Genomic DNA, 288,358 nt, shown 5'->3' on the forward strand with positions numbered 1-288,358 from the left:
GACTGGATCGAAAATCCTCAAAAAGTGTCCGTGGCAAGCCTTTGGTGAAGATATCTGCAATTTGGTAACGAGATGGAACATGGAGAACTCGAACTTGACCTTTCTAAACTTTTTCCCGAACGAAGTGTATGTCGAGCTTAATGTGTTTGGTGCGTTGATGCTGAACTGGGTTACCCGATAAATAGATGTAGGTCCCCTTGAGTCGTATGGATCTTTCACAGAATTGTCAATCCAATCAAGAGTGCGGAATCCTCTTGATCAGCATGTCACAGAAAACGTGTAGAAACAGAAATCAGCAATTCACAATCAAACCGGATCTTTATTAATTATCTATCAAACTGATTACAATCAATCAAGATCCCTAACCAACTCCAAATTCGTCCAAGCCCTAAGCACTCTCACGAATTCTCTCTAAAATTTGTTTTGGCTGATTAACCTGAACCCTAAAGCCTAACCTTGTTTATATAACACAAGGTTTGCAACTTGGGCTAGGTTAAACCTCATGGACTGCGAATTGGCGTAAGCCCAGTTCGCCCCCTATTAACCCAATTCGTTGGGTTTGGTTAGCCCAAACATTACAACTAACTATTACAAAGCTAAACCCGCTAACTGTTTATCGTTTAAGTAATTACAAAATATCCAAAGACCAAATCTAAGCTGTTGTCACAAATATGCACTAACAAACTCCCCCTTGACAATAGCTTCATAAAATAACTTTGTCTTGGAATCAAAATTCAAGGTATCAAAATCAAAATTTTCAAAGGTCAAATAGTCCAAACACATATAGGAACCCTCAGGACCAAGGACCTAGTGGAAATCAAAATCAAATTCCATCAACAGGTCTGAGATCCAAGACTCATGTTAGGAGTAATGGATATTGGATGGATGTTCCAGTGGTTGGTAAATTTGGACAACCCAAGACCATTAAGGCTTGGGTCCCCCAATCTAACTAATTTCTTGGTTGGTGTGTGCAGGAGCTGCTAAGGAGGATTATCAACTTATGGTATGTTGATAGTGGCTGCTCCAGGCACATGACGGGGGATGCAAGATTGTTGACTGAGTTTGAAGATTATTATGGTGGACATGTGAATTTTGCGGGTGCTAAAGGTGGTAGAATTACAGGTCGAGGAAAAGTGACCAATGGGAAGATCACACTAGACAAAGTGAACCATGTTGAGCAGCTTAAACACAATCTGATGAGCGTGTCTCAAGTCTGCGACAAGGGTCACTCGGTCCATTTTACCAAGACTGAAGCATTAGTGTTGAAACCAGGTTTGGAGATTCCGGACGATTGGATAGTAATGTGTGCGCCAAGGAGAAATGACACTTATGTCATTGACATGGGTGCTAAGGATCCGACTGCTGTGGTGGTGTGTTTCCTATCAAAAGTATCTGAAGCTGAATCGATGTTGTGGCACAGACGCATGGCCCATATTAACTATCGAAAAATGAATTACCTTGTTAAAAATGAGCTAGTGAAAGGGGTTCCAATACAGAGGTTTCAAGTGGAAGATAAATGTCTACCCTGTCAAAAGGGAAAACAACACAAGAAACCTCATATGTCTAAAACAGTAAATTCCATAGATGCCCCTTATGAATTACTTCACATCGATTTATTCGGTCCCGTGAACGTGAGGAGCATAGGTGGAAAGTACTATTGCCTTGTTGTCACTGATGATTACTCAAGTTATTCATGGGTTTTCTTTTTAGGTACAAAAGATGAGACAGCAGAGATGTTGATAGATCTTTTTACAAAATTGAAAAATGTCCATGATGCAAAGATCAAGAGGATAAGGAGTGATAATGGCACGGAGTTCAAGAATCGTATTCTGGATCTCTATTGTCTTCGTAAGGGAATTGAACATCAATATTCTGCTCCTTATACACCTCAACAGAATGGAGTCGCTGAGAGGAAAAACAGGACGTTGATTGAAGCCGCTAGGACGATGCTTTCAGATTCAAAGCTACCAGTTCTTTTCTTGGGAGAAGCTGTGAATACAGCTTGCTACGTCCTAAACAAAGTTTTGACTGTTAAACGTTTTAACAAAACTTGTCATGAGTTAATGTTTAACAAAAAGCCAAACTTAGAAGGCTTTGAACCATTTGGATTACCCTGCACCATTGTGCGTAATAAAGATAAACAAAAATTCGGTGAGGTGGCTGACGAAGGCTACTTTTTAGGTTATGTACCTGGCGCACCGAATAAAAGGGTTTTTAATCTAAAAACTGGTAAAATTGAGGTTGTGTTTAATGTGGAAATTACTTCATACAAACCTCAACAATCCAATCAACGAATGGACCTGCTATATTATATGATTATGAAAGTGTTTTTAAATCATTTAATATTCCTGAGTTTTCCAATGCAGATGATTCTCAGCTGATTCAGACAATGATTAGTGAAGACGATGAAGGCGAGTTCATGCCTAGATCGAATGTTGATATGACAGATGCTCCAGAAACTTCCCAAGGTGCTGCTGATACTGATTCAAGCGATAGTGAACCTGAACCCAATTAGGGGGAGGATTTCATTAATCCGTTTGCAAATCAGAATATGCAGGGGGAGATTGGATCAAACCTGGGTGACAATTTAGAAGTTGATACCGTTGCTACTACACGAGCAAATAGAGATCATCCAGTTGACATGATACTTGGAGATCCTATTGCAGGTGTTCAGACAAGGAGAAGCATAGCAGCGAATACTGGTTTATTTGTGTCGATTGAGAAGACTGGGATAGCGAATGAGTGCTTGTATAGTTGCTTTATTTCTCAAGAGGAGCCGAAGAACATTCATGTGGCTCTAAAAGACAATTCTTGGGTTGTGGCTATGCAAGAGGAATTGGCCCAGTTTGCAAAGTTGAAGGTTTGGGAGTTAGTTGACCTTCCTAAAGGTGAAAGAGAGATTGGCACTAAATGGGTATTTAGGTGCAAGAAGGATGAAAGAGGAATAGTCACGCGAAACAAGGCTCGATTGGTTGTCAAAGGTTTCAATCAGCAAGAAGGGATAGATTACAATGAAGTGTTTGCACCAGTGGCAAGGTTGGAAGCAATTCGTTTATTCCTAGCCTTCGCTTCATTCAAGGGCTTGAAAGTTTACCAACTAGACATGAAGAGTGTGTTTCTTTATGGGAAAGTCCAAGAAGTGGTGTATGTCTCACAACCAGATGGGTTCGTTGATCCAGATTATCCAGATCGGGTGTACAAACTTGATAAAGCTTTGTATGGACTACATCAAGTTCCCAGGGCATGGTACGAGACACTGTCAACACATCTGATCAAGAGTGGTTTTGAAAGAGGTCAGATTGACAGTACATTGTTCATCAAGAGGAAGAAGGAAGATTTTCTTCTGGTACAGGTATACGTGGATGACATCATCTTTGGGTCATTAGATAAAAGCATGTGTAAAGAGTTCGAGCAGGTGATGAAGAGCAAGTTCGAAATGTGTGCTATGGGTGAGCTGCCTTAATTTCTGGGATTACAAGTTGAACAGAAGGAGGATGGGATGTTTATTCATCAAACAAAGTATGTGTATGACATTTTGAATCGGTTCAAAATGAATGATTGCTCTACTTTCAACACACCCATATGTGAAAATCACAATCTTGGCCCAGATCATGAAAGTACCGAAGACGTTGATCCAACTCAATACAGGGCAATGATTGGTTCTCTAATGTACTTGACTGCTTCAAGACCCGACATTATGTTTGTCATATGCTTGTGTGCCAGATATCAGGCTAATCCAAAAGAGTCACACATGAAAGCAGTGAAGCGGATTCTTCGTTACTTGAAGGGGAAACCTAAACTTGGGTTGTGGTATCCAGCTGATAGTGATTTGACGTTTGTTGCTTACACTGACTCAGACTTTGGAGGATGCAAGTCTAACAGGAAGTCTACAACAGGTGGTTGTCAGTTCTTAGGAGGTAGGATTGTCTCTTGGCAATGCAAGAAGCAATCTTGTGTGTCTATCTCTACGTGTGAAGCTGAATATATTGCTGCAGGTAGCTGCTGCTCTCAGGTTCTCTGGATACAATAGCAGATGCGCGATTACGGTTTGGATTTCACTCGTACTCCTATTATGATAGACAATAATGCCACAATTTCTATAACTAATAATTCCGTGAAACACAGTCGCACCAAAACATGCTTCACAACTTGAGCAAAACATGCTGTTCCATCTGGAGCTTCACCACCCAACTGGATTGACCAGTCACAACCTTCATCCACCTGAACCGCAAGTGCCCGGTTGGTTTGGTTGTTGACGGGCACCAATGTACGCTCATTGTTTCTGTTCTGCTGGTTGCCTTGATTTCTGAAGGGGTTTTGGTTCCCGTGCTGTGCTGGCTTTGTACATTCCCTTTTAAAGTGACCCCGTTCACCACAGTTGAAGCACTTCACTGCTTGTTTATCGAACCCATACTTGGTGTCTCTCTTACTCTCCACGCTGGTTCTGCCAGTACTTTCCATCCAATCCTTTGCTCTTCTCACAGCACTAGCAAAGGCCCACTTGATATCCATCAAGTCCATCTCTTCTTTATCAATCTGCCGATAGTCTTCTTGTGTCATATTAATGTTGCCAATCTGACCTTCTATTAACCCACATTACGCGCTCACTACAGTGTTAAGCAGCTCCATGTGTTCCTTAGCTACTTCTACACTGACTTTAGAGAAGCTTGAAGTGTCGAGCTGTACTGTACTTGGCTTTGATTGCTGACCAGCAGATGATGTTCCTCCATAACATGCACGTTGTTGTTGAGCAGGAGGAGGAGGAGGTGGTTGTATTGGATTTCCATACATGTCTGTGGTGGGAGGTGGCTTAACAGGAACTTGCACCGGATTGCCATACATATCTGTACTTGTGACAAACGCCGTTTGTAGTGGAGCATGTGGACCGGTTCTTGCAGACGAAGTACTGGAAGTTCCATAATACATTTCTGGATTTTGTGGCAGTGGAACTCTCTTCGCCTTTAATGTTTCCTCCTGATTCTTGTTTTCCAAAAGCTGCACGAAGTCGTTGATATTTGTAGTTCTCAACACTCCGTTATACTTTAGGATTTCCAAGAAACTGCTCCATTGGGGAGGCAAAGCATCAGCAAACTTCTTCACCACTTCTGCTTGAGTTGTTGCTACACCAAAATTATTCAACTCAGTAAGCAAATGATAAAACCGGCTTGTCATGTCTCCCAAAGACTCCTTATCCATGCACGTGAAACAGTCGAATTCTTTCTTGAGAAGATCATGACGCAATTGACGTGTTGCTTCATTCCCTACTCCTCTGGTTTTCAACCCGTCCCACAACTTCTTAGTTGTCTTGAAACTGACAAACTGGTGGTAAATATCCTTGCTCAACGCCTGAGTGAGAATGGCGTATGCTTTCTTTTCCAGATCATACGTTTTCTTTTGATCTTCAGGAAGATCGGCAAACGTAACAGTATCTGAAGCAGCAACTTCTATAGCTTGATCGAAATCTGTGGTGAAACGTATCCACAGCTCGGTGTTTTGACCAAGAACATATGTACGGAATCTATCAACCCAGCCCGGATATTCATTTAGATGCATCAACTTCGGAGGTCGATTCAAACTTCCGGTTTCACTTTCGCTCAATAAGATACTTTGAATGCTCGGAGTTTGATTCGATACTAATGCCCATTGACTTGATGATATGGCATTTGCTTGTGAAGATGTTGATACTGGAGACTCGGCCCATGAAGGTGATAGACTTGTACATGTGTACTTTCCACTATCTGGAGCCGGTGTACCCCACCATGAGGGAGTGGAACCTGAACTTGTATATTTCCCACTGTCTGGAGCCGGATTCCACCAATTCGGATTCATGATTTATAAGAAAAATAAATGCTAAATGAATATTCCGAAAGATCACACACAGCCGAAAGATCCTGGTTCGAAAGATCTGAAAAACAGAAACTTTTTAACAATAAACAGACCACAAACGAAGGATCAACACTTGTTCGAATGATCAACAGTGTTCGAAAGATCACTGTTGACTTTCGAGCAATGGTTTCGAAAGATTCAAAATTTCGAAAGATTCACACTTGAAAGATCCTTATCTTTCGAGATAAATCCTTATCTTTCAAACAACTATCCTTCGAATAGATTCCTGGAACGAAAGATAATGCTTAGACTTCGAAAGACTACTCGAAAGATGCTTATCTATCGAGCTGTCTTTGATCGAAAGATGGTCTTTCGATGTCGAAGGATATCTTTCGAATGCTTCTGACACACTGACACTGATGTGACAGGTTGGTGAAAAGGTGATGGGTAGGTAAGGTCAACTTTCGGCAAAAGGGATGGTCAGATTGTACTTTCTCTACCAACTCAGATTTTCAAATAAGATATGCCCAAAAAGGAAAACCTTATCCAGAAAATCCGATCACCGGAACCCACCGGAATTATGGCCGGAAATCACCAAATATCTTAAAAACAAGTTTTAAGTTACCCAACCCGCTTTTTAACACACTCGGTTGGTTTAGAACACGTTTTTATGTTTAAAAATGCAAGAAAAACCACCAAAAACGGGTGCTAAACCAAGTGTCCAAACACACCAAGAACTTGAACAAAACCCGGTTTTAAACAAGGTAAAGAGCCTTAGCTCTGATACCACTTGTAGGTCCCTCTCGGAGGATGAGGTTCAACCTTAACCTTGTTATACTAACCCACTAGCAAGTGCGGAATCCAAGCTAGTGAGCAAACCGGGATGAAACAAGCACAAACACAAACACACAAAGATTCACCGATTAACACCACTTGTATTAATGCGAATGTTACCATTTTTTTTCTGTATAGAGATTCAAAGTTATGCACCGTTAAGCACCCTGTTCTTGTTGCTGATGCCAAACAAGTTCCCTGTTAAAAATAAATAATTAATAAGTCGTATGTGCTATTCCTAGTCCACGGAAAAAGATAGCGAAATGAGACCTGAATGGTTTTCCCATTTCCAGCTATGGATGAGTGAAAATAAAACATACACATGACGTCATGATCATTAATTAACTGCTATATTCTTAGATACATATGGTACTTCACCATGGTGTTTACTATATTAATCACATATGCTATGTTTTCCCAAGCACTGAAACAAAACCATACCATACCCTTGTGTCAAATTCTAAAGCAGAGACACCGATTTTAGTGAATATATCTGGTACGTAAGGGGATCCAGCTGGACTTCTGAAATTAAATCAAAAGAAAAGAACCATTATCATTCCATTAGAACACAACTCAAAAATAAAGAAAGCAATATAAGTTTTGAATTTAAGAGATGTGGATGGTCTCAGCCACATAACAAATGATTGTTGTGAGCATAGTTATCGAAGGCGCAAGGCTCACTCAAGGCACAAAGGGTGAGCCTTGGGCCATAGTGCAAGGCTCTTAAAAAGCAAGAGTTATTTTAGGCAAGGTGTGGTATATTAATACAATTTTTAGGGGCTTAGACGCGTTTTAGGCTTCTTTTGGGTTAGTTTTGGTTGTTTAAGGTTGATTCCAGGATTGTTTAGAGTTGGTATAATTGTTTTAGATTTGTTCAAACTTGTATAGACAATTTTTAGCTGGCATTTCGTTAGAACTTGGCCTGAAAAATGTGCTCGAGGGTCTAAAAGTGAGGCTTTTGAGCCTTGACAACAGAGGTTGCGAGTGGGATTACTAGGCCCTATGTATATGAAGTTCCTTAGGCACTTTTGTTTGAAGTATTTGTCATCAAGTTAAACACACCCACACCCAAACATATATTTATTCAGATAACCTATTTGTTTACAATGAAGCAACTTAATATGAATATAGAGCAGTAACACTGACCGAAAGCGGTAGTCTGGTTCAGATTCATGATAAAGGATGCTTCGCATCTGCAAAACATGGATATTAAATATAAGCAATAACTCCTGTTATTTATGATATCTTAGTCCAAAACTAAACCATGAACTAGGCTTGTTTGGCTTGGGAAAGGATGCTAACATGAAAACAGATACGGGATAAGACATATGTAACACAAGGTGATTCCGAGATGTGATATCTGTGGCGAAATGACCCGACCTTCCCAAAGAAAACAAATCTAGGGTTAGTGAATAACAAAATTAACTAAATATATCCACAATTCATAAATTAATATACCTGGGCATACGACTGCATTAGCAGCTGAGAGGCCTGGTGGATGTAATTCCGATCAGGTTTTCCGTTCAGTTGAATGAGTTCCCTCTTCCAGCGAGACCTTGAGTCAGATCAGATGATAAACAATTAGCTATATGGTGACTGATTAAAACACCCAGAATTAATTAAGCGAGAGTCTACCTTGTAACAGGCTTAGTAGTGTTTGCACCGATCTGAATCGCATCCCTTTCCATGTCGGATTGTGTGAATCTAATGAGGTTTCGATCGGACTGGCGGATCAGTTGAGGTTTGGGAGAGACGGAAGTAGACCAGTAGCGGCACCTATAAAGTTCCCGCCCTTTTATAGTGTTTTTTTTTTTTTACAATATTTTTTTAGGGTGAATTGCATATATCACCTTATAAAATTCATTTATTGCATATTTACCTAACCCAAATATAAAATTGCATATCTTCCCTTACTTTTTAAATAAAGTTCCAAATTTACCTATTTTAATTTAATTTATTAAAACTAAATTATAGAATGACTACTTTACCCCTATTTTAACTAAAAATTCCAAATGTTTATGCTTTTACCCAATTTTAACATTTTGTCATTTTTACGTGTTAATAATTGATTTTTCATGACTGTGGATGAATCGGTTCATCAATTATCAAGTAAAATAAGAATCAATCAATTGTTACACTTGCCATTAAAAACACCTATTACAGTATCCATAAAAAAGGAAAAAATATTATCAGTTGACCAATTTTTTAATAGATTTTGCAAATTCAAAATGCCCATTACCAACAAAAGGTTCAAAATTTTTATTTTAATGGCCAATGTCAAAACATCCATTGCAATTGCAGCAGCAATGATAAAACACCCATTACGAAAAATAGGTTCATATAATATACTATTTAAATTACCAGATTTTCTCTACATAATGGAATCGTTGACTACAAAATCAAACAGCCTAGAACCAGACTTTAAAGATCGAAACGCTAAGAGGAAGCTAAACAGTCGTCGCTGTGTTTGAATCTAAAAGCAACCGATGAGATAACGGTTAATGGGGTTTTTAGTTTTAAAGGGGCAATTTTGTCTTTATCTAAAATGTTAATAAGGGAGGGGATATATGCAATTAAGGGTGTTTTGTAAGGGGAAATATGTAATTCTCCCTATTTTTTAATGTAATTGTTTAATAAATAAACTAAAATGGTAAAATGAACTCGCGGTGGGTGGCTAGAACTCGGTTGATATTGATTGAGAAAATCCAAAACAAAAAAGTCTTGATATACCAAAAAATTATGTCAGTAATTATTTTATATGCATTGATCGAAAAAAAAAAAACCCCGAATATTAGTAAGGGTTTGGGTAGAATTGACACCGGTACTCACGTTGTTCGGGTAGAATGGCCATAGTACAGATATTGTGATAGCCCAAAATATGGAAAGCAAAGGTTGTGAAAGGCTTAATGGTCATGTCGTTAGGAACCATAAAGGACAATAATATTTAGGTGTTAGATGGAAAGGTGATACTTGGGGACTGTGTTGCAGATTAGTTACCAGCGAATGAAGCAATGTTAATGTTATAGTGCAAGACGTTAGGCCACATCAGATATCAGGGGGCTGGTAGAGTTAAAAAAGCAAGAATTGTTATTGGTGAGTTTATAGAAAGCGGTGTGAGATTATGTGAACATTTTGTAATGGGTAAATCACACAGTGTGAAGTTCAACAAGAAAAGGCAACATACAACACAAGGGATATTGGATTACTTTCATTCAGACCTTTAGAGACCTGCCAAGACAATTTTTGTTAGAAATAATTTAGTTATATCCTAAGTTTATGAAACGAATGGATCCTTGATCCTCGCCCTCTTGGGGTTTCCATTATATAGAAAAGTTACAATCCCGTAAATTAGGGAATATTACAATGACAAGCAAACAATGATAAATACAGAATTATATCTACAAATATATTGTCTATTACACCCCCGCAGTCGAAGTCGGAGGTGAGCGAAGGCTTAGACTGGATCGAAAATCCTCAAAAAGTGTCCGTGGCAAGCCTTTGGTGAAGATATCTGCAATTTGGTAACGAGATGGAACATGGAGAACTCGAACTTGACCTTTCTAAACTTTTTCCCGAACGAAGTGTATGTCGAGCTTAATGTGTTTGGTGCGTTGATGCTGAACTGGGTTACCCGATAAATAGATGTAGGTCCCCTTGAGTCGTATGGATCTTTCACAGAATTGTCAATCCAATCAAGAGTGCGGAATCCTCTTGATCAGCATGTCACAGAAAACGTGTAGAAACAGAAATCAGCAATTCACAATCAAACCGGATCTTTATTAATTATCTATCAAACTGATTACAATCAATCAAGATCCCTAACCAACTCCAAATTCGTCCAAGCCCTAAGCACTCTCACGAATTCTCTCTAAAATTTGTTTTGGCTGATTAACCTGAACCCTAAAGCCTAACCTTGTTTATATAACACAAGGTTTGCAACTTGGGCTAGGTTAAACCTCATGGACTGCGAATTGGCGTAAGCCCAGTTCGCCCCCTATTAACCCAATTCGTTGGGTTTGGTTAGCCCAAACATTACAACTAACTATTACAAAGCTAAACCCGCTAACTGTTTATCGTTTAAGTAATTACAAAATATCCAAAGACCAAATCTAAGCTGTTGTCACAAATATGCACTAACAAACTCCCCCTTGACAATAGCTTCATAAAATAACTTTGTCTTGGAATCAAAATTCAAGGTATCAAAATCAAAATTTTCAAAGGTCAAATAGTCCAAACACATATAGGAACCCTCAGGACCAAGGACCTAGTGGAAATCAAAATCAAATTCCATCAACAGGTCTGAGATCCAAGACTCATGTTAGGAGTAATGGATATTGGATGGATGTTCCAGTGGTTGGTAAATTTGGACAACCCAAGACCATTAAGGCTTGGGTCCCCCAATCTAACTAATTTCTTGGTTGGTGTGTGCAGGAGCTGCTAAGGAGGATTATCAACTTATGGTATGTTGATAGTGGCTGCTCCAGGCACATGACGGGGGATGCAAGATTGTTGACTGAGTTTGAAGATTATGATGGTGGACATGTGAATTTTGCGGGTGCTAAAGGTGGTAGAATTACAGGTCGAGGAAAAGTGACCAATGGGAAGATCACACTAGACAAAGTGAACCATGTTGAGCAGCTTAAACACAATCTGATGAGCGTGTCTCAAGTCTGCGACAAGGGTCACTCGGTCCATTTTACCAAGACTGAAGCATTAGTGTTGAAACCAGGTTTGGAGATTCCGGACGATTGGATAGTAATGTGTGCGCCAAGGAGAAATGACACTTATGTCATTGACATGGGTGCTAAGGATCCGACTGCTGTGGTGGTGTGTTTCCTATCAAAAGTATCTGAAGCTGAATCGATGTTGTGGCACAGACGCATGGCCCATATTAACTATCGAAAAATGAATTACCTTGTTAAAAATGAGCTAGTGAAAGGGGTTCCAATACAGAGGCTTCAAGTGGAAGATAAATGTCTACCCTGTCAAAAGGGAAAACAACACAAGAAACCTCATATGTCTAAAACAGTAAATTCCATAGATGCCCCTTATGAATTACTTCACATCGATTTATTCGGTCCCGTGAACGTGAGGAGCATAGGTGGAAAGTACTATTGCCTTGTTGTCACTGATGATTACTCAAGTTATTCATGGGTTTTCTTTTTAGGTACAAAAGATGAGACAGCAGAGATGTTGATAGATCTTTTTACAAAATTGAAAAATGTCCATGATGCAAAGATCAAGAGGATAAGGAGTGATAATGGCACGGAGTTCAAGAATCGTATTCTGGATCTCTATTGTCTTCGTAAGGGAATTGAACATCAATATTCTGCTCCTTATACACCTCAACAGAATGGAGTCGCTGAGAGGAAAAACAGGACGTTGATTGAAGCCGCTAGGACGATGCTTTCAGATTCAAAGCTACCAGTTCTTTTCTTGGGAGAAGCTGTGAATACAGCTTGCTACGTCCTAAACAAAGTTTTGACTGTTAAACGTTTTAACAAAACTTGTCATGAGTTAATGTTTAACAAAAAGCCAAACTTAGAAGGCTTTGAACCATTTGGATTACCCTGCACCATTGTGCGTAATAAAGATAAACAAAAATTCGGTGAGGTGGCTGACGAAGGCTACTTTTTAGGTTATGTACCTGGCGCACCGAATAAAAGGGTTTTTAATCTAAAAACTGGTAAAATTGAGGTTGTGTTTAATGTGGAAATTACTTCATACAAACCTCAACAATCCAATCAACGAATGGACCTGCTATATTATATGATTATGAAAGTGTTTTTAAATCATTTAATATTCCTGAGTTTTCCAATGCAGATGATTCTCAGCTGATTCAGACAATGATTAGTGAAGACGATGAAGGCGAGTTCATGCCTAGATCGAATGTTGATATGACAGATGCTCCAGAAACTTCCCAAGGTGCTGCTGATACTGATTCAAGCGATAGTGAACCTGAACCCAATTAGGGGGAGGATTTCATTAATCCGTTTGCAAATCAGAATATGCAGGGGGAGATTGGATCAAACCTGGGTGACAATTTAGAAGTTGATACCGTTGCTACTACACGAGCAAATAGAGATCATCCAGTTGACATGATACTTGGAGATCCTATTGCAGGTGTTCAGACAAGGAGAAGCATAGCAGCGAATACTGGTTTATTTGTGTCGATTGAGAAGACTGGGATAGCGAATGAGTGCTTGTATAGTTGCTTTATTTCTCAAGAGGAGCCGAAGAACATTCATGTGGCTCTAAAAGACAATTCTTGGGTTGTGGCTATGCAAGAGGAATTGGCCCAGTTTGCAAAGTTGAAGGTTTGGGAGTTAGTTGACCTTCCTAAAGGTGAAAGAGAGATTGGCACTAAATGGGTATTTAGGTGCAAGAAGGATGAAAGAGGAATAGTCACGCGAAACAAGGCTCGATTGGTTGTCAAAGGTTTCAATCAGCAAGAAGGGATAGATTACAATGAAGTGTTTGCACCAGTGGCAAGGTTGGAAGCAATTCGTTTATTCCTAGCCTTCGCTTCATTCAAGGGCTTGAAAGTTTACCAACTAGACATGAAGAGTGTGTTTCTTTATGGGAAAGTCCAAGAAGTGGTGTATGTCTCACAACCAGATGGGTTCGTTGATCCAGATTATCCAGATCGGGTGTACAAACTTGATAAAGCTTTGTATGGACTACATCAAGTTCCCAGGGCATGGTACGAGACACTGTCAACACATCTGATCAAGAGTGGTTTTGAAAGAGGTCAGATTGACAGTACATTGTTCATCAAGAGGAAGAAGGAAGATTTTCTTCTGGTACAGGTATACGTGGATGACATCATCTTTGGGTCATTAGATAAAAGCATGTGTAAAGAGTTCGAGCAGGTGATGAAGAGCAAGTTCGAAATGTATGCTATGGGTGAGCTGCCTTAATTTCTGGGATTACAAGTTGAACAGAAGGAGGATGGGATGTTTATTCATCAAACAAAGTATGTGTATGACATTTTGAATCGGTTCAAAATGAATGATTGCTCTACTTTCAACACACCCATATGTGAAAATCACAATCTTGGCCCAGATCATGAAAGTACCGAAGACGTTGATCCAACTCAATACAGGGCAATGATTGGTTCTCTAATGTACTTGACTGCTTCAAGACCCGACATTATGTTTGTCATATGCTTGTGTGCCAGATATCAGGCTAATCCAAAAGAGTCACACATGAAAGCAGTGAAGCGGATTCTTCGTTACTTGAAGGGGAAACCTAAACTTGGGTTGTGGTATCCAGCTGATAGTGATTTGACGTTTGTTGCTTACACTGACTCAGACTTTGGAGGATGCAAGTCTAACAGGAAGTCTACAACAGGTGGTTGTCAGTTCTTAGGAGGTAGGATTGTCTCTTGGCAATGCAAGAAGCAATCTTGTGTGTCTATCTCTACGTGTGAAGCTGAATATATTGCTGCAGGTAGCTGCTGCTCTCAGGTTCTCTGGATACAATAGCAGATGCGCGATTACGGTTTGGATTTCACTCGTACTCCTATTATGATAGACAATAATGCCACAATTTCTATAACTAATAATTCCGTGAAACACAGTCGCACCAAAACATATTGACATTCGTCATCATTTTATACGGGATTGTGCTGAAAAGAGACTAATTGAATTACATCGAGTCGACACAGAAGATAACCTGGCAGATCTTTATACTAAAGCATTTGACATGGCTCGCTTTGAACATTTAGTCGAACTCAACGGGATGAGGAATCCTAAATAACTGGTTTTTCATAAGAATTTTGTAAATAGTTTACTTCTTTTCTTAAAAATCAAAAATACAAAAACATTAAAAAATCAAAAACATAAAAAATAGAAAATAAAAAATGAGTTATCACTGTGTGAAAAAGAAGAGATGATAATACATCAACAAGTGAGACTGTCACACTGAAACTGAAATTAAATTGCTTAAGTGTGATAGCAGCTTCATCATACGATGTACCAGTAGGCAAAAGCATGAAATAATCAACTTACCAATGTGATATAAACCTAAATGAACTGTGTATGAGTGGGGAACACATCAGTGGTGTATGGTTTAATGACCTTAAATCTTGCGTTGATAGATTGCCAAAATCTAAGGTTTTGGGTCTTTATACTGTTATTTCATCTGGGATATCAGGGTTGTCCTTCTGCTGCATCCAGATACTTGCTGACCTAGGCACAACCAGGATATCTTAAAAGAGCAAACACATGCCAAATCCCATAAATGAAGAAGCACTCCTAGAGAGTCATTCAAAAAGTGCAAAATGCATAAATCGTACCAAAAATGGTATTTGTCATAGCCCTCGTTAGATATTTTGGTCTCTTTGTTATACGGAAGTACTAACCTGATCACCAATTATCTAAATGTTGAAAAACAAAACGGATGAATTCAGTATACTCACCTACTACGATGAATCTTTGTGCATACCTTGATCGTGGGGGTATATCCTGAAGTGGGACACACTAATATATCAGTAATTAAAATTACCTTAACGTATCATATGGTAATGGTACTTGAAATGTTCATGCATTTTGTTTAAGTGGACAAACATACTGGTAAGCGTCTTGGACTGTTTTTCATGAAAAATTAAAGAATTATCTAATAGTGTGAAAACAGTTTGATTTTGTTGATATGATCTTCTTACCGGTGATTCTCACAAAAATAGAGTGTTTATTGCTTTTGTTATTTATTTGCTTTCAGAAAAATATAAAAATCCAAAAATAGTGTCATTTTCTGTTTAAAATTCTTAACGTACGGAAACTGTTATTCTTGGAGGAATTGTTACTGATAGGGGGAGACGGTGCTAGAAAGTGAGTTCAAAATTTTAAATCATGCAGGTTCTTATGCGTTGAACAAAAATTTTTGCGTGTTGGTGATAAATTGAAAATACTTAATCTGTGATACAGTTTAACTATCTCTTGAATAATAATAATTTATTTAACTTTGTTGAAAAATTCTTATGGTTTCTCGAGATGTTTGTTTTATAGTATATAGATTGAAGCGGTATGTTGCTGAGAAGTTGCTGAGAAGATGAGAGCTTGATTGGATGCATGGTAGAACCTCCTTTCTACATTGCAGACAAGATTAAAGAGTTTGAAGATTGTTGTGCAAATGCTAAACTGGAGTTTACTCAAGTGCTAACGTTTTTGAAGATTTGGTGATTGGATGCATCAGCTTAGGGGGAATCTGTTGCTGACAGAAGCTATTGAAGCTGAACAAGACTACATGAAGATTGCAAGAAGACTAAAGAAAAAGTTATTTTATGAAGCTATTGTCAAGGGGGAGTTTGTTGGTGCATATTTGTGAAAACAACTTAGATTTGGTCTTTGGATATCTTGTAATTAGTTAAACGATAAACAGTTAGCGGGTTTAGCTTTGTAATAGTTAGTTGTAATGTTTGGGCTAACCAAACCCAACGAATTGGGTTATTGGGGGGGTGAATTGGGCTTACACCAATTTGCAGTCCATGAGGTTTAACCTAACCCAAGTTGCAAACCTTGTGTTATATAAACAAGGTTAGGCTTTAGGGTTCAGGTTAATCAGCCAAAACAGATTTTAGAGAGAATTCGTGAGAGTGCTTAGGGCTTGGACGAATTTGGAGTTGGTTAGGATCTTGATTGATTGTAATCAGTTTGATAGATAATCAATAAAGATCCGGTTTGATTGTGAAATGCTGATTTCTGTTTCTACACGTTTTCTGTGACATTCTGATCAAGGGGATTCCGCACTCTTGATTGGATTGACAATTCTGTGAAAGATCCATACGAATCAAGGGGACCTACAAAACTTCCAATCCTAAGAATAAGAATCCAACTGTTGTTAAACAGATTAATTTTGTTCAAGGAAGTGACATGAAAAACGAAACAGCTGTTATTGAAAATGAATCTAATGTAGAGTTTGCTAAAAACAAGAACAAAGAAAATTCTGAAACTAAGCAAACTGAACCAAATTCTTCTAAGGCATCATCATCAAAACCTGAATCTAGTTCAAAGGCTTCAGATAAGAAGTCTTCGAAAAAGAGATCGTGTGCTTCAAATGTCACACCACAGTACATGTAGCTAGCTGTTGTCCTAACAAAAAGAATGAAGCACAAGTTAGTGAAAGGAAGAAAGAGAAATCACCTGAGAAGAAAGGTGATAATGAGGAGAAGGTTGCAAATTCTCCAAAGAAATCTGCTCCTAAGCAACCAGAGAATGTTGCTGTTGGTGTAGATAAGGCTCAAAAAGGAATTCCACAAGTTCCTCGTTTTCAAAGAAATCAACCAAGATTTCAGCCTACATCTCCACCAGGCAGGCAGATATGAGAGACCTAGAAGCAGTTCACCGAGAATGAACAATCATAATTCTAATAATTTCAGAAGTCAAGGTCAATATCAAAATCGATACCAAAATAATGGTGGTCGAACTTTTTATAACAATGACTTTAGAAATTACAACAATAATGCTTCTTGGAATCAAAATTACAAGATATCCAAAGACTAAATCTAAGTTGTTGTCACAAATATGCACCAACAAACTCCCCCTTGACAATAGCTTCATAAAATAACTTTGTCTTCAGTCTTCTCGCACTCTTCATGTAGTCTTGCACTTTCTTTGGTCTTTTTTTTGTCCTAAAAATGCAAGGAATTCAATGGTGCAGACGATTTTGTCAAACGAGCTACGGATCAATTTCTATTTGCAAAACAGTCAAATTTTCTCGACGCTTGCCAACAAAAATTACCCTTTTAAATTTGCTGTTAATTTCGCTGGGAAGCAATTAATTTCGCTGGTCGGTTAGTTAAATTTGCTGGTCACAGAACCCACTAGTAGAACGTCGTATGTCAGGGCAACCGACCCAATCGGCATCAGTATAAGCAATTAAGTGTGGGTCGTTAGAGGGACCAAGTGTGATGCCGAAGCTAGTAGTGCCACGAATGTACCGAATGATTCGTTTGAGGGCGTTCCAATGACCGGTTTTAGGGGCATGCATGTGGATACATATTTGTTGGATCGTATAACGATGTTTGGCCTGGTGAAGGTCAGATACTGAAGAGCACCTGCGAGGCTATGATATAGAGTAGGGTCGTGGAAATCGGTGCCCGAGTCCGAACTAAGCTTGGATCGAAAATCCTCAAAAAGTGTATGTGGCAAGCCTTTGGTGAAGATGTGTGCAATTTGGTAACGAGATGGAACATGGAGAACTAGAACTTGACCTTTCTGAACTTTTTCCCGAACGAAGTGTATGTCGAGCTCGATGTGTTTGGTGCGTTGGCTTAACTAGGTTACCCGATAAATAGATCGCGTTGACATTGTCACAGTAAACCAGACCTCTCAGTAAAGAGATATAAAAACACCATGGCCCGTAAGATGTCTGTGGAAGTGACAAGAATTATGTCATCCACGTAGAGAAGAAGATATGGACCTGTGAACCTTGGTGAAAAGTGAAAAGAGACACATCACATTTACTTTGCACAGACCCCAAAGTGATAACATAATCAGTGAACCGTTAATACCACGCCCGCGGTGCGTGTTTCAAACCGTATAAGGACTTCTTAAGCCGACATACATGATTCGGAAAATCTTTATTTCAAAACCCCATGGGTTGATACATGTATACAGTCTCATGTAAGTGACCATGCAAAAATGCATTCGTAACATCCAGCTAATGTATTTTCCAATCATGTAACAAAGCAATGGAGAGTACCGTATGTATGGTTGTCGGTTAAAAATCGGACTAAAAGTGTTTCCACAATCAATACCGACCTGCTGAAGGCGACCGTCACAAACTAGCCTCGCCTTGTAACGTTTTAACGACCCATCAGATTTGAACTTGTGCTTAAATAACCACATGCTTCGAATGACATTCATGTTTGGCAACCTCGGTGTTAATTCCCATGTCTCATTCTTGATAAGAGCATGGTATTCATCAGCCATGGCTTTATACCAAACCGGTATGGACAAGGCATCGGCGGGGTTTTAGGAATGGGGACAATGGTTGAGACGTTGAGGTTTAGGCGAGCTTTGGGTTTGGTTATGCCATCCATGGCGTGTGTGCGCATGGTGCGGGTGGGAGGTGGGACGGTTTGGGATGGTTGATCATGGTTAGGGGTAGGAGGTTTATGATGTTGTGAGGGTGCGGCTGGTTGGGTCGGTGAAGTATGGAGGTTCGGGTGTGGGTTGTTGGCGGACGGGTTGTTGGGTGGTGATGTTTGGGCCGAAGGTGGAGGGTTATTGGATGGGGATGTTTGGGCTGCAGGTGACGGGGTGTTGGGTGGGGTGGTTTGGGCCGAAGGTGAGTGGGACAAAGGAACATTGGGGTGGTGTGAGGTAATGTTATGGGTAGTTGGATCGATGTGGGGCCATAGGGCAGGTGAAAAACGGATATGAAGTCGTAGGATGGTGGCGGGTGAATGGTGTTAGCAAAGGGGAAGGTTGTCTCGTCAAACGCCACATGTCGAGATATAATAAGTTGTTTGGTTTTAAGATTAAGGCATTTGTAACCGCGGTGGGTGGACAGGTAACCCAAGAAGACACAAGGTGTGGATCTGGGGTCGAGTTTATGGATAGTGGTGGTGGGGGTCAAGAGATAACATAGGCACCCGAAGACACGCAAGTGTTCATAGGACGGTGTGCGTCGGTATATGAGTTTGGTAGATGTTTGATTTTGAAGGTGTTTGACGGGTAAAATGTTTAGGATGTAAGTAGCGGTTTCAAGGGCATGATGCCAAAAGGTGTTGGGTAGTGAGGCATGGGTGAGGATGGTGGGGACCATATTATTGATAGTTCTAATCATACGTTCCGCTTTACCATTTTGAGACGAAGTGTGTGGACACGAGCGTCTAAAAAGGATGCCATGAGAGGAAAAGAAGGTTTGAAAGGATGTATTTATGTATTCGGTGTCGTTATCACATTGGAAAGGTTTAATGGGTCGTTCAAATTGAGTTGTAATTTGTTTATGAAATTGACAAAAAATTGTGTAGACTTGTGATTTGTTCGACAAGGGGTAGGTCCATAAAAAATTAATAACGTCATCAACAAATAATATGTAATATCGATGACCATTAGAACTCAAAATAGGAGAAGTCCATAAATCACTATGAATGAGATCAAAGGGAAAGAAAATACGAGTATCAAAACTAGCAAAGGGTAGTCTAATACTTTTACCAAGTACACAAGATTGACAATCGCCTTTATTTAAACTTGGAAAATTAATGTAACTAGATGATTTTAACGAATGTAAAGGTGCTCGCCTAGGATGTCCAAGACGTTGGTGCCATAGACTGTAAGTGATAGCAGTAAAGGTGGAGTGAAAAGTGGTGGTTCCGGGCCCGAGCACAAGTGGGTATAGATCACCGCTGCTGTTGCCCCGGAGGATAGGGATCCGGATCTTGTAGTCCTTCACAAGAAAACCAAAAGGGTCAAATTTGATAGAAACAGAATTGTCGGTTGTGAACCGACGAACTGAAATTAAGTTTTTAAGTAGTTTGGGTGCATAAAGGACGTTTTTAAGAACAAGTGGGGGAAGAGGGTGGAAGTGTTTCGTTGCCATGTCCAAGAATCGAGATGGTTAAGCCATCACCAACAAGTATTTGTTGTCCCATGCTATTATCAGAAAAAGTATCAAAATTAACAAAGGTCTTAAACATGTTACTTAGGGATGAGCACGGTACCCGTTCGGTACCAAACCGGTACCGGTACCGAAAAATGGGAAAAGTGGGTACCGGTACCGGTACCGAATACACTGGTTAGGTACCGGTACCAGTATGGTACCGGTACTTACCGGTGTTTTACCCGTAATACCGGTACCGGTACCGAAAAACAAAAAAAGTGGGTACCGGTACCGGTATTGAATATACCCGATACGGTTCGGTACCGGTACCCTATACCAAATGCTCATCCCTAATGTTACTTGTGGCACCTGTAACCAGTTGGTTCCTGTGGCGGAGTTAGAGACATAGCCTGAAGTGCTTGATCAATGTCAGTGGGTGTGTAGGTGGTATGATGAGCCTAGCCTGGTCGCGACCCGACGACTCCTGCTCCATTCGAACTATTTGTGGGCCGAGGGTTTGAAGTAGGGTAGGGTCAAGGGGGAGAGGCCCAATAGTTCGGGTATGTTGACTGATTAGGCGGGTTGGGCCAAGGGCCGTAGGGCGGTTGCCAATAGGGTGGGAAGGGATGGGACTAGGAGTTGTAACCAGGTTGTCCGCGTCCCCATGTCTGTCTGCCTCGTCCACGCCCATGACCGCGGGATCGACCTCGCCCTCGGGAACAGTCATATGTGGGCTCGGTGATCTGTTAGGATGAGGTGGGGCGAGTAGAGGTATTGAGGGCTGTGCTAGCTGTTTTAAATGCATGAAGGGCCTGTTCTGCTTTGCGTGACTCAACCATGCACATTTTTGATCGGGCCGTATAAAATGGTGGTAGGGGTTCTTGTCCTTGAAGTATGGTGCCAATGCTCTGGTATTGTTTAGTGAGTCCTTCAATAAGTTGCAGGATGAGTCCATCATTGTCAACTGGGTGGCCGACACTAGCCAAGTTATCGGAGAGGGTTTTGAGTTCTTGACAGTAGGTGGAGACGCTTTGAAAGTTCTCAAGACGGGTGTTAGTAAATCGGTGGCGCAGGTGGAGAGCACGGGCACTCTTGTTGTCTTGAAAAAGATTTTCAAGAGTGGTCCATGCTTGATGGGCGGTGTGGTTCTTGCCGGGTTCAACAATGGTGTGGATAAGGTGTTGGTGCAGTTTTTGTGTCCGATGTTGTTCGAATAGATTAGTTTTATTTTATGCTGATTATGTAACAGTTAGTGAAACGGTCAAACGAACGTGTATTGACCCGCTCGTTTGAAGTGGTCAAACGAGAGGCTTATTTGTTTGACCCTGTGTGTGTGTGCAAGTGAAGTGGGTGTGGCTATAAATACCACCCCTTTGGTTCATTTGCAACTGGAGAGAGAATTAGCAGAAAATGTGAGGAAGGTTTTAGACCCTGGGGGAGAGATCACCACTTGGTAACGTTGTAATCGGGTGTGTTCGGTTAGCTTGTAATCGGGTCGCTTTGTAACGTTGTAATACCGAATTTATACAAGGAAGTTTTGTTTATTAGTCTATAATCTCTCCCATCTTGAACATAATAACACACTAATCACGGGTTTCGGTCCGAAACCATGAACATACAATTGGTATCAGAGCCATGGTGCCCGATTTAGTGTATCTAACAGTTTGCTAAGTCACATGAGCTCTAGATCTGTGATTTTTGTGATTTTTGTTCGAGATGTAAAAGTGGGTAAAAATGAAGAACACCCAGATTTAGACCATATACACGGGTCTGAGATGAATCGATTCATACCAAAGAGTTGGGTTTTCTGTTTTACACTAAGAAAGTCAAGTTTTCATCATCATTTGAAGGTTTTTCATCAGATCTGTAGAAGAACAGTGGCTGTGTTCATGAAGATGGGTGGCGGCTGTTGAAGAAACACTAGGGTTTCTTCATATCTGCATCCACGAAGAATATGCAATGCCGAACACCCCCTGATGAAGAATTCCCATGAATGGCGAACAATCCATTGACGAAGAATCTGTTGACGAAGGATCATTCTTCGTGGGTGACAAGTCTCACGAAGAATCATAGTCTTCATTGACATGCATTGTTTGCAAACTTTAATTGTTCGCTGGATTGGTGTTCGACGAAGACTCCCATTCTTCGCTGGGTTTCAATTTGGGCTTAACTGTGTTTAGTCCATATTTAGTCTTCGTCGGCCCAGTGTGATTCTTTATCGGCCCACATGAGTCTTCATCGGCCATGGAGTGTCCGTAGGGGAGTACAGGCGGTGAACCTGGGTTTTAGTTGTTCGTCGGCCTACTTAACAAAGTTCATCTCTTGTTCGCAGCATCGAGAAATCATTAACCTCCAATTGTTCCTCGGCCCACTTACCCTCCATGAATAATGAATCTTCGCCGGCCCACTTACCCTCCATGAAGAATGAATCTTCGCCGGCCCACTTATCCTCCACGAAGAATGAATCTTCGTTGACCCATGACTCTTCGTCGACCCATGACTCTTCGTCGACTTGGAGTCTTCGCCGGTGGAAGAATCTTCGTGGGCAGGGGCAGATGTGGTGATGTCCGGCTGTTCCTGGGTATCAAAGAAGGAGAAGAGGTCAGACAAAGAAGATGTCGACAGATGGGAAGGAGTTGATAGCTGAAAAGGTCGATCAGAATATTATGCAGCGACTGGCTATGATATTCTTGTCGACTGAAGTTGGATGAGGTAGGAGAGGAAGTAGCGGCTGGGATTAAGTTGCATAGGTTTGTGATTTTGGAGTAGTTTGGATGGTACAGTGTGTTTAGGGCCATACACTTTTCGAATGGGCCCAATAAAAGGTTTTAGTGGGTCTTATTCTTATGGCAAAATTAGCCCCATCGAATTACCAAGTGGCTTCACTGATGGATTAATTTTTCAACAGTGTTGGAATATTTCCTTTGGTTTGGTTTAATTTGGTCGAGTCAAGTATGGATATAGCGATATAAGGTGGGCCAACTTATTTTTGGGCAAATGATTAAAGATGGAATCTATTGGTCCCAATGTTTAGATGAAACATGGAGTCATGGACCCGTTTCTATTCGTGAGTTGCAAAGTAGGGTAGGGTGTTCGCAGAATTTATATGAACCGAGCTTCTATTGCTCAATGTCAATTTCGTACAAGTTCGGGAGCGCGCGAAATGATGAGGATGATGAAAACTTGATTCTTGTTAAACATGGGGTAGTCACGGCTACCGGTGCAAATGTCAAAATTGGTGACGTGACTATTATCAGCCAAAAACGGTATATTTTTCTTCCGCACATGAAAATTTGCTATGTTATCGGTGTTCGTTAATGTTCGAAAGAATTTTGTTTATTGTCATATTCTCGCATTTGGTAATGATTGGAGGAACCTAGAGAGCCAAGACCGGTTCTAACGAGTTCACAAAGTCGAAGAGTTATGCCTATGATGGAAGCTTTCGGATTAGGTGTTTGCAGAACTTTGGGGGGATACAAGTCGGATCCTACGGGGCTAGGGGACTTTCATTATCAAATAGAATATGCAAAGAAGAAAGTTTCTTTCGTGATTTTTAGAAAAACCGAGAATGTTTGAAAGATTCTGCTCAGTGGAGAGAATCTGTTCAGTGAAGTTGACGACAGTTCCGCTCAGAGGAGGGAATTTGTTAAGGGTTAGAGATTTTACCAAAGAAATGGGGGGATAAAAATTTTCATATGTTTTGAAATTTCTTCGGTAAATTTCTAAACGCAATCACAGGTGGTGGTTACCGGTACCGGTACCGAATACACCGGTTCGGTACCGGTACTTACCGGTGTTTTACCCGTAAATACCGGTACCGTACCGGTACCGGTACCGGTAGAAAAATGAAAAAAGTGGGTACCGGTACCGAATATACCCGGTACGGTTCGGTACCGGTACCCGGTACCAAATGCTCATCCCTAATGTTACCTGTGGCACCTATGTCCATGTAACCGGTTGGTTCCTGTGGCGGAGTTAGAGACATAGCCTGAAGTGCTTGATCAATGTCAGTGGGTGTGTAGGCGGTATGATGAGCCTGGCCTGGTCGCGACCCGAGGATTCCTGCTCCATTCGAACTATTTGTGGGCCGAGGGTTTGAAGGTAGGGGCAAGGGGGAGATGCCCAATAGTTCGGGTATGTTGACTGATTAGGCGGGTTGGGCCAAGGGCCGTAGGGCGGTTGCCAATAGACGGGATGGGACCAAGAGTTGTAACCAGGTTGTCCGCGTCCCCATGTCTGTCTGCCTCGTCCATGGTCGCGACCGCGGGATCGACCTTGCCCTCGGGAACGGTCATATGTGGGCTCGGTGATCTGTTGGGATGAGGTGGGGCGAGTAGAGGTATTGAGGGCCGTGCTAGCTGTTTTAGATGCATGAAGGGCCTGTTCTGCATTGCGTGACTCAACCATGCACAGTTTTGATCGAGCCGTATAAAACGGTGGTAGGGGTTCTTGTCCTTGAAGTATGGTGCCAATGCTCTCGTATTGTTCAGTGAGTCCTGCAATAAGTTGCAGGACGAGTCCATCATTGTCAACTGGGTGGCCGACACTAGCCAACTGATCGGAGAGGGTTTTGATACCAAAGGTTGTGGAGTTTGTGTTTTTCTGGTGATACCAAAGGTTCTGCGTGGAATGTTTTGCACAGACACATATTTGAGGATTTTAATTAATTCCCCAGCCAGCGTGAAGGGTTTTGCACGGAAACATATAGGTATCTAAAGTCTACAGTAGTTTCAAACCGCTGTTCACTGAAGACCTGGGAAATCTTTATGAGATTTTACAGGTATCTGGGTGTAATTCAATTCGTTGAGTTCGCAAACGATGTACTTGGTCAAGCTGACATCCTGAGTACTGATGCTGAATATCCGTAGTGCATTACGTGGTCAACTTCACAAAGGCGAGACAATGAGATCTGGATGTAGTTCAACTAAGCATGCTGGTTGAGCTTGCAAGTGATATACTCGGTCTAGCTGACTTCATGAGTGTTGATGCTGAGGATCAAAGTGCATTACTTGGTCGATTCCACAAAGATGGTTTACAGAAGACAGTTCACCAGAAAACTCAACCAATGTAGTATGCTTGAATGAAATGGGGTTCTTATGATAAGATCAAGACTTGATGCAGCTTTTAAAGAATTGAACCCTTATCAAATGTCGGTTGGAGTATTGAAAGATCAGCGGAAGATCGGTCAATTTAGCCTTGCGAGGAGATTGAACAACACCCAACACGGATACGCGTACTTTGAGGGGGAAATACTATACGAGAAGCTTCAAGGGTTTGGTATTGCTATGAAGACTCAAGTCAAGATACTACTTACCTGGATCATCGGTCAAGGGGGAATTTGTTAACACAGAGAAGCTGACATCAACAAATACTTGAATGAAGATCGATTGCAGTTGCATTTTCAGCATTCGACAGCAACGGACAAGAGGGAATTTTTGGTGCAGTTTTTGTGTCTGATGCTGTTTGAATAGATTAGTTTTATTTTATGCCGATTATGTGACAGTTAGTGAAACGGTCAAATGAACATGTATTGACCCGCTCGTTTGAAGTGGTCAAACGAGAGGGTTATTTGTTTGACCATGTGTGTGCAAGTGAAGTGGGTGTGGCTATAAATACCACCCCTTTAGTTCATTTGCAACTGGAGAGAGAATTAGCAGAAAATGTGAGGAAGGTTTTAGACCTTGGGGGAGAGATCACCACTTGGTCTCTCCCCAGATGTATACTCCTTTGGTATGTTCGGTTAGCTTGTAATCAGGCCGCTTTGTAACGTTGTAATACCGAATTTATACAAGGAAGTTTTGTTTATTAGTCTCTAATCTCTCCCGTCTTGAACATAATCACACACTAATCACGGGTTTCGGTCCGAAATCACGAACCTACAAAGAATATATTCTTCGGTGGAGGTATCCATACATCCCCTCAAAAGTATTTACACATCCCCTAACCCTAAATGCCCCTCATTGCCCAATACGCCTCAAACTGGCCCCACCAATACGCCCCTCATTGCCCAATACGTTTGAAAATGGTCCCTACCATCTAATTAATGCCAATCATTGGGTGTCAGCCAATGATTACCCAATGATTGGGATGTAAGGAAGTCTATTTTGATAGGGTTTTTGTATGAGGAAGTTGTGAAATATTTATATAAGAAAATTAATATATTTTTTATAAAATGTTGTTATGAAAAATTGTGTTAGTATTATAAAACTTCATATTTTTATGACATGAATTGTGTATATTTTTAATAAAAAAAGGTGCATATGTTCTTTTATTAAGTATTACTAGTGGGAATGCCCGCGCGTTGCGGCGGGTGTCCCAATTGATATCGATTCAAATATAATATCTATTATAAATCGACTCAGTTGCATCTCATAAACACTCGACTGATGCAAGTCTTGACACTACACTGTTACTCGAACATGAACTACTCAACTGGGCTATATGGTTCTCATGTTTTTTTAGTTTTTAAAATCATACTAAACAAGAAAAAAAATGTTTGTGGGCCAGGCCATATCGACCCTACATTCTTTGACCCATTATCCAACCCATTGATTATGTGTGCATTCACTCTCCTAGACATGGTGTCCTAACGACATAACGTTTATCAATGAAACAACAATCATTTTATCCAACATTTGCAACTCTTAAGAAACTTCGTCTTCTTTATCTAAATTTATGTCTTGATTTTTATCAACCACCATCTGCCTGTCACATTTCTCCCTTCTCCCGTTTCCATAACTGAAGAATGGCCGTTGCAAAATGCCGCATTAAGTCAACCACTTCTTTGCTAGAGATTCTGTGCATGGCTTGAGCCCATTGGTTACATATTATGAATATAGCCGGTGCATCGATTCGACTTGGTGAGTAGGGAAGCGGTCCATCCACGGTTTCTTCAGGCTCGTACATAAGGCTTTTAAGAGGCCATTGGCTTAATGCACTCACAAGTTCCTTTTGAGCACCAAACCTACATGAGAACCGTATAGCCCAGTTGAGTACGAAAGAAACAAAACTAAGCTTCTTCACTGGTAACTCGATACAGATAGTGGCTTAATTCGCTTTTGATTTGCAAGAATTAATATACAAAATAGCATTCAAACGATTAAAGTGAGCTTAAAGGGGAAAACTGGGGATGTTTACGGTCCGGTTCGGCCAGTTTCGAGGAAAATTTTGGGCGGTACCACTAACTACGATTTTTGAGAAAAAGACAAACCAAAACAGACCGGCTCGGTTGGTTGGGTGGACCAAATCCATTCGTTTTTGGTGGTTTAGACAAAAAAAGAGTCAAAAGCATAACCTTTTTATTACATTTTTATTACATTATATTCCTAAAAGGGAAAAAAACAATACATATTGAATGGCTGGTCTGATTTACACAGCTAGCGCTTCGACCAGTTTTGACGAAAATTTTGGGCGAAACTGCTAACCACGATTTTGTCGAAATTTTTCGTTTTTTTACGATTTAGACAAAAATAAAGAAAAGAATCAAAGCCTAATTTTTTTTTTTATCAAATTTAAAAAAATATAAGAAATTTCCTACGTAATATATATATCATTGTATTCCTAAATTGAGAAAAGAAAATTATGTTGAACTGTTAGTTCGGTTTACCCGGCCAACTCTAAGTTCCAAAACCATAAACCGTCAAACCGTTAAAACCAAACAGTATATAACCAGCCGTATTTCTTCGGTTTAATAATCCTACATGTAAACAACAATCATAAAAGTAAAAAAAAACTACCTCAGATATGCGATTTCTTCTAAAAGCGTTCGCAATGGACTCATCAATTCCGATCAAATCAAACTCCATATCTTCTTCATTATGCTTAATCACTTTAACTTTAAAATTCTTCCTATACTCATCCAGCCTTAAACTATTATCAACCCCCAACGTCGCATACACATCAGAGTACGCTATATCCTCTGTCTTCAAATTCACAATCAAAACAGCCCAAATTCAGTCATCAAAACTAATTAAAACAATAGTTTGTTTAATGTACAGAAATTAAACCTAACCTTATAAGATTAAACATAAATTTCTAAAACATAGTTATCGAATAATGTATGGAAAGCATACCAGCAAATCACTATAGTCAAATCCGTTAATGTACATAAATTAAACCTAACCTCTATGGAAGATGCACACCTTCATACTACAAAAAATAGCTCCATCTTGAACTCTTCTCAAACCATTACCTGTTCTTTAAACCATGACCTACAAAAAACGAAGATCCATCTTAAAAACACAAACAAATCTAAATGAAATCCAGTGATTACATAGCTTTTATAGCTTTTGCAAAAAAAAAAAAAAAAAAAAAAAAAAAAAAAAAAGACCACATGATAACACACGTAAACCAAAGTACTAAGAACATATGCATTTATAGCTTTTCAGTTTAATGATCAACAAATTAGATAGCATGGTGGATTAAAAGATACTTAGATAAAGAAGAACACAAATGAAAATTATCATACCTTTCTTTAGCAAGTTCAAAGAGGTTTGAAATATGTGACCATATTCAACCCGTTTCATCATTTTAAATGGGTTGACTTTTGTAAATGGGTAATTCTAGCTTAAAGGAAATGAGGCAAAAGGGCTGAAAAGGGCTGTTAATGTATTTCAATGCATATAACCTCCTAAATAATTTCAAAAAATTAACTTATTCTACCGAAACTATTTTATAAAAGGGTTGAATTTTTTGTTTTTAGGCCAACCCATTTCATCATGTTTGTTACCTGCTCATCCTGGTTGATTCCGATAACATCCATAACATTTCTTGTTTCCAAATACACTCGCCCATCATCTATATTCGCTACTTCATAGCAGTTAGTCAGATTCAAATAATGAAACTTTCTCGGGTCTCCTAATTTGAACCTCTTGACATCCTAAAAAAGAACAATTGTATCTATAATCTATATGTAAAAACCAAACTCCACTCGATACAATATTTACAATAACCGAATTCACACGTATTTCCAAAAAAAATGAAGTCACCTTGGGGTTACGGCACAGAGCATATAAAAACAATGGTAGTTCATCTCGGGATCCGACATTTGGCAAACTCGTGATCTTTCTAGAAGGTAAGTTCTAACCACAGCTCTAGATATCTTCCCTTGCTTGTCGAATTGGATCTCTACAAATTTACCAAAACGACTGGTACAAACACTCAGTCATGTGAACTTTCCTGTAAATTAACTTTTAATTCATTAAAACAAATGTATCTAAATGTATTATTATGCGGACTTTTAACCTGGAATTGTTGTTCTTCACCATTTTGGCATTCCCAAAGGCTTGCAGAATTGGATTTGACTGGTAAATAAGGTCATTAGTGTCTAAAGTTAAATAAATCTATATATCATATAAAATTATCATTAATTGTTTTCATCACTCACCTCAAGAACTTGTTGTTCGATTGTTCTTCCTTCTGTACCCGATCGACCTCCCATGAAAGCAAGATATCTCATTAACACGATTAGCATTGGTTCTCTTCTGTATTATACGAACAATAAACTTAAACATCATTTTAACATACCTGAAAGTAATCAGCTTGAGCAGCTTCAGACAATAACTCCAGCAACAAATACGGCCAATCAGTAGCCGAATTCGCCAAACTCCTCAAAAACTCACCGCTTTTATTCAACCGTTTAACAGCATTCGCCCTAAACCGTGACCGTCATTGGCCACATATAGTGTATTATATATTTCATGAAACCCTAAACCGTGACCGTCATTGATCCACATCTTCAAAATTTTTTAAATCAAAGCAGATCCATATTAGTCCTGGTGCATGAATTAATCAAAAATATAGCCAAAAGCTAAAAATCAAGAACTGAAACAATTTTGCCCTAATTTGTGTTTACCTTGTGAGACCGAGCAGCGAAGCAAGTAGCAGCACTGATCGCCGACGAATCAGCGGGGGATTTTTCCGGCCAGGTCAACAGGTCTACGATGAAAGTGTCTGGTTTACTCTAAATGAAGATGTAAAGTGGGTGAAAATAATTACCTTCAAACGGATATCATCATCGTCGCCGCCTGAAGACTTGGTTGGACGACAAATGATTCATTTACCTGCTATTATATTAGGGTTTTTTAGAATTCCATGTGAAATCCCAAAGTTAACTCTGAATATTGAAATGGACGGTTTAAATCACCGGTCGTAAATGTAGGCTCTTCTGGAATTCCATATTCCATGGATGAAATCCCTAAACTGGCCTTACAGCGTCTTAAAATTTTGGGCAGTACCCCCTCTAAAATGGTTGTACTCCTCTTGTACATCATGCTTCAAAACTTATACATATGGTAAAATTACAATCTTGTACATCACTTCTCCTTTTTATAGTATTATAGATTTTAAAAAAACTTCACATTTTTATTTTTATGAAATGAATTGTGTATATTATAAAATGTCAAATTTTTATAACTATTATTAAATGTCAATTTTTTTATAAAACGAATTGTATATATTATAACAAAGTTTTTATTTATGAATTGTTATTATGTCTTTAATTGTCAAATTTTTTAAATGTCAAATTTTTATTAAACGACTTTTATTTAATATTACTAAATGGGTATTATTACGTCTTTAATAGTCAAACTTTTAAATGTCAAATTTTATTAAATGGGTATATTATAACGTTTTATTAAATGTCAACTTTTTTATTTATCAATTATTATTATGTGTTTAATTGTTTCCATAATGTAATGTGTATGTTATAAAATGTCAAATTTTATGTCTTTAATTGTTTTTCAATTGTCGTTTATTAACCATAACACAACAAGAAACGTAATTCAAAATGTAATTAAACATCATTTTATATTAATACAAAAAACATGTAAGTTTGATACAGAGTGTAACCACTAAACCCTAAACCCTAAATCGCTAATTGTTACATATTCTTGAATTCCTGTACAGGAAAACGATGGGTGCGGCATACACAATTTCGAGACAGGCTGGCTGTCTTGAAATTGCGTACTGAACCCTACTTTCCAACGGGATTTCTGCTTCACATCTACCACACTGTATGGCACAAGGGATCAGAAGGTTGGAGCAGTGGAGTTGGGATTTCCTTTATCAACCACCGTCCAGTCTCCCGCGTCCCCTCGGGATGGTGAGCGCAGTGGCATTCCCGTTGGTGGAAGGCTCATGAGAACACTAATGAACTCCTCTCTTGTAAGGACATGTTACTGGGCAGACTGCGTTGGCTAGCGTCACTGGGAGCTAACGAGGCAACAGGCTACTCCGATAACACGTAATCCTAGATCGGCGTTCTAGTGCATGAATCTGAAATACGAACGTAGTTTCTCCATAAGGATTACGCTACCACCACCGTCAAAACACCGACTTTCGATATCCTATTAATAAAAAAATACAATTTAGCATTAGACTCGGCATTCGAAAATATATTGTAAAAAAACAAAAAAACAAAACAAATTCTACCACACTGTTTCTTTTGTTGATTGCTGGCTTCTTACAACCGTAGGCTACGGTTAAAATTCCGTAGCTTACATCCATTCTTTCAAACTCACATGAAACCACTTTATAACTTTCACTTAATGACCAATTTGCCTCTAGACTACAATGTTTCATGTTTCTTATTCCTTTGAGCTATCTTTCGACCCGAACAACTCCCGTGTAACGTGATATCTCTTTAATAATCACCCATTCTTTTTCTGTTTCATCACTATCCACTTTAAGTTCACCGAATTAAGTGATTAACCTGCAAAATCACAATCTCGCATAGTTATCATATTCAAAGCATATAATCACGTAAACAACACTAAAATATGTAACATAACACACTTTAAGGCACAGGTTTCACTCTCTCCATCAAATCCCCTCACTTAACCTTAATTGTCCTCAAGCAACCATTACAAGCATTACTCACCTTATTAACAAATCACCATTAAATCCCTTACCGACTTAACAATTTAAGGTCCCAAGTCATACCCGTCCCATAGACTTACACAATCGAGATTGACAATCTAACAAGTAGTTGATGTGCATTTAAAACAACTTAAGACTTGCCTAACTAAAACTAACATGCTTATGATACTAGACACATGCCACACGCCCCTCACAATGATCACTCCTCTCGGTTTATCAAGACTAGCATGTAATATGCTAGGATATTTCACTCAAAACCAAATATGCTACCTTGCAATCATAAGCTTGTATGGCAATCACACCTCCACTGTATCAACTAACGTAACACATATCAAAAGGACTTTTGGGTTTTGGGTTAAGGGTAAAGGTAAGGATATATTTTTGAATTTTTATGTTTATATGGCGAACACAAACGAATATACCAAACCATGACAACTTTATTCACAATAAACTACTAGCACATTGGGTTATTTTCGACCCATTTATTTAACACGAACATACTAATGCTTTTTGTTTTTGTTTTTCTTTCTTTTCTCTTTTTTTTTCTTTTTTTCTTTTTTTTTAATAACATACTAACACAGTTGTCATTCATGTTTGGTGATCAAACGGATCAAACGAGGTGTAACAAACAAAGGGTATAAGGCTCAACATGGTTTACTAAGGTGGATGAAATCACAATCAACATAAGAAACAATGAAAGGATCCTAATGCCTTTATCATCTATATGCATACGCTAAAGCACAGTCTCGGCACGTATCAAACCACACAAGTTCTAACACAAAGCAACATATGGCCTACACTCAACAAATGAACATTTATTGTAATTCAACTAACAATCTAGTAGGCTCAAGTATCTCGTCGAACAAAGGAATATGGGTTACCGAAACGTAGCATGTGTAATTCCTAAAGCATGTTACCCCTAGTAATTAGGCATCTCTTCTTAACTATTTTCTAAAAACCTGTCAGAAATACTCTCATGAAACTTAAAGGGACAACCATGACTAGGGATCTAAGTTAGTTTAATATCAGTAGGAACCCTTTAGCAATTGAAAATGTCGGTTTTCATGTAGTTTAAGCATACATGAGACAAAAAAAAATCATTTTTTTCCAATTTCAACCAATTCAAGCATTTAAGATCAACAATCTTACCAACCCTCTCTCGAGTTGCCGCAGCCCCAAACTTGGGTTACATTGTCCCCAATGTACGGTGAAATTTATACTCTAAACTCGAGAGATACCACCCACAGACCATGAACGGCTAACAACCAATTGACTCGACGCATAAAATCATTCCCAACACAAAGATTCACACCACCAAATCTACAAATAAAAATAAAAACAAAAGGATATAGAGACACATGAACCTGATAATTCAATCAGCAAGTGTTTGTAGCGGAGCGGCTGCTATGATCGGCCAGGGCCGTAAACATCTCTTGGATTCTCTGATATCTCATCGGGGATGTTGCCAAACATCCCCACACTTGAATCATTTCATCCGCGAGGATTGGGACGTAGTAACCTGCCAAAACACAACACAAAACAAAACAAAACAATACTCTATATCCTCGGGCTGCCTACCGAGAGCGCTAAGTTTTAGGTCTTCAGCCAGACCGTACCTAGTTTCCGTTATGGTGGTCGAATCGAACACTTTCCTACCGAGTTCCCAATGTAGACTCGATAGTTAACAAGCCACATCAAGCTTTGTTTAACGATTTGCGGCATGCTCTGTAAGAATGATATGCTATTGTGGGCCCATTGCTTGATAAATTTCCCGATGTCTTGCAAACCCACCTTTCAACTCCTACACCTTGAGCGATCATTCCTAGCTTTGTTGGTTGCAGTAACTAATACGGAAGGAGGATCAAGATATACTTCGATTACCTCAGTTTTTCATCCTATGCGAAGCGCTAAGCATTCAACTTCATGTGTCGAAGCACTTGTAACTTCTTCTTTCACTTCACTCTCAACAACAACAAACTTTTCCATGTGTGGTTTTTCATCAAATGAGGAAATCATTGTGGTATTAGTCTCCATAACCTCCTCACCATCTTGAAAACGGTTTTTGATATCATCAGGTAATGGTGAGATGGACCCTTCTACTTGTATCTTGATAGATAATACATCAAACTTCATGCTCAAATAGTCAATTCGTTGTTGCTTTGAAAGGCTGGTTGGTAATAATAATTCATCGATCTTGGATAACATCGATTCCACTCGAGCAAGTTGTTCATCTTCCTTCCTCATCTCTATACGTGCATCCCCACACTTATTTTGTGGAATGTCTTCTTTCACCTCAACACCTTCAATAATTTTCTCCACGTCTGACTGTTCAACAATTGAGAGAATCACCATGTGGTATTAACCTCCACAACCTCATCCCCTACTTGAGAAGGAGACCATTTGTAGAGACACCCATCTATCCCTGGCTTGGCGTTTTTCCATTGGAGTCATTCTTGGCCCATCATCCTTTACTTCAGCCATCAAAAGATCATAATCCACATCTCCAACTGGTCCTCTATTGACATGTCAGGTTTCGCCAATTCCTTTTCAATGTATGTCAGGTCTCTTTGTCTCATATATTCCATAAGACTTCCAAATTGGGGTGATTAATAGTAACTATGTGACTGGGGTGCACATTCAAACTCACCCTAATCAACTGTATACTGGGTATGATAGGCATCCTAATAGTGTACCGGATGGTCTTCATAAGAAAGTCGAGAGTATTCATCATAACAATCGTCATACTCCTTGGATTGATAAACAAACTCAAAATTTTGAGAAACATTTTCTTCTTGATAATAATGTTGCTCATTGTAGTAATCCAGATCTTCTTCATAATAATATTGAGAATCCTGTGAAGGTGAATCAAAGGACGAGTAATATGGTGGAATATAATCATAATAAACATCTAATTAATAAAACTCCCTCTGTGCGTCCTCACACATTTTCTGAAACACAGGACAATCGTCACGCGTGTGACATGGACTACCACAACCTCGGCATGACCAGTAAGCACTTTCCATAATAAGATCTGCAATGAATCTGCATAGACAAAACTAGTATACCAAAGGTAAAAGAAAACAGTGGAATATGTGACGAATAAAACACTATTTTTGGATTTTTTAATCTATTTTACTAAAAGCTTAACACTAAACACTTTGCACATGCCTCCCCGGCAACGACGCCATTTTGATGTCTGTCGTTATGAACATGCAAAAACCAAAATAAACTAGCAGCTAGAGTAAGTCGGATATCGAACCAGAGGAGGATTGTGGAAAGTGTCGTAATGAAAAGTATTGATTAACTATTACTGAATTGAAAGATCAGTTTGTTTGTTTGATTGTGAGAATTATCTAAATTAATGAACTAAACTAAGATTTGAATCAATAGGTGAGAAAATGGTTCCTCCAGATTTCAGGTTTTACAGTTAGTCTCAACTATGTGTTTAATCGTGACCTACATAGACATAGGTGTTAATTTTGATTACTAATTGTGATAACCAACGACTAAGTACTCCGGTCAATACATAACCTGAGGTTATCGAATGATTATCAATTACAATTACAAACCCTAACCCCATGTCAAATATATCCCAATTACTAGAACTCTCGGGAACTGAATGCTTAGAAATTAAGGTTTAAATAAATGTAACTATTTACAATCAACGAATCAAAACAAAGGTGAAAAGCATCAAATGCTTAGATCACCAAGTTAAACGATTGTCACAAACACATAAAATTGTCTAACTTACAAAAACCCTCCATCCGAAAGAAACCACTAGGAGATTAGCCGCTCATGATGGTTGGTTGATCTGCAAAGGCTTGATACGAAACCATCTTTAATCTCAACCGAATCCCCCCTTCAAGATATGTTGCCGTCAAGCATTTATATGATGGATCCCAAGTTCTGCGAGTCCCAAACCTATATGGCGGCCCCTAATGTATGCGTGGATTTGTATGTTATCCCCTAAGTCCAAGGTCTGCCACCCAAATCCAGCCCATGTGCAGCCCACAATTTGTATTGGCGGCCTAATCAAACTCCTCCAAAAGTTATGTGGCTTGATGTGATGATAATTCTCCAAAAAATGTTCACAAAATTCAACAACTCTACGTCCCCCAAGGTTGCATGTGATGCTCTAGAATAAGTAATGATGATGTTGGATGATGTCAAAGTATGATTGACTTTGTTGCCTTATGCTTCTCTTTTTCTCCCCAAGTCTGCGTATGATTTTTTTTTGAACGGCAAACAACACTTTATATATATATATATATATATATATATATATATATATATATATATATATATATATATATATAAAGAGCCAGCAAGAGACTGGAAAAACAACAACTGAAAAAGAGAAAAACAAACCGCAAAAGCATTACAAAAGATCGGCTACATTGAAAAATTTCTAATTCTCCCACGAGGGAGCCTTCAGTCTTGCTCGGTTGGAAATCCAAAAGAAAGCGTCCTCTTTGATTAGGTCCACCGTTTTGCTAATAGGGATAAAAGTGTCTTCGAAAGTTTTAAAGTTTCTAGCACCCCAAATCCTCCATACCATCGCCAAACTAACCACATGGACTATACGTTTCCACACTTTGCTCCCCGGGCACTCCTTAATCGCATCGAAGAGATCCATAAGATTATTGCACTCGGTCGGAAAGCTAATCCGCATTCAAGCTAGCATATTCCACCAAATGCTTTTGGCCCACAAACAGTAAAGGAAAATATGGTCCAGGGTCTCTACCTCTAACCCACACCGAGCACACAAAGTATCAGGTATCGGCACACCCAGGTGCACCAGACCTTCCTTCGCTGCTATAAACCTCCGAGTTGCTCTCCAAGCTAGAAAATTACACTTCGACGGCGCCCAATAGTTCCAAAAGAAATCCTTTCTTTCAGTTGTCACCACCCCCCCCCCCGAAACGACATTCAAGATATCTCCTCGGACTTGTTTAGTAGAGAACGGAACCCCGGCCTCGGATCTCCATCTCCACACATCAACAGAACCATTAAAAGCAACCTGCCCCAAAAGTCTCATAAGATCGCCGACTTGCATCCACTCGATGACCGAAGTCGGATCCCTAATCCAGTCCCATCTCCATTGCAAAGTATCTCCAACCTGAACTGCATTCGCTTTAACGGAAATATCTTTAAACTTTGCTAAACTGAAGATATCCGAAAAGGCATCTTTGAGAGGCCGATCCAATAGCCATGAGTCTTTCCAGAATTTTATATTTGCCCCATCACCAAGCTTTGCAACCAGCTTCCCATCCATCTTAATGCCAAACTTCAAACGATCCGCATCCGTCTTGCCTATATCTTTCCATACTCCCGACACACTTTTGTTACAAGGGATAAGCTTTTCAACTCTCCTAGTCTTGTGAATAGCCGAGACAACCCTCGCCCAAAGGTGATTGGGATCCTTCTTAAACCGCCACCACCATTTGGTTAACATGGCCAGATTAAAATCCATAATCCCCCCCCCCCCATTCCCAACCCACCTTTACTCTTGATTGAACTAGGAAGGCCCGTCTAACCCATCTATTTTTATGGCCCGAACCGGTCTTTCCCCAAATGAAATTTCTACGAATCTTTTCAAGTTTGTTTAAAACACACTTCGGAGCCGAGAAAAGCGAAAGAAAATAAGAGGGAAGACTCCCCAACACGGCCTTGGCTAACGTCATCCTTCCTGCAAGCGACAGATGTCTAGCTTTCCACATGGAAAGCTTCGAGTTGAACCCGTCAATAATAGGTTGCCAATACCTAGCTCTCTTCATATTTAATCCTATTGGATTACCCAAGTACGTGAAAGGGAAAGACCCGGCCTCACACATAAGAAGACTAGCCAAATGAGACACTTCTTCGTCAATCACCCCCACACCATAAAGCTTACACTTACTATGGTTAACTTTAAGGCCCGTTACGAGGTATAACCATCTCAACAAACGGTTCAAACACACCGCATTTTGCTCCGACCATTCCCCTAAAAACAAGACATCGTCAGCGTAACACATGTGAGATATAATAGGGCCATCATTCGGGAGTTGAAAACCTTTGAAAAGATTGGAAGACAATGCTTTATTAATAAACAAAGTAACAACTTCCATAGCGATAATGAACAGAAACGGCGAAAGAGGATCTCCTTGTCTCAGTCCCCTCTTGAACTTGAACTCTTTTGTCGGGGACCCATTAATAAGAACCGGGCCTGTCCCAGACGCCAAACATCCTTTAATCCAGAAAATCCACTGATCCGGGAAATTCATGCCCTCCATCATATGGAAAAGAAATTTCCAGTTGACGGAGTCATACACCTTTTCAAAATCAACTTTGAAAATCAATAACTTTGATTTCCTTTTTTTCGCCCAAGCCACCACTTCGCTAACGATCAACGGGCTATTGACGGGTGGTACGTAGGACAACCCTTAAGAGCCTTAAAACGACTAAAATCCCATGTTATACACGGTTAATTGCTTGAACTTGGTAACCACTAGATTATTTGATGTACAGGTGCTACAATGCTAAAAATGCGGGTTTTAGGAGGCACGAATGGATGCTAGAGGTTTGGGAGTCAAAGATTTGAAGAAAGCAAGTTCTGATGAAAGACAAGGAGAACAACACCATTCAGCGCCGTGGCCTACGGCACCCTGCCGTAGGCTACGATCCTAACATCTTCAAAATTGCACTACCGTAGAATAGTATAGAAAGGCCGTAAAGGATTACTGCTTGCCGTAAGCTACGGCAAACGCCGTAGCTTACGACGCTTTGTTGACCGCCTTTGACCCACTGGCCGCCGTAAGCTACGGCAGGCGGCGTAGCTTACGGCGCCGGGCCTCCCAAAATCGTAACTCCTTCATTAATTGGCCATTTCATGATGTTTTAAGGGGACTTATCATTTGTTTTCGGTTACACTTGGCTTGTGAACAATTTTTGGCTAACTTTTGGAGCTTGAAGACTATCTTTATCATTGGTTTTTCATATTCTTAACCTTCTTGAAGATTAAAACTTATTTGACAATGTTTGTTCAAGCCATGAGTGGCTAAGTATTTGTGACTATCTTTGGTGGAAGGTTTGCAAGACATTTATGCGTATTTCCTTATTTCTAGAATAACAATCTTCTCTTTATTGAATTGCTTGTTATGATGTGTGATTGATTGCTAGTAAATTGTTGATTCTTGTTCTAAACTAATTGGAAACCATACGTTCTTGGTGCCCTTGGCAATCGAGATATCATGGGTATAGTTAGGCTTGGGTAAGGGTTGATTGATCATCGGGTTACAACCTCACGTTCTAGGAATCTGAGTACTTAGTTCCCTTTCATCACTGCAATTGATCACATATGAATTATGTCTATGTAGTTCTTTCTAGTGGAATGTTAGCATAAGTGTCATAACAACCCGGAAACTAAAGATGGTTACGTGTCTCTAAATTGTTTACAACCAAAACTTTTCTCTTGCAATTTAATTAGTTAAATTTAGTTCTAAAACCAATTCACTCACATAAACTCTTGAATTTTACTTTTCTTGCAAGTTGATTAATTTAGTCAAGTTAGATACTCTTTCGAATAGCACATATTCCACAAACTCCCTGTGTTCGATACCCACTTGCCACTAACTATTTAGTAGTAATTGGATTAAATTTGATTGTGACCACGACATCACGTCAAATTTTGGCGTCGTTGCCAGGGAGTAGTGCGCAACGTGTGTTATTTCCTTTCTTTTTAAGTTTGTTATTTTTCTGGTTTACGATGGGTGTGTTAGTGTGCAGATATTTACAGGTGCATGCGTACTAGAAGCTCTCACAAGCTATCACCATTGGTGTTTGATCCGGATATTAAGCGAACAATAAGGATACATAATTTTGCTAAGGGAAAACAAGTTAAGCGGTTCACCAACAACACCAACTACACCAATTACACCACTGAGATACATGGATCCACCACAACCACCACCCACTACGGGTGAACCTGTACCACCTTTTATACCAACATCCACTCAACCTTCACCAAATACCACCATTCCAACCACTACTACCGAACCCACTTTACTTCATAATGTTACACCAACTAATACCACACAACCCATTACCACTCAAGAAGAACCATCCATTACTTTTAACCCTTCTAATACAATTCCACCTCTCACCCATTTCTTTCCAGGTGCGGGTCAATCATATTCAAACTACACAATAGAACCGAATTCAACCATTGTCCATGCCACTTCTACTTTTAGACCATCGAACCAGTTGGGTTTTCAATACTCGACTCTTCCATTTGGGCAATCTTCGGGTATAGGGGGAGATGGATATGAGGAAGGATATGAAGATTTTGAGGGTTATGATGAAGACGGTTATGCTTATGGGGGTGATGGAGATCAAGGAGAGTTTGGTTATGTGCAAGGCCCACCTCAAGGAATGCCAAGTGTTGGTGGAGTGCCACAACAACAACAACTCATACCACAACACATTAGGCCGAGGGCACAAGGGCCACAAGTGCAACGTCCCATACCATTGCAACAAGCTTGTCCACATAATGTACAACCACAATTCCAAAGGCCAATTCAACACCCACCGATGCCACAACAACAATTTCAACAACCATTTGCACCACAAGGGCATATACCAAGACCAATGGGTCCTCTTCGTCCAAGGGTCGGTTTGGTGTACCAAGAAGGCATCTTAGAGAACATGCGAGGGGTATTGAAGCGCATTTTAGGCCGGTGATTACTCATAATCCTTCACCGGTGGTATTCCTCACAACAACCAAGGAAGAACTTTTGAAGTAAGGACTAATTCTTTACAAAGTTTACCGAAATATAAGGGTCTAGCAACAGAAGAACCTTATTTCCATTTGGAGGTCTATGACTCAATTTGCAATACTCTTGGGAGTCAAGGTTTTTCGCCCGAGGATGTCAAGTTAGTTTTATTTCAATTTTCTTTGGAGGATAAGGAAAAGAAGTGGTTCTAAACTTTGCCTTCGGCATCTATTTATACTTGGTCGGAGATGCAACAAATTTTCTTAGATGAATTTTACACCGCTCGAAAGACAAATGATGCTAGGAAGGGGTTGAGGAGTTTTCAACAACAACAACGCGAAATGTTTCATGAAGCCTTTGAGCGTTTCAACATGATGATCAAGAATTGCCATCATCATGGAATTGAACTTTGGGAGTTGGTGGAAGGGCAATATGAGGAAGTTCATGCGGTACAAGGTCAAGGAGGGGGTGGTAGAAATTATAACATGAATTCTAACACTTACCACCCCGGGTTGAGGAACCACCCAAATTTTCGATATGGAAACCCTTCAAATCAAGCAAACCCGAACTTTCAAGGTAGCCAAGGTAACTTTGGTCCGCGCCAACCTTATAACAATCAAAGTGGATATCGAGGTGGGAACAACCAAGGGTATCAAAGGCAATATCAAACGGGTCAAGAGCAAGGGGGATCTTCGGGTGGAAACGAAATGATGGATATGTTGAAGATCATGCAAGCGGAGATGCAAAAGAGGAATCAAATGGATGATGCTCGTATATAAAAGGATGAGGCCCGAGACAAAGCGATTCAAACTTTGACCACCCAAATGGGTCAACTCTCAACTGAAGTGTCGGAATTGAAGAAAAAACAAAGGTCATTACCAAGCGACACTAAGGTAAACCCGTCTCATAGTACTTCAAGAGGTAATAATGTTAACATTCACCATGTAAGTGTTTTGAGAAGTGGGAAAGAGTACAAAACCAATCTTTCACCGGATTTGGTTGATGGGGTGGTTGAAGACATAACGGGTCAAGATAGTGAGGAAGAAAATGAACCAACTATTATTACTTCTAAAAAACCCAAATTTGAAAAACTCGAGCTTAATAAAGAAAAAGAAAAGATAAATGAGGGTGAGGGATCTAGTCAAGTACCATTTCCCTCGGCTTTGTTAGATCCGGGTAAGAAAATTTTCATTTCAAAATGGGGTCCTCATAAAAAGGAAATGTGGGAGGTTTTTAAACAAGTCAAAATTAATCTTCCTTTACTTGAAGCAATCAAACAGGTACCCGCTTACACCAAGTTTTTAAAGGAATTGGGTACCCAAAAGAGGCAACAAAAAGTGCCTAAATTGGTAGACTTGACAGAGCGGGTAAGTGCGGTCTTAACAGGAGATCTTCCTCCTAAGCTACAAGATCCGGGAATGCCTCTCATAAACATCCAAGTGGGAAATTTTCAAACTGCAAGGGCGTTATTGGATCTTGGAGCCAGAGTAAGTATCCTACCGGGGGGGGGGGGGTTATATGACCAATACAACAACAAAATGTTATCTTGGGTCGGCCATTTTTAAACACCGCACATGCTGTTATTGATTGTCGATATGGTACGGTCGACATGACATTCGGTAATAGAAAGATGAGATTAAATGTTTTTACTAATGGTACTAACGTTTATGGTGATGAGTGTTTTCTAGCAGATTTCATAGATGGATACGACCCGAAGGAGTTCGAGGAAGAGATTTTGGGTTCTTGTGTTTGTGATGTGTCTTTGCAGGTGCATGCATGTGATTTTGAAAAGGAAGAGAAGGAGGAGGAGGATCTTGCGGTGAAAGAAGGAAACCGCCATGGACCCACCAAACAGACCCTCTACCGGTGGAAATTGATTCGGGCACAAAGCTTTCTTTGGAATGTCCACCAAGTGTGGAATTGAAAGAGCTACCAAAGCACTTAAAGTATGCATTTTTGGGGGAGAATGACACATTACCGGTGATCATTGCTTCTAATTTGGCGGTGGCTCAAGAAGAGGAGTAGATACGGGTGTTGAAGGCTCACAAGGCGGCAATCGGGTGGACAATAGCCGATTTAAAGGGTATTAGTCCATCCATTGTGATGCATAAAATCATTACGAGTGAAGATGCAAAGCCGACCCGTGAAACACAAAGAAGGTTGAACCCGAACTTGAGAGAGGTGGTCAAGAAGGAGGTAATCAAGTGGTTGGATGCAGGGATCATTTATCCCATTTCGGACAGTGCACGGTAAGTCCGACTCAGGTAGTGCCTAAAAAATCAGGCATCCAGGTAATAAAAGATGAACAAGGTGAGCAAATTTCCACCCGCCCGGTAACCGGGTGGCTAGTTTGCATTGACTATAGAAAATTAAATGCCGCTACCTCCAAAGACCATTTCCCGCTACCCTTCATTGACCAAATAATTGAAAAACTTTCTGGTAAAAAATACTATTGTTTTTTGGATGGGTACTCGGGTTATAACCAAATTGCTATTCACCTGGACGACCAACACAAAACCATGTTTACATGTCCATATGGTACATTTGCTTTTCGGCGAATGCCATTTGGACTATGTAACGCCCCTGCCACATTCCAAAGATGCATGATGAGTATATTTTCGGACATGGTTGGGGAATCTCTTGAAGTGTTTATGGATGATTTTCCATCTTTGGCCCAAGTTTTGACTCTTGTCTCGATGAGTTAGAAAGAGTTTTAAAAAGGTGTGTTGAGACAAACTTGGTGCTAAGTTGGGAAAAGAGCCATTTTATGGTTAAAGAGGGTATTGTATTGGGGCACGTGATATCGGACCGGGGAATGGAGGTAGACAAAGCAAAAATTCGGGTAATTTCATCTCTACCCCCACCAAAGAATGTTAAGGGGGTGAGATCATTTTTGGGACACGCGGGGTTCTATAGGACGTTTATTAAAGGTTTTAGTGTAATTACAAAACCTTTATGCAACCTATTATTGAAAGACGTTCCATTTGATTTTACTGACGAATGTTTGCAAGCGTTTCATGTGTTGAAGGAACAGTTGGTGAAGGCTCCTATCTTGCAACCAACGGATTGGTCAAAGCCGTTTGAAATTTTGTGTGATGCTAGCGACACGACCATTGAAGCGTTTTGGGTCAAAGGGTCGACAAGAAACCGGTGGTGATCTATTATGCAAGTAAAACTTTGTCCGAGGCGCAACTGAATTACACCACAACTGAGAAAGAATTGTTAGCGGTGGTGTATGCCTTGGACACGTTTAGATCCTACATTTGGGGGGAGCAAGGTGATCGTGTATTCGGATCATAGTGCGGTTCGATACTTAATGGAAAAGAAGGATGCAAAGCCCCGGTTGATTCGTTGGGTGCTTTTGTTGCAAGATTTCGATCTCGAGATTCGGGACAAAAAGGGGTGTGAAAATGTTGTAGCTAATCATTTGTATCGGATCCCATTGGAAGGTGTTGATGACCCGAGCGAAATTAATGAACGGTTTCCCGATGAACAATTGTTAGCCGTTTCTACTTTTGTTGCACCTTGGTATGCCCATTACGTGAACTATTTGGCCAAAGGTGCAATTCCGAATCATTGGACGAAGAAGAGACGACAACAATTTCTGTCAAGTAAAACAATATATTTGGGATGAACGAGATTTGTTCAAAATCGGACCCGATCAAGTGATACGAATATGTGTTCCCGAAACTGAAGTTTTAGAAATTTTGACCCATGCTCATTCATCGGCATGTGGAGGGCATTTTAGTGGGAACAAGACAGGTTATCGGGTGCTATCTGGTGGGTTTTATTGGCCCACGATTTTCAAGGATTCCTGCGGGATGAAATGCTGTTACAACCAATTTTGGTGGTGGAGGTATTTGATGTTTGGAGAATAGACTTCATGGGTCCTTTTCCAAACTCAAATGGGTTTTTGTATATATTGGTTGCGGTTGATTACGTTTCGAAATGGATTGAAGCTATCGCTACGAGGACCAATGATCATTCCATTGTATGTAAGTTTGTGCAATCCAATAGTTTTGCTCGATTTGGTGTGCCTAGGGTGATAATAGGTGATGGCGGTTCACATTTCAAGAACTTCAATTTTGGGAAATTGTTAAAAAGATACAATGTGAATCACCGTGTTGCTACACCGTACCATCCGTAAACAAGTGGACAAGTTGAAGTGTCCAACCGTCAAATTAAAGAGATTCTAATGAAGACGGTAAGAACGGATAGAAAAGATTGGTCGACCAAACTTGATGATGCATTGTGGGCTTATCGAACGGCCTACAAAACTCCACTTGATACAACTCCTTATCGAATGGTGTGTGGAAAGGGGTGTCATTTGCCTATGGAGCTAGCACATCGGGCATATTGGGCAATTAAAACGGTAAATGAAAACTATGAAGAAGCGGGTCGAGCGAGAAAGCTACAATTGAACGAGATTGAGGAAATACGGGATCAAGCCTATGAGTGTGCATCCGCATACAAAGACAAACTGAAGAAAGTTCATGATGCAAAGATAAGGAAAAAGAACTTCGAAGTGGGTCAAAAAGTGTGGTTGTATAATTCAAGGTTGAAAATGTTCGCGGGAAAACTCAAGAGCAAGTGGATGGGTCCTTATGTTGTCCGAAGAGTGGGGAGATTCAGTGATGTCGATATACAAGACGAACAAACAAATAAACAACAAACGGTGAACGGGCATCGACTCAAACCATATTTGGAAGGTATCGACATCAACAATCTTGAGCTCGACAAAGTGGGTTACATTCTACGCCCATTGGATGACGAAGAAACTTGAAAGAGGCCCAGGTTTGGTGTTTGTAAATATTTAGTTTTAGTTTGTTTCGGTTTGAATAAGTTCCGTTTAAAACCGGTGTTCGAAACAAGTGTGGGGAAATCTTTTACGAATTTCCGAACATAGTGTTGAGGACAACACGGGTTTTTTAACAGGGGGGGGGTAGGGATAATTTTTATGTTTTCGAACATTTATAAACACATAAAAAATTAAAAATTTATAAAAGCTAAAAAAAACACATAAAACAGCTTTTGACCGCCCCCTTATGCCAGTACCCGCCGTAAGCTACGGTGGGGGGCGTAGCTTACGGCGGCTCCCAAACAAAAACAACCCTACGCCGACAACATACTGTCTTACGGCATACCCTTTTTCACCCAGTTCTCACCGTAACCTACGGCAGGTGCCATAGGCTACGGCACTCAGTGAGGACAAATGGTCCCTCCTGTCGGCAATTACATTAAAAAAATATTCGAAAACAATTAATAATAATAATAATAATAATAATAATAATAATAATAATAATAATAATAATAATAACTCCCAATTCTCCCCAACCACACATCGATCGTTCACCCTATCCACACAATTTCTTTTTTTCTTCTTTTCCACTAAGAACCCTAGTTCTTCATCACCTTCAAAACTTCATATCTCTCTCAAATGTTGTCCAAATCTAGTGATTTTTGAGTCCATCTTGGGTGAAATTTCACAAGGATTCTAGATTTATACTCATATCTCACAAAATCCTTTGTTTTTGGGTCGGATTTAAGCATAGGGGTGCCGAAAATTTTGGGGTTTTTGTGGGTTTTTGTGTGAACTTCAAGAGCTTGTTATTCTCATCTTCTACAACACTAAGGTATGCACTTTCTTGTCATTCTTTGAAGTACATTGAGGTTGTAAGTTTTCATTATGTTTTTGCTTACACACTTGCTTGTATGAGATAGATGGTAGGATGTTGTGAACCGTTGAATGTATGGGTATAAATGTGTTTGATGTCTAGTGATAATTTTTGAAAAAAAAATGAATTTTAGAGACATCATGCCGAATTTTTGTTCGAAAGGATGAACTTTTGGTTTTTGTACATTAATACCCACAACATGAAGCAAGTGTGGGGAAGATTAGGAAGTTGAACTAATTTGAATTGTCTTGTGTGGTCTATGAATGTGTGTGGGTATGGTGAAGACAAAAGGTAAATCGGTTGCAGGGTCGTCTAGCCAACTGCAAAGGGAAGAGGAACAACCAAAGAGGAGGAGATTGACACGGGTTGGTGACCCGGATTCGGAATAGGATGCACCTCCAAGGGGTCCTAAGCCGGATTGGACATCTGGTTCACTCTTAGACCAACCTGCGGAATGGAGAGAGGATTTGTTCCCTGAGCAAATGAACAATTTGAAGCAACGGGCTGAAGCATTTATTTGTGAAAAGGAGATCCTAGAGGTCGATTTCGGGCCATTTGGGATAACGGAAAAGTTCAAGGAATTGGGTTGGGGTGAAGCTTTGAAGTGTTATGATGGCGAGGTGAAGAAGATCTATGACACTCAGATTCAAGAATGGTTGGCCTCACTCGAATGTCCCCCGTTTAAGGCCCCAAGCAAGATGAGGCTCGTTGGATGGTGTAACGGGGTAAAAGTTGAGATGTCTTATGATTCATTGCGCCGAATAGAGAAGTTTGACGACCAACCATCAAATCAATATATCTACCCGAGTCTCAAAGATCTCTATCACGAGCCCGACCAGCATCCACAATGGCAGGATATGCTTCATTACCTTTTCCTTCCGGGTACGACACATGGGAAGTTGTATAGACGCAACTTGAGAATGGAAGCAAAGTTGTTGACATTGTGCATGTACAATGTTATCCCAAGGCGGGGTGACAATTTCACACCCCCAAAATCCACTCGCGGAGTATCACCGCTTGGTGGCTTGATCTTGGTCAGTCACGCCTCCAAGCGGTGATACTCCGCGAGTGGATTTTGGGGGTGTGACAGACAAGATGGAGGTTCGGTTTCAAGAGGTGCCAATCCTGTATATGATGATGCATGGTACTCCCAAGGTTCCCTTTCGATTTCTAGTGTTGAACAACATCTGGTTGAGCAGAAATAGTGGAGAAAGAAAGATTGTGCCTCATTGCCGGTTGATCACAGCATTGCTGAAGAAATATGGGGCAATTAAAGGCGATGAAAAAGGTTCTTACAAGAGGTTTAGACCATTTGACCTCAAGAATCTGGGGCCAGGTTGGGAGTATAAGGAATCGGAGAGGTATCATAAGCTGAAAACAGATGGGAGGAGATGGAGAGTCATTAAAGTGGATGCGAGACCGTTACGACCGGGTGAGGCTGATGAGCCCGAAACGACAGATGAGGAAGTTAGTGGTGATGACGACTACCATGAAGACACGTTCATGGTTGATGCTCAGGTAGGGGGCGCTGGCCCAGCGGGAGTTCAGGGAGCAGGTGTGCAATCTGGTTATGTGGGGAGTGCATTTGATTACGCACAGCAGGTCTATGATCCCTATTGGGCCCATTCGGGGAATATGGCTCAAATTATTGAACAGAGGTGGCCACCCACTTTTGGTGAATGGAGTGAACCAAACCAGATGCTCTTTGATCAGCAAACTTTCATGGGGGCAAGTATGGAGAAAGCCTTGAAGCAGAGTTACGATAGAAATGAGCAATGGAACCGTGCTCATATGTATACCTATGAAGAAGAAGTGAACAACCGCTACTTAGACGACCGCCAAAGACGCTTGCATGATCAGTGGCATGCGGGCCAACCTCTTGAAGCGGACCCGCCAGTTGTGGACTATACCACATTGCCACCACATGATGGTAGTGCATCGTATCCCACCCCACCATTGCATCATTCTCAGTGGGTGGATCCACACGCCATGAGCTATCAACAAGCGGGTCAAAGTGGCGATCAAGGAAGCAGCAGTAGCAGCGGAGCATTTGGCTTTGGCGAGTGGAATGATATGATGACATCCATCTTCGGGCCTCCACAGCCGAAGTACTACTAGCCAGGTCGTATTCTGTTCCTTTGTATATTTGTGTATATTGTTATCTCATATGTTTATGTTATGGTTGGGAGGTAGGGTGGCGTTTTGATGTTGATGTGTTTTTGTTGGGGTGTGAAAGTTGGTGGTGTTTTTAGTTATAAAAATATAAAAAAAAATACAAAAAGAAAGTTGGGATTTGAGAGTATTAGCGGAAGCTAATGTTGATTGGGTAAAAGCGATCCTTCCCTCAAAACCATACATTGGGACAATGTATCCCAAGTGTGGGGATGGGGGAAATTTTTGCGAATTTAATTTTTTTTTTTTTTTGTAAATCCAAGCGGAAATTGTCAAAATTTGAAAACTTGATGTTGTTCCACTTGACACGCCGACACCCATTCCTAGTCTTTTCTTGGTGAGAATTTGTGCCACATGTGATTGTTATTGATATTTCTTTGTTTGAGTGGCGGTGTGTGTAGTGTGTTAATATAACTTGTGTACGAATCCTTGTTAAATCCTAAAATTAGCATGCTTTTGAAAATGATAGGGGACTTTTAGGAAGCCTCGTCTAGATGTGTGAGAGTGCGGGATTGGTGGATTGGACCTCATACTTTACATATATGAGCTATATGAGCTTGGTATTGTGAGGGGTGGGGGTTTGGTCCTTAGAAAGCCATGTTTGAGCCTTAGACCATTCGATTGTAACCCCAGCCTACTTCCTACAAAATTTTACCTTTTGAGACGACCTAGTTTAGGAGATTTAGTATGTAATATTGATGTTCTTGCATATATTGTTGAAGTTTGAAGTATAACAAAATAAATAAATAAATAAATAAATAAAGGAGAAAAACATGAGAAAAATGCAAAAAGAAGCATGTAGTAGTAATAGAAGTCGAGAAGTTTATGATGTTTTGTATATAGTTGATGTTGCTTTGTTTAGTAGTAGAAATAAAAACCGGGTCAAATCAACTAGCTCTTTCATATGTAATCCACCATTCTCCTACCTTCGCACCTAGCCCCGTTACAACCCGTAAGTTCCTTTGATTCTTAAGCATGTTAAGCAATTGTTAGGAGTAGACTTGATTTTTATACAAGCTTATTGTCGCACACACACACACGCATTGAGTGGTTTAGCATTATATGCTAATATTTCTTGTCACCGAAAGTTCTTGTGAGGGGTGTGTCTTGTGGTACGATTAGAAGTTAGTAGAAGGACGGCACGCTTAGCTTGGTTTGCATGATTGATCGATTGTGGTTGAAATAATTTTTGAATGGATTGCTTGGGACAAGCAACGTGTAAGTGTGGGGATGTGACGGGTGGTCCATAGGACAACCCTTAAGAGCCTTAAAACGATTAAAATCCCATGCTATACACGGTTAATTGCTTGGACTTGGTAACCAGTAGATTATTTGATGTGCAGGTGTTACAATGCTCAAAATGCGGGTTTTAGGAGGCACGAATGGATGCTAGAGGTTTGGGAGTCAAAGATTTGAAGAAAGCAAGTTCTGATGAAAGACAAGGATAACAACACCATTCAGCGCCGTAGCCTACGGCACCCTGCCGTAGGTTACGGTCCCAACATCTTCAAAATTGCACTGCCGTAGAACAGTATAGAAAGGCCGTAAAGGATTACTGCTTGTCGTAAGCTACGGCAAGCGCCGTAGCTTACGGCGCTTTGTTGACCGCCTTTGACCCACTGGCCGCCGTAAGCTACGGCAGGCGGCGTAGCTTACGGCGCCGAGCCTTCCAAAATCGTAACTCCTTCATTAATTGGCCATTTCATGATGTTTTAAGGGGACTTATCATTTGTTTTCGGTTACACTTGGCTTGTGAACCATTTTTGGCTAACTTTTGGAGCTTGAAGACTATCTCTACCATTGGTTTTTCATGTTCTTAACCTTCTTGAAGATCAAAACTTATTTGACAATGTTTGTTCAAGCCATGAGTTGCTAAGTATTTTGTGACTATCTTTGGTGGAAGGTTTGCAAGACATTTGTCACACCCCTAATTTCCACGTGTCACCGGTGGGCCCGGTGGGGGATTATCGTGACGCAGTTGATATCATCATAGTCAAACAACACAAATTATAATGCACAGCGGAAGCAAAGATAGATTTATTTCAACTTAAAATTATTGTAATATCCAAGTATCACAAATTGTCGAAATAAAATCCACAGGCAGAATCAAATAAACAGGAAACTTCATTTCAACAGACTTCATGCATCCTAAGCTTGCGAGACTTCTATGGATGCTTAAGGAGTGACCAGCCTATTACGCGTAGTACCTGCACTTAGTCTTTTTGGAAAATACGTCAGTTTACACTGGTAAATACAATTTAACTGACTCATTTTGAAAACGTTTAAAATTGATTTAAATGCACGTGGCATAAAACTTTTTATAACTTGGGATAATTATTTGCTTAATAATCTTGTAAAAGAATTACATGTTTATTCTGCGTTCAGTAGCCCGGGTTCGTTCCGGGTTAAGGATTAATAGACACACCACTTAATATAATTCCGCCGCGAGACTTCTCTCGTACCGACGATTATACATGTTATACAGCGCTACGGGTGTACGCCTACACCCGAGTGCTAAGGTCGTGGCCATTCTTTGAATGATGCCAAGGATATCCGGGACATGGTCATTAAGCCACCAAAGGCGTTAAACAAACAAAACAGCATTTTCAAACGGGTTCATTTGACTGCACATAACCAAGACCGGTTATGGTCAATTTCCCGACCAAGCGGTATTTTATATACCGTACCCCAAGCCCGTATAGGGAAAATAAGTTAAACGTATTTACCTGAGCAAGTATAAACTAAATATAACGAGTGCAAGTAGCTTTTACTGGGCTCCTAGATCTGGAAATTAAGGTTTTAATAACCTATTAGAATCCTAACGGGTCTTAAGCTTAGACCGGTTAGTTTTATATAAAGATTACGGTTTTAAACGCACAATAAGGCGAACACCGTTTTAGAATGTGGTTTTGACCCAACAAGCTTGCACACTTGTTTTATATGGGTAATATAATCACATTCTGAATTTTGAGACCAAAAAGATATGGTTTGACCCGTTTCGGCTAAAATGGCCAAACTAGTCACTTAAGCCGATCCGAACGCGTAGGATGCGTAACGAGTAACCATAAGAGTCAAATACAAGTTTCTGAAGTCAATATGCTCAAAATATGTTGTGATATCAGAATGATACCTTCCATTATGCCCCAAATGATTTTAAACCAAAACTATGCCTCAAAAGGGCGTTTTGGTCATTTTATAAGGTGTAAAAGGGTTAAAATGATAACCTGAGTTACAGATCTGATTCAATTAGTAAATATACTTAATTTACTAAGGTATAATAGTAGGGTATCAAATTTATGTGAAATTTATTATTTTTAACCTTACTATGCACCGGGGGGCATTTTGGTAATTTCACATGTGCCTAAAAGGTCAATTCTGAAATTCTGAGTTCAAGACATTCGCCTACTGTTTAAAATATAAAAATTTGCTAATTACATCAGTAGGTTCAAACCCTTAAGCTTAATGAGGTTCTAGAGTACACTTATGCGCTAAAAATGCCTAAAAGGCGATTTGGAGCCATTTCCGGGTTTTCTTGTAAAAAGCTGATATTTTTAATATTCCAGAAGGCTCAAAATAATTTATTTATCATAACAAATCAGTAGAAATTGGTTTGAGGTCAAAAGGATTTGTAAAACTCAATTTATGGCTAAAAAGGGCAAAACCGGCAAAAACCGAATAATTCTTAGAACACTAAGTTATGGTCAGCCTAAAAATAAATAAAAATCTCCAAAAATCCCAAAATATTATTTTATAACAGTGGGTAAAAAGTTTGGTATAAAAATTTGGGTTTTAATAGGCTATACATAATTTACGCCATTTAACTAGTAAAGAAGCTCTTAATTACGCTATTGAGCATAACTCTTAATCTAGACCTCAAACTGACTTCAAATTTTGGGTGCAAGTTTATAAATCAGTAGCTAAGGTGTCTACCCTTTTATATTTTCAAAAATTCCGTTTTAAGGTCAAATGGGCATAATGGTCAACATATAAGTAATTAACGGAAACATGCATGTGAATAGAATATCCTATGAACCGTGTTGCATAACCTCAGGGAGTTATACTAACATGAATATAGGTTCAAAAGAAGCTCTAAGGCAATCCTAAACTTGACTTAAACGGGTCAGAACTGAAAGTCAAAGCGAAAGTCAAACTATACGACTTTCGGTTCCGAACCGGGTCTAAACAGAAAATTGTCGAGTTGAACATGTTGGAACATGTTCTTATATTATTTACCAAGTTATATTAATGATTAAACAGGTTGCATGCACCCTACATTACTAATTATGCGTTAATTCACAATTAAGCGTTCTGTTGACTTTTTAAAAGAAGCTTTGACTCGACAATTGACATGTTTAGAGTGGGAATCAGGAAATACCCTTTTAAGGGTTTGTTACCCACATAATTACCTACTTAAAGGTACTTTTAATTCGTGATTTGACAGAGCACATTTTAATTAATCACGAAGTCAAACCTTAATTACGACGGTTTGACTTTTAGCTAATTAACTAAGCTAAAACGAATTAGGAAGGGTTAAGGACACTTACAAGAGTCCTAATTGTGATTAGGGATGCTAAGGATGGGTGCTTGCTGTCCAGAGAGCTCCAGGAGTTGAGTTGTGAACACTTTCAAATGAATGCACAAATGGTTACAACCTTGGCTCCTTATATAACCAATTTGATCTCATTAAGATGGTGACAAACAAGTCTACACTTGTTGTAAGATCATCCCACATGTCCCTAGTGCATGAAAACCAATTTGCACAGCCCCTGGTATCCATTCATAGGCTCATAAGTCGGTTAAACAGGCTGGACAGGCACCTGCAGGTGTTTTCTGTCGCTGGCAGTCTGACGCGCCCCGCGTGAGTTTTTAGGGGATGTTTACGCGGGTCGCCTGACCTGTCTGATAAGTCAAAAACTTTCCAAACTTTGCACTTTTGGTCCCTGGTCCTTTGTAACGTGGTTTTGAGCTTCTAAATTGCTATTTCAGCCCCCAAACTTGATTTTTAAGGGCCTTGGGACTTTTACTAACTTGGTTAAGTCCTTGACTAACCTTGTAACCACTCATAAGGCCATAGAATTCAAAGTTGACGCTTTTAACCCCTCGAACACGAATTTGATCATAACTTTCTCATACGATAACGAAACTTTATGAAATTTTAACCACATATTCTAGTGAGTATATTTTAGCATTACAAAGCTTCGGGTCTGCCAAAAGGTCACTCAGAGGTATACTTTGCACATGTTGACACTTTTAGCCCCTGTAGTTTGTAATTTCTCACTTTCCTTTATGTTTCGCTTCGTATGATTCCATGATTTATTCGTTGGAAGGCATAAACATTATGTAGGGCTATTTTAGAATATATTTATCCATTGTTGACACTTTGGACCTTTATATTCACATAGTTTCCCTGTTTGTCAACTTTAGTCCCTCCAAAGTATACTTTCTCACGTTCAGAGCTTATGACACGTGTTTATACTTTATTGGACACAAATTTTCAAGGTGTTACATCCTCACCCCCTTAAAAGAAATCTCGTCCTCGAGATTTAAGGAAATAGATGAGGGTATTTCTCTTTCATTGAGGATTCTAGCTCCCACGTGTATTCAGGACCTCTGCGGGCGTCCCACTTCACCTTGACAATAGGCACAAGCTTTCTCCGAAGCTTCTTTACCTGTCGATCCTCGATCGACACAGGTTTTTCCACAAATTTTAAGCTCTCATCTATGTGCACATCTGTGTGTGGTATGACTAGCGACTCATCGGCCAGACATTTCTTCAGATTGCAGACATGGAATACATTATGAATACCATCGAGCTCTTCAGGTAAGTTTAACTTGTAAGCCACTGATCCTACACATTCGATGATCTCGAATGGTCCTATATACCTTGGGTTTGACTTACCTTTCTTACCAAATCGCATCACCCCTTTCCAAGGTGATACTTTGAGCAAAACTTTATCGCCAACCTCAAACTTGAGAGGTTTTCGCCTTTCATCCGCATAGCTTTTCTGCCTGTCTCGGGCAGCTTTCAGGCGATCGCGAATTTGGACAATCTTGTCCGTTGTCTCGAAGACTAAGTCAGGACCTGACAATTGCGTATCTCCTACTTCTGCCCAGCAAATGGGCGTTCTGCACTTTCTACCATATAGTGCCTCAAAAGGCGCAGCCTTAATGCTAGTATGGTAGCTATTATTGTAGGAGAACTCAACCAACGGTAAATGCCTGTCCCAACTACCTCCTAGATCAATCACACATGCACGCAGCATGTCTTCCAACGTCTGAATGGTACGCTCACTCTGCCCATCCGTCTGAGGATGGTAGGCCGTACTGAAATTTAATTGAGTGCCCAGAGACTGTTGGAAACTCTTCCAGAAATGAGATGTGTATCTAGTATCTCGATCTGAGATAATAGATACTGGCACGCCATGCAAAGCCACAATCTTATCTACGTACAATTGGGCTAGCATGTCAGAGCTAAAGGTCTCTCTAATGGGCAGGAAATGTGCTGACTTGGTCAGCCTATCAACTATGACCCATATAGTATCATTTCCCTTCGGCGTCTTAGGCAATTTGGTGATGAAGTCCATCGTCACCATTTCCCATTTCCAAGTGGGAATTTCAGGCTGTTGCAGCAAACCTGACGGTTTCTGATGTTCAGCTTTGACTTTAGCACACGTCAAGCATTTAGCTACATAAGCAGCTATAGACTTTTTCAAGCCTATCCACCAATAATTTGCCTTTAAATCCTGGTACATCTTGTCAGCTCCAGGATGGACAGAATACTTAGAACTGTGGGCTTCCTTGAGGATAACATCTCGAAGTCCTCCAAATACAGGAACCCATATTCGTCCATTTAATCTCAACATTCCGTCTTTATCGTAGGACAACTGTTCTTCAGTTACTCCTAATTTCTCTTCAGGATAGTTAGCTTCCAACACAGCTTCCTTCTGTGCAGCTAACAACCTTTCATTTAAACTGCTTCTAATTTCAATGCTCTTGGCATTGATTCTTATCGGCTTCACTCTTTCCTTCCTGCTTAAAGCATCTGCAACTACATTGGCCTTGCCTGGATGGTATCTTATTTCACAATCATAATCGTTCAAGGTTTCCATCCATCGTCGCTGCCTCATGTTCAATTCTTTCTGATTGAACAAGTGTTGAAGGCTCTTGTGGTCGGAATAGATCACACACTTCGTCCCATACAGATAATGCCTCCAAAGCTTAAGTGCAAATACAACGGCACCCAGCTCCAAGTCATGGGTGGTGTAATTCTTTTCGTGCACCTTTAATTGACGTGAAGCGTAGGCTATGACCTTCCCTTTTTGCATTAACACACAACCCATTCCGGTGTGTGATGCATCACAATACACCACAAATTCCTCAATGCCTTCAGGTAGAGTCAGTACTGGTGCGTTACTCAACTTCTGCTTCAAGATATCAAAAGATTCTTGCTGCTTAGGCCCCGAATTAAACTTAATGTTCTTACGTGTTAACGACGTTAAGGGTGCAGCAATCCTGGAGAAGTTTTCAATAAAACGCCTGTAGTATCCAGCCAAACCTAGGAAGCTACGAATCTCTGATGGTGTCTTTGGCTCTTGCCAGTTCATGATAGCTTCTATCTTCGCGGGATCCACTTGAATTCCACGTTCACTTACAACGTGTCCAAGAAACTGGACTTCTCGAAGCCAAAATTCACACTTTGAAAACTTGGCATAGAGCTTCTCTTGATGGAGTAGCTTAAGAATACACCGAAGATGCTTCTCATGGTCAGCTTGGTTCTTCGAGTAGATGAGGATGTCGTCGATGAAGACGATGACAAATTTATCTAGATAAGGCTTGCATACGCGATTCATGAGATCCATGAATGCGGCAGGTGCGTTAGTGAGCCCAAAAGGCATCACTAGGAACTCGTAATGACCATAACGAGTCCTAAACGCGGTCTTATGTACATCCTCTTCCTTGACTTTCAATTGGTGATAGCCAGACCTGAGATCTATCTTGGAAAAGTAACTCGCTCCCTGTAGCTGGTCGAATAGATCATCGATTCTAGGCAAAGGATATCTGTTCTTGATAGTAACCTTGTTTAGCTCACGGTAATCAATGCATAGACGCATTGATCCATCCTTCTTTTTAACAAACAGAATTGGCGCTCCCCATGGAGATGAACTAGGTCTAATAAAACCTTTAGCTAGTAAATCATCTAGCTGTGTCCTTAATTCCTTCATCTCCGTTGGTGCTAATCTATATGGTGCTCTGGCTACTGGAGCAGCTCCGGGGATGATGTCAATCCTAAATTCCACTTGCCTACCTGGTGGCAACCCAGGTAGTTCCTCCGGAAAAACCTCAGGATAGTCAGAAATAACCGGTATGTCTTCGATCCTGGGCTTCTTCTCGTCAATGGTTATTTGTGCCATATAAATGACACAACCCCTATTCGTACATCCGGATGCCTTAAGCATGGCCACTTGCTCTGGCAATCCGTGTTGAGTATCTCCCTGGATAGTGAGTGGCTCACCAGATGGGGTCTTGATTACTACCTGCTTCTTGTTGCACATTATCTGGGCTTGGTTAAGCGATAACCAATCCATTCCTATTACTACATCAAAGCCTGCTAGCTTAAAGGGTAACAAGGATAAAGGAAAAGAGTGGTTCCTAATGGATAGGACACATCCATCTAATACAGTCGAAACTGTTTCTATTGATCCATCAGCTAATTCCACTTCATATTTCATACTTAGAACTTTAACAGGTAATTTCAACAGTTCACAGAACTTATTATCTACAAAGGACCTATCCGCCCCAGAGTCAAACAATACTCTTGCGTAGACATCATTAATGAGAAAAGTACCTGTTATGACATTATCATCCTGAATAGCTTCCTTTGCATCCATGCGGAAGACCCTTGCATTAGTCTTCTTTCCTTCTTCTGCTTTCTTGGCAAGCTTCGGGCAGTTGGGTCTAATATGTCCCTTTTCATTACAATTGTAGCAGGTGGCATCCTTAAGCTTCTTGCAGTCTAATGCCTTATGATCCGGGGACTTGCAAATCCCACATAATTTCTGCTGAGATTGGGACCTAGACTCCTGCCTGCATTTCCCAAAATGGTGCTTCCTACAAACTTTGCACCTGGGCTTTTCACCCATCTGATGATCTCCTTTCTTGGATCCCGACCCTTTCTTGTGGTCGTCATTGCCCTTACGCTTCTTTTCTGAGCGTCGCGAACCATCATCTTCGCGTTTTCGCTTTTCGGCATCTGTGGCTCTCAGTGATCTCTGTCTAACTGCGTCCTTTGTAAGGGACAGAGATATGTCAGCCACTGATCGGAAAGTAGTGGGCCGAGAGGCCTTGACGCTCGCTTTAATTTCTGGGGCCAGACCCCCAATGAAACGGGCTATCCTCTTCGGTTCAGGTGTTACCAGGTAGGGAACTAGCCTTGACAAGGAATTAAAGGTTGTGAGGTAAGCCTGGCAGTCCAGGTTCTTCATTACCAGAGACAGAAAATCTGACTCTATTCCTTCGACCTCGTGCTGGGGACAGTAATTCTCCTTGATTAGGGCAACAAATTGTTCCCAAGACATGTTGTATAGCGGTATTTTCCCGGTGGCTTGAATCAGCGACTTCCACCATTGAAGTGCATCACCTTTGAAGGATTGTGTCACAAACTTCACAATATCCCTTTCAGCACAGCCACTTATATCCACTACTGTCTCCATCTCATCAAGCCAAATCATACAGTCCACTGCCCCCTTCTCCCCAGTAAAATCCCGGGGTTTACAAGACACAAAGTATTTATACGTGCAACCCTTGGCACGTGGGGCATCATAAACCACAATCTTCTTGGAATGGTTATCATTTTCATTCGAAGAGTGTCTATCATCCTCCTTCTTGGATTCATCCTTCTTGGATTCCTCCTTTTTAGACTTGGGTTGGACAGAAGGTGGCTTGCTGTGAGACTCCGAATGAGCCTTAGATTTATTATGCGGTGTAGACAGGGTCCTACTATGGGTCCCGCTGTACTCACTGTACTGTCTTTCTAATGCTTTAGTGACCGCATCATCTACCAGTGCTTTCAATTCCGCACCAGTTAACTGTATCTTTGCGTTATCGTGGTTTTCCACCGGACGGCTATTTACCTCGTCCGACCTAGCCATGTAGTTTCACTGCTACATATAAACAATAATGGGCAAGGTTTTATTTAACAGCTAATACAGTATTTTATGTATTTTATTAACCATGGTTTTAAGTAGCCATTACAGGTTAATTTATCAATCAAATATTAATTCAGGATCTGTACTATAATCCTATATTATAGTTAAAAATTAACATATAATTTAGTCACAAGGACAGTGTTAGCTTATAACCCGGATTCTTACAGAATCAAGGTATTAGGGTCTGAATCACAGTTCATTACCCTATTCTAGACAGTGAGTTGCAGACTCAAACTGTCTCTTAGTCCCTAGGACATTAATTACTACCCGTAGGTACTTCATTCCCAAGGAATGGTCATTTACTTACAGGGAATTTCAAATTAACCCAATTTTCAATGATGGCCTATGTGACTTTTACTGTGTCACATTTTGCCCATTATGTTAACATACTTACAGATGTTAACAGAATTTGGAATCTTATAGACAGGTTCTACCATTTTGGCCATGTCTGCAACGACACGTGGCTAGGTTTTACCCCTTAGATTCTCTTTATAACGCAGATCAATCCTAAGTTGAGACGTTAATTATGGACCTGAATCTAATTATGGAGATACCATCTTGGCCTTGTCTTAAAATGACATGTGGCTAGGTCTCGTCCCTTTTTAGATTTTGCCATTTTAAATTAAGGGTAGGTCTTTTTTTTTATTTAGGAAATGTTATTTTCATTTTTACCTTTTTATTTTAAGTTTATTCATATACTTATTTATAGCAATAAAATCATGAAAATTTAAATGCAACATTTCCCTAATAAGATTTAACAGTACAATACTTGCCCTAAACGGGACTTCTACAAATAACATGCCCACGCAGGGGCGAAATACAACAAACAATAAACTCACTAACAAACAACAAACAAACCCACGCAGGGGTCAACTGAAAGACATGCCCACGCAGGGGCAGAATACAAAAGACAAGCTCGCGCAGGAGCTGAATACAGAAACAACAAGTCCACGCAGGGACTGACTACAACTAAACAAACAAACAACAAAGGTCCTTAATGACCCCTCCTCTTGGACTTCCCTTTTAGCAAGTCTGACAGACCCTTGAAGAAGCCTTGCCGCTCTCTGCGGTCTTCTCGAACTTCTCGTTCGACCTGGTTCAACCTATCAAGAACCTCCTGTTGACGCTCCGGCGGGATGAGCTGTGGCTGCGGCGGCTGGTACATAGGTGGAGGTGGTGGATGCTGGTACCCATAAGTTGGGTAACCAGTGGTCCATGGTCCTCCATATGGTCCTTCAGGGTGAAGAGCGTTGTAGTCCCGAGCTACTTGATATGGATCGACCTCCGCGTAGCCGAAGTTGTAATGAGTATGCGCTGGCTGCTCAAAGGGGTTATATGCTGCTGAATAAGCAGGAATTGGGTTGTCAAAACCCAACGGAGGCACCTCAGGCACTGAGTTAACATCTGGAATGGGGTTTGATGGAACCCCCATATGTGGCTCTTCTTCTTCCTCCTGAAGTGGCGGATAGTGGCTGCCACTTGACGGTTGGGGAGTGCTGATACGGACACCCCCTCGCACGGACATCCGTGCATTAGACCTCCTCCGCCTCGGTGGCTCCGGAGGCGGCTGTTGTTCCACTGGTGGTGGTGGTGGCGGAGTAACTGCCACAAAACGAGAATCCTGAGAAGGATCCTGTTGCTGTTGCTGCTGCTGTTGCTGCTGCTGGTATGGAGAGGAGTGGAGTGGTGTGAGGGAGTAAAATACCAATCGATGTTCCGGAACCTCTCCTCGTAGCTGTCTGGACCGCGATAAGGCGATCCGTGAAAAGATGATCCGTCAGAGATCTCTATCGGGTGATTGGGTGTTCCTGTAGCGGGCTCCATTGGATCGGTATCCTCGTCCATGTCATCAGCGTGGTCACCTGAGAAGTGATCCTCTGGTCCTAGTGGGTTAGGACCCACGAGTTCTGGAAAGATATTAGCCGGGTTGAACCGGCTCTGGAAGGTTGGGGTTGGGTCACCAAAGGAATGGTGAGAGTTGGATCTCTGCAGAGGTATGAAAGAGGGTGGTTGCTCGTTGGGCTCGTTTTCCGATTGGGGCCCAAAGGAGTGCTGGTATGAAGGTGAAGAGCTGAGGGAAACTGATCGTCTCCCGGGTTCAACATAGAGCCTCCACGGCTCTTGTGGACTAGTGCTCATGGTGATGGACGGGGTACGCCGGTGCGAAGGCCCGGCTTCGTGATCGTGACCCGTGACTGGTGCTTTGCCTCGACCGCGAAGAAATCTTGGTGGCATGTAGACCTGCATACAAGTTTTAGATAACAACAACAACATATAATAATAAGACCCAAATATAAAACAAAACAGAGTTTGTCCTATGTTCTTTGTCTAGACTCGGAACTCGAAGAATGTGCAATTCGTGCACTGAGACTAAACACAAAAGGCTAGTGTTTAATTTACTCAGTGTTGGCTCTGATACCAACCTGTCACACCCCTAATTTCCACGTGTCACCGGTGGGCCCGGTGGGGGATTATCGTGACGCAGTTGATATCATCATAGTCAAACAACACAAATTATAATGCACAGCGGAAGCAAAGATAGATTTATTTCAACTTAAAATTATTGTAATATCCAAGTATCACAAATTGTCGAAATAAAATCCACAGGCAGAATCAAATAAACAGGAAACTTCATTTCAACAGACTTCATGCATCCTAAGCTTGCGAGACTTCTATGGATGCTTAAGGAGTGACCAGCCTATTACGCGTAGTACCTGCACTTAGTCTTTTTGGAAAATACGTCAGTTTACACTGGTAAATACAATTTAACTGACTCATTTTGAAAACGTTTAAAATTGATTTAAATGCACGTGGCATAAAACTTTTTATAACTTGGGATAATTATTTGCTTAATAATCTTGTAAAAGAATTACATGTTTATTCTGCGTTCAGTAGCCCGGGTTCGTTCCGGGTTAAGGATTAATAGACACACCACTTAATATAATTCCGCCGCGAGACTTCTCTCGTACCGACGATTATACATGTTATACAGCGCTACGGGTGTACGCCTACACCCGAGTGCTAAGGTCGTGGCCATTCTTTGAATGATGCCAAGGATATCCGGGACATGGTCATTAAGCCCCCAAAGGCGTTAAACAAACAAAACAACATTTTCAAACGGGTTCATTTGACTGCACATAACCAAGACCGGTTATGGTCAATTTCCCGACCAAGCGGTATTTTATATACCGTACCCCAAGCCCGTATAGGGAAAATAAGTTAAACGTATTTACCTGAGCAAGTATAAACCAAATATAACGAGTGCAAGTAGCTTTTACTGGGCTCCTAGATCTGGAAATTAAGGTTTTAATAACCTATTAGAATCCTAACGGGTCTTAAGCTTAGACCGGTTAGTTTTATATAAAGATTACGGTTTTAAACGCACAATAAGGCGAAGACCGTTTTAGAATGTGGCTTTGACCCAACAAGCTTGCACACTTGTTTTATATGGGTAATATAATCACATTCTGAATTTTGAGACCAAAAAGATATGGTTTGACCCGTTTCGGCTAAAATGGCCAAACTAGTCACTTAAGCCGATCCGAACGCGTAGGATGCGTAACGAGTAACCATAAGAGTCAAATACAAGTTTCTGAAGTCAATATGCTCAAAATATGTTGTGATATCAGAATGATACCTTCCATTATGCCCCAAATGATTTTAAACCAAAACTATGCCTCAAAAGGGCGTTTTGGTCATTTTATAAGGTGTAAAAGGGTTAAAATGATAACCTGAGTTACAGATCTGATTCAATTAGTAAATATACTTAATTTACTAAGGTATAATAGTAGGGTATCAAATTTATGTGAAATTTATTATTTTTAACCTTACTATGCACCGTAGGGGCATTTTGGTAATTTCACATGTGCCTAAAAGGTCAATTCTGAAATTCTGAGTTCAAGACATTCGCCTACTGTTTAAAATATAAAAATTTGCTAATTACATCAGTAGGTTCAAACCCTTAAGCTTAATGAGGTTCTAGAGTACACTTATGCGCTAAAAATGCCTAAAAGGCGATTTGGAGCCATTTCCGGGTTTTCTTGTAAAAAGCTGATATTTTTAATATTCCAGAAGGCTCAAAATAATTTATTTATCATAACAAATCAGTAGAAATTGGTTTGAGGTCAAAAGGATTTGTAAAACTCAATTTATGGCTAAAAAGGGCAAAACCGGCATAAACCGAATAATTCTTAGAACACTAAGTTATGGTCAGCCTAAAAATAAATAAAAATCTCCAAAAATCCCAAAATATTATTTTATAACAGTGGGTAAAAAGTTTGGTATAAAAATTTGGGTTTTAATAGGCTATACATAATTTACGCCATTTAACTAGTAAAGAAGCTCTTAATTACGCTATTGAGCATAACTCTTAATCTAGACCTCAAACTGACTTCAAATTTTGGGTGCAAGTTTATAAATCAGTAGCTAAGGTGTCTACCCTTTTATATTTTCAAAAATTCCGTTTTAAGGTCAAATGGGCATAATGGTCAACATATAAGTAATTAACGGAAACATGCATGTGAATAGAATATCCTATGAACCGTGTTGCATAACCTCAGGGAGTTATACTAACATGAATATAGGTTCAAAAGAAGCTCTAAGGCAATCCTAAACTTGACTTAAACGGGTCAGAACTGAAAGTCAAAGCGAATGTCAAACTATACGACTTTCGGTTCCGAACCGGGTCTAAACAGAAAATTGTCGAGTTGAACATGTTGGAACATGTTCTTATATTATTTACCAAGTTATATTAATGATTAAACAGGTTGCATGCACCCTACATTACTAATTATGCGTTAATTCACAATTAAGCGTTCTGTTGACTTTTTAAAAGAAGCTTTGACTCGACAATTGACATGTTTAGAGTGGGAATCAGGAAATACCCTTTTAAGGGTTTGTTACCCACATAATTACCTACTTAAAGGTACTTTTAATTCGTGATTTGACAGAGCACATTTTAATTAATCACGAAGTCAAACCTTAATTACGACGGTTTGACTTTTAGCTAATTAACTAAGCTAAAACGAATTAGGAAGGGTTAAGGACACTTACAAGAGTCCTAATTGTGATTAGGGATGCTAAGGATGGGTGCTTGCTGTCCAGAGAGCTCCAGGAGTTGAGTTGTGAACACTTTCAAATGAATGCACAAATGGTTACAACCTTGGCTCCTTATATAACCAATTTGATCTCATTAAGATGGTGACAAACAAGTCTACACTTGTTGTAAGATCATCCCACATGTCCCTAGTGCATGAAAACCAATTTGCACAGCCCCTGGTATCCATTCATAGGCTCATAAGTCGGTTAAACAGGCTGGACAGGCACCTGCAGGTGTTTTCTGTCGCTGGCAGTCTGACGCGCCCCGCGTGAGTTTTTAGGGGATGTTTACGCGGGTCGCCTGACCTGTCTGATAAGTCAAAAACTTTCCAAACTTTGCACTTTTGGTCCCTGGTCCTTTGTAACGTGGTTTTGAGCTTCTAAATTGCTATTTCAGCCCCCAAACTTGATTTTTAAGGGCCTTGGGACTTTTACTAACTTGGTTAAGTCCTTGACTAACCTTGTAACCACTCATAAGGCCATAGAATTCAAAGTTGACGCTTTTAACCCCTCGAACACGAATTTGATCATAACTTTCTCATACGATAACGAAACTTTATGAAATTTTAACCACATATTCTAGTGAGTATATTTTAGCATTACAAAGCTTCGGGTCTGCCAAAAGGTCACTCAGAGGTATACTTTGCACATGTTGACACTTTTAGCCCCTGTAGTTTGTAATTTCTCACTTTCCTTTATGTTTCGCTTCGTATGATTCCATGATTTATTCGTTGGAAGGCATAAACATTATGTAGGGCTATTTTAGAATATATTTATCCATTGTTGACACTTTGGACCTTTATATTCACATAGTTTCCCTGTTTGTCAACTTTAGTCCCTCCAAAGTATTCTTTCTCACGTTCAGAGCTTATGACACGTGTTTATACTTTATTGGACACAAATTTTCAAGGTGTTACAACATTTATGCGTATTTCCTTATTTCTAGAATAACAATCTTCTCTTTATTGAATTGCTTGTTATGATGTGTGATTGATTGCTAGTAGATTGTTGATTCTTGTTCTAAACTAATTGGAAACCATACGTTCTTGGTGCCGTTGGCAATCAAGATATCATGGGTATAGTTAGGCTTGGGTAAGGGTTGATTGATCATCGGGTAACAACCTCACGTTCTAGGAATCTGAGTACTTAGTTCCCTTTCATCACTGCAATTGATCACATATGAATTATGTCTATGTAGTTCTTTGTAGTGGAATGTTAGCATAAGTGTCATAGCAAACCGGAAACTAAAGATGGTTACTTGTCTCTAAATTGTTTACAACCAAAACTTTTCTCTTGCAATTTAATTAGTTAAATTTAGTTCTAAAACCAATTCACTCACATAAACTCTTGAATTTTACTTTTCTTGCAAGTAGATTAAATTAGTCAAGTTAGATACTCTTTCGAATAACACATATTCCACAAACTCCCTGTGTTCGATACCCACTTGCCACTAACTATTTAGTAGTAATTGGATTAAATTTGATTGTGACCACGACATCACATCAGCTATCTAGGATATTCCTCCCACCCATGAACACAGACTGTGTCGTAGAAATCACTTCTCCAGTAACGAGTTTCAGCCGGTTCGTAAGCACTTTTGCTATAATTTTATATAAAGATCCCACCAAAGAAATCAGCCAAAAATTAGATAAAACATGTGGATCTTTAATTTTTGGTATCAAGGCAACAAAGGATGGATTACACCCGGCACTGATACTGCCGCTAGAAAAAAAATCCCTCATCACAGCCATAATAAAATGTTGCTGATGATTTTATGATAATAAAATTCCTTCCCCCAAGTCAAAAGTGTTGCATGTGTATCGGCCCCTTTAGGGTTTTCTCAAATTTCCTTTTTATCTTTCCAATACAAAACAAACATATGCCGCATTTTTTAACCGTAATCTACGAAATACAACGTTAGCTACGATTCGTAGCTTCTGTTTCTTTTGTTGATTGTTGGCTTCTTACAACCGTAGGCAACGGTTAAAATTCCGTAACTTACATCCATTCTTTCAAACTCACATGAAACCACTTTATAACTTTCACTTAATGACCAATTAGCCCCTAGACTTCAATGTTTCATGTTTCTTATTCCTTTGAGCTATCTTTCGACCCGAACAACTCCCGTGTAACGTGATATCTCTTTAATAATCACCCGTTCTTGTTCTGTTTCATCAGTAACCACTTTAAATTCACCAAATAAAGTGATTAACCTGCAAAATCACAATCTCGCATAGTTATCATATGGAGCGAGTTATTTGGCCCTTTAATGTATCTCTTAAACTTAGAAGCCTGGCTTTCAACTCTGTTGGTTGTATGTTGACCAAAATTGGGGACTGTGTTAGTCCAGGCTGAAACGAACTTTTCTTTATAATCTTTGCCACACATTATACAAATAATCCAAAACAACATCTGAAAAAAAATTGAATACAACGATTTGTAATGTTTGTATGTATATATGTATGGATGAATGTATGTAAACTAATATAATATGTACCTGATCGTTCGTCGTTAGTCAGTCGTGTGAAAAGCTGCTCAAAGTTATAATTGTATAGCGTCCGAGTGGGAGAACTACACAGTCGAGACCAAGAAAGCTTGAATATTTTCCAGTCTTCATCCGTAAATTTTGCCCGACAGTGTTTTAGAATATTCTGTGAGATGTGCCACCTACATAGAAATTTGGAAGCTTTTGGGAATACTTTATCGCAAACATTCATCAAAGCTTGATCCCTATCTGTTACAATTACACGAGGCTCTATACAATCTACCAACAATTCTTTGAGCTTCTCCAGGACCCATAAGAAGTTATCTTTTTTTTTCTTGTGAGACAAATGCATGAGCCATACAAAAAGACTTGTGTGTCTATGTCACACCCACAACTTGAATAAACGGAAGCTTATACTCATTCTTCTTTTAGGTAGCATCAATCATCAACACATGTGGGAATGCACGCCACATGTTGTATGAGTCCGGATGAACGAAAAAAACCTCCTCAACCGTGTTTGTGGAGGGATTCACCCTGGTGAAATAAACGTACCTTTCTTCTTGCAACATGCTCTCCAATATCTGCATTGGAGTTTGATCGCCGTACATTTTGAGTTTAATCTTTTTTATCGTGTTTTGTACGTCTTGTAGAATGCACACGTTGTGTCGGTTTTGTTTTCTTATGGTTAAATGTATATTTGTAGGCTCCATGTTTTGCAGATAAAGTCTCTCCACCAGTGATTCTTCGTCCGGGGTCAGCCTTCTAGTGAACGTGTGGCCCTCGAGAAATTGAGTAGGCTCATGGTTGTGAATGTTTTTCTTCTCCACAAGGCTCCAATTACCACTACTTGAGTCTAGTTTCCCTATCGGACTAAAAGGACAGCCAACCTTTTTGCTACCGGAACGCCGAACTGTTGCTTTACTTTTGGGTTCGCCACCACGATCGCATTGCAACCATATCTTCACTGTCCTTGCTGACGAACCTTCGCCTTTTGTTATCGTTGACGTAAACTTTCGCAACTTCTCTTTTGTAAACCCAATTCTTCAACTCTTCAAGTGACCCAAATACCTCAAAAAAGGTACATTAGAAATCCACATAAATGAAATTAATATATTAATTTGTTGAAAAAACAATAAAAAAAATTCGGGTTAAACATTGGGTTCGGGTTAATATTTATAACATATTTTCGGGTTTGTATGAAATTTCGGGTTATACATTTTCTACTTTTAATCAGTATACATGCCTCGTTCGTGTTCGTTCGGTTCATTTACAAGCCTAAGTAATTTATTTTTAACAAAATATTTCACTAGAACATATATAATATTTCACCAAAATGATAACAAAATCGGGTTAATATGTATGACACAATTTTTGGGTCGGGTTCGGGTTAAGGTCGGGTCGGATCAAACATTTTCTAGATTTCTCCTACCTAATAAAAATTATATATAATGATAACACGTATACAAAATCATTTTTTATACTCTAAAATTATATCAACGTTGTTATATAACACGGATAACACGTAATTGACGGTTATGTCATACCTTTTTTTGTTTTTTTCTCGTCATTAGCATCTTCCTCGTTAGCACCTTCCGTGTTAGCACGTTCCTCGTCGTCAACACCTTCCTCGTTAGCACCTTCGTCGTCGTGAACACCCTCCTCAAAGTGCATTACACCTTCCTCGATTTCGTTATCATTTTCCTCAAAGTCCTTAGCACATTCCTCGACTTCGTTATCATTTTCCTCAAAGTCGTTAGCACCTTCTTCGACTTCGTTATCATTTTCCTCAAACTCCTTAGCACCTTCCTCATACTCTAACTTGTGTTGGTTTTCCGTATACGAATGGTAAGTCCCGTATTCGTGTCGCGGATAACTTTGGGCAATGTAAGATGGTTCCCCCTCATCTACAAACACGTGGTTCAAGTCAGGTAACACGGGTCGCACACCCCGTCATCACAATGAGGCACGGACACAACCTCCTCCTCACCTCGATCAATGCCGGATAATCAAACGCTTTCGGAGACGTACGACTGGTTCGAATCTTCGCCAAAAAAATTACCAATGTCCCAAAACAACATCTTTATGCTTCACGGGCGACACCAACGTTTTTATTTGAGAATTTTCATCATTTCATCGGTATTTTGTGAGTTTGAAAATTTTTGAATCAAATAAATCCCGTATGCATGGGTAAATAAACATTCTTGGTCGATAAGGGTCGTATGGGGTCACTTTCACGCTTTTTCAGACTGAACTCCCTGCATGTCAGTAATTATACCTTAAATTCATCAAAAGTCGTGCCGATAAGCCTCTCATTGCTCAATGAGATGCGGATAGGGTTTAATGCTCCAACTACCACAACCTCATATGCCTCTCATAGGGCAATGAGAGGCGTATCAAAACCCTTTTTCTGACACATTTAGTTCTTTCACCCTCACCCATATTCTTTACAAAGATGTGGTTGGAAGTAAGACTGTTGAGAAGCATACAGAAGAGAAGTTTCAAGTTTGAGGTGGAGGCTAGTGGCAGTGAAGATAAAGTTGTGAATGAAAACATATATGAAGGTTCAGAAGGTAGTAATAGTCCATATTGTTTAGCTAGAGATAGCCCAAGAAGGAAGATTTTACCTCCTACAAAGTTCACAAGTCAGGAGGATATTTTAGCTTATGTGTTTATAGCAGTTGAAATGGAAGATTCTAATGAACCTTTATCTTTCAAAAAAGCAATTACTTCAAAAGAAAAAGAGAAGTGGAAGGAAGTTATGAAAGATGAGATCAAGGCACTACATGATAATCAAACTTGGGTATTGACTGAGAACCTATCGGGCAGAAAGTTATACCATATAAATGGAGTTGAAGGAATTCCAGAAGTTGAAGGCCCAAGATTCAAAGCCAAATTAGTAGCTAAAGGGTTTACACAAAGATTAGGTGTAGACTATAGTGATATAATTCCCCTGTTGTTAAACAGTCTTCAATCAAAATAATGCTAGCTCTTACTGCAGTCATTGATTTAGAGCTAGAACAATTGGATGTTAAAACAATTTTTCTGCATGGTAATCTAGAAGAAGAGAAATACATGAGCCAACCTTTGGGATTTGAAGAACCAGGAAAGGAAGATATGGTCTGTTTATTGAAAAGATCATCGTATGGGTTGAAACAATCACCTAGACAAAGATCATTTCGGCAGGAATTGGGGACGGAGTTTAAAGATGTTGTGGTTAGGTGTGATAACCAGGGGCAGTTCAATTGTCTAAAAATAAAATGTTCCGTGAAAGAACAAAGCATATTAATGTTAGACTTCATTTTATTCGTGAAGTGGTGAATTCTGGTGAAGTCGAAGTTGAGAAATTCATAACAAAAGATAATGATGTTGATATTATGAGGTTGAGGTAAAAAGTCTGATAACAATGGAGTCCGTCGACCGTCCGCTTTTATACCAATGTTGGAGGACAAAGTTGAGAAAGAATTCATAAATATAAAATAGATTGATTCGATTAAAAGTTAGGTGCTTCTCATTCCATATCGGATATTAAGTACAATTGAGAGAATAGCATATTTAGGACTAACTACGAGTTAGTTATTCGTTAATCACAAAGCTACATTTGAGCCCTTCAACTATTACCAATAGACAACTATATGATATTCAAGGGCGGACCTAAGCCCAACCGAAGGTGGGCGGGCGCACCTCCGGGGAAAAAAATTTAGTGCTAAATTCCGTCGAAAATCCCGTCCGCACCCCTTGGAATTTTTCGTCCGCACCCCTTGAAATTTTTCGTCGGCATCCCTTAGGTAAAAAGTGTTATCAATTTATATTTTAAATTTTTTTTAGTAAACTCTTATTTAAAAAAAAAAATACTACCTAAATTATATAACTTTTAATACCTAACTAACTAAACCCAAATACCCATACCTTTACCCGCTTATAATTCCTAACTAGCTAGCCCACTAAGTTATAGCCCATTAACCAAACACAACAATATTTCAAATTATAATAAAATAATTAAAGCACAAAACCTTTAGATGATATTTTGGATATATTTCAAAAAATGAAAACCCGTAGAGCGTCGACGTTTTAATTATGTATGTAACAAGGTTTGACATGTTTTTGATGATTATATAAATTTAGTTTGATGTTCATTTATTTTACATGACCCGACCCGACCCGATACGAACCGATTTTTTTACTTATATACCTAGGGGCCTAGAATTTTTAAAAATGTTTCGCACCCCCATGGAAAAATTTCTGGGTCCGCCACTGATGATATTCATCACAATTACTTTCCATTCCATCGATCTTTCCTAAATGTTTTGTAGTAAATAATCATTAAAGTTCAAATATGAAATATGATGACTATTAAATAGCCATGTTAAATATTGTCACATACAAGGCACACATGAAAAATAAAAAGACTCCTTATATTCCATATGGTAGAGAGATATTCAATCAAAAACATTTTCCCTTATGTGAAATTTTTTACATTGTAATACACCACAACATATATTCCACCCTCAACAACACCTCTACTCCCTGCACATCATATCATGTATTGTATATGGATGTAGTTGCTTGCTTGTATTACAAACATCATATCATGTATTGTATATGGGTAGAGCTGCTTGCTTGTATTACAAATATCTCATTCCTCTGAATTATAATTTATAGTTCCAGGGTCTATCCTCTTTCATGATTGCTCGTCTTCACTATCTCCTTTCTTGCAAAGGTGCTTTTGAGAAATCGCTAATACAGAAGTTTGGCTTTGATGGGAAAAGAAAGGGTGGTGGGACGTTTCTTACTCATAATATACATGGCATGGGGAGCTGCGGTGTGGATAAAAATCTAAAAGGTGAAGTCCATTGCTTAGATGTTGACGCAACTGCATATATCTGCACAAAAACATTGGGCCAACTGATTAGGTTTCTTTCTGAGTGACGATGGCAGTAACGGTGACATCGTATAATGGTTTTACAGAAGGTGGTGGATATATAGGGGGGATACGTGTTGGTATTAGGCTTACGGGCTCAAAATATTGTATTGGTGCGAGTCTTATTGGGCCAAAAATTGTTTATGAAATACTAGTGCTAATACCCGTCAAGCTTGTATTAATAATACAATGTAATGTTTACAGACATTTTTATATAATTAATAAAATTGTAATATCTATTTGTATGGATAATGAAAGCAATATAATTTTTTAATTTCTAAATGCTTCATCTTACTGAAATTAAGGGGACATTTTTAGAGGATTTTAAAGAGTTAGTAAAATGTTTTCATTTGCTCAAAATTGAAATTTGAAATTTTTGGTCTGAATCTTGTTCTGAAGCAACTGAAATTTCAGATTTTTAGAGCATGATTCAAACCTAATCCCCATCCCTAGCCAAAGCTATGATGCAATTAAGATTAGCAAATGCAATTTATAAATTTTCCAAAAAAGTTAGGTAATGATCTTACCTAAAACAATGGATCAGCCAATCAGGATGAGCAAATGTAGGTCCCTTCACGGAGGATGACGAACCTAAACCTTGTTATACTAACCCACTAGCGAGTGCGGAATCCAAGCTAGCAAGCAAACCGGGATGAAGCAAGTATAAACACAACACACAAGGTTCACCGATTAACACCAATGTATTAACACGTATGAAGGTTTCAGTTACAAGCACAATGTTTACAAATATAACTTGCAAACTCTCAAAGTGTGTGTGTGTTTTTCGGACAGAATGCTCTCAAGAACTCTATCTTCCTGTCTGTTTCTCTAAGTGTCTAAGTGAAACACAACACACTGCATGGGTATTTATACCCAGCCCAACATGTCTGGTCCGAATGATCCGATAGATGGTCCGAAGGATCATCTTTCGAATACAAGGCTTTCGAAGGATCAGCAAGGACCTCGAAGGATGATCTTTCGAGGTCTATCAATCGAAGCATATCTTTCGAGGTGATCGAAGGATCCACATTATCCTTCGATCACTCATCCTTCGAGTCAGACAACTTACATCAAATTTACTAACTGTTGACTGAGTCAAACCAGGAGGACGGTTGACTTGGTCAACTTACAAGACTGACAAGGACATCGTTTACATCGTGACCGAATACAGACAAAGTACAGACACAAGTGCACCAACAAACTCCCCCTTGGCTGTAGCTTTGTCTTTATCTTCTATAGTTGTAGACTCGTTTCGAATTTCGATGGTCTTTGGTCTTCGAGTTCTCAAAACTCTGATGTCCTTTCAAGTCTTCAAAGTCGGAGGATCTTCAAAGTCTTCACGTATTGAAAGCAGAGAGTGTATCAACAAACTACCCGTATCATGTAGGAAGTGTGTTGACAAACTCCCCCTTAACATAAGCTCCCCCTTGAGTTATGCTCGTGAATGACTTGATCTTTATGAAGTGAGATCCTTGTGGTGTTGATGATGGTCAGCGGCAACTCGATCATCTTCATCCTTGAGCGCCTTCTCGTCGTGTCTTCATTTCGAAGCTTTGTCATCGACCATGTTCTCCTAGCCTTTAGAATCTGCACATGCAAGAAATCTAAACGCGTAATGAGAACAACTGCTTGGAATATAGTATAAACAAATGACACACGTATGACCATGTCACAATCAAACACCGTCCGACAGTTTGAAAGTTTAATAAATTTGTCAATTTTAGACTTTAACTTTCAAAACGTGCAAATTTCGACCGTTTATGAAGATTTAGTCAGTTCGGTTTTCGTTCAGGTTTCAGGTAACGAAGACTCGAGCTCCAACATCGTACGATCGAAAATAAAGAAGACATAAAATCTTTTTGGCTTTTTGAATTTTTACATTAAAACACGCCTAAAATCTTTTTGGTATTTTTGAAATTAAAAAGACGACAATTTAAAATCCTTTGAGTGTTATCAAACGACATCACCGCTAATGTCGTGCTGATATGCACCAAACGACGAAACTGTTTAAAAGAAATAATAAAAGTTAAGCAGTACATAAATATTTACAGACATTCTTTTTGCGAGTTTCGAGGGTAAGAGAATCATATCAGTGTACGGTCATGCCAAAACACTCTTGTTGTTCAGTTAGTTAACATTAAGATAAGCATCCTATAACAATTATCGGTATTGTTGTCCACTTAAACTCAACTTATCAGATGTAATCATGGCGAGGGGATACGTTAAGGTATGATTTATACTTACCGACCGGTGTTCATCCACATCACGACACATTCCCGTATCAAGGTATGCACGAGAGTTCATCTTACCGGTGAGTATACCGATTATCATCTGTTTGACCGTATAAATTGTGAGATACTCACTTATTTTGATTTGAAAACAAGCCCTTTGTGATATAATCACTTATTGATGAGGAACTTGATTTTCATATGCATGAGGGCACAGGTGCAAGTCCGTGAACAGGTCAGTACTTCCGTACAGCAGAGAGACGAACTTGACACCCGGATAGATGTGATATTTATTTGATTTGGACATGTGATTGTTTATCACTTATTGAGGTCGAATGCAGTATGTAATATGTACACGTATGTATAGTATCATGGAAGATCTAGACTTGCGTCCCAGTTATTTTTCGGTAAAAGATACAACCATGATACCAGATGATAAGCAGCATAAAGACCGAATATCTCAGAACCTCGGCAATCTATCAAACGAAATTTCGGTACTAAGACCATATGCCAATGAATGGTTCCCACCTGGTCTTCAGTCGATTAAGATTTATATCACCCTGCACACTTTAAAATGATTGTGAGCCTACCGATACATCTTATATAGAGCTGCTTATCGTTTTTCATTTAAGGTTTAAAGAGGTTTGGATAGACCACTGATGTACTATCATATTCTCTTTTGCTCGCCAGGAAACTCATTTTTGTTTTTCTATTGTTTTTGTGTTTTTGAATTTTTCGATGTTTTTGGATTTTCAGATTTTTGGATTTACTCCCCCTAAAATCAATAAACTAAGACAAATTTAAAACACACAAAGATATTTACAAAAATGATTTTCCGATGTTGGTTTCACTCTTGCTTGACCTTAATGCCGTTTACCAATAATAAAAAGTCAAATCTAGATTTGTCAAAAGCTTTGGTAAAAAGGTCGGCACGTTGGTCATCGGTGTGGACCTTAACAACATCGATTAGCCTTTTCTCAAAGCAATCACGTATGAAGTGATATTTGATTTCGATGTGTTTGGTCTTTGAGTGCTGCACAGGGTTTCTAGTGATATCTAAAGCAGCAGAATTATCAACGTAAATAGGAGTAGTTAGGAATTCAAAACCGTAGTCCCGCATTTGTTGTTGGATCCAAAGAACTTGGGAGCAACAACTTGAGGCAGCAATGTATTCAGCTTCGCATGTTGATGTAGCGACGCATGTCTGCTTCTTGCACTGCCAGGTGACTAGGCGATTTCCTAAAAACTGACATCCAGCCGTTGTGGATTTACCGTCGATTTTGCATCCGCCAAAATCAGAATCACTGAAAGCTACCAATTCAAAGTTATTATCCCTAGGGTACCACAGACCGGTGTCAGGGTACGCCTTCAAATAACGAAAAATCCTTTTGACAGCTGCAAGATGTGAGGCCTTCGGGTTAACTTGATATCTGGCAAGCAGGCACGTTGGGTACATTATGTCTGGTCTTGATGCTGTGAGGTACATAAGAGATCCGATCATTGCGCGATAGTTGGAGGGGCTAACAGCTTCACCCTTCAAGTCAGGAGTAATTCCGTGATTTGTTGGCAGTGGGGTACCAATGGGCGTTGCATCAGACATCTGGAACCGGCTCAAGATGTCGCCAACATATTTAGTCTGATGGATGAATATCCCAGACTCTGTTTGTTGTACTTGTAGGCCCAAGAAGAAGGTCATTTCCCCCATAGCACTCATCTCGAATTTATCCTGCATAATGCGCTCGAATTCCCTACACAAGACATCATTAGTAGAACCAAAAATAATATCATCAACGTATACCTGTACCAGAAGAAGATCTCCATCTTGTTCTTTGATGAAAAGAGTACAGTCGATAAGACCTCTGCGAAAACCGTTCTCCAGCAGATAGTGAGATAAGGTTGCATACCAAGCTCGCGGTGCTTGATGAAGACCATAAAGAGCTTTGTTGAGCAACCAAACCCGATCGGGATGGATAGGATCTTCAAAACCTGGAGGCTGTTCGACGTATACCTCTTCTTCAACCACACCATGTAAGAATGCACTTTTCACGTCCATCTTATAAACCTTGAATCCTTTGAAGGACGCATAGGCTAGAAAGATTCGAATTGCTTCGAGACGTGCCACTGGTGCATACACTTCGTTGTAGTCGATTCCTTCAATCTGACGAAAACCTTGAACGACTAAACGTGCTTTGTTTCGGATAACAACTCCGCGGTCATCCTTTTTGCATTTGAAAACCCAACGGGTACCAATCTTCTTGTATCCAGCAGGTTTCTCTACGAGTTTCCAGACACCCAGCTTCTGGAATTGTTGCAGCTCTTCCTGCATTGCTTCAACCCAAGCGTTATCTTTTAAGGCTTCTTTCCACGTTCTTGGTTCTTCCTGTGAGACATAACACGCGAAGGACCAATCGTTTTGTTGCCCGGATTCTCGAATAGCCGCATACAAGCCTGCATTGTTGTTATTTCGCAACATGTTTCTTGTTTGAACGCCACTTTGCACATTTCCAATGATGTTTTGTTGAGGATGGGTATTATGAATCCTTGTTTCTGGATTATCTGGAACTGGAATATTTATACCCAGGTTGTTGAGATTGAGATCAACAACCAAATCAAGGCCCAGAATTGACGAAGTGGATGATGCAGTAGCCTCAGCTGTTCTATGGGCATCTACTGGAGGAGTACCCTCTGAAGTACCATGAACTGCTGTTGTTGGGACTTCTTGATCTGCATCTAGAAATTCATCATCCTCTGAAGATTCGTTCAATTCGTTTGCATCATGAAAATCCTCATTGTTGAGAGTATTATTGTTCACCGAAGAAGATGGTTCTTGATTAACAAGAATTGGACGAACCACCGGTGAAACTGTTGCATTGTCACTCTCGAAAAACATCCTAGCCGCAGCACTTTCTTCAACGGCTTCAACATTGATCGAATTGAAGAAGTCATCGTACTCAAACATCCAAGGTTGACCCGGATTTTTGACTGGCAAGGTGTGCCTTTGTACTCTGACCTCAGACCATTCCTCGACCCTTTTAGTCTCTAGATTCCAGACTCGTAAGTTAGGGGTGGCATACCCAAGAAAGTATCCATCAATTGCTTTTGCCCCAAACTTTCCATTAGGATCGATGATTGTACAAGGAGCTCCAAACGGTTCGAGATAAGACAAATCTGGTTTCCGTTTTTGAAGAAGCTCAAAGCAGGTCTTGTTGTGCCTTTTTACTGTAAGGACTCGGTTCAATGTATAACATGCAGAGGCCACAGCTTCAGTCCAGAATGGAATAGGCAGCTGTGACTCTACCAACATTGTCCTAGCAGTCTCGATCAATGTGCGGTTCTTACGTTCAGCGACACCATTCTGTTGAGGAGTATAGGCTGCACTAAACTCATGAAGAATACCCTTTGAAGTGCAGAACTCCATCATGGAATGATTTTTAAATTCAGTACCATTGTCGCTACGTATCCGCCTAACCTTCAACTTATACAAATTCTCAATCTGAATGATCAAGTTTTTGATAATGCCAAAGGTTTCACTCTTGTGTGCCATGAAAGCTACCCAAGAAAATCTTGAATAATCATCTGTAATCACGAGACAGTATTGATCACCCCGAATACTCTTGTGCTTGACAGGACCGAATAAATCCATGTGCAAACGTTCAAGAGGAACTGCCACCGTGTTGATCTTCTTTGTAGGGTGCTTCTTCTTTGTTTGCTTTCCCTTTTGGCACGAAACACAGACGTCTTGAAGATGGAAATTTTTGAGAGGAACACCATTCACCAACTCATTTGATACCAAATGATTCATTTTGCGTAAGTGAATGTGACCCATTCGTCTGTGCCAAGAGATAGTGTCTTTTTCTGTGGCTTTGGAAACGAAACAAGTTGCTTGTGCAGACGTAGTAATAGCTTGGCTCATATCAAGGACGTACAAATCATTTATCCTTGGAGCCGACAAGAGAATCCATTCTTTTGGAATTTTGAAGCCCGGCTTCAGCACATAACATCCATTAGCATCAAAGTGTACTGAGAACTGCTTGTCACAGATTTGAGAAACACTAAGAAGATTGTGATCAAGTTGTTGCACAAAGTTGATCTTGTCAAAGCTGACAATCCCGTTAGATATCATTCCTTCACCCGTTATATATCCACCTTTATCTCCAGCAAAAGCAACATAACCCCCTCTAATAGATTTAACGTCGTAGAGAAGCTTCATGTCGCCTGTCATGTGCCTGGATGCCCCACTATCAACAATCCAATGACTACTGACAGTTCCCCTGGAACACCCTGACTTGATGAACCGTCGACATTAGCCATAAAGGCTGAATGGAGAGAAGACGAAGTATAAGCAGCTTGATCCACCAAAATAGATCTTCTTTGAGTTTCTGCTGCAGCTACCTCCAAAAGCTCATCAAAGTCAGCATCATCCGAAACATTAGATGTCTCACCCACATGATCATCACCAGAATTGGATGATTCTTCATCAACACTTCTGCTGTACCCAGAAGAGTCTTCATCTTCAGACGATTCACCACCACTGGCAGAAGATTCTCCACCACTGGTGTGAACTAGCTTCTTCACAACTTGAGCAAAACAAGCTGTTCCATCGGGAGCATCACCACCCAACTGGATTGACCAGTCACAACCTTCATCCACCTGAACCGCAAGTGCCCGGTTGGTTTGGTTGTTGACGGGTACCATTGTACGATCATTGTTCCTGTTCTGCTGGTTGCCTTGGTTTCTGAAGGGGTTTTGATTCCCGTGCTGTGCTGGCTTTGTACATTCCCGTTTAAAGTGACCCCGTTCACCACAGTTGAAGCACTTTACAGCCTGCTTATCGAACCCATACTTGGTGTCTCGCTTACTTTCCAAGCTGGTTCTGCCAGTACTTTCCATCCAATCCTTTGCTCTTCTCACAGCACTAGCAAAAGCCCACTTGATGTCCATCAAGTCCATCTCTTCTTTATCAATCTGCCTGTAATCTTCTTGTGTCAGATTAATGTTGCCAATCTGACCTTCTATTAACCCACAGTACGCACTCACTACAGTGTTAAGCAGCTCCATGTGTTCCTTAGCTACTTCTACACTGATTTTAGAGAAGCTTGACGTGTCGAGCTGTACTGTACATGGCTTTGATTGTTGACCAGCAGATGATGTTCCTCCATAACATGCACGTTGTTGTTGAGCAGAAGGCGGAGGAGGAGGTGGTTGTATTGGATTTCCGTACATATCTGTGGTAGGAGGTGGCTTTACAGGAACTTGCACCGGATTGCCATACATATCCGTGCTAGTGACAAACGCTGTTTGCAAAGGAGCATGTGGACTTGTTCTTGCAGACGAAGTATTGGAGGTTCCACAATACATCTCTGGATTTTGAGCCACTGGAACTCTTTTTGCTTTTAATGTTTCCTCCTGATCCTTGTTTTCCAAAAGCTGCACGAAGTCGTTGATATTAGTGGTTCTCAACACTCCGTTGTACTTCAGGATTTCCAAGAAACTACTCCATTGAGGAGGCAAAGCATCAGCAAACTTCTTCACCACTTCTGCTTGAGTTGTCGTTACACCATAATTGTCCAATTCCGTAAGCAAATGATAAAACCGGCTTGTCATATCTCCCAAGGACTCCTTATCCATACAAGTGAAACCATCAAATTCTTTCTTGAGAAGATCATGACGCATTTGACGTGTTACTGCATTTCCTACTCCTCTGGTTTTCAATCCGTCCCACAACTTCTTTGTTGTCTTGAAGCTGACAAACTGGTGGTAGATATCCCTGCTTAACGCCTGAGTGAGAATGGCGTATGCCTTCTTTTCCAGATCATAGGTTTTCTTTTTATCTTCTGGAAGATCGGCAAACGTAGCAGTATCTGAAGCAGCAACCTCTATGGCTTGACCGAAATCTGTAGTGAAACGTATCCACAGTTCGGTATTTTGACCAAGAACATAGGTTTTAAATCTCTCAACCCATCCTGAATATTCATTCAAATGCATCAACTTTGGAGGTCGATTCAAACTTCCTGTTTCGCTTTCGCTTAATAAGATACTTTGAATGCTCGGAGTTTGATTCGATACCAATGCCCATTGATTTCCCTGAGAAGATGTCGATACCGGAGACTCGGCCCATGAAGGAGATGACCTTGTATTCGTGTATTTTCCATCGTCTGGAGCCGGTGTACCCCACCATGAGGGAGTGACACCTGAACTTGTATATTTACCACTATCTGGAGCCGGATTCCACCAATTCGGATTCATGATTGATAAGCAAAATAAATGCTAAGTGAATATTCCGAAAGATCACACAGCCGAAGGATCCTGTTCGAAAGATCTAAAATCACAGAAACTTGTTAACAACAAACAGACCACAATCGAAAGATCAAATCTTGTTCGAAGGATCAACAGTGCTCGAAAGATCACTGTTGTATCTCGAACAATGATTTCGAAAGATTCACAAGCTCGAAGGATTCACTATTTGAAAGATCCTTATCTTTCGAGTATATATCCTTATCTTTCGATGAACTGTCTTTCGAATAGATTCCCTGGTCGAAAGATATGTTTCGGACTCCGAAGGATGGGTCGAAAGATGATGATCTGTCGATCCTTCCTTGATCGAAAGATGGTCTTTCGATGTCGAAAGATATCTTTCGAGCGACTCTGACACACTGACACTGATGTGAAAGGTTGGTGAAAAGGATGATGTGATAGGTAAGGTCAACTTTCGGCAAAAGGGTATGGCAGACTGTACTTTCTTACCAACCCAAGATTTTCAAACAAAACTTACCCAAAATGGACAACAACCAGTCACCGGAATAATGACCGGAAATTGGCCGGAAAACACCAAATCACTTAAAAACAAGTTTTAAGTTACCCAACCCGCCTTTGAACACTCCCGGTTAGTTTAGAACACGTTTTTCAGTTTAAAAATCCAGTAAAAACAACAAAAACGGGTGCTAAACCAAGTGTCCAAACACACCAAGAACTTGAACAAAACCCGGTTTTAAACAAGGTTAAGAGCCTTAGCTCTGATACCACTTGTAGGTCCCTTCACGGAGGATGACGAACCTAAACCTTGTTATACTAACCCACTAGCGAGTGCGGAATCCAAGCTAGCAAGCAAACCGGGATGAAGCAAGTATAAACACAACACACAAGGTTCACCGATTAACACCAATGTATTAATACGTATGAAGGTTTCAGTTACAAGCACAATGTTTACAAATATAACTTGCAAACTCTCAAAGTGTGTGTGTGTGTTTCGGACAGAATGCTCTCAAGAACTCTATCTTCCTGTCTGTTTCTCTAAGTGTCTAAGTGAAACACAACACACTGCATGGGTATTTATACCCAGCCCAACATGTCTGGTCCGAATGATCCGATAGATGGTCCGAAGGATCATCTTTCGAATACAAGGCTTTCGAAGGATCAGCAAGGACCTCGAAGGATGATCTTTCGAGGTCTATCAATCGAAGCATATCTTTCGAGGTGATCGAAGGATCCACATTATCCTTCGATCACTCATCCTTCGAGTCAGACAACTTACATCAAATTTACTAACTGTTGACTGAGTCAAACCAGGAGGACGGTTGACTTGGTCAACTTACAAGACTGACAAGGACATCGTTTACATCGTGACCGAATACAGACAAAGTACAGACACAAGTACACCAACAGCAAAGCACAATCTTGAACTGTATTATTCAGAATTTCATGATTGCTCTCTTAATTTGCAGCGTGAAAACTCCAATAATGTGTTTTTGAATCTAAAGCAGAGAAAAACGTCATCCGGATGCTTCAAATGGAAGCAAATAATTATATAAAAATCAAACGCCATGGGTTGCAAGTCTTCAAGGTTTTTGCCTTCCGCCCGTTACCAAACAATGGATCAGAACATTTGGATTTGGTAACTGCCTGAACCCTAGATCCACATTGACGGAACTTAGCGAGCTTAAAGAGAAGGGATTATGACTATTTGGGAATTCAATCCTAAACTGAGCCCTAAACAAATATAAATGAATTACGGGCCCAATTTTTCCTAGATTCCATCTAAGCCACAAATGGCCCAATTGGATATACCAAAAAATACAACTTCTTAACTTGGGCCTATAAAACAATACATCTTCTCAACTTGAGCCTATAATTTACATATCATAATTTAGCAACAAGTTATAGCATAGTAGTGTTGTACCTCATGCTTTGAGGGCTTCTCAAAAAAATTAACATTACACTTTTAACCCATAAGTCTTTGATTTTTTACTTTCAACCAAAAGTTTTCATCTTTTTTAATTTAACCTCACAACTTTGTTACTTTTAACTTTTGTCCCCTATACTTAATATACTCCTCAAAACTTCCGTTTTACATTTCATTCTCGGCGCAACGTATGTGTGTGGTTCAACGCTTTTATGTTTTGTTTTACACTACGCTCTAAATTTTGCGACTTAACATAGTGGAACGGTGCATATGCTGTTCAAACGTGCGGGTCCTAAATCGACTTAGTTATTATTTTCTATATTTTGCGTTTCGGTCTAATTTCTCTGCATTAACACGCCGTAACTTTAGTGTTGATGGTCGCTGATGGTGGTGTCGCATTAATGCTATTTGTCACGGTTTTACGCCCCCGCCGCAACGCGGGGGACTTAATACTAGTTGGTATCAAAAACCAACATATACCTATTTATACATTTATGATAATGGAAGCAATACAAGATATCTATACTAATCACATCAAATTGATTTTTTCCCTTATAACAATATCCTCTGGCAGCCAAACATTCCATGGGCATTAACTCTTTTACTATTGTTGACTTTTTTACCAACGTTGACGTTTTGACAAGAATTGAGTATTTGGCCATCCTTGCTTTTTTTTCTCTTAACTAATAATCAAGTTCTTATTAACCAAGAAATAGTTATGAAATGAGAACGTTCCAAGAATTCATAATTAACATACCAAAAAAAATAGTTTATAAAGTCAAGCGCAAATAAATCAGGTGCAGGGTGGGCCACCGCACAGGGCCCCCACTCCCAAAGTGCCCATAATTTTATTTTTTACATATATGTTTTGTTTATATGTAGTTTTGAGCTGAAATTTTAATGACAAAAGGATTTGTTGTCTAGTGGTCTACCGCCATACTTTCATTGTAGATACCGGCGTCCGAGACGTGTTCTGTACTCATTTCTTCTATTTCTTTGCTGAAGTCCTTGTTTTCTTTTCTTTTTCTTTTTTTTTTTGCTTTGAGCAGCCCACACTTTAAATTTTAATTCCCTTTCTTTTTTCACAGAAACTTTCTTTTCTTTTTTCTATTTCTTTATGGCTCTTATTTTTAACTCCCTTTAGTAAATATGACCCATTGTATTTGTTAATTATGTAAGTGTTCTTTTTTAAATAATTGGTATGTGTATACTATTTAAAAAATTACATAACATATATATATATATATATATATATATATATATATATATGTTGAATTTAAGGACTGTCCTTTATCTTTATACCCATTTTCAGGCGCTGTCCTTTATGTTTAAAATTGACGAGTTTTGTCCTTTATGTTTTCATATCATACACGTTTTGTCCTTTAGGCCTAACCCAGTTAGTTTTTTCAGTTAAATTTGGTCATGTGCTTTGCACATGAGGGCATTTTTGTCAATTCAAAGGTTGCAGAAGCTTTGAGCTGTAAATCTGCCGTTGAATTTACCTTTGAAGTGACAAAAATGCCCTCATGTGCAAAGCATATGACCAAATTTAACTGAAAAAATTAACTGAGTTAGGCCTAAAGGACAAAACGTGTATGATATGAAAACATAAAGGACAAAACTCGTCAATTTTGAACAAAAAGGACAGCGCCTGAAAATAGGTATAAAGATAAAGGACAATCCCTGAAATTCACTATATATATATATATATATATGGGTATACTATTAAGAAACGACTATTAGTAATATGTTCAAACGGTGTACACCGAAACAGACTAAATGAGATGGTAAATAAATACCATCTCATAATGATAAAATGGCCATTTAGGCCAAACGGGTTAAACGGTGATGCCGCCAGCATTTGACAGTAATAACTAATGGTCGCTAGTGGAGTTTTGTGCTTACAGGGAAATAGTGTATGGTTTGCGTTGCTATTAACTAGCAATTAATAGTGCAATGTATTTAAACGGGTCAATGCTATGACCCGAGCCAGGTATGCGTAATGGGTCAAACTCTTATTGAGGACTTAAGGTCCGATGAGAGTTAGACGAGTCACGAGTGAACATAGGACTACCTAAAGTAAGGTAAATCCAATAATTTGAATCATAGATATTATGTTCTTAGGAACATAAGGATCTTAATAGATTATGGTTAAAATTGCCCACTTGGTCAAAATATGTCATTAAATGTCCTTTGTTGTAAAAAGGGCTAAAGTTGATCAAAACGCCCTCGAATGATAAATCGAGCAAATGTCCCTTTAGAGTAGTTTAAATAAGAGTTTTATAATTTGGTGAATCTTTTCATAGTGTATAGTCGAAGGTTTAAACCATTTGGGCACAGTGCTACATAATGGGTCAATTTCTTTAAATTGTCATACTTGAGGATATGATAGGAATATAATGATATTCTATCACCATCCATCACAATAGAAGTTGTGATGATAAATAAATAAAGATAATATGGTGAAAATGCAGATTAAAAATGGAAATTAAGGTATGGTTCAATTAAGTCTTTGTTTGATTTGAATAATTAAACGGGTCAAAATAAATGCGAAGACGCATACTCGATAACGGATGCGTAAAAACTTAATGATAGTAACTCGAGTAATGGAAATAATCATAGATATGACTTTCAGGTGGAAGAGATGTATTATGTGAGCTTGTTTGTTAAAAATGCAAACGGGTCAAATAATTTTGTAAATGAACTTTAAGTCGAAAGCTAAGAGATAAGAATTTATTTCTTCGGATAATGGATTTTTAGTCTGAGATTGTGGAGAATTAAATTACGAACACGTACAAAAAAATTGAGTTCAAACGGATAAGCATAGAAAAAGTTATGGTTGTTTTCATGTTTAAGGCAAAACTGGAAAACAGGGACAGCAGGGCTAAACCGTAACCTACGGTTGAAGGTCGTAGGCTACAGTTGAGACGGGCTATGAAAACCCTATACTGGGTGCCGTAGGCTACGGTCTGTCAACTGTAGCTTACGATGGGTTATTTCAAAACTTTGTTTGTTTGTTTGTTTAGTATATTTGGGTTATCAAATTCATTTTAAGGATTATATAACTAATGTGATTGATGAAATTTGCTATTTAAGTGATCGTTATGATGTCACGGATGATTGGTGCAGCAGGGCTAAACCGTAACCTATGGCTGAAGGCCGTAGGCTACGGTTGAGAGGGGCTGTGAAACCCCTGCACTGGGTGCCGTAGGCTACGGTCTGTCAACCGTAGCGATGATGGGTTATTTCAAAACTTTGTTTGTTTGTTTGTTTAGTATATTTGGGTTATCAAATTCATTTTAAGCATTATATAACTAATGTGATTAATGAAATTTGATATTTAGGTGATCATTGTGTAGGTCCCTTTTTGTCGGAGGATGACGAACCTCAAACCTTGTTATACTAACCCACTAGCGAGTGCGGAATCCAAGCTAGTAGGCAAACCGAGATTAAGCAATTACAAACACAAACACACACGGGTTCACCGATTAACACAACTTGTATTAATGCAAATGAAGGTTTCGGTTACAAGCACAATGTTTACAAACCTAACTTGTAAACTCTCAAAGTGTGTGTGTGAGTTTCGGACAGAAAGCTCTCAAAGCTATCTCTCGGATGTGTGTGTTCTATCTGTTTGTCTCTCTCTGTCTGATGAACTCAACACAATGCATGGGTATTTATACCCATACACAGCAGGTCATGTCCGAAGGATCCGATAGATGGTCCGAAGGATCATCTATCGATGACAATATGTTCGAATGATCAGCAATGACCTCGAAGGATGATCCTTCGAGGTCTAACAATCGAAGCATATCTTTCGAGTACCTCGAAGGATCAACAGTATCCTTCGAGGAGCTATCCTTCGAGACAGACAACTACTTTCTAACTGTTTGACCAAGTCAAACCGGAGGATGGTTGACTTGGTCAACTTACAGACTTAGAACATCGTTTATATATACAGACCGAATACAGACAAAGTACAGACACAAGTGCACCAACACATTGTTATGTCACGGATGATTGGTCAAGCATACAAAGAACCGAACACGAAGAAAGTTCAAGCTTCCGTATTATGTTTAGTCGACTATGAAACTAAATAACGATAACACGTTGAAATGTTTTAACTTTTATTAAGTTTTATGAAACTCAAATTTCTGTATGGATATCTATTTGCATTTATTACATTTAAATGATAAAAGTTTCTGTAGAATTTCAATTAATTAAGCTAGGGTCCTACAAAAACCGCAGGAATCCTAGATTCCAAGGGTTCAGAAACGTTTGGCAAATGTTAATCATAAGTGGAAAGTTAACAAAAGAACCTTCCTCAAGTGTTGGAGAGAGAGGTAATGATCTGTTGGGACTTGTGCATACAGATGTATGTGGTCCATTCAGAACAATGTTAAGACATGGAGAAAGATACTTTGTTACATTTACTTATGATTTCAGTAGATATGGTTATGTTTATCTTATGAAGCATAAACATGAAACCCTTGAAAATTTGAATACCAAAATGAAGCAGAGAATCAGCTAAGTATAACTATTAAGATGCTTCGATCAGATCGAGGTGGTGAATATCTTAGTCAGGAATACATCGACCATCTAAAGGATTGTGGAATGGTTTCACAACTCACTCCACCAGGAACACCACAACACAATGGTGTGTCTGAGCGGAGAAATCGAACTCTATTAGATAAGGTTCAATCAATGATGTGTCGAACAACCCTTCCACGCTCCTTTTGGAGTTATGCTCTGGAAACTGCCGCAAGACTTGTGAATATAGCTCCAACGAAGAAGGTTGACAAAACGACTTATGAGATATGGCATGGAAAGAAACCTAAAGTATCCTATCTTAAGGTCTGGGGATGTAACGCTTATGCCATTCTAGAATCTTCGGATAAACTGTAACCAGAGGCCGGGAAAGTGGTTTTCATCGGATATGCTAAAGAGTTCGGTTACCTTTTCTACCATCCCATTGAAAATAAGATTTTCACTAAACGCGGAGGCAGTTTCTTGGGGGAAGAGCTTCTGGCGCGAGGGATTGGAGAAAATCATGTGGAACTTGAAGAAATTCGAGAATCACAAGTGACTGAACCAATTGTTCAGACAGAACCAGAAGTAACTGATCCAACTATTGAAGTTGAGCCTGAGAGGACTCAAGAAACAACAGAAACACCAAGTGTTTGAAGAAGTATTAGGGATCGTATTGCACCTGAAAGGTATGATGATATCTTCATGATTGATGAAGCTAACCCTGCTAATTACAAAGCTGTAATCTTGGATTCAGAATCCAAGAAATGGCAAGAAGCCATGAATGCAGAGATGCAATCCATGTATGATAACTAAGTCTGGGATTTGGTTGATCTTCCTACCGAATGTCGGACTGTAGGAAACAAATGGATCTTTAAGAAGAAGACTGACATAGATGGAAATGTGAAACTTACAAAGCAAGGCTTGTAGTGAAAGGGTTCACTTAGACACAAGTAATTGATTATGAGGAAACTTTCTCGCCAGTAGCCATGCTTAATTCTATAAGAATTCTACTTGCCATTGCTGCGTATTATGACTACAGGATATGGCAAATGGATGTCAAGACCGCGTTCCTTAATGGACACTTACTTCAAGATATCTATATGGTTCAACCTGAAGGTTTTGTCGATCCAAAGAATCCTAATAAGGTGTGCAAGCTAAATAAATTCATCTATGGATTAAAGCTAGCATCTCGCAGCTGGAATCTCTGTTTTAAGCAGAAAATCAAAGAGTTTGGTTTTATTAAAAACGAAGATGAACCATGTGTTTATAAGAAATCTAGTGGGAGCTATATCACTTTTCTCATTATGTATGTAGATGACATACTAATCATTGGAAACAATATCCCTATGCTAAAAGATGTTAAGGCTTGGTAGGGTAAATGTTTCGCAATGAAAGATCTTGGTGAAGCCACTTATATTCTAGGAATAAAGATTTATAGAGAGAGATCAAAGCGGTTATTAGGTTTGAGTCAAAGTACATATATTGATAAGGTTATACGACGCTTCTCAATGCAAACTCAAAAAGGGGGCTCTTGCCCATGGCACCTGGAACCATAGGAAAAGAAGAAAATGGAAAGAGTTCCATATGCTTCTTCTATTGGTTCTATCATGTACGCCATGTTACGTACTAGACTTGATGTCTCGTATGCTCTTAGCATGACGTGTAGATATCAACAGAATCTAGGAGAGAGTTACTGGGCTACAGTTAAGAACATTCTTAAGTACTTAAGAAGGACTAAGGACATGTTCTTAATATATGGAGGATTGGATGAGGAGCTGTCAGTTAAGTGTTATACTGATGCATGCTTTCAGACCTATCGTGACGATTCAAGGTCACAGACAGGATATGTTTTTATTCTGAATGGTGGGGCTGTTACTTGGAAGAGCTCGAAACAAAGTGTGGTTGCTCAATCCACCTGTGAATCAGAATACAATGCTGCATCGGATGTTGCCGGGATGAATAAGTTCATTGCTGATCTCGACGTTGTGCCTAGTATAAAGAAACCGATCGAGATGTTGTGTGACAACACTGGTGCCATAGCTCTTGCAAAGGAACCAAGGTCGCATCAAACCGCAAGCCATATACTCAGAAAATTCCACTATATTAGAGAGATAATAGAGCGTGGAGACATCGTAATAAACAAAGTTCATACGGGTCTAAATCTGGCTGACCCCTTTACTAAGCCTTTACCTCAACCTAAACATGAGGAGCATGCTAGAAAGATAGGCCTTAGATTTGCATGACAGTGGGCATGATATGTAGTTAGTATTGGTGTTTTAATTTTGAACTACAACAGTTACATTGAATAATTATTTGATTTATTGGTTAAATGCAAGTTTAATTATTTTGTAACTGTGTTCATTAATTGTATGTTTAAATCATCGAATAAGCGTATTCTAAAATATCCGTAGTCAATCAAATTACATGGGAATGAATTTGAATGTAAGACTATTGTGAATTGAGATGATTGTATTCATGAGATGAATAACTCACGGGTTTGAGCCCTTCAACTATTACCAATAGACAATTATATGATATTCATCACAATTACTTTGCCTTCCATCGATCTTTCGTAAATGTTTTGTAGTAAATAATCATTAAAGTTCAAATATGATGACTATTAAATAGCCATGTTAAATATTGTCACATACAAGGCACACATGAAAAATAAAAAGACTCGTTATATTCCATATGGTAGAGTGAAATTCAATCAAAAACATTTTCCCTAATGTAAAATTTTTTACATTGTAATACACCACAACATATATTCCACCCTCAACAACACCTCTACTCCCTGCACATCATATCATGTATTGTATATGGATGTAGTTGCTTGCTTGTATTACAAACATCATATCATGTATTGTATGTGGGTAGAGCTGCTTGCTTGTATTACAAATATGTCATTCCTCTGAATTATAATTTATAGTTCCAGGGTCTATCCTCTTTCATGATTCCTCATCTTCACTACCTCCTTTCTTGCAAAGGTGCTTCTGAGAAATCGCTAATACAGAAGTTTGGCTTTGATGGGAAAAGAAAGGGTGGTGGGACGTTTCTTACTCATAATCTACATGGCATGGGGAGCTCCGGTGTGGATAAAAATCTAAAAGGTGAAGTCCATCGCTTAGATGTTGACGCAACTGCATATATCTGCACAAAAACATTGGGCCAACTGATTAGGTTTCTTTCCGAGTGACGATGGCAGTAGCGGTGACATCGTATAATTGTTTTACAGAAGGTGGTGGATATATAGGGGGATACGTGTTGGTATTAGGCTTACGGGCTCAAAATATTGTGCGAGTCTTATTGGGCCAAAAATTGTTTATGAAAAACTAGTGCTAATACCCGTCAGGCTTGTATTAATAATAATACAATGTAATGTGTACAGACATTCTTATATAATTAACTAAATTGTAATATCTATTTGTATGGATAATGAAAGAAATATAATTTTTTAATTTCTAAATGCTTCATCTTACTGAAATTAAGGGGACATTTTTAGAGGATTTTAAAGAGTTAGTAAAATGTTTTCGGTTTGCTCAAAATTGAAATTTGAAATTTTTGGTCTGAATCTTGTTCTGAAGTAACTGAAATTTCAGATTTTTAGAGCATGATTCAAACCTAATCCCCATCCCTATCCAAAGCTATGAGGCAATTAAGATTAGCAAATGCAATTCATAAATTTTCCAAAAAAGTTAGGGTATGATCTTACCTAAAACAATGGATCAGCCAATCAGGATGAGCAAAGCACAATCTTGAACTGTATTATTCAGAATTTTCATGATTGCTCTCTTAATTTGCAGCGTGAAAGCTCCAATAATGTGTTTTTAAATCTAAAGAAGAGAAAAACGTCATCCGGATGCTTCAAATGAAAGCAAATAATTATATAAAAATCAAACGCCATGGGTTGCAAGTCTTCAAGGTTTTTGCCTTCCGCCCGTTACCAAACAATGGATCAGAACATTTGGATTTGGTAACTGCCTGAACCCTAGATCCACATTGACGGAACTTAGCGAGCTTAAAGAGAAGGGATTATGACTATTTGGGAATTCAATCCTAAACTGAGCCCTAAACAAATATAAATGAATTACGGGCCCAAATTTTCCTAGATTCCATCTAAGCCACAAATGGCCCAATTGGATATACCAAAAAACATACATCTTCTCAACTTGGGCCTATAAAACAATACATCTTCTCAACTTGAGCCTATAATTTACATATCATAATTTAGCAACAAGTTATAGCATAGTAGTGTTGTACCTCATGCTTTGAGGGCTTCTCAAAAAAAATTAACATTACACTTTTAACCCATAAGTCTTTGATTTTTTACTTTCAACCAAAAGTTTTCCTCTTTTTTAATTTAACCTCACAACTTTGTTACTTTTAACTTTGGTCCCCTATACTTAATATACTCCTCAAAACTTCCGTTTTACATTTCATTCTCGGCGCAACGTATGTGTGTGGTTCAACGCTTTTATGTTTTGTTTTACACTACGCTCTAAATTTTGCGAGTTAACATGATGGAACGGTGCATATGTGGTTCAACATTTTTACATCGTCATTTTTCCTTTTCCTGTTTGATAGGTTGTCGCGACGTGCGTGTCCTAAATCGACTTAGTTATTATTTTCTATATTTTGCGTTTCGGTCTAATTTCTCCGCATTAACACGCCGTAACTTTAGTGTTGATGTAACTTTAGTGTTGATGGTCGCTGCTGGTGGTGTCGCATTAATGCTCTTTGTCACGGTTTTACGCCCCCGCCACAACGCGGGGGACTTAATACTAGTTGGTATCAAAAACCAACATATACCTATCTATACATTTATGATAATGCAAGCAATACAAGATATCTATACTAATCACATCAAATTGATTTTTTCCCTTATAACAATATCCTCTGGCAGCCAAACATTTCCATGGGCATTAACTCTTTTACTATTGTTGACTTTTTTACCAACGTTGACGGTTCCACAAGAATTGAGTATTTGGCCATCCTTGCTTTTTTTTTTTTCTCTTAACTAATAATCAAGTTCTTATTACCCAAGAAATAGTTATGAAATGAGAATGATCCAAGAATTCATAATTAACATACCAAAAAAAAAAGTTTATAAAGTCAAGCGCAAATAAATCAGAATGAAGTTGGTGCATATGTTTTAAGTAATTACATAACAAATTCACAGGGCCAGCTTGGGCTAGGTGCGGGGTGGGCCACCGCACAGGGCCCACATTCCCAAAGGGCCCATAATTTTATTTTTTACATATATGTTTTGTTTATATGAAGTTTTGAGCTGAAATTTTATAGACAAAAGGATTTGTTGTCTAGTGGTCTAGCGCCATACTTTCATAGTAGATACTGGCGTCCGAGACGTGTTCTGTACTCATTTCTTCTATTTCTTTGCTTAAGTCCTTGTTTTCTTTTTTTCTTTTTTTTTTTTTTGGGCTTTGACCAGCCCATACTTTAAATTTTAATTCCCTTTCTTTTTTCGCAGAAACTTTCTTTTTTTTTTCCATTTCTTTATAGCTCTAATTTTTAACTCCCTTTAGTAAATGTGACCCATTGTATTTGTTAATTATGTAAGTGTTCTTTTTTAAATTTTTTAAATAACTGGTACGGGTATACTATTTGAATATATATATATATATATATATATATATATATATATATATATATATATATATATATATATATATATATATATATATATATGGGTATACTATTAAGAAACGACTATTAGTAATATGTTCAAACGGTGTAAACCGAAACAGACTAAATCATGAGATAGTAAATAAATACCATCTCATAATGATAAAATGGTCATTTAGGCCAAACGGGTTAAACGGTGATGTCGCCAGCATGACAATAATAACTAATGGTCTCGAGTTTTCTGCTTATAGGGAAATAGTGTATGGTTTGCGTTGCTATTAACTAGCAATTAATAGTGCAAGGTATTTAAACGGGTCAATGCTATGACCCGAGCCAGGTATGCGTAATGGGTCAAACTCTTATTGAGGACATAAGGTCCGATGAGAGTTAAACGGGTCATGTGTGAACATAGGACTACCTAAAGTAAGGTAAATCCAATAATTTGAATCATAGATATTATGTTCTTAGGAACATAATGATCTTAATATATTATGGTTAAAATTGCCCAGTTGGTCAAAATATGTCATTAAAAGTCCTTTGTGGTAAAAAGGGCTAAAGTTGACCAAAACGCCCTCGAATGATAAATCGAGAAAATGTCCCTTTAGGGTAGTTTAAATAAGAGTTTTATAATTTGGTCAATCTTTTCGTAGTGTATAGTCGAAGGTTTAAACCATCTGGGCACAGTGCTACATAATGGGTCAATTTCTTTAAATTGTCATACTTGAGGATATGATAGGGATATAATGATATTCTATCACCATCCATCACAATTGAAGTTGTGATGATAAATAAATAAAGATAATATGGTGAAAACGCAGATTAAAAATGGAAATTAAGGTATGGGTCAATTAAGTCTTTGTTTGATTTGAATAATTAAACGGGTCAAAATAAATGCGAAGACGCATACCGGATAACGGATGCGTAAAAACTTAATGATAGTAACTCGAGTAGTGGATATAATCATAGATATGACTTTCAGGTGGAAGAGATGTATTATGTGAGCTTGTTTGTTAAAAATGCAAACGGGTCAAATAATTTCGTAAATGAACTTTAAGTCGAAAGCTAAGAGATAAGAATTTATTTCTCCGGATAATGGATTTTTAGTCTGAGATTGTGGAGAATTAAATTACGATCACGTACAAAAAAAAAATTTGAGTTCAAACGGATAAGCATAGAAAAAGTTATGGTTGTTTTCGTGTTTAAGGAAAAACTGGAAAACAGGTGCAGCAGGGCTAAACCGTAACCTAAGGCTGAAGGCCGTAGGCTACAATTGAGAGGGGCTATGAAAACCCTGTACTGGGTGCCATAGGCTACGGTCTGTCAACCGTAGCCTACGATGGGTTATTTCAAAACTTTGTTTGTTTGTTTGTTTAGTATATTTGGGTTATCAAATTCATTTTAAGCATTATATAACTAATGTGATTGATGAAATTTGATATTTAGGTGATCGTTATGATGTCACGGATGATTGGTGCAGCAGGGCTAAACCGTTACCACGGCTGAAGGCCGTAGGCTACGGTTGAGAGGGCTATGAAAACCCTGTACTAGGTGCCGTATGCTACGGTCTGTCAACCGTAGCTTACGATGGGTTATTTCAAAACTTTGTTTGTTTGTTTGTTTAGTATATTTGGGTTATCAAATTCATTTTAAGCATTATATAACTAATGTGATTGATGAAATTTGATATTTAGGTGATCATTATGATGTCACGGATGATTGGTCAAGCATACAAAGAACCGAACACGAAGAAAGTTCAAGCTTCCGTATTATGTTTAGTCGACTATGAAACTAAATAACAAAAACAAGTTGAAATGTTTTAACTTTTATTAAGTTTTATAAAACTCAAATTTGTGTATGGATGTCTATTTGCATTTATTACATTTAAATGATAAAAGTTTCTATAGAATTTAAATTAATTAAGCTAGGGTCTTACAAAAACCACAGGAATCCTAGATTCCAAGGGTTCAGAAACGTTTGGCAAATGTGAATCATTCTTATGTGCAAAAGTTAACAAAAGAACCTTCCTCAAATGTTGGAGAGAGAGCTAATGATCTGTTGGGACTTGTGCATCCAAATGTATGTGGTCCATTGAGAACAATGTTAAGACATGGAGAAAGATACTTTGTTACATTTACTTATGATTTCAGTAGATATGGTTATGTTTATCTTATGAAGCATAAACATGAAACCCTTGAAAATTTGAGTACCAAAATGAAGTAGTGAATCAGCTAAGTAGAACTATAAGATGCTTAGATCATATCGAGGCGGTGAATATCTTAGTCCGGAATTCATCGACCATCTAAAGGATTGTGGAATGGTTTCACAACTCACTCCACCAGGAACACCACAACACAATGGTGTGTCTAAGCGGAGAAATCAAACTCTATTAGATAAGGTTCAATCAATGATGTGTCGAACAACCCTTCCACGCTCCTTTTGGAGTTATGCTCTGGAAACTGCCGCAAGACTTGTGAATATAGCTCCAACGAAGAAGGTTGACAAAACACCTTATGAGATATGGCATGAAAAGAAACCTAAAGTATCCTATCTTAAGGTCTGGGGATGTAATGTTTATGTCATTCTAGAATCTTCGGATAAACTGGACCTAGAGGCGGAAAAGTGGTTTTCATCGGATATGCTAAAAAGATCGGTTTGCTTTTCTACCATCCCATTGAAAATAAGATTTTCACTAAACGCGAGGCACTTTGTTGGAGGAAGAGCTTTTGGCGCGAGGGATTGGAGAAAATCATGTGGAACTTGAAGAAATTCGAGAATCACAAGTAACTGAACCAATTGTTCAGACAGAACCAGAAGTAACTGATCCAACTATTGAAGTTGAGCCTGAGAGGACTCAAGAAACAACAGAAACACCAAGTGTTTTAAGAAGTATTAGGGATCGTGGTGCACCTGAAAGGTATGATGATATCTTCATGATTGATGAAGCTGAACCTGCTACTTACGAAGATGCAATCATGGATTCAGAATCCAAGAAATGGCAAGAGGCCATGAATGCAGAGATGCAATCCATGTATGATAACCAAGTCTGGGATTTGGTTGATCTTCCTACTGAATGTCGGACTGTTGGAAACAAATGGATCTTCAAGAAGAAGACTGACATAGATGGAAATGTGCAAACTTACAAAGCATGGCTTGTAGCGAAAAGGTTCACTCAGATACATGGAATTGATTATGAGGAAACTTTCTCCCCAGTAGCCATGCTTAAGTCTATTAGAATTCTACTTGCCATTACTGCGTATTATGACTACAGGAAATGGCAAATGGATGTCAAGACCCCGTTCCTTAATGGACACTTACTTGAAGATATCTATATGGTTCAACCTGAAGGTTTTGTCGATCCAAAGAATCCTAATAAGGTGTGCAAGCTAAATAAATTCATCTATGGATTAACGCTAGCATCTCGCAGCTGGAATCTTTGTTTTAAGCAGAAAATCAAAGAGTTTGGTTTTATCAAAAACGAAGATGAACCATGTGCTTATAAGAAATCTAGTGGGAGCTATATCACTTTTCTCATTCTGTATGTAGATGACAAACTAATCATTGGAAACAACATCCCTATGCTAAAAGATGTTAAGGCTTGGTTTGGTAAATGTTTCGCAATGAAAGATCTTGGTGAAGCCACTTATATTCTAGGAATAAAGATTTATAGAGATAGATCAAAGCGGTTATTAGGTTTGAGTCAAAGTACATATATTGATAAGGTTATACGACGCTTCTCAATGCAAGACTCAAAAAGGGGGCTCTTGCCCATGGCACCTGGAACCATTCTTAATAGCGAGCAGTGTGCAAGCACTGAAGAGGAAAAGAAGAAAATGGAAAGAATTCCATTTGCTTCTTCTATTGGTTCTATCATGTACGCCATGTTACATACTAGACTTGATGTCTCGTATGCTCTTAGCATGACGAGTAGATATCAACAGAATCTAAGAGATAGTTACTGGGCTGCAGTGAAGAACATTCTTAAGTACTTAAGAAGGACTAAGGACATGTTCTTAATATATAGAGGACTGGACGAGGAGCTGTCAGTTAAGTGTTATACTGATGCATGCTTTCACTGATCGTGACGATTCAAGGTCACAGACGGGATATGTTTTCATTCTGAATAGTGGGGCTGTTACTTGGAAGAGCTCGATGCAAAGTGTGGTTGCTCAATCCACCTGTGAATCAGAATACAGTGCTGCATCGGATGCTGCCTGGATGAAGAAGTTCATTGCTGATCTCGGCATTGTGCCTAGCATAAAGAAACCGATTGAGATGTTGACCCCTTTACTAAGCCTTTATTAGAGAGATAATAGAGCGTGGATACATCGTAATAAACAAAGTTCATACGGATCTAAATCTGGTTGACCCCTTTACTAAGCCTTTACCTCAATCTAAACATGAGGAGCATGCTGGAAAGATAGGGCTTAGATTTGCTGGAAAGTGGGCATGATATGTAGTTAGTATTGGTGTTTTAATTTTGAACTACAATAGTTACATTGAATAATTATTTGATTTATTGGTTAAATGCAAGTTTAATTATTTTGTAACTGTCTTCATTAATTGTATGTTTAAATCCTTGAATAAGCGTATTCTAAAATATCCGTAGTCAATCAAATTACATGGGAATGAATTTGAATGTAAGACTATTGTGAATTGAGATGATTGCATTCATGAGATGAATAACTCACGGGTTTGAGAATCAAAATTCACAGATATCACTATGGAATGATATTGGATGTGACTCGCTTCAAAACGATCTCCATGGATCTAAGTCATGAGATTTTTTGATATTGATATGTTTAATCTGTCCTTTTTCCTTAGGCACATTAAACTACATTGATCAAGGACAATCTTTGATGTTATCTAACATTATCCTGAAACATGGATAGTAATCCGGGTAGCGTTGGGAGAAATCCAAGGTTAAGTGGGAGTTGTATGACGCTGATGGAATTCTGTACTTCTATAGGATTAGAAGTTTAGACATTCTAGCGCCCTCGTTAACTCAAACTGGAATAACGCGTGGCCACGCTCGGACTAAAAGTAGTTTGTTAGACCACTTTAAATTAAAGACGAGAATAGAGAATAGTTGATCACTATATAAGAATGAATGATCCATGTCTTATGATTAACGAATGTTCTATACAGAAGGGACTTATTGATAGAAAAATCAGGGCTACACTATTTGGTTAAGTAAAGTGTTTCTTGAACTCAAAGAACTAGTTGACGACTGTAAAGTGTCATACCGTGTTAGGAGCAATGCGATGCAGCTAGGCGTCCAACTCTGTACACGTTGACTCATTTAATTAAAATCGTCCAAGTGGGAGATTGTTGGAGATATGTATATGTCCGACCGTAATTAAAGTCAACGTATCCAACTCGATACGATCTGAAGAGTTACACGTTGGTACACGAATCATATATGTTCACGAGTAAGTGGATTATTATTTGTGAAATAATAATAGTTTAAACCCGGGGCACTTAATATTAATTAGATAATTATTAAAAGGCTATAATTATATAATCATACGGGGATTAAAGTAAGATTACGTTTTATAATAAGGAGATTTAGGTGCAAACCCTAATCATACTTTTTAACAAAACAAAACCCCTTGCCTCCTTCCCCAAGTTTGGCCGACCCCAAGCAAAAGGGTCGCCGCCACCTGCTCGACCAAGCACCACCACCGCCTCACCCTTGGCCGCTTCTACCTTCAGGTATCTTGTGCTCGATTGTGAACTTCCTACTAGCGAGGATTCGTTGTAACCCGCGTGTTACAATTCCGGTGTAGTCGTCAAAGGTTGATTACTAAAACCCACTATGGTTGTTTATTTATTTATTTATTTGTTTGTTTATACGCGTATAACCTTGATCCATATTCTGAATATTTATTAATTGGATTAATAAATCAAACATATAGTATATATATATATATATATATATATATATATATATATATATAAAAGTCGGCCATAATATATATGTCTATATAATTGGCTCTTGTTAAAATATGTAAACCGCTTCCGCTATAATTTTGATACACTGATTCCCAACATGTAATACTGGGATATCTTGAAGGGGTTAAAGGTCATAGGGTTTAGAGCCTTGATGAAGGGAACTTAAAGCTTTTGTCAATAGAGACATAGTGCCATTTAGAGAATATATTGTTTACAAAGATGTGGTTGGAAGTAAGACTGTTGAGAAACATACAGAAGAGAGGTTTCAAGTTTGAGGTGGAGCCTAATGGCAGTGAAGATAAAGTTGTGAATGAAAACATATATGAAGGTTCAAAAGGTAGTAATAGTACATATTGTTTAGCTAGAGATAGACCAAGAAGGAAGATTTTACCTCCTACAAAGTTCACAAGTCAGGAGGTGACGTGACCGTGTCGTCCCGATCAGTCAAAAACCCAATTAAACCTAGGTAGCTAGGGTAAGTCGGGTATCGAATCCATGAAGAGCTTGTGGTCCGTATTGCACGACCTGTTCGACTAGTTAGACTATTTACAAAAATGTACAATGTGATTATGAAGATTGCTAATTTTTTTATAAGTTTATTAGGTTGGAAAATAAATCGGAGTGACCCGACAATTGGTATTATCTAAAACACTTGTGATTAACTAGAATTGCAACTAAATTTCTAAATGATTAAAACAAGAAATTAGAGACAAGTTCCACACCCGGTTCGATTATTTCAAGACCTAGGGTTCCTACATGTTTAAACTTGATTCAATTGCATATAGTGATTAATGGATTACTATCACGTAGCTTAGGTGCCAATTGCTATCGACGTCAAAGACAACGGAGCGTAATGCACTTCGTTACCTCGGACATGTTAATCCTAACCTACGATAAGGCATAAGTGCACAAATTCAATTCGCAAAGTCAAATTTTATAATCATTCGACAATTCACAAATTCAATTCAAATGCACGACAATTATCAAAGGTTTCAAATACTAAACAATTTGTCAGAAAATCAAATGAAAATACAAATGCATAAACCCTAGAAATTCTTACAATAATCTATACCGGGGTGAAACCGAAGAGACTAACCGTTCGTGGTCGAGGCACGATCACCGGAGGATGAATACGAGCATTGAACCATAATCTTGAGTCTTGAAGGAGAGTTGAGAGTTAGGGGTTAGGGTTTGGATGGTGGAGAATGGATGAAGATGAAGTGGTTTTTTTTTCCAATGAATGGAAGTTGAAGGAATAACAAAGTGTAACTCCCCCTTTTCCAAAATTGAATTTTTCTCTAAAAAAATCCGGTTTTTACCAATCAGCCAGTGTGCAGCAGATACTGCGACAATTTCTGGCCTTTCAAAACCTTATATTTTGATTCATCTCGTCGAGCTACCCCAAATGCACATATTATAAACCCCGAAACTCATTTTCTAGCTCAGGATAAGCCAAAATGAAGTTTGGACTGTTTCTGGCGTAGAGTTCAGCTCAGTTTTGCCTCTTTTTGCATTTTCTTCAACTATGTTCTCTCTAGCATCCGCCCAAAGCTTCAGTAATTCTCCAAAATGCACCTTAAACCCGTCAATGCCTGCAAAACACAAACCATATCAAAGTAGTGTATTCTAGAAAGTAACTTAGTGTAATTAACCGAAATTAAAACCATTAAGCTAAGGAATTTTACCAACCCATCACATCCCCACACTTGTCTTTTGCTTGCCCTCAAGCAAATCTGTTTTTCACTTTCACGTGGGTTGAACGAAAAACACACTCTCCATTCCCGAGACTAAGGTTAAGGTCTATTGTCATGCACGATTCAAACTTTTTACAATTTTCGACATATTTAGCAATAAATGATTAATCATGTTATAATAGTTATCCAAGATTAACCCGCCCTTAAAACTCGCAATTCATACATATCCCTCACAATGTTCACTCCACTCGGTTTACAAGTTGGCTAGTTTTAATGATGTTTTAGAACTTTTAAAGTAATCACTCAAAACCGAATAGAACACGTACCCGCATAGGCTTGCAATTCAATCATTCTCCACCATCGAACACTAATACTAAGCACAAGTCATAAGGTCTTTGCAAGGGTTGTAACGGGGCTAGGCTAAAGGTAGGAAATAGGATATTTTAAAGTGGCTAAAGTGATGAAAATTCGATTTTTATTACAAAATAATTCTTCTAAGCACGACTAACTACCAAAATCAAACTAGAAGGCAACAATTTTTCGCCTTTTATTTCTCAAACTAAGAACACATATTTTTGTTCTTTTCTCAACAATTTTCTATTCTTTTTTCGTAACATTTTCTGATTTTTCTCCTTTTTTTTTGCAAGCAAACAATTCACAACAATACAAACTTGACTCCTATAATCGAATTTCCATCACACGGGATTAAAAGAAAAGGTTTAAGGTTATGGGCTAAAGGGTGGTCAAACGAAAGTTTTAGGCTCAAAGTGGGCGACTAGGGGATTTATTTTGGTAGGGATAGATAAATGGTTTTAAAAGAAAAGCTTCACCTAATGCTTTAATCATTCTCGTGCTTGTATTCGGTCTATGGTCTCAAATGTATCAAAAGTCGCAAGTTCTACGATACGTGACTAATGGTCCACTCAAACAAAGAAACATAAATATGTAATTCTATGATGTAAAAGTGGTTCAAAACCTCATATATATAAAGGGTATGGTATGTGACAGGCATGATGTGCTAGTTTCTTAGGCGAATTACTCCCAAATAACCACCCGCTAAATACCCGTCATGCTATTATGTCACGGCCCCCGACCCGGTTTGACCCGTTTCAGGAGCCGCGGGACAGAAAATCCCGTGGTATTTATATTTACAGCGGAAGTCTTAACAGGATCGTTTTTAAACTTGAAAATTTGCCCGAGTATTATTTATTTACGCTTCGGAATAAATCCCGTAAATATCATAATTTTTATTATTTTACAAACATGTTTATTTATTTAATTGAGCCACTATTTCAAGCTTGATGGTGCTCCGTAGCACGTGTACTGAAATCACAGTAGGTCACCTGAAACATGCTGTAAAAAGGTTTTGTCAGCGGGGAAATACTTAGTGAATCATTCATTTTGATAAAAACGACACATAGTTATAATTTACAGCATAAGAGCAATTACTATGGCAGTATCTTAATTAATATCTGGTCTTGCCACCCGTGTGACGATGGTCATACCACTATTGGGTCCAGTCACCCAATTAGTGACGTTTTGTCACTGTTAGGTCTTATTAGCCTAACCCATGTTAGGGCTTATTGCCTAACGGTGAGAAATTAGTAATGTGCACAATACCCCACTAACCAGCGGTCAAGATAACCACGACTTAATCCCTGTAATTATAACATTTTGAAAATAACTTGGAGTATTGTAAAACAGTTTGATAAAAACAGAATGACTCACATTGCAGATTTAACGGGCAAGGTATAAGCCTACTGATTAGCCTTGATTAAACCTAATTTAATAATAATGCACACACAACAGGTTAGTAACTAATTCAGCAGTTACGTCAATTCACGAGATCAAACCCTCACAATGATTAACAAGTGCAATACTTAATAATTCAATCGGATTCACAACGAATAACAGAGCATAGTCCGAATTCGAACAGCACTCAGATATTCAAGTCGAAATCACGACGAATAATCAAAGTAGAAGCTCAATTTGAGCAGCACTCAGACAATCGTTGGATAGTTATAATTGATCGGACGTTGAATCGTAATAGCGATCGAGTTATTACCCTGATTGCGGCAGCACTTCGTGATTGTGTGTGTGTTTATTGTAGTGTTTCTGCCTTAATTCGACGCACACAGAGTATTTGGACGTCGTTTTAACTTCCCAGATCGAGTCCCAAGGTCGGCTATTTATAGCCAAAATTTGGCCTTGCTTACGGACCGTAAGCCTGGTCCCTTACGGTCCGTAAGGGACACCTAAATGTCCTAGACTTGCCATGCACGGGACTAGGCTTGCTGATTCAGAATTTTGGCCAATCAGCCTTCAACAACGTTTTTTGTAGATAATTATTCAACTAGGTTTTGCCCCCCTTAAGTTTTAGGGGTCCTGATCCTGATTCCGATTGTTCTGAAAATTTTAGGGTTAATGCAGAGTTACTTGGGTGTCTCAATTAGGGTTTCCTTATTGACTAATTACCATCCTAATTATTGATTTTTGTGACAGTTGTTACATATTAACTTGAACTTGACCATGACAAAAGACCAAATGGGTTGTGTCATCCCTCGTTAACTTAGTTACTTGTGCTTTTTAGATTGCTTCAAACAAAGACATTTTGAAAAAATTTTGAAAATTTTCCGCCATCCGCACACTTGAGGTAAACATTGTCCTCAATGTGTAGTGTTTAAATGAACGGGTCAAAAATCAAAAACTTTTACTACTCCCCCAACCCCACACTTGAGGTAAACATTGTCCTCAATGTGTAAGAACTAGAGTTTCTAAAACGCACAAGGGATGTGACACGGCTAACCTCCCCAAAATTTCACCCCAGAAAATAAAATATAATTTACAATCCACTTATTTGCTAACTAAAAAACAAAAGTAAAAAGAAACGTATGCACCTGATTTTTGAGCTCATTCCTCGTGTGCTCTTCTTCTCTTCAAGAAAGCGATTGTCCCACGGACATAATGTACCTACAAATCTTAACCCTTGTGTAGAAGTATGCTTCTCACAACCATTAAAATTTATTAGCAACCTAGTTTTACAACTTTTATGAAAATATTACCAAGCCATACAATAATTTACTTTAATTTATGTGGGAAAAAATATTTTACAACAACAATAAACCTAACTCACTTTCGTAGGAATCACGGTTGCATTTAAATATGCAGCAAGCCCTTTTAAACCTCACGATAGCTCGGGAGGACGAGTAGGTCTCGTGAGGGTTATGTAGGGAACACACCCACAACGTTCATTTAACTAAGAAAAAAAGGAAAATGAATAATAGTACAAACTCTACAACAATCATACCTGATTTGTCTCTCATGGTGGTCGAAGTGAACATTTGCCTACCGAGTTTCCAACATACGCTCGGTAGTTGACTTGCCAGTTCCACATTTCCATCCAAACGATTGGTATGAAAGTTGAAACACTTATGCGGGGCCACTTCATGATAGCTTGAGCGAGGTCTTGCCATCTCTCCTTTCTTTCCTTCAATCTCACGCTCTTTTCCCCAACTTTATCATAGTCAGGATACACTATGATTACCTCGGTTACTACTTCTTTGAAAGGTGTTATGTCTTCATTTAAATTTAAACACTCGTTATCTTGCTTTGGAAGATCCATAACCTCTTCCACCACATCACCATCTACCATGGTACCACTAGTCAACACCTCTTGTTCCCGTCTAAGTTGGGCAACTCCTCAGTTAGTTTACCAACTTGCACAACCAAAGCCTCAAATGATTTGTTTCTTATCTCGTCTTCCCTTTTCATTTCCACCATCAAGTCCATGATTGCATCAAACTTAGAGTTTACTGAATCTTGAGGCTCCTCGTATGCTGGCGGAGGGTATTCATAATAATAGTCGTCATACTCCTCCTGGTAACTTGGGAAACGTGGCATCTCGGGTTCATAACTATCATAATCCCACTTTGGCTCATAATTGTTATTGACATTTGACTGATGGTATCCCTGATATGAAGGTGGCTTGTATCCGGACTTTATTTTTCCTTTCCAAAACACCGGATCTTTCCAAAACACTGGGCAATCTTCATGTATGTGAACTTTTCCACAACAAGCGCATGACTGGTAATCTTCGCTTTCTTGCTCTGGTGGTGGAGGTGGTTCAAAGTTGGGATAACAGAAGGGTATCCCGTCATCATCATAGCAAACCCTCACATATCCTTTTTCTCGCCTATATTCAGAGCAATACCTCCACGATTTCCGTATTTAACTTCAAACATCGGACAATCCTCAACCCAGTGACAGTTGCTCCCACAACATATACATGGGTCAACATCTACCCAATTCATGGTGAAATAAGGTGCTTGCAAAACATATACCTGTACAGACAAAAGTCGACTACCCAAAGTAGAATCAAATAGAAAAAAAAGAAAGCATACCACTACAAGAAATTAGGGTGTTTACCCACACATAATTTACCTACACATGTAAATGTGTGGGTATTTACCTACACATGTTTGTATATGTGTGGGTAATGGTTGATAATATATTTTCATAATGATTAACACTTAATATGTGTTGGTAATGGATTTTAGCCACACTTGATGTTGGTGGGAAAATTTCCCCCCAAAATTGGCAATCAATTAAATATTAAATTACCTACACATGTAGCAAATTTTCTTCATGTGTAGGTAAATTATCTACACATATGTAAAAAACTAAAATATGTGTAGGTAAATGATTATGTTTGCCAACACATAATTTAAAAAAAAAATGTAGATAAACTAAGTTAATATGTATTTATTTTATTTTTTTTAAAATGACGTGGCAAATTAAATACCTACACATGTTTAAATGTACAATATGTGTAGATATTAGATATATATAAAATAAGTAAATATATATTTTTTGATGACGTGGCAAAACAAATATCTACACATATTTAAAAATGTACAATATGTGTAGATATTTGTGTAGATATTGAATGCATATAAAATACATATTTAAATCTTTTTTTATAAGGTGATGTGACAAAATAAATACATACACATATTTAGAAATGTACAATATGTATAGATATTGGATACATATAAAATAACTTATGAGGGCTCCAAGCTCCATCTAAAGCTCAAGCTTGGTTTGTTGGTAATTTTTCAAGCTAGGCTCTGACTTGACTTCTATTTGATTTATTAATTTATATTAATTATACTTATATATTTTTCCAACTTTTATATACAACATTATATATATATATACTATCTATACTATATATAATATACATATTCATATTCGTAGGGCAGAAATGGTCATTTGCCACTTTTTTAACATGTACAAGCATGAAAGCTTTATGTACAAGTATTCAATGCTTTAAAGTATTCATCAATTTTTGGCGGCCAAAATTTTCATTTAATTTTTGAGTTCCTGCTCACCCACAATTCCCTATACACCAGTTTTGTCTTCTTTTCATTTTCATTTGCAGAGAGAGAAAGTTGATTGGTCTGCTACATACCATGCCTCCCAACTTCATCCCTACCTCAGTTCAAACTTTAAAACCACCTTCTTCACCCTTATCTGCTTTTTTCATCTTCACATATTGCGGAAAAAACAACAGAGAATGAGAGAGAGGCGAGAGTGAGAAGTGGGTGACTTGGAGTTCCAGCAAGGTATGGTGGTTCTGCAACTCGGAAAGGAGAACGGGTGCTTCGAGGTCTTGTAGGACAAGCGGCAGTAGGAAAGAAGGAGCCGCCACCATGGCTTTGGCCGCGACGAAGGCTAGGGTTTCCATATGAGATCTTCGGCGATTCAAATCAGTTTTTGGAAGCTATGATTGTGGTAAGTTTCTCGGTTAACCATTCCACTTCTAGACCTCTAAATCTAGCTTAGATCTCTGTGCTTCCATCTACCAGTATTGGGCCCTGAAGTGAAAGTTCGGTTTTTGGTATGTTGCAGTTTGTAGAAGGTTGTATGGGGGCAACGAGTTTGAATGGAACAAAAATTAGCAGGTAATTTTGATTTATTGTTATATGGTATTGAACTGTTGTTTTTAGTTGGGTTTAATTTCCAATCTCCAAGTGTGATTGAGTTTTTGTTTTTGTTTTCATGTCCTTATGAAACTATGTGGAAGTAATTGAAGAATATTGTTCATACTATTCTTCTAGAATTTTAAATCTTAACCTTTTTTGCGGATGTAAAACCTCGAGCCTACGACAATTTTGTTAATATAAAGCATCAACACGAAATTTACTACGTTAATCATTATTTTTGGTTTTCATTTTGTATTAGGTTCTAATCTTTTGAATTTGGCCTCTAGGGTGTGACTGCCGATTTCCTTTCAGATTCTTCCCTATTGATGTTTATTCGCTGCAATAGGTATGCTTTATTTAGTCGCAATGAAAAAAAGATCATAAGATTTGGACACAGTTTGTTCTGGGTTAAATCACCTCCCTTAATGATATCCTCTGATGATGTATCTAGACACACTTTATTTGATCCATTGTTTTTTCTATGGCCAGTGCACCAAGATACACTTGCAGTGAACTTGGTGGCTGGTGCTTTGGCTTTAAAAACAGATCTCATAGGATGGCCTCAGCAGAGAAAACAATTGGTCAAATAAAATTCTTACTGCTTTGTGTCTTGCAAACGAGCCGAGCTACTCGAGCTCGGCTCGAAAAAAAGCTCAAACGAGCCGAGCTTAAATGAGCTCGAGCTCGAGCCCGAGCCTAAAAAACAAGCTCGTTTAGTAAACGAGCCCGAGCTTCGCTTATTGAGCTCGAGCCGGCTCGCGTGCCTAAACGAACTTTCTTTTTATATATTTTTATTAATATATTAAACATATATTTATATAATAATAATTACCATTTATATAAATATAAAAAAATAACTTAATTATATGTATAATAATAATTATAATTAATATAAATTAATTAATAAACACTAAACGAGTCGAGCCCTAGTCGAGCCGGAGCCGAGCTCGAGCTTCAAAAATTACTTTCGAGCCGAGCTCGAGCTTTAGAAATAAAGCTCAAATCGAGCCGAGCTCGAGCTCGAGCTTTTATATGTTAAACGAGCTCGAGCCTGGTCGAGCTCGGGCTCGGGCTCGGCTCGTTTGCACCCCTATGCAAAACTAACATTTTTAGTCCATTTTTAAATTGTGCGCTAAATTTTTGGTGCAGGAAGGCCGAAGGTAGGAGGAGCACATATCATCATCATCACTTTGCAAATACACATATTGTTGATTTAATATTCTCCCCTTTATAATGTGGTTACATGATGTAATTTTGTCCTCCAGGTTTCTCTTGCGGCGGCGGCCACCGGCACACCTTTTAGGGTTCAGGAGCGAATGGCGACTCGTTGCATGTTTTGGCTGCCGAAGAAGAAGAGATTCTGTGCAATTCCGCTGCTCTCTAATTCCGAGTAAGCTTAACAACAATCAGCAATAAAAACTCATTAATCATTAGCTATTATTAACTAATCACATCTCTAATCTAATCCAGCTTCTGCGGTAATCACTCCAAAAGATCCGATGACGTCTGGATTCTATGCTTAATCGATCCATCTCAGTAAGTCTTCACTCTTTAGCCTCTACTACCCATGCTCAATTTCCTTAATTAGATTACATATTTATATATTATAATGTGATGGATCAGTTTTGTCCTTGTTTAAAATGCATCAAGCATCATAATGAATGATGCAGCTGGTGTGCGATTCCAAGCTGGACGCCAAGCAGAGGTTCGCTTATGTTAATGTATACCACACTTAACAATTGTCTTACATTTTAGTAGATTTTTCCTGAAGAAAAAACATAGATTGAAACATGTAGTTACTGTTGGATCAGGCCTGGTTATACACACACTAAACACACATATAAGACACTTTTTTCTATGTATATAACTTCAAAAGAATTACAAGAGATGAATTAAAAACCCTACGTACAACTGCAACTATTTATTAAAAACTCTAAGTTGTTAAGCATTTGAGTTTAAGAAAGTAACGTTTTTTTTTTTCTTTTTTGTCGAAATTGCAGAGGAGGATAAGAAGTTAAATGCAACATATATAATTAGTGTTGCAAGAAAGCCTGGATGCTCAATCTTTTTTATTGCCTGAGGACATTCTTGAGGTACTGTTATTGAAAAAATGAACTAACTTTTTGAAAACAGTTATAAAATGAATTTTAATTTGCTGACAGGTTAACCCGAAGATGATTCTGATCCTAACAGCAAGCATATCATGTACTAGAGCTTGTTACAGAAGTCTAAAGGTGATGAAGAAGATGGGAACACGCCTGAATAAGAGGGCAACGCGCCAGAACAAGATGGGAACGCGCCTGAAGAAGAAGGCAGTGCACCTGAAGAAGAAGGCAACGTAGCCATCCATCGATGAAGGAGACATCTTAGCGAGATGCAAGAAAAGACCACTGAAAGTGAAAACACTAATGAAGGGTGGTGAGATTATGCTAGAACACGTTTAGTCTATGACGCTAAGTCAGCGAAGAAGGGTGGCGAGAGGCAGTTCAACGGTTTAATCAACGTTTACAAGAAGACATACACATCAGACGACATTGCTGGGTTATACCGTGGGTTTCCTCTTTCAGTTGCCGGTATTTTTGTTTACCGTGGTCTGTATTTCGGAATGTATGACTCTCTCAAACCAATTCTCCTCACCGGATCATTGCAGGTTAGTTTTGTTATATATGTGTGTGTGTGTATACATAAATAAGCTGATTTGGGAGCGGTTTGTTGTCAATTTTACTACAGGATAATTTCTTTGCTAGCTTTGCACTCGGTTGGTTGATCACAAACGGAGCTGGTCTAGCCTCGTATCCGATTGACATAGTGCGAAGAAGAATGATGATGACATCTGGGGAAGCCGTCAAGTACAAGAACACATTTGACGTGTTCAACCAAATCATGAAAAAGGAGGGTGTCAAATCATTGTTCAAGGGTGGATGTGCTAACATCCTTAGAGCTGGTGCAGGTGTGCTTGCCGGTTGACAATGGTCAAGATCCAACTCTTGATTCTCTTGTTAAGTTGTCAGGCCTTTTGATTATCTATGATTTTACTTCCTTGTAGTTTACATTTGTTTCATGTATTAATCAAATTGGCACTTTGTTTATTGTATTAATCAATGGTGACGTTTGTGACATTATATATGATTTTAGTGCCTTTTAGTTTACATTTGTTTCAACACATATTAAGATCAATACCAACACATCTTCAACATTTACCTACACATAATATTACTTTTACCTACATATAAGATTACTTTTACCTACACATATATTCATGCCACGTCATCCGCCACGTCGGATGCCATGTCACCTGCCACGTTAGATGCCATGTCAGATGCCACGTCACCTGCCACATCAAATGCCTTCTAAACAAATTGTTGTACTTTTAACCACACATATAAATGCCTTTTAGCCACACATATATGTGTAGGTATAGCTTGGTATATACCTACACATAACTTATGTGTGGGTAATGGCCTATATCCACAGTCACGAGTCTACACATCACTACACTTAATTTATGTGTAGGTAAAAACAACTACCAACACACTATATGCTTTTTCCCGCATATACTTTGTGTTGGTAAAGCACCAAATTTCTTGTAGTGTACTAAAAACTAAAATTAATTTGTTTTAAGATTTAAAACTACCCAATATAAACAAATCAAACGAATAATGCAATACTAAGCGCACTAGCTCCCCGGCAGCGGCGCCATTTTGACGTGACCGTGTCGTCCCGATCAGTCAAAAACCCAATTAAACCTAGGTAGCTAGGGTAAGTCGGGTATCGAATCCACGAAGAGCTTGTGGTCAGTATTGCACGACCTGTTCGACTAGTTAGACTATCTACAAAAATGTACAATGTGATTATGAAGATTGCTAATTTTTTTTTAAGTTTATTAGGTTGGAAAATAAATCGGAGTGACCCGACAATTGGTATTATCTAAAACACTTTTGATTAACTAAAATTGTAACTAAATTACTAAATGATTAAAACAAGAAATTAGAGACAAGTTACACACCCGGTTCGATTATTTCAAGACCTAGGGTTCCTACGTGTTTTAACTTGATTCAATTGCATATATTGATTAACGGATTACTATCACGAAGCTTAGGTGCCAATTGTTATCGACGTCATAGACAACGGACCGTAATGCACTTCGTTACCTCGGACATGTAAATCCTAACCTACGATAAGGCATAAGTGCACAAATTGATTTCGCAAAGTCAAATTTTATAATCATTCGACAATTCACAAATTCAATTCAAATGCACGACAATTATCAAAGGTTTCAAATACTAAACAATTTGTCACAAAATCACATGAAAATATAAATTCATAAACCCTAGAAATTCTTACAACAATCTATACCGAGGTGAAACCGAAGAGACTAACCGTTCATGGTCGAAGAGGCACGATCACCGGAGGATGAATACGTGCACCAAACCATAATCTTGAGTCTTGAAGGAGAGTTGAGGGTTAGGGGTTAGGGTTTGGATGGTGGAGAATGGATGAAGATGAAGTGTTTTTTTTTTCCAATGAATGGAAGTTGAAGGAATAACAAAGTGTAACTCCCCCTTTTCCAAAATTGACTTTTTCTCTAAAAAATCCCGTTTTTACCAATCAGCCAGTGTGCAGCAGATAATGCGACAATTTCTTTCCTTTCAAAACTTTATATTTGGATTCGTCTCGTGGAGCTACCCCAAATGCATATATTATAAGCCCCGAAACTCATTTTCTAGCTCAGGATAAGCCAAAATGAAGTTTGGACTGTTTCTGGCGCAGAGTTCAGCTCAGTTTTGCCTCTTTTTGCATTTTCTTCAATTATGTTCTCTCTAGCATCCGCCCAAAGCTTCAGTAATTCTCCAAAATGCACCTTAAACCCGTCAATGCCTACAAAACACAAACCATATCAAAGTAGTGTATTCTAGAAAGTAACTTCGTGTAATTAACTTAAATTAAAACCATTAAGCTAAGGAATTTTACCAACCCATCACATCCCCACACTTGTCTTTTGCTTGCCCTCAAGCAAATCTGTTTTTCACTTTCACGTGGGTCGAACAAAAAACACACTCCCCATTCCCGAGACTAAGGTTAAGGTCTATTGTCATGCACGGTTCAAACTTTTTACAATTTTCGACATATTTAGCAATAAATGATTAATCATGTTAAAGTAGTTATCCAAGATTAACCCGCCCTTAAAACTCGCAATTCATACATATCCCTCACAATGTTCACTCCACTCGGTTTACAAGTTGGCTAATTTTAATGATGTTTTAGAACTTTTAAAGTAATCACTCAAAACCGAATATAACACGTACCCGCATAGGCTTGCAACTCAATCATTTTCCACCATCGAACACGAATAGTAAGCACAAGTCATAAGGTCTTTGCAAGGGTTGTAACGGGGCTAGGCTAAATGTAGGAAATAGGATATTTTAAAGTGGCTAAAGTGATGAAAATTTGATTTTTATTACAAAATAACTCTTCTAAGCACGACTAACTACCAAAATCAAACTAGAAGGCAACAATTTTTCGCCTTTTATTTCTCAAACTAAGAACACATATTTTTGTTCTTTTCTCAACAATTTTCTATTCTTTTTCGTAACATTTTCTGATTTTTCTCCTTTTTTTTTTTGCAAGCAAACAATTCACAACTATACAAACTTGACTCCTATAATCGAATTTCCATCACACGGGATTAAAAGAAAAGGTTTAAGGTTATGGGCTAAAGGGTGGTCAAACGAAAGGTTTAGGCTCAAAGTGGGCGACTAGGGGATTTATTTGGGTAAGGATAGATAGATGGTTTTAAAAGAAAAGGTTCACCTAATGCCTTAATCATTCTCGTGCTTGTATTCGGTCTATGGTCTCAAATGGATCAAAAGTCGCAAGTTCTACGATACGTGACTAATGGTCCACTCAAACAAAGAAACATAAATATGTAATTCTATGATGTAAAAGTGGTTCAAAACCTCACATATATAAAGGGTATGGTATGTGACATGCATGATGTGCTAGTTTCTTAGGCGAATTACTCCCAAATAACCACCCGCTAAATACCCGTCATGCTATTAACTTGAACTTGACCATGACAAAAGACCAAATGGGTTGTGTCATCCCTCGTTAACTTAGTTACTTGTGCTTTTTAGATCGCTTCAAACAAAGACATTTTGAAAAAATTTTGAAATTTTACCCCATCCCCACACTTGAGGTAAACATTGTACTCAATTTGTAGTGTTTAAATGAACAGGTCAAAAATAAAAAACTTTTACTACTCCCCCATCCCCACACTTGAGGTAAACATTGTCCTCAATGTGTAAGAACTAGAGTTTTTAAAACGCACAAGGGATGTGACACGGCTAACCTCCCCAAAATTTCACCCCGGAAAATAAAATACAATTTACAATCCACTTATTTGCTAACTAAAAAACAAAAGTAAAAAGAAACGTATGCACCTGATTTTTGAGCTCATTCCTCGTGTGCTCTTCTTCTCTTCAAGAAAGCGATCGTCCCACGGACATAATGTACCTACAAATCTTAACCCTTGTGTAGAAGTATGCTTCTCACAACCATTAAAATTTATTAGCAACCTAGTTTTACCACTTTTATGAAAATATTACCAAGCCATACAATAATTTACTTTAATTTATGTGGGAAAAAATATTTTACAACAACAATAAACCTAACTCACTTTCGTAGGAATCACGGTTGCATTCAGCGTATGCAGCAAGCCCTTTTAAACCTCACGATAGCTCGTGAGGACGAGTAGGTCTCGTGAGGGTTATGTAGGGAATACACCCACAACGTTCATTTAACTAAGAAAAAAAATAAAATGAATAATAGTACAAACTCTACAACAACCATATACCTGATTTGTCTCTCATGGTGGTCGAAGTGAACATTTGCCTACCGAGTTTCCAACATGCGCTCGGTAGTTGACTTGCCAGTTCCACATTTGCATCCAAACGATTGGTATGAAAATTGAAACACTTATGTGGGGCCACTTCATGATAGCTTGAGCGAGATCTTGCCATCTCACCTTTCTTTCCTTCAATCTCACGCTCTTTTCCCCAACTTTATCATAGTCAGGATACACTACGATTACCTCTGTTACTACTTCTTTGAAAGGTGTTATGTCTTCATTTAAATTTAAACACTCGTTATCTTGCTTTGGAAGATCCATAACCTCTTCCACCACATCACCATCTACCATGGTACCACTAGTCAACACCTCTTGTTCCCGTCTAAGTTGGGCAACTCCTCAGTTAGTTTACCAACTTGCACAACCAAAGCCTCAAATGATTTGTTTCTTATCTCGTCTTCCCTTTTCATTTCCACCATCAAGTCCATGATTGCATCAAACTTAGAGTTTACTGAATCTTGAGGCTCCTCGTATGCTAGCTGAGGGTATTCATAATAATAGTCGTCATACTCCTCCTGGTAACTTGGGAAACGTGGCATCTCGGGTTCATAACTATCATAATCCCACTTTGGCTCATAATTGTTGATGACATTTGACTGATGGTATCCCTGATATGAAGGTGGCTTGTAACCGGACTTTATTTTTCCTTTCCAAAACACTAGATCTTTCCAAAACACTAGGCAATCTTCATGTATGTGAACTTTTCCACAACAAGCGCATGACTGGTAATCTTCGCTTTCTTGCTCTGGTGGTGGAGGTGGTTCAAAGTTGGGATAACAGAAGGGTATCCCGTCATCATCATAGCAAACCCTCACATATCCTTTTTCTCGCCTATATTCAGAGCAATACCTCCCACGATTTCCGTATTTAACTTCAAACGTCGGGCAATCCTCAACCCAGTGACAGTTGCTCCCACAACATATACATGGGTCATCATCTACCCAATTCATGGTGAAATAAGGTGCTTGCAAAACATATACCTGTACAGACAAAAGTCGACTACCCAAAGTAAAATCAAATAGAAAAAAAAAGAAAGCATACTAAAAACTAAAATTAATTTTTTTAAGATTTAAAACTACCCAATATAAACAAATCAAACGAATAATGCAATACTAAGCGCACTAGCTCCCCGGCAGCGGCGCCATTTTGACGTGACCGTGTCGTCGTCCCGATCAGTCAAAAACCCAATTAAACCTAGGTAGCTAGGGTAAGTTGGGTATCGAATCCACGAAGAGCTTGTGGTCAGTATTGCACGACCTGTTCGACTAGTTAGACTATTTACAAAAATGTACAATGTGATTATGAAGATTGCTAATTTTTTTTAAGTTTATTAGGTTGGAAAATAAATCGGAGTGACCCGACAATTGGTATTATCTAAAACACTTGTGATTAACTAAAATTGTAACTAAATTACTAAATGATTAAAACAAGAAATTAGAGACAAGTTACACACCCGGTTCGATTATTTCAAGACCTAGGGTTCCTACGTGTTTTAACTTGATTCAATTGCATATATTGATTAACGGATTACTATCACGAAGCTTAGGTGCCAATTGTTATCGACGTCATAGACAACGGACCGTAATGCACTTCGTTACCTCGGACATGTAAATCCTAACCTACGATAAGGCATAAGTGCACAAATTGATTTCGCAAAGTCAAATTTTATAATCATTCGACAATTCACAAATTCAATTCAAATGCACGACAACTATCAAAGGTTTCAAATACTAAACAATTTGTCACAAAATCACATGAAAATACAAATTTATAAACCCTAGAAATTCTTACAACAATCTATACCGGGGTGAAACCGAAGAGACTAACCGTTCATGGTCGTTCATGGTCGAAGAGGCACGATCACCGTAGGATGAATACGAGCACCGAACCATAATCTTGAGTCTTGAAGGAGAGTTGAGGGTTAGGGGTTAGGGTTTGGATGGTGGAGAATGGATGAAGATGAAGTGTTTTTTTTTTTTTTTTTTTTTTCCAATGAATGGAAGTTGAAGGAATAACAAAGTGTAACTCCCCCTTTTCCAAAATTGACTTTTTCTCTAAAAAATCCCGTTTTTACCAATCAGCCAGTGTGCAGCAGATAATGCGACAATTTCTTGCCTTTCAAAACCTAATATTTTGATTCGTCTCGTCGAGCTACCCCAAATGCATATATTATAAGCCCCGAAACTCATTTTCTAGCTCAGGATAAGCCAAAATGAAGTTTGGACTGTTTCTAGCGCAGAGTTTAGCTCAGTTTTGCCTCTTTTTGCATTTTCTTCAATTATGTTCTCTCTAGCATCCGCCCAAGGCTTCAGTAATTCTCCAAAATGCACCTTAAACCCGTCAATGCCTGCAAAACACAAACCATATCAAAGTAGTGTATTCTAGAAAGTAACTTCGTGTAATTAACCAATTAACCGAAATTAAAACCATTAAGCTAAGGAATTTTACCAACCCATCAGGAGGATATTTCAGCTTATGTGTTTATGGCAGTTGAAATGGAAGATTCTAATGAACCTTTATCTTTCAAAAAAGCAATTACTTCAAAAGAAAAAGAGAAGTGGAAGGAAGTTATCAAAGATGAGATCAAGTCACTACATAATAATCAAACTTGGGTATTGACTGAGAACCTATGGGGCAGAAAGTTATACCATATAAATGGAGTTGAAGGAATTCCAGAAGTTGAAGGCCCAAGATTCAAAGCCAGATTAGTAGCTAAAGGGTTTACACAAAGATTAGGTGTAGACTATAGTGAGATATTTCCCCTGTTGTTAAACAGTCTTCAATCAAAATAATGCTAGGTCTTACTGCAGTCATTGATTTAGAGCTAGAACAATTGGATGTTAAAACAGTTTTTCTGCCTGGTAATCTAGAAGAGAAATACATGAGCCAACCTTTGGGATTTGAAGAACCAGGAAAGGAAGATATGGTCTGTTTATTGAAAAGATCATTTTATGGGTTGAAACAATCACCTAGACAAAGATCATTTGGGCAGGAATTGGGGACGAAGTTTAAAGATGATGTGGTTAGGTGTGATAACCAGGGGCAGTTCAATTGTATTAAAATAAAATGTTCCGTGAATGAACAAAGCATATTAATGTTAGACTTCATTTTATTCGTGAAGTGGTGAAGTTGAAGTTGAGAAATTCATAACAAAAGATAATGATGTTGATATTATGAGGTTGAGGTAAGAAATCTTATAACAATGGAGTCCGTCGACCGTCAGCTCTTATAGCAATGTTGGAGGACAAAGTTCAGAAAGAATTCAGATAGAATAGATAGATTCAATTCAAAGTTAGGTGCTTCTCATTCCATATCTGATATAAAGTACAATTGAGAGAATAGCATATTTAGGACCAACTACAAGTTAGTTATTCGTTGATCACAAAGCTACAACTGAGCCCTTCAACTATTACCAATTGACAACTATATGATATTCATCACAGTTACTTTCCCTTCTATCGATTCCTAAATGTTTCGTAGTAAATAATCATTAAATTTCAAATATGATGACTATTAAATAGCTATGTTAAATATTGTCACATACAAGGCACACATGATAAAATAAAAAGAATCATTATATTCCATATGGTAGAGAGAGATTCAATCAAAAACATTTTCCTTAATGTGAATTTTTTTACATTGTAATACACCACAACATATATTCCACCCTCAACAACACCTCTACTCCCTGCACATCATATCATGTATTGTATATGGATGTAGTGGCTTGCTTGTATTACAAACATCATATCATGTAATTGTATTTTATATGGATATAGCTGTATGCTTGTATTACATACATACATTTGTAGTTCCAGGGTCTATCCTCTTTCATGATTGCCCATCTTCACCATCTCCTTTCTTGCAAAGGTGCTTTTGGGAAATCGTTAATAAAGATGCATTCTATTCAAAAAACATCATTAATTGTTACATTAGCCTTAACAACGCATTCATTAAAAATGGAAAACAATATAAAAGAGTGCAGTATGTATGTATGTATGATTGTCCGTATACCCACCATGGTTCCAGCAACAATGGTGCCATTAAGCGGATGAATGGCACAAGATGTAACACGTTTAGATAGCGGCACAAAAACGCTTTGCTTATGCTTGACAGTCTCCCGATGACTCTTTGAATCACTACAGGAATAATGGCAGTTAAAAATAAGATCAAAGTTTAGCTTTGATGGTAAAAGAAAAGGTGGGACGTTTCTTACTCATAATCTACATGGCATGGGGAGCTGCTGGGTGGATAAAAATCTAAAAGGTGAAGTCCATTGCTAGATGTTGACGCAACTGCATATATCTGCACATAGGTATGTACTAACTCAAACATACATGCTTCTTTCCAGTAACGAATTAAATAATAAACACATAGCGCAATTATTGAATTTGATGCTGGGAATTTAGCAGTGGTGTCATGGAGCTAAATAGGTAAAAATAAATGTCTTACTGAATGTTCAGGAAGCCATGCGGGTTTCCTTGGGGGCGGATAGAGGGAATCCGGCACCATACAACATACATGATTTCCTAATTTGATAAACAAACATGCTAGATATTACGAACTTTGAATTATGAAAATATATAACGAAAAAGAACATGTAAAGAACATAGAAAAACTTAGAAAGACTAACATCCAAGGAGGAAGGGGAGGGCAATGGATATGTGACACTCGGTAATTATGCATATCCAAAACACCAGACCTAAAATTCATATAGCAACAAGGTCACTTTAAAACACAAAAGAAAAAAATATACAAAAGAAACACATTGATGAAGACATCAAAGGTATTTAAACGACAAATGAATTTATTTCTTAACTAACTTACCAACCATCATTAAGATGGAATCCCAGCTGATATGGACAGGATGAATTAATGTTGATTGACTGTATTCCCTTTCGTCGGATATAAGTTCTTGATTGTTCCTGCACCATACAACATACATGAATCAAAAGAATATAAACCCAATTAATTAAAGCAGATTTGAAATAAAATAAGAAAAAGGTGTAATAATAACTTCTCATACCACTAAAGGTCCAATTTCGTTCAGCATAGGTTCTAAGTTTACTGATGTTAGAGGAGAAGAGTGTACCTGCCAGGGAAGACGTTTATTATCAACGAAGAATTTATTTCAACTTATGTGAAATTTATAAAAGCAGAAAAGATAAACAACCTCCTTGTCACTTTGAAAAACAGTTGATGATCTTCCACCGCGTAGTCTACGTAGATCCCATATATATATATAAACCCACTCTCACTAGCACCATATACACACTGATACATAAATATGAGGTAAGTGTTGATAGATGCAATTGGAGAAAGTTAATATTCCACAAAAATGAATATGTAACACATATTTGTTGTAATGTATATTAAATATGTAATTTTTTATACTTGATCTCCAAGTGACTGGATGCTAGTAAGGCCGATTCTCTTCTTAGTTGTGAGCACCCTTTGTGGATGCACACTCGCTCTTCTGTCCCACATACTTATTGCTCCACTTATGTCAGAAGCAAGTACCCTATTCAACGTATCATGACAGGTACACTTGTCAATTCAATTAATAAAACTGTGACAAAAATATTAAAAAAGCATGCAGTGATTACTAAGTTTTTAGTTATTAATAAATATCAAGGAGTTTTATTCGAACCTTGTCCCATCATTTAGAAAGGCTATATCAGATAAGCCCTTGGACACAAAAACACTTGCAGGAGGCCTCCTACTTAGTACCTTCAGATTTATAAACAGGACAAACTGAAGTTATTAGGATTCTCTTTGGAAGTTTATGTTGTAAATACTATGTTTGGTTGGCAAATGACTTGCTAAAAATGAGTATTTCCATATCATGAGAACTGAAAGGAAAAAAACATACCTGAACTTCTTGGGAATACCCAATGTCAAAGATAGTAAGTTCATCGGGGATGTATATGCAATCTGTTGAACTCAAGCGTTAAATCACACCCCTTACAATGGTACAACGTATAATAGCAAGACCAAAACAGCATATGCTACACCAAAAGCAGCATTCTTATATTCATTGAAAGTCTTAGGTTTCATAACTATATAGAGAAGGAAACTTCTTTAATGAAAATCAATTGTGCACATAACGATTGCTTTTGGAAAAATGTGACTTCACTAAATTACTGAAAACAAACTGCAGTAAATATAATTATTGTAATATACTAGAGTATAAAACATGTACTTTTGTATAGGAAAAGGGAAAATTATAAAGAAAATGCAGTTAAAACGCACCTCATCTTGATTAGAAGGATTCCAGCGAACAGCGCTGATACTGTTATATAAGCCGCCACCAAATAGAGAAAAGTGCTGCAGCTGTTTCTTCTCATCCTTCCCTTCGTCTATAACAAACAAAAAAAAACAAATTGTCAAATCCCGCCTTAATTAATAATTGAGATGTAAGTGTGGGCAAACAAATTAAAATGCATCCATGTGATGAATGCTAAACACGTCTTTGAATTTAAGCACATGAAGGCACAGCTATGAACGGCTTATTGAGTCAGAATATTGCTTATGTTTTATTATGAACGGCTTATTGGGTCAGAATATTGTTTTAGTATGAGGCTTATTGGGCTAAAACTGTTTATGGAACATGCAGACTAATCTATTTTTATTATTTTATCTATAATAAATGAAAATAATTTGGGCGCATGTTAGAAGATGAGGGCTACAATTCTTTTGTTTTCCCGCCCAAACTCCGTCAGCTTTTTTTGTGACACTATCCAAAACACCAGACCTAAAATTCATATAGCAAAAAACCTTAGCAGTGGTGTCATGGATCTAAATACTGGATTCTATCTGAGTGATGATGGCAGTAGCGGTGACATCGTATAATGGTTTTACAGAAGGTGGTGGATATATAGGGGGGGGGGGGCATGCATGTTGGCATAAGGCTTACGGGCTCAAAATATTGTATTGGTGCGAGTCTTATTGGGCCAAAAATTGTTTGTGAAATACTAGTGCTAATACCCATCAGACCTGTGTTAATAATACAATGTGATGTGTACAAACATTTTTAATATAATTAATAAAATTGAAATATCTATTTGTATGGATAATGAAAACAATGTAATTTTTTAATTTCTAAATACTTCATCTTACTGAAATTAAAGGGACATTTTTAGAGGATTTTAAAGAGTTAGTAAAATGTTTTTGGTTTGCTCAAAATTGAAATTTGAAATTTTTGGTCTGAATCTTGTTCTAAAGTAACTGAAATTTCAGATTTTTAGAGCATGATTCAAACCTAATCCCCATCCCTAGCCAAAAGTATGATGCAATTAAAATTAGTAAAAGCAATTTATAAATTTTCCAAAAAACTTAGGTAACGATCTTACCTAAAACAATGGATCAGCCAATCAGGATGAACAACACACGATCTTGAACGTGTTTTTGAATCTAAAGCAGAGAAAAACGTCGTCCGGATGCTTCAAAGGGAAGCAAATAATTATATAGAAATCAAACGCCATGGGTTACAAGTCTTCAAGGTTTTTGCCTTCCGCTCGTTACCAAACAATGGATCAGAACATTTGGATTTGGTAACTGTATGAACCCTAGATCCACATTGACGGAACTTAGCGAGCTTAAATAGAAGGGATTATGACTATTTGGGAATTCAACCCCAAACTGAGCCCTAAACAAATATGAATGAATTACGGGCCCAATTTTTCCTAGATTCCATCCATGCCACAAATGGCCCAATTGGATATATCAAACAACACAACTTCTCAACTTGGGCCCATAAAACAATACATCTTCTAAACTTGGGCCTATAATTGGTATCAAAAACCAACATATACATATCTATACATTTATGATAATGCAAGCAATACAATATATCTATACTAATCACATCAAGTTGATTTTTTCCCTTATAACATTATCTTCTAGCAGCCAAACATTTCCATGGCTAGCATTAACTCTTTTACTATTGTTGACTTTTTACCAACGTTGACGTTTTGACAAGAATTGAGTATTTGGCCATCGTTGCTTTTTTTTTTCTCTTAACTAATAATCAGGTTCTTATTCCCAACAAATAGTTATGAAATGAGAACGATCCAAGCATTCATAATACGTAACATACCAAAAAAATAAAGTCAAGCGCAAACGAATCAGAATGAAGTTGGTGCATATGTTTTAAGTAACTACATAACAAATTCACACCTTAGCCGCAATGAACTATACACTCCAAAGGCATAATTAAGTTAGTTTGCGTTTTAAGTAAAGATAAATGAGGGTGAGGGATCTAGTCAAGTACCATTTCCCTCGGCTTTGTTAGATCCGGGTAAGAAAATTTTCATTTCAAAACGGGGTCCTCAAAAAGAGGAAATGTGGGAGGTTTTTAAACAAGTCAAAATTAATCTTCCTTTACTTGAAGCAATCAAACAGGTACTCGCTTACGCCAAATTTTTAAGGGAATTGTGTACCCAAAAGAGGCAACAAAAAGTGCCTAAATTGGTAGACTTGACGGAGCGGGTAAGTGTGGTCTTGACAGGAGATCTTCCTCCTAAGCTACAAGATTCGGGAACGCCTCTCATAAACATCCAAGTGGGAAATTTTCAAACTGCAAGGGCGTTATTGGATCTTGGAGCCAGAGTAAGTATCCTACCGGGAGGGGGGGGGGTTATATGACCAATACGACTTTGGTCCATTGAAACGGGTTTAGACAACGGTGGTATTAGCCGATTTGTCTCACAAACTTCCTCAGGGTATTGTACGGGATGTGATAGTTAAGGTTGATGAGTTTTATTATCCCGTGGATTTTCTTGTGTTAGAATACTCATCCGCGGACCCAATTCAACAACAAAAGGTTATTTTGGGTCGGCCGTTTTTAAACACCGCACATGCCGTTATTGATTGTCGATATGGTACGGTCGACATGACATTCGGTAATAGAAAGATGAGATTAAATGTTTTTACTAATGGTACTAACGTTTATGTTGATGAGTGTTTTCTAGCAGATTTCATAGATTGATATGACCCGAAGGAGTTCGAGGAAGAGATTTTGGGTTCTTGTGTTTGTGATATGTCTTTGCAGGTGCATGCATGTGATTTTGAAAAGGAAGAGAAGGATCAAGAGGCTCTTGCGGTGAAAGAAGGAAGACCGCCATGGACCCACCAAATAGACACTCTACCGGTGGAAATTGATTCGGGCACAAAGCCTTCTTTGGAATGTCCACCAAGTGTGGAATTGAAAGAGCTACCAAAGCACTTAAAGTATGCATTTTTGGGGGAGAATGACACATTACCGGTGATCATTGCTTCTAATTTGGCGGTGGCTCAAGAAGAGGAGTTGATAGGGGTGTTGAAGGCTCACAAGGCGGCAATCGGGTGGACAATAGTCGATTTAAAGGGTATTAGTCCATCCATTGTGATGCATAAAATCATTACGAGTGAAGATGCAAAGCCGACCCGTGAAACACAAAGAAGGTTGAACCCGAACTTGAGAGAGGTGGTCAAGAAGGATGTAATCAAGTGGTTGGATGCAGGGATCATTTATCCCATTTCGGACAGTGCGTGGGTAAGTCCGACTCAGGTAGTGCCTAAAAAATCAGGCATCCGGGTAATAAAAGATGAACAAGGTGAGCAAATTGCCACCCGCCCGGTAACCGGGTGGCGAGTTTGCATTGACTATAGAAAATTAAATGTCGCTGCCTCCAAAGACCATTTCCCGTTACCCTTCATTGACCAAATAATTGAAAAACTTTCTGGTCAAAAATACTATTGTTTTTTGGATGGGTACTCGGGTTATAACCAAATTGCTATTCACCCGGACCACCAACACAAAACCACGTTTACATGTCCATATGGTACATTTGCTTTTCGGCGAATGCCATTTGGACTATGTAACGCCCCTGCCACATTCCAAAGATGTATGATGAGTATATTTTCGGACATGGTTGGGGAATCTCTTGAAGTGTTTATGGATGATTTTTCCATCTTTGGCCCAAGTTTTGACTCTTGTCTCGATGAGTTAGAAAGAGTTTTAAAAAGGTGTGTTGAGACAAACTTGGTGCTACGTTGGGAAAAGAGCCATTTTATGGTTAAAGAGGGTATTGTGTTGGGGCACGTGATATCGGACCGGGGAATGGAGGTAGACAAAGCAAAAATTCGGGTAATTTCATCTCTACCCCCACCAAAGAATGTTAAGGGGGTGAGATCATTTTTGGGACACGCGGGGTTCTATAGAAGGTTTATTAAAGGTTTTAGTGTAATTACAAAACCTTTATGCAACCTATTATTGAAAGATGTTCCATTTGATTTTACTGACGAATGTTTGCAAGCGTTTCATGTGTTGAAGGAACAGTTGGTGAAGGCTCCTATCTTGCAACCACCGGATTGGTCAAAGCGTTCGAAATTATGTGCGATGCTAGCGACACGACCATTGGAGCGGTTTTGGGTCAAAGGGTCGACAAGAAACCGGTGGTGATCTATTATGCAAGTAAAATTTTGTCCGAGGCGCAACTGAATTACACCACAACCGAGAAAGAATTATTAGCGGTGGTGTATGCCTTGGACAAGTTTAGATCCTACATTTGGGGGAGCAAGGTGATCGTGTATTCGGATCATAGTGCCGTTCGATACTTAATGGAAAAGAAGGATGCAAAGCCCCGGTTGATTCGTTGGATGCTTTTGTTGCAAGATTTCGATCTCGAGATTCGGGACAAAAAGGGGTGTGAAAATGTTGTAGCGGATCATTTGTCCCGGATCCCATTGGAAGGTGTTGATGACCCGAGCGAAATTAATGAACGGTTTCCTGATGAACAATTGTTAGTCGTTTCTACTTTTGTTGCACCTTGGTATGCCCATTACGTGAACTATTTGGCCAAAGGTGCAATTCCGAATCATTGGACGAAGAAGAGACGACAACAATTTCTTAGTCAAGTGAAACAGTATATTTGGGATGAACGGGATTTGTTCAAAATCGGACCCGATCAAGTGATACGAAGATGTGTTCCCGAAACTGAAGTTTTAGAAATTTTGACCCATGCTCATTCATCGGCATGTGGAGGGCATTTTAGTGGGAATAAGACAGGTTATCGGGTGCTATCTAGTGGGTTTTATTGGCCCACGATTTTCAAGGATTCCTGCGAGTATGCCCGAAATTGCATAAATTGTCAAAGAGTGGGAAGCATTTCGAAGCGGGATGAAATGTTGTTACAACCAATTTTGGTGGTGGAGGTATTTGATCTTTGGAGAATAGACTTCATGGGTCCTTTTCCAAACTCAAATGGGTTTTTGTATATATTGGTTGCGGTTGATTACGTTTCGAAATGGATTGAAGCTATCGCTACGAGGACCAATGATCATTCCGTTGTATGTAAGTTTGTGCAATCCAATATTTTTGCTCGATTTGGTGTGCCTAGGGTGATAATAAGTGATGGCAGTTCACATTTCAAGAACTTCAATTTTGGGAAATTGTTAAAAAGATACAATGTGAATCACTGTGTTGCTACACCGTACCATCCGCAAACAAGTGGACAAGTTGAAGTGTCCAACCGTCAAATTAAAGAGATTCTAATGAAGACGGTAAGAACGGATAGAAAAGATTGGTCGACCAAACTTGATGATGCATTGTGGGCTTATCGAACAGCCTACAAAACTCCACTTGATACAACTCCTTATCGAATGGTGTATGGAAAGGGGTGTCATTTGCATATGGAGCTAGCACATCGGGCATATTGGGCAATTAAAACGGTGAATGCAAACTATGACGAAGCGGGTCGAGCGAGAAAGCTACAATTGAACGAGATTGAGGAAATACGGGATCAAGCCTATGAGTGTGCATCCGCATACAAAGACAAACTGAAGAAAGTTCATGATGCAAAGATAAGGAAAAAGAACTTCGAAGTGGGTCAAAAAGTGTGGTTGTATAATTCAAGGTTGAAAATGTTCGTGGGAAAACTCAAGAGCAAGTGGATGGGTCCTTATGTTGTCCGAAGAGTGGGGAGATTCGGTGATGTCGATATACAAGATGAACAAACAAATAAACAACAAACGGTGAACGGGCATCGACTCAAACCGTATTTGGAAGGTAACGACATCAACAATCTTGAGCTCGACAAAGTGGGTTACATTCTACGCCCATTGGATGACGAAGAAACTTGAAAGAGGCCCAGGTTTGGTGTTTGTAAATATTTAGTTTAGTTTGTTTCGGTTTGAATAAGTTCCGTTTAAAACCGGGTTTCGAAACAAGTGTGGGGAAATTTTTTACGAATTTCCGAACATAGTGTTGAAGACAACACGGGTTTTTAACGGGGGGTAGGGATAATTTTTATGTTTTCGAAAATTTATAAACACATAAAAAATAAAAAATTTATAAAAGCTAAAAAAAACACATAAAACAGCTTTTGACCGCCCCCCTTATGCCAGTACCCGCCGTAAGCTACGGTGGGGGGCGTAGCTTACGGCGGCTCCCAAACAAAAACAACCCTACGCCGACAACATACTGTCTTACTTACGGCATACCCTTTTTCACCCAGTTCTCACCGTACCTACGACGGGTGTCGTAGGCTACGGCACCGAGTGAGGACAAATGGTCCCTCCTGTCAGCAATTACATTAAAAAAAAATATTCGAAAACAATTAATAATAATAATAATACTTTAATAATAATAAAAACTCCCAATTCTCCCCAACCACACATCGATCATTCACCCTATCCACACAATTTCTTTCTTTCTTCTTCTCCACTAAGAACCCTAGTTCTTCATCACCTTCAAAACTTCATATCTCTCTCAAATGTTGTCCAAATCTAGTGATTTTTGAGTCCATCTTGGGTGAAATTTCACAAGGATTCTAGATTTATACTCATATCTCGAAGAATCCTTTGTTTTTGGTCAGATTTAAGCATAGGGGTGCCGAAAATTTTAATTTTGGGGTTTTTGTGGGTTTTTGTGTGAACTTCAAGAGCTTGTTATTCTCATCTTCTACCACACTAAGGTATGCAATTTCTTGTCATTCTTTGAAGTACCATGAGGTTGTAAGTTTTCATTATGTTTTTGCTTACACACTTGCTTGTATGAGATAGATGGTAGGATGTTGTGAACCGTTGAATGTATGGGTATAAATGTGTTTGATGTCTAGTGATAATTTTTGAAAAAAAAATATGAATTTTAGAGACATCATGGCGAATTTTTATTCGAAAGGATGAACTTTTGGTTTTTGTACATTAATACCCACAACATGAAGCAAGTGTGGGGAAGATTGGGAAGTTGAACTAACTTGAATTGTCTTGTGTGGTCTATGAATGTTTGTAGGTATGGTGAAGACAAAAGGTAAATCGGTTGCAGGGTCGTCTAGCCAACCGCAAAGGGAAGAGGAACAACCAAAGAGGTGGAGATTGACACGGGTTGGTGACCCGGATTCGGAGGAGGATGCACCTCTAAGGGGTCCTAAGCCGGATTGGACATCCGGTTCACTCTTAGACCAACCCGCGGAATGGAGAGAGGATTTGTTCCATGAGCAAATGAACAATTTGAAGCAACGGGCTGAAGCATTTATTTGTGAAAAGGAGATCCGAGAGGTCGATTTCGGGCCGTTTGGGATAACGGCAAAGTTCAAGGAATTGGGTTGGGGTGCAGCTTTGAAGTGTTATGATGGCGAGGTGAAGAAGATGTATGACACTCAGATTCAAGAGTGCGTGGCCTCACTCGAATGTCCCCCGTTTAAGGCCCCAAGCAAGATGAGGCTCGTTGGATGGTGTAACGGGGTAAAAGTTGAGATGTCTTATGAATCATTGCGCCGAATAGAGAAGTTTGACGACCAACCATCAAATCAATATATCTACCCGAGTCTCAAAGATCTCTATCACGAGCCCGACCAGCATCCGCAATGGCAGAATATGCTTTATTACCTTTTCCTTCCGGGTACGACACATGGGAAGTTGTATAGACGCAACTTGAGAATGGAAGCAAAGTTTTTGACATTGTGCATGTACAATGTTATCCCAAGGCGGGGTGACAATTTCACACCCCCAAAATCCAATCGCGGAGTATCACCGCTTGGTGGCTTGATCTTGGTCAGTCACGCCTCCAAGCGGTGATACTCCGCGAGTGGATTTTGGGGGTGTGACAGACAAGATGGAGGTTCGGTTTCAAGAGGTGCCGATCCTGTATATGATGATGCATGGTACTCCCAAGGTTCCCTTTCGATTTCTAGTGTTGAACAACATCTAGTTGAGCAGAAATAGTGGAGAAAGAAAGATTGTGCCTCATTACCGGTTGATCACAGCATTGCTGAAGAAATATGGGGCAATTAAAGGTGATGAAAAAGGTTCTTACAAGAGGTTTAGACCATTTGACCTCAAGAATCTGGGGCCAGGTTGGGAGTATAAGGAATCGGAGAGGTATCATAAGCTGAAAACAGATGGGAGGAGATGGAGAGTCATTAAAGTGGATACGAGACCGTTACGACCGGATGAGGCTGATGAGCCCGAAACGATAGATGAGGAAGTTAGTGGTGATGACGACTACCATGAAGACACGTTCATGGTTGATGCTCAGGTAGGGGGTGCTGGCCCAGCGGGAGTTCAGGGAGCAGGTGTGCAATCTGGTTATGTGGGGAGTGCATTTGATTACGCACAGCAGGTCTATGATCCCTATTGGGCCCATTCGGGGAATATAGGTCAAATTATTGAACAGAGGCGGCCACCCACTTTTGGTGAATGGAGTGAACCAAACCAGATGCTCTTTGATCAGCAAACTTTCATGGGGGCAAGTATGGAGAGAGCCTTGAAGCAGAGTTACGATAGAAATCAGCAATGGAACCGTGCTATTATGTATGCCCATGAAGAAGAAGAAGTGAACAACCGCTACTTAGACGACCGCCAAAGACGCTTGCATGATCAGTGGCATGCGGGCCAACCTATTGAAGCGGACCCGCCAGTTGTGGACTATACCACATTGCCACCACATGATGATAGTGCATCGTGTCCCACCCCACCATTGCTTCATTCTCAGTGGGTGGATCCACACGCCATGAGCTATCAACAAGCGCGGGTCAAAGTGGCGATCAAGGAAGCAGCAGTAGCAGCGGAGCATTTGGCTTTGGCGAGTGGAATGATATGATGACATCCATCTTCGGGCCTCCACAGCCGAAGTACTACTAGCCAGGTCGTGTTCTGTTCCTTTATATATTTGTGTATATTGTTATCTCATATGTTTATGTTATGGTTGGGAGGTAGGGTGGCGTTTTGATGTTGATGTGTTTTTGTTGGGGTGTGAAAGTTGGTGGTGTTTTTAGTTATAAAAATATAAAAAAATATACAAAAAGAAAGTTGGGATTTGAGAGTATTAGCGGAAGCTAATGTTGATTGGGTAAAAGCGATCCTTCCCTCAAAACCATACATTGGGACAATGTATCCCAAGTGTGGGGATGGGGAAAATTTTTGCGATTTTAATTTTTTATTTTTATTTTTTTGTAAATCCAAGCGGAAATTATCAAAATTTGAAAACTTGATGTTGTTCCACTTGACACACCGACACCCATTCCTAGTCTTTTCTTGGTGAGATTTTGTGCCACATATGATTGTTATTGATATTTCTTTGTTTGAGTGGCGGTGTGTGTAGTGTGTTAATAGAACTTGTGTACGAATCCTTGTTAAATCCTAAAATTAGCATGCTTTTGAAAATGATAGGGGACTTTTAGGAAGCCTCGTCTAGATGTGTGCGAGTGCGGGATTGGTGGGTTGGACCTCATACTTTACATATATGAGCTTGGTATTGTGACGGGTGGGGGTTTGGTCCTTAGAAAGCCATGTTTGAGCCTTAGACCATTCGATTGTAACCCCAGCCTACTTCCTACAAAATTTTACCTTTTGAGACGACCCGGTTTAGGAGATTTAGTATGTAATATTGATGTTCTTGCATATATTGTTGAAGTTTGAAGTATAAAAAGATAAATAAATAAATAAATAAATAAATAAATAAAGGAGAAAACATGAGAAAAATGCAAAAAGAAGCATGTAGTAGTAATAGAAGTGGAGAAGTTTATGATGTTTTGTATATAGTTGATGTTGCTTTGTTTAGTAGTAGAAATAAAAACCGGGTCAAATCAACTAGCTCTTTCATATGTAATCCACCATTTTCCTACCTTCGCACCTAGCCCCGTTACAACCCGTAAGTTCCTTTGATTCTTAAGCATGTTTAGCAATTGTTAGGAGTAGACTTGATTTTTATACAAGCTTATTGTCGCACACACACACGCATTGAGTGGTTTAGCATTATATGCTAATATTTCTGGTCACCGAGAGTTCTTGTGAGGGGTGTGTCTTGTGGTATGATTAGAAGTTAGTAGAAGGACGGCACGCTTAGCTTGGTTTGCATGATTGATCGCTTGTGGTTGAAATAATTTTTGAATGGATTGTTTGGGACAAGCAACGTGTAAGTGTGGGGATGTGACGGGTGGTCCATAGGACAACCCTTAAGAGCCTTAAAACGATTAAAATCCCATGCTATACACGGTTAATTGCTTGAACTTGGTAACCACTAGATTATTTGATGTGCATGTGTTACAATGCTCAAAATGCGGGTTTTAGGAGGCACGAATGGATGCGAGAGGTTTGGGAGTCAAAGATTTGAAGAAAGCATTCTGATGAAAGACAAGGAGAACAACACCATTCAGCGCCGTAGCCTACGGCACCCTGCCGTAGGCTAGGGTGTTCAGAATTCGTTTCGAATTCGAAAAATTTGAAATTCGTTTAAATTCGATTCGATTATCAAGAATTCGTTTCGATTATAAGAATTCGAATTCGATTCAATTCGAGTCAAGTAAATCGAATACGAATTTACAATTTCAAATTCGAATCGATTTGAAATTCGAATAAAAATTATACATTTTTATTTTTTATTTTTATATATAATACATATATAACTTTTATTAGACTATACTACAAATTATTTTCAAAATTTATTCCAAGTATTAAAATTACCCATTACCAAACCAAGTACATGACCCATAACTAAAACCTAAGTAACAAATCTATCAATAAATTTCTAACCCTAAAAAATATTAACTTGTAATATGGAGTGGTTCTACCCGACTTCTCGTTTTGAATTTTAGATTAATGATACTTTATTTGGAACTGTTTTAATATGATATCGTGCTTTATGGTTGCTTTAAAATTTATGTTTTATTTTGATAGTTTTTTACTTGTTTTTAAAGAATCTAAATCAAATCGAATTTATTCGAATTCGATTCAAATTCGAATTTTTAATCGAATACGAATTGGGTTTTTTATTCGAATACGAATTCGAATCGAATTTGATAGATTTTAATCGAATTCGAATCGAATACGAATTCAAGGAAAAATAAAAATTATTCGAATAATTCGAATCGAATAATTCGAAAATTCTATATTCGATTCGATGAACACCCCTACCGTAGGCTACGGTCCCAACATCTTCAAAATTGCACTGCCGTAGAAAAGTATAGAAAGGACGTAAGGGATTACTGCTTGTCGTAAGCTACGGCAAGCGCCGTAGCTTACGGCGCTTTGTTGACCGCCTTTGGCCCACTGGCCGCCGTAAGATTTGGACACAGTTTGTTCTGGGTTAAATCACCTCCCTTAATGATATCCTCTGATGATGTATCTAGACACACTTTATTTGATCCATTGTTTTTTCTATGGCCAGTGCACCAAGATACACTTGCAGTGAACTTGGTGGCTGGTGCTTTGGCTTTAAAAACAGATCTCATAGGATGGCCTCAGCAGAGAAAACAATTGGTCAAATAAAATTCTTACTGCTTTGTGTCTTGCAAACGAGCCGAGCTACTCGAGCTCGGCTCGAAAAAAAGCTCAAACGAGCCGAGCTTAAATGAGCTCGAGCTCGAGCCCGAGCCTAAAAAACAAGCTCGTTTAGTAAACGAGCCCGAGCTTCGCTTATTGAGCTCGAGCCGGCTCGCGTGCCTAAACGAACTTTCTTTTTATATATTTTTATTAATATATTAAACATATATTTATATAATAATAATTACCATTTATATAAATATAAAAAAATAACTTAATTATATGTATAATAATAATTATAATTAATATAAATTAATTAATAAACACTAAACGAGTCGAGCCCTAGTCGAGCCGGAGCCGAGCTCGAGCTTCAAAAATTACTTTCGAGCCGAGCTCGAGCTTTAGAAATAAAGCTCAAATCGAGCCGAGCTCGAGCTCGAGCTTTTATATGTTAAACGAGCTCGAGCCTGGTCGAGCTCGGGCTCGGCTCGTTTGCACCCCTATGCAAAACTAACATTTTTAGTCCATTTTTAAATTGTGCGCTAAATTTTTGGTGCAGGAAGGCCGAAGGTAGGAGGAGCACATATCATCATCATCACTTTGCAAATACACATATTGTTGATTTAATATTCTCCCCTTTATAATGTGGTTACATGATGTAATTTTGTCCTCCAGGTTTCTCTTGCGGCGGCGGCCACCGGCACACCTTTTAGGGTTCAGGAGCGAATGGCGACTCGTTGCATGTTTTGGCTGCCGAAGAAGAAGAGATTCTGTGCAATTCCGCTGCTCTCTAATTCCGAGTAAGCTTAACAACAATCAGCAATAAAAACTCATTAATCATTAGCTATTATTAACTAATCACATCTCTAATCTAATCCAGCTTCTGCGGTAATCACTCCAAAAGATCCGATGACGTCTGGATTCTATGCTTAATCGATCCATCTCAGTAAGTCTTCACTCTTTAGCCTCTACTACCCATGCTCAATTTCCTTAATTAGATTACATATTTATATATTATAATGTGATGGATCAGTTTTGTCCTTGTTTAAAATGCATCAAGCATCATAATGAATGATGCAGCTGGTGTGCGATTCCAAGCTGGACGCCAAGCAGAGGTTCGCTTATGTTAATGTATACCACACTTAACAATTGTCTTACATTTTAGTAGATTTTTCCTGAAGAAAAAACATAGATTGAAACATGTAGTTACTGTTGGATCAGGCCTGGTTATACACACACTAAACACACATATAAGACACTTTTTTCTATGTATATAACTTCAAAAGAATTACAAGAGATGAATTAAAAACCCTACGTACAACTGCAACTATTTATTAAAAACTCTAAGTTGTTAAGCATTTGAGTTTAAGAAAGTAACGTTTTTTTTTTCTTTTTTGTCGAAATTGCAGAGGAGGATAAGAAGTTAAATGCAACATATATAATTAGTGTTGCAAGAAAGCCTGGATGCTCAATCTTTTTTATTGCCTGAGGACATTCTTGAGGTACTGTTATTGAAAAAATGAACTAACTTTTTGAAAACAGTTATAAAATGAATTTTAATTTGCTGACAGGTTAACCCGAAGATGATTCTGATCCTAACAGCAAGCATATCATGTACTAGAGCTTGTTACAGAAGTCTAAAGGTGATGAAGAAGATGGGAACACGCCTGAATAAGAGGGCAACGCGCCAGAACAAGATGGGAACGCGCCTGAAGAAGAAGGCAGTGCACCTGAAGAAGAAGGCAACGTAGCCATCCATCGATGAAGGAGACATCTTAGCGAGATGCAAGAAAAGACCACTGAAAGTGAAAACACTAATGAAGGGTGGTGAGATTATGCTAGAACACGTTTAGTCTATGACGCTAAGTCAGCGAAGAAGGGTGGCGAGAGGCAGTTCAACGGTTTAATCAACGTTTACAAGAAGACATACACATCAGACGACATTGCTGGGTTATACCGTGGGTTTCCTCTTTCAGTTGCCGGTATTTTTGTTTACCGTGGTCTGTATTTCGGAATGTATGACTCTCTCAAACCAATTCTCCTCACCGGATCATTGCAGGTTAGTTTTGTTATATATGTGTGTGTGTGTATACATAAATAAGCTGATTTGGGAGCGGTTTGTTGTCAATTTTACTACAGGATAATTTCTTTGCTAGCTTTGCACTCGGTTGGTTGATCACAAACGGAGCTGGTCTAGCCTCGTATCCGATTGACATAGTGCGAAGAAGAATGATGATGACATCTGGGGAAGCCGTCAAGTACAAGAACACATTTGACGTGTTCAACCAAATCATGAAAAAGGAGGGTGTCAAATCATTGTTCAAGGGTGGATGTGCTAACATCCTTAGAGCTGGTGCAGGTGTGCTTGCCGGTTGACAATGGTCAAGATCCAACTCTTGATTCTCTTGTTAAGTTGTCAGGCCTTTTGATTATCTATGATTTTACTTCCTTGTAGTTTACATTTGTTTCATGTATTAATCAAATTGGCACTTTGTTTATTGTATTAATCAATGGTGACGTTTGTGACATTATATATGATTTTAGTGCCTTTTAGTTTACATTTGTTTCAACACATATTAAGATCAATACCAACACATCTTCAACATTTACCTACACATAATATTACTTTTACCTACATATAAGATTACTTTTACCTACACATATATTCATGCCACGTCATCCGCCACGTCGGATGCCATGTCACCTGCCACGTTAGATGCCATGTCAGATGCCACGTCACCTGCCACATCAAATGCCTTCTAAACAAATTGTTGTACTTTTAACCACACATATAAATGCCTTTTAGCCACACATATATGTGTAGGTATAGCTTGGTATATACCTACACATAACTTATGTGTGGGTAATGGCCTATATCCACAGTCACGAGTCTACACATCACTACACTTAATTTATGTGTAGGTAAAAACAACTACCAACACACTATATGCTTTTTCCCGCATATACTTTGTGTTGGTAAAGCACCAAATTTCTTGTAATGTACTAAAAACTAAAATTAATTTGTTTTAAGATTTAAAACTACCCAATATAAACAAATCAAACGAATAATGCAATACTAAGCGCACTAGCTCCCCGGCAGCGGCGCCATTTTGACGTGACCGTGTCGTCCCGATCAGTCAAAAACCCAATTAAACCTAGGTAGCTAGGGTAAGTCGGGTATCGAATCCACGAAGAGCTTGTGGTCAGTATTGCACGACCTGTTCGACTAGTTAGACTATCTACAAAAATGTACAATGTGATTATGAAGATTGCTAATTTTTTTTTAAGTTTATTAGGTTGGAAAATAAATCGGAGTGACCCGACAATTGGTATTATCTAAAACACTTTTGATTAACTAAAATTGTAACTAAATTACTAAATGATTAAAACAAGAAATTAGAGACAAGTTACACACCCGGTTCGATTATTTCAAGACCTAGGGTTCCTACGTGTTTTAACTTGATTCAATTGCATATATTGATTAACGGATTACTATCACGAAGCTTAGGTGCCAATTGTTATCGACGTCATAGACAACGGACCGTAATGCACTTCGTTACCTCGGACATGTAAATCCTAACCTACGATAAGGCATAAGTGCACAAATTGATTTCGCAAAGTCAAATTTTATAATCATTCGACAATTCACAAATTCAATTCAAATGCACGACAATTATCAAAGGTTTCAAATACTAAACAATTTGTCACAAAATCACATGAAAATATAAATTCATAAACCCTAGAAATTCTTACAACAATCTATACCGAGGTGAAACCGAAGAGACTAACCGTTCATGGTCGAAGAGGCACGATCACCGGAGGATGAATACGTGCACCAAACCATAATCTTGAGTCTTGAAGGAGAGTTGAGGGTTAGGGGTTAGGGTTTGGATGGTGGAGAATGGATGAAGATGAAGTGTTTTTTTTTTCCAATGAATGGAAGTTGAAGGAATAACAAAGTGTAACTCCCCCTTTTCCAAAATTGACTTTTTCTCTAAAAAATCCCGTTTTTACCAATCAGCCAGTGTGCAGCAGATAATGCGACAATTTCTTTCCTTTCAAAACTTTATATTTGGATTCGTCTCGTGGAGCTACCCCAAATGCATATATTATAAGCCCCGAAACTCATTTTCTAGCTCAGGATAAGCCAAAATGAAGTTTGGACTGTTTCTGGCGCAGAGTTCAGCTCAGTTTTGCCTCTTTTTGCATTTTCTTCAATTATGTTCTCTCTAGCATCCGCCCAAAGCTTCAGTAATTCTCCAAAATGCACCTTAAACCCGTCAATGCCTACAAAACACAAACCATATCAAAGTAGTGTATTCTAGAAAGTAACTTCGTGTAATTAACTTAAATTAAAACCATTAAGCTAAGGAATTTTACCAACCCATCACATCCCCACACTTGTCTTTTGCTTGCCCTCAAGCAAATCTGTTTTTCACTTTCACGTGGGTCGAACAAAAAACACACTCCCCATTCCCGAGACTAAGGTTAAGGTCTATTGTCATGCACGGTTCAAACTTTTTACAATTTTCGACATATTTAGCAATAAATGATTAATCATGTTAAAGTAGTTATCCAAGATTAACCCGCCCTTAAAACTCGCAATTCATACATATCCCTCACAATGTTCACTCCACTCGGTTTACAAGTTGGCTAATTTTAATGATGTTTTAGAACTTTTAAAGTAATCACTCAAAACCGAATATAACACGTACCCGCATAGGCTTGCAACTCAATCATTTTCCACCATCGAACATGAATAGTAAGCACAAGTCATAAGGTCTTTGCAAGGGTTGTAACGGGGCTAGGCTAAATGTAGGAAATAGGATATTTTAAAGTGGCTAAAGTGATGAAAATTTGATTTTTATTACAAAATAACTCTTCTAAGCACGACTAACTACCAAAATCAAACTAGAAGGCAACAATTTTTCGCCTTTTATTTCTCAAACTAAGAACACATATTTTTGTTCTTTTCTCAACAATTTTCTATTCTTTTTCGTAACATTTTCTGATTTTTCTCCTTTTTTTTTTGCAAGCAAACAATTCACAACTATACAAACTTGACTCCTATAATCGAATTTCCATCACACGGGATTAAAAGAAAAGGTTTAAGGTTATGGGCTAAAGGGTGGTCAAACGAAAGGTTTAGGCTCAAAGTGGGCGACTAGGGGATTTATTTGGGTAAGGATAGATAGATGGTTTTAAAAGAAAAGGTTCACCTAATGCCTTAATCATTCTCGTGCTTGTATTCGGTCTATGGTCTCAAATGGATCAAAAGTCGCAAGTTCTACGATACGTGACTAATGGTCCACTCAAACAAAGAAACATAAATATGTAATTCTATGATGTAAAAGTGGTTCAAAACCTCACATATATAAAGGGTATGGTATGTGACATGCATGATGTGCTAGTTTCTTAGGCGAATTACTCCCAAATAACCACCCGCTAAATACCCGTCATGCTATTAACTTGAACTTGACCATGACAAAAGACCAAATGGGTTGTGTCATCCCTCGTTAACTTAGTTACTTGTGCTTTTTAGATCGCTTCAAACAAAGACATTTTGAAAAAATTTTGAAATTTTACCCCATCCCCACACTTGAGGTAAACATTGTACTCAATTTGTAGTGTTTAAATGAACAGGTCAAAAATAAAAAACTTTTACTACTCCCCCATCCCCACACTTGAGGTAAACATTGTCCTCAATGTGTAAGAACTAGAGTTTTTAAAACGCACAAGGGATGTGACACGGCTAACCTCCCCAAAATTTCACCCCGGAAAATAAAATACAATTTACAATCCACTTATTTGCTAACTAAAAAACAAAAGTAAAAAGAAACGTATGCACCTGATTTTTGAGCTCATTCCTCGTGTGCTCTTCTTCTCTTCAAGAAAGCGATCGTCCCACGGACATAATGTACCTACAAATCTTAACCCTTGTGTAGAAGTATGCTTCTCACAACCATTAAAATTTATTAGCAACCTAGTTTTACCACTTTTATGAAAATATTACCAAGCCATACAATAATTTACTTTAATTTATGTGGGAAAAAATATTTTACAACAACAATAAACCTAACTCACTTTCGTAGGAATCACGGTTGCATTCAGCGTATGCAGCAAGCCCTTTTAAACCTCACGATAGCTCGTGAGGACGAGTAGGTCTCGTGAGGGTTATGTAGGGAATACACCCACAACGTTCATTTAACTAAGAAAAAAAATAAAATGAATAATAGTACAAACTCTACAACAACCATATACCTGATTTGTCTCTCATGGTGGTCGAAGTGAACATTTGCCTACCGAGTTTCCAACATGCGCTCGGTAGTTGACTTGCCAGTTCCACATTTGCATCCAAACGATTGGTATGAAAATTGAAACACTTATGTGGGGCCACTTCATGATAGCTTGAGCGAGATCTTGCCATCTCACCTTTCTTTCCTTCAATCTCACGCTCTTTTCCCCAACTTTATCATAGTCAGGATACACTACGATTACCTCTGTTACTACTTCTTTGAAAGGTGTTATGTCTTCATTTAAATTTAAACACTCGTTATCTTGCTTTGGAAGATCCATAACCTCTTCCACCACATCACCATCTACCATGGTACCACTAGTCAACACCTCTTGTTCCCGTCTAAGTTGGGCAACTCCTCAGTTAGTTTACCAACTTGCACAACCAAAGCCTCAAATGATTTGTTTCTTATCTCGTCTTCCCTTTTCATTTCCACCATCAAGTCCATGATTGCATCAAACTTAGAGTTTACTGAATCTTGAGGCTCCTCGTATGCTAGCTGAGGGTATTCATAATAATAGTCGTCATACTCCTCCTGGTAACTTGGGAAACGTGGCATCTCGGGTTCATAACTATCATAATCCCACTTTGGCTCATAATTGTTGATGACATTTGACTGATGGTATCCCTGATATGAAGGTGGCTTGTAACCGGACTTTATTTTTCCTTTCCAAAACACTAGATCTTTCCAAAACACTAGGCAATCTTCATGTATGTGAACTTTTCCACAACAAGCGCATGACTGGTAATCTTCGCTTTCTTGCTCTGGTGGTGGAGGTGGTTCAAAGTTGGGATAACAGAAGGGTATCCCGTCATCATCATAGCAAACCCTCACATATCCTTTTTCTCGCCTATATTCAGAGCAATACCTCCCACGATTTCCGTATTTAACTTCAAACGTCGGGCAATCCTCAACCCAGTGACAGTTGCTCCCACAACATATACATGGGTCATCATCTACCCAATTCATGGTGAAATAAGGTGCTTGCAAAACATATACCTGTACAGACAAAAGTCGACTACCCAAAGTAAAATCAAATAGAAAAAAAAGAAAGCATACTAAAAACTAAAATTAATTTTTTTAAGATTTAAAACTACCCAATATAAACAAATCAAACGAATAATGCAATACTAAGCGCACTAGCTCCCCGGCAGCGGCGCCATTTTGACGTGACCGTGTCGTCGTCCCGATCAGTCAAAAACCCAATTAAACCTAGGTAGCTAGGGTAAGTTGGGTATCGAATCCACGAAGAGCTTGTGGTCAGTATTGCACGACCTGTTCGACTAGTTAGACTATTTACAAAAATGTACAATGTGATTATGAAGATTGCTAATTTTTTTTAAGTTTATTAGGTTGGAAAATAAATCGGAGTGACCCGACAATTGGTATTATCTAAAACACTTGTGATTAACTAAAATTGTAACTAAATTACTAAATGATTAAAACAAGAAATTAGAGACAAGTTACACACCCGGTTCGATTATTTCAAGACCTAGGGTTCCTACGTGTTTTAACTTGATTCAATTGCATATATTGATTAACGGATTACTATCACGAAGCTTAGGTGCCAATTGTTATCGACGTCATAGACAACGGACCGTAATGCACTTCGTTACCTCGGACATGTAAATCCTAACCTACGATAAGGCATAAGTGCACAAATTGATTTCGCAAAGTCAAATTTTATAATCATTCGACAATTCACAAATTCAATTCAAATGCACGACAACTATCAAAGGTTTCAAATACTAAACAATTTGTCACAAAATCACATGAAAATACAAATTTATAAACCCTAGAAATTCTTACAACAATCTATACCGGGGTGAAACCGAAGAGACTAACCGTTCATGGTCGTTCATGGTCGAAGAGGCACGATCACCGTAGGATGAATACGAGCACCGAACCATAATCTTGAGTCTTGAAGGAGAGTTGAGGGTTAGGGGTTAGGGTTTGGATGGTGGAGAATGGATGAAGATGAAGTGTTTTTTTTTTTTTTTTTTTTTTTTTCCAATGAATGGAAGTTGAAGGAATAACAAAGTGTAACTCCCCCTTTTCCAAAATTGACTTTTTCTCTAAAAAATCCCGTTTTTACCAATCAGCCAGTGTGCAGCAGATAATGCGACAATTTCTTGCCTTTCAAAACCTAATATTTTGATTCGTCTCGTCGAGCTACCCCAAATGCATATATTATAAGCCCCGAAACTCATTTTCTAGCTCAGGATAAGCCAAAATGAAGTTTGGACTGTTTCTAGCGCAGAGTTTAGCTCAGTTTTGCCTCTTTTTGCATTTTCTTCAATTATGTTCTCTCTAGCATCCGCCCAAGGCTTCAGTAATTCTCCAAAATGCACCTTAAACCCGTCAATGCCTGCAAAACACAAACCATATCAAAGTAGTGTATTCTAGAAAGTAACTTCGTGTAATTAACCAATTAACCGAAATTAAAACCATTAAGCTAAGGAATTTTACCAACCCATCAGGAGGATATTTCAGCTTATGTGTTTATGGCAGTTGAAATGGAAGATTCTAATGAACCTTTATCTTTCAAAAAAGCAATTACTTCAAAAGAAAAAGAGAAGTGGAAGGAAGTTATCAAAGATGAGATCAAGTCACTACATAATAATCAAACTTGGGTATTGACTGAGAACCTATGGGGCAGAAAGTTATACCATATAAATGGAGTTGAAGGAATTCCAGAAGTTGAAGGCCCAAGATTCAAAGCCAGATTAGTAGCTAAAGGGTTTACACAAAGATTAGGTGTAGACTATAGTGAGATATTTCCCCTGTTGTTAAACAGTCTTCAATCAAAATAATGCTAGGTCTTACTGCAGTCATTGATTTAGAGCTAGAACAATTGGATGTTAAAACAGTTTTTCTGCCTGGTAATCTAGAAGAGAAATACATGAGCCAACCTTTGGGATTTGAAGAACCAGGAAAGGAAGATATGGTCTGTTTATTGAAAAGATCATTTTATGGGTTGAAACAATCACCTAGACAAAGATCATTTGGGCAGGAATTGGGGACGAAGTTTAAAGATGATGTGGTTAGGTGTGATAACCAGGGGCAGTTCAATTGTATTAAAATAAAATGTTCCGTGAATGAACAAAGCATATTAATGTTAGACTTCATTTTATTCGTGAAGTGGTGAAGTTGAAGTTGAGAAATTCATAACAAAAGATAATGATGTTGATATTATGAGGTTGAGGTAAGAAATCTTATAACAATGGAGTCCGTCGACCGTCAGCTCTTATAGCAATGTTGGAGGACAAAGTTCAGAAAGAATTCAGATAGAATAGATAGATTCAATTCAAAGTTAGGTGCTTCTCATTCCATATCTGATATAAAGTACAATTGAGAGAATAGCATATTTAGGACCAACTACAAGTTAGTTATTCGTTGATCACAAAGCTACAACTGAGCCCTTCAACTATTACCAATTGACAACTATATGATATTCATCACAGTTACTTTCCCTTCTATCGATTCCTAAATGTTTCGTAGTAAATAATCATTAAATTTCAAATATGATGACTATTAAATAGCTATGTTAAATATTGTCACATACAAGGCACACATGATAAAATAAAAAGAATCATTATATTCCATATGGTAGAGAGAGATTCAATCAAAAACATTTTCCTTAATGTGAATTTTTTTACATTGTAATACACCACAACATATATTCCACCCTCAACAACACCTCTACTCCCTGCACATCATATCATGTATTGTATATGGATGTAGTGGCTTGCTTGTATTACAAACATCATATCATGTAATTGTATTTTATATGGATATAGCTGTATGCTTGTATTACATACATACATTTGTAGTTCCAGGGTCTATCCTCTTTCATGATTGCCCATCTTCACCATCTCCTTTCTTGCAAAGGTGCTTTTGGGAAATCGTTAATAAAGATGCATTCTATTCAAAAAACATCATTAATTGTTACATTAGCCTTAACAACGCATTCATTAAAAATGGAAAACAATATAAAAGAGTGCAGTATGTATGTATGTATGATTGTCCGTATACCCACCATGGTTCCAGCAACAATGGTGCCATTAAGCGGATGAATGGCACAAGATGTAACACGTTTAGATAGCGGCACAAAAACGCTTTGCTTATGCTTGACAGTCTCCCGATGACTCTTTGAATCACTACAGGAATAATGGCAGTTAAAAATAAGATCAAAGTTTAGCTTTGATGGTAAAAGAAAAGGTGGGACGTTTCTTACTCATAATCTACATGGCATGGGGAGCTGCTGGGTGGATAAAAATCTAAAAGGTGAAGTCCATTGCTAGATGTTGACGCAACTGCATATATCTGCACATAGGTATGTACTAACTCAAACATACATGCTTCTTTCCAGTAACGAATTAAATAATAAACACATAGCGCAATTATTGAATTTGATGCTGGGAATTTAGCAGTGGTGTCATGGAGCTAAATAGGTAAAAATAAATGTCTTACTGAATGTTCAGGAAGCCATGCGGGTTTCCTTGGGGGCGGATAGAGGGAATCCGGCACCATACAACATACATGATTTCCTAATTTGATAAACAAACATGCTAGATATTACGAACTTTGAATTATGAAAATATATAACGAAAAAGAACATGTAAAGAACATAGAAAAACTTAGAAAGACTAACATCCAAGGAGGAAGGGGAGGGCAATGGATATGTGACACTCGGTAATTATGCATATCCAAAACACCAGACCTAAAATTCATATAGCAACAAGGTCACTTTAAAACACAAAAGAAAAAAATATACAAAAGAAACACATTGATGAAGACATCAAAGGTATTTAAACGACAAATGAATTTATTTCTTAACTAACTTACCAACCATCATTAAGATGGAATCCCAGCTGATATGGACAGGATGAATTAATGTTGATTGACTGTATTCCCTTTCGTCGGATATAAGTTCTTGATTGTTCCTGCACCATACAACATACATGAATCAAAAGAATATAAACCCAATTAATTAAAGCAGATTTGAAATAAAATAAGAAAAAGGTGTAATAATAACTTCTCATACCACTAAAGGTCCAATTTCGTTCAGCATAGGTTCTAAGTTTACTGATGTTAGAGGAGAAGAGTGTACCTGCCAGGGAAGACGTTTATTATCAACGAAGAATTTATTTCAACTTATGTGAAATTTATAAAAGCAGAAAAGATAAACAACCTCCTTGTCACTTTGAAAAACAGTTGATGATCTTCCACCGCGTAGTCTACGTAGATCCCATATATATATATAAACCCACTCTCACTAGCACCATATACACACTGATACATAAATATGAGGTAAGTGTTGATAGATGCAATTGGAGAAAGTTAATATTCCACAAAAATGAATATGTAACACATATTTGTTGTAATGTATATTAAATATGTAATTTTTTATACTTGATCTCCAAGTGACTGGATGCTAGTAAGGCCGATTCTCTTCTTAGTTGTGAGCACCCTTTGTGGATGCACACTCGCTCTTCTGTCCCACATACTTATTGCTCCACTTATGTCAGAAGCAAGTACCCTATTCAACGTATCATGACAGGTACACTTGTCAATTCAATTAATAAAACTGTGACAAAAATATTAAAAAAGCATGCAGTGATTACTAAGTTTTTAGTTATTAATAAATATCAAGGAGTTTTATTCGAACCTTGTCCCATCATTTAGAAAGGCTATATCAGATAAGCCCTTGGACACAAAAACACTTGCAGGAGGCCTCCTACTTAGTACCTTCAGATTTATAAACAGGACAAACTGAAGTTATTAGGATTCTCTTTGGAAGTTTATGTTGTAAATACTATGTTTGGTTGGCAAATGACTTGCTAAAAATGAGTATTTCCATATCATGAGAACTGAAAGGAAAAAAACATACCTGAACTTCTTGGGAATACCCAATGTCAAAGATAGTAAGTTCATCGGGGATGTATATGCAATCTGTTGAACTCAAGCGTTAAATCACACCCCTTACAATGGTACAACGTATAATAGCAAGACCAAAACAGCATATGCTACACCAAAAGCAGCATTCTTATATTCATTGAAAGTCTTAGGTTTCATAACTATATAGAGAAGGAAACTTCTTTAATGAAAATCAATTGTGCACATAACGATTGCTTTTGGAAAAATGTGACTTCACTAAATTACTGAAAACAAACTGCAGTAAATATAATTATTGTAATATACTAGAGTATAAAACTGTTGGTGCACTTGTGTCTGTACTTTGTCTGTATTCGGTCTGTATATAAACGATGTCCTAAATCAGTCTGTAAGTTGACCAAGTAAACTATCCTCCTAGTTTGACTTGGACAACATGATGTTGTCTGGATCGAAGGATAGCCTCGAAGGATACAACTGATCCTTCGAGGTGCTCGAAAGATATGGTTCGATCATGATTCAACCATTAGACATCGAAGGATAATCCTTCGATGTCCATGCTGATCGTTCGAGCTCCCTGTCATCGATAGATGATCCTTCGGACCATCTATCGAGTCCTTCGACCAGATCTGCTATGTATGGGTATAAATACCCATGCAGTGTGTTAGTGTTAGACAGATGCACACTTGGAGAGTTAGAGAAACTCTGCTGGAAAACACACACACACACACACTTTAGAGAGTTTGCAAACAAGATTGTAAACATTGTGCTTGTAACCGTAAACCTTCATACGTATTAATACAGTGGTGTTAATCGGTGAACTTTGTGTGTTCTTGTGTTTGTTCTTGCTTCATCCCGGTTTGCCTACTAGCTTGGATTCCGCACTCGCTAGTGGGTTAGTATAACAAGGTTTAGGTTGTTCTCGATCCTCCGAGAAAAGGGACCTACAAGTGGTATCAGAGCTTGGCTCTTTACCTTGTTTAAAACCGGGTTGTTCAAGTTCCTTGGTGTGTTTGGACACTTGGTTTAGCACCCGTTTTTGGTAGTTTTCTGCATAAAAACGCGTTCTAAACCTATCGGGAGTGTTCGGGGTCGGTTTGGGTAACATAAAAATCGTGTTTGTGAAACTTTGATTTTTCCGGCCATATTCCGGTTTATCTCCGGTGACTGAATTTGAAGATAAGGTTTTGCCTATTTTGGTAAAATTTTTGAAAGTCAAATTGTTTGGTGAAAAAGTTGTTGCAGAACCATCCTTTCTGCCGAAAGTTGGTACACCAACCCATCAACTTTTCACCAACCTGTCCTTTGTGTCAGGTGTGTCAGAGGATTCGAAAGATATCCTTCGATATCGAAAGATATCCTTCGACATCTTTCGATTGGAGACAACTCGATAGATCAGCATCCTTCGAGTAGTCTTTCGAAGTCTAAGGGTTATCCTTCGTAGTTGGAATCTTTTCGAAAGTTGGTTGTCCGAAAGATAAGGATACATCTCGAAAGATAAGGATCTTTCGTTGTGAATCTTTCGAGATCAGTATTCGAAAGATATAGATCTTTCGAACTGTGAATCTTTCGTGATAATCAGTCGAAAGATAAGGATCTTTCATTGAGAATCTTTCGAAGGCTTTGCTCGAAACTCAACAGTAATCTTTCGATCACTGTTGATCCTTCGAACAAGTCTTGATCTTTCGATCAGATTGTATCTTTCAATTGTTTGTTGTCTGTTTGTTCTTAACTGTTTGTGGTGTGTAGGTTATTTGTTAATTTTTGATCACAATGAGTTGCACAAGTCCTTGGGATTGGAGTACGGATCCACAACCAGATCTGAAACAGATGTCGATGGCTGAATATATGACGAGTGCCATTCCAAAACAACAACAATCAATAAGTTCGTGTCAATGGGCTTTGGTATCCAATCAAAGTCAAAGTCTTCAGAATCTTCTGATTAGTGAAAGTGAAACAGGCAGTAACAATCGTCCACCAAAGCTGAACCACATGAACGATTTTCCGTCATGGAAAGGCCGCTTTCACACATATGTTCAAGGACAAAGCACCGACCTTTGGATGTGTTTTGTCAATGCATTCAATGAAAGTCTTGAAAGTAGAGCATCCACTTCAGAAGGCTACGCCAACATGCTTGAAAATGACAAGAAGGCTTATGAATTGGAGAAAAAGGCCTATGCCATACTTACTCAAGCACTCAACAAAGACATCTACCATCAGTTTTCATATTGCAAAACCACGAAAGCATTGTGGGATGCCTTAGTTGCTAGAGGAGAAGGCAATGCAGCTGCTCGAAAGTCTAGGCATGATTTGTTGAAGAAAGAATTTGAATCTTTTCAATTTTTGGAAAACGAGACTCTAAATGATATGACCACACGTTTCTATCATTTGATTAGTGAAATGTGTGCTTATGGGGTGGCAGCTACTCAACAAGACATGGTGAATAGGTTTGCTGACGCCCTACCCCCAAAATGGAGTTCGTTTATCGAGTTGTTGAAGCATACTAAAGCTCTAGATGAGATTAACATCTATGAGTTAATTCAGAAGCTGGAACATAAAAATGATGAAGAAATTAGGAAAGCAAGGCGTGCCCCAGCTCCTCAGAATACAGAAATGTATTTGCCTGGTTTTGGTCCTTCAGCTAGTTCTGTTCAACAACCGAAGCTTCAAACTGCTTTTGTGTCCAATACGAGTTCCTTTCCATTTTCTCAATCAACAGCTGCTCCACCACAACCTCAATTCGATCCGAGGTCCTACATTCCTGTTCCAACACAGCCACAACCACAACCTCAACAACAACAACAGCAAGCTCACTATACAAGCAATCCTCAACCTCAGCCTCAAAGTCATCACACAATCCGAGTCGACAACTCAAATCTTTCACACCTTAGCATTGAAGTTGCTAAGGAACATATGGAAATTATCAACACCATGGTCAGTGCTTACTGTGGTTTGGTAGCTGGTCAGCTTGGAAACATCAACATGACCAATGAAGATTATGATCAGATCGACAAGGAAGAAATGGAGTTGATGGATATTAAATGGGCTTTTGCTAGTGCGGTTAGAAGGGCAAAAGATTTCATGGCACGAACTGGAAGAACTTCGTTGGAAGGAAAGAAAAACACGAAGTATGGGTTTGATATTAATGCCGTCACGTGCTTTTGTAGGTCCCTTTTCTCGGAGGATCGAGAACAAACCTAAACCTTGTTATACTAACCCACTAGCGAGTGCGGAATCCAAGCTATTAGGCAAACCGGGATGAAGCAAGAACAAACACAAGAACACACAAAGTTCACCGATTAACACCACTGTATTAATACGTATGAAGGTTTACGGTTACAAGCACAAGGTTTACAATCTGTTTGCAAACTCTCTAAAGTGTGTGTGTGTGTGTGTTTTCCAGCAGAGTTTCTCTAACTCTCCAAATGTGCATCTCTCTAACACTAACACACTGCATGGGTATTTATACCCATACATAACAGGTCTGTCCGAAGGATTCGACAGATGGTCCGAAGGATCATCTGTCGATGACAATGTGTCCGAAAGATCAGCATGGACATCGAAGGATCATCCTTCGATGCCTAATGGTCGAACCATGGTCGAACCATATCTTTCGAGCACCTCGAAGGATGATGCGTATCCTTCGAGGCTATCCTTCGATTCAGATAAACATCATGTTGTCCAAGTCAAACTAGGAGGATAGTTGACTTGGTCAACTTACAGACTGATTTGGAAACATCGTTTACATACAGACCGAATACAGACAAAGTACAGACACAAGTGCACCAACAAACTCCCCCTTGGCTGTAGCTTTGTCTTTATCTTGTCTTTATCTTCTATAGATGTAGACTTGTCTCGAACTTCGACAGTCTTTGGTCTTCGAGTTTCCAAAACTCTGATGTCCTTTCAAGTCTTCATGGTCGGAGGATCTTCAAAGTCTTCACGTCTTGAAAGCAGAGAGTGTATCAACAAACTACCCGTATCATGTAGGCAGTGTGTTAACAAACTCCCCCTTAACATAAGCTCCCCCTTGAGTTATGCTCGTGAAATACTTTAACTTTATGAAGTGAGATCCTTGTGGTGTTGATGATAGCCAGCGGCAACTCGATCATCTTCATCTTTTGAGTGCCTTCTCGTCGTGTCTTCATTCCAAAGCTTGTCATCGACCATGTTCTCCTAGCCTTTAGAATCTGCACATGCAAGAAATCTAAACGCGTAATGAGAACAACTGCTTGGAACATAGTATAAGCAAATGACACACGAATGACCATGTCACAATCAAGCACCGTCCGACAGTTTGAAAGTTTAATAAATTTTTCAAATTTTAAATTCTAACTTTCAAAACATGCAAATTTCGACCGTTTATGAAGATTTAGTCAGTTTGGTTTTCGTTCAGGTTTCAGGCAACGAAGACTTGAGCTCCAACATCGTACGATCGAAAATAAAGTAGAAATAAAATCTTTTTGGCTTTTATAAAGTTTATATTAAAACACACCTAAAATCTTTTTGGTATTTTTGAAAGTAAACGACAACAATTTAAAATCCTTTGAGTGTTATCAAACGACATCACCGCTAATGTCGTGCTGATATGCACCAAACGACGAAACTGTTTAAAAAAGAAAACAAATAAAAGTTAAACAGTAAATAAATATATACAAACATTCTTTTTGCGAGTTTCGAGGGTAAGAGAATCATATCAGTGTACGGTCATGCCAAAACACTCTTGTTGTTCAGTTAGTTAACATTAAGATAAGCATCCTATAACAATTATCGGTATTGTTGTCCACTTAAGCTCAACTTATCAGATGTAATCATGGCGAGAGGATACGTTAAGGTATGATTTATACTTACCAACCGGTGTTCATCCACATCACGACACATTCCCGTATCAAGGTATGCACGAGAGTTCATCTTACCGGTGAGTATACCGATTATCATCTGTTTGACCGTATAAATTGTGAGATACTCACTTATTTTGATTTGAAAACAAGTCCTTTGTGATATAATCACTTATTGATGAGGAACTTGATTTTCGTATGCATGAGGGCACAGGTGCAAGTCCGTGAACAGGTCAGTACTTCCGTACAGCAGAGAGACGAACTTGACACCCGGATAAATGTGATATTTTATCACTTATTTGATTTGGACATGTGATTGTTTATCACTTATTGAGGTCGAATGCAGTATGCAATATGTGCACGTATGTATAGTATCATGGAAGATCTAGACTTGCGTCCCCGTTATTTTTCGGTAAAAGATACAACCATGATACCCAGATGATAAGCAGCATAAAGACCGAATATCTCAGAACCTCGGCAATCTATCAAACGAAATTTCGGTACTAAGACCATATGCCAATGAATGGTTCCCACCTGGTCTTCAGTCGATTAAGATTTATATCACCCTGCACACTTTAAAATGATTGTGAGCCTACCGATACATCTTATATAGAGCTGCTTATCGCTTTTCATTTAAGGTTTAAAGAGGTTTAGATAGACCACTGATGTACTATCATTTTCTCTTTTGCTCGCCAGGAAACTCATTTTTGTTTTTCTATTGTTTTTGTGTTTTTGAAATTTTTCGATGTTTTTGTATTTTCCGATTTTTGGATTTACTCCCCCTAAAATCAACAAACTAAGACAAATTTAAAAACACACAAAGATATTTACAAAAATGATTTTCCGATGTTGGTTTACTCTTGCTTGACCTTAATGCCGTTTACCAATAATAAGAAATCAAATCTAGATTTGTCAAAAGCTTTGGTAAATAAGTCGGCACGTTGGTCATCGGTGTGGACCTTAACAACATCGATTAGCCTTTTCTCAAAGCAATCACGTATGAAGTGATATTTGATTTCGATGTGTTTGGTCTTTGAATGCTGCACAGGATTTTTAGTGATATCTAAAGCAGCAGAATTATCAACGTATATAGGAGTAGTTAGGAATTCAAAACCGTAGTCCCGCAATTGTTGTTGGATCCAAAGAACTTGTGAACAACAACTTGAGGCAGCAATGTATTCAGCTTCGCATGTTGATGTAGCGACACACGTCTGCTTCTTGCACTGCCAGGTGACTAGGCGATTTCCTAAAAACTGACATCCAGCCGTTGTGGATTTGCCGTCGATTTTACATCCGCCAAAATCAGAATCACTGAATGCGACCAAGTCAAAGTTATTATCCCTAGGATACCACAGACCGGTGTCTGGATAAGCCTTCAAATAACGAAAAATCCTTTTGACAGCTGCAAGATGTGAGGCCTTCGGGTTGACTTGATATCTGGCAAGCAGGCATGTTGGGTACATTATATCTGGCCTTGATGCTGTGAGGTACATAAGGGATCCGATCATCGCGCGATAGTATGAAGGGCTAACAGGTTCACCCTTCAAGTCAGGAGTAATTCCATGATTAGTTGGCAATGGGGTACCAATGGGCGTTGCATCGGACATCTGGAACCGGCTCAAGATGTCTCCAACATATTTAGTCTGATGGATGAATATCCCAGACTCCGTTTGTTGCACTTGTAGGCCCAAAAAGAAATTCATTTCCCCCATAGCACTCATCTCGAACTTATCCTGCATGATGCGCTCGAAATTCCTGCACAAAACATCATTAGTAGAACCAAAAATAATATCATCAACATATACCTGTACCAGAAGAAGATCTCCATCTTGTTCTTTGATGAAGAGAGTACAATCGATAAGACCTCTTCGAAAACCGTTCTCCAACAGATATGTAGATAAGGTTGCATACCAAGCTCGTGGCGCTTGATGAAGACCATATAGAGCTTTGTTGAGCAACCAAACCCGATCGGGATGAACAGGATCTTCAAAACCTGGAGGCTGTTCGACATATACCTCTTCTTCAACCACACCATGTAAAAATGCACTTTTGACGTCCATCTGGTAAACTTTGAATCCTTTGAATGAGGCATAAGCCAGAAAGATCCGAATAGCTTCCAGACGTGCAACTGGTGCATAGACTTCGTTGTAGTCGATACCCTCTATCTGACGAAAACCTTGAACGACTAAACGAGCTTTGTTTCGAATGACCACTCCACGGTCGTCTTTCTTGCATTTGAAGACCCATCGAGTGCCAATCTTCTTATAATTCTCAGGCTTTTCAACAAGCTTCCAAACACCCAGCTTGTGAAATTGCTGTAATTCTTCCTGCATGGCCTCAACCCAAGCACTGTCTTTCAATGCTTCTTTCCACGACTTTGGTTCTTCTTGTGACACATAACACGCGAAGGACCAGTCATTTTGTTGACCAGATTCTCTTATAGCTGAATACAAACCAGCATTCCGGTTGTTTCTCAGCTGATTACGCGTCTGCACCCCGCGATGGACATCTCCTATGATATTCTGCTGGGGATGGGTATCGTGAATCCGCATTTCAGGATTATCTGGCACACGTGCATTGATACCCAAATTGTTCAGATTAAGATCAACAACCAACTCCACACCAGGAATGTGGTTAGAAGTGGATGCATTCCCTTCAGCAGTATCTATATTCTGCGTATGAGGTGTATCCCCAGAGGCACCTTGAACAGGAGCAGCTGGAGCTGAAGATCCTTCGGCTGCATCATGATATTCATCATCTTCAGAAGAGTCATTATAATCAGCAGCATCTTCATAAACCTCATTTTGAACCATATTGTTGACTGACGTAGAAGCTTGAGGGTCAACAACAATAGGTCTAACCAATGGCGAGACAGCAGCGTTGTCACTTTCCAACAACATTCGAGCCGCTGCTGATTCTTCGTCAAAGGTTGGCAGATTGAAGGAGTCAAATAGCCCATCATAATCGAACATCCACGGATCACCCGGAGCCCTAACAGGACTCGTGTACCTTTGAACCCTAACTTCACTCCATAGCTCAATCTTTTTGGTAGCTAGATTCCAAACACGAAAATTCGGAGTTGCATATCCAAGGAAGAAACCCTCGATAGCTCGTGCACCAAACTTTCCATCCGGTTCAATCATAGTACAAGGAGCACCAAACGGTTCAAGGTAAGAAAGATCCGGTTTCCTTCTCTGAAGGAGTTCGAAGCAAGTCTTGCCATGTCTCTTAACTGTAAGAACTCTGTTCAACGTGTAGCAAGCAGCCGATACAGCCTCTCCCCAGAATTGAATAGGGAGTTCCGACTCTACTAACATTGTTCTTGCAGTTTCAATAATAGTTCGATTCTTCCTCTCAGCGACACCATTTTGTTGTGGAGTATAACGAGAACTGTACTCATGAAGAATGCCTTTAGAAGTACAAAACTCATCCATAACTTGATTCTTGAATTCAGTTCCATTGTCGCTTCGGATCCTTTTCACTTTCAACGTATAGAGATTCTCCAACATTGTAAGAAGATCCTTGAGGATGCCAGGAGTTTCACTTTTGTGTGCCATAAAAGATACCCAAGAAAATCTAGAGTAGTCATCAGTAACTACTAAACAATAAGCATCACCAAACGTTGTCTTGTGCTTCATAGGTCCAAAAAGGTCCATATGAAGACGTTCGAGAGGCATGCTGACAGTGTTGATTTTCTTCAAAGGGTGAGACTTCTTCGTTTGCTTCCCCTTTTGGCAAGAGACACAGATATCTTGTAGATGAAAACTTCTTACAGGCACACCATTCACAAGATTATTTTTCACCAAATGGTTCATTTTTCTCAAGTGAATGTGTCCCATTCTTCTGTGCCAAGATATAGACTCCTTTTCTGTGGCTTTTGAGACAAAACAAGTAACTTGTGCAGATGTAGTAATCGCTTGGCTCATATCGAGAATATAAAGATCATTAACTCTCGGAGCCGATAAGAGAACCCATTCTTGTGGAATTTTGAATCCAGGCTTCAGCACATAACAGCCAGCATCATCAAAAATCACTGAGAACTTTTTATCGCAGATTTGCGACACACTGAGAAGATTGTGATCAATTTGCTTCACATAATTGATCTTATCAAAGCACACGATACCATTGGAGATACTTCCTTCTCCAGTGATGTACCCACCTTTATCACCCGCAAAAGCAACATACCCTCCTCTAATATTTCTCACGTCATACAGGAGCCGTAAGTCGCCAGTCATGTGCCTGGATGCTCCACTATCAACAATCCAATGACTATTAATAGTTCCTCCTAGAACATCCTGCACATGTCAATTAAACACATCAGTTGAGAATGGGGACCCAAGCCTTAGTGGTCTTGGGTCGTCCCTTGGCATCACGATACGTAAGCTCTATCTCTTGATGGTTTTCAAGAACAACTGCTCCCCCTGAATTGTCACCCGACTTAGGTAACCAAGTTTGTCTGTGCCTACCAGTTTTTGAAGATTCTGGTTTAACAGGTTGTGACACACTTGGTTCCTTCTGAACTGTTTTAACTTCAGATTTTAAAGCTTTTTCAACAGTTTTTATGTTCTTACGTCGTTGTTTAGTTTCTTGTTCTTTTACAGTTCGTTTATCTTGTTTAGGTGAAACTGACCGACGTTGAGGGTGAACTGTTTCAGGTGAAGCTTTTTCAACCATTTTCTTCTTTGGAGCATTTGGGCAATTTCTGATAATGTGCCCAATTTCTCCACATTTGAAACAAGTTCTCCTTTCAACAGACTTAGGAGAACCTGATCGACTACCAGATGTTGAGGTCGTGGACCCAGAGGTACTAGCCTTTTCATCACACCCGTTTGTGTGTTGAGTGTAATTGTTATCACTGTTTCGTTTTAAGATTGTGACTTGTTTTACAAAATCTGTATTAGATTTGTTTTCAAAAGTTTCAATCTTATCAGTACCCTTGGATGACACAAACTTGACATCCTTTTCTTTCTTTTGAACTCGAGCTCTTGTTGTTTCAGGCTTTTGAGCTCGATTGATTGGTTGTTTACCTTTAGAAGCACTAGGTTGTAGAGTGGTTGAAGATTTCTGATTCCTAAACTGTTTTCTAATTTCAGATTTAGGAATTGGATCACATTGTGTTACCACAATTCCTGGTAGAGTTTTTCCCAAAAATTTGTTTGTATTGTCTTCAAAGACTTTATCAATCAAAGATTTATTTACATTTTTAATTGGAAAAACGTGATCTGAATAGATTTTACTATCTCCAACCAAGGTATACAACACATTACTGCTTTTAACAGTAGACACCGCCTTCTTTTCAACCTTGACAGGATCAATCACTTGCTCTTTAACAGATGGAACCTCAGGAGTATCAGGATCACAAAGGATGTGATTCTCTCGTGGAATATCTACTCCTTTCATCTTGCCAAGTGATTTATCCTGATCACTTACAGCCACATCTGATTCATCATCCGATGTCTCATAGTCCTCGATAATTGGAGGACTTTGTTTCATGGATGGTGAAGTTTCTTGTTCCTTAGGGGCTGTGTTTGAAGAACTGTCCGATTTGAACCCTAGGCCAGTAGAAAATTCCTCAAAGTTCAAAGGCACACTGGGTTCATACCGAGGCATTTCCTCTTCATCGGGCATCTTGGTATAGTTGTCCATCAAAGGGGGTGGACACGCCTTATACCCTACACCTTTCACGTTACCTTTCAGTTGTTGAACGTCTATGATGTGATCAAGCACAAATCGGGAGTTAGAATAACTATCCAATTTCTGTTTGATCGCATCATGCTTGCATTGGGCAATGGCTAATTGCTTCTTAGTTTCTTCCACAAGGTTAATGTACTCATTTATACTTACTTGTTTGTGGTAAACTACTTTGTTAACCTCGGACACATTTTTCTTTAATGTTTCTATTACAGATTTAAATTCTTTTTCATTCCGGGTTAAAGCCATGTTTGCCTCTTGGCATTTTGACAGTTCAATAACCAAATTCTGATTATGACTATGAAGCTTTTCTGATTCAAGCTTCATCTCTGCACATGATTTACAAATACTAGGAGCAGGAGGTTCAGAAGTTACCTGACTAGTAGAGGCTGAACCATTTGCCATAAAGGCAGTTTGAAAAGAAAAAGCTCCATCTTCAGAGAATAGCTTTTCCATTTCCATTGATGTATCAGCAGCCTTCCTAATCAGAATTGATTTCTGACATTTAAGCTCATCAGCTTCATTCAGTAGCTCCTGTATATCATCATCTCCTTCTTCATTCACATCAGGCTCTGAGTGATTATCCCCAGAAACAGAGCCTTCTTCATCCGAACTGCCCGAATAACCAGAACTGTCATCGCTCCCAGAAGATTCTTCTTTATGAACCTGCTCGATGACTTTAGCATACAATGCAGTTCCACTTCCTTGATCACCTTCACCAAACTGCACTGACCAGTCACATCCTTCATCAGCTTGAACAGCCAAAGCCCGATTGTGATTGGTAGCTCCAGGCTGTCCCTGATTGTTATTCACTGCCACCATCCTCCGTTCACGGTTTTCTTGTTGGGCATTCGCATTAGTCTGGTTTCTGAACGGGTTGTGATTGCCGTGTTTTGTTGGTCGAGTGCACTCACGTTTAAAGTGCCCTTTCTCGCCACAATTAAAGCACGTGACGGCATTAATATCAAACCCATACTTCGTGTTTTTCTTTCCTTCCAACGAAGTTCTTCCAGTTCTCGCCATGAAATCTTTTGCCCTTCTAACCGCACTAGCAAAAGCCCATTTAATATCCATCAACTCCATTTCTTCCTTGTCGATCTGATCATAATCTTCATTGGTCATGTTGATGTTTCCAAGCTGACCAGCTACCAAACCACAGTAAGCACTGACCATGGTGTTGATAATTTCCATATGTTCCTTAGCAACTTCAATACTAAGGTGTGAAAGATTTGAGTTGTCGACTCGGATTGTGTGATGACTTTGGGATTGAGGTTGAGGATTGCTTGTATAGTGAGCTTGCTGTTGTTGTTGTTGAGGTTGTGGTTGTGGCTGTGTTGGAACAGGAATGTAAGACCTCGGATCGAATTGAGGTTGTGGTGGAGCAGCTGTTGATTGAGGAAATGGAAAGGAACTCGTATTGGACACAAAAGCAGTTTGAAGCTTCGGTTGCTGAACAGAACTAGCTGAAGGACCAAAACCAGGCAAATACATTTCTGTATTTTGAGGAGCTGGAGCACGCCTTGCTTTCCTAATTTCTTCATCATTTTTATGTTCCAGCTTCTGAATGAACTCATAGATGTTAATCTCATCTAGAGCTTTAGTATGCTTCAACAGCTCAATAAACGAACTCCATTTTGGGGGTAGGGCGTCAGCAAACCTGTTCACCATGTCTTGTTGAGTAGCTGCCACCCCATAAGCACACATTTCACTAATCAAATGATAGAAACGTGTGGTCATATCATTCAGAGTCTCGTTTTCCAAAAACTGAAAAGATTCAAATTCTTTCTTCAACAAATCATGCCTAGACTTTCGAGCAGCTGCATTGCCTTCTCCTCTAGCAACTAAGGCATCCCACAATGCTTTCGTGGTCTTGCAATATGAAAACTGATGGTAGATGTCTTTGTTGAGTGCTTGAGTAAGTATGGCATATGCCTTTTTCTCCAATTCATAAGCCTTCTTGTCATTTTCAAGCATATTGGCGTAACCTTCTGAAGTGGATGCTCTACTTTCAAGACTTTCATTGAATGCATTGACAAAACACATCCAAAGGTCGGTGCTTTGTCCTTGAACATATGTGTGAAAGCGGCCTTTCCATGACGGAAAATCGTTCATGTGGTTCAGCTTTGGTGGACGATTGTTACTGCCTGTTTCACTCTCACTAATCAGAAGATTCTGAAGACTTTGACTTTGATTGGATACCAAAGCCCATTGACACGAACTTATTGATTGTTGTTGTTTTGGAATGGCACTCGTCATATATTCAGCCATCGACATCTGTTTCAGATCTGGTTGTGGATCCGTACTCCAATCCCAAGGACTTGTGCAACTCATTGTGATCAAAAATTAACAAATAACCTACACACCACAAACTGTTAACAACAAACAGACAACAATTGAAAGATACAATCTGATCGAAAGATCAAGACTTGTTCGAAGGATCAACAGTGATCGAAAGATTACTGTTGAGTTTCGAGCAATAGTCTTCGAAAGATTCTCAATGAAAGATCCTTATCTTTCGACTGATTATCACGAAAGATTCAATGTTCGAAAGATTTATATCTTTCGAATACTGATCTCGAAGGATTCACAATGAAAGATCCTTATCTTTCGAGATGTATCCTTATCTTTCGGACAACCAACTTTCGAAAAGATTCCAACTACGAAGGATAACCCTTAGACTTCGAAAGACTACTCGAAGGATGCTTATCTTTCGAGCTGCCTTTGATCGAAAGATGTCGAAGGATATCTTTCGATGTCGAAGGATATCTTTCGACAGCTCTGACACACTGACACAAAGTACGACGGGTTGGTGAAAAAGGTGATGTGTTGATGTACCAACTTTCGGCAGAAAGGATGGTTCTGCAACAACTTTTCACCAAACAATTGACTTTCAAAAATTTTTGCCAAAATAAGCAACCTTATCTTCAAGAACTGGTCACCGGAAACACACCGGAGATATAGCCGGAAAAATCAAGGTTTCACAAAAACGATTTTTATGTTACCCAAACCGACCCCGAACACTCCCGATAGGTTTAGTATGCGTTTTTATGCAGAAAACTACCAAAAACGGGTGCTAAACCAAGTGTCCAAACACACCAAGAACTTGAACAAACCGGTTTTAAACAAGGTAAAGAGCGAGGCTCTGATACCACTTGTAGGTCCCTTTTCTCGGAGGATCGAGAACAAACCTAAACCTTGTTATACTAACCCACTAGCGAGTGCGGAATCCAAGCTATTAGGCAAACCGGGATGAAGCAAGAACAAACACAAGAACACACAAAGTTCACCGATTAACACCACTGTATTAATACGTATGAAGGTTTACGGTTACAAGCACAAGGTTTACAATCTGTTTGCAAACTCTCTAAAGTGTGTGTGTGTGTGTGTTTTCCAGCAGAGTTTCTCTAACTCTCCAAATGTGCATCTCTCTAACACTAACACACTGCATGGGTATTTATACCCATACATAACAGGTCTGTCCGAAGGATTCGACAGATGGTCCGAAGGATCATCTGTCGATGACAATGTGTCCGAAAGATCAGCATGGACATCGAAGGATCATCCTTCGATGCCTAATGGTCGAACCATGGTCGAACCATATCTTTCGAGCACCTCGAAGGATGATGCGTATCCTTCGAGGCTATCCTTCGATTCAGATAAACATCATGTTGTCCAAGTCAAACTAGGAGGATAGTTGACTTGGTCAACTTACAGACTGATTTGGAAACATCGTTTACATACAGACCGAATACAGACAAAGTACAGACACAAGTGCACCAACAGCTTTAACTGTGGCGAGAAAGGGCACTTTAAACGTGAGTGCACTCGACCAACAAAACACGGCAATCACAACCCGTTCAGAAACCAGACTAATGTGAATGCCCAACAAGAAAACCGTGAACGGAGGATGGTGGCAGTGAATAACAATCAGGGACAGCCTGGAGCTACCAATCACAATCGGGCTTTGGCTGTTCAAGCTGATGAAGGATGTGACTGGTCAGTTCAGTTTGGTGATGGTGATCAGGGAAGTGGAACTGCATTGTATGCTAAGGTCATCGAGCAGGTTCAAAAAGAAGAATCTTCTGGGAGCGATGACAGTTCTGGTTATTCGGGCAGTTCGGATGAAGAAGGCTCTGTTTCTGGGGATAATCACTCAGAGCCTGATGTGAATGAAGAAGGAGATGATGATATACAGGAGCTACTGAATGAAGCTGATGAGTTTAAATGTCAGAAATCAATTCTGATTAGGAAGGCTGCTGCTACATCAATGGAAATGGAAAAGCTATTTTCTGAAGATGGAGCTTTTTCTTTTCAAACTGCCTTTATGGCAAATGGTTCAGCCTCTACTAGTCAGGTAACTTCTGAACCTCCTGCTCCTAGTATTTGTAAATCATGTGCAGAGATGAAGCTTGAATCAGAAAAGCTTCATAGTCATAATCAGAATTTGGTTATTGAACTGTCAAAATGCCAAGAGGCAAACATGGCTTTAACCCGGAATGAAAAAGAATTTAAATCTGTAATAGAAACATTAAAGAAAAATGTGTCCGAGGTTAACAAAGTAGTTTACCACAAACAAGTAAGTATAAATGAATACATTAACCTTGTGGAAGAAACTAAGAAGCAATTAGCCATTGCCCAAGGCAAGCATGATGCGATCAAACAAAAATTGGATAGTTATTCTAACTCCCGATTTGTGCTTGATCACATCATAGACGTTCAACAACTGAAAGGTAACGTGAAAGGTGTAGGGTATAAGACGTGTCCACCCCCTTTGATGGACAACTATACCAAGATGCCCGATGAAGAAGAAATGCCTCGGTATGAACCCAGTGTGCCTTTGAACTTTGAGGAATTTTCTACTGGCCTAGGGTTCAAACCGGACAGTTCTTCAAACACAGCCCCTAAGGAACCAGAAACTTCACCATCCATGAAACAAAGTCCTCCAATTATCGAGGACTATGAGACATCGGATGATGAATCAGATGTGGCTGTAAGTGATCAGGATAAATCACTTAGCAAGATGAAAGGAGTAGATATTCCACGAGAGAATCACATCCTTTGTGATCCTGATACTCCTGAGGTTCCATCTGTTGAGAAGCAAGTGATTGATCCTGTCAAGGTTGATAAGACAGGTGTGTCTACTGTTAAAAGCAGTAATGTGTTGTACACCTTGGTTGGAGATAATAAAATCTATTCAGATCATGTTTTTCCAATTAAAAATGTAAATAAATCTTTGATTGACAAAGTCTTTGAAGACAATACAAACAAATTTTTGGGAAAAACACTGCCGGGAATTGTGGTAACACAATGTGATCCAATTCCTAAGGCTGAGATTAGGAAACAGTTTGGCAATCAAAAATCTCCAACCACTCAACAACCGACTGCTTCTAAGGGTAAACAACCACAACGAGCTCCAAAGCCAAAAGCTAAAGTTGAATCAAAAGGAGCTCGTTACATGAAGAAAGGAAAAGATGTTAAGTTTGTAGCATCAAGAGGTACAGATAAAATTGAGACTTTTGAAAACAAGTCAAACACTGATTTTGTACAACAAGTCAAGATTTTGAAACGAAACAGTGATAACAATTACACTCAACACACAAACGGGTGTGATGAAAGAGCAAGTACCTCATGTTCTACAAGCTCAACATCTGGTAGTCGATCAAGTTCTCCTAAGTCTGTTGAAAGGAGAACTTGTTTCAAATGTGGAGAAATTGGGCACATTATCAGAAATTGCCCAAATGCTCCAAAGAAGAAATTTGTTGAGAAAACTCCACCTGAAACAGTTCACCCTCAACGTCGGTCAGTTTCACCTAAACAAGATAAACGAACTGTAAAAGAACAAGAAACTAAACAACGACGTAAGAACATAAAAACTGTTGAAAAAGCTTTAAAATCTGAAGTTAAAACAGTTCAAAAGGAACCAAGAGGGTCACAACCTGTAAAACCAGAATCTTCAAAAACTGGTAGGCAAAGACAAACTTGGTTACCTAAGTCTGGTGACAATTCAGGGGGAGCAGTTGTTCTTGAAAACCATCAAGAGATAGAGCTTACGTATCGTGATGCCAAGGGACGACCCAAGACCACTAAGGCTTGGGTCCCCATTCTCAACTGATGTGTTTATTTGACATGTGCAGGATGTTCTAGGAGGAACTATTAATAGTCATTGGATTGTTGATAGTGGAGCATCCAGGCACATGACTGGCGACTTACGGCTCCTGTATGACGTGAGAAATATTAGAGGAGGGTATGTTGCTTTTGCGGGTGATAAAGGAGGGTACATTACTGGAGAAGGAAGTATCTCCAATGGTATCGTGTGCTTTGATAAGATCAATTATGTGAAGCAAATTGATCACAATCTTCTCAGTGTGTCGCAAATCTGCGATAAAAAGTTCTCAGTGATTTTTGATGATGCTGGCTGTTATGTGCTGAAACCTGGATTCAAAATTCCACAAGAATGGGTTCTCTTATCGGCTCCGAGAGTTAATGATCTTTATATTCTCGATATGAGCCAAGCAATTACTACATCTGCACAAGTTACTTGTTTTGTCTCAAAAGCCACAGAAAAGGAGTCTATATCTTGGCACAGAAGAATGGGACACATTCACTTGAGGAAGATGAACCATTTGGTGAAAAATAATCTTGTGAATGGTGTGCCTGTAAGAAGTTTTCATTTGCAAGATATCTGTGTCTCGTGCCAAAAGGGGAAGCAAACGAAGAAGTCTCACCCTTTGAAGAAAATCAACACTGTCAGCATGCCTCTCGAACGTCTTCATATGGACCTTTTTGGACCTATGAAGCACAAGACAACGTTTGGTGATGCTTATTGTTTAGTAGTTACTGATGACTACTCTAGATTTTCTTGGGTATCTTTTATGGCACACAAAAGTGAGACTCCTGGCATCCTCAAGGATCTTCTTACAATGTTGGAAAATCTCTATACGTTGAAAGTGAAAAGGATCCGAAGCGACAATGGAACTGAATTCAAGAATCAAGTTATGGATGAGTTTTGTACTTCTAAAGGCATTCTTCATGAGTACAGTTCTCGTTATACTCCACAACAAAATGGTGTCGCTGAGAGGAAGAATCGAACTATTATTGAAACTGCAAGAACAATGTTAGTAGAGTCGGAACTCCCTATTCAATTCTGGGGGAGGCGGTATCGGCTGCATGCTACACGTTGAACAGAGTTCTTACAGTTAAGAGACATGGCAAGACTTGTTTCGAACTCCTTCAGAGAAGGAAACCGGATCTTTCATACCTTGAACCGTTTGGTGCTCCCTGTACAATGATTGAGCCGGATGGAAAGTTTGGTGCAAAAGCTATCGAGGGTTTCTTCCTTGGATATGCTACTCCGAATTTTCGTGTTTGGAATCTAGCTACTAAAAAGATTGAACTATGGAGCGAAGTTAGGGTTCAAAGGTACACGAGTCCTGTTAGGGCTCCGGGTGATCCGTGGATGTTCGATTATGATGGGCTATTTGACTCCTTTAATCTGCCAACCTTTGACGAAGAATCAGCAGCTGCTCGGATGCTGTTGGAAAGTGACAACGCTGCTGTCTCGCCATTGGTTAGACCTATTGTTGTTGACCCTCAAGCTTCTACGTCAGTCAACAATATGGTTCAAAATGAGGTTTTTGAAGATGCTGCTGATTATAATGACTCTTCTGAAGATGATGAATATCATGATGCAGCCGAAGGATCTTCAGCTCCAGCTGCTCCTGTTCAAGGTGCCTCTGGTGATACACCTCATACGCAGAATATAGATACTGCTGAAGGGAATGCATCCACTTCTAACCACATTCCTGGTGTGGAGTTGGTTGTTGATCTTAATCTGAACAATTTGGGTATCAATGCACGTGTGCCAGATAATCCTGAAATGCGGATTCACGATACCCATCCCCAGCAGAATCTCATAGGAGATGTCCATCGCGGGGTGCAGACGCGTAATCAGCTGAGAAACAACCGGAATGCTGGTTTGTATTCAGCTATAAGAGAATCTGGTCAACAGAATGACTGGTCCTTCGCGTGTTATGTGTCACAAGAAGAACCAAAGTCGTGGAAAGAAGCATTGAAAGACAGTGCTTGGGTTGAAGCCATGCAAGAAGAATTACAGCAATTTCACAAGCTGGGTGTTTGGAAGCTTGTTGAAAAGCCTGAGAATTACAAGAAGATTGGCACTCGATGGGTCTTCAAATGCAAGAAAGACGACCGTGGAGTGGTTATTCGGAACAAAGCTCGTTTAGTCGTTCAAGGTTTTCGTCAGATAGAAGGAATCGACTACAACGAAGTCTATGCACCAGTTGCACGTCTGGAAGCTATTCGGATCTTTCTGGCTTATGCCTCATTCAAAGGATTCAAGGTTTACCAGATGGACGTCAAAAGTGCATTTCTACATGGTGTGGTTGAAGAAGAGGTATATGTCGAACAGCCTCCAGGTTTTGAAGATCCTGTTCATCCCGATCGGGTTTGGTTGCTCAACAAAGCTCTCTATGGTCTTCATCAAGCGCCACGAGCTTGGTACGCAACCTTATCTACATATCTGCTGGAGAACGGTTTTCGAAGAGGTCTTATCGATTGTACTCTCTTCATCAAAGAACAAGATGGAGATCTTCTTCTGGTACAGGTATATGTTGATGATATTATTTTTGGTTCTACTAATGATGTTTTGTGTAGGAATTTCGAGCGCATCATGCAGGATAAATTCGAGATGAGTGCTATGGGGGAAATGAATTTCTTTTTGGGCCTACAAGTGCAACAAACGGAGTCTGGGATATTCATCCATCAGACTAAATATGTTGGAGACATCTTGAGCCGGTTCCAGATGTCCGATGCAGCGCCCATTGGTACCCCACTGCCAACTAATCACGGAATTACTCCTGACTTGAAGGGTGAACCTGTTAGCCCTTCATACTATCGCGCGATGATCGGATCCCTTATGTACCTCACAGCATCAAGGCCAGATATAATGTACCCAACATGCCTGCTTGCCAGATATCAAGTCAACCCGAAGGCCTCACATCTTGCAGCTGTCAAAAGGATTTTTCGTTATTTGAAGGCTTATCCAGACACCGGTCTGTGGTATCCTAGGGATAATAACTTTGACTTGGTCGCATTCAGTGATTCTGATTTTGGCGGATGTAAAATCGACGGCAAATCCACAACGGCTGGATGTCAGTTTTTAGGAAATCGGCTAGTCACATGGCAGTGCAAGAAGCAGACGTGTGTCGCTACATCAACATGCGAAGCTGAATACATTGCTGCCTCAAGTTGTTGTTCTCAAGTTCTTTGGATCCAACAACAATTGCGGGACTACGGTTTTGAATTCCTAACTACTCCTATATATGTTGATAATTCTGCTGCTTTAGATATCACTAAAAATCCTGTGCAGCATTCAAAGACCAAACACATCGAAATCAAATATCACTTCATACGTGATTGCTTTGAGAAAAGGCTAATCGATGTTGTTAAGGTCCACACCGATGACCAACGTGCCGACTTATTTACCAAAGCTTTTGACAAATCTAGATTTGACTTCTTATTATTGGTAAATGGCATTAAGGTCAAGCAAGAGTAAACCAACATCGGAAAATCATTTTTGTAAATATCTTTGTGTGTTTTTAAATTTATCTTAGTTTGTTGATTTTAGGGGGAGTAAATCCAAAAATCGGAAAATACAAAAACATCGAAAAATTTCAAAAACACAAAAACAATAGAAAAACAAAAATGAGTTTCCTGGCGAGCAAAAGAGAAAATGATAGTACATCAGTGGTCTATCCAAACCTCTTTAAACCTTAAATGCAAAACGATAAGCAGCTCTATATAAGATGTATCGGTAGGCTCACAATCATTTTAAAGTGTGCAGGGTGATATAAATTTTAATCGACTGAAGATCAGGTGGGAACCATTCATTGGCATATGGTCTTAGTACCGAAATTTCGTTTGATAGATTGCCGAGGTTCTGAGATATTCGGTCTTTATGCTGCTTATCATCTGGGTATCATGGTTGCCTCTATAAATAGACTAAGTCTAAGATCTTCCATGATACTATACATACGTGTACATATTTATATACTGCATTCGACCTCAATAAGTGATAAACAATCACATGTCCAATTCAAATAAGTGATAAAATATCACATTTATCCGGGTGTCAAGTTCGTCTCTCTGCTGTACGGAAGTACTGACCTGTTCACGGACTTGCACCTGTGCCCTCATGCATACGAAAATCAAGTTCCTCATCAATAAGTGATTATATCACATAGGACTTGTTTTCAAATCAAAATAAGTGAGTATCACACAATTTATACGGTCAAACAGATGATAATCGGTATACTCACCGGTAAGATGAACTCTCGTGCATACCTTGATACGGGAATGTGTCGTGATGTGGATGAACACCGGTCGGTAAGTATAAATCATACCTTAACGTATCCTCTCGCCATGATTACATCTGATAAGTTGAGCTTAAGTGGACAACAATACCGATAATTGTTATAGGATGCTTATTTTAATGTTAACTAACTGAACAACAAGAGTGTTTTGGCATGACCGTACACTGATATGATTCTCTTACCCTCGAAACTCGCAAAAAGAATGTTTGTATATATTTATTTATTTACTGCTTAACTCTTATTGTTTTCTTTTTAAACAGTTTCGTCGTTTGGTGCATATCAGCACGACATTAGCGGTGATGTCGTTTGATAACACTCAAAGGATTTTAAATTGTTGTTTTTTACTTTCAAAAATACCAAAAAGATTTTAGGTGTGTTTTAATATAAACTTTATAAAAGCCAAAAAGATTTTATTTCTGCTTTATTTTTGATCGTATGATGTTGGAGCTCAAGTCTTCGTTACCTGAAACCTGAACGAAAACCGAATTGACTAAATCTTCATAAACGGTCGAAATTTGCATGTTTTGAAAGATAAAGACTTAAAATTGACAAATTTGTTAAACTTTCAAACTGTCGGACGGTGTTTGATTGTGACATGGTCATTCGTGTGTCATTTGTTTATACTATGTTCCAAACAGTTGTTCTCATTACGCGTTTAGATTTCTTGCATGTGCAGATTCTAAAGGCTAGGAGAACATGGTCGATGACAAGCTTTGGAATGAAGACACGACGAGAAGGCGCTCAAAAGATGAAGATGATCGAGTAGCCGCTGTCCATCATCAACACCACAAGGATCTCACTTCATAAAGTTAAAGTATTTCACGAGCATAACTCAAGGGGGAGCTTATGTTAAGGGGGAGTTTGTCAACACACTTCCTACATGATACGGGTAGTTTGTTGATACACTCTCTGCTTTCAAGACGTGAAGACTTTGAAGATCCTCCGACATTGAAGATTTGAAAGGACATCAGAGTTTTGGTAACTCGAAGACCAAAGACCGTCGAAGTTCAAGACGAGTCTGCAACTATAGAAGATAAAGACAAAGCTACAGCCAAGGGGGAGTTTGTTGGTGCACTTGTGTCTGTACTTTGTCTGTATTCGGTCTGTATATAAACGATGTCCTAAATCAGTCTGTAAGTTGACCAAGTAAACTATCCTCCTAGTTTGACTTGGACAACATGATGTTGTCTGGATCGAAGGATAGCCTCGAAGGATACAACTGATCCTTCGAGGTGCTCGAAAGATATGGTTCGATCATGATTCAACCATTAGACATCGAAGGATAATCCTTCGATGTCCATGCTGATCGTTCGAGCTCCCTGTCATCGATAGATGATCCTTCGGACCATCTATCGAGTCCTTCGACCAGATCTGCTATGTATGGGTATAAATACCCATGCAGTGTGTTAGTGTTAGACAGATGCACACTTGGAGAGTTAGAGAAACTCTGCTGGAAAACACACACACACACACACTTTAGAGAGTTTGCAAACAAGATTGTAAACATTGTGCTTGTAACCGTAAACCTTCATACGTATTAATACAGTGGTGTTAATCGGTGAACTTTGTGTGTTCTTGTGTTTGTTCTTGCTTCATCCCGGTTTGCCTACTAGCTTGGATTCCGCACTCGCTAGTGGGTTAGTATAACAAGGTTTAGGTTGTTCTCGATCCTCCGAGAAAAGGGACCTACAAAAACATGTACTTTTGTATAGGAAAAGGGAAAATTATAAAGAAAATGCAGTTAAAACGCACCTCATCTTGATTAGAAGGATTCCAGCGAACAGCGCTGATACTGTTATATAAGCCGCCACCAAATAGAGAAAAGTGCTGCAGCTGTTTCTTCTCATCCTTCCCTTCGTCTATAACAAACAAAAAAAAACAAATTGTCAAATCCCGCCTTAATTAATAATTGAGATGTAAGTGTGGGCAAACAAATTAAAATGCATCCATGTGATGAATGCTAAACACGTCTTTGAATTTAAGCACATGAAGGCACAGCTATGAACGGCTTATTGAGTCAGAATATTGCTTATGTTTTATTATGAACGGCTTATTGGGTCAGAATATTGTTTTAGTATGAGGCTTATTGGGCTAAAACTGTTTATGGAACATGCAGACTAATCTATTTTTATTATTTTATCTATAATAAATGAAAATAATTTGGGCGCATGTTAGAAGATGAGGGCTACAATTCTTTTGTTTTCCCGCCCAAACTCCGTCAGCTTTTTTTGTGACACTATCCAAAACACCAGACCTAAAATTCATATAGCAAAAAACCTTAGCAGTGGTGTCATGGATCTAAATACTGGATTCTATCTGAGTGATGATGGCAGTAGCGGTGACATCGTATAATGGTTTTACAGAAGGTGGTGGATATATAAGGGGGGGGGGGGCATGCATGTTGGCATAAGGCTTACGGGCTCAAAATATTGTATTGGTGCGAGTCTTATTGGGCCAAAAATTGTTTGTGAAATACTAGTGCTAATACCCATCAGACCTGTGTTAATAATACAATGTGATGTGTACAAACATTTTTAATATAATTAATAAAATTGAAATATCTATTTGTATGGATAATGAAAACAATGTAATTTTTTAATTTCTAAATACTTCATCTTACTGAAATTAAAGGGACATTTTTAGAGGATTTTAAAGAGTTAGTAAAATGTTTTTGGTTTGCTCAAAATTGAAATTTGAAATTTTTGGTCTGAATCTTGTTCTAAAGTAACTGAAATTTCAGATTTTTAGAGCATGATTCAAACCTAATCCCCATCCCTAGCCAAAAGTATGATGCAATTAAAATTAGTAAAAGCAATTTATAAATTTTCCAAAAAACTTAGGTAACGATCTTACCTAAAACAATGGATCAGCCAATCAGGATGAACAAAACACGATCTTGAACGTGTTTTTGAATCTAAAGCAGAGAAAAACGTCGTCCGGATGCTTCAAAGGGAAGCAAATAATTATATAGAAATCAAACGCCATGGGTTACAAGTCTTCAAGGTTTTTGCCTTCCGCTCGTTACCAAACAATGGATCAGAACATTTGGATTTGGTAACTGTATGAACCCTAGATCCACATTGACGGAACTTAGCGAGCTTAAATAGAAGGGATTATGACTATTTGGGAATTCAACCCCAAACTGAGCCCTAAACAAATATGAATGAATTACGGGCCCAATTTTTCCTAGATTCCATCCATGCCACAAATGGCCCAATTGGATATATCAAACAACACAACTTCTCAACTTGGGCCCATAAAACAATACATCTTCTAAACTTGGGCCTATAATTGGTATCAAAAACCAACATATACATATCTATACATTTATGATAATGCAAGCAATACAATATATCTATACTAATCACATCAAGTTGATTTTTTCCCTTATAACATTATCTTCTAGCAGCCAAACATTTCCATGGCTAGCATTAACTCTTTTACTATTGTTGACTTTTTACCAACGTTGACGTTTTGACAAGAATTGAGTATTTGGCCATCGTTGCTTTTTTTTTCTCTTAACTAATAATCAGGTTCTTATTCCCAACAAATAGTTATGAAATGAGAACGATCCAAGCATTCATAATACGTAACATACCAAAAAAATAAAGTCAAGCGCAAACGAATCAGAATGAAGTTGGTGCATATGTTTTAAGTAACTACATAACAAATTCACACCTTAGCCGCAATGAACTATACACTCCAAAGGCATAATTAAGTTAGTTTGCGTTTTAAGTAAAGATAAATGAGGGTGAGGGATCTAGTCAAGTACCATTTCCCTCGGCTTTGTTAGATCCGGGTAAGAAAATTTTCATTTCAAAACGGGGTCCTCAAAAAGAGGAAATGTGGGAGGTTTTTAAACAAGTCAAAATTAATCTTCCTTTACTTGAAGCAATCAAACAGGTACTCGCTTACGCCAAATTTTTAAGGGAATTGTGTACCCAAAAGAGGCAACAAAAAGTGCCTAAATTGGTAGACTTGACGGAGCGGGTAAGTGTGGTCTTGACAGGAGATCTTCCTCCTAAGCTACAAGATTCGGGAACGCCTCTCATAAACATCCAAGTGGGAAATTTTCAAACTGCAAGGGCGTTATTGGATCTTGGAGCCAGAGTAAGTATCCTACCGGGAGGGGGGGGGGTTATATGACCAATACGACTTTGGTCCATTGAAACGGGTTGAGACAACGGTGGTATTAGCCGATTTGTCTCACAAACTTCCTCAGGGTATTGTACGGGATGTGATAGTTAAGGTTGATGAGTTTTATTATCCCGTGGATTTTCTTGTGTTAGAATACTCATCCGCGGACCCAATTCAACAACAAAAGGTTATTTTGGGTCGGCCGTTTTTAAACACCGCACATGCCGTTATTGATTGTCGATATGGTACGGTCGACATGACATTCGGTAATAGAAAGATGAGATTAAATGTTTTTACTAATGGTACTAACGTTTATGTTGATGAGTGTTTTCTAGCAGATTTCATAGATTGATATGACCCGAAGGAGTTCGAGGAAGAGATTTTGGGTTCTTGTGTTTGTGATATGTCTTTGCAGGTGCATGCATGTGATTTTGAAAAGGAAGAGAAGGATCAAGAGGCTCTTGCGGTGAAAGAAGGAAGACCGCCATGGACCCACCAAATAGACACTCTACCGGTGGAAATTGATTCGGGCACAAAGCCTTCTTTGGAATGTCCACCAAGTGTGGAATTGAAAGAGCTACCAAAGCACTTAAAGTATGCATTTTTGGGGGAGAATGACACATTACCGGTGATCATTGCTTCTAATTTGGCGGTGGCTCAAGAAGAGGAGTTGATAGGGGTGTTGAAGGCTCACAAGGCGGCAATCGGGTGGACAATAGTCGATTTAAAGGGTATTAGTCCATCCATTGTGATGCATAAAATCATTACGAGTGAAGATGCAAAGCCGACCCGTGAAACACAAAGAAGGTTGAACCCGAACTTGAGAGAGGTGGTCAAGAAGGATGTAATCAAGTGGTTGGATGCAGGGATCATTTATCCCATTTCGGACAGTGCGTGGGTAAGTCCGACTCAGGTAGTGCCTAAAAAATCAGGCATCCGGGTAATAAAAGATGAACAAGGTGAGCAAATTGCCACCCGCCCGGTAACCGGGTGGCGAGTTTGCATTGACTATAGAAAATTAAATGTCGCTGCCTCCAAAGACCATTTCCCGTTACCCTTCATTGACCAAATAATTGAAAAACTTTCTGGTCAAAAATACTATTGTTTTTTGGATGGGTACTCGGGTTATAACCAAATTGCTATTCACCCGGACCACCAACACAAAACCACGTTTACATGTCCATATGGTACATTTGCTTTTCGGCGAATGCCATTTGGACTATGTAACGCCCCTGCCACATTCCAAAGATGTATGATGAGTATATTTTCGGACATGGTTGGGGAATCTCTTGAAGTGTTTATGGATGATTTTTCCATCTTTGGCCCAAGTTTTGACTCTTGTCTCGATGAGTTAGAAAGAGTTTTAAAAAGGTGTGTTGTGACAAACTTGGTGCTACGTTGGGAAAAGAGCCATTTTATGGTTAAAGAGGGTATTGTGTTGGGGCACGTGATATCGGACCGGGGAATGGAGGTAGACAAAGCAAAAATTCGGGTAATTTCATCTCTACCCCCACCAAAGAATGTTAAGGGGGTGAGATCATTTTTGGGACACGCGGGGTTCTATAGAAGGTTTATTAAAGGTTTTAGTGTAATTACAAAACCTTTATGCAACCTATTATTGAAAGATGTTCCATTTGATTTTACTGACGAATGTTTGCAAGCGTTTCATGTGTTGAAGGAACAGTTGGTGAAGGCTCCTATCTTGCAACCACCGGATTGGTCAAAGCGTTCGAAATTATGTGCGATGCTAGCGACACGACCATTGGAGCGGTTTTGGGTCAAAGGGTCGACAAGAAACCGGTGGTGATCTATTATGCAAGTAAAATTTTGTCCGAGGCGCAACTGAATTACACCACAACCGAGAAAGAATTATTAGCGGTGGTGTATGCCTTGGACAAGTTTAGATCCTACATTTGGGGGAGCAAGGTGATCGTGTATTCGGATCATAGTGCCGTTCGATACTTAATGGAAAAGAAGGATGCAAAGCCCCGGTTGATTCGTTGGATGCTTTTGTTGCAAGATTTCGATCTCGAGATTCGGGACAAAAAGGGGTGTGAAAATGTTGTAGCGGATCATTTGTCCCGGATCCCATTGGAAGGTGTTGATGACCCGAGCGAAATTAATGAACGGTTTCCTGATGAACAATTGTTAGTCGTTTCTACTTTTGTTGCACCTTGGTATGCCCATTACGTGAACTATTTGGCCAAAGGTGCAATTCCGAATCATTGGACGAAGAAGAGACGACAACAATTTCTTAGTCAAGTGAAACAGTATATTTGGGATGAACGGGATTTGTTCAAAATCGGACCCGATCAAGTGATACGAAGATGTGTTCCCGAAACTGAAGTTTTAGAAATTTTGACCCATGCTCATTCATCGGCATGTGGAGGGCATTTTAGTGGGAATAAGACAGGTTATCGGGTGCTATCTAGTGGGTTTTATTGGCCCACGATTTTCAAGGATTCCTGCGAGTATGCCCGAAATTGCATAAATTGTCAAAGAGTGGGAAGTATTTCGAAGCGGGATGAAATGTTGTTACAACCAATTTTGGTGGTGGAGGTATTTGATCTTTGGAGAATAGACTTCATGGGTCCTTTTCCAAACTCAAATGGGTTTTTGTATATATTGGTTGCGGTTGATTACGTTTCGAAATGGATTGAAGCTATCGCTACGAGGACCAATGATCATTCCGTTGTATGTAAGTTTGTGCAATCCAATATTTTTGCTCGATTTGGTGTGCCTAGGGTGATAATAAGTGATGGCAGTTCACATTTCAAGAACTTCAATTTTGGGAAATTGTTAAAAAGATACAATGTGAATCACTGTGTTGCTACACCGTACCATCCGCAAACAAGTGGACAAGTTGAAGTGTCCAACCGTCAAATTAAAGAGATTCTAATGAAGACGGTAAGAACGGATAGAAAAGATTGGTCGACCAAACTTGATGATGCATTGTGGGCTTATCGAACAGCCTACAAAACTCCACTTGATACAACTCCTTATCGAATGGTGTATGGAAAGGGGTGTCATTTGCATATGGAGCTAGCACATCGGGCATATTGGGCAATTAAAACGGTGAATGCAAACTATGACGAAGCGGGTCGAGCGAGAAAGCTACAATTGAACGAGATTGAGGAAATACGGGATCAAGCCTATGAGTGTGCATCCGCATACAAAGACAAACTGAAGAAAGTTCATGATGCAAAGATAAGGAAAAAGAACTTCGAAGTGGGTCAAAAAGTGTGGTTGTATAATTCAAGGTTGAAAATGTTCGTGGGAAAACTCAAGAGCAAGTGGATGGGTCCTTATGTTGTCCGAAGAGTGGGGAGATTCGGTGATGTCGATATACAAGATGAACAAACAAATAAACAACAAACGGTGAACGGGCATCGACTCAAACCGTATTTGGAAGGTAACGACATCAACAATCTTGAGCTCGACAAAGTGGGTTACATTCTACGCCCATTGGATGACGAAGAAACTTGAAAGAGGCCCAGGTTTGGTGTTTGTAAATATTTAGTTTAGTTTGTTTCGGTTTGAATAAGTTCCGTTTAAAACCGGTTTTCGAAACAAATGTGGGGAAATTTTTTACGAATTTCCGAACATAGTGTTGAAGACAACACGGGTTTTTAACGGGGGGTAGGGATAATTTTTATGTTTTCGAAAATTTATAAACACATAAAAAATAAAAAATTTATAAAAGCTAAAAAAAACACATAAAACAGCTTTTGACCGCCCCCCTTATGCCAGTACCCGCCGTAAGCTACGGTGGGGGGCGTAGCTTACGGCGGCTCCCAAACAAAAACAACCCTACGCCGACAACATACTGTCTTACTTACGGCATACCCTTTTTCACCCAGTTCTCACCGTACCTACGACGGGTGCCGTAGGCTACGGCACCGAGTGAGGACAAATGGTCCCTCCTGTCAGCAATTACATTAAAAAAAAATATTCGAAAACAATTAATAATAATAATAATACTTTAATAATAATAAAAACTCCCAATTCTCCCCAACCACACATCGATCATTCACCCTATCCACACAATTTCTTTCTTTCTTCTTCTCCACTAAGAACCCTAGTTCTTCATCACCTTCAAAACTTCATATCTCTCTCAAATGTTGTCCAAATCTAGTGATTTTTGAGTCCATCTTGGGTGAAATTTCACAAGGATTCTAGATTTATACTCATATCTCGAAGAATCCTTTGTTTTTGGTCAGATTTAAGCATAGGGGTGCCGAAAATTTTAATTTTGGGGTTTTTGTGGGTTTTTGTGTGAACTTCAAGAGCTTGTTATTCTCATCTTCTACCACACTAAGGTATGCAATTTCTTGTCATTCTTTGAAGTACCATGAGGTTGTAAGTTTTCATTATGTTTTTGCTTACACACTTGCTTGTATGAGATAGATGGTAGGATGTTGTGAACCGTTGAATGTATGGGTATAAATGTGTTTGATGTCTAGTGATAATTTTTGAAAAAAAAAATATGAATTTTAGAGACATCATGGCGAATTTTTATTCGAAAGGATGAACTTTTGGTTTTTGTACATTAATACCCACAACATGAAGCAAGTGTGGGGAAGATTGGGAAGTTGAACTAACTTGAATTGTCTTGTGTGGTCTATGAATGTTTGTAGGTATGGTGAAGACAAAAGGTAAATCGGTTGCAGGGTCGTCTAGCCAACCGCAAAGGGAAGAGGAACAACCAAAGAGGTGGAGATTGACACGGGTTGGTGACCCGGATTCGGAGGAGGATGCACCTCTAAGGGGTCCTAAGCCGGATTGGACATCCGGTTCACTCTTAGACCAACCCGCGGAATGGAGAGAGGATTTGTTCCATGAGCAAATGAACAATTTGAAGCAACGGGATGAAGCATTTATTTGTGAAAAGGAGATCCGAGAGGTCGATTCCGGGCCGTTTGGGATAACGGCAAAGTTCAAGGAATTGGGTTGGGGTGCAGCTTTGAAGTGTTATGATGGCGAGGTGAAGAAGATGTATGACACTCAGATTCAAGAGTGCGTGGCCTCACTCGAATGTCCCCCGTTTAAGGCCCCAAGCAAGATGAGGCTCGTTGGATGGTGTAACGGGGTAAAAGTTGAGATGTCTTATGAATCATTGCGCCGAATAGAGAAGTTTGACGACCAACCATCAAATCAATATATCTACCCGAGTCTCAAAGATCTCTATCACGAGCCCGACCAGCATCCGCAATGGCAGAATATGCTTTATTACCTTTTCCTTCCGGGTACGACACATGGGAAGTTGTATAGACGCAACTTGAGAATGGAAGCAAAGTTTTTGACATTGTGCATGTACAATGTTATCCCAAGGCGGGGTGACAATTTCACACCCCCAAAATCCAATCGCGGAGTATCACCGCTTGGTGGCTTGATCTTGGTCAGTCACGCCTCCAAGCGGTGATACTCCGCGAGTGGATTTTGGGGGTGTGACAGACAAGATGGAGGTTCGGTTTCAAGAGGTGCCGATCCTGTATATGATGATGCATGGTACTCCCAAGGTTCCCTTTCGATTTCTAGTGTTGAACAACATCTAGTTGAGCAGAAATAGTGGAGAAAGAAAGATTGTGCCTCATTACCGGTTGATCACAGCATTGCTGAAGAAATATGGGGCAATTAAAGGTGATGAAAAAGGTTCTTACAAGAGGTTTAGACCATTTGACCTCAAGAATCTGGGGCCAGGTTGGGAGTATAAGGAATCGGAGAGGTATCATAAGCTGAAAACAGATGGGAGGAGATGGAGAGTCATTAAAGTGGATACGAGACCGTTACGACCGGATGAGGCTGATGAGCCCGAAACGATAGATGAGGAAGTTAGTGGTGATGACGACTACCATGAAGACACGTTCATGGTTGATGCTCAGGTAGGGGGTGCTGGCCCAGCGGGAGTTCAGGGAGCAGGTGTGCAATCTGGTTATGTGGGGAGTGCATTTGATTACGCACAGCAGGTCTATGATCCCTATTGGGCCCATTCGGGGAATATAGGTCAAATTATTGAACAGAGGCGGCCACCCACTTTTGGTGAATGGAGTGAACCAAACCAGATGCTCTTTGATCAGCAAACTTTCATGGGGGCAAGTATGGAGAGAGCCTTGAAGCAGAGTTACGATAGAAATCAGCAATGGAACCGTGCTATTATGTATGCCCATGAAGAAGAAGAAGTGAACAACCGCTACTTAGACGACCGCCAAAGACGCTTGCATGATCAGTGGCATGCGGGCCAACCTATTGAAGCGGACCCGCCAGTTGTGGACTATACCACATTGCCACCACATGATGGTAGTGCATCGTGTCCCACCCCACCATTGCTTCATTCTCAGTGGGTGGATCCACACGCCATGAGCTATCAACAAGCGGGTCAAAGTGGCGATCAAGGAAGCAGCAGTAGCAGCGGAGCATTTGGCTTTGGCGAGTGGAATGATATGATGACATCCATCTTCGGGCCTCCACAGCCGAAGTACTACTAGCCAGGTCGTGTTCTGTTCCTTTATATATTTGTGTATATTGTTATCTCATATGTTTATGTTATGGTTGGGAGGTAGGGTGGCGTTTTGATGTTGATGTGTTTTTGTTGGGGTGTGAAAGTTGGTGGTGTTTTTAGTTATAAAAATATAAAAAAATATACAAAAAGAAAGTTGGGATTTGAGAGTATTAGCGGAAGCTAATGTTGATTGGGTAAAAGCGATCCTTCCCTCAAAACCATACATTGGGACAATGTATCCCAAGTGTGGGGATGGGGAAAATTTTTGCGAATTTAATTTTTTATTTTTATTTTTTTGTAAATCCAAGCGGAAATTATCAAAATTTGAAAACTTGATGTTGTTCCACTTGACACACCGACACCCATTCCTAGTCTTTTCTTGGTGAGATTTTGTGCCACATATGATTGTTATTGATATTTCTTTGTTTGAGTGGCGGTGTGTGTAGTGTGTTAATAGAACTTGTGTACGAATCCTTGTTAAATCCTAAAATTAGCATGCTTTTGAAAATGATAGGGGACTTTTAGGAAGCCTCGTCTAGATGTGTGCGAGTGCGGGATTGGTGGGTTGGACCTCATACTTTACATATATGAGCTTGGTATTGTGACGGGTGGGGGTTTGGTCCTTAGAAAGCCATGTTTGAGCCTTAGACCATTCGATTGTAACCCCAGCCTACTTCCTACAAAATTTTACCTTTTGAGACGACCCGGTTTAGGAGATTTAGTATGTAATATTGATGTTCTTGCATATATTGTTGAAGTTTGAAGTATAAAAAGATAAATAAATAAATAAATAAATAAATAAATAAATAAAGGAGAAAACATGAGAAAAATGCAAAAAGAAGCATGTAGTAGTAATAGAAGTGGAGAAGTTTATGATGTTTTGTATATAGTTGATGTTGCTTTGTTTAGTAGTAGAAATAAAAACCGGGTCAAATCAACTAGCTCTTTCATATGTAATCCACCATTTTCCTACCTTCGCACCTAGCCCCGTTACAACCCGTAAGTTCCTTTGATTCTTAAGCATGTTTAGCAATTGTTAGGAGTAGACTTGATTTTTATACAAGCTTATTGTCGCACACACACACACGCATTGAGTGGTTTAGCATTATATGCTAATATTTCTGGTCACCGAGAGTTCTTGTGAGGGGTGTGTCTTGTGGTATGATTAGAAGTTAGTAGAAGGACGGCACGCTTAGCTTGGTTTGCATGATTGATCGCTTGTGGTTGAAATAATTTTTGAATGGATTGTTTGGGACAAGCAACGTGTAAGTGTGGGGATGTGACGGGTGGTCCATAGGACAACCCTTAAGAGCCTTAAAACGATTAAAATCCCATGCTATACACGGTTAATTGCTTGAACTTGGTAACCACTAGATTATTTGATGTGCATGTGTTACAATGCTCAAAATGCGGGTTTTAGGAGGCACGAATGGATGCGAGAGGTTTGGGAGTCAAAGATTTGAAGAAAGCATTCTGATGAAAGACAAGGAGAACAACACCATTCAGCGCCGTAGCCTACGGCACCCTGCCGTAGGCTAGGGTGTTCAGAATTCGTTTCGAATTCGAAAAATTTGAAATTCGTTTAAATTCGATTCGATTATCAAGAATTCGTTTCGATTATAAGAATTCGAATTCGATTCAATTCGAGTCAAGTAAATCGAATACGAATTTACAATTTCAAATTCGAATCGATTTGAAATTCGAATAAAAATTATACATTTTTATTTTTTATTTTTATATATAATACATATATAACTTTTATTAGACTATACTACAAATTATTTTCAAAATTTATTCCAAGTATTAAAATTACCCATTACCAAACCAAGTACATGACCCATAACTAAAACCTAAGTAACAAATCTATCAATAAATTTCTAACCCTAAAAAATATTAACTTGTAATATGGAGTGGTTCTACCCGACTTCTCGTTTTGAATTTTAGATTAATGATACTTTATTTGGAACTGTTTTAATATGATATCGTGCTTTATGGTTGCTTTAAAATTTATGTTTTATTTTGATAGTTTTTTACTTGTTTTTAAAGAATCTAAATCAAATCGAATTTATTCGAATTCGATTCAAATTCGAATTTTTAATCGAATACGAATTGGGTTTTTTATTCGAATACGAATTCGAATCGAATTTGATAGATTTTAATCGAATTCGAATCGAATACGAATTCAAGGAAAAATAAAAATTATTCGAATAATTCGAATCGAATAATTCGAAAATTCTATATTCGATTCGATGAACACCCCTACCGTAGGCTACGGTCCCAACATCTTCAAAATTGCACTGCCGTAGAAAAGTATAGAAAGGACGTAAGGGATTACTGCTTGTCGTAAGCTACGGCAAGCGCCGTAGCTTACGGCGCTTTGTTGACCGCCTTTGGCCCACTGGCCGCCGTAAGCTACGGCAGGCGGCGTAGCTTACGGCGCCGAGCCTTCCAAAATCGTAACTCCTTCATTAATTGGCCATTTCATGATGTTTTAAGGGGACTTATCATTTGTTTTCGGTTACACTTGGCTTGTGAACGATTTTTGGCTAACTTTTGGAGCTTGAAGACTATCTCTATCATTGGTTTTTCATGTTCTTAACCTTCTTGAAGATTAAAACTTATTTGACAATGTTTGTTCAAGCCATGAGTGGCTAAGTATTTTGTGACTATCTTTGGTGGAAGGTTTGCAAGACATTTATGCGTATTTCCTTATTTCTAGAATAACAATCTTCTCTTTATTGAATTGCTTGTTATGATGTGTGATTGATTGCTAGTAAATTGTTGATTCTTGTTCTAAACTAATTGGAAACCATACGTTCTTGGTGCCGTTGGCAATCAAGATATCATGGGTATAGTTAGGCTTGGGTAAGGGTTGATTGATCATCGGGTAACAACCTCACGTTCTAGGAATCTGAGTACTTAGTTCCCTTTCATCACTGCAATTGATCACATATGAATTATGTCTATGTAGTTCTTTCTAGTGGAATGTTAGCATAAGTGTCATAACAAACCGGAAACTAAAGATGGTTACTTGTCTCTAAATTGTTTACAACCAAAACTTTTCTCTTGCAATTTAATTAGTTAAATTTAGTTCTAAAACCAATTCACTCACATAAACTCTTGAATTTTACTTTTCTTGCAAGTAGATTAATTTAGTCAAGTTAGATACTCTTTCGAATAACACATATTCCACAAACTCCATGTGGGTGTTCGATACCCACTTGCCACTAACTATTTAGTAGTAATTGGATTAAATTTGATTGTGACCACGGCATCACGTCAGCTATCTAGAATATTCCTCCCACCCACGAACGCAGACTGTGTCGTAGAAATCACTTCTCCAGTAACGAGTTTCAGCCGGTTCGCAAGCACTTTTGCTATAATTTTATATAAAGATCCCACCAAAGAAATCGGCCGAAAATTAGATAAAACATGTGGATCTTTAATTTTTGGTATCAAGGCAACAAAGGATGGATTACACCCGGCACTGATACTGCCGCTAGAAAAAAAATCCCTCATCACAGCCATAATAAAATGTTGTTGATGATTTTATGATAATAAAATTCCTTCCCCCCAAGTCAAAAGTGTTGCATGTGTATCGGCCCCTTTAGGGTTTTCTCAAATTTCCTTTTTATCTTTCCAATACAAAACAAACATATGCCGCCTTTTTTTAACCGTAATCTACGAAATACAACGTTAGCTACGATTCGTAGCTTCTGTTTCTTTTGTTTATTGTTGGCTTCTTACAACCGTAGGCAACGGTTAAAATTCCGTAACTTACATCCATTCTTTCAAACTCACATGAAACCACTTTATAACTTTCACATAATGACCAATTAGCCCCTAGACTTCAATGTTTCATGTTTCTTATTCCTTTGAGCTATCTTTCGACCCGAACAACTCCCGTGTAACGTGATATCTCTTTAATAATCACCCGTTCTTGTTCTGTTTCATTAGTAACCACTTTAAATTCACCAAATTAAGTGATTAACCTGCAAAATCACAATCTCGCATAGTTATCATATTCAAAGCATATAATCACGTAAACAACACTAAAATACGTAACATAACACACTTTAAGGCACGGGTTTCACTCTCTCCATCACAACTTTTCCACCAAGCCATACAAGTCTATGGAGCGAGTTGTTTGGCCCTTTAATGTATCTCTTAAACTTAGAAGCCTGGTTTTCAACTCTGTTGGTTGTATGTTGACCAAAATTGGGGACTGTGTTAGTCCAGGCTGAAACGAACTTTTCTTTATAATCTTTGCCACACATTATACAAATAATCCAGAACAACATCTGAAAAATTGAATACAAGGATTTGTAATGTTTGTATGTATATATGTATGGATGAATGTATGTAAACTAATATAATATGTACCTGATCGTTCGTCGTTAGTCAGTCGCGTGAAAAGCCGCTCAAAGTTATAATTGTATAGCGTCCGAGTGGGAGAACTACACAGTCGAGACCAAGAAAGCTTGAATATTTTCCAGTCTTCATTCGTAAATTTTGCCCGACAGTGTTTTAGAATATTCTGTGAGATGTGCCACCTACATAGCAATTTGTACGAGTCCGGATGAACGCAAAAAACCTCCTCAACCGCGTTTGTGGAGGGATTCACCCTGGTGAAATAAACGTACCTTTCTTCTTGCAACATGTTCTCCAATATCTGCATTGGAGTTCGATCACCGTACATTTTGAGTTTAATCTTTTTTATCGTGTTTTGTACGTCTTGTAGAATGCACACGTTGTGTCGGTTTTGTTTTCTTACGGTTAAATGTATATTTGTAGGCTCCATGTTTTGCAGATAAAGTCTCTCCACCAGTGATTCTTTGTCCGGGGTCAGCCTTCTACTGAACGCGTGGCCCTCGAGAAATTGAGTAGGCTCATGGTTATGAATGTTTTTCTTCTCCACAAGGCTCCAATTACCACTACTTGAGTCTAGTTTCCCTATCGGACTAAAAGGACAGCCAACCTTTTTGCTACTGGAACGCCGTACTGTTGCTTTACTTTTGGGTTCGCCGCCACGATCGCATTGCAACCATATCTTCACTGTCCTTGCTGATGAACCTTCGCCTTTTGTTATCGTTGACGTAACCTTTCGCAACTTCTCTTTTGTAAACCCAATTCTTCAACTCTTCAGGTGACCCAAATACCTCAAAAAAACGTACATTAGAAATCCACATAAATGAAATTAATATATTAATTTGTTGAAAAAACAATAAAAAAAATTCGGGTTGAACATCGGGTTCGGGTTAATATGTATAACATATTTTCGGGTATGTATGAAATTTCGGGTTATACATTTTCTACTTTTAATCAGTATACATGCCTCGTTCATGTTCGTTCGGTTCATTTACAAGCCTAAGTAATTTATTTTTAACAAAATATTTCACTAGAACATATATAATATTTCACCAAAATGATAACAAAATCGGGTTAATATGTATGACACAATTTTCGGGTCGGGTTCGGGTTAAGGTCGGGTCGGGTCGGATCAAACATTTTCTAGATTTCTCCTACCTAGTAAAAATTATATATAATGAATAACACGTATACAAAGTCATTTTTATACTCTAAAATTATATCAACGTTATATAACACGGATAACACGTAATTGACGGTTATGTAATACCTTTTTTTGTTTTTTTCTCGTCATTATCATCTTCCTCGTTAGCACCTTCCGCGTTAGCACGTTCCTCGTCGTCAACACCTTCCTCGTTAGCACCTTCGTCGTCATGAACACCCTCCTCAAAGTGCATTACACCTTCCTCGATTTCGTTATCATTTTCCTCAAAGTCCTTAGCACATTCCTCGACTTCGTTATCATTTTCCTCAAAGTCGTTAGCACCTTCTTCGACTTCGTTATCATTTTCCTCAAACTCCTTAGCACCTTCCTCATACTCTAACTTGTGTTGGTTTTCCGTATACGAATGGTAAGTCCCGTATTCGTGTCGCGGATAACTTTGGGCAATGTAAGATGGTTCCCCTCATCTACAAACACGTGGTTAAAGTCAGGTAACACGGGTTGCACACCCCGTCATCACAACGAGGCACGGACACAACCTCCTCCTCACCTCGATCAATGCCGGATAATCAAACGCTTTCGGAGACGTACGACTGGTTCGAATCTTCGCCAAAAAAATTACCAATGTCCCAAAACAACATCTTTATGCTTCATGGGCGACACCAACGTTTTTAGTTGAGAATTTTCATCATTTCATCGGTATTTTGTGAGTTTGAAAATTTTTGAATCAAATAAATCCCGTATGCTTGGGTAAATAGACATTCTTGGTCGATAAGGGTCGTATGGGGTCACTTTCACGCTTTTTCAGACTGAACTCCCTGCATGTCAGTAATTATACCTTAAATTCATCAAAAGTCGTGCCGATAAGCCTCTCATTGCTCAATGAGATGCGGATAGGGTTTAATGCTCCAACTACCACAACCTCATATGCCTCTCATAGGGCAATGAGAGGCGTATCAAAACCCTTTTTCTGACACATTTAATGCTTTCACCCTCACCCATATTCTTTACAAAGATGTGCTTGGAAGTAAGACTGTTGAGAAGCATACAAAAGAGAAGTTTCAAGTTTGAGGTGGAGCCTAATGGCAGTGAAGATAAAGTTGTGAATGAAAATATATATGAAGGTTCAGAAGGTAGTAATAGTCCATATTGTTTAGCTAGAGATAGCCCTAAAAAGGAAGATTTTACCTCCTACAAAGTTCACAAGTCAGGAGGATATTTTAGCTTATGTGTTTATAGCAGTTGAAATGGAAGATTCTAATGAACCTTTATCTTTCAAAAAAGCAATTACTTCAAAAGAAAAAGAGAAGTGGAAGGAAGTTATGAAAGATGAGATCAAGGCACTACATGATAATCAAACTTGGGTATTGACTGAGAACCTATGGGGCAGAAAGTTATGCCATATAAATGGAGTTGAAGGAATTCCAGAAGTTGAAGGCCCAAGATTCAAAGCCAAATTAGTAGCTAAAGGGTTTACGCAAAGATTAGGTGTAGACTATAGTGAGATATTTCCCCTGTTGTTAAACAGTCTTCAATCAAAATAATGCTAGCTCTTACTGCAGTCATTGATTTAGAGCTAGAACAATTGGATGTTAAAACAATTTTTCTGCATGGTAATCTAGAAGAAGAGAAATACATGAGCCAACCTTTGGGATTTGAAGAACCAGGAAAGGAAGATATGGTCTGTTTATTGAAAAGATCATTGTATGGGTTGAAACAATCACCTAGACAAAGATCAGTTGGGCAGGAATTGGGGACGAAGTTTAAAGATGTTGTGGTTTGGTGTGATAACCAGGGGCAGTTCAATTTTCTAAAAATAAAATGTTCCGTGAAAGAACAAAGCATATTAATGTTAGACCTCATTTTATTCGTGAAGTGGTGAATTCTGGTGAAGTCGAAGTTGAGAAATTCATAACAAAAGATAATGATGTTGATATTATGAGGTTGAGGTAAAAACTCTGATAACAATGGAGTCCGTCAACCGTCCGCTTTTATACCAATGTTGGAAGACAAAGTTGAGAAAGAATTCATATAAAATAGATTGATTCGATTAAAAGTTAGGTGCTTCTCATTCCATATCGGATATTAAGTACAATTGAGAGTATAGCATATTTAGGGCTAACTACGACTTAGTTATTCGTTAATCACAAAGCTACATTTGAGCCCTTCAACTATTACCAATAGACAACTATATGATATTCATCACAATTACTTTCCCTTCCATCGATCTCTCCTAAATGTTTTGTAGTAAATAATCATTAAAGTTCAAATATGATGACTATTAAATAGCCATGTTAAATATTGTCACATACAAGGCACACATGAAAAATAAAAACACTCCTTATATTCCATATGGTAGAGAGATATTCAATCAAAAACATTTTCCCTAATGTGAAATTTTTTACATTGTAATACACCACAACATATATTCCACCCTCACAACACCTCTACTCCCTGCACATCATATCATGTATTGTATATGGATGTAGTTGCTTGCTTGTATTACAAACATCATATCATGTATTGTATATGGGTAGAGCTGCTTGCTTGTATTACAAATATCTCATTCCTCTAAATTATAATTTATAGTTCCAGGGTCTATCCTCTATCATGATTGCTCATCTTCACTATCTCCTTTCTTGCAAAGGTGCTTTTGAGAAATCGCTAATACAGAAGTTTGGCTTTGATGGGAAAAGAAAGGGTGGTGGGACGTTTCTTACTCATAATCTACATGGCATGGGGAGCTGCGGTGTGGATAAAAATCTAAAAGGTGAAGTCCATTGCTTAGATGTTGACGCAACTGCATATATCTGCACAAAAACATTGGGCCAACTGATTAGGTTTCTTTCTGAGTGACGATGGCAGTAGCGGTGACATCGTATAATGGTTTTACAGAAGGTGGTGGATATATAGGGGGGATGCGTGTTTGTTGGTGCACTTGTGTCTGTACTTTGTCTGTATTCGGTCACGATGTAAACGATGTCCTTGTTAGTCATGTAAGTTTGACCAAGTCGACCATCCTCCGGTTTGACTTGGACAAACAGTTCGTATATGGTTGTACAATGTCTGTGTCGAAGGTTGGACCATCGAAGGATTGCTTCTATCCTTCGATGACCTCGAAAGATATGCTTCGATGGATGATTGATGGACCTCGATAGATCATCCTTCGAGGTCCCTGTGAATCCTTCGATAGCAGTCTGATCGAAAGATGATCTTTCGATCAGTCATCCTGATCCTTCGACTAGACTTGCTGTGTTTGGGTATAAATACCCATGCAGTGTGTTCACTAGAAGATAGATGCACACAGACAGAAAGATAGACACTCGAGAGATAGGAGAGCATTCTGTCAAGAACACACACATTAGAGAGTTTGCAAAACTGATTTGTAAACATTGAGCTTGTAACCGGAACCTTTCATTCGTATTAATACAAGTGGTGTTAATCGGTGAACTTTGTGTGTTGTGTTTGTGCTTGTTTAACCCCGGTTTGCACACTAGTTTGGATTCCGCACTCGCTAGTGTGTTAGCATAACAAGGTTAAGGTTGAACCTCATCCTCCGAGGGACCTACAAGTGGTATCAGAGCCGTGGCTCTTTACCTTGTTAAAAACCGGGTTTGTTCAAGTCTTGGTGTGTTTGGTCACTTGGTTTAGTACCCGTTTTTGGTGGTTTTCTTGCTTTTTTTTAAACATAAAAACGTGTTCTAAACTAACCGGGTGTGTTCAAGAGCGGGTTGGGTAACTTAAAACTTGTTTTTAAGAAATCTAGTGATTTCCGGCCAAATTCCGGTGTGTTCCGGTGACCGGACTTTCTGGATAAGATTTGCCATTTTGGGCATATTTTATTTGAAAATCTGAGTTGGTAGAGAAAGTACAGTCTGATCATACTCTTTTGCCGAAAGTTGACTCTACCAACCCATCACCTTTTCACCAACCTATCATCTCAGTGTCAGTTGTGTCAGTAGTGTTCGAAGGATATCCTTCGACATCGAAAGATCATCTTTCGATCAAAGACAGTTCGATAGATAAGCATCTTTCGTACAGTGTTTCGAAGTCTGAGAAATATCCTTCGATCCAGGGAATCTATTTGAAGGATATCTATTCGAAAGATAAGGATATATATTCGAAAGATAAGGATCTTTCAAATTGTGAATCTTTCGAATTTGTGAATCTTTCGAAATCATTGTTCGAGATTCAACAGTGATCTTTCGAACACTGTTGATCCTTCGAACAAGTGTTGATCCTTCGATTGTGGTCTGCTTAGTTTAACAAGTTTCTGTTTTTCAGATCTTTCGAACTTGGATCCTTCGGCTGACTGTTATCTTTCGGGTTATTCATATAGAATTTATTTTTCTTATCAAAGATGAATCCGAGTTGGTGGGGAACTCCGGCTCCTGATAGTGGAAAATATACAAGTACAGGTTCCACTCCCTCATGGTGGGGTACACCGGCTCCAGATAGTGGAAAGTACACGTGTACAAGTCTATCTCCTTCATGGGCCGAGTCTCCAGTGTCGACATCTTCACAAGCAAATGCCATATCGTCAAGTCAATGGGCATTAGTATCGAATCAAACTCCAAGTATTCAAAGTATCTTATTGAGCGAAAGTGAAACCGGAAGTTTGAATCGACCTCCGAAGTTGATGCACTTAAACGAATATCCGGGCTGGGTTGATAGATTCCGTACATACGTTCTTGGTCAAAACACCGAACTGTGGATACGTTTCACCACAGATTTCGATCAAGCTATAGAAGTTGCTGCTTCAGATACTGCTACGTTTGCCGATCTTCCTGAAGATCAAAAGAAAACGTATGATCTGGAAAAGAAAGCATACGCCATTCTCACTCAGGCGTTGAGCAAGGATATCTACCACCAGTTTGTCAGTTTCAAGACAACTAAGAAGTTGTGGGACGAGTTGAAAACCAGAGGAGTAGGGAATGAAGCAACACGTCAATTGCGTCATTATCTGCTCAAGAAAGAATTTGACTGTTTCACGTGCATGGATAAGGAGTCTTTGGGAGACATGACAAGCCGGTTTTATCATTTGCTTACTGAGTTGAATAATTTTGGTGTAGCGACAACTCAAGCAGAAGTGGTGAAGAAGTTTGCTGATGCTTTGCCTCCCCAATGGAGTAGTTTCTTGGAAATCCTGAAGTATAACGGAGTGTTGAGAACTACAAATATCAACGACTTCGTGCAGCTTTTGGAAAACAAGGATCAGGAGGAAACATTAAAGGCGAAGAGAGTTCCATTGCCACAAAATCCAGAAATGTATTATGGAACTTCCAGTACTTCGTCTGCAAGAACCGGTCCACATGCTCCACTACAAACGACGTTTGTCACAAGCACGGATATGTATGGCAATCCAGTGCAAGTTCCTGTTAAGCCACCTCCCACCACAGACATGTATGGAAATCCAATACAACCACCTCCTCCTCCTGCTCAACAACAACGTGCATGTTATGGAGGAACATCATCTGCTGGTCAGCAATCAAAGCCAAGTACAGTACAGCTCGACACTTCAAGCTTCTCTAAGGTTAGTGTAGAAGTAGCAAAGGAACACATGGAGCTGCTTAACACTGTAGTGAGCGCGTACTGTGGATTAATAGAAGGTCAGATTGGCAACATTAATCTGACACAAGAAGACTATCGGCAGATTGATAAAGAAGAGATGGACTTGATGGATATCAAGTGGGCCTTTGCTAGTGCTGTGAGAAGGGCAAAGGATTGGATGGAAAGTACTGGCAGAACCAGCTTGGAGAGTAAGAGAGACACCAAGTATGGGTTCGATAAACAGGCAGTAAAGTGCTTCAATTGTGGTGAACGGGGTCACTTTAAAAGGGAATGTACAAAGCCAACACAACACGGGAACCAAAACCCCTTCAGAAACCAAGGCAACCAGCAGAACCAGAACAGAAACAATGAGCGTACATTAGTGCCTGTCAACAACCAAGCCAACCGGGCACTTGCGGTTCAGGTGGATGAAGGTTGTGACTGGTCAATCCAGTTGGGTGGTGATGCTCCCGATGGAACAGCATGTTTTGCTGAAGTGGTTAAGGAGTTAATTCACACCAGTGGTGGAGAATCTTCCGCCAATGGTGGTGAATCTTCTGAGGATGAAGACTCTTCGGGTTATAGCAGGAGTTCAGATGAAGAATCCTCAAGTTCGGGCGATGATCATGTGGGTGAGACATCAAATGCAGCAATCGATGCAGATATTGATGAACTTTTGGGGGAAGCTGCAGCAGAAACTCAAAGAAGATCTATCTTGGTGGATCAAGCTGCTTATTCTTCGTCTTCTCTCCATTCAGCCTTTATGGCTAATGTCGACGGTTCATCAAGTCAGGTATGTGTCGATGAACCCACTACTGTAAATTGTAATGAATGTGATAGGTTGCGTGCTAGATGTGCTGATATAGAGAAAAGTATGTCTGAGTTGCAAGGCAAACATGATGCTTTACAAGCTAGTTTGTTTGACTTGCAAGACAAACATACTACAGTGAATGAGAATTTGTGTGACTTGCAAAGTAAGCATGAAGCTTTGCAAGAAAAGTATGATGTGACTTTTATCCACAATCAGAAATTGACTGTGGACCTTTCCAAATGCACTGAAGCCAACATGTTTTACGAAAACCATGAAAAGGAATTTAAGTGGTAATCGAAAAATTAAAGAAAGATAAAACCGAACTAACTAAAATGGTTTCCAGAAAACAAACTGACATTAATTTGTATATATCTCGTCTTGAGACAATGCAAAAAGAAATGGCTTGTGTAAAAACGGAAAGTGAGGCAATCCAACTCAAGTTAGATAGTTATTTGAGTTCTAGCTATGTGTTGGATCACATCAATGATGTCCAAAAGGAGAAAAGGGACGTCACATGCATAGGCTATAAGAATTGTCCACCACCAGTGAGACATAATTATGATGCCATGCCGGATGAGGAGGACATAGTGTTCTTTGAACCATCTGTGCCTCTAGGTGTGAAAGAATTTGCAGCAGGACTTGGATATACAAAGGAAGTATCATCAGATTCGGATGTATCAGCAGATACATGTGTGTCTTCTGCTGAACTGAATCAGGATCCTCCAGTCATTACTGAGGATGCTGATTCTTCTGATGATGAATCTGATGATGCTGTCCCAGCAAAGTCTGATGCGGTAGTCAAAAATGAGGACATACCTCTCGAGAATCACATTCTATGTGATCCTCCTGCAAAAACTGCTAAGACTGTTGCGATCGAGTCCTCTTCTGAAAAAGAGTCGGAGAGTGTGAACTTGCTGTACACTCTGGTTGGTGATGATAAGATTTATTCAGACAAAGATTTTCCTATTAAAAATGTTAATCAATCTTTAATAAGTAAAGTCTTTGAAAATTCGACAAGTAAGTTTTTGGGAAAGACAGGACCACGTGTTACAGTTACACAGTGTCCTCCTATTCCAAAGGCCGAAATTCGAAAACAATTTGGCAACAAGAAATTACCAACAATGCAGAAACAGCAAAATCACACCAAGCCAAAAGCAAAATCACCGGCTCAAACTCAAAAGAAGCCGAATAGGAAGAAAAACAAGAATGTAAACTTTGTGAAATCGACGGGAACGGACAAAATTGAAACGTTTGAAAATAAATCTAACTTAGATTTTGTCAAGAAATCTACAGTTCTGAAAAGAAATGAACAAAACAGTTCAAAGCCTAGTACCTCGGGTTCACAAAGTTCAACATCATCGGCTAAACGATCACATGATACTTCGGGGTTTGTTGAACGAAGATCATGTTTTGAGTGTGGAACAATTGGACATATAATTCGAAATTGTCCATATCTTCATAAACAAAAAGAAAAAGTTGATGTTCCCCGTGACCAAACTGACCGCAGGCAAACTGTTTTGGTAAAACAAGATCCCCGACTTGTAAAAGAAAGGGAAAAGAAACAGAAACGCCAACAGGTCAAGAAAATTGAAAAGGCGATTAAAACCGATGTGGTTAACAAAACAGCTGTTTCTGTAAAACCAGACAATTTAAAAACTTCAGACAAGCAAGAAGTTAAAATTTTAAAGAATGACAATGGTAAAACAAAACAGACCTGGAAACCAAAAACGGTTAATGAATCAGGGGGAACATCACAATTCACCAACCATCAAAGACGAGAAGTTATTGTCATTGATGAAAATGGAAGACCCAAGACCACAATGGCTTGGGTCCCCATCTCCAACTAATCATTTTGAGTTCATGTGCAGGGTGTTCCAGGAGGAACTGTCAGTAGTCATTGGATTGTTGATAGTGGGGCATCCAGGCACATGACAGGCGACATGAAGCTTCTCTACGACGTCAAATCTATTAGAGGAGGTTATGTTGCTTTTGCTGGAGATAAGGGTGGTTATATTACGGGTGAAGGAATGATATCCAACGGGATTGTCAGCTTTGACAAGATCAACTTTGTGCAACAACTTGATCACAATCTTCTTAGTGTTTCTCAAATATGTGACAAGCAGTTCTCAGTAAACTTTGATGCTAATGGATGTTATGTGCTGAAGCCGGGCTTCAAAATTCCAAAAGAATGGATTCTCTTGTCAGCTCCAAGGATAAATGATTTGTTCGTCCTTGATATGAGCCAAGCTATTACTACGTCTGCACAAGCAACTTGTTTCGTTTCCAAAGCCACAGAAAAAGACACTATCTCTTGGCACAGACGAATGGGTCACATTCACTTACGCAAAATGAATCATTTGGTTTCAAATGAATTGGTGAATGGTGTTCCCCTCAAAAATTTCCATCTTCAAGACGTCTGTGTTTCGTGCCAGAAAGGAAAGCAAACAAAGAAGAAGCACCCTACTAAGAAGATCAACACGGTGGCAGTTCCTCTTGAACGTTTGCACATGGATTTGTTCGGTCCTGTCAAGCACAAGAGTATTCGAGGTGATCAATACTGCCTCGTGATTACTAATGATTATTCAAGATTTTCTTGGGTGGCGTTCATGGCACACAAGAGTGAAACCTTTGGTATTATCAAAAACTTGATCATTCAGATTGAGAATTTGTATAAATTGAAGGTTAGGCGGATACGTAGCGACAATGGTACTGAATTTAAAAATCATGCCATGGCGGAGTTTTGCACTTCAAAGGGTATTCTTCATGAGTTTAGTGCAGGTTATACTCCTCAACAAAATGGAGTCGCTGAACGTAAGAACCGCACATTGATCGAGACTGCTAGGACAATGTTGGTAGAGTCGCAGTTGCCCATTCCATTCTGGACTGAAGCTGTGGCCTCTGCATGTTACACATTGAACCGAGTCCTTACAGTCAAAAGGCACAACAAGACCTGCTTTGAGCTTCTTCAAAAACGGAAACCAGATTTGTCTTATCTTGAACCGTTTGGAGCTCCTTGTACAATCATCGATCCTAATGGAAAGTTTGGGGCAAAAGCAATTGATGGATACTTTCTTGGGTATGCCACCCCTAACTTACGAGTCTGGAATCTAGAGACTAAAAGGGTCGAGGAATGGTCTGAGGTCAGAGTACAAAGGCACACTTTGCCAGTCAAATGTCCTGGTCAGCCTTGGATGTTTGAGTACGATGACTTTTTCAATTCGATCAATGTTGAAGCCGTTGAAGAAAGTGCTGCGGCAAGGATGTTTTTCGAGAGTGACAATGCAACAGTTTCACCAGTGGTTCGTCCAATTCTTGTCAATCAAGAACCATCTTCGGTGAACAATAATACTCTCGACAATGAGGATTTTCACGATGCTGCCGAATTGAACGAATCTTCAGAGGATGATGAATTTCTAGATGCAGATCAAGAAGCTCCAACAGCAGTTCATGGTACTTCAGAGGGTACTCCTCCAGTGGATGCCCATAGAACAGCTGAAGCAACTGCATCATCCTCTTCGTCAATTCCGAGCATTGATTTAGTTGTTGATCTCAATCTCAACAACCTGGGTATAAATATTCCAGTTCCAGATAATCCAGAAACAAGGATTCATAATACCCATCCTCAACAAAACATCATCGGAAATGTGCAAAGTGGCATTCAAACAAGAAACATGTTGCGAAACAACAACAATGCAGGCCTGTATGCAGCTATTCGAGAATCCGGGCAAAAAAACGATTGGTCTTTCGCGTGTTATGTTTCACAGGAAGAGCCAAGAACTTGGAAAGAAGCCATGAAAGATAACTCTTGGGTTGAAGCAATGCAGGAAGAACTGCAACAATTCCAGAAGCTTGGTGTCTGGAAACTCGTAGAGAAACCTGCTGGATACAAGAAGATTGGTACCCGTTGGGTTTTCAAATGCAAAAAGGATGACCGCGGAGTTGTTATCCGGAACAAAGCACGTTTAGTCGTTCAAGGTTTTCGTCAGATTGAAGGGATCGACTACAACGAAGTCTATGCACCTGTTGCACGTCTGGAAGCTATTCGGATCTTTCTGGCTTATGCCTCATTCAAAGGATTCAAGGTTTACCAGATGGATGTCAAAAGTGCATTTTTACATGGTGTGGTTAAAGAAGAGGTGTACGTCGAACAGCCTCCAGGTTTTGAAGATCCTATCCATCCCGATCGGGTTTGGTTGCTCAACAAAGCTCTCTATGGTCTACATCAAGCACCACGAGCTTGGTATGCAACCTTATGTAACTATTTGCTGGAGAACGGTTTTTGAAGAGGTCTTATCGACTGTACTCTTTTCATCAAAGAACAAGATGGAGATCTTCTTCTGGTACAGGTATACGTTGATGATATTATTTTTGGTTCTACTAATGATGTCTTGTGTAGGAATTTCGAGCGCATTATGCAGGATAAATTCGAGATGAGTGCTATGGGGGAAATGACCTTCTTCTTGGGCCTACAAGTGCAACAAACGGGGTCTGGGATATTCATCCATCAGACTAAATATGTTGGTGACATCTTGAGCCGGTTCCAGATGTCTGATGCAACGCCCATTGGTACCCCTCTGCCACAAAATCACGGAATTACTCCAGACTTGAAGGGTGAAGCTGTTAGCCCCTCAAACTATCGCGCAATGATCGGATCTCTTATGTACCTCACAGCATCAAGACCAGACATAATGTACCCAACGTGCCTGCTTGCCAGATATCAAGTTAACCCGAAGGCCTCACATCTTGCAGCTGTCAAAAGGATTTTTCGTTACTTGAAGGGTTACCCTGACACCGGTCTATGGTACCCTAGGGATAATAACTTTGAATTGGTTGCTTTCAGTGATTCTGATTTTGGCGGATGCAAAATCGACAGCAAATCCACAACGGCTGGATGTCAGTTTTTAGGAAATCGCCTAGTCACATGGCAGTGCAAGAAGCAAACGTGCGTCGCTACATCAACATGCGAAGCTGAATACATTGCTGCCTCAAGTTGTTGCTCCCAAGTTCTGTGGATCCAACAACAATTGCGGGACTACGGTTTTGAATTCCTAACTACTCCTATTTACGTTGATAATTCTGCTGCTTTACAGATCACTAGAAATCCTGTGCAGCACTCAAAGACCAAACACATCGAAATCAAATATCACTTCATACGTGATTGCTTTGAGAAAAGGCTAATCGATGTTGTTAAGGTCCACACCGATGACCAACGTGCCGACCGTTTTACCAAAGCATTTGACAAATCAAGATTTGACTTTTTATTATTGGTAAACGGCATTAAGGTCAAGCAAGAGTAAACCAACATCGGAAAATCATTTTTGTAAATACCTTTGTGTTTTAAATTTGTCTTAATTTATTGATTTTAGGGGGAGTAAATCCAAAAATCTGAAAATCCAAAAACATCGAAAAATTTCAAAAACACAAAAACAATAGAAAAACAAAAATGAGTTTCCTGGCGAGCAAAAGAGAAAATGATAGTACATCAGTGGTCTATCCAAACCTCTTTAAACCTTAAATGAAAAACGATAAGCAGCTCTATATAAGATGTATCGGTAGGCTCACAATCATTTTAAAGTGTGCAGGGTGATATAAACTTAAATCGACTGAAGACCAGGTGGGAACCATTCATTGGCATATGGTCTTAGTACCGAAATTTCGTTTGATAGATTGCCGAGGTTCTGAGATATTCGGTCTTTATGCTGCTTATCATCTGGGTGTCATGGTTGTATCTTTTACCGAAAAATAACGGGGACGCAAGTCTAGATCTTCCATGATACTATACATACGTGTACATATTACATACTGCATACTGCATTCGACCTCAATAAGTGATAAACAATCACATGTCCATAACAAATAAGTGATAAAATTTCACATTTATCCGGGAGTCAAGTTCGTCTCTCTGCTGTACGGAAGTACTGACCTATTCACGGACTTGCTCCTGTGCCCTCATGCATATGAAAATCAAGTTCCTCATCAATAAGTGATTCTATCACATAGGGCTTGTTTTCAAATCAAAATAAGTGAGAATCTCACATCATATACGGTCAAACAGATGATAATCGGTATACTCACCGGTAAGATGAACCCTCGTGCATACCTTGATACGGGAATGTGTCGTGATGTGGATGAACACCGGTCGGTAAGTATAAATCATACCTTAACGTATCCCCTCGCCATGATTACATCTGATAAGTTGAGCTTAAGTGGACAACAATACCGATAATTGTTATAGGATGCTTATCTAAATGTTAACTAACTGAACAACAAGAGCGTTTTGGCATGACCGTACACTGATATGATTCTCTTACCCTCGAAACTCACAAAAAGAATGTCTGTATATATTTATTTACTGCTTTTAGTCTTTACATTTCGAAATATTAAAACACACCTAAAATCTGTTTTAATATAAACTTTATAAAAGCCAAAAAGATTTTATTTCTATTTTCTTTTCGATCGTACGATGTTGGATCTCGAGTCTTCGTTACCTGAAACCTGAACGAAAACCGAATTGACTAAATCTTCATAAACGGTCGAAATTTGCAATTTCTGAAAGTTAGAAACTAAAATTGATAAATTTGTAAAACTTTCAAACTGTCGGACGGTGTTTGATTGTGACATGGTCATTCGTGTGTCGTTTGTTTATACTAACTGTATTCCAAGCAGTTGTTCTCATTACGCGTTTAGATTTCTTGCATGTGCAGATTCTAAAGGCTAGGAGAACATGGTCGATGACAAAGCCTTGGAATGAAGACACGACGTGAAGGCACTCAAGTGATGAAAATGATCGAGTAGTCGCTGACCATCATCAACACCACAAGGATCTCAAGCATTGAAGATCAAGTCATTCACGAGCATAACTCAAGGGGGAGCTTATGTTAAGGGGGAGTTTGTCAACACACTTCCTACATGATACGGGTAGTTTGTTGATACACTTTCTTCTTTCAAGACGTGAAGACTTTGAAGATCCTCCGACATTGAAGACTTAAAAGGACATCAGAGTCTTGAAGACACGAAGATCAAAGATGATCAAGATCGAGACAAAGCTACAGCCAAGTGGGAGTTTGTTGGTGCACTTGTGTCTGTACTTTGTCTGTATTCGGTCACGATGTAAACGATGTCCTTGTTAGTCATGTAAGTTTGACCAAGTCGACCATCCTCCGGTTTGACTTGGACAAACAGTTAGTATATGGTTGTACAATGTCTGTGTCGAAGGTTGGACCATCGAAGGATTGCTTCTATCCTTCGATGACCTCAAAAGATATGCTTCGATGGATGATTGATGGACCTCGATAGATCATCCTTCGAGGTCCCTGTGAATCCTTCGATAGCAGTCTGATCTTTCGATCAGTCAAGTCATCCTGATCCTTCGACCAGACTTGTTGTGTTTGGGTATAAATACCCATGCAGTGTGTTCACTAGAAGATAGATGCACACAGACAGAAAGATAGACACTCGAGAGATAGGAGAGCATTCTGTCAAGAACACACACATTAGAGAGTTTGCAAAACTGATTTGTAAACATTGAGCTTGTAACCGGAACCTTTCATTCGTATTAATACAAGTGGTGTTAATCGGTGAACTTTGTGTGTTGTGTTTGTGCTTGTTTAACCCCGGTTTGCACACTAGTTTGGATTCCGCACTCGCTAGTGTGTTAGCATAACAAGGTTAAGGTTGAACCTCATCCTCCGAGGGACCTACAGTGTTGGTATTAGGCTTACGGGCTCAAAATATTGTATTGGTGCGAGTCTTATTGGGCCAAAAATTTTTTATGAAATACTAGTGCTAATACCCGTCAGGCTTGTATTAATAATACAATGTAATGTTTACAGACATTTTTATATAATTAATAAAATTGTAATATCTATTTGTATGGATAATGAAAGCAATATAATTTTTTAATTTCTAAATGCTTCATCTTACTGAAATTAAGGGGACATTTTTAGAGGATTTTAAAGAGTTAGTAAAATGTTTTCGGTTTGCTCAAAATTGAAATTTGAAATTTTTGGTCTGAATCTTGTTCTGAAGCAACTGAAATTTCAGATTTTTAGAGCATGATTCAAACCTAATCCCCATCCCTAGCCAAAGCTATGATGCAATTAAGATTAGCAAATGCAATTTATAAATTTTCCAAAAAATTTAGGTAATGATCTTACCTAAAACAATGGATCAGCCAATCAGGATGAGCAAAGCACAATCTTGAACGGTATTATTCAGGATTTCATGATTGCTCTCTTAATTTGCAGCGTGAAAACTCCAATAATGTGTTTTTGAATCTAAAGCAGAGAAAAACGTCATCCGGATGCTTCAAATGGAAGCAAATAATTATATAAAAATCAAACGCCATGGGTTGCAAGTCTTCAAGGTTTTTGCCTTCCGCCCGTTACCAAACAATGGATCAGAACATTTGGATTTGGTAACTGCCTGAACCCTAGATCCACATTGACGGAACTTAGCGAGCTTAAAGAGAAGGGATTATGACTATTTGGGAATTCAATCCTAAACTGAGCCCTAAACAAATATAAATGAATTACGGGCCCAAATTTTCCTAGATTCCATCTAAGCCACAAATGGCCCAATTGGATATACCAAAAAATACAACTTCTCAACTTGGGCCTATAAAACAATACATCTTCTCAACTTGAGTCTATAATTTACATATCATAATTTAGCAACAAGTTATAGCATAGTAGTGTTGTACCTCATGCTTTGAGGGCTTCTCAAAAAAATTAACATTACACTTTTAACCCATAAGTCTTTGATTTTTTACTTTCAACCAAAAGTTTTCATCTTTTTTAATTTAACCTCACAACTTTGTTACTTTTAACTTTGGTCCCCTATACTTAATATACTCCTCAAAACTTCCGTTTTACATTTTATTCTCGGCGCAACGTATGTGTGTGGTTCAACGCTTTTATGTTTTGTTTTACACTACGCTCTAAATTTTGCGAGTTAACATAGTGGAACGATGCATATGTGGTTCAAACGTGCGGGTCCTAAATCGACTTAGTTATTATTTTCTATATTTTGCGTTTCGGTCTAATTTCTCCGCATTAACACGCGGTAACTTTAGTGTTGATGGTCGTTGATGGTGGTGTCGCATTAATGCTATTTGTCACGGTTTTACGCCCTCGCCGCAACGCGGGGGACTTAATACTAGTTGGTATCAAAAACCAACATATACCTATTTATACATTTATGATAATGGAAGCAATACAAGATATCTATACTAATCACATCAAGTTGATTTTTTTCCCTTATAACAATATCCTTTGGCATCCAAACATTTCCATGGGCATTAACTCTTTTACTATTGTTGACTTTTTTTTACCAACGTTGACGTTTTGACAAGAATTGAGTATTTGGCCATCCTTGCTTTTTTTTCCCTTAACTAATGATCAAGTTCTTATTACCCAAGAAATAGTTATGAAATGTGAACGTTCCAAGAATTCATAATTAACATACCAAAAAAAAATAGTTTATAAAGTCAAGCGCAAATAAATCAGGTGCGGGGTGGGCCACCGCACAGGGCCCACACTCCCAAAGGGCCCCTAATTTTATTTTTTACATATATGTTTTGTTTATATGTAGTTTTGAGCTGAAATTTTATAGACAAAAGGATTTGTTGTCTAGTGGTCTACCGCCATACTTTCATTGTAGATACCGGCGTCCGAGACGTGTTCTGTACTCATTTCTTCTATTTCTTTGCTGAAGTCCTTGTTTTCTTTTCTTTTTCTTTTTCTTTTTTTTTTTTTTGGCTTTGAGCAGCCCATACTTTAAATTTTAATTACCTTTTTTTTTTTCACAGAAACTTTCTTTTCTTTTTTCCATTTCTTTATGGCTCTTATTTTTAACTCCCTTTAGTAAATGTGACCCATTGTATTTGTTAATTATGTAAGTGTTCTTTTTTAAATAATTGGTATGGGTATACTATTTAAAAAATTACATAACATATATATATATATATATATATATATATATATAGATTGAATTTCAAGGATTGTCCTTTATCTTTATACCCATTTTCAGGCGTTGTCCTTTATTTTTAAAATTGACGAGTTTTGTCCTTTATGTTTTCATATCATACACATTTTGTCCTTTAGGCCTAACCCAGTTAGTTTTTTCAGTTAAATTTGGTCATGTGCTTTGCACATGAGGGCATTTTTGTCAATTCAAAGGTTGTAGAAGCTTTGAGCTGTAAATCTGTCGTTGAATTTACCTTTGAATTGACAAAAATGCCCTCATGTGCAAAGCATATGACCAAATTTAACTGAAAAAAATTAACTGAGTTAGGCCAAAAGGACAAAACGTGTATGATATGAAAACATAAAGGACAAAACTCGTCAATTTTGAACATAAAGGACAACGCCTGAAAATGGGTATAAAGATAAAGGACAATCCCTGAAATTCACTCTATATATATATATATGGGTATACTATTAAGAAACGACTATTAGTAATATGTTCAAACGGTGTAAACCGAAACAGACTAAATGAGATGGTAAATAATACCATCTCATAATGATAAAATGGTCATTTAGGCCAAACGGGTTAAACGGTGATGTCGCCAGCATTTGACAATAATAATTAATGGTCGCTAGTCGAGTTTTGTGCTTACAGGGAAATAGTGTATGGTTTGCGTTGCTATTAACTAGCAATTAATAGTGCAACGTATTTAAACGGGTCAATGCTATGACCCGAGCCAGGTATGCGTAATGGGTCAAACTCTTATTGAGGACTTAAGGTCCGATGAGAGTTAAACGAGTCACGAGTGAACATAGGACTACCTAAAGTAAGGTAAATCCAATAATTTGAATCATAGATATTATGTTCTTAGGAACATAAGGATCTTAATAGATTATGGTTAAAATTGCCCACTTGGTCAAAATATGTCATTAAATGTCCTTTGTTGTAAAAAGGGCTAAAGTTGACCAAAACGCTCTCGAATGATAAATCAAGCAAATGTCCCTTTAGGGTAGTTTAAATAAGAGTTTTATAATTTGGTCAATCTTTTCATAGTGTATAGTCGAAGGTTTAAACCATCTGGGCACAGTGCTACATAATGGGTCAGTTTCTTTAAATTGTCATACTTGAGGATATGATAGGAATATAATGATATTCTATCACCATCCATCACAATTGAAGTTGTGATGATAAATAAATAAAGATAATATGGTGAAAACGAAGATTAAAAATGGAAATTAAGGTATGGTTCAATTAAGTCTTTGTTTGATTTGAATAATTAAACGGGTCAAAATAAATGCGGAGACGCATACTGGATAACGGATGCGTAAAAACTTAATGATAGTAACTCGAGTAATGGAAATAATCATAGATATGACTTTCAGGTGGAAGAGATGTATTATGTGAGCTTGTTTGTTAAAAATGCAAACGGGTCAAATAATTTCGTAAATGAACTTTAAGTCGAAAGCTAAGAGATAAGAATTTATTTCTTCAGATAATGGATTTTTAGTCCGAGATTGTGGAAAATTAAATTACGAACACGTACCAAAAAAAATGAGTTCAAACGGATAAGCATAGAAAAAGTTATGGTTGTTTTCGTGTTTAAGGCAAAACTGGAAAACAGGTACAGCAGGGCTAAACCACCTACGGTTGAAGGTCGTAGGCTACAGTTGAGACGGGCTATGAAAACCCTATACTGGGTGCCGTAGGCTACGGTCTGTCAACTGTAGCTTACGATGGGTTATTTCAAAACTTTGTTTGTTTGTTTGTTTAGTATATTTGGGTTATCAAATTCATTTTAAGCATTATATAATTAATGTGATTGATGAAATTTGATATTTAGGTGATCGTTATGATGTCACGGATGATTGGTGCAGCAGGGCTAAACCATAACCTACGGCTGAAGGCCGTAGGCTACGGTTGAGAAGGGCTGTGAAACCCCTGCACTGGTGCCGTAGGCTACGGTCTGTCAACCGTAGCGACGATGGGTTATTTCAAAACTTTGTTTGTTTGTTTGTTTAGTATATTTGGGTTATCAAATTCATTTTATGCATTATATAACTAATGTGATTAATGAAATTTGATATTTAGGTGATCATTATTATGTCACGGATGATTGGTCAAGCATACAAAGAACCGAACACGAAGAAAGTTCAAGCTTCCGTATTATGTTTAGTCAACTATGAAACTAAATAACGATAACACGTTGAAATGTTTTAACTTTTATTAAGTTTTATGAAACTTAAATTTGTGTATGGATATCTATTTGCATTTATTACATTTAAATGATAAAAGTTTCTGTAGAATTTAAATTAATTAAGCTAGGGTCTTACAAAAACCACAGGAATCCTAGATTCCAAGGGTTCAGAAACGTTTGGCAAGTGTGAATCATTCTTATGTGGAAAGTTAACAAAAGAACCTTCCTCAAATGTTGGAGAGAGAGCTAATGATCTGTTGCGACTTGTGCATACAGATGTATGTGGTCCATTCAGAACAATGTTAAGACATGGAGAAAGATACTTTGTTACATTTACTTGTGATTTCAGTAGATATGGTTATGTTTATCTTATGAAGCATAAACATGAAACCCTTGAAAATTTGAGTACCAAAATGAAGTAGTGAATCAGCTAAGTAGAACTATTAAGATGCTTAGATCATATCGAGGCGGTGAATATCTTAGTCCGGAATTCATGGACCATCTAAAGGATTGTGGAATGGTTTCACAACTCACTCCACCAGGAACACCACAACACAATGGTGTGTCTTGTCACACCCTGGCTTTGCGGAAGCGTGGTTAATTTGGCGTGACTTCTTAATACCATAGCTTAATCATAACAAAGCTATATGAATTAAAAATATGCAAGATCATCCATTAAAATAAAAATATCAAAACATTGTCTTAACGGGTTAACACCCTATCAACCACAAACTTGTCCCACAAACATTACAACCCGAAACATATCATAACATAACATGATTCGAGGACTGTGACTTGTCCAGGAAAGAGTCACATTCCCCAAACCCTGGATGACCTCGGTGACTAATGCAGCGGAAAACATGTCATACTGTGCCAGATCTTTAATTCCTTGAAATACATGTAAGTTGAAAAATCAACAATAATGTTGAGCGAGTTCATGCGAAAGTGAGTAAATAAACCTTTGTATTTATCAAAAACCCTGGTATGTAGCAAATAAGGAAAAAGAGATCACCAATGGTTTGCAAGGCCATTGATATGTGTGAAATGCAAGTAGGAAGGCTCAAACCTAGCAAATTTATGCGTCGGGAACAAAGTCATCCCAAGGTCCGTTATGCTGGACCTGGGACTGGGCTCGCTACACCCAAATAGATCTACCGCTCCTGCCCCTCGGTCCTACCCTGAGGATTAATGACCTCAAGTTTCCGCCTACCCATTCACATGATCTAAAAGTAACAAACCTCCTTACGCTAACCATACCATGTATAAAGTATTCATAATCAATGTAACATGTATTTCACCCCCACAGTTTAGAAAACTGAAAACAGTTAAGAGAAAAGGGGGACATGAACTCACAGTCAGTGCGTCGCTATACCAAGTACTCCGAATGTCAGGCAGCTGTGCAACGACCTACATGTGCTAATTCTATTAGACGGATGGCCGTGCCTTAGCTTTATAGTTTAAGTTTTGGGAAACAGTTAGACAACCGTTCCTTGTATATACTTGGTAATTAATTTCCTTCCCAAGGATGGGGGATTTAATACATGTGTATTTGTATCATCTCATTAAGTCCACTTAATATATTTTTACTTCTCATTCCAAAATATAAATATTTTTCACCAAAAATATTATATTTTCTCTTCACTTAATACTTTCCAAAATAATATGTTGACGAAATACGCGTTTATGAATATTCCGTTTTAAGCGTAAGTTACGTTTTAACGATTAAGTGGTAATAGTAATTACCGTTGTAACTTATACGTTCGTTGTGTAAGCGTTTGTATTATTTTGGGTTCGTCAACGTTTGTAAATATTATTTTTACTCTAAAAATAATATTTATATATTTTCACAAAATAATCATAAACAGTGTGGTGAAAAATATATTTATCGAATAAATATTTATCACGTTTAGTCTTTGTGAAAATCCCACCTCCGATTATTTAATAAATAAAGTCATGGCGAAATATATTTTGAAAACATCTCAAAAATAGTCTAACACTTGTAAATAATTCTAAGTGTTAGATTTTAGAAAAATTTCGCCAGAGTTTCCCCTGTGAGGTGGCCACGCTTTCAAGCGTATCATTTTCTTTTACAAAATCACTTCAACAATTTCTTGATTCAATCAAACAATTTTCCGACACATCACACTAATCGACAAGTATGTAAAATCGCATAATCACATGAACTTGCGGTTTTTCTGAAAACTATAGTGTAGATCCGGTTATATTTTGTGGATCTATGTGTAAAATAACTAAATTTTGTAAAAACCTCGTTTTTAGAATAAATCATCCTTTACAACTTCCCGACAACTTTTATAAAAATTGTTACTTTGTCGGATCTTTCGTTTCACAAGTGTTTATACACTTGTAGTTTGTAAAAATCATATTTGTTAGTGTGTCATCCGACTTTTATAAAACATGATTTTCTCGACACTTGGTTCTACGAATATACCACTTGTACATGCGTAGATCCGCTAGTTTTAAATACTATTTTACAAGTCAAAATACTTTTACACAAGTTCATGTCTTCCGTGTGGTAGAGTTTCACCTTTTAACCCTTGTACCGATAGAAACAAGCTTATGTCAAGATCTATGATCTTAACAAAGTCGGGTTAAACGATGATCAGAGCCACCACAACGTAGATCGGGCCTCAATAATCAACATATTCAAACACTACAACTTTTACACAAGTTATGATCTTTTATCCAACAAAATTCAAGTTTTAGTAAACTTTAAAGATTCAAAATGCATGTTTCCGACTTTTAACCGTTATAAATCATATTAACCACCTTAGATATGTTCGAGAGTGAGTTTTAAACATTATACCTCTAGCTCAGGGCTAGGGAAGAATCTAGGCGAAAAGGTGGTGGATAAAAGCAAGATAATGAGGTCCTTCCACTTCCGTTTGCTCCGAGGCTCCTAATACGTAACCCTTGAAGCTTGTATGTGCTTGGAATGAAGAGATCAAAACTCGACAATGGGTGGGTGGCTATGGGAGTGTTCGGCCGAGAGTTTGGAGGCAAGAGAGAGGAGAGAGTTTGGTGAATTGTGGATGTGTAATCTCTTGTGTGAAGTGTTGTATTTATAGACATAAACAAGTTCCAAATCCAATGGTCAATGTGTCATCTAGATATTAAGCATAAGCCATTATAATAATCAAAAGTTGTACCCTCTTGGTTCCCCTAGTTGGCCGATCTCATTAGGGGGGGGGGGGGGGTATCCAGTTCGATTTCGATCGTTTAGTTAGAGTTTAGTTACACTAAACCAAGTTAGATAGGGGTTAACTCGGTTAGTGGTGTGATGCGTTATAATGCGGGTGTTAGGGTAATCAGGGACCCTAACTGGCTCAGAAAAAGACTAACAATATTTTTGGCAATATTTTTATGTTCCGGGTATAGTCCGGTTGTTCGGTTGGATTGTAATCCGTTAAAGTGCTTAAGTAAGCTTTTAAGCGTCGTAAATAATGTTTTTAGTGACACAATTTATTTCCAAAAGTGTCGGGAATATTTCCTCATGTTTTGGCACTTTATTAGTTAGCTAGAAGCTGGTATGTTAATAAAAGTGCTGTGTTTTGTGCTTAGAGTACGTTTTAGGCACATCCAATCATTATATCTTATTCCTAGAGACGCAGTTCTACAACCCTTGTATCCCTACACACACTCTGGGTGTAGTAAAAATATTTCTGGCTCATTCAGGCCTTTAGAGGCAGTGTCTGCCTGATGCTGGCTTTATCAGCATGTTCAATAGGTTATCCGTTCAAATGCTACTGTGCTTTAGTGCATCATGTTTGTCACTAAGGTTCAACTTGTAAATAAAGTAGTGACGGAAATCAAAGTATGATGCAGATATGTACAAGTATCACAGTCAAGTAGCAGTTTATCAGCAATTTCAGTTAAGCACAGTAATTAAGCAGCAATTAATAGTTAATTAAGTCGTACGGATACCTGGTTTAGTGAGGGTTGTCACATTCTCCCCCCGTTAGAAAAATTTTGTCCCGAAATTTTAAATTCTGCTTGTAGAAGCAGGGTTCTCAAGAAATAAGTGGGGGTATTTCTCTTTCATTCGGTCCTCACGCTCCCAGGTGAATTCAGGACCATGTCTAGCATTCCAACGAACTTTGACGAGCTTGACACTGCTCCGGCGGGTCTTGTAATCTTTCCAATCCGTGACCTCGACAGGTTCTTCAACGAAGTGGAGCGTGTCATCAACATGAATTTCGTCGGTAGGAATGGCAACGTTATCTTGTGTTGGACTTTTCTTCAGATTGGATACATGAAATGTATCGTGAACACCATTTAGTTCGGCAGGTAGGTCCAACTTGTATGCTACTAACCCGATTCTCTCCAAGATCTTGAATGGTCCAATATACCTCGGGTTCAACTTTCCACGTTTCCCAAAGCGTGCCACACCCTTCCAGGGTGATACCTTCAACAAAACCATCTCACCAACCTCAAACTCTAGAGGTTTCCTGCTTCGATCCGCGTAGGCTTTCTGCCTGTCACGTGCCGCGCTGATGCGGTCCCGTATCTGTGCGATCTTATCTGTGGTTTCCTGTACCATTTCAGGACCAACCAATTGTCTATCACCTGCGTCAGCCCAACAAAGCGGCGATCTGCACTTGCGCCCATATAAGGCTTCAAACGGCGCGGCACCAATACTGGTGTGGTAGCTGTTATTGTATGAAAACTCAACCAGGGGTAAATGCTTATCCCAGCTACCGCCCAAATCCATCACACATGCTCTCAGCATGTCTTCTAATGTATGAATCGTCCGCTCGCTTTGATGGTCGGTCTGCGGGTGAAAAGCTGTGCTCAGATTCAACTTGGAGCCAAAAGCTTCCTGGAAGGATTGCCATATCCTTGACACGAACCTTCCGTCTCTATCAGAGATAATCGAGAGAGGTACTCCATGGCGTGTAACAATCTCTCTCATGTAAATTTCGGCCAGTTTGCTCGTATTATCCTTCTCTCGGATAGGTAGGAAGTGTGCTGACTTCGTTAAACGGTCCACTATTACCCAAATAGTGTCATGGCCTCTTGGCGTTCTTGGCAACTTCGTAACAAAATCCATAGAGATTTGTTCCCACTTCCACTTGGGAATCTCTGGTTGTTGCAGAAGTCCTGAAGGCTTCTGGTATTCTGCCTTAACCTTGGCACATGTTAAGCACTTGCTCACATAAACTGCAACATCGCCTTTCATCCTAGGCCACCAATAATAATCTTTAAGATCCTGGTACATCTTATCCGCTCCAGGGTGGATAGAGTACCGTGACTTGTGAGCTTCATCGAAAATAACCTTCCTTAAACCACCAAACAAAGGAACCCAAATCCTGTTCTCAAAACACAACGTTCCTTCCCTGTTTGGTACCAATAACTTCTCCATCCCACGGAGATACTCTTCTTCAAGGTTTCTTTCCTTGAGAGCTTCTTTCTGCGCGGCACGAATGCGCAAAGAAAGATCGGTCTGAATAATCATTTCCAAAGCCCTAACCCTTATGGGCTTGATCCTCTCTTTTCGACTTAGGGCATCGGCGACCACATTCGCCTTCCCTGGGTGATACTTTATCTCACAGTCGTAGTCATTCAACAGTTCTACCCATCGTCTTTGCCTCATGTTCAACTCCTTCTGGTTGAATATGTGCTGGAGGCTCTTGTGATCTGTGAAGATTGTGCACTTCGTACCATAAAGGTAGTGTCTCCAGATCTTTAAAGCGAAAACCACTGCGCCTAGCTCCAAATCATGTGTGGTATAGTTCTTTTCGTGTACCTTCAGTTGGCGTGACGCGTAGGCAATAACCTTTTGACGTTGCATCAACACACAACCCAATCCTTGACGCGATGCGTCGCAGTATACCACAAAATCATCTGTACCTTCCGGTAGAGCTAAGATTGGCGCGTTACAAAGCTTATCCTTCAATATCTGAAATGCTTCCTCCTGTTTGATTCCCCAATCAAACTTCTTGTCCTTCTGCGTGAGGAGTGTCAATGGTTGAGCGATCTTTGAAAAGTTCTCGATGAACCTTCGATAATAGCCAGCCAAACCCAAGAATTGCCGAATCTCGATTGGCGTCTTTGGCGTTTCCCAATATTTGATCGCCTCGATCTTGGTGGGGTCCACGTGGATTCCATCTCCGTTCACCACGTGCCCAAGGAATTGCACTTCCCTTAGCCAAAACTCGCACTTAGAGAATTTGGCGTATAGCTGTTCCTTCTTTAGTAGCTCCAGAATGGCTCTTAGATGCTGCTCGTGCTCAGCCTTCGTCTTTGAATAAATCAAAATATCATCGATGAATACGATCACGAACTTATCCAAGTACGGCTTGCAAACTTGATTCATCAAATCCATGAACACTGCAGGTGCGTTTGTCAAACCAAACGGCATAACGAGAAACTCGTAGTGTCCATATCGAGTTCTGAAGGCTGTCTTTGGGATACTCTCCTCCTGTATCCGTAGCTGATGGTATCCAGATCGAAGATCGATCTTTGAGTAAAAGCTTGAACCTTGAAGCTGGTCGAATAGATCATCGATCCTAGGCAGGGGATACCTATTCTTGATCGTTAGCTTGTTCAACTCTCTGTAGTCAATGCACATACGGAAACTACCGTCCTTCTTCTTCACAAACAAAACTGGAGCTCCCCAAGGCGAGAAGCTTGGTCGGATAAATCCCTTGTCTAACAACTCTTGAAGTTGTGACGACAGTTCTTGCATCTCAGACGGAGCAAGTCTGTAGGGTGCCTTAGCCACAGGCGCGGCGCCTGGAACTAAGTCAATGCGAAACTCCACTTGCCTTTGAGGCGGCAATCCAGGCAAGTCTTCAGGAAAGACTTCTGGATATTCCCTTACGACAGGGATGTCTTCGATCTTCGGCTCAGCAGCCTTTTTATCTACAATGTTTGCCAGAAAAGCAACACATCCTTTCTGCAAACACTTTCTCGCTTTCAGGCAGCTAGTCATCCTTAACGGCGTCTCACGTTTCTCCCCATGAACAACAATGGTCTCACCATCATCGGTCGGGATACGAATAATCTTCTCGTGACAAACTATCTCGGCCTTGTTACTCGATAACCAATCCATCCCTACTACCACGTCGAAGCTTCCCAACTGGACTGGTAGTAGATCCAGAGCGAACTCACGCTCTCCCAATTCAATTGCGCAACCTCGAATCACCTCGTTAGCCTCTACTAACTTCCCATTTGCTAATTCGATCGAGTATGGAATATCTAATTTACTAGCGGCTAAACCAAGCATATTCTTAAATTCTAGCGATACGAAGCTGTAATCGGCACCAGTATCAAACAAAACGGATGCATAGCGTTGGTTTACAGGGAACGTACCAGTGACAACATTGGGATCCTGGCGCGCTTCCCTTGCTTCTATGTTGAAAATTCTTCCGCGTGCTTGATTTAATTCTGGGCAATTCCTTTTGTAATGCCCAACATCACCGCAGTTAAAACATCCGGGCCTCTGCCCGTTCCCACCATTGTTTCCCGCTTGGTTGTTTCCCTGATTTCGATCCATGGCGCCCGCTTGGTTAGCATGATTGGCACGGTTTCCATCACCTCCCTGGTTTCCTTGTGGGCGGTTCCCAGCACCACCACGGTTGTTCCTATTCCCATATCCTCCTTGGCCTCCCCGGCCAGCAGTGGCCCAACAAGTCTCCTTCAGGTGGCCAGCCTTCCCACATGCTTCACAAACCTTTAACCCACAACGACCAGAGTGATGTCGTTGGCATGAGTTGCACTTGGGTTGTGCACCCATATATCCCTTACTTTTCTTTCTCCCACCAGCTGTATCTTGAGCTGGCGCATTCGATTCCCCTTTCTTAACCACCATCCCGGTGCCCTGCTTGAAATTTGAAAACTTCCTCTTGTTTCCTCCAGATGACTCCACATGAGTCTCCTTTTTCTTGGGCTCAGCTTCATCAAACTTGTTCAACCGAATTGCCTCTTCGGTGAGAGCCACACTCAAATCAATGGCTTCTGTGATAGTTGCAGGTTTGGAGGAGGTCACCATGCTGATTATTTGAGGAGCCAATCCCCAAATGAAGCGTTCAATTCTCTTGAACTCAGGTGTAACCATGTAGGGTACCACATGCGACAAGTCGTGGAATCTCTGGACATACTCTGCTATCTTAGGACCTTCCATTTTTAGATGCCAGAACTCGGTCTCCAATCTCTGGATTTCGGCGCGAGAACAGTACTTTTTGCGCATGAGTTCTTTCAACTCAGTCCAGGTCAGCGCGTAAGCAGCAGCTTCGCCAAGTGTCTGGACTTGTAGATTCCACCAGGATAGGGCTCCATCCACAAATAGCCCTGAGATATAAGTGACTTGTTGATCCAGCGCGCATTTGCTCATGCGAAGTACGGACTCAGTTTTCTCAGCCCAGCGAACAAGGCAATAGCACCACCTGTGCCATCGAAGTTTACGGGCTTGCAGTCCAAGAATTGTTTGTAGGTGCACCCATGAGGTGGGTTGTTGTTGTTGCCAGTGTTGCCAGAGTTGCTTCCACTCATTCCTCCTTGAGAGGCAGCATATTGAGCAATAGCAGCAACAATGACTTGCAGTAGTTCGTCCTGAGTCGTAGGCATTGGCTGAGGTTGACGTCTTGGCGGCATCTTCTAAAGATGTATACGTCGGTCAGGCCATAGTAAGCATACGTATATAGTAATAGTAATAGCACATAACATCTCATGTTATCGATATATCACACACAACATCCCATGTTACGATTATTATACACACAACATCCCATGTCACAAATATTATATACACAACATCCCATGTCCCAACATCCCATGTCACAAGTATTATATACACAACATCCCATGTCCCAACATCCCATGTCACAAAAATATAAATAAGCAATCAAGTGAATCAGATATGGTGAGAATACTGCGATTGCCATATATATCGAGACCACAATGTAGTAAATCATCAATCAATTAGGGGCTACATCACCCCTGTCCAAAAACTATATCATGTCAGTGTCAAATACATCAAGTACATCAAATAAGTGTCAACAAAAGTCAGTATCATCAGATGGTCTCCAAAATGCTGTGCAGTCACAATCGCTGTCGTCTCACCAACGTCTACCTATACAGCACTGATGAGCTCTATGCGGATGGCGGGGGAGGAGGGGGAAAGTGAGGGTAAAGCAAGCGACGTAACAGAAGCCAATCCTCCTCCATAGCCTGCTGAGTGCGAATAACAGAAGCAACCTGCTGCTCTAGTGTAAAGAGACGAGCAGCAAAATCTGGGGGTAATGATCGACCTGGCTGAAGAGGGGAGTGTATCTGACCATGGCATGAACATGGTGGCAGCTGAGCTCTCTCGAGCTCCTGGAGACGCTGCGTGTGCGACTCATGCTGATGAACGAAGGACATCAAAACGTCCTCTATAGTGTGTCCAACATGAAACGGATGGTATGGATCAGTAGGTGGCATGGCTGGTGGCGTCGACCAAAGCAAAGGCTCACTGGTGGGGTCAAATGGTGCCACATGAAATGATGAAGTAGAGGGTGGAACAGATGACATCTGGGGCATGAAGGGAATAGACATCGGTACGTGCCCAAAAGGATGGGCTGAAGAGCCCTCTCCAGGCCTCGCTGGAGGTACAAACTGAGGAACCTGAAAAGTGAAATCAACAGATCGTGTAACAGGGATCTGAGGGGGCAAAGGTGGGACGTCCTCGTCAGCAGGTATCCAACCGTGCTGAGCATCCTCATCGGGTGGATCCATGTGGTCAGCAAATAGTGCGTGCTCAGGCTCGAGTGGAATGGGATCAAATGGAGGAACAATGACAGGATCAACTGGTGCAACAGGATGGTCAACCGGTATATCAGCAACAAAAGGTGGATCAACAACAGGATCGATAGCAACAACATGATCACCCTCCAGATGATCATCAACGGGCGGGTCAGCCAGAACGGGCTCAACTGGGATGCCAGCATGTACGGGGTCATGCTCAGGCATAGGATCTAGAGCAGCTGCCTGCTCAGGAGCCAAAGCAGGCTCATGGTCATCAAAAGCCATATCAAAGTCGAACTCAGGATCAATAGGATCAACTGGATCAGCGGGGTCCTCCATGGGCTGGTCCATCGGGATAAACTCAATGTCGTGATCCGGGTCGAATCCCGGAGGGAAAATGGGATCAGAATCCTCTATGTCGTCATGCTCAAATGCAAAGCTCGGAATAGGTGCAGCAGAGGAAGCCTGGTCAGGATCCGAGTCGTGTACAAAGTGCTGTGCGCTCACCTCGTGAGAAGGTGCGGATGCCACAGACTCAAAAGAGTCTGGGACCGGTGAATGTGCGGGTGAATCCTCAGCAGGGGCGTCAGCGATCATCAGAAGATCGCCAGCGGGAAGAAGGGCTGCATCCGGAATCTCATCCTCAAAAGGCTCGTCCTCAAACAAATCGATATCGCCGTCAGCCTCGGCGTCGAGTAGCAAGTCATATGCGGGATAGACGGCTAAAGGAATAGGAGCTGGTATCACAACTAGGGGTAAGTACTCAGCAGGAGGGTCATCAATAGGCTCATCAGCGCCATCGGGCAGAGCGAAGGGCTGAAAGTCATCGTCATCAGCGCTCGTGTAATCGGAGGTATGCACCTCGTGCTCTGTGGATATAATGTCGTCAGATACTATGGGTAAAGGTCCGGTGGTATCCGAATCACCCGTGCCTGGTGAATCCATGTGTCTGTAACAAACACAAATATGCACAAATAATCAGTAAATCAGGTAATCACATAAGCTACCAAATAATAATCACATAATCCTCCTAGTCCCACTAGCCTCCCAGCCTCCCAGACTGTCCTTCCTAGTCCCACTAGCCAATTTTTCCCAGCCTCCCAGACTGACTCTCTAGTCCCACTAGTCAATTCTCCCAGCCTCCCAGACTGACTCCCTAGTCCCACTAGACAACTACCTCTATCCATTGGACCGAGCCTCGGCCTCCCAGACCGAGCCTCAGCCTCCCAGACTGAGCCTAAAAATAATAAATAAATGCGCTCAACATTTGTTTATAAAAAGGTTTTGGATCTGGACTTAAGTGGTATGCAGTAAAAATGTTTTCGTGAGAGCCCTAGTGATCATAGTCTAGACTCAAGAAGGAATCCTAGTTCGCTATGATCAGAGCTCTGATACCAAGCTGTCACACCCTGGCTTTGCGGAAGCGTGGTTAATTTGGTGTGACTTCTTAATACCATAGCTTAATCATAACAAAGCTATATGAATTAAAAATATGCAAGATCATCCATTAAAATAAAAATATCAAAACATTGTCTTAACGGGTTAACACCCTATCAACCACAAACTTGTCCCACAAACATTACAACCCTAAACATATCATAACATAACATGATTCGAGGACTGTGACTTGTCCAGGAAAGAGTCACATTCCCCAAACCCTGGATGACCTCGGTGACTAATGCAGCGGAAAACATGCCATACCGTGCCAGATCTTTAATTCCCTGAAATACATGTAAGTTGAAAAATCAACAATAATGTTGAGCGAGTTCATGCGAAAGTGAGTAAATAAACCTTTGTATTTATCAAAAACCCTGGTATGTAGCAAATAAGGAAAAAGAGATCACCAATGGTTTGCAAGGCCATTGATATGTGTGAAATGCAAGTAGGAAGGCTCAAACCTAGCAAATTTATGCGTCGGGAACAAAGTCATCCCAAGGTCCGTTATGCTGGACCTGGGACTGGGCTCGCTACACCCAAATAGATCTACCGCTCCTGCCCCTCGGTCCTACCCTGAGGATTAATGACCTCAAGTTTCCGCCTACCCATTCACATGATCTAAAAGTAACAAACCTCCTTACGCTAACCATACCATGTATAAAGTATTCATAATCAATGTAACATGTATTTCACCCCCGCAGTTTAGAAAACTGAAAACAGTTAAGAGAAAAGGGGGACATGAACTCAAAGTCAGTGCGTCGCTATACCAAGTACTCCGAATGTCAGGCAGCTGTGCAACGACCTACATGTGCTAATTCTATTAGACGGATGGCCGTGCCTTAGCTTTATAGTTTAAGTTTTGGGAAACAGTTAGACAACCGTTCCTTGTATATACTTGGTAATTAATTTCCTTCCCAAGGATGGGGGATTTAATACATGTGTATTTGTATCATCTCATTAAGTCCACTTAATATATTTTTACTTCTCATTCCAAAATATAAATATTTTTCCCCAAAAATATTATATTTTCTCTTCACTTAATACTTTCCAAAATAATATGTTGACGAAATACGCGTTTATGAATATTCCGTTTTAAGCGTAAGTTACGTTTTAACGATTAAGTGGTAATAGTAATTACCGTTGTAACTTATACGTTCGTTGTGTAAGCGTTTGTATTATTTTGGGTTCGTCAACGTTTGTAAATATTATTTTTACTCTAAAAATAATATTTATATATTTTCACAAAATAATCATAAAGAGTGTGGTGAAAAATATATTTATCGAATAAATATTTATCACGTTTAGTCTTTGTGAAAATCCCACCTCCGATTATTTAATAAATAAAGTCATGGCGAAATATATTTTGAAAACATCTCAAAAATAGTCTAACACTTGTAAATAATTCTAAGTGTTAGATTTTAGAAAAATTTCGCCAGAGTTTCCCCTGTAACTGGAGGTGGCCACGCTTTCAAGCGTATCATTTTCTTTTACAAAATCACTTCAACAATTTCTTGATTCAATCAAACAATTTCCGACACATCAAACTAATCGACAAGTATGTAAAATCGCATAATCACATGAACTTGCGGTTTTTCTGAAAACTATAGTGTAGATCCCGTTATATTTTGTGGATCTATGTGTAAAATAACTAAATTTTGTAAAAACCTCGTTTTTAGAATAAATCATCCTTTACAACTTCCCGACAACTTTTATAAAAATTGTTACTTTGTCGGATCTTTCGTTTCACAAGTGTTTATACACTTGTAGTTTGTAAAAATCATATTTGTTAGTGTGTCATCCGACTTTTATAAAACATGATTTTCTCGACACTTGGTTCTACGAATATACCACTTCTACATGCGTAGATCCGCTAGTTTTAAATACTATTTTACAAGTCAAAATACTTTTACACAAGTTCATGTCTTCCGTGTGGTAGAGTTTCACCTTTTAACCCTTGTACCGATAGAAACAAGCTTATGTCAAGATCTATGATCTTAACAAAGTCGGGTTAAACGATGATCAGAGCCACCACAACGTAGATCGGGCCTCAATAATCAACATATTCAAACACTACAACTTTTACACAAGTTATGATCTTTTATCCAACAAAATTCAAGTTTTAGTAAACTTTAAAGATTCAAAATGCATGTTTCCGACTTTTAACCGTTATAAATCATATTAACCACCTTAGATATGTTCGAGAGTGAGTTTTAAACATTATACCTCTAGCTCGGGGCTAGGGAAGAATCTAGGCGAAAAGGTGGTGGATAAAAGCAAGATAATGAGGTCCTTCCACTTCCGTTTGCTCCGAGGCTCCTAATACGTAACCCTTGAAGCTTGTATGTGCTTGGAATGAAGAGATCAAAACTCGACAATGGGTGGGTGGCTATGGGAGTGTTCGGCCGAGAGTTTGGAGGCAAGAGAGAGGAGAGAGTTTGGTGAATTGTGGATGTGTAATCTCTTGTGTGAAGTGTTGTATTTATAGACATAAACAAGTTCCAAATCCAATGGTCAATGTGTCATCTAGATATTAAGCATAAGCCATTATAATAATCAAAAGTTGTACCCTCTTGGTTCCCCTAGTTGGCCGATCTCATTAGGGGGGGGGGTATCCAGTTCGATTTCGATCGTTTAGTTAGAGTTTAGTTACACTAAACCAAGTTAGATAGGGGTTAACTCGGTTAGTGGTGTGATGCGTTATAATGCGGGTGTTAGGGTAATCAGGGACCCTAACTGGCTCAGAAAAAGACTAACAATATTTTTGGCAATATTTTTATGTTCCGGGTATAGTCCGGTTGTTCGGTTGGATTGTAATCCGTTAAAGTGCTTAAGTAAGCTTTTAAGCGTCGTAAATAATATTTTTAGTGACACAATTTATTTCCAAAAGTGTCGAGAATATTTCCTCATGTTTTGGCACTTTATTAGTTAGCTAGAAGCTGGTATGTTAATAAAAGTGCTGTGTTTTGTGCTTAGAGTACGTTTTAGGCACATCCAATCATTATATCTTATTCCTAGAGACACAGTTCTACAACCCTTGTATCCCTACACACACTCTGGGTGTAGTAAAAATATTTCTGGCTCATTCAGGCCTTTAGAGGCAGTGTCTGCCTGATGCTGGCTTTATCAGCATGTTCAATAGGTTATCCGTTCAAATGCTACTGTGCTTTTAGTGCATCATGTTTGTCACTAAGGTTCAACTTGTAAATAAAGTAGTGACGGAAATCAAAGTATGATGCAGATATGTACAAGTATCACAGTCAAGTAGCAGTTTATCAGCAATTTCAGTTAAGTACAGTAATTAAGCTGCAATTAATAGTTAATTAAGTCGTACGGATACCTGGTTTAGTGAGGGTTGTCACATGTCTAAGCGGAGAAATCAAACTCTATTAGATAAGGTTCAATCAATGATGTGTCGAACAACCCTTCCACGCTCCTTTTGGAGTTATGCTCTGGAAACTGCCGCAAGACTTGTGAATATAGCTCCAACGAAGAAGGTTGACAAAACGCCTTATGAGATATGGCATGAAAAGAAACCTAAAGTATCCTATCTTAAGGTCTGGGGATGTAACGTTTATGTCATTCTAGAATCTTCGGATAAACTGGACCCAGAGGCGGAAAAGTGGTTTTCATCGGATATGCTAAAAAGATCGGTTTGTTTTTCTACCATCCCATTGAAAATAAGATTTTCACTAAACACGAGGAACTTTGTTGGAGGAAGAGCTTTTGGCGCGAGGGATTGGAGAAAATCATGTGGAACTTGAAGAAATTCGAGAATCACAAGTAACTGAACCAATTGTTCAGACAGAACCAGAAGTAACTGATCCAACTATTGAAGTTGAGCCTGAGAGGACTCAAGAAACAACAGAAACACCAAGTGTTTTAAGAAGTATTAGGGATCGTAGTGCACCTGAAAGGTATGATGATATCTTCATGATTGATGAAGCTGAACATGCTACTTACAAAGATGCAATCATGGATTCAGAATCCAAGAAATGGCAAGAAGCCATGAATGCAGAGATGCAATCCATGTATGATAACCAAGTCTGGGATTTGGTTGATCTTCCTACCGAATGTCGGACTGTTGGAAACAAATGGATCTTCAAGAAGAAGACTGACATAGATGGAAATGTGCAAACTTACAAAGCATGGCTTGTAGCGAAAAGGTTCACTCAGATACAAGGAATTGATAATGAGAAAACTTTCTCCCCAGTAGCCATGCTTAAGTCTATTAGAATTCTACTTGCCATTGCTGCGTATTATGACTACAGGATATGGCAAATGGATGTCAAGACCCCGTTCCTTAATGGACACTTACTTGAAGATATCTATATGGTTCAACCTGAAGGTTTTGTCGATCCAAAGAATCCTAATAAGGTGTGCAAGCTAAATAAATTCATCTATGGATTAACGCTAGCATCTCGCAGCTGGAATCTCTGTTTTAAGCAGAAAATCAAACAGTTTGGTTTTATCAAAAACGAAGATGAACCATGTGTTTATAAGAAATCTAGTGGGAGCTATATCACTTTTCTCATTCTGTATGTAGATAACATACTAATCATTGGAAACAACATCCCTATGCTAAAAGATGTTAAGGCTTGGTTGGGTAAATGTTTCACAATGAAAGATCTTGGTGAAGCCACTAATATTCTAGGAATAAAGATTTATAGAGATAGATCAAAGCGGTTATTAGGTTTGAGTCAAAGTGCATATATTGATAAGGTTATACGACGCTTCTCAATGCAAGACTCAAAAAGGGGGCTCTTGCCCATGGCACCTAGAACCATTCTTAATAGCAAGCAGTGTGCAAGCACTGAAGAGGAAAAGAAGAAAATGGAAAGAGTTCCATTTGCTTCTTCTATTGGTTCTATCATGTACGCCATGTTACGTACTAGACTTGATGTCTTGTATGCTCTTAGCATGACGAGTAGATATCAATAGAATCTCGGAGATAGTTACTGGGCTGCAGTGAAGAACATTCTTAAGTACTTAAGAAGGACTAAGGACATGTTCTTAATATATAGAGGACTGGATGAGGAGCTGTCAGTTAAGTGTTATACTGATGCATGCTTTCACTGATCGTGACGATTCAAGGTCACAGACGGGATATGTTTTCATTCTGAATAGTGGGGCTGTTACTTGGAAGAGCTCGAAGCAAAGTGTGGTTGCTCAATCCACCTGTGAATCAGAATACAATGCTGCATCGGATGCTGCCTGGATGAAGAAGTTCATTGCTGATCTCGACGTTGTGCCTAGCATAAAGAAACCGATTGAGATGTTGACCCCTTTACTAAGCCTTTATTAGAGAGATAATAGAGCGTGGAGACATCGTAATAAACAAAGTTCATACGGATCTAAATCTGGCTGACCCCTTTACTAAGCTTTTACCTCAATCTAAACATGAGGAGCATGCTGGAAAGATAGGGCTTAGATTTGCTAGAAAGTGGGCATGATATGTAGTTAGTATTGGTGTTTTAATTTTGAACTACAATAGTTACATTGAATAATTATTTGATTTATTGGTTAAATGCAAGTTTAATTATTTTGTAACTGTGTTCATTAATTATATGTTTAAATCCTTGAATAAGCGTATTCTAAAATATCCGTAGTCAATCAAAATACATGGGAATGAATTTGAATGTAAGACTATTGTGAATTGAGATGATTGCATTCATGAGATGAATAACTCACGGGTTTGAGAATCAAAATTAACAAATATCACTATGGAATGATATTGGATGTGACTCGCTTCAAAACGATCTCCATGGATCTAAGTCATGAGATTTTTTGATATTGATATGTTCAATCTGTCCTTTTTCCTTAGGCACATTAAACTACATTGATCAAGGACAATCTTTGATGTTATCTAACATTGTCCTGAAACATGGATAGTAATCCGGGTAGCGTTGGGAGAAATCCAAGGTTAAGTGGGAGTTGTATGACGCTGATGGAATTCTGTACTTCTATAGGATTAGAAGTTTAGACATTCTAGGGCCCTCGTTAACTCAAACTGGAATAACGCATGGCCACGCTCGGACTAAAAGTAGTTCGTTAGACCACTTTGAATTAAAGACGAGAATAGAGAATAGTTGATCACTATATAAGAATGAATGATCCATGTCTTATGATTAACGAATGTTCTATACAGAAGGGACTTATTGATAGAAATATCAGGGCTACACTATTTGGTTAAGTAAAGTGTTTCTTGAACTCAAAGAACTAGTTGACGACTGTAAAGTGTCATACCGTGTTAGGAGCAATGCGATACAGCTAGGCGTCCAACTCTGTACACGTTGACTCATTTAATTAAAATCTTCCAAGTGGGAGATTGTTGGAGATATGTATATGTCCGACCGTAATTAAAGTCAACGTATCCAACTCGGTACGATCTGAAGAGTTACACGTTGGTACACGAATCATATATGTTCACGAGTAAGTGGATTATTATTTGTGAAATAATAATAGTTTAAACCCGGTGCACTTAATATTAACTAGATAATTATTAAGAGGCTATAATTATATAATCATAAGGGGATTAAAGTAAGATTACGTTTTATAATAAGGAGATTTAGATGCAAACCCTAATCATACTTTTTAACAAAACAAAACCCCTTGCCTCCTTCCCCAAGTTTGGCCGACCCCAAGCAAAAGGATCGCCGCCACCTGCTCGACCAAGCACCACCACCGCCTCACCCTTGGCCGCTTCTACCTTCAGGTATCTTGTGCTCGATTGTGAACTTCCTACTAGCGAGGATTCGTTGTAACCCGCGTGTTACAATTCCGGTGTAGTCGTCAAAGGTTGATTACTAAAACCCACTATGGTTGTTTATTTATTTATTTGTTTGTTTGTTTATACGCGTATAACCTTGATCCAGATTGAGAATATTTATTAATTGGATTAATAAATCAAACATATAGTATATATATAAAAAAGTCGGCCATAATATATATGTGTATATAATCGGCTCTTGTTAAAATATGTAAACCGCTTCCGCTATAATTTTGATACACTGATTCCCAACATGTAATACTTGGATATCTTGAAGGGGTTAAAGGTCATAGGGTTTAGAGCCTTGATGAAGGGAACTTAAAGCTTTTGTCAATAGAGACATAGTGCCATTTAGAGAATATATTGTTTACAAAGATGTGGTTGGAAGTAAGACTGTTGAGAAACATACAGAAGAGAGATTTCAAGTTTGAGGTGGAGCCTAATGGCAGTGAAGATAAAGTTGTGAATGAAAACATATATGAAGGTTCAGAAGGTAGTAATAGTACATATTGTTTAGCTAGAGATAGACCAAGAAGGAAGATTTTACCTCCTACAAAGTTCACAAGTCAGGAGGTGACGTGACCGTGTCGTCCCGATCAGTCAAAAACCCAATTAAACCTAGGTAGCTAGGGTAAGTCGGGTATTGAATCCATGAAGAGCTTGTGGTCCGTATTGCACGACCTGTTCGACTAGTTAGACTATTTACAAAAATGTACAATGTGATTATCACTAGTACATATTTGATCAAAAGATGCGGTTAAATTAGCTATGTGATGCGGTTTTAGACCCGCATCTTATGGCAAGGCATCTTTTGGCTATATATCAAATAATGCGGGTCCAAGAGATGCGGTTCTTGAACCGCATCTTTTGATATATTAACAAAAACTACTTTTTTCCTAATATACTCAAAAGATGCGGTTTTAGAACCGCATCTAATGGTGTTTAGAGTAAACTAGTATATATATATATATATATATATATATATATTGTTAATTCCCAATAATTCTATTACAAATTTCCAATAAATTCCCATTATTAACAAATTATCTGAAAATTAAATAAAATATACAAAAAAAACAAAATTATATTAGAACCAGTATAATATAACCTAAGAATATAAAATACAAAGGTTTCAAAGTAACATAATATTACAAAAGTTTCAGGTAACACAACAATACATAAAACTCTAAAGATGAAAGTGATATACAGTAACTTCCTAAACCGACCGATGTCTTCATACTTTCAACCCAAACCAACGTCTTCAATCCATACTTGCAACTAGAATCGTAGAGAAGAAAAAGTTCGTTAAACTAACCAAAACAATGTTGAACTAACCTAAACAATGTTGAGGTTGTAGATGGCCCTATGAAAATCAAATTCCAACTCTATAGTGGCACGAACTGCATTACAAAAACATGTCATTAAGAGACTGATACTTGCAACCCCAACCTATGTCTTCAATTAATACTTGCAACAGGAACCGTCGAAATTGCCTACCAAAACATAATGTTAAATTATTAAAAATGAAGCTTAAAAATTGTCTAAAAGTGTATATATGTATAAGATAAGATGGAATCTTTAATTAAATGATAAAGCCCATGTAATAAGAAGTAATCAGAGCGAATCTATAAACTTTCAAATAGACGTTCAACATGTTCAATATACCAAAAAATAATGATCTCATATTGTAGGTTGTTCTTATTAAAGAAACAGAAAAAGAAAAATGATAGGAATCACTCCCCTATTCCAGCATCAACAAATATATCTAAAAAATAAGACCTATGTTTTGCTTGAATATATAAGAACTTACAGTGGCAGACCATGTGAGTGGATGCTACTTTAAAGACGTACCGATTCTTAGTGCTGAAATTACACAAGTATGATGCTTATGCAAGAGACGCCCAACCCAAGTGAGTTCTTTCTCATGAAGGATCACTAATAACCGTTCAAAGTAACATATTAACTCAACGCTGTCAAAGTCATACATATTGTACCGATCTTCAGCTTGATGATCAACCATACTGATGTTATTCATGTCAAGATCAAGTTCCTCTTTAGGTGATCCATTTCTGTCCGCGCCTCTCTCTAGGGGTGTAAACGAGCCGGGCCGAGCCCGAGCTCGACTGGGCTCTCGAGCTCTCTGGGCTTGTTTACACCCCTACCTCTCTCACTACAACCTTATTTCACATAGAGTTATTACAAAAAAAGTCAACAAACAAGAAACTTAATTAACAGAAAATTGAAGTGCTTAATCTATGTACAACATATGCAAGTTGTAAATACAGAGAAAATAGGCTAATAACTTAGAAGCTATAACTTAGGACCCATTAAACACTTAAAACCATGGTTGGGTATTGTCTACTGATTATAGTACATAAAACAGATTATCACATGTTTACAATTTAGCAGCCAACATTATAGACATAATACATAAAAAGAGAACAGATAAATAATCTAGAGATATAGTCTAGGATCTTTACCTAACCCATGTTACAATGAAGATTGCTATTTCATGATCCAACCAATAAGTACATCAACTTAAACTGTATTTGAAGTTAGACAAAAAAAAAAGTTAAGCTAAAGTCTTCCCTGGTCTAAAATTTCAATGACTTTTGCAATAAAAGTTAACATGCATGAATCCCTGAAATTATTGTAATCACAAAACTTAGAAAATAATTTGCAAAAGTGGTTAGAAAAGTTACGTTAATTTAAGCTCAATTCATATAAAAGAAAAATAGATCCTAACTCAGATCATTTGCACTGTTTCAACAATACTTTTTAAACTAATCTACAGTTATTTCCATGTACGTGTCAAGAATAATAATATGGGTACTTGTTAAACTTCCGATCCATATCTCCCAAAGCTGTAATATAAGTTGCATTGATGCATATTCAACAATAATAAACAATTTTCTCCTCGATATTAAACACCATATGTCGTGCTTATTATTAAACTGCATAAAACATATAACATATACATAATTAAATACACATGTATGTAGGTGAAAAAATAGTAGATTATGTACTAGAATATGTGATAGAGAAAGAGATTACCTTGAACTGGGACTCCATCCTTGTGAAAATAGCATAGTATCTCACAGTAAGCTTCCATGAACTGATCAGAGCCGGATCTTGTCCAACAATGGTGGAACTCATACCTCCATAAACTACATAATCCCAATTTCCTAAACAATAAAACTCACCCACCATACCAACCAAATTATTGTATAACCTACCCAAAGGACATCCTAGTGGTAGGGGTGTAAACGAGCCGAGCCGAGCCCGAGCCCGAGCTCGGCTCGTTATGTTTTTATGAAGCTTGAGCTCGAGCTCGGCTCGACTCGAGCTATTTCGAGAACAACCTCAAATGAGCTAAAAGCTCGGCTCAAGCTCGTTTCAACAGCGATTAAGCGAGCCAAAGCTCGGCTCGAGCTCGGCTCACCAATATTATCATCATCATTATTATATTATACATATAAAATACTAAAATTTTGTTTAGGCTCGTTTGGGCTCGCGAGCCTAAACAAGCTTTGTATTTCAGGCTTGAGCTCGGGCTCGTTAAGGCTCGACTCGTTCGAGCTTTTAACCAAGCCAATCACGAGTAGCTCTCGAGCCTCTGGCCTTGTTAACACCCCTACCTAGTGGTAAGGTGCCTCTCCTATATACAAATCCTGCAAAATGTGGGTATCAAAGCTTAGCCGAAACACCTAAGCAAAGACTATCAAAGCTACAGCAAGTTGTAGAATATGATTTTGGAAGGTGTCAAGAAATCACAGGTAGATCAACAATGCTTGAAACTGAACAAACTCTGCCATATAAGTCAAATAAAAATTATTTTATTTCAATTCGTGTTATATTTTTTGTAAACCAGTTTTCATTTTTTTTAAACCAACCGACTATATGATTAGACTTATTAAACCACAGACCCAACCAACTTCCATCAGTTTGACCAGGTTTTTTGGCTTCCATACACACAACTACAAAATAAAAGGTTTCAACTCAATCCCTTATTGATCCATTTCCCAACTTGCGAGGCCTGCAAAATCTGTCATCTTTAAAGTTTAAACCATAAATCCCCAAACACTCAACAAAAACCAATGATGAATCTAGGTCAAAAAGAGGAGAGATTACCGAGAGAGAAAAAAGACTGATTCCGAGACCGGGACAATGATAGACACCCATGGTTGTGCCCTCTCATCTTCTACGGGGTCTCTTCAACACGAAATATCTGGATACTAACAAACCGATTTAAAACACAATTATTCTTTCAAAGATTTTCAAATCCCCGATAATCTTGACTACATATATATAGCACATATATAAAACAGGATATACACACCACGATAATCGGACAATATAAAGATAAAAGAAGGTTGGGGTTTCCATCACCTCTTCAAATGTGTTCAAGAACCGTGATGTTCGATTAAGACCGTCATCAAGATGAAGGAAGATTGAGGCGGTTGTCTGTTGCGTCCGATCTTAGATGGATGGTGGATGACTTCGAGGTATTTAATTTTTTGGGAGCATACGGTGGAGACCGGAGAGGAGAAGTTTCTAGGAGATGGAATGGTTTTCGGTGTTTAATTCTTTTTGGAGACGGAGGGAAATTAATGCTTGTGGGGGTAGGAGAGGTTTTTAGGGTTTAAATTTTTTTGAAGACGAAGGGAAGTGAAATTTTGTGGGGGAAAATTGGGGGCAAAAGCTGCGGGTCAACAACTTCCGCATCCAATGGTGTGCGTGAAACCAAAGAAACACTCAAAAGGGCAAAGAACCGCTCAAAAGATGCGGTTTGAAGGGTGAACCGCACCTTTTAGCAATTGTTGTTCGCATCCATTGCTCACTTTTGTACTAGTGTATGAAGATTGCTATTTTTTTTATAAGTTTATTAGGTTGGAAAATAAATCGGAGTGACCCGACAATTGGTATTATCTAAAACACTTGTGATTAACTAGAATTGCAACTAAATTTCTAAATGATTAAAACAAGAAATTAGAGACAAGTTCCACACCCGGTTCGATTATTTCAAGACCTAGGGTTCCTACATGTTTAAACTTGATTCAATTGCATATAGTGATTAACGGATTACTATCACGTAGCTTAGGTGCCAATTGCTATCGATGTCATAGACAACGGACCGTAATGCACTTCGTTACCTCGGACATGTAAAATCCTAACCTACGATAAGGCATAAGTGCACAAATTCATTTCGCAAAGTCAAATTTTATAATCATTCGACAATTCACAAATTCAATTCAAATGCACGACAATTATCAAAGGTTTCAAATACTAAACAATTTGTCAGAAAATCAAATGAAAATACAAATGCATAAACCCTAGAAATTCTTACAACAATCTATACCGGGGTGAAACCGAAGAGACTAACCGTTCATAGTCGAAGAGGCACGATCACCGGAGGATGAATACGAGCACCGAACCATAATCTTGAGTCTTGAAGGAGAGTTGAGGGTTAGGGGTTAGGGTTTGGATGGTGGAGAATGGATGAAGATGAAGGGGTTTTTTTTTTTTCCAATGAATGGAAGTTGAAGGAATAACAAAGTGTAGCTCCCCTTTTTCCCAAATTGACTTTTTCTCTAAAAAATCCCGTTTTTACCAATCAGCCAGTGTGCAGCAGATAATGCGACAATTTCTGGCCTTTCAAAACCTTATATTTTGATTCGTCTCGTCGAGCTACCCCAAATGCATATATTATAAGCCCCGAAACTCATTTTCTAGCTCAGGATAAGCCAAAATGAAGTTTGGACTGTTTTTGGCGCAGAGTTCAGCTCAGTTTTGCCTCTTTTTGCATTTTCTTCAATTATGTTCTCTCTAGCATCCGCCCAAAGCTTCAGTAATTCTCCAAAATGCACCTTAAACCCGTCAATGCCTGCAAAACACAAACCATATCAAAGTAGTGTATTCTAGAAAGTAACTTCGTGTAATTAACCGAAATTAAGGTCTATTGTCATGCACGGTTCAAACTTTTTACAATTTTCGACATATTTAGCAATAAATGATTAATCATGTTAAAATAGTTATCCAAGATTAGCCCGCCCTTAAAACTCGCAATTCATACATATCCCTCACAATGTTCACTCCACTCGGTTTACAAGTTGGCTAATTTTAATGACGTTTTAGAACTTTTAAAGTAATCACTCAAAACCGAATAGAACACGTACCCGCATAGGCTTGCAACTCAATCATTCTCCACCATCGAACACGAATACTAAGCACAAGTCATAAGGTCTTTGCAAGGGTTGTAACGGGCTAGGCTAAAGGTAGGAAATAGGATATTTTAATGTGGCTAAAGTGATGAAAATTCGATTTTTATTACAAAATAACTCTTCTAAGCCCGACTAACTACCAAAATCAAACTAGAAGGCAACAATTTTTCGCCTTTTATTTCTCAAACTAAGAACACATATTTTTGTTCTTTTCTCAACAATTTTCTATTTTTTTCGTAACATTTTCTGATTTTTCTCCTTTTTTTGCAAGCAAACAATTCACAACTATACAAACTTGACTCCTATAATCGAATTTCCATCACACGGGATTAAAAGAAAAGGTTTAAGGTTATGGGCTAAAGGGTGGTCAAACGAAAGGTTTAGGCTCAAAGTGGGCGACTAGGGGATTTATTTGGGTAAGGATAGATAAATGGTTTTAAAAGAAAAGGTTCACCTAATGCCTTAATCATTCTCGTGCTTGTATTCGGTCTATGGTCTCAAATGTATCAAAAGTCGCAAGTTCTACGATACGTGACTAATGGTCCACTCAAACAAAGAAACATAAATATGTAATTCTATGATGTAAAAGTGGTTCAAAACCTCACATATATAAAGGGTATGGTATGTGACATGCATGATGTGCTAGTTTCTTAGGCGAATTTCTCCCAAATAACCACCCGCTAAATACCCGTCATGCTATTAACTTGAACTTGACCATGACAAAAGACCAAATGGGTTGTGTCATCCCTCATTAACTTAGTTACTTGTGCTTTTTAGATCGCTTCAAACAAAGACATTTTGAAAAAAAAATTGAAAATTTTCCCCCATCCCCACACTTGAGGTAAACATTGTCCTCAATGTGTAAGAACTAGAGTTTTTAAAACGCACAAGGGATGTGACACGGCTAACCTCCCCAAAATTTCACCCCGGAAAATAAAATACAATTTACAATCCACTTATTTGCTAACTAAAAAACAAAAGTAAAAAGAAACGTATGCACCTGATTTTTGAGCTCATTCCTCGTGTGCTCTTCTTCTCTTCAAGAAAGCGATCGTCCCACGGACATAATGTACCTACAAATCTTAACCCTTGTGTAGAAGTATGCTTCTCACAACCATTAAAATTTATTAGTAACCTAGTTTTAATACTTTTATGAAAATATTACCAAGCCATACAATAATTTACTTTAATTTATGTGGGAAAAAGTATTTTACAACAAAAATAAACCTAACTCACTTTCGTAGGAATCACGGTTGCATTTAGCGTATGCAGCAAGCCCTTTTAAACCTCCCGATAGCTCGGGAGGACGAGTAGGTCTCGTGAGGGTTATGTAGGGAACACACCCACAACGTTCATTTGACTAAGAAAAAAATAAAATTAATAATAGTACAAACTCTACAACAATCATACCTGATTTGTCTCTCATGGTGGTCGAAGTGAACATTTGCCTACCGAGTTTCCAACATACGCTCGATAGTTGACTTGCCAGTTCCACATTTCCATCTAAACGATTGGTATGAAAATTGAAACACTTATGCGGGGCCACTTCATGATAGCTTGAGCGAGGTCTTGCCATCTCACCTTTCTTTCCTTCAATCTCACGCTCTTTTCCCCAACTTTATCATAGTCAGGATACACTATGATTACCTCGGTTACTACTTCTTTGAAAGGTGTTATGTCTTCATTTAAATTTAAACACTCGTTATCTTGCTTTGGAAGATCCATAACCTCTTCCACCACATCACCATCTACGATGGTACCACTAGTCAACACCTCTTGTTCCCGTGTAAGTTGGGCCAACTCCTTAGTTAGTTTACCAACTTGCACAACCAAAGCCTCAAATGATTTGTTTCTTATCTCGTCTTCCCTTTTCATTTCCACAATCAAGTCCATGATTGCATCAAACTTAGAGTTTACTGAATCTTGAGGCTCCTCGTATGCTGGCTGAGGGTATTCATAATAATAGTCGTCATACTCCTCCTGGTAACTTGGGAAACGTGGCATCTCGGGTTTATAACTATCATAATCCCACTTTGGCTCATAATTGTTGTTGACATTTACTGATGGTATCCCTGATATGAAGGTGGCTTGTAACCGGACTTTATTTTTCGTTTCCAAAACACTGGATCTTTCCAAAACACTGGGCAATCTTCATGTATGTGAACTTTTCCACAACAAGCGCATGACTGGTAAGCTTCGCTTTCTTGCTCTGGTGGTGGAGGTGGTTCATAGTTGGGATAATAGAAGGGTATCCCGTCATCATCATAGCAAACCCTCACATATCCTTTTTCTCGCCTACATTCAAAGCAATACCCCCCACGATTTCCGTATTTAACTTCAAACATCGGACAATCCTCAACCCAGTGACAGTCGCTCCCAAAACATATACATGGGTCATCATCTACCCAATTCATGGTGAAATAAGGTGCTTGCAAAACATATACCTGTACAGACAAAAGTCAACTACCCAAAGCAAAATCAAATAGAAAAAAAAGAAAGCATACTAAAAACTAAAATTAATTTTTTTAAGATTTAAAACTACCCAATATAAACAAATCAAACGAATAATGCAATACTAAGCGCACTAGCTCCCCGGCAGCGGCGCCATTTTGACGTGACCGTGTCGTCCCGATCAGTCAAAAACCCAATTAAACCTAGGTAGCTAGGGTAAGTCGGGTATCGAATCCACGAAGAGCTTGTGGTCAGTATTGCACGACCTGTTCGACTAGTTAGACTATGTACAAAAATGTACAACGTGATTATGAAGATTGCTAATTTTTTTTAAGTTTATTAGGTTGGAAAATAAACCGGAGTGACCCGACAATTGGTATTATCTAAAACACTTGTGATTAACTAAAATTGCAACTAAATTACTAAATGATTAAAACAAGAAATTAGAGACAAGTTCCACACCCGGTTCGATTATTTCAAGACCTAGGGTTCCTACGTATTTTAACTTGATTCAATTGCATATAGTGATTAACGGATTACTATCACGTAGCTTAGGTGCCAATTGTTATCGACGTCAAAGACAACGGACCGTAATGCACTTCGTTACCTCGGACATGTAAATCCTAACCTACGATAAGGCATAAGTGCACAAATTCATTTCGCAAAGTCAAATTTTATAATCATTCGACAATTCACAAATTCAATTCAAATGCACGACAATTATCAAAGATTTCAAATACTAAACAATTTGTCACAAAATCACATGAAAATACAAATTCATAAACCCTAGAAATTCTTACAACAATCTATACCAGGGTGAAACCGAAGAGACTAACCGTTCATGGTCGTTCATGGTCGAAGAGGCACGATCACCGGAGGATGAATACGAGCACCGAACCATAATTTTGAGTCTTGAAGGAGAGTTGAGGGTTAGGGGTTAGGGTTTGGATGGTGGAGAATGGATGAAGATGAAGTGTTTTTTTTTCCAATGAATGGAAGTTGAAGGAATAAGAAAGTGTAACTCCCCCTTTTCCAAAATTGACATTTTCTCTAAAAAATCCCGTTTTTACCAATTAGCCAGTGTGCAGCAGATAATGCGACAATTTCTTGCCTTTCAAAACCTTATATTTTGATTCGTCTCGTCGAGCTACCCCAAATGCATATATTATAAGCCCCGAAACTCATTTTCTAGCTCAGGATAAGCCAAAATGAAGTTTGGACTGTTTCTGGCGCAGAGTTCAGCTCAGTTTTGCCTCTTTTTGCATTTTATTCAATTATGTTCTCTCTAGCATCCGCCCAAAGCTACAGTAATTCTCCAAAATGCAAACTTAAACCCGTCAATGCCTGCAAAACACAAACCATATCAAAGTAGTGTATTCTAGAAAGTAACTTCGTGTAATTAACCGAAATTAAAACCATTAAGCTAAGGAATTTTTCCAACCCATCACATCCCCACACTTGTCTTTTGCTTGCCTTCAAGCAAATCTATTTTTCATTTTCACGTGGGTCGAACGAACGAAAAACACACTCCCCATTCCCGAGACTAAGGTTAAGGTCTATTGTCATGCACGGTTCAAACTTTTTACAATTTTCGACATATTTAGCAATAAATGATTAATCATGTTAAAATAGTTATCCAAGATTAGCCCGCCCTTAAAACTCGCAATTCATACATATCCCTCACAATGTTCACTCCACTCGGTTCACAAGTTGGCTAATTTTAATGATGTTTTACAACTTTTAAAGTAATCACTCAAAACCGAATAGAACATGTACCTGCATAGGCTTGCAACTCAATCATTCTCCACCATCGAACACGAATACTAAGCACAAGTCATAAGGTCTTTGCAAGGGTTGTAACGGAGCTAGGCTAAAGGTACGAAATAGGATATTTTAAAGTGGCTAAAGTGATCAAAATTCGATTTTTATTACAAAATAACTCTTCTAAGCCCGACTAACTAGCAAAATCAAACTAGAAGGCAACAATTTTTCGCCTTTTATTTCTCAAACTAAGAACACATATTTTTGTTCTTTTCTCAACAATTTTCTATTCTTTTTCGTAACATTTTCTATTTTTCTCCTTTTTTTTTGCAAGCAAACAATTCACAACTATTCAAACTTGACTCCTATAATCGAATTTCCATTACACGGGATTAAAAGAAAAGGTTTAAGGTTATGGGCTAAAGGGTGGTCAAACGAAAGGTTTAGGCTCAAAAGGTTTAGGCTCAAAGTGGGCGACTAAGGGATTTATTTGGGTAAGGATAGATAAATGGTTTTAAAAGAAAAGGTTCACCTAATGCCTTAATCATTCTCGTGCTTGTATTCGGTCTATGGTCTCAAATGTATCAAAAGTCGCAAGTTCTACGATACGTGACTAATGATCCACTCAAACAAAGAAACATAAATATGTAATTCTATGATGTAAAAGTGGTTCAAAACCTCACATATATAAAGGGTATGGTATGTGACATGCATGATGTGCTAGTTTCTTAGGCGAATTACTCCCAAATAACCACCCGCTAAATACCCGTCATGCTATTAACTTGAACTTGACCATGACAAAAGACCAAATGGGTTGTGTCATCCCTCGTTAACTTAGTTACTTGTGTTTTTTAGATCGCTTCAAACAAAGACATTTTGAAAAAAATTTGAAATTTTTCCCCCATCCTCACACTTGAGGTAAACATTGTCCTCAATGTGTAGTGTTTAAATGAACGGGTCAAAAATCAAAAACTTTTACTACTCCCCCATCCCCACACTTGAGGTAAACATTGTCCTCAATGTGTAAGAACTAGAGTTTTTAAAACGCACAAGGGATGTGACACGGCTAACCTCCCCAAAATTTCACCTCGGAAAATAAAATACAATTTACAATCCACTTATTTGCTAACTAAAAAACAAAAGTAAAAAGAAACGTATACACCAGATTTTTGAGCTCATTCCTCGTGTGCTCTTCTTTCTTCAAGAAAGTGATCGTCCCACGGACATAATGTACCTACAAATCTTAACCCTTGTGTAGAAGTATGCTTCTCACAACCATTAAAATTTATTAGCAACCTAGTTTTACCACTTTTATGAAAATATTACCAAGCCATACAATAATTTACTTTAATTTATGTGGGAAAAAATATTTTACAACAACAATAAACCTAACTCACTTTCGTAGGAATCACGGTTGCATTTAGCGTATGCAGCAAGCCCTTTTAAACCTCCCGATAGCTCGGGAGGACGAGTAGGTCTCGTGAGGGCTATGTAGGGAACACACTCACAACGTTCATTTAACTAAGAAAAAAAAATAAAATGAATAATAGTACAAACTCTACAACAATCATACCTGATTTGTCTCTCATGGTGGTCGAAGTGAACATTTGCCTACCGAGTTTCCAACATACGCTCGGTAGTTGACTTGCTAGTTCCACATTTCCATCTAAACGATTGGTATGAAAATTGAAACACTTATGCGGGGCCACTTCATGATAGCTTGAGCGAGGTCTTGCCATCTCACCTTTCTTTCCTTCAATCTCACGCTCTTTTCCCCAACTTTATCATATTCAGGATACACTATGATTACCTCGGTTACTACTTCTTTGAAAGGTGTTATGTCTTCATTTAAATTTAAACACTCGTTATCTTGCTTTGGAAGATCCATAACCTCTTCCACCACATCACCATCTACCATGGTACCACTAGTCAACACCTCTTGTTCCCGTGTAAGTTGGGCCAACTCCTCACTTAGTTTACCAACTTGCACAACCAAAGCCTCAAATGATTTGTTTCTTATCTCGTCTTCCCTTTTCATTTCCACCATCAAGTCCACGATTGCATCAAACTTAGAGTTTACTGAATCTTGAGGCTCCTCGTATGCTGGCTGAGGGTATTCATAATAATAGTCGTCATACTCCTCCTGGTAACTTGGGAAACGTGGCATCTCGGGTTCATAACTATCATAATCCCACTTTGGCTCATAATTGTTGTTGACATTTACTGATGGTATCCCTGATATGAAGGTGGCTTGTAACCGGACTTTATTTTTCCTTTCCAAAACACTGGATCTTTCCAAAACACTGGGCAATCTTCATGTATGTGAACTTTTCCACAACAAGCGCATGACTGGTAAGCTTCGCTTTCTTGCTCTGGTGGTGGAGGTGGTTCAAAGTTGGGATAATAGAAGGGTATCCCGTCATCATCATAGCAAACCCTCACATATCCTTTTTCTCGCCTATATTCAGAGCAATACCTCCCACGATTTCTGTATTTAACTTCAAACATCGGACAATCCTCAACCCAGTGACAGTTGCTCCCACAAAATATACATGGGTCATCATCTACCCAATTCATGGTGAAATAAGGTGCTTGCAAAACATATACCTGTACAGACAAAAGTCGACTACCCAAAGTAAAATCAAATAGAAAAAAAAGAAAGCATACTAAAAACTAAAATTAATTTTTTTTAATATTTAAAACAATCCAATATAAACAAATCAAACGAATAACGCAATACTAAGCGCACTAGCTCCCCGGCAACGGCGCCATTTTGACGTGACCGTGTCGTCCCGATCAGTCAAAAACCCAATTAAACCTAGGTAGCTAGGGTAAGTCGGGTATCGAATCCACGAAGAGCTTGTGGTTAGTATTGCACGATCTGTTCGACTAGTTAGACTATTTACAAAAATGTACAATGTGATTATGAAGATTGCTAATTTTTTTTTTAAGTTTATTAGGTTGGAAAATAAATCGGAGTGACCCGACAATTGGTATTATCTAAAACACTTGTGATTAACAAAAATTGCAACTAAATTACTAAATGATTAAAACAAGAAATTAGAGACAAGTTCCACACCCGGTTCGATTATTTCAAGACCTAGGGTTCCTACATGTTTTAACTTGATTCAATTGCATATAGTGATTAACAGATTACTATCATGTAGCTTAGGTGCCAATTGTTATCTACGTCATAGACAACGGACCGTAATGCACTTCGTTGTAAATCCTAACCTACGATAAGGCATAAGTGCACAAATTCATTTCGCAAAGTCAAATTTTATAATCATTCGACAATTCACAAATTCAATTCAAATGCACGACAATTATCAAAGGTTTCAAATACTAAACAATTTGTCGCAAAATCACATGAAAATACAAATTCATAAACCCTAGAAATTCTTACAACAATCTATACCGGGGTGAAACCGAAGAGACTAACGGTTCATGGTCGTTCATGGTCGAAGAGGCACGATCACCGGAGGATGAATACGAGCACCGAACCATAATCTTGAGTCTTGAAGGAGAGTTGAGGGTTAGGGGTTAGGGTTTGGATGGTGGAGAATGGATGAAGATGAAGTGTTTTTTTTTTTTTCCAATGAATGGAAGTTGAAGGAATAACAAAGTGTAACTCCCCCTTTTCCAAAATTGACTTTTTCTCTAAAAAATCCCGTTTTTACCAATCAGCCAGTGTGCAATAGATAATGCGACAATTTCTTGCCTTTCAAAACCTTATAAGCCCCGAAACTCATTGTCTAGCTCGGGATAAGCCAAAATGAAGTTTGGACTGTTTCTTGCGCAGAGTTCAGCTCAGTTTTGCCTCTTTTTGCATTTTCTTCAATTATGTTCTCTCTAGCATCCGCCCAAAGCTTCAGTAATTCTCCAAAATGCACCTTAAACCCGTCAATGCCTGCAAAACACAAACCATATCAAAGTAGCGTATTGTAGAAAGTAACTTCGTGTAATTAACCGAAATTAAAACCATTAAGCTAAGGAATTTTACCAACCCATCAGGACGATATTTCAGCTTATGTGTTTATGGCAGTTGAAATGGAAGATTCTAATGAACCTTTATCTTTCAAAAAAGCAATTACTTCAAAAGAAAAAGAGAAGTGGAAGGAAGTTATGAAAGATGAGATCAAGTCACTACATGATAATCAAACTTGGGTATTGACTGAGAACCTATGGGGCAGAAAGTTATACCATATAAATGGAGTTGAAGGAATTCCAGAAGTTGAAGGCCCAAGATTCAAAGCCAGATTAGTAGCTAAAGGGTTTACACAAAGATTAGGTGTAGACTATAGTGAGATATTTCCTCTGTTGTTAAACAATCTTCAATCAAAATAATGCTAGCTATGACTGCAGTCATTCATTTAGAGCTAGAACAATTGGATGTTAAAACAGTTTTTCTGCCTGGTAATCTAGAAGAGAAATACATGAGCCAACCTTTGGGATTTGAAGAACTAGGAAAAGAAGATATGGTCTGTTTATTGAAAAGATCATTGTATGGGTTGAAACAATCACCTAGACAAAGATCATTTGGGCAGGAATTGGGGACGAAGTTTAAAGATGATGTGGTTAGGTGTGATAACCAGGGGCAGTTCAATTGTATAAAAATAAAATGTTCGGTGAATGAACAAAGCATATTAATGTTAGACTTCATTTTATTCGTGAAGTGGTGAAGTTGAAGTTGAGAAATTCATAACAAAAGATAATGATGTTGATATTATGAGGTTGAGGTAAGAAATCTTATAACAATGGAGTCCGTCGACCGTCAGCTCTTATAGCAATGTTGGAGGACAAAGTTCAGAAAGAATTCAGATAGAATAGATAGATTCAATTCAAAGTTAGGTGCTTCTCATTCCATATCTGATATAAAGTACAATTGAGAGAATAGCATATTTAGGACCAACTACAAGTTAGTTATTCGTTGATCACAAAGCTACAACTGAGCCCTTCAACTATTACCAATTGACAACTATATGATATTCATCACAGTTACTTTCCCTTCTATCGATTCCTAAATGTTTTGTAGTAAATAATCATTAAATTTCAAATATGATGACTATTAAATAGCTATGTTAAATATTGTCACATACAAGGCACACATGATAAAATAAAAAGAATCATTATATTCCATATGGTAGAGAGAGATTCAATCAAAAACATTTTCCTTAATGTGAATTTTTTTACATTGTAATACACCACAACATATATTCCACCCTCAACAACACCTCTACTCCCTGCACATCATATCATGTATTGTATATGGATGTAGTGGCTTGCTTGTATTACAAACATCATATCATGTATTTTATATGGATATAGCTGTATGCTTGTATTACAAGTATCTCATTGGCCTCTGTATTATGATTTGTAGTTCCAGGGTCTATCCTCTTTCATGATTGCTCATCTTCACCATCTCCTTTCTTGCAAAGGTGCTTTTGGGAAATCGTTAATAAAGATGCATTCTATTCAAAAAACATCATTAATTGTTACATTAGCCTTAACAACGCATTCATTAAAAATGGAAAACATATAAAAGAGTGCAGTATGTATGTATGTATGATTGTCCGTATACCCACCATGGTTCCAGCAACAATGGTGCCATTAAGCGGATGAATGGCACAAGATGTAACACGTTTAGATAGCGGCACAAAAACGCTTTGCTTATGCTTGACAGTCTCCCGATGACTCTTTGAATCACTACAGGAATAATGGCAGTTAAAAATAAGATCAAAGTTTAGCTTTGATGGTAAAAGAAAAGGTGGGACGTTTCTTACTCATAATCTACATGGCATGGGGAGCTGCTGTGTGGATAAAAATCTAAAACGTGAAGTCCATTGCTAGAAGTTGACGCAACTGCATATATCTGCACATAGGTATGTACTAACTCAAACATACATGCTTCTTTCCAGTAACCAATTAAATAATAAACACATAGCACAATTATTGAATTTGATGCTGGGAATTTAGCAGTGGTGTCATGGAGCTAAATAGGTAAAAATAAATGTCTTACTGAATGTTCAGGAAGCCATGCGGGTTTCCTTGGGGGGGGGGGATAGAGGGAATCCGGCACCATACAACATACATGATTTCCTAATTTGATAAACAAACATGCTAGATATTACGAACTTTGAATTATGAAAATATATAACGAAAAAGAACATGTAAAGAACATAGAAAAACTTAGAAAGACTAACATCCAAGGAGGAAGGGGAGGGCAATGGATATGTGACACTCGGTAATTATGCATATCTGTTGGTGCACTTGTGTCTGTACTTTGTCTGTATTCGGTCTGTATGTAAACGATGTCTTTGTCAGTCCTGTAAGTTGACCAAGTAAACCGTCCTCCTGGTTTGACTCAGTCAACAGTTGAAAGAGATGTTGAAAGATGCACTGTCCCGAAGGATAAGAGATCGAAGGATGATGTGGATCCTTCGATCTCATCGAAAGATATGCTTCGAATGACTTGACCTCGAAAGGTGATCCTTCGAGGTACATGCTTATCCTTCGAACACTTAATCTTCGACAGATGATCCTTCGGACCATCTGTCGAATCCTTCGGACATAGCATCATGGGCTGGGTATAAATACCCATGCATGTGTTGAGTTTCGATAGACAGACACAAGACAGAGAGAATACACCCACACGGGCTGAGAGCATTCTGTCCAAACTCACACACACACTTAGAGAGTTTATAGAACACTTCTGTAAACATTGAGCTTGTAACCGAACCTTCATTTGCATTAATACGACTAGTGTTAATCGGTGAATCTTTGTGTGTTTGTTTCTCTACTTGCTACTAACTCGGTTTGCTTGCTAGCTTGGATTCCGCACTCGCTAGTAGGTTTGTATAACAAGGTCTAGGTTCGTAATCCTCCGCGAAAAGGGACCTACAAGTGGTATCAGAGCTAAGGCTCTTAACCTTGTTTAAAACCGGGTTTTTACAAGTTTTGGTGTGTTGAAACACTTGGTTTTGCACCTGTTTTTACTAAGTTTCTTGCATTTTCTTTGAGTAAAAACGTGTCTAAACTAACCGGGAGTGTTCAAGTTTGGGTTGGGTAACATAAAAATTGGTTTTTAGAAAACTTTGTGTTTTCCGGTGGTATTCCGGTGTGTTTCCGGTGACTGAACTTGAGGATAAGGTTTTGCCTTTTTGGGTATAATTTTTGAAAGTCAAAAAGTTTGGTGGAAAGTTGTGCAGAAACATCCTTTCTGCCGAAAGCAACTTCACCAACCCCTGTCACCTTTTCACCAACCTTTCACATCAGATCAGATTGTGTCAGAGGTCTCGAAAGATATCTTTCGACATCGAAAGATCATCCTTCGATATCTTTCGATCAAGGAGGGCTCGAAAGATTTATATCCTTCGACCCATCCTTCGAAGTCTGAAACATATCCTTCGACAGAGGAATCTTTTCGAAAGATTAGTGTCCTTCGAGATCTGTTATTCGAAAGATAAAGAGTTAACTCGAAAGATAAGGATCTTTCAAAAGGGAATCCTTCGAGCTCTTGAATCCTTCGAAGTCATTGTTCGAGAGTCAACAGTAATCTTTCGAATACTGTTGATCCTTCGAACAATAAATCGATCTTTCGACTGTGGTCAGTTTATTGCTAACAAGTTTCTGTGATTTCAGATCCTTCGACCAGGATCCTTCGGCTGTGCATCTTTCGGATCATTCATACTTAGCATTTATTTTGCTTATTTATCATGAATCCGAGTTGGTGGGGAAGTCCGGCTCCAGACAGTGGAAAATACATGATCACCAGTCAATCTCCATCATGGGCCGAATCTCCGGTATCTACATCCTCACAAACAAATGCCACTCCAGCTGGTCAATGGGCGTTTGTTTCAAATCAAACTCCGAGTATTCAAAGTCTTCTTCTAAGCGAAAGTGAAACCGGAAGTTTGAACAGGCCTCCAAAGTTGATGCATCTTCATGAATATCCAGGATGGGTTGATCGTTTCCATACATACATTCTTGGTCAAAATACAGAGTTGTGGTTACGATTCATTACGGAATTCGATCAAACTATCGAGGTTGCTGCTTCTTCGACAGCTACATTTGCCGATCTTCCTGATGATCAAAAGAAGACGTATGACTTAGAAAAGAAAGCATACGCTATTCTCACTCAAGCACTGAGCAAGGATATTTATCATCAGTTCGTCAGTTTCAAGACAACGAAGAAGCTGTGGGATGCATTGAAGACAAGAGGAGTAGGTAATGAAGCCACACGTCAACTAAGACGAGATCTACCGAAGAAAGAATTCGATGGCTTCACATGTATGGATAAGGAGTCATTGGGAGATATGACAAGCCGTTTCTATCACCTACTTACTGAGCTGACCAACTTTGAAGTCACAACGACTCCAACAGAGGTGGTAAAGAAGTTTGCCGATGCATTGCCTCCTCAATGGAACAACTTCCTGGAAATCTTGAAGTACAACGGAACGTTGAGAACCACAAATATCAACGATTTCGTGCAGCTTCTGGAGAACAAGGATCAGGAAGAAACGTTGAAGGCAAAGAGAGTCGCAGTGCCACAGAATCCAGAGATGTATTATGGCACCTCCACTTCTTCATCAGCAAAAGCCGGTTCACATGCTCCACTTCAAACAGCGTTTGTCACAAGCACGGATATGTATGGCAATCCAGTGCAAGTTCCTATAAAGCCGCCTCCAACCACAGATCTGTATGGAAATCCAATACAACCACCTCCTCCTCCTCCTGCTCAACAACCACAATATGCATGTTATGGAGGAACATCATCTGCTGCAGGTCAACAATCAAAGCCAAATACAGTACAGCTTGACACTTCAAGTTTTTCTAAAATCAGTGTAGAAGTAGCTAAGGAACACATGGAGCTGCTTAACACTGTAGTGAGCGCGTACTGTGGGTTGATAGAAGGTCAGATTGGAAACATTAATCTGACACAAGAAGATTACAGGCAGATTGATAAGGAAGAGATGGACTTGATGGATATCAAGTGGGCCTTTGCGAGTGCAGTGAGAAGAGCAAAGGATTGGATGGAAAGTACTGGCAGAACCAGCTTGGAAAGTAAGCGAGACACCAAGTATGGGTTTGATAAGCAAGCTGTTAAGTGCTTCAACTGTGGTGAACGGGGCCACTTTAAACGGGAATGTACAAAGCCAGCCCAGCACGGGAATCAAAACCCCTTCAGGAACCAAGGCAACCAGCAGAACAGAAACAATGATCGTACATTGGTGCCTGTCAACAACCAAACCAACCGAGCACTTGCAGTTCAGGTGGATGAAGGTTGTGACTGGTCAATCCAGTTGGGTGGTGATGCTCCTGATGGAACAGCATGTTTTGCTCAGATTGTGAAGGAGCTAGTTCACACCAATGGTGGAGAATCTTCTGCCAGTGGTGATGAATCGTCTGAAGATGAAGACTCCTCTGGATACAGTAGGAGCGTTGATGAAGAATCATCAAATTCTGGTGATGATCATGTGGGTGAGACATCTAATGTTTCGGATGATATTGACATTGATGAACTCTTGGGGGAAGCTGTAGCAGAAACTCAAAGAAGATCTATTCTGGTGGATCAAGCTGCTTACTCTTCGTCTTCTCTCCATTCAGCCTTTATGGCTAATGTCGACGGTTCATCAAGTCAGGTATGTGTCGATGAACCCACTGCTGTTAATTGTGATGAATGTGCTAGGTTGCATGATAGATGTGCTGATCTTGAGAAAAGTATGTCTGAGTTGCAAGACAAACATGATGCTTTACAAGCTAGTTTGTTTGACTTGCAAGACAAACATACTATTGTGAATGAGAATCTGAGTGACTTGCAAAGTAAGCATGACGCTTTGCAAGAGAAATATGATGTGACATTCATCCACAATCAGAAATTGACTGTGGACCTCTCTAAATGCACAGAAGCCAACATGTTTTATGAAAACCATGAAAAAGAATTTAAGTCAGTAATTGAAACATTAAAGAAGGATAAAACAGAACTGACTAAAATGGTTTCAAGAAAACAAACTGATATTAATTTGTATATATCTCGCCTTGAGAGTATGCAAAAAGAGATGGCTTGTGTGAAAACTGAAAGTGATGCGATCAAACTCAAGCTAGATAGTTATTTGAGTTCTAGCTATGTGTTAGATCACATCATTGACGTTCAGAAGGAAAAGAGAGATGTCACATGCATAGGGTACAAGAAGTGTCCACCACCAGTGAGACATAATTATGACGCCATGCCTGATGAAGAGGACAGAGTTTTCTTTGAACCTTCTGTGCCTCTAGATGTTAAGGAGTTTGCTGCAGGGCTCGGATACCAAAAGGAAGTATCCTCAGATTCGGATGTGTCAGCAGATACATTTGTGAGTGCTGAACAGAATCAAGATCCTCCAGTTGTGATTGAGGATGCTGATTCGTCTGATGATGAATCTGACGATACTGTCCCAGCAAAGTCTGATGCGGTAGCCAAAAATGAGGACATACCTCTTGAGAATCACATTCTATGTGATCCCCCTGTTCAACCCGCTAAGACTGTTGCAACTGAGTCCTCATCTGCAGGAGAGCCGGAGAGTGTGAATTTGCTGTACACTCTAGTTGGTGATGATAAAATTTACTCAGACAAAGATTTTCCCATTAAGAATGTTAATCAATCCTTAATCTGCAAAGTCTTTGAGAATTCGACGAGTAAGTTCTTGGGAAAGGCAGGACCTAAAGTTACAGTTACTCAGTGTCCTCCTATTCCAAAGGCTGAAATTCGAAAACAATTTGGCAACAAGAAATTACCAACAGTGCCAACACAGCAAAATCACACCAAACCCAAAGGTAAAACACCGGCTCAAGCTAACAAGAAGCCGAACCAAAAGAAGAAGAAGAATGTTAACTTTGTGAAATCGACGGGAACAGACAAAATTGAAAAGTTTGAAAATCAATCTAACTTAGATTTTGTCAAGAAAGTTATTGTCGAGAAAAGAAATGAACCAAGCAGTTCAAAACCTAGTACCTCGGGTTCACAAAGTTCAACATCATCGGCTAAGAGAACACATGATTCTTCGGGGTTTGTAGAACGAAGATCATGTTTTGAGTGTGGAACCATTGGACATATTATTCGTAATTGTCCATATCTTCATAAGCAGAAAGGAAAGGTTGATGATCCCCGTGGCAAAGCTGACCGTAAGCAAACTGTTTCCACAAAACATGATCCCCGCCTTGTAAAAGAAAGGGAAAAGAAACAGAAACGCCAACAGGTCAAAAAGATTGAAAAAGCGATTAAAACCGATGTGGTTCAAAAACAATCTGTTGTTGTAAAACCAGAAAATTCTAAAATTTCAAATCATCAAGAAGTTAAAATTTTAAAGAAAAACACTGGTGAAACCAAACAGACTTGGAAACCAAAAATGGTTACTGAATCAGGGGGACCATCACAATTCACCAACCATCAAAGACAAGAAGTTATTGTCATTGATGAAAATGGAAGACCCAAGACCACAATGGCTTGGGTCCCCATCTCCAACTAATTCATTTGAGTTCATGTGCAGGGTGCTTCAGGAGGAACTATCAGTAGTCACTGGATTGTTGATAGTGGGGCATCCAGGCACATGACAGGCGACATGAAGCTTCTCTACGACGTTAAATCTATTAGAGGAGGTTATGTTGCTTTTGCTGGAGATAAAGGTGGATACATTACGGGTGAAGGAATGATATCTAACGGGATTGTCAGCTTTGACAAGATCAATTTTGTGCAACAACTTGATCACAATCTTCTTAGTGTTTCTCAAATCTGTGACAAGAAATTTTCAGTACACTTTGATGCTAATGGATGTTATGTGCTGAAACCCGGCTTCAAAATTCCAAAAGAATGGATTCTCTTGTCGGCTCCAAGGATAAATGATTTGTACGTCCTTGACATGAGCCAGGCTATTACTACGTCTGCACAAGCAACTTGTTTCGTTTCAAAAGCCACAGAAAAAGACACTATCTCTTGGCACAGACGAATGGGTCACATTCACTTACGCAAAATGAATCATTTGGTTTCAAATGAATTGGTGAATGGTGTTCCCCTCAAAAATTTTCATCTTCAAGACATCTGTGTTTCGTGCCAGAAAGGAAAACAAACAAAGAAGAAGCACCCTACAAAGAAGATCAACACAGTGGCAGTTCCTCTTGAGCGTTTGCACATGGATTTGTTCGGTCCTGTCAAGCACAAGAGTATTCGGGGTGATCAATACTGCCTCGTGGTTACTGATGATTATTCAAGATTTTCTTGGGTTGCGTTCATGGCACACAAGAGTGAAACCTTTGGCATTATCAAAAACTTGATCATTCAGATTGAGAATTTGTATAAGTTGAAGGTTAGGCGGATACGTAGCGACAATGGTACTGAATTTAAAAATCATTCCATGACGGAGTTCTGCAATTCAAAAGGTATTCTTCATGAGTTTAGTGCAGCTTATACTCCTCAACAGAATGGTGTCGCTGAACGTAAGAACCGCACATTGATCGAGACTGCTAGGACAATGTTGGTAGAGTCGCAGCTACCCATTCCATTCTGGACTGAAGCTGTGGCCTCTGCATGTTACACCTTGAACAGAGTCCTTACAGTCAAAAGACACAACAAGACCTGCTTTGAGCTTCTTCAAAAACGGAAACCAGATTTGTCTTATCTAGAACCGTTTGGAGCTCCATGCACAATCATCGATCCTAATGGAAAGTTTGGGGCAAGAGCAATTGATGGATACTTTCTTGGGTATGCCACCCCTAACTTACGAGTCTGGAATCTAGAGACTAAAAGGATCGAGGAATGGTCTGAGGTCAGAGTACAAAGGCACACCTTGCCAGTCAAAAATCCGGGTCAACCTTGGATGTTTGAGTATGATGACTTCTTCAATTCGATCAATGTTGAAGCCGCTGAAGAAAATGCTGCGGCTAGGATGTTTTTCGAGAGTGACAATGCAACAGTTTCACCGGTGGTTCGTCCAATTCTTGTTAATCAAGAACCATCTTCTTCGGTGAACAATAATACTCTCAACAATGAGGATTTTCATGATGCAAACGAATTGAACGAATCTTCAGAGGATGATGAATTTCTAGATGCAGATCAAGAAGCTCCTACAACAGCAGTTCATGGTACTTCAGAGGGTACTCCTCCAGTGGATACACATAGAACAGCTGAGACTACTGCATCATCCTCTTCGTCAATTCCGGGTCTTGAATTGGTTGTTGATCTTAATCTCAACAATCTGGGTATAAATGTTCCAGTTCCAGATAATCCAGAAACAAGGATTCATAATACCCATCCTCAACAAAACATCATTGGAAATGTGCAAAGTGGCGTACAAACAAGAAACATGTTGCGAAACAACAACAATGCAGGCTTGTATGCAGCTATTCGAGAATCCGGGCAACAAAACGACTGGTCCTTCGCGTGTTATGTCTCACAAGAAGAACCAAGAACGTGGAAAGAAGCCTTGAAAGATAATGCTTGGGTTGAAGCAATGCAGGAAGAACTGCAACAATTCCAGAAGCTGGGTGTCTGGAAACTAGTAGAGAAACCTGCTGGATACAAGAAGATTGGTACCCGTTGGGTTTTCAAATGCAAAAAGGATGACCGCGGAGTTGTTATCCGAAACAAAGCTCGTTTAGTCGTTCAAGGTTTTCGTCAGATTGAAGGAATCGACTACAACGAAGTCTATGCACCTGTTGCACGTCTCGAAGCAATTCGAATCTTTCTAGCCTATGCGTCCTTCAAAGGATTCAAGGTCTATCAGATGGACGTGAAAAGTGCATTTTTACATGGTGTGGTTGAAGAAGAGGTGTATGTCGAACAGCCTCCAGGTTTTGAAGATCCTATCCATCCCGATCGGGTTTGGTTGCTCAACAAAGCTCTTTATGGTCTTCATCAAGCACCACGAGCTTGGTATGCAACCTTATCTCACTATCTGCTGGAGAACGGTTTTCGTAGAGGTCTTATCGACTGTACTCTCTTCATCAAAGAACAAGATGGAGATCTTCTTCTGGTACAGGTATACGTTGATGACATTATTTTTGGTTCTACTAATGATGTCTTGTGTAGGGAATTCGAGCGCATTATGCAGGATAAATTCGAGATGAGTGCTATGGGGGAAATGACCTTCTTCTTGGGCCTACAAGTACAACAAACGGAGTCTGGGATATTCATCCATCAGACTAAATATGTTGGTGACATCTTGAGCCGGTTCCAGATGTCTGATGCAACGCCCATTGGTACCCCATTGCCAACTAATCACGGAATTACTCCAGACTTGAAGGGAGAAGCTGTTAGCCCTTCTATCTATCGCGCCATGATCGGATCTCTCATGTACCTCACAGCATCAAGGCCAGACATAATGTACCCGACGTGCCTGCTTGCCAGATATCAAGTTAACCCGAAGGCCTCACATCTTGCTGCTGTTAAAAGGATTTTTCGTTATTTGAAGGCTTACCCGGACACCGGTCTGTGGTATCCTAGGGATAATAACTTTGAATTGGTAGCATTCAGTGATTCTGATTTTGGCGGATGCAAAATCGACGGCAAATCCACAACGGCTGGATGTCAGTTTTTAGGAAATCGCCTAGTCACATGGCAGTGCAAGAAGCAGACGTGTGTAGCTACATCAACATGCGAAGCTGAATACATTGCTGCCTCAAGTTGTTGCTCCCAAGTTCTTTGGATCCAACAACAAATGCGGGACTACGGTTTTGAATTCCTAACTACTCCTATTTACGTTGATAATTCTGCTGCTTTAGATATCACTAGAAATCCTGTGCAGCATTCAAAGACCAAACACATCGAAATCAAATATCACTTCATACGTGATTGCTTTGAGAAAAGGCTAATCGATGTTGTTAAGGTCCACACCGATGACCAACGTGCCGACTTATTTACCAAAGCATTTGACAAATCAAGATTTGACTTTTTATTATTGGTAAACGGCATTAAGGTCAAGCAAGAGTAAAACCAGCATCGGAAAATCATTTTTGTAAATAACTTTGTGTTTTAAATTTGTCTTAGTTTATTGATTTTAGGGGGAGTAAATCCAAAAATCGGAAAATCCAAAAACATCGAAAAATTCAAAAACACAAAAACAATAGAAAAACAAAAATGAGTTTCCTGGCGAGCAAAAGAGAAAATGATAGTACATCAGTGGTCTATCCAAACCTCTTTAAACCTTAAATGAAAAACGATAAGCAGCTCTATATAAGATGTATCGGTAGGCTCACAATCATTTTAAAGTGTGCAGGGTGATATAAATCTTAATCGACTGAAGACCAGGTGGGAACCATTCATTGGCATATGGTCTTAGTACCGAAATTTCGTTTGATAGATTGCCGAGGTTCTGAGATATTCGGTCTTTATGCTGCTTATCATCTGGGTATCATGGTTGTATCTTTTACCGAAAAATAACGGGGACGCAAGTCTAGATCTTCCATGATACTATACATACGTGTACATATTACATACTGCATTCGACCTCAATAAGTGATAAACAATCACATGTCCAAATCAAATAAGTGATAAAATATCACATTTTTCCGGGTGTCAAGTTCGTCTCTCTGCTGTACGAAAGTACTGACCTGTTCACGGACTTGCACCTGTGCCTTCATGCATACGAAAATCAAGTTCCTCATCAATAAGTGATTATATCACATAGGGCTTGTTTTCAATTCAAAATAAGTGAGTATCTCACATTTTATACGGTCAAACAGATGATAATCGGTATACTCACCGGTAAGATGAACTCTCGTGCATACCTTGATACGGGAATGTGTCGTGATGTGGATGAACACCGGTCGGTAAGTATAAATCATACATTAACGTATCCTCTAAACATGATTACATCTGATAAATTGAGCTTAAGTGGATAACAATACCGATAATTGTTATAGGATGCTTATCTTAATGTTAACTAACTGAACAACAAGAGTGTTTTGGCATGACCGTACACTGATATGATTCTCTTACCCTCGAAACTCGCAAAAAGAATGTTTGTATATATTTATTTATTTACTGCTTAACCTTTATTATTTCTTTTAAACAGTTTCGTCGTTTGGTGCATATCAGCACGACATTAGCGGTGATGTCGTTTGATAACACTCAAAGGATTTTAAATTGTTGTCTTTTAATTTCAAAAATACCAAAAAGATTTTAGGCTTGTTTTAATATAAACTTTATAAAAACCAAAAAGATTTTATTTCTGCTTTATTTTCGATCGTACGATGTTGGAGCTCAAGTCTTCGTTACCTGAAACCTGACTGAAAACCGAATTGACTAAATCTTCATAAACGGTCAGAAATTTGCATGTTTTGAAAGTTAGAATTTAAATTGATAAATTTATTAAAACTTTCAAACTGTCGGACGGTGTTTGATTATGACATGGTCATTCGTGTGTCATTTGTTTATGCTAACTATATTCCAAGCAGTTGTTCTCATTACGCGTTTAGATTTCTTGCGTGTGCAGATTCTAAAGGCTAGGAGAACATGGTCGTTGACGAGCTTTGGAATGAAGACACGAAGGCACTCAATGAATGAAGATGATTGAGTTGCTGCTGGCCATCATCATCACCTCAAGGATCTTACTTCATAAAGTTAAAGTATTTCACGAGCATAACTCAAGGGGGAGCTTATGTTAAGGGGGAGTTTGTCAACACACTTCCTACATGATACGGGTAGTTTGTTGATACACTTTCTACTTTCAAGACGTGAAGACTTTGAAGATCCTCCGACATTGAAGACATGATAGGACATCAAAGTCTTGAAGACCTGAAGACCAAAGACCGTCGAAGTTCAAAGACGAGTCTACACCTTTAGAAGAACAAGACAAAGCTTAGAGATCAAAGACAAAGCTACAGCCAAGGGGGAGTTTGTTGGTGCACTTGTGTCTGTACTTTGTCTGTATTCGGTCTGTATGTAAACGATGTCTTTGTCAGTCCTGTAAGTTGACCAAGTAAACCGTCCTCCTGGTTTGACTCAGTCAACAGTTGAAAGAGATGTTGAAAGATGCACTGTCCCGAAGGATAAGAGATCGAAGGATGATGTGGATCCTTCGATCTCATCGAAAGATATGCTTCGAATGACTTGACCTCGAAAGGTGATCCTTCGAGGTACATGCTTATCCTTCGAACACTTAATCTTCGACAGATGATCCTTCGGACCATCTGTCGAATCCTTCGGACATAGCATCATGGGCTGGGTATAAATACCCATGCATGTGTTGAGTTTCGATAGACAGACACAAGACAGAGAGAATACACCCACACGGGCTGAGAGCATTCTGTCCAAACTCACACACACACTTAGAGAGTTTATAGAACACTTCTGTAAACATTGAGCTTGTAACCGAACCTTCATTTGCATTAATACGACTAGTGTTAATCGGTGAATCTTTGTGTGTTTGTTTCTCTACTTGCTACTAACTCGGTTTGCTTGCTAGCTTGGATTCCGCACTCGCTAGTAGGTTTGTATAACAAGGTCTAGGTTCGTAATCCTCCGCGAAAAGGGACCTACAATATCCAAAACACCAGACCTAAAATTCATATAGCAACAAGGTCACTTTAAAACACAAAAGAAAAAAATATACAAAAGAAACACATTGATGAAGACATCAAAGGTATTTAAACGACAAATGAATTTATTTCTTAACTAACTTACCAACCATCATTAAGATGGAATCCCAGCTGATATGGACAGGATGAATTAATGTTGATTGACTGTATTCCCTTTCGTCGGATATAAGTTCTTGATTGTTCCTGCACCATACAACATACATGAATCAAAAGAATATAAACCCAATTAATTAAAGCAGATTTGAAATAAAATAAGAAAAAGGTGTAATAATAACTTCTCATACCGCTAAAGGTCCAATTTCGTTCAGCATAGGTTCTAAGTTTACTGATGTTAGAGGAGAAGAGTGTACCTGCCAGGGAAGACGTTTATTATCAACCAAGAATTTATTTCAACTTATGTGAAATTTATAAAAGCAGAAAAGATAAACAACCTCCTTGTCACTTTGAAAAACAGTTGATGATCTTCCACCGCGTAGTCTACGTAGATCCCATATATATATATAAACCCACTCTCACTAGCACCATATACACACTGATACATAAATATGAGGTAAGTGTTGATAGATGCAATTGGAGAAAGTTAATATTCCACAAAAATGAATATGTAACACATATTTGTTGTAATGTATATTAAATATGTAATTTTTTATACTTGATCTCCAAGTGACTGGATGCTAGTAAGGCCGATTCTCTTCTTAGTTGTGAGCACCCTTTGTGGATGCACACTCGCTCTTCTGTCCCACATACTTATTGCTCCACTTATGTCAGAAGCAAGTACCCTATTCAACGTATCATGACAGGTACACTTGTCAATTCAATTAATAAAACTGTGACAAAAATATTAAAAAAGCATGCAGTGATTACTAAGTTTTTAGTTATTAATAAATATCAAGGAGTTTTATTCGAACCTTGTCCCATCATTTAGAAAGGCTATATCAGATAAGCCCTTGGACACAAAAACACTTGCAGGAGGCCTCCTACTTAGTACCTTCAGATTTATAAACAGGACAAACTGAAGTTATTAGGATTCTCTTTGGAAGTTTATGTTGTAAATACTATGTTTGGTTGGCAAATGACTTGCTAAAAATGAGTATTTCCATATCATGAGAACTGAAAGGAAAAAAACATACCTGAACTTCTTGGGAATACCCAATGTCAAAGATAGTAAGTTCATCGGGGATGTATATGCAATCTGTTGAACTCAAGCGTTAAATCACACCCCTTACAATGGTACAACGTATAATAGCAAGACCAAAACAGCATATGCTACACCAAAAGCAGCATTCTTATATTCATTGAAAGTCTTAGGTTTCATAACTATATAGAGAAGGAAACTTCTTTAATGAAAATCAGTTGTGCACATAACGATTGCTTTTGGAAAAATGTGACTTCACTAAATTATTGAAAACAAACTGCAGTAAATATAATTATTGTAATATACTAGAGTATAAAACATGTACTTTTGTATAGGAAAAGGGAAAATTATAAAGAAAATGCAGTTAAAACGCACCTCATCTTGATTAGAAGGATTCCAGCGAACAGCGCTGATACTGTTATATAAGCCGCCACCAAATAGAGAAAAGTGCTGCAGCTGTTTCTTCTCATCCTTCCCTTCGTCTATAACAAACAAAAAAAAACAAATTGTCAAATCCCGCCTTAATTAATAATTGAGATGTAAGTGTGGGCAAACAAATTAAAATGCATCCATGTGATGAATGCTAAACACGTCTTTGAATTTAAGCACATGAAGGCACAGCTATGAACGGCTTATTGAGTCAGAATATTGCTTATGTTTTATTATGAATGGCTTATTGGGTCAGAATATTGTTTTAGTATGAGGCTTATTGGGCTAAAACTGTTTATGGAACATGCAGACTAATCTATTTTTATTATTTTATCTATAATAAATGAAAATAATTTGGGCGCATGTTAGAAGATGAGGGCTACAATTCTTTTGTTTTCCCGCCCAAACTCCGTCAGCTTTTTTGTGACACTATCCAAAACACCAGACCTAAAATTCATATAGCAAAAAACCTTAGCAGTGGTGTCATGGATCTAAATACTGGATTCTATCTGAGTGATGATGGCAGTAGCGGTGACATCGTATAATGGTTTTACAGAAGGTGTGGATATATAGGGGGGGGGGGGGCATGCATGTTGGCATAAGGCTTACGGGCTCAAAATATTGTATTGGTGCGAGTCTTATTGGGCCAAAAATTGTTTGTGAAATACTAGTGCTAATACCCATCAGACCTGTGTTAATAATACAATGTGATGTGTACAAACATTTTTAATATAATTAATAAAATTGAAATATCTATTTGTATGGATAATGAAAACAATGTAATTTTTTAATTTCTAAATACTTCATCTTACTGAAATTAAAGGGACATTTTTAGAGGATTTTAAAGAGTTAGTAAAATGTTTTTGGTTTGCTCAAAATTGAAATTTGAAATTTTTGGTCTGAATCTTGTTCTAAAGTAACTGAAATTTCAGATTTTTAGAGCATGATTCAAACCTTATCCCCATCCCTAGCCAAAAGTATGATGCAATTAAAATTAGTAAAAGCAATTTATAAATTTTCCAAAAAAGTTAGGTAACGATCTTACCTAAAACAATGGATCAGCCAATCAGGATGAACAAAACACGATCTTGAACGTGTTTTTGAATCTAAAGCAGAGAAAAACGTCGTCCGGATGCTTCAAAGGGAAGCAAATAATTATATAGAAATCAAACGCCATGGGTTACAAGTCTTCAAGGTTTTTGCCTTCCGCTCGTTACCAAACAATGGATCAGAACATTTGGATTTGGTAACTGTATGAACCCTAGATCCACATTGACGGAACTTAGCGAGCTTAAATAGAAGGGATTATGACTATTTGGGAATTCAACCCCAAACTGAGCCCTAAACAAATATGAATGAATTACGGGCCCAATTTTTCCTAGATTCCATCTATGCCACAAATGGCCCAATTGGATATATCAAACAACACAACTTCTCAACTTGGGCCCATAAAACAATACATCTTCTAAACATGGGCCTATAATTGGTATCAAAAACCAACATATACATATCTATACATTTATGATAATGCAAGCAATACAATATATCTATACTAATCACATCAAGTTGATTTTTTCCCTTATAACATTATCTTCTAGCAGCCAAACATTTCCATGGCTAGCATTAACTCTTTTACTATTGTTGACTTTTTACCAACGTTGACGTTTTGACAAGAATTGAGTATTTGGCCATCGTTGCTTTTTTTTTTCTCTTAACTAATAATCAGGTTCTTATTCCCAACAAATAGTTATGAAATAACAAATAGTTATGAAATGAGAACGATCCAAGCATTCATAATACGTAACATACCAAAAAAAATAAAGTCAAGCGCAAACGAATCAGAATGAAGTTGGTGCATATGTTTTAAGTAACTACATAACAAATTCACACCTTAGCCGCAATGAACTATACACTCCAAAGGCATAATTAAGTTAGTTTGCGTTTTAAGTAAAGATAAATGAGGGTGAGGGATCTAGTCAAGTACCATTTCCCTCGGCTTTGTTAGATCCGGGTAAGAAAATTTTCATTTCAAAACGGGGTCCTCAAAAAGAGGAAATGTGGGAGGTTTTTAAACAAGTCAAAATTAATCTTCCTTTACTTGAAGCAATCAAACAGGTACCCGCTTACGCCAAGTTTTTAAAGGAATTGTGTACCCAAAAGAGGCAACAAAAAGTGCCTAAATTGGTAGACTTGACGGAGCGGGTAAGTGCGGTCTTGACAGGAGATCTTCCTCCTAAGCTACAAGATCCGGGAACGCCTCTCATAAACATCCAAGTGGGAAATTTTCAAACTGCAAGGGCGTTATTGGATCTTGGAGCCGAAGTAAGTATCCTACCGGGGGGGGGGTTAAATGACCAATACGACTTTGGTCTATTGAAACGGGTTGAGACAACGGTGGTATTAGCCGATTTGTCTCACAAACTTCCTCGGGGTATTGTACGGGATGTGATAGTTAAGGTTGATGAGTTTTATTATCCCGTGGATTTTCTTGTGTTAGATTACTCATCCGCGGACCCAATTCAACAACAAAATGTTATTTTGGGTCGGCCGTTTTTAAACACCGCACATGCCGTTATTGATTGTCGATATGGTACGGTCGACATGACATTCAGTAATAGAAAGATGAGATTAAATGTTTTTACTAATGGTACTAACGTTTATGGTGATGAGTGTTTTCTAGAAGATTTCATAGATGGATATGACCCGAAGGAGTTCGAGGAAGAGATTTTGGGTTCTTGTGTTTGTGATGTGTCTTTGCAGGTGCATGCATGTGATTTTGAAAAGGAAGAGAAGGAGCAAGAGGCTCTTGCGGTGAAAGAAGGAAGACCGCCATGGACCCACCAAACAGACACTCTACCGGTGGAAATTGATTCGGGCACAAAGCCTTCTTTGGAATGTCCACCAAATGTGGAATTGAAAAGGAAGAGAAGGAGCAAGAGGCTCTTGCTGTAATTTCGTCTTCACGCCGCCCGCGTTAAGAATGGGCCAAGCTTACGCGGCCCGCGTCAACGCTGGGTCAACGCGTAGCTTGGCTGGGTCACCAACTAGCTTGTCCGGGTGTTGGGCCACGTGGCGGCCGAGGGTCGTGCCAGATTTTGGGACACTCGCGGCCCGCATGAACTTAAACGGAACCATACGCGGCCCGCATGAACTAAAGATTTCAGCGGAGTCCGGTTACACCCTCACACAGCCCGCGTAGGTGATTGGGGTGGGTCTATGCGGCCCGCCTCAACTTAATATTTATTGTTTTTAATTTATTTTATATATTATAATCTACTTTGGGCTCGGTTTTCACATACGGGGTGCATATAAAGACATATTGGGACATTTTAAAATATATTAGGGTGTCGAAAAATTTATAAGGGTGTCGGTTTACGTTAGGGTTGTTAGATCCTCCCCACCTTGTTTTAGAGCCCGTCCTCGAGATCTAGTGGAACAAGTGTGGATATTTCTTTTGCATTTCTGATTCAAGCTCCCATGTGTATTCAGGTCCTCTTTTGGAGTCCCACTTTACTTTGACCAAAACTAGTCTCTTGTGCTTGAGATTTTTAATTTTTCTATCTTCAATCTGTAGAGGTCTCTCTACAAATTTGAGTTGTTCATTAACCTCTATATCCTTAAGAGGTATTACGAGTGATTCGTCGGCTAGACACTTTTTGAGATTAGATACATAAAATACATCATGTATTCCTGCCATTTCCTCTGGCAGTTGTAGCTGATAGGCTACAGGTCCTATTCTTCTAATAATCTTGAAAGGTCCAATATACCTGGGACTTAGCTTTCCTCTTTTGATGAATCTTACTACTCCTTTCCAAGGAGAGACTTTTAGTAACACTTTATCGTCAGCTTGGAATTGTAACGGCTTACGTCTGTTATCAGCGTAGCTCTTCTGTCGATCACGTGCTGCTTTCAGTCGTTCCTTGACTTGAATGATTTTGTCAGTTGTTTCTTGTACTATCTCAGGTCCGGATAATTGCTTTTCCCCAATTTCTGCCCAACAGACTGGGGTTCTGCACTTTCGTCCATAAAGTGCTTCGAATGGTGCAGCATTGATACTTGTGTGATAACTGTTATTATAAGAAAATTCTATTAAAGGTAAGTGTTCGTCCCAATTACCTCCGAAATCAATTACACAAGCTCTAAGCATGTCTTCCATTGTCTGGATTGTCCTTTCACTTTGCCCGTCAGTTTGAGGATGATAAGCCGTGCTTAAATTCAACTTAGTTCCCATTGCCTTTTGGAAGCTTGACCAAAAATGAGAAGTAAAACGGCTATCCTTATCAGAAACAATTGATAAAGGAATTCCATGTAATGAAACAATTTCATTTACATATAATTTGGCTAATTGTTCCATACTAAAGGTTTCCTTCATTGGTAGGAAATGAGCTGACTTGGTTAGCCTATCTACAATCACCCATATTGTATCATTACCTTTTCTTGTTTTGGGTAATTTGGTAACAAAATCCATTGTTATCAATTCCCATTTCCAAACTGCCATTTCTAATTGTTGCAATAAACCTGAGGGTTTCTGATGTTCAGCTTTAACTTGTGAGCAAGTTAAACATTTAGAAACATAGGTTGCTACATCCTTTTTCATTCCTATCCACCAGAAATTTTTCCTTAAATCCTGGTACATTTTATCACTTCCTGGATGCATCGTATATTTAGATTTATGGGCCTCTTCTAATATACGGTGGCGTAAATTTCCTAATTTAGGTATCCACATTCTCTTTTTATCTTTTTATGGAACCTCCAAATTCCATCTGTTCCTTGTTCTAACTCCTTAATCATTCCTTTTAATTTTTCAGTATCTTCCTTGATTATTGATTCTTGTGCTTTTCTAATTTGATCGTTTAAATCTACTTGTAGATTTAATTTAAGAGAACGTATTGTAGGTCCCTCTCTGAGGATCGAGAACAAACCTAAACCTTGTTATACTAACTCACTAGCGAGTGCGGAATCCAAGCTAGCAAGCAAACCGGGATGATGCAAGAACAAACACAAGAACACACAAGACTCAACGATTAACACCACTTGTATTAATACGTATGAAAGGTCACGGTTACAAGCACAATGTTTACAATCAGTTTGCAAACTCTCAAAGTGTGTGTGTGTGTGTTTCGGACAGAATGCTCTCAACTCTCTAACTTTCTGTCTCTGTGGAAGTGTCTGTGTGCATCTAAGTGAAACACAACACACTGCATGGGTATTTATACCCAGCCCAAGATGTCTGGTCCGAAGGATCCGATAGATGGTACGAAGGATCATCTTTCGGATATGATGCTTTCGAAGGATCAGCAAGGACCTCGAAAGATCACCTTTCGAGGTCTATCATTCGAAGCATATCTTTCGAGCACCTCGAAGGATCAACAGTATCCTTCGAGGCTATCCTTCGATGCAGACAAACATATTACAACTGTTGGCCAAGTCACTCCGGAGGATGGTTGACTTGGTCAACTCACAGACTACCAAGGACATCGTTTACATACAGACCGAATACAGACAAAGTACAGACACAAGTGCACCAACAAACTCCCCCTTGGCTGTAGCTTTGTCTTTATCTTCTATAGTTGTAGACTCGTCTCGAACTTCGACGGTCTTTGGTCTTCGAGTTACCAAAACTCTGATGTCCTTTCAAGTCTTCAATGTCGGAGGATCTTCAAAGTCTTCACGTCTTGAAAGCAGAGAGTGTATCAACAAACTACCCGTATCATATAGGAAGTGTGTTGACAAACTCCCCCTTAACACAAGCTCCCCCTTGGGCTGTGCTCGTGAATGACTTGATCTTTATGAAGTGAGATCCTTGTGGTGTTGATGATGGTCAGCGACTACTCGATTATCTTCATCTTTTGAATGCCTACTCGTCGTGTCTTCATTCCAAAGCTTGTCATCGACCATGTTCTCCTAGCCTTTAGAATCTGCACATGCAAGAAATCTAAACGCGTAATGAGAACAACTGCTTGGAATAATTAGTATAACCAAATGACACACGAATGACCATGTCATAATCAAACACCGTCCGACAGTTTGAAAGTTTAATAAATTTGTCAAATTTTAGTCTTTAACTTTCAAAACATGCAAATTTCGACCGTTTATGAAGATTTAGTCAGTTCGGTTTTCGTTCAGGTTTCAGGTAATGAAGACTCGAGCTCCAACATCGTACGATCGAAAATAAAATAGAAGTAAAATCTTTTTGGCTTTTCTAAAGTTTATATTAAAACACGCCTAAAATCTTTTTGGTATTTTTGAAATTAAAAGACAACAATTTAAAATCCTTTGAGTGTTATCAAACGACATCACCGCTAATGTCGTGCTGATATGCACCAAACGACGAAACTGTTTAAAAGAAAACAATAAAAGTTAAGCAGTAAATAAATATATACAGACAATCTTTTTGCGAGTTTCGAGGGTAAGAGAATCATATCAGTGTACGGTCATGCCAAAACACTCTTGTTGTTCAGTTAGTTAACATTAAGATAGGCATCCTATAACAATTATCGGTATTGTTGTCCACTTAAGCTCAACTTATCAGATGTAATCATGGCGAGGGGATACGTTAAGGTATGATTTATACTTACCGACCGGTGTTCATCCACATCACGACACATTCCCGTATCAAGGTATGCACGAGAGTTCATCTTACCGGTGAGTATACCGATTATCATCTGTTTAACCGTATAAGCTGTGAGATACTCACTTATTTTGATTTGAAAACAAGCCCTATGTGATATAATCACTTATTGATGAGGAACTTGATTTTCATATGCATGAGGGCACAAGTGCAAGTCCGTGAACAGGTCAGTACTTCCGTACAGCAGAGAGACGAACTTGACACCTGGATAATTGTGATATTTTATCACTTATTTGATTTGGACATGTGATTGTTTATCACTTATTGAGGTCGAATGCAGTATGTAATATGTACACGTATGTATAGTATCATGGAAGATCTAGACTTGCGTCCCCGTTATTTTTCGGTAAAAGATACAACCATGATACCCAGATGATAAGCAGCATAAAGACCGAATATCTCAGAACCTCGGCAATCTATCAAACGGAATTTCGGTACTAAGACCATATGCCAATGAATGGTTCCCACCTGGTCTTCAGTCGATTTAAGGTTTATATCACCCTGCACACTTTAAAATGATTGTGAGCCTACCGATACATCTTATATAGAGTTGCTTATCGTTTTTCATTTAAGGTTTAAAGAGGTTTGGATAGACCACTGATGTACTATCATTTTCTCTTTTGCTCGCCAGGAAACTCATTTTTGTTTTTCTATTGTTTTTGTGTTTTTGAAATTTTTCGATGTTTTTGGATTTTCAGATTTTTGGATTTACTCCCCCTAAAATCAATAAACTAAGATAAATTTAAAAGACACAAAGATATTTACAAAAATGATTTTCCGATGTTGGTTTTACTCTTGCTTGACCTTAATGCCGTTTACCAATAATAAGAAGTCAAATCTAGATTTGTCAAAAGCTTTGGTAAATAAGTCGGCACGTTGGTCATCGGTGTGGACCTTAACAACATCGATTAGCCTTTTCTCAAAGCAATCACGTATGAAGTGATATTTGATTTCGATGTGTTTGGTCTTTGAATGCTGCACAGGATTTTTAGTGATATCTAAAACAGCAGAATTATCAACGTAAATAGGAGTAGTTAGGAATTCAAAACCGTAGTCCCGCAATTGTTGTTGGATCCAAAGAACTTGGGAGCAACAACTTGAGGCAGCAATGTATTCAGCTTCGCATGTTGATGTAGCTACACACGTCTGCTTCTTGCACTGCCATGTGACTAGGCGATTTCCTAAAAACTGACATCCAGCCGTTGTGGATTTGCCGTCGATTTTACATCCGCCAAAATCAGAATCACTGAATGCGACCAAGTCAAAGTTATTATCCCTAGGATACCACAGACCGGTGTCGGGGTAAGCCTTCAAATAACGAAAAATCCTTTTGACAGCTGCAAGATGTGAGGCCTTCGGGTTAACTTGGTATCTGGCAAGCAGGCACGTTGGATACATTATATCTGGTCTTGATGCTGTGAGGTACATAAGCGATCCGATCATTGCGCGATAGTATGAAGGGCTAACAGGTTCACCCTTCAAGTCAGGAGTAATTCCGTGATTAGTTGGCAATGGGGTACCAATGGGCGTTGCATCAGACATCTGGAACCGGCTCAAGATGTCGCCAACATATTTAGTCTGATGGATAAATATCCCAGACTCCGTTTGTTGCACTTGTAGGCCCAAGAAGAAATTCATTTCCCCCATAGCACTCATCTCAAACTTATCCTGCATGATGCGCTCGAAATTCCTACACAAAACATCATTAGTAGAACCAAAAATAATATCATCAACATATACCTGAACCAGAAGAAGATCTCCATCTTGTTCTTTGATGAAGAGAGTACAATCGATAAGACCTCTTCGAAAACCGTTCTCCAGCAGATATGTAGATAAGGTTGCATACCAAGCTCGTGGCGCTTGATGAAGACCATAGAGAGCTTTGTTGAGCAACCAAACCCGATCGGGATGGACAGGATCTTCAAAACCTGGAGGCTGTTCGACATATACCTCTTCTTCAACCACACCATGTAGAAATGCACTCTTCACGTCCATCTGATAAACCTTGAATCCTTTGAATGAGGCATAAGCCAGAAAGATCCGAATAGCTTCCAGACGTGCAACTGGTGCATAGACTTCGTTGTAGTCGATCCCTTCTATCTGACGAAAACCTTGAACGACTAAACGAGCTTTGTTTCGAATAACCACTCCACGGTCGTCTTTCTTGCATTTGAAGACCCATCGAGTGCCAATCTTCTTGTAGTTCTCAGGCTTTTCAACAAGCTTCCATACACCAAGCTTGTGAAATTGCTGTAATTCTTCCTGCATGGCTTCAACCCAAGCACTGTCTTTCAATGCTTCTTTCCACGACTTTAGTTCTTCTTGTGACACGTAACACGCGAAGGACCAGTCATTTTGTTGACCAGATTCTCTTATAGCTGAATACAAACCAGCATTCCGGTTGTTTCTCAGCTGATTACGCGTCTGCACACCGCGATGGACATCTCCTATAATGTTCTGCTAGGGGTGGGTATCATGAATCCTCATTTCAGGATTATCTGGCACACGACCATTGATACCCAAATTATTCAGATTAAGATCAACAACCAGCTCCACACCAGGAATGTGGGTAGAGGTGGATGCATTCCCTTCAGCAGTATCTATATTCTGCGTATGAGGTGTATCACCAGAGGCACCTTGAACAGGAGCAGCTGGAGCTGAAGATCCTTTAGCTGCATCATGATATTCATCATCTTCAGAAGAGTCATTATAATCAGCAGCATCTTCATAAACCTCATTTTGAACCATATTGTTGACTGACGAAGAAGCTTGAGGGTCAACAACAATAGGTCTAACCAATGGCGAGACAGCAGCGTTGTCACTTTCCAACAACATTCGAGCCGCTGCTGATTCTTCGTCAAAGGTTGGCAGATTAAAGGAGTCAAATAGCCCATCATAATCGAACATCCACGGATCACCCGGAGCCCTAACAGGACTCGTGTACCTTTGAACCCTAACTTCGCTCCAAAGCTCAATCTTCTTGGTAGCTAGATTCCAAACACGAAAATTCGGAGTGGCATATCCAAGGAAGAAACCCTCGATTGCTCTTGCTCCAAACTTTCCATCCGGTTCAATCATAGTGCATGGAGCACCAAACGGTTCAAGGTAAGAAAGATCCGGTTTCCTTTTCTGAAGGAGTTCGAAGCAAGTCTTGCCATGTCTCTTTACTGTAAGAACTCTGTTTAACGTGTAGCATGCAGCCGATACAGCCTCCCCCCAGAATTGAATAGGGAGTTCCGACTCTACTAACATTGTTCTTGCAGTTTCAATGATCGTTCGATTCTTCCTCTCAGCGACACCATTTTGTTGTGGAGTATAACGAGAACTGTACTCATGAAGAATGCCTTTAGAAGTACAAAACTCATCCATAACTTGATTCTTGAATTCGGTTCCATTGTCGCTACGGATCCTTTTTACTTTCAACGAATAGAGATTCTCCAACATTGTAAGAAGATCCTTGAGGATGCCAGGAGTTTGACTCTTGTGTGCCATAAAGGATACCCAAGAAAATCTAGAGTAGTCATCAGTAACTACTAAACAATAAGCATCACCAAACGTTGTCTTGTGCTTCATAGGTCCAAAAAGGTCCATATGAAGACGTTCGAGAGGCATGCTGACAGTGTTGATTTTCTTCAAAGGGTGAGACTTCTTTGTTTGCTTCCCCTTTTGGCACGAGACACAGATATCTTGTAGATGAAAACTTCTCACAGGCACACCATTCACAAGATTATTTTTCACCAAATGGTTCATTTTTCTCAAGTGAATGTGTCCCATTCTTCTGTGCCAAGATATAGACTCCTTTTCCGTGGCTTTTGAGACAAAACAAGTGACTTGTGCAGATGTTGTAATCGCCTGGCTCATATCGAGAATATAAAGATCATTAACTCTCGGAGCCGATAAGAGAATCCATTCTTGTGGAATTTTGAATCCAGGTTTCAGCACATAGCAGCCAGCGTCATCAAAAATCACTGAGAACTTTTTATCGCAGATTTGCGACACACTCAGAAGATTGTGATCAATTTGCTTCACATAATTGATCTTATCAAAGCACACGATACCATTGGAGATACTTCCTTCTCCAGTGATGTACCCACCTTTATCACCCGCAAAAGCAACATACCCTCCTCTAATATTTCTCACGTCATACAGGAGCCGTAAGTCGCCAGTCATGTGCCTGGATGCTCCACTATCAACAATCCAATGACTATTAATAGTTCCTCCTAGAACATCCTGCACATGTCATTTAAACACATCAGTTGAGAATGGGGACCCAAGCCTTAGTGGTCTTGGGTCGTCCCTTAGCATCACGAAACGTGAGCTCGATCTCTTGATGATTTTTAAGAACAACTGCTTCCCCTGAATTGTCACCCGACTTAGGTAACCAAGTTTGATTTGGCCTGCCAGATTTATTTTTATAAACAGTTTTTGAAGTTTATGGTTTTACAGGTTGTGATACACTTGGTTTCCTTTTAACTGTTTGAACTTCAGGTTTTAAAGCCTTTTCAACAGTTTTTATGTTCTTACGTCGTTGTTTAGTTTCTTGTTCTTTCATTGTTCGTTTATCATGTTTAGGTGAAACTGGTCGACGTTGAGGGTGAGCTGTTTCAGGTGGAGCTTTTTCAACAAGTTTCTTCTTTGGAGCATTTGGGCAGTTTCTGATGATGTGCCCAATTTCTCCACATTTGAAACAAGTTCTCCTTTCAACAGACTTAGGAGAACTTGATCGACTACCAGATGTTGAACCTGTAGAACCTGAGGTACTTGCTCTTTCATCACACCCGTTTGTGTGTTGGGTGTAATTGTTATCACTGTTACGTTTCAAAATCTTGACTCGTTGTACAAAATCAGTGTTTGATTTGTTTTCAAAAGTCTCAATTTTATCTGTACCTTTTGATGCTACAAATTTAACATCTTTTCCTTTCTTCGTGTAACGAGCTCCTTTTGATTCAACCTTAGCCTTTGGCTTTGGAGCTCGTTGTTGTTGTTTACCCTTAGAAGCAGTAGGTTGTTGAGTGGTTGGAGATTTTTGATTACCAAACTGTTTTCTAATCTCAGCCTTAGGAAATGGATCACATTGTGTTACCACAATTCCCGGAAGTGTTTTTCCCAAAAATTTGTTTGTGTTGTCTTCAAAGACTTTATCAATCAAAGATTTATTTACATTTTTAATTGGAAAAACATGATCTGAGTAGATTTTATTATCTCCAACCAAAGTATACAACACATTACTGCTTTTAACAGTAGTCACACCTGTCTTATCAACCTTGACAGGATCAATCACTTGCTTCTTAACAGATGGAATCTCAGGAGTATCAGGATCACAAAGGATGTGATTCTCTCGTGGAATATCTACTCCGTTCATCTTGCTAAGTGATTTATCCTGATCACTTACAGCCACTTCTGATTCATCATCCGATGTCTCATAGTCCTCGATAATTGGAGGACTTTGCTTCATGGATGGTGAAGTTTCTTGATGCTTAGGGGCTGTGTTTGAAGAATTGTCCGGTTTGAACCCAAGGCCAGTAGCAAACTCCTCAACATCAAGAGGCACACTGGGTTCATACCGAGGCATTTCTTCCTCATCAGGCATCTTGGTATAGTTGTTCATCAAGGGGGGCGGACATTTGTTATACCCTATGCCTTTCTGATTTCCCTTCAGTTGCTAAACATCGATGATGTGATCAAGCACAAATTGGGAGTTAGAATAACTATCCAATTTCTGTTTGATCGCATCATGTTCGCATTGGGCAATGGCTAATTGTTTTTTAGTTTCTTCCACAAGGTTAATATATTCATTTATACTTACTTGCTTGCGGTAAACTACTTTGTTAACCTCGGACACATTTTTCTTTAATGTTTCTATTACAGATTTAAATTCTTTTTCATTCCGGGTTAAAGCCATGTTTGCCTCTTTGCATTCCGACAGTTCAATAACCAAATTCTGGTTATGACTATGAAGCTTTTCTGATTCAAGCTTCATTTCAGCACATGAGCTACAAATACTGGGAGCAGGAGTTTCAGAATTTACCTGACTAGTAGAGGCTGAACCATTTGCCATAAAGGCAGTTTGAAAAGAAAAAGCTCCATCTTCAGAAAATAGCTTCTCCATTTCCTTTGATGCAGTAGCAGCCTTCCTAATCAGAATTGATTTCTGACATTTAAGCTCATCAGCTTCATTTAGAAGATCCTGAATATCATCGTCTCCTTCTTCCTTCTCATCAGGCTCTGAGTGATTATCCCCAGAAACAGAGCCTTCTTCATCCGAACTTCCAGAATAACCAGAACTGTCATCACTCCCAGAAGATTCTTCTTTATGAACCTGCTCGATGACCTTAGCATACAAAGCTGTTCCACTTCCCTGATCACCTTCACCAAACTGCACTGACCAGTCACATCCTTCATCAGCTTGAACAGCCAAAGCCCGATTGTGATTTGTAGTTCCAGGCTGTCCCTGATTGTTATTCACTGCCACCATCCTCCGTTCACGGTTTTCTTGTTGGGCATTCACATTCGTCTGGTTTCTGAAAGGGTTGTGATTGCCGTGTTTTGTTGGTCGAGTGCACTCACGTTTAAAGTGCCCTTTCTCGCCACAGTTAAAGCACGTGACGGCATTAACATCAAACCCATACTTCGTGTTTTTCTTTCCTTCCAACGAAGTTCTTCCAGTTCGAGCCATAAAATCTTTCGCCCTTCTAACCGCACTAGCAAAAGCCCATTTAATATCCATCAACTCCATTTCTTCCTTGTCGATCTGATCATAATCTTCATTGGTCATGTTGATGTTTCCAAGCTGACCTGCTACCAAACCACAGTAAGCACTGACCATGGTGTTGATAATCTCCATATGTTCCTTAGCAACTTCAATGCTAAGGTGTGAAAGATTTGAGTTGTCGACTCGGATTGTGTGATGATTTTGGGGTTGAGGTTGAGGATTGCTTGTATAGTGAGCTTGCTGTTGTTGTTGTTGAGGTTGTGGTTGTGGCTGTGTTGGAACAGGAATGTAAGACCTCGGATCGAACTGAGGTTGTGGTGGAGCAGCTGTTGACTGAGGAAACGGAAAGGAACTTAAACTTGTATTGGACACAAATGCAGTCTGCAGCTTAGGTTGCTGTTGCTGAGCTGCAGCGGATCTTGCCAAAGCATCGAATCCTGGAAGATACATTTCTGTATTCTGAGGAGCTGGAGCACGCCTTGCTTTCCTAATTTCTTCATCATTTTTATGTTCCAGCTTTTGAATGAACTCGTAGATGTTGACTTGATCTAGAGTTCCAGTATGCTTCAACAGCTCAATGAAAGAGCTCCACTTTGGAGGTAAGGCGTCAGCAAACCTACTCACCATGTCTTGTTGAGTAGAGACAACTCCATAAGCACACATTTCACTAATCAAATGATAGAAACGTGTGATCATATCATTTAGAGTCTCGTTTTCCAAAAACTGAAAAGATTCAAACTCTTTCTTTAACAAATCATGCCGAGACTTTCGAGCAGCTGCATTGCCTTCTCCTCTAGCTACTAAACAATCCCACAATGCTTTCGTAGTCTTGCAGTATGATAATTGATGGTAGATGTCTTTGTTGAGTGCTTGAGTAAGTGTGGCAAAGGCCTTTTTCTCCAATTCATAAGCCTTCTTGTCTTTCTCAAGCATATTGGCATATCCCTCAGAAGTGGATGCAGCAGTCTCCAGATTTTCATTGAATGCATTGATGAAACACGTCCACAGATCGGTGCTTTGCCCTTGGACATACGTGTGAAAGCGGTTTTTCCATGATGGAAACTCATTCATATGATTTAGCTTTGGTGGAAGATTGTTACTACCCGTTTCGCTTTCACTGATCAAAAGGTTTTGAATGCTTTGACTTTGATTGGATACCAAAGCCCATTGACTTGGACTGATTGATGGTTGAGGAAGCATACTCTTTGCCCAATCTGCAGCAGTCACTAGCTCTTGATTGGATCGTGAGTCCAAACTCCAATCCCATGGACTTGTACAACTCATTTTAATCAAATACTAATAGAAGAGCTGAAAAACCACAAACTGTTAAAAACACAAGCAAATAAGAATCGAAAGATACTGACTTGTTCGAAAGATCAATGCTTGTTCGAATGATCAACAAGGTTCGAAAGATCCCTGTTGAGTTTCGAACAAAGACTTCGAAGGATTGATTTCGAAAGATTGATCACACGAAGGATCCTTATCTGTCGAAAGATGATTTCGAAAGATTCTCCTTATGTTTCGAACACAGATCTCGAAAGATTCACCAACACAAAGGATCCTGATCTTTCGAACACTAATACGAAAGATTCTCCTACACGAAGGATCCTTATCTTTCGAAAAGAACAATAACTCGAAGGATGATCTTTCGAAAAGATTCCTTGACTCGAAGGATAACACACTGACTTCGAAGGATGTTCGAAGGATGGCTATCTTTCGAATCTCCTTGATCGAAGGATGATCTTTCGAGCTCGAAAGGTATCTTTCGAGGTCTGACACACTGACAGAAAAGTTGACGGGTTGGTGAAAAAGGTGATGGGTTGGTGAAGTACTTTCGGCAGAAAGGATATGGTCTGCCAACAACTTTTCACCAACTTTTTGGACTTTCAAAAAGTTTACCCAAAATGGACACAACCTTATCCAAACCAGTCACCGGAGATATGACCGGAAAAATGGCCGGAAAACACAAAGTTTCACAAAAACAAATTTTATGTTACCCAAACCGACCTTGAACACTCCCGAAAGGTTTAGAACGCGTTTTTATGCAGAAAACTACCAAAAACGGGTGCTAAACCAAGTGTCCAAACACACCAAAGATCTTGAACAACCCGGTTTTAAACAAGGTAAAGAGCCAAGCTCTGATACCACTTGTAGGTCCCTCTCTGAGGATCGAGAACAAACCTAAACCTTGTTATACTAACTCACTAGCGAGTGCGGAATCCAAGCTAGCAAGCAAACCGGGATGATGCAAGAACAAACACAAGAACACACAAGACTCAACGATTAACACCACTTGTATTAATACGTATGAAAGGTCACGGTTACAAGCACAATGTTTACAATCAGTTTGCGAACTCTCAAAGTGTGTGTGTGTGTGTTTCGGACAGAATGCTCTCAACTCTCTAACTTTCTGTCTCTGTGGAAGTGTCTGTGTGCATCTAAGTGAAACACAACACACTGCATGGGTATTTATACCCAGCCCAAGATGTCTGGTCCGAAGGATCCGATAGATGGTACGAAGGATCATCTTTCGGATATGATGCTTTCGAAGGATCAGCAAGGACCTCGAAAGATCACCTTTCGAGGTCTATCATTCGAAGCATATCTTTCGAGCACCTCGAAGGATCAACAGTATCCTTCGAGGCTATCCTTCGATGCAGACAAACATATTACAACTGTTGGCCAAGTCACTCCGGAGGATGGTTGACTTGGTCAACTCACAGACTACCAAGGACATCGTTTACATACAGACCGAATACAGACAAAGTACAGACACAAGTGCACCAACACGTATCCTTTTTGGCTTTTCGTGATACTTTCGACTTAAAGCATCAGCCAACACATTGGCTTTTCCTGCATGATACTGGATATCACAATCATAATCACTAAGTAATTCCATCCAGCGTCTTTGTCTCATATTCAACTCTTTTTGCCCAAAAACATACCTTAAGCTCTTATGATCTGTGAATATGGTAAACTTACTACCATAAAGATAATGTCTCCAAATTTTAAGGGCAAAAATTATGGCTCCTAATTTCAAATCATGGGTTGAATAATTTTCTTCATTGCTCTTAAGCTGTCTAGAGGCATAAGCTATAACCTTTTGACGTTGCATTAATACACATCCATAACCTAACTTAGAAGCATCACAATAGACTACAAGGTCTTCAGTTCCTTCTGGTAATGCTAGTATGGGTGCATGGGTTAATCTTTGCTTAAGAATTCTAAAGGCTTCTTCTTGTTTTGGTCACCATTCAAACTTAACAGATTTACAGGTTAACTTAGTTAAAGGAATGGCTATTCTAGAAAAATCTCGAATAAATCTTCTATAATAACCGGCCAATCCTAAGAAACTTCTAACCTCAGTTGGCGACTCAGGGGTTTTCCATTTGGTAATTGCCTCGATCTTTGTTGGATCCACATGGATTCCTTCATGGTTAACTAAATGTCCGAGAAATTGTACCTGTTCTAACCAAAACTCACACTTTGAAAATTTAGCGTAAAGCTTTTTCTTTCTCTTAATAAACTTAAAAGTAAGTGCAAGTGCTTTGCATGCTCCTCTTTACTTTTAGAGTAAATTAGAATATCATCTATGAAGGCAATTATGAATTTATCCAAATATGGCTTACATATTCGGTTCATCATGTCCATAAATGCAGCTGGGGTATTGGTTAAACCAAATGGCATGACAGTAAATTCATAATGGCCATACCTTGTTCTGAATGCGGTTTTAGGAATGTCCTCTTCCTGTACCTTTAATTGATGATATCCTGATCTTAAATCGATATTAGAGAAAAATCGAGCTCCTTGAAGTTGATCAAACAAATCATCAATCCTCGGCAATTGATACCGATTCTTAATCGTGACTTTGTTCAATTCACGGTAGTCAATACACATACGCATTGATCCGTCCTTCTTTTTGACGAACAATATCGGTGCTCCCCATGGCGATGAACTTGGCTGTATGAATCCTTTCTTCAACAATTCGTCTAGTTGTTTCTTCAGTTCTTGCATTTTCGCGGGTGCCAAACGGTAAGGTGCTTTGGCAATTGGTGCTGTTCCTGGTAGTAGGTGAATTCTGAATTCAACTTCCCTGTCTGGCGGTAGTCCTGGCAATTCTTCTGGAAAGACATCTGAAAACTGGGACACTACTGGAATGTCTTTTAATTCTTTTTCTTTAGTGTTAGTGATTATAGAAATCAAATACACTATAGATCCTTTCCTTATATAACTCGCAGTTTTCATCATAGAGATGAATTTAGTGGATCTAGATGGTTTATCTCCTTTAATTGTGATCTTTTCACCTCTTGGTGATTTTACCTGAATTGACTTTTGATCACATAAGATATTGGCTTTATTGGCTATTAACCAATCCATTCCTAACACGACATCAAATCCTACCAGATTCATTGGGTAAAGGTTTCCAATAAATTTTTGATTAAAAATTTCTATTCTTGCTCCTTGCAAGATTTCAGAAATCTTAACGGTTTCTCCATTTGCTGTTTCTACTATACATTCTTGTGGTAGTTTAGTTAATGATTGATTTAGGAGTTTGCAAAATGAAGTATTAATAAAACTTTGGTTTGCACCAGAGTCAAATAATACTTTAGCAAAAATATCATTAACTAAAAATGTACCAGCGATGACGTCCGGGATCATCTTGGCTTCATCTGCAGTTAAAACAAATGCTCTAGCATTTTTAGTGTTCTTGTTGTTTGTAGCTGGAGCCAACTTCGGACAGTTGGTCTTGATGTGACCTTGTTCCCCACAGTTGAAGCACACCCTGCTATTGGCTTTCTTCCTGCAGTCTTCTTCCTTGTGACCTGATATTTTGCAGAAATTGCAATAAATGGAGCATTTTCCAAAATGTTTCCTTTTGCAATACTTGCAATAAGGTGCGGATGTAGAACCTACATTCCTACGGTTGAAATTTCTAGAACGGAATTCTTGAGTAAGCCTTTGGGATAGGTTTCTCTTCTGATCTTCTTCTCTAGTACGGATTAACTCATCTGTCAAGGTATTGGCTAGTTCTACAGCTTCCTTTATGGTTTGGGGTCTAGCTGCCTTGACTACATGTCTAATCTTTCCAATTAATCCCCAGATATAACGGGAGATTAACACTGGTTCAGGTGATGCAAGGGTTGGTACTATCCTAGCATATTCAAAGAATGTGGTAGTGTAACCCTTACTGTCTACCCCGGCCATTCTAAGATTCAGAAACTTATTGGCTATCTGTTGCTTTTCATTGGGAGGACAGAATTTCCTTTCTACCATATTTTTGAACTCTTCCCATTCCATGCTATAAATTCTATCACTTCCTCTTGACTGGAGGATAGTGTTCCACCATTCTAAGGCTGCGTTTTTAAACAGATTTGAAGCAAACATTATCTTATCTTCTTCAGCACACTTGCTTATTTTCAGAACAGCCTCAGTTTTCTCTATCTAGCGTAGGGCTGCAATGGGTCCTTCATTGCCCGAGAATTCTATTGGTTTACAGGACCAGAATTCTTTGTAAGAACAACCATATGGCATGGTTCTTCTTCTTTTGGGAATGGGCGCTTGAAGTATGGGTCCATTGTTCAAGCTGTGTTCCGGTTCACTTGGTCGCTTACTGCTATGCTTACTTTTATTATTCGCTTCTTGAACCGTTTGAATAATAAATGGCATTGCATCTATAATTCCTTGTGCCACTATGTGTTGAACGACACTATTATCCATTTGGTTTCCATTGTTATTGTTGTCTGGATTCTCATTAACCATGTTAATGTTACTCTGGTTATCGTTATTCAGATTATCTTGATTTTCCTCGTCGGCCATCTGAATTTTAAACATTTACCAAATATTAATATCACAAATAATATTTGAATATAACCAATCACATGACACGCACTTTTAGCCAAAAGCGTCGAGCATTGCGACTTTTACTCTATTCGTATATTATGCATCATTACACACTAGTACTGAATTTAAAATTACAATACCGACTGAAATGTAAAGCTACAATACTAGTAGTATGCATCCGTAGTTTTTTTTTCTAACACATACACAAATATATTATTTTATTATTATTATTACTACTACCGTTCCTGCCATCACATTTACTGATATGGATTCATCCAAAAATCCATATTACGCTCGTCGTATTTCCATACGAGGCATTCTCCCACATGTCGCATTCTTTCACTGCTTTCTAAAATTTCCTCACCGAAGGTCCTAAGTTCTTGGACATTTTCTGCACTCATTGGGGGTGTAGGTTCTAGGACTGGGTTTGGAATCTGTGGTGCGGGTTCCGGATACAGAGGCATAGGGGCCTGGTATGGGTATGGATTCTCTAAAATTTCCCTAACATATGCATCACTAATGTTGTAGGGATCTTGAGGATCTAACCCTGGATAGGCTCCTAAGTTGGGTATTGGCACATTTTCCTGTATTGGGTTTTGTTGCACGTAGTCCCTAATTTCATCCCACCAGGGGTCATAATTTGGGTCTAGGGGGTTTGGTGCAGGTACCCTAGGTATCTCCTCCGGGTTGAAATCATGCATTTCTACTTGATTTCCAGGGTGTTCTATTTCCATGGGTTGGTCAGGAATTTGAGGTTTTGGTTGGGGTGCTAGCATTTGTTCCAGGTTTGGGTCAGCAGCAGTGGTTGCTAAAATATGGATATTAGCTATACCCCTATTGAGCATATCCTGATTATAGGCATCAGTCTCTCTTTTTGCTGCGGCTAACACTCGTTGTTCCTGCAACTTTTTCATTCGTTTCCTACGCTCGTGTGCTCCCCTACTGAACCATCCCCTCTTTTTCTGAGGAAATGGCTCTTCAGATTGAGCCTTAAACACAAAGATTCCTTCTTCCGTATCAGCAGAATACCCTGAGAGGGCAGGCTGAGAAGAGGAGGTGCCTTCGCTCCTAGGCGAACCAGACAATTGACGATACGCGTCAGAGGGTCCTTGGTCGCTCATACTGTAAACTAACAAATAGTCAGATAACACATAGCAAGTAAATACAATTATGCACGTATTCCCGTAATTTATTTCCTAACACTTTGAATTTTGATGTCAGCGGAACACTTCTGTGGCTGAATCAGTGGCATAGCTCTGATACCACCTTCTGTCACAACCCCCGATCCCTGATTCCCGGGAACGGGCGGCCGCGAGCCAGTTTCGGTGGTATCACGTTATTACTTATTTGACAGCGGAAATTTTCATCAGGACCGTAGTTAGGAAATATTAAATCAGAGTAAACCACCATATTTTATAATATTAAACACATGGGTAAAACCCAAGTTTTCATTACAAACTGATTTAGAGGGATAAATCCCACTTTATTGAAATAAACGCTTTCTTTTATTTAAGTAACTTTTATAGCCACTTTTCCAAGCCTTCAGTGCTGTCCAGCTGGCTTCTAATTGGCTTTCACATTTTGTTACCTGAAACGCGTTTTAAAAACATTTTGTCAGTGGAAAATTGTCACAACCCCAAAATCCACCCGCGGAGTACCACCGCTTGGAGGCGTGACATGACCAGGATCAAGCCACCAATCATATCGAACATAGCATTTAATAATAAAAGTAGATAATGTAATTCATCACGACATGATTGATGTTCAAAACAAAACTTTGTTTAAGTAGCGGAAGCATGTAAGTAAACCCAACATAAATAATAATGTATGAAATGTCATAAGTGTTTAATTAAGCATTCATGATCCATGCCCATAACGACCTACTCCTCCTTGTGCAAGCTCCATAAATACCTAAGGTCCTGCAAGGCATGCAGCAGAGAGTCAACAACTAGTTGAGCGAGTTCACAGAAAGAAAGTTCACTAACAATTCATATATGCATTTAGTGGGGGCTTCCCATGTAAGTATGTACTAATAGTGGGGTTTCCCATGTAAGTATGTACTAATAGTGGGGGTTTCCCATGCTCATATGTATTACTAGTGGGGGTTTCCCACGTTTATCTTTACTAATGGGGGCTTCCCATGTTTGTACTTACTAGACTATTTGCAACCATGTGTTCTTCCTAATCCGAGAACGGGAATACGTACAAGGTCACGTAGGATTTACGTGAGTGCCCTTCCCCGAGGACAGTGGTACGTGTGGGGTTTACGTAGGATTTACGTAAGTGTCCTTCCGACCCGGAAGACAGTAGTAGGTGTTAGTTTACGTAGGTTTTACGTAAGTGTCCTCCCGACCCGGGAGACAATGGTAGATACTAGGTTACGTAGGTTTTACGTAAGTGTCCTGACTATCCTGAGGACGATGGTCTATAGTCTAGCGATTGCGTAAGTACGAGTAATTATCCATTTCCAATATTCCAACCCAATTCCCAACCCGAGAATCCCATGCCTTGGCTGTGTGAACTCACCTTGGTTTGCTCGGCAGATACACAAAAGGTTCTTGAACTAAGGGTGATCAATCAAGTCCTAACAGGGTTATCACACAAGTCAGGTTTTGACTCAAGTAATGCACATAGGTTTCACACAAGTTAACATGTTTCAAGCACGTAAATCATGGCAACACTTTAACAGTCAAATAATATATTCAACTTGTGCGATCAAAAATAAGCCCAAAGGTAATCGGCCCAACATGTTGTGCGTGATCCACAACATGTTGTGCGATCCAACAAATCCCGACCCAACTATAATTAAGCCCAACATAAGAGAAGTCCAAACATAAAATACTCGGCCCATGCAAAGGCCTTGTGCGATCCGGATTGGATTGTACGATTGGAGATTGGGCTGCTCGGCCCAGTAGTGTAACATAATTCCATAACAGTGTGTGGCCCAACCCCTTGTGCGATCGGCACTAACTTGTGCGATCCACAGGGTGTTGTGCGATCATGCAAAGCTAAGCAGTACCATGTGTATAATCTGTTGCACTATTCTTGTGCGACTGGTACCCGTGCGATTCATCCCTTGTGCGATCTGGGGTGAATCTTGTACGATCTCACATGTTTGTGCGATTGACTTGTATAATTGGAACTCTATGAAATCAGTTATGAGATCCCGTAAATTAGCAAATCGGTTACAAGCTTTTAACAGTTTCCAAACTTACAATTCATCAATTAACACAATCAAAGATTCTATCCAAACTAATGATCGATCAAACCAAACCATTTACTAGCAATTCATAAGAACCCTAGACCTAATCATAACATGAACACCAAACACAATCATTAACATACATCCGTTTTATATCATATCACAGCCGATTACTAGGTGTTCGGTTTAACTCTAGGTCATGCAATCCAAATCGTATGAACATTATAAAGTATACATGTGATCCGATTATCAAGAACACTATCTTTCAACAACATAATCAATCTTGATAATCATACGGCCGATTAAAATCATTCGGTATACATACATCAAGAACAATCCGATTTGCATGAACATTAGCAATTACACATATGAATCATAACATCAATCAATCATGAACACAATCATAAACACACTAACCGATTGGAAGTAGGTGATCCGTACAACGAACAAGAAAGTCTTCGAGGTGATGGTCGTCGGGTTTGAGCGAGAGAGGGAGAGAGAGGAAAGCTAGGGTTTTGTGTGTGTGAGGTGAATGTAACAAATGAGAGAACAAACCCCAACGATGGGTGTTTACACGTTTAAGAGGAGTGGGCCGACCCTTACTTGGGCTGCCCCTAATCCGAGTACAAATGGTACGGCCCCCAAGTGGGCTTGTGCGGTCATGTGTAGTGTTGTGCGATTTGGGCCATTCATATACATACATACATTTACACAACACACGTAACAAATATATCATTCATTAAATCAAATAATATAGCTCACATAAGCACGTAACGTTACACAAGAACGAGTTCGAAATACGGGTTGTCACATTATCCCCAACTTAAAAGAAATTTCGTCCCGAAATTTGGTACGCACTCACTGAGGAAGCTAGGTAAGTTATATCGTTCACTGGTTTTCGTGGGGTGTCACATCCTCCCCCCGTTGATCTGGAATTTCTTCCCGAAATTCCGCAGTAGTAGCTTCAGTCTCAGTAGTGGTTGCATTGGTTTCGAATAACTGGGGGTACTTTTCTGTCATCTGGTCTTCGCGTTCCCAGGTGTACTCTGGGCCACGTTTGGAGTTCCAACGAACTCGGACAAGAGGAATTCTCTTGTGTTTGAGGACCTTAACATCCCGGTCCGTGATTTCTACTGGTTCCTCGACGAAGTGCAACTGTTCGTCGATAGTGAGCTCTTTCAAGGGAATTATGAGGGTCTCATCTGACAAGCATTTCTTCAGATTCGACACGTGAAAAACATTGTGAACTGCCCCGAGTTCTGCTGGTAGGTTCAGTCTGTAGGCTACTTTGCCTATTTTCTCTATAATCTCGAATGGTCCGACATACCGCGGGTTGAGTTTGCCCCGTTTCCCAAAACGTACCACACCCTTCCAAGGTGAGACTTTAAGTAAAACCCGGTCCCCGACCTGAAATTCCAATGGCTTCCTACGCTTATCCGCGTAGCTTTTCTGACGGTCGCGAGCTGCCGCCATACGTTGCCGTATCTGCGCAATCTTTTCCGTGGCGTCCACTACAATCTCTGGACCCGTGATCTGACTATCCCCCACCTCTGCCCAACAGAGAGGTGACCGGCATTTACGCCCGTACAATGCCTCAAATGGAGCGGCTTGAATACTGGTGTGATAACTGTTATTATACGAGAACTCCACCAAAGGGAGATGCTTTTCCCAGCTGTTGCCGAAGTCGATAACGCATGCCCGAAGCATGTCTTCGAGAGTCTGGATCGTTCGCTCAGACTGCCCATCCGTCTGAGGATGATATGCTGTGCTCATGTCTAACCGTGAGCCAAAAGATTTGTGCATCGCTTGCCATAGCTCTGACGTGAATCGTGCATCCCGATCCGAAATGATGGAGGTGGGCACCCCGTGCCTCGAAACGACTTCTTTAAGATAAACGTCTGTGGGAGTGGAGAACTTATCCGTTTCCTTAATAGCCAGGAAGTGTGCAGACTTGGTGAGTCGATCCACGATCACCCATATAGTATCATTCCCACGCTGGGATCTGGGTAGGCCTGTAACAAAATCCATGGAAATTTCTTCCCATTTCCATTGCGGTATTTTGGGTTGCTGAAGTAGACCCGCTGGTTTCTGATATTCCACTTTGACTTTTGCACATGTCAAACACTTGCCGACGTAAGTAGCGATGTGGGCTTTCATGCTAGGCCACCAGTATGTTGTTTTGAGATCGTGGTACATTTTATCCGACCCTGGATGTACCGAGTAGCGAGACTTGTGTGCTTCATCCATCACAAGTTCCCGTAATCCGCCATATAGTGGGACCCAAATACGCCCCGTTACATAGTAGGCGCCGTCTTCCTTTTGTTCCATTCATTGCCTTGAGCCGCGTAAGGCTTCAGCCTTGACGTTTTCGGGTTTCAATGCTTCTGTCTGAGCAGTTCGTATTTGTGCAGGAAGACTGGACTGAATAGTAAGCTGTAGTGCTCGTACGCGTCTAGGTAGAGTGTCTTTTCGACTGAGGGCATCAGCCACAACATTGGCTTTGCCTGGATGGTACTTGATTGCGCATTCGTAATCGTTCAGTAGTTCAACCCATCGACGTTGACGCATGTTCAAATCCTTTTGCTTAAGGATATGCTGGAGACTCCTGTGATCGGTGTAAATTGTGCACTTGGTACCGTACAGGTAGTGTCGCCATATCTTAAGCGCGAAAACAACAGCTCCCAGCTCTAAATCGTGCGTCGTGTAGTTTCGTTCGTGAATCTTGAGTTGCCGTGAAGCGTAAGCAATAACTTTATCCCGTTGCATCAATACACAACCAAGCCCCTGTATCGATGCGTCACAATAAACCACAAAATCATCCGTGCCCTTCGGCAGTGAGAGGATAGGTGCGCTGCAAAGCCTATCCTTTAAGTACTGGAAAGCGGTTTCCTGGGAATCTCCCCAACGGTAGGTGACACCTTTCTGTGTCAGTAGTGTAAGCGGCTGTGCGATCTTCGAGAAGTCTTTGATGAACCGTCTGTAATATCCCGCCAGACCCAAGAATTGGCGTATTTCCGTTGGTGTACGTGGTGCAGGCCAGTTCCTGATCGAATCTACCTTGGATGGATCGACATGGATCCCATCCTTGTTTACCACGTGGCCTAGAAAGTGGACTTCACGAAGCCAGAAGTCACATTTCGAAAACTTAGCGTACAGCTGTTCCTTTTGTAGGAGTTCCAAAATAAGTCGTAGATGCTGCTCGTGCTCCTCCTGACCCTTGGAGTAGATCAGGATGTCGTCAATAAACACTATCACAAATTTGTCTAAGTAGGGTTTGCAAACCCTGTTCATAAGATCCATAAATACGGCAGGCGCGTTCGTTAACCCGAACGGCATGACAAGAAACTCGTAGTGGCCGTATCGAGTTCTAAATGTTGTCTTGGAGACGTCCTCATCCCGGACTCTCAGCTGATGATAACCCGACCTCAAGTCTATCTTGGAGTAGTAACTCGACCCTTGCAACTGGTCGAATAAGTCGTCAATACGCAGAAGAGGATAACGGTTCTTTACCGTTACCTTGTTGAGTTCCCGGTAGTCTATGCACATCCTGAAGGTACCGTAATTCTTTTTCACGAAAAGTACTGGAGCTCCCCAAGGCGATGAGCTTGGACGACTAAAGCCCTTTTCCAAGAGCTCTTGTAACTGCTTCGACAGTTCTTCCAGTTCGGTTGGAGCTAAACGATACGGTGCGCGGGCTATTGGTGCTGCTCCAGGAGCTAACTCAATCTGGAATTCGACTTGGCGGTGAGGCGGTAAGCCAGGCAAATCTTCAGGAAACACCTGAGGGTAGTCGCGTACAACTGGAATGTCTTCCAAATTCTTTTCTTTTGTTGATGCGTCAGTAACGAGTGCCAAAATAGCGGTGTGACCCTTCCGCAAACATTTCTGAGCCTTCAAGAAAGAGATGATGCCAACCACAGCACCACTCTTGTCGCCTTGAACCTCGAGAGGTTCTTGACCAGAACGGGGAATACGGATGATCTTCTCGCTGCATAAGATCTCTGCCTGATGTTGGGATAACCAATCCATCCCGATAACGATATCGAAGCTACCCAAGACTATGGGAATAAGATCAATGGAGAAAGCTTGACCGGCTAAGACGATACTACAACCCCTGACTACTTGCATGGCTTCTAGACTCTTACCATTAGCTAATTCTACTACATGTTTGGTGGGTAAGAGTGTTGGTGCACGTTTTAACAATTTACTGACTTTTAGCGATATATAACTTGTATCAGCACCCGAATCAAACAAAACAGTAACATAAATATCGTCGAGGAGAAACTTACCCATAACCACATTGGGATCGTTCATTGTGTCGCCTCGGCCCAGTATGAAAGCACGTCCCCTTGCTTCGTTGCCATTGTTGTTGTTGTTCCCACCGTTGTTACCATTGCCCTGGTGATTGTTGTTGTTGCGATTCTGGTTCTGGTTCAATTGAGGGCAATCGTGTTTGAAATGACCTTCAGCCCCACACTGGAAACATCCCCGGTTTCCACGCTGTGGTTGCTGCTGCTGTGGGTTTTGTGGAGCTGGTTGTTGCGGTTGCTGGTTCTGATTTGCAGGCCGTGGGCTCCTACAGTCTTTGGCCTCGTGACCCATCTTGAGACACCTTTGACATCGACCCTTGTTGCACTGGCCGCTGTGATGTCTGTTGCAGTTGTGACACTTGGGGTGAAACCCTTGATATCTTCTCTGTCTATGACCACCAGAGGATTGTTGACTAGGACTCTGGTAGTGGTCCGTCTTCTACTGCTGAGCTTGAGATTGAACTGTTGCTCAACCTTTGCTAGAATCCCCATCCCACTTTCTTTTGTTGTCACTGGGTGTAGTGGGAGTAGCGGCTGAAGTGGTAGCACTGATGCGTTTGGGCAACTTGTTCTGTTCCACCGCCTGATCCGTGAGGCGATGAGCAAGACGCTGAATGTCTTGGATATTGTCGAGGTTAGCCGATGTAACATGGCTCTGAATTTCTGAGGCTAGACCCTTGAGGTACAGTTCGATACGCTTGATCGGAGGGTCTACCATGGTTGGACACAGGATGGCCAGTTCGTTCGACCGTTTCGTATAAGCTTCAATCTTTGACCCCGTCATTTTCAGGTGATACAGCTCCACTTCTAACTTGTGGATGTCGTCACGCGTGCAGTATTCCCTTTTGATGAGTTCTTTAAAATCGTTCCATGGGGTGGCGTTAGCAGCTGCCAACCCGAGAACCTGTACTTGCGCGTTCCACCAGGTTAGCGCGATTCCTTCCAAAGTACCAGTGGCGTACTTGACCCTGCGAGCCTCAGGGCATTCACACATCTCGAATACCGACTCGAGCTTCTCAAACCAATGGAGTAGTCCCACTGCTCCTTCCGTGCCACTGAACGTGCTTGGACGACAGTCCATGAAGTTCTTGAATGTGCAGACAGGTTGCTGTGCGGGTTGACCTATTGTGTACGAATAGGACAAAGTTAAACACGAGAGTTGGTTTAGGAGTGTAGGATCTAATGATCCTAGTGTGTGCTATGACTACAGGATATACCTCCTGCTTGTGCGGCTGCAAGTGCCGCAGCAACTTGTTCGTTAATGAGAGCCGTCAACTGGGCTTGAGTCATGTTAATTCGTCCAGACATGATCTTCATAGTAAAAGTAGTGTAAGTGAGAATGGTTCGCGAGTAGTGCGATGACAGAAAAGTGTAAGCACGTAGGTATTCTCAGGCAATAGTGTCATGTGTATCTAAACGTAATATGAGCAAGTTCTATGCATTTCTAGCAAGCAGGTAATAAACATAAACCATATTACCTAGAATGTCGAGTCTTGCACGTGGAGCGAAGCGTCGTTGTGGATCGTTGAGAGCACTGTTCTGGTTATAGTCTGGTTTTAATAAAACGTTTTCCCGTATCAAAACCTAGTTCTCTATAACCAATGGCTCTGATACCAATCTGTCACACCCCCAAAATCCACCCGCGGAGTACCACCGCTTGGAGGCGTGACATGACCAGGATCAAGCCACCAATCATATCGAACATAGCATTTAATAATAAAAGTAGATAATGTAATTCATCACGACATGATTGATGTTCAAAACCAAACTTTGTTTAAGTAGCGGAAGCATGTAAGTAAACCCAACATAAATAATAATGTATGAAATGTCATAAGTGTTTAATTAAGCATTCATGATCCATGCCCACAACGACCTGCTCCTCCTTGTGCAAGCTCCATAAATACCTAAGGTCCTGCAAGGCATGCAGCAGAGAGTCAACAACTAGTTGAGCGAGTTCACAGAAAGAAAGTTCACTAACAATTCATATATGCATTTAGTGGGGGCTTCCCATGTAAGTATGTACTAATTGTGGGGTTTCCCATGTAAGTATGTACTAATAGTGGGGGTTTCCCATGGTCATATGTATTACTAGTTGGGGTTTCCCACGTTTATCTTTACTAATGGGGGCTTCCCATGTTTGTACTTACTAGACTATTTGCAACCATGTGTTCTTCCTAATCCGAGAACGGGAATACGTACAAGGTCACGTAGGATTTACGTGAGTGCCCTTCCCCGAGGACAGTGGTACGTGTGGGGTTTATGTAGGATTTACGTAAGTGTCCTTCCGACCCGGAAGACAGTAGTAGGTGTTAGTTTACGTCGGTTTTACGTAAGTGTCCTCCCGACCCGGGAGACAATGGTAGATACTAGGTTACGTAGGTTTTACGTAAGTGTCCTGACTATCCGGAGGACGATGGTCTATAGTCTAGCGATTGCGTAAGTACGAGTAATTATCCATTTCCAATATTCCAACCCAATTCCCAACCCGAGAATCCCATGCCTTGGCTGTGTGAACTCACCTTGGTTTGCTCGGCAGATACACAAAAGGTTCTTGAACTAAGGGTGATCAATCAAGTCCTAAAAGGGTTATCACACAAGTCAGGTTTTGACTCAAGTAATGCACATAGGTTTCACACAAGTTAACTTGTTTCAAGCACGTAAATCATGGCAACACTTTAACAGTCAAATAATATATTCAACTTGTGCGATCAAAAATAAGCCCAAAGGTAATCGGCCCAACATGTTGTGCGTGATCCACAACATGTTGTGCGATCCAACAAATCCCGGCCCAACTATAATTAAGCCCAACATAAGAGAAGTCCAAACATAAAATACTCGGCCCATGCAAAGGCCTTGTGCGATCTGGATTGGATTGTACGATTGGAGATTGGGCTGCTCGGCCCAGTAGTGTAACATAATTCCATAACAGTGTGTGGCCCAACCCCTTGTGCGATCGGCACTAACTTGTGCGATCCACAGGGTGTTGTGCGATCATGCAAAGCTAAGCAGTACCATGTGTATAATCTGTTGCACTATTCTTGTGCGACTGGTACCCGTGCGATTCATCCCTTGTGCGATCTGGGGTGAATCTTGTACGATCTCACATGTTTGTGCGATTGACTTGTATAATTGGAACTCTATGAAATCAGTTATGAGATCCCGTAAATCAGCAAATCGGTTACAAGCTTTTAACAATTTCCAAACTTACAATTCATCAATTAACACAATCAAAGATTCTATCCAAACTAATGATCGATCAAACCAAACCATTTACTAGCAATTCATAAGAACCCTAGACCTAATCATAACATGAACACCAAACACAATCATTAACATACATCCGTTTTATATCATATCACAGCCGATTACTAGGTGTTCGGTTCTAACTCTAGGTCATGCAATCCAAATCGTATGAACATTATCAAGTATACATGTGATCCGATTATCAAGAACACTATCTTTCAACAACATAATCAATCTTGATAATCATACGGCCGATTAAAATCATTCGTTATACATACATCAAGAACAATCCGATTTGCATGAACATTAGCAATTACACATATGAATCATAATATCAATCAATCATGAACACAATCATAAACACACTAACCGATTGGAAGTAGGTGATCCGTACAACGAACAAGAAAGTCTTCGAGGTGATGGTCGTCGGGTTTGAGCGAGAGAGGGAGAGAGAGGAAAGCTAGGGTTTTGTGTGTGTGAGGTGAATGTAACAAATGAGAGAACAAACCCCAACGATGGGTGTTTACACGTTTAAGAGGAGTGGGCCGACCCTTACTTGGGCTGCCCCTAATCCGAGTACAAATGGTACGGCCCCCAAGTGGGCTTGTGCGGTCATGTGTAGTGTTGTGCGATTTGGGCCATTCATATACATACATACATTTACACAACACACGTAACAAATATATCATTCATTAAATCAAATAATATAGCTCACATAAGCACGTAACGTTACACAAGAATGAGTTCGAAATACGGGTTGTCACATTATCCCCAACTTAAAAGAAATTTCGTCCCGAAATTTGGTACGCACTCACTGAGGAAGCTAGGTAAGTTATATCGTTCACTGGTTTTCGTGGGGTGTCACATCCTCCCCCCGTTGATCTGGAATTCCGTCCCGAAATTCCACAGTAGTAGCTTCAGCCTCAGTAGTGGTTGCATTGGTTTCGAATAACTGGGGGTACTTTTCTGTCATCTGGTCTTCACGTTCCCAGGTGTACTCTGGGCCACGTTTGGAGTTCCAACGAACTCGGACAAGAGGAATTCTCTTGTGTTTGAGGACCTTAACATCCCGGTCCGTGATTTCTACTGGTTCCTCGACGAAGTGCAACTGTTCGTCGATAGTGAGCTCTTTCAAGGGAATTATGAGGGTCTCATCTGACAAGCATTTCTTCAGATTCGACACGTGAAAAACATTGTGAACTGCCCCGAGTTCTGCTGGTAGGTTCAGTCTGTAGGCTACTTTGCCTATTTTCTCTATAATCTCGAATGGTCCGACATACCGCGGGTCGAGTTTGCCCCGTTTCCCAAAACGTACCACACCCTTCCAAGGTGAGACTTTAAGTAAAACCCGGTCCCCGACCTGAAATTCCAATGGCTTCCTACGCTTATCCGCGTAGCTTTTCTGACGGTCGCGAGCTGCCGCCATACGTTGCCGTATCTGCGCAATCTTTTCCGTGGCGTCCACTACAATCTCTGGACCCGTGATCTGACTATCCCCCACCTCTGCCCAACAGAGAGGTGACCGGCATTTACGCCCGTACAATGCCTCAAATGGAGCGGCTTGAATACTGGTGTGATAACTGTTATTATACGAGAACTCCACCAAATGGAGATGCTTTTCCCAGCTGTTGCCGAAGTCGATAACGCATGCCCGAAGCATGTCTTCGAGAGTCTGGATCGTTCGCTCAGACTGCCCATCCGTCTGAGGATGATATGCTGTGCTCATGTCTAACCGTGAGCCAAAAGATTTGTGCATCGCTTGCCATAGCTCTGACGTGAATCGTGCATCCCGATCCGAAATGATGGAGGTGGGCACCCCGTGCCTCGAAACGACTTCTTTAAGATAAACGTCTGCGAGAGTGGAGAACTTATCCGTTTCCTTAATAGCCAGGAAGTGTGCAGACTTGGTGAGTCGATCCACGATCACCCATATAGTATCATTCCCATGCTGGGATCTGGGTAGGCCTGTAACAAAATCCATGGAAATTTCTTCCCATTTCCATTGCGGTATTTTGGGTTGCTGAAGTAGACCCGCTGGTTTCTGATATTCCACTTTGACTTTTGCACATGTCAAACACTTGCCGACGTAAGTAGCGATGTGGGCTTTCATGCTAGGCCACCAGTATGTTGTTTTGAGATCGTGGTACATTTTATCCGACCCTGGATGTACCGAGTAGCGAGACTTGTGTGCTTCATCCATCACAAGTTCCCGTAATCCGCCATATAGTGGGACCCAAATACGCCCCGTTACATAGTAGGCGCCGTCTTCCTTTTGTTCCATTCATTGCCTTGAGCCGCGTAAGGCTTCAGCCTTGACGTTTTCGGGTTTCAATGCTTCTGTCTAAGCAGTTCGTATTTGTGCAGGAAGACTGGACTGAATAGTAAGCTGTAGTGCTCGTACGCGTCTAGGTAGAGTGTCTTTTCGACTGAGGGCATCAGCCACAACATTGGCTTTTCCTGGATGGTACTTGATGGCGCATTCGTAATCGTTCAGTAGTTCAACCCATCGACGTTGACGCATGTTCAAATCCTTTTGCTTAAGGATATGCTGGAGACTCCTGTGATCGGTGTAAATTGTGCACTTGGTACCGTACAGGTAGTGTCGCCATATCTTAAGCGCGAAAACAACAGCTCCCAGCTCTAAATCGTGCGTCGTGTAGTTTCGTTCGTGAATCTTGAGTTGCCGTGAAGCGTAAGCAATAACTTTATCCCGTTGCATCAATACACAACCAAGCCCCTGTATCGATGCGTCACAATAAACCACAAAATCATCTGTGCCCTTCGGCAGTGAGAGGATAGGTGCGCTGCAAAGCCTATCCTTTAAGTACTGGAAAGCGGTTTCCTGGGAATCTCCCCAACGGTAGGTGACACCTTTCTGTGTCAGTAGTGTAAGCGGCTGTGCGATCTTCGAGAAGTCTTTGATGAACCGTCTGTAATATCCCGCCAGACCCAAGAATTGGCGTATTTCCGTTGGTGTACGTGGTGCAGGCCAGTTCCTGATCGAATCTACCTTGGATGGATCGACATGGATCCCATCCTTGTTTACCACGTGGCCTAGAAAGTGGACTTCACGAAGCCAGAAGTCACATTTCGAAAACTTAGCGTACAGCTGTTCCTTTTGTAGGAGTTCCAAAATAAGTCGTAGATGCTGCTCGTGCTCCTCCTGACCCTTGGAGTAGATCAGGATGTCGTCAATAAACACTATCACAAATTTGTCTAAGTAGGGTTTGCAAACCCTGTTCATAAGATCCATAAATACGGCAGGCGCGTTCGTTAACCCGAACGGCATGACAAGAAACTCGTAGTGGCCGTATCGAGTTCTAAATGTTGTCTTGGAGACGTCCTCATCCCGGACTCTCAGCTGATGATAACCCGACCTCAAGTCTATCTTGGAGTAGTAACTCGACCCTTGCAACTGGTCGAATAAGTCGTCAATACGCAGAAGAGGATAACGGTTCTTTACCGTTACCTTGTTGAGTTCCCGGTAGTCTATGCACATCCTGAAGGTACCGTCCTTCTTTTTCACGAAAAGTACTGGAGCTCCCCAAGGCGATGAGCTTGGACGACTAAAGCCCTTTTCCAAGAGCTCTTGTAACTGCTTCGATAGTTCTTCCAGTTCGGTTGGAGCTAAACGATACGGTGCGCGGGCTATTGGTGCTGCTCCAGGAGCTAACTCAATCTGGAATTCGACTTGGCGGTGAGGCGGTAAGCCAGGCAAATCTTCAGGAAACACCTGAGGGTAGTCGCGTACAACTGGAATGTCTTCCAAATTCTTTTCTTTTGTTGATGCGTCAGTAACGAGTGCCAAAATAGCGGTGTGACCCTTCCGCAGACATTTCTGAGCCTTCAAGAAAGAGATGATGCCAACCACAGTACCACTCTTGTCGCCTTGAACCTCGAGAGGTTCTTGACCAGAACGGGGAATACGGATGATCTTCTCGCTGCATAAGATCTCTGCCTGATGTTGGGATAACCAATACATCCCGATAACGATATCGAAGCTACCCAAGACTATGGGAATAAGATCAATGGAGAAAGCTTGACCGGCTAAGACAATACTACAACCCCTGACTACTTGCATGGCTTCTAGAATCTTACCATTAGCTAATTCTACTACATGTTTGGTGGGTAAGAGTGTTGGTGCACGTTTTAACAATTTACTGACTTTTAGCGATATATAACTTGTATCAGCACCCGAATCAAACAAAACAGTAACATAAATATCGTCGAGGAGAAACTTACCCATAACCACATTGGGATCGTTCATTGTGTCGCCTCGGCCCAGTATGAAAGCACGTCCCCTTGCTTTGTTGCCATTGTTGTTGTTGTTCCCACCGTTGTTACCATTGCCCTGGTGATTGTTGTTGTTGCGATTCTGGTTCTGGTTCAATTGAGAGCAATCGCGTTTGAAATGACCTTCAGCCCCACACTGGAAACATCCCCGGTTTCCACGCTGTGGTTGCTGCTGCTGTGGGTTTTGTGGAGCTGGTTGTTGCGGTTGCTGGTTCTGATTTGCAGGCCGTGGGCTCCTACAGTCTTTGGCCTCGTGACCCATCTTGAGACACCTTTGACATCGACCCTTGTTGCACTGGCCGCTGTGATGTCTGTTGCAGTTGTGACACTTGGGGTGAAACCCTTGATATCTTCTCTGTCTTTGACCACCAGAGGATTGTTGACTAGGACTCTGGTAGTGGTCCGTCTTCTACTGCTGAGCTTGAGATTGAACTGTTGCTCAACCTTTGCTAGAATCCCCATCCCACTTTCTTTTGTTGTCACTGGGTGTAGTGGGAGTAGCGGCTGAAGTGGTAGCACTGATGCGTTTGGGCAACTTGTTCTGTTCCACCGCCTGATCCGTGAGGCGATGAGCAAGACGCTGAATGTCTTGGATATTGTCAAGGTTAGCCGACGTAACATGGCTCTGAATTTCTGAGGCTAGACCCTTGAGGTACAGTTCGATACGCTTGATCGGAGGGTCTACCATGGTTGGACACAGGATGGCCAGTTCGTTCGACCGTTTCGTATAAGCTTCAATCTCTGACCCCGTCATTTTCAGGTGATACAGCTCCACTTCCAACTTGTGGATGTCGTCACGCGTGCAGTATTCCCTTTTGATGAGTTCTTTAAAATCGTTCCATGGGGTGGCGTTAGCAGCTGCCAACCCGAGAACCTGTACTTGCGCGTTCCACCAGGTTAGCGCGATTCCTTCCAAAGTACCAGTGGCGTACTTGACCCTGCGAGCCTCAGGGCATTCACACATCTCGAATACCGACTCGAGCTTCTCAAACCAATGGAGTAGTCCCACTGCTCCTTCCGTGCCACTGAACATGCTTGGACGACAGTCCATGAAGTTCTTGAATGTGCAGACAGGTTGCTGTGCGGGTTGACCTATTGTGTACGAATAGGACAAAGTTAAACACGAGAGTTGGTTTAGGAGTGTAGGATCTAATGATCCTAGTGTGTGCTATGACTACAGGATATACCTCCTGCTTGTGCGGCTGCAAGTGCCGCAGCAACTTGTTCGTTAATGAGAGCCGTCAACTGGGCTTGAGTCATGTTAATTCGTCCAGACATGATCTTCATAGTAAAAGTAGTGTAAGTGAGAATGGTTCGCGAGTAGTGCGATGACAGAAAAGTGTAAGCACGTAGGTATTCTCAGGCAATAGTGTCATGTGTATCTAAACGTAATATGAGCAAGTTCTATGCATTTCTAGCAAGCAGGTAATAAACATAAACCATATTACCTAGAATGTCGAGTCTTGCACGTGGAGCGAAGCGTCGTTGTGGATCGTTGAGAGCACTGTTCTGGTTATAGTCTGGTTTTAATAAAACGTTTTCCCGTATCAAAACCTAGTTCTCTATAACCAATGTCTCTGATACCAATCTGTCACACCCCCAAAATCCACCCGCGGAGTACCACCGCTTGGAGGCGTGACATGACCAGGATCAAGCCACCAATCATATCGAACATAGCATTTAATAATAAAAGTAGATAATGTAATTCATCACGACATGATTGATGTTCAAAACCAAACTTTGTTTAAGTAGCGGAAGCATGTAAGTAAACCCAACATAAATAATAATGTATGAAATGTCATAAGTGTTTAATTAAGCATTCATGATCCATGCCCACAACGACCTGCTCCTCCTTGTGCAAGCTCCATAAATACCTAAGGTCCTGCAAGGCATGCAGCAGAGAGTCAACAACTAGTTGAGCGAGTTCACAGAAAGAAAGTTCACTAACAATTCATATATGCATTTAGTGGGGGCTTCCCATGTAAGTATGTACTAATAGTGGGGTTTCCCATGTAAGTATGTACTAATAGTGGGGGTTTCCCATGGTCATATGTATTACTAGTGGGGGTTTCCCACGTTTATCTTTACTAATGGGGGCTTCCCATGTTTGTACTTACTAGACTATTTGCAACCATGTGTTCTTCCTAATCCGAGAACGGGAATACGTACAAGGTCACGTAGGATTTACGTGAGTGCCCTTCCCCGAGGACAGTGGTACGTGTGGGGTTTACGTAGGATTTACGTAAGTATCCTTCCGACCCGGAAGACAGTAGTAGGTGTTAGTTTACGTAGGTTTTACGTAAGTGTCCTCCCGACCCGGGAGACAATGGTAGATACTAGGTTACGTAGGTTTTACGTAAGTGTCCTGACTATCCTGAGGACGATGGTCTATAGTCTAGCGATTGCGTAAGTACGAGTAATTATCCATTTCCAATATTCCAACCCAATTCCCAACCCGAGAATCCCATGCCTTGGCTGTGTGAACTCACCTTGGTTTGCTCGGCAGATACACAAAAGGTTCTTGAACTAAGGGTGATCAATCAAGTCCTAACAGGGTTATCACACAAGTCAGGTTTTGACTCAAGTAATGCACATAGGTTTCACACAAGTTAACATGTTTCAAGCACGTAAATCATGGCAACACTTTAACAGTCAAATAATATATTCAACTTGTGCGATCAAAAATAAGCCCAAAGGTAATCGGCCCAACATGTTGTGCGTGATCCACAACATGTTGTGCGATCCAACAAATCCCGGCCCAACTATAATTAAGCCCAACATAAGAGAAGTCCAAATATAAAATACTCGGCCCATGCAAAGGCCTTGTGCGATCTGGATTGGATTGTACGATTGGAGATTGGGCTGCTCGGCCCAGTAGTGTAACATAATTCCATAACAGTGTGTGGCCCAACCCCTTGTGTGATCGGCACTAACTTGTGCGATCTACAGGGTGTTGTGTGATCATGCAAAGCTAAGCAGTACCATGTGTATAATCTGTTGCACCATTCTTGTGCGACTGGTACTCGTGCGATTCATCCCTTGTGCGATCTGGGGTGAATCTTGTACGATCTCACATGTTTGTGCGATTGACTTGTATAATTGGAACTCTATGAAATCAGTTATGAGATCCCGTAAATCAGCAAATCGGTTACAAGCTTTTAACAGTTTCCAAACTTACAATTCATCAATTAACACAATCAAAGATTCTATCCAAACTAATGATCGATCAAACCAAACCATTTACTAGCAATTGATAAGAACCCTAGACCTAATCATAACATGAACACCAAACACAATCATTAACATACATCCGTTTTATATCATATCACAGCCGATTACTAGGTGTTCGGTTCTAACTCTAGGTCATGCAATCCAAATCGTATGAACATTATCAAGTATACATGTGATCCGATTATCAAGAACACTATCTTTCAACAACATAATCAATCTTGATAATCATACGGCCGATTAAAATCATTCGGTATACATACATCAAGAACAATCCGATTTGCATGAACATTAGCAATTACACATATGAATCATAACATCAATCAATCATGAACACAATCATAAACACACTAACCGATTGGAAGTAGGTGATCCGTACAATGAACAAGAAAGTCTTCGAGGTGATGGTCGTCGGGTTTGAGCGAGAGAGGGAGAGAGAGGAAAGCTAGGGTTTTGTGTGTGTGAGGTGAATGTAACAAATGAGAGAACAAACCCCAACGATGGGTGTTTACACGTTTAAGAGGAGTGGGTCGACCCTTACTTGGGCTGCCCCTAATCCGAGTACAAATGGTACGGCCCCCAAGTGGGCTTGTGCGGTCATGTGTAGTGTTGTGCGATTTGGGCCATTCATATACATACATACATTTACACAACACACGTAACAAATATATCATTCATTAAATCAAATAATATAGCTCACATAGCACGTAACGTTACACAAGAATGAGTTCGAAATACGGGTTGTCACAAAAATACTGGTGAGTGAATCCCAGTTTAATCAAGAAATATTAATTTAATTTAAACAGTATTGAGGGCGATTACAATGTTTATATCTACCCAATTACTCATTCAGTAGTGTCAAGTCTGACTAGAGGGTCATATTACACATTGGCTAACTCTTTGTCCAATGGTAACGTTACTCACATTTTGTATACAAAACCGTAATTGTAGAATTACAAAGACTCAATCACTGCTAAATTGCATTATAAAAAGGTTAAGGTTTTGTAAAAACTGTTTACAAAAAGGTGATTACTCACATTGATGTCTTAGGTTATTGTTAGTGCACTGCATCTGTTGATTCCGTCTAGGTGTCTAGGATCAAGTTTTACATCATATTGTATAGCATAGGGCTCGTAATACGAGAAAACGGAAGTCTGTATAGGTTTTAAGTCTTAGGATCGCTTATATAGTCTTAGAGTATGTGGATCGCTTTTAAGGTACTTCATGGATCGCTTTTATGGACGATGCTGGATCGCTCATATGTCATGTGACCATATGAGCGGCCCCAGTCTCCTATAAATAGCCCATGAGCGATTCATTCAGTAGAGGTCTTGATTTCCACGCCGAAGCTCTGCCGGTGTGACGTTTGAGCTGTAAAACGTTTATATTCAATACAAAAGAGAGTTAGAAGGAAGATCATGCTATTTCTACTTGCTTTTCTTATAATTCCGCATCTGAAACGCAAGAGCAAATCTCTGAACGACTCGGTTGGGTCAACACACGATCCCACAAGTGGTATCAGAGCCACGGAGGAGGTTTTCTACAGAATTTAGCCGATTTTCAGTGTTGTTTCTTACTTCTACACCTTCTTTTCTCATTTCAAGAAGATTTCACGGTCAAAAATCGTTCAAACTCTCACAGACTGTTCATCATAGTACCGAGACAAACCCTTGGGAGTTTTAGAACGAATTTCAGCTTAAAAACTATTCAAAACTTGTTCGAAAAGTGGATCGCGTTTATGACGTCACCTTGACCCGCTCAAAATTCACTGTCTGAACCGCTTATTCAGACATATCTTGAACCGCTTGAAAATCTAAGTCTTGAACCGCTCGAAATCAATTTTTGGAATCGCTCAAAAGTCTGTCTTTGGACCGCTCATAGATTGTGTTCTGGATCGCTCGAGTGACATTGTTTCTGGATCGCTTATCTGATCATTGTTAAACCGCTTATTTGTCTGTTATCTTGAAATCCGTACCTAGTCAACATGAGTTCTGAATTCTTCAACGCTTTTGCTACATCAACTACTCCAGCCGCGATTGCTCAAGCCATGAATCTTGAAAACGAAACGGGAACCACCCAGAAACCCCCGAAACTGATGAGTATTGAAGAATACTACGGGTGGAAAGATCGCTTTGAAAACTGGGTTCAGGCAAATCATCTCAGATCGTGGGAATGCATATTGGAAAAGTACACATTGCCTCGAACAGAATTGCAAGTCATTAAACAGATATCTGAATTCTCAGAACAAGAACGTGCAATATACCGAGCAGAGAAAATGATGATCAGTTTGTTACAGCAGGCGATTAAAGAAGATATATTCATTCTGCTACAACACGATAAAACTGCGAAGTCAATTTGGGATGCTCTTAAAGTGAAATTCGAGGGTAGTGAAAGTATGATCAAAAGCAAGAAGGCATTGCTTAAAAAAGAATTTGATTTGTTTAGCAGTTTGCCGGGAGAGGATACTAAAAAGCTAATTGAGAGATACTGCCACTTAGTGCGTTCATTATCGATGTTGGGAGTTGAAAAAGGTCGGGAGGAATGGGTTGATAAGTTGGCTGACGCGTTACCTCAGAAAGAGTGGGGAACGTATTTGATGATACTGAAAAACACGGGTGTTTATGAGAAACTTACAATTGGTCAGTTTATTGAGAAAATTGAGAGTCAGGATCTTGAACAGCAAAAGATTGCGAGGATGAATAATCCTAGTGGTCAACAAGATGTTAAAATGTACTATAAAGGTAGTATTCCAGTTTCTGAAGCTGAAAGAAGTCCGAAAATTCAAACCGCTTTCAGTGCTGGTGATTCATCTGAGAAAGCTGATCAGGTTTCAAACAAGAGCAGCAGCGGGTTTTCATCGTTTCCGAGTGTGAATCCGAAAGAGACTAACACAAGCTTTCAGTCTCAGAGTACAAAAACTGGAAATGGATACATAATTCAGTGCAACATAGCTCTCAATCTTCCAAAAGGTCAAAGCTTTTCTGAAGACACTGCTAAAGACCACATGGCACTTCTGGGTTCAGTTCTGTTATCCTATGAAGGTCTTGTTGCTGGTCGGATCGGAAATCCTATGCTCACCAAAGAGGATTACGATCAAATAGATGCTGAGGAAATGGAACTTATGGATATAAAATGGTGTCTTGCTAGTGTTCTTCGTCGGGCTGAGAAATTCAAAACCATTACCGGGAGAAATGACTTTCTTGATGCACATGTTTCTACTTTAGGTTTTGATAAATCTAAAGTTACTTGTTTTCGATGCAGGGAGAAGGGCCATTTCAAACGGGAGTGCAAAGGAAGAGAAGCTAGCGGAGCACAGAATCCATTCGGGAAAGATGACTACTACCGCAAAGCTATCTATCAGCAAGTTGGTCAATCCCAGGAACCTCAGACAGCTCACGGAAGAAAAATTGAAGATTCCAAAAGAGCATGTGTGGTAGATTTCAGCTGGAGTGATTACATATCATCTGAAGCTCCAGCAGAACGAGTTATTGATCAAGATGATGAGAAACTACCAGAAGGTTTCAGTTGGGATATGTTCGTAGATGAAAAGGGAGGTTTTAAAGCTTTCATTGCAAAGATCGTCCGAGAGCCAAATTTGTTTGCTACTTGGATGAGATCTATTGGAGAGAATGTATCAAGTGGAGATGAAAAATATGTGTCATCGGATAATAGTTCAGATTGTACTGATGGAATCTCAGAACACTCTGGAGATGTTTCAAATAGTTCAGATGAAATTGTACAAGATGAAACTGTGCAAGAACAGGATGTTGTATTTGACAAAACACCATCGGATTCTGATGTATCAGATGGTGATTCTGATAAGTCTGTACATTTTGATCGTTCACCTGATTTAAGCAGCAGTGATGATGAGGAAGAGAAACATATAAATATTGCAAAATCTCAATTGTCTCCTAATAGTTTTCATTTCTATTTTGCAGAAAAAATGGAGAAACTAGCGGAGGAACGAGCTGAAAATGATAAACAATCTGAATCTGAAGGTGAATTTCAGAATGTTGAAAGTGTTGCTGAGAAGATTACTGAAACTGTGAAAGAAGAAAAGGTGATCGAAGTGGAAAAGGTGATCGAAGTCGAGAGAGTGGTAGAAGTTGTGAAAACAGTCGAAGTTGAAAAAATAGTTGAAGTCATCAAGCCATGTGAGAAGTGTCTAGAAGCTTGCAAAGAGTGTACAGCAAAAGATGAAATCATAGCTGAGTACGAGAAAAAGAAAGAGCAGTTATTGTTCAATCTCAATTATGTGAAGGAATCGTACGACGTGTTGAACAAAACAGTTACTGGTCTCCAAAAGACAAACACAGAAAGAGAACAGGCGATGACAATGATGAATGCAACTTTAATGTCGAAGCAAAAAGCTATAAATTTCTACATTGAAGAAAGTGCCAAATGGAAGCAAGAGTTGGAGAAGGAAAAGATTGAAAATGAGAGGATTAGGAGGTTATTGTTGAGCTATTCTACCTCTGATTATGTTATTGATCGAGTTTACCCAACTGTTGCAGCTATGGAAGCTTTTCAAGCTGAGAATTCGAAAGAAAAGAAAGATTGTGGTAAGAAACCGACCGTTAGCTATAACAAGTGTTCGCCTCCAATTTGGGATGGGTATTCACCTAGGAAACCAAATGAGGAACAACTTGCAAAAGCAGTCAACATACAGCTTAAAACCGATACAACTGACGTTTTACCAGAAAATATTGATGTGACGTTTACCTCGTCCGATACTGATCATGAGTCTATTCTAATCAAAAAGGTGGTCGATCAGGTGTTGGATACTGATGAGGAGACAGAGTCAAAATCTGAGTCTGGACGGTCAAAGTCGTCAGTCAACAGTCAAAATTTGTCGGTTAAACTGTCTTATAGTAAAGAGTTTTTGTTATCAAAGGCAGATTTGGATGATGAAACCTTCGAAGTTGTTTATACTTTGAATGGTTCTGACAAATTATTTTACAACAAAGAATTTCCAATTTTAAGTGTTAAAACGAATCTAATCAACAAAACTTTTAAACTAATAGAGGTTAATATTCCTGAGTTAAAAGTTGTAAAAAATTTTGAAAAACCTAAAAAATATACTTCCAGAGTTCAACAACGTTTAAACAAGAAAAAGGGTTACAATTCTGGTCCTGGTTTTCCAAAGAAACCTAACCAAAATCGTAGCTACAAAAAGAAAGGTTTAGGCTTTATTCCACCAATAGATGATAAAAATATGAAAAATTCTAAAAAGAAATCTGAATTTGTGACAGGTGGAAGCTCGGAAGATGAACATCAGAAACCATTTTGGAGACAAACTAACAAAGAGTTTCTTGCTGAAAAGAGAAAGAATGGAACTGGAG

General features: G+C 39.4%; 4 protein-coding genes, 3 long non-coding RNA genes, 2 other non-coding genes and 1 pseudogene across 16 annotated transcripts; 3 read left to right on the forward strand and 7 right to left on the reverse strand.

Annotated features, from left to right (window-relative positions):
- Positions 1-7,975: 7,975 nt before the first annotated feature.
- On the reverse strand, positions 7,976-8,422 carry LOC118486713. The gene is made up of 3 exons (XR_004879627.1): positions 8,296-8,422; positions 8,119-8,215; positions 7,976-8,040 (listed from the first exon to the last, which is right to left on the reverse strand). It is a non-coding gene; the product is annotated as an uncharacterized LOC118486713 (long non-coding RNA).
- A 32,710-nt stretch (positions 8,423-41,132) lies between these two features.
- On the reverse strand, positions 41,133-41,238 carry LOC118487014. Its single transcript, XR_004880181.1, has one exon. It is a non-coding gene; the product is annotated as a small nucleolar RNA R71 (small nucleolar RNA).
- A 2,913-nt stretch (positions 41,239-44,151) lies between these two features.
- LOC118486583 lies at positions 44,152-173,979 on the forward strand (annotated as a pseudogene).
- LOC110944431 lies at positions 105,030-108,131 on the forward strand. 3 transcript variants are annotated; one of them, XR_004879629.1, is made up of 9 exons: positions 105,030-105,406; positions 105,524-105,576; positions 105,885-105,943; positions 106,747-106,757; positions 106,863-106,987; positions 107,068-107,133; positions 107,221-107,318; positions 107,598-107,690; positions 107,760-108,131. It is a non-coding gene; the product is annotated as an uncharacterized LOC110944431 (transcript). The 3 variants fall into 3 exon arrangements; XR_004879628.1 differs by having other exon boundaries at positions 105,031-105,406; positions 107,221-107,302; XR_004879630.1 differs by lacking the exon at positions 107,221-107,318 and having other exon boundaries at positions 105,032-105,406.
- LOC118486714 lies at positions 116,173-117,037 on the reverse strand. The gene is made up of 4 exons (XM_035983372.1): positions 116,957-117,037; positions 116,721-116,809; positions 116,523-116,643; positions 116,173-116,407 (listed from the first exon to the last, which is right to left on the reverse strand). Exons 1-4 carry the CDS (start codon positions 117,014-117,016, stop codon positions 116,336-116,338), a joined length of 342 nt encoding a protein of 113 aa, XP_035839265.1. The 5' UTR covers positions 117,017-117,037; the 3' UTR covers positions 116,173-116,335.
- On the forward strand, positions 130,815-132,189 carry LOC118486716. 3 transcript variants are annotated; one of them, XR_004879632.1, is made up of 5 exons: positions 130,815-131,046; positions 131,127-131,192; positions 131,280-131,377; positions 131,656-131,748; positions 131,818-132,189. It is a non-coding gene; the product is annotated as an uncharacterized LOC118486716 (long non-coding RNA). The 3 variants fall into 3 exon arrangements; XR_004879631.1 differs by having other exon boundaries at positions 131,280-131,361; XR_004879633.1 differs by lacking the exon at positions 131,280-131,377.
- LOC118486715 lies at positions 140,232-141,096 on the reverse strand. The gene is made up of 4 exons (XM_035983373.1): positions 141,016-141,096; positions 140,780-140,868; positions 140,582-140,702; positions 140,232-140,466 (listed from the first exon to the last, which is right to left on the reverse strand). The coding sequence occupies exons 1-4, from the start codon at positions 141,073-141,075 to the stop codon at positions 140,395-140,397; spliced, it is 342 nt and encodes a 113-aa protein (XP_035839266.1). The 5' UTR covers positions 141,076-141,096; the 3' UTR covers positions 140,232-140,394.
- A 3,993-nt stretch (positions 173,980-177,972) lies between the features above and the next one.
- Positions 177,973-180,177, reverse strand: LOC110907537 (nucleoplasmin-like protein ANO39). The gene is made up of 4 exons (XM_022152504.1): positions 180,146-180,177; positions 179,632-179,960; positions 178,637-179,108; positions 177,973-177,985 (listed from the first exon to the last, which is right to left on the reverse strand). Exons 1-4 carry the CDS (start codon positions 180,175-180,177, stop codon positions 177,973-177,975), a joined length of 846 nt encoding a protein of 281 aa, XP_022008196.1.
- Positions 180,178-217,083: 36,906 nt separating this feature from the next.
- Positions 217,084-220,825, reverse strand: LOC110904195. Of its 4 annotated transcripts, none has more exons than XR_004879637.1 (4): positions 220,381-220,825; positions 220,123-220,226; positions 219,046-219,158; positions 217,084-218,534 (listed from the first exon to the last, which is right to left on the reverse strand). It is a non-coding gene; the product is annotated as an uncharacterized LOC110904195 (long non-coding RNA). The 4 variants fall into 4 exon arrangements; XR_004879635.1 differs by having other exon boundaries at positions 219,046-220,036; positions 220,381-220,816; XR_004879636.1 differs by having other exon boundaries at positions 217,084-217,484; positions 217,843-218,534; positions 219,046-220,226; positions 220,381-220,813.
- Positions 220,826-231,647: 10,822 nt separating this feature from the next.
- LOC110907538 lies at positions 231,648-246,945 on the reverse strand. Its single transcript, XM_022152505.2, has 9 exons — positions 246,921-246,945; positions 245,503-245,609; positions 244,901-244,980; positions 244,645-244,771; positions 244,078-244,175; positions 243,934-243,952; positions 232,208-232,296; positions 232,010-232,130; positions 231,648-231,895 (listed from the first exon to the last, which is right to left on the reverse strand). Exons 1-9 carry the CDS (start codon positions 246,943-246,945, stop codon positions 231,824-231,826), a joined length of 738 nt encoding a protein of 245 aa, XP_022008197.2. The 3' UTR covers positions 231,648-231,823.
- Positions 246,946-288,358: the final 41,413 nt, after the last annotated feature.

Source organism: Helianthus annuus, chromosome 14 (assembly GCF_002127325.2).
Source record: "Helianthus annuus cultivar XRQ/B chromosome 14, HanXRQr2.0-SUNRISE, whole genome shotgun sequence".
NCBI classification, from domain to species: domain Eukaryota; kingdom Viridiplantae; phylum Streptophyta; class Magnoliopsida; order Asterales; family Asteraceae; genus Helianthus; species Helianthus annuus.

Coding starts and splice junctions, on each gene's coding strand:
- LOC118486715 (XM_035983373.1), bottom strand. CDS start 141,075: ATGGTGCCGGATTCCCTCTATCCGCCCCCAAGGAAACCCGCATGGCTT. Junction 140,869..141,015: donor CATGGCTTCCTGAACATTCA/GTAAGACATTTA, acceptor ACCTATGTGCAG/ATATATGCAGTTGCGTCAAC. Junction 140,703..140,779: donor CCATGCCATGTAGATTATGA/GTAAGAAACGTC, acceptor TTATTCCTGTAG/TGATTCAAAGAGTCATCGGG.
- LOC110907537 (XM_022152504.1), bottom strand. CDS start 180,177: ATGAAGCATAAAGATGTTGTTTTGGGACATTG. Junction 179,961..180,145: donor GATGTTGTTTTGGGACATTG/GTAATTTTTTTG, acceptor CATTGCCCAAAG/TTATCCGCGACACGAATACG. Junction 179,109..179,631: donor CGAGAAAAAAACAAAAAAAG/GTATTACATAAC, acceptor GGTTTACAAAAG/AGAAGTTGCGAAAGGTTACG.
- LOC110907538 (XM_022152505.2), bottom strand. CDS start 246,945: ATGGAATCTAGGAAAAATTGGGCCC. Junction 244,981..245,502: donor ATCCTTCTAATCAAGATGAG/GTGCGTTTTAAC, acceptor ATAAATCTGAAG/GTACTAAGTAGGAGGCCTCC. Junction 244,772..244,900: donor TTTCTAAATGATGGGACAAG/GTTCGAATAAAA, acceptor TACGTTGAATAG/GGTACTTGCTTCTGACATAA.
- LOC118486714 (XM_035983372.1), bottom strand. CDS start 117,016: ATGGTGCCGGATTCCCTCTATCCGCCCCCAAGGAAACCCGCATGGCTT. Junction 116,810..116,956: donor CATGGCTTCCTGAACATTCA/GTAAGACATTTA, acceptor ACCTATGTGCAG/ATATATGCAGTTGCGTCAAC. Junction 116,408..116,522: donor CCATTGTTGCTGGAACCATG/GTGGGTATACGG, acceptor TTTTTTGAATAG/AATGCATCTTTATTAACGAT.